This window comes from Mesocricetus auratus, unplaced genomic scaffold (assembly GCF_017639785.1).
Source record: "Mesocricetus auratus isolate SY011 unplaced genomic scaffold, BCM_Maur_2.0 Super-Scaffold_100007, whole genome shotgun sequence".
NCBI lineage: Eukaryota > Metazoa > Chordata > Mammalia > Rodentia > Cricetidae > Mesocricetus > Mesocricetus auratus.
The window spans coordinates 47,562,188-47,818,975 of record NW_024429191.1 but is presented as its reverse complement, the minus strand read 5'-3'; the positions used below and the strand labels follow the sequence as shown (position 1 = coordinate 47,818,975).

General features: G+C 44.4%; 4 protein-coding genes and 1 non-coding gene across 12 annotated transcripts; 1 reads left to right on the top strand and 4 right to left on the bottom strand.

The window, feature by feature from the left end:
• Positions 1 to 512: 512 nt before the first annotated feature.
• Positions 513 to 619, bottom strand: LOC121141608. Its single transcript, XR_005878588.1, has one exon. It is a non-coding gene; the product is annotated as a U6 spliceosomal RNA (small nuclear RNA).
• Positions 620 to 6,335: 5,716 nt separating this feature from the next.
• Positions 6,336 to 9,957, bottom strand: Rpl26 (ribosomal protein L26). The gene is made up of 4 exons (XM_005067582.4): positions 9,818 to 9,957; positions 8,984 to 9,156; positions 8,153 to 8,293; positions 6,336 to 6,505 (listed from the first exon to the last, which is right to left on the bottom strand). Exons 2-4 carry the CDS (start codon positions 9,149 to 9,151, stop codon positions 6,377 to 6,379), a joined length of 438 nt encoding a protein of 145 aa, XP_005067639.2. The 5' UTR covers positions 9,152 to 9,156; positions 9,818 to 9,957; the 3' UTR covers positions 6,336 to 6,376.
• A 4,700-nt stretch (positions 9,958 to 14,657) lies between these two features.
• Positions 14,658 to 21,766, bottom strand: Rnf222 (ring finger protein 222). Its single transcript, XM_040748932.1, has 3 exons — positions 21,664 to 21,766; positions 18,283 to 18,466; positions 14,658 to 17,641 (listed from the first exon to the last, which is right to left on the bottom strand). The coding sequence occupies exon 3, from the start codon at positions 17,606 to 17,608 to the stop codon at positions 16,973 to 16,975; it is 636 nt and encodes a 211-aa protein (XP_040604866.1). The 5' UTR covers positions 17,609 to 17,641; positions 18,283 to 18,466; positions 21,664 to 21,766; the 3' UTR covers positions 14,658 to 16,972.
• Positions 21,767 to 33,803: 12,037 nt separating this feature from the next.
• Ndel1 (nudE neurodevelopment protein 1 like 1) lies at positions 33,804 to 81,042 on the top strand. 6 transcript variants are annotated; one of them, XM_040748931.1, is made up of 10 exons: positions 49,630 to 49,761; positions 59,394 to 59,491; positions 60,941 to 61,094; positions 62,233 to 62,381; positions 64,578 to 64,714; positions 67,805 to 67,978; positions 69,353 to 69,444; positions 73,565 to 73,716; positions 76,857 to 76,891; positions 79,860 to 81,042. In XM_040748931.1, exons 2-10 carry the CDS (start codon positions 59,406 to 59,408, stop codon positions 79,865 to 79,867), a joined length of 987 nt encoding a protein of 328 aa, XP_040604865.1. In that variant the 5' UTR covers positions 49,630 to 49,761; positions 59,394 to 59,405; the 3' UTR covers positions 79,868 to 81,042. The 6 variants fall into 6 exon arrangements, with proteins under 6 accessions (XP_040604863.1, XP_040604864.1, XP_040604860.1 ...); XM_040748928.1 differs by lacking the exon at positions 76,857 to 76,891 and adding an exon at positions 57,544 to 57,648 and having other exon boundaries at positions 49,653 to 49,761; XM_040748929.1 differs by lacking the exons at positions 49,630 to 49,761; positions 76,857 to 76,891 and adding an exon at positions 33,804 to 33,822.
• A 5,034-nt stretch (positions 81,043 to 86,076) lies between these two features.
• On the bottom strand, positions 86,077 to 215,034 carry Myh10 (myosin heavy chain 10). 3 transcript variants are annotated; one of them, XM_040748924.1, is made up of 42 exons: positions 214,888 to 215,034; positions 207,576 to 207,951; positions 185,334 to 185,490; positions 176,306 to 176,333; positions 159,130 to 159,232; positions 156,176 to 156,268; positions 146,813 to 146,876; positions 144,079 to 144,177; positions 142,327 to 142,470; positions 141,993 to 142,088; positions 140,498 to 140,616; positions 139,665 to 139,817; positions 135,747 to 135,920; positions 131,547 to 131,720; positions 130,930 to 131,044; positions 127,359 to 127,421; positions 119,410 to 119,603; positions 119,196 to 119,317; positions 117,825 to 117,894; positions 117,469 to 117,629; positions 117,052 to 117,160; positions 116,831 to 116,962; positions 115,224 to 115,430; positions 112,233 to 112,370; positions 111,696 to 111,819; positions 110,863 to 111,034; positions 109,390 to 109,602; positions 106,203 to 106,347; positions 105,161 to 105,367; positions 102,587 to 102,691; positions 101,534 to 101,686; positions 100,931 to 101,179; positions 100,209 to 100,421; positions 98,424 to 98,636; positions 96,508 to 96,669; positions 93,056 to 93,184; positions 91,882 to 91,970; positions 91,019 to 91,142; positions 90,734 to 90,942; positions 89,607 to 89,715; positions 88,360 to 88,532; positions 86,077 to 87,714 (listed from the first exon to the last, which is right to left on the bottom strand). In XM_040748924.1, the coding sequence occupies exons 2-42, from the start codon at positions 207,918 to 207,920 to the stop codon at positions 87,570 to 87,572; spliced, it is 5,994 nt and encodes a 1,997-aa protein (XP_040604858.1). In that variant the 5' UTR covers positions 207,921 to 207,951; positions 214,888 to 215,034; the 3' UTR covers positions 86,077 to 87,569. The 3 variants fall into 3 exon arrangements, with proteins under 3 accessions (XP_040604858.1, XP_040604859.1, XP_040604857.1); XM_040748925.1 differs by having other exon boundaries at positions 207,576 to 207,948; positions 214,888 to 215,009; XM_040748923.1 differs by lacking the exons at positions 127,359 to 127,421; positions 214,888 to 215,034.
• Positions 215,035 to 256,788: the final 41,754 nt, after the last annotated feature.

Below are 256,788 nucleotides of genomic sequence, written 5' to 3'. Positions count from 1 at the left end.
CACAGAGATTTGCCTGCCTCTGCCTCCCGAGTGCTGGGATTAAAGGCGTCTCTCTCATATCTTATCTCTCTCTCTCAGCTATGCATGGGTTGGTTACCTCTCACCCCCGTCCTTCCCTGTCCACCAATAAGACTCCACGTGGGATTGTTGAAAAACAAAATAGCATAAGCTTGGCTGCATGGGTGACTGGCTGGCTAAGAGCACTGGCTGCTTTCCCAGAGGACTGGAGATTGGTTGCCCTCTTCTGGCCTCCTTGGGCACCAGACACTCACTGTGCACATACTTATAGACAAAACTCTCATATCCATAAAATAAAATAAGTCTTAAAAGATTAAAATGAGGCTGGGCAGTGGTGGCGCATGCCTTTAATCCCGGCACTCGGGAGGCAGAGGCAGGCGGATCTCTGTGAGTTCAAGGCCGGGCTGGACCGACAGCCTCCAAAATAATACAGAGAAACCCTGTCTCGTAAAACCAAAAAAAAAAAAAAAAAAAAAAAAAAAAGATTAAAATGAAAAACTATAGAATGCTTCATGAATTTATGGGTCATCATTGCACAGGGACCACACTAATCTTTTCTGTATCATTGCAATTTTAGTATGTGTGCTGCTGAAGTAAGCATCTCACAATCTTCAAGTAGTTGAAATCCATCTGATCCTCACGCCTCCTAATGCCAGGTGTACACCATCCACCATCATGCCTAGCACAACAGTCAACTTGTTGAAAAACAAAGTCATGAGGAAAGCTATATTTGTACCTGAGAAGAGCCCATGGTGCGCCAGTGGGTGACATCAACAGTGAGATATGATAATGTGGTGAAAGCTGTTTGTGGTGGGGGATCCCTCTCTGGACTGCCAGCATGAAGTCAAGGAGAGAGACATCCGCATCTGCAAACCTTCCGGGAAAGAAAGGAGTGCTGTGGCTCACAGTGCAGGTGGTGGTTATGTCACCAGGGCTGCGAAGCAACCGGGTAGGTCAGCTGGAGGGAGGAGATACAATAGTCTTAGTAAAGTAGGCCTCCTAAACCCTGCTAGATTATTACAAAGGACAATGTCTTGGAAGGAGAATGGAATGTGAGCTGCTGGCCAGGGCCAGAGCAAGACTTTGGACCCTAAAACAAGCTGGGAAATGATGTCCTTTCCTATCTAAAAATAATGCAGCTTCCTTTGATACGAAATAGGATTGGCTCATCAAAAAGATAATGGCAGGGGCTGGAGAGATTGCTCAGCAGTTAAGAGCTCATGGTGCCTCACAACCTTCTGTAACTTCAGTTCTAGAGGATCTGGTAACCTCTTTTGGCCTCCACGGCACCAGGCATGTATAGTGCACATAAACATAGACAAAACATCCATACACAGAAATCTCTTAAAAAGTAATGGTAAAGGCCGGATGATGGTGGTGGTGGTGGTGACGCCTTTAATCCCATCACTTGGGAGGCAGAGGCAGGAGGATCTCTGTGAATCTGAGGCCAACCTGGTCTACAGAGTGAGTTCCAGCACAAGTTAGGACTACACAAAGAAACCCTGTCTTAAAAACAAGCTGGGCGGTGGTGGCGCACGCCTTTAATCCCAGCACTCGGGAGGCAGAGGCAGGAGGATCTCTGTGAGTTCGAGGCCGGGCTGGACCGATAGCCTCCGAAACAATACAGAGAAACCCTGTCTCGTAAAAACCAAAAAAAAAAAAAAAAATCCAAAACAAACAAAAAAACAGAAATCTCCAACTCTTCAAAGAAGGTAAGATCTGTCACTGTTGGTGGGTTAAGTCCCTTTTTATTTGTGACACCTCTTTGAGGTAGAGTGTTACTGTCCCCCAAGAGAAGGGACCAGCATGAAGGACGATCAGAGTAGCTTTTAATGGGTTCTGGAACATGCAGGAAGACAGATGTGGAGAATAAAAGGCTGTAAGTCCTTCTTTCTCCCTGTGTGCATCTCTGCAGAATCACTTATTTTATTTTTATTTTTTTATACAGGGTTTCACTGTGTAGCCCTGGCTGTCCTAGAACTCACTCTGTAGACCAGACTGGCTTCAAACTCACAAGAGATCTGTGTACCTCTGTCTCCCAAGTGCCAGGATTAAAGGTGTGTGCCGCCATACTTAGCTTGCAGAATCACTTATTCATCCAGCTCTCTAAAAACCTTCCGTGAGCTACTTTCTTCTAGGCCTTGAGACTGCAGCAGTATCTACTTTGCCTGGATCACAGTCATCCTGATTCTGAATTGTGACCCACACTAGGTTTTACCCTGCTGTTCTCTGACAGAGCAGTGACCTCAAGCCAACTTTTGCTTTGCTCCAGAGACCTGTTGTTTCCATGACGATCAGTCACTTCCTGGAATGCACTGACCTGTGCCAAGAATACAATATGGTTTTATATTCTTGAGGTGTTCATGAGAGGCAGACTCAAGCCAAGGTTCAGCCAATTCTGACCTACATTTAAAATGTTCCTAGCAGAGCGCACAATTCTTCCTGCACGTCACCATGAGGACACACATAGTCTCTTGAGTTAAGGAGGTTGGAAACTGAACTCAGGTCCTCTGCAAGAGCCGTATATGTATGCTCTCAGCTGCTGGGCCAGCTCTCCAGCCTCCAATGTGGTTTTCCTGTTTTTGTTTTCATATGTATGAGTATTTTGCCTGCATGCATGTACATGCACTATGTGCCCATACAGGACAGAGGATGACAGCAGGATACCCTAAAAACTGGAGTTCAGACAGTTGTGAGCAGTCCTGTGGTGCTGGGAGCTGAAGCTGGGTCCTCTGCAGAGGGCAGCCAGTGTTCTTACCATGCTGAGCCGTCTTTCTAGCCCCTGTGCCCAACTTTTTACACGTGTGCTGGGGACTTGAACTCAATTCCAAGTGCTTATATTGCAAACACTTTACTTATAGCTGAGCCAGCCCCCAGCCCGAGTTTTTCAGTGTTTTCTTTCGTTTTAAGACAGGATTTCTCGGGGCTGGTTAAGAGCTCTGACTGCTCTTCCAGAGGCTCTGGGTTCAATTCCCAACACCCACATGGCAGCTTGCAACTGTCTGTAACTCCAAAATCTGACACCCTCACACAGACAAAAACACCAATGCACATACAATAAAAATAAATTATTATTATTATTATTATTATTTTGGTTTTTCGAGACAGGGTTTCTCTGTGGCTTTGGAGGCTGTCCTGGAACTCGCTTGGTAGTCCAGGCTGGTCTCAAATTTACAGAGATCCGCCTGCCTCTGCCTCCCGAGTGCTGGGATTAAAGGCGTGCACCACCAACGCCCGGCTAAAAATAAATTATTAAAAAAAAAAAAGACAGGATTTCTCTATGTAACAGCTCTGGCTGTCCTGAGACTCACTATTGTTGTGCCCATTCAGAGAGGACCCCAAGGCTTTAAGGAGCTTAACGACACTGAATACAAGCACAAGAAGGTCCGTTTATTTCCTGAAAACCAGCTAGCTAGCTAGGGCTCAACTCTGACGGAGAGTTGAACCCCGAGCCGCAAAAGCAAGGCACTTTTAAAAAAAAACAGGACAGGAGGGGAGGAGTCCCGAGGTTGCAAGTCCCAGCCCGCAGGGTTCCCATGGTTACAGGGATTACTTAGCATACCAGAGTAAGTTATCATGAGACTTGAAGACCTTGAGAGGAGGAGGAGTCCTGAGGCTCTAAGTCTCAGTAGGGTTTCTATAGTTACAGAGATTACTTAGCACACTGTTTCTATACAAAATGAACTCAAGATGAAGGGCCTTGAAAAGACAATGACTGCATTTGGTTAGGTAGAATTAATTGGCACATCCGTGGTCTGGGATTCCACGGCCGGAGCACATCCTACGATTGTGGGCTAAGGGAGTAGCTGCAGATGTGATGTTGTTGCAGCTGCTTGGGGGTCTGAGCTTCTGATCATGTAACCCCCCTCACTTTTATTTATTTTTATTACGTTTCATCAACTCTGTAGGTCAGGCTGGCCTTGATATCACAAGAGATCCACCTGCCTCTGCCTCCGAAGTGCTGGGCTTGAAGGTGTGTGTGTGTTCATCACTGCCTGGCCCTCAGTATGCTTTCTTATGTTCTAATGAGTTGAGGCCCTAGTAAGTCAGCTTTCCTGAGTGAACTGTGCTGGTTGGGTAGGCAGGCAACCAAAGAGCTGGTCCTCAAGTCTTAGTCACTCACTCATCACATTTTTGACTTTGGCTCTTCCCGACCTGGAATGTCAACCCAGAGCTTTCAGATCAGCCACTCCTGATGCACAAAGCAGCCCAGCTCACCACCATCTCTCTTTACTCAACAGCCTGCCTCACTCGAGGAAGCCCTCAGTTTTACATTCTCTCAACTGGCTGAGATGTCCAACACCCTACAGGTCGAGGCCAACGGTTCTCTTCACCTGCATTCTCCTCTTGGCTGTATGCGCTGAGTACAGGTTTTCAAGTCAAAGCATAGCTTAAGCATTTGGTAATGCGGCAGTGCAGCCACGTCCACACTTGAGAATTCCCTTCCTGACTACCCTTCCCTGCTTACTGTGTGACTAGGGTGGAGCTACTGGGGCTTGGTTTCTTACAAAAATGGAAAAATGTAGCCGGGCGGTGGTGGTGCACACCGTTAATCCCAGCACTTGGGAGGCAGAGGCAGGCGGATCTTTGTGAGTTCAAGGCCAATCTGGTCTACAAAGCTAGTCCCAGGACAGCCAGTAGTTATACAGAGAAACCCTGTCTCGAAAAACAAAAATAAAATTTAAAAAAAGGAAAAAATGCAGTCAGGCACAGTAGATCTCGGAGTTTGAGGCAGCCTGGTCTGATCTACATAGTACCAGGACAGCCAGAGATAGTGAAGCCTTGTCTCAAATTGGGAAAATGCCAGTATTCCTCACAACCAAGCTTTGATAAAGCACTTATGCACTATCCTATTTATTCCTGAGGTCTACGTATGACCTCACCTCCTTCTAGAGCCTGTTTATTTCAGATTGGGTTTGGGCCACCCCCTCGTGCTAACCTACCTGTCTCAGGGCACCAGGCTGCCAGCTTTACTTTTAGGTTTCCAAAACAGGGTTTCTGTGTAACAGCCTAACTGCCCTGGAACTTGTTTTGTAGACCAGGTTGGCCTCGAACTCAGATCATCTGCCTGCCTCTGAGACTGTAGGTCTGAGCAACCATGTCTGGCCAAGGCTGCTGGCTTTCAAATGCAGGTGAAGCAGGGCTTGGGAATTTGCTCCTATAAAGCAGCCATCTCATTGCTGGATCCTGCCAACCTCTGCTACAAGCTGGGCTGTATCAGAGTCCATTGTTCCTGCCACTATTACTCAAGATTCCCAAGTTCTTCAAGTACCTCCTGCAATTCAGACTTCAAGAACCATGATTGGGGTGGTGAGGGGTGGCGGGTGAAGGGACACATTTCTTTTGCCTTCAGCTCAGCTGTGATTTTTGATGTAGCGACTGCTACTTGCTATTTTAACATTTCATACTGCAACCCAAAGGTCTGCTGGGTCTTCATGTTAACAGCACTGATTCAACACTGTAGTTAAATCACAGGAACCACTCTTGACTATTTAAGCCAGACTTCCTATACAGTGAGACTATTACAAGAGCTTCTCCAGTAGATGGCTTAGTGGCTAAGAACGCCAGCTACTTAAGAAATTAAATTCAGTTCTGGCCCAATGGGATCTCATGCCCTCTTCTGGCCACTGCAGGCTTACGTGTGCAGATACATGTAGACAAAATAGCCACAAGCACAAACATTTTCCCCAGTGAATCATAGTTCAGGCCCTGTGAGATGGCATCCACCTCCATTGTGGGAATTCACTCCGCTAATAGTTTTGGAGTACAGGCCCTTTGGACAATCTTTAGTGCTACATGTGTACTGGTTGAGTCTGGTGAGGTGATTGCAGTTCCCAGGACAGCGATTGTCATTCATGAGCGTTCCCCCACTTGTACTAATCATTTACACACCTCTAAACCTGACCACCTCTTGGACTCACAAGATGGGAGAACTTGACTCAAATTTGTCCTCTGATCTCCAGACAAGCAACACGGAGTATGTCCCTACCCTGAAGTAAAATGCAGTAAACAAGCCGTTTATTCAGACACCAGCCCATTAGTATTCTCAACTGGTCATTCATGTAAACCTGCTCAATAAGCCCCCCCTCAGGATATGATCAAACCCAAGATGCTGAGGCCCACTAACAAATACAAAAGCAAAACACCCTCACAGTTAAGTGCTTGAATCACAGACCAACTCTAGTTGCACAGAATTTGTCAGAGTGGGGTAGGTCACATGAGAGGGTGGCTGGCCATCCTTTCAAGATCCAAACACTGGACAAAGCAGCAAAGTCACAGAAAACAAGGTATTTTCAAAACACCACACAAGACAGGACTACTCAAACAGTCTTTAATGGAAGCTGTGTATGAGACACCCCTACTCCTGCATCTTCTCAATCGTTTCTTCCTTGTACTTGCCCTTCTCCTTGCCTACTTGTCGAGACTTGGCTTTCCTTTCCAGGATCTTCTTGCGGTCTTTGTCCAGCTTTAGCCTGGTGATAACCACCTGCAGAAAAAGAAGTAGCCCCAAGGTTTAAGCACATAAGCTCAACAACTAAAGGTCCCACCCCATTTCCACTCACAGAACCCAGGGTGGTGGATGCCCTCAAAGTTCTACAAATGATCAATTTTGGAACAGAGGCTTGGAGCTCAATCTATTAATCCTATATATCCAGTCCTAAAACCAGAGAGAAGCCAAAGACAAACAGTTATCACGCGCCACATTAGGAAAAAAAAACTTAAGAACTGTCCACTGTATTTGTAACCTTGAAAACCGAGCTAGTTAGTAGAGGGAGGCAAAAAAATGATTGGGAGTATGTTAAAAAAACAAGACTGGAGAGATGGCTCAAAGGCAAAGAACACAGACTGTTCAATTTCCAGCAACCGCATGGTGGCTCACAATCATTTGTAATGAGATATAGTGCCCTCTTCTGGTGTGCAGGGATACATGTAGGCAGAACACTGTAGACATAAAGAAATTAAAAAACAATAAAACAAGACTGGTGGCGCACGCCTTTAATCCTAGCACTCGGGAGGCAGAGGCAGGCGGATCTCTGTGAGTTTGAGACCAGCCCAGTCTACTGAGCAAGTTCCAGGACAGCCTCAAACAATACAGAGAAACCCTGTCTCAAATACAAAACTGCCAGCCAGGCGTTGGTGGTACAGGCCTTTAATCCCAGCACTCCCAGGCAAGCAGATCTCTTGAGTAGAGACTAGTGTGGTCTACAAGAGCTAGTTCCAGGACAGCCTCCAAAACCAGAGAAACCCTGTCTCAAAAAACAACCCAACAAATAAAAAAACCCAACCAACCAACCAAAAAACAACCAAGATGGTCCCTGCTGATAAGAGACACTCACAAAAGGCCACACACTGGGCTGGTTAACAGACTCGCATGGCATTGACTTCTGCAGGCATATACGAAGCATAGACACACACACGGGCAAAACACATCCGCAAGGAAAACAAAAAACACAGCACAACTTTAATACTAACATGTAGGTCTTTTGGCTTTTCTATAGTTTGAAAATTACATCTTTAGCACTAACAGCATAAACTTTTAAAACTGAGCTCTAAGTGGTCACTCTATATATTAACTATACACGAGACAATCCAGTCACAAATTGGAGTAAATGATAAAAAAGCTTGGACAAATATTATGGGATTTTTTTTTGTTTTATGAGACAGGGTTTCTCTGTATTGTTTGAGGCTGTCCTGGAATTTGCTCAGTAGACTGGGCTGATCTCAAACTCACAGAGATCCGCCTGCCTCTGCCTCCTGGGATTAAAGGCGTGCTACCACCGCCCGGCTGGGATGTTTTATTTTGACTTGGCCATAACTAGTTTGTGGGATTACAACCTCAGCTTTAGGTTGTTTTCCAACACCAGTGGCTTAAAACACACTTCATAAGGGCGGGCCTACTGCTCAGCTTTATGGAACATGCAAAACCAATCAGGGTTGAAGCCCCCTCTACCCACGCTATAACCACCCCACCTCTCAAGACTTTAAAGACATTGATTTCAGGTCTCAGCGATCCCAATTTTCAAAAACACAGCATTGCTTTAGACACGTTTCTAGCACACCTAGTACAGGGACCACTACTAGGAGCCCCACAAGTAAGCGAGCCGTGGTTTCCTTTTCTCTCAAAAACACCCACCTTGCTGGGGTGGATGCCCACATGGACAGTTGTGCCGTTAGCCTTTTCTCGCTGCACCCGTTCGATGTAGATGACGTATTTCTTCCTGTACACCTGGACCACTTTGCCAATCTGCTGACCTTTGTAGTGTCCTCGGACAACCTGAATGCAAATTTAAAAACGCGTGGTAAGGGGCAAGACTTCCAGCGAACCATTTGCTTTTCCTGGATAAGGTTTCTGTGTTGCCATCCCCCCCCCCCCGCTGTCTTAGAACTCTTTCTGTAGACCAGGCCACAAATTCACAAAGACTCTCCTGCCTCCCAAGCACACCAACAGGCCTGGCCACACTGCTCATCCTTAATAGATCCACTTTCCTTTTTGGGGGTGTGGGGTGTTACTAGGGACTATTTTCAAGATCTACTGGTAAGCCTGGAATTACAAGTGACCCATGGTTGTCATTAATCAACACTGACCCTATCAGGAACCAGTTTCATTTTATTCGAACGACCATTAACCCCACGCAACAGTATTGTCTAAAGTGTAAGTTGTTTTAGGGACTGCCAGAATTTACCAATCACTAGTTACAAATGACACAAAAACTTTCTAACTAGAGAATAGAACCACTGGCACAGATTAAGACACAGCTGCCAAAACAGTTACGGTAAGATTTGAGGTGGGGCACACACACCAACCACGGCTACATCCAGCTCCTTTATTCGACGCAAAGCAACTCTTCCAGGCATTTAGTGCAGGCACAATTAAGCGAAAGCGAAGGAATCCATTTGGGAGCCATTTCCCCCGCCTCTGGTCACTTGCAAAGTTCGAGGAGAACTCAGCAAGCACGACACATACCTGAACTTCGTCATCCTTTCGAATGGGCATCGACCGAACATTGTACTTCTGTCTCAGCTCTTTGGAAAGAGGGGAAGACATGATCTTCCTCCGAATGTGAGAAGGTGCATTGAAATGCCGTTTGCGGTTCTTGCTTCGGTCAGAAGTCACGAAGGGATTGAACTTCATTTTGGCTGAAAAGAAATAAAAAAGACCCGCTAATGCCTCAAGTCTCAACCAGTTCCCCAAACAGCAACAATTCATTTTCTCTGGATAGCACAAAGCATTCACTGGAGGTCGTCACGTTGGGCGCTGCTCCATTAGACCTCGCCATCTGAGTCTTGGCTTTACAAGTACTTTTTTCCGAGTTGTCTTAAAGCTCTGCTACCTCGTGGGGGTCGAACTTTACAGAACCTTCAAAGCATGCCGACAGCTTAACTTCTCGACTTGGGTTTTTGGAGTCGGCCTTTTACCCTCACGTTTACGGGCTCGAGTGCGACTGCATTTTGCCCACCCAAAGCGAACCCCGGGGCTCCTCACTTGAGCCTGGAAACTAGGGTAGACCTCGCACTCCCAAACCCTTCCGACCGGCGAGAGGGCTAACAAGCCGGTGACTCGGGACTGCTTGATTAACTACGTCTCCTCGGGCCCGCGCCGGGGTGCGGGTCCACGAATTCGTTCCCCGCCCCTCTCCAGCCCTCGGCCCCTGGCTAGGAAACAGGCCGATCCCATCCCGGCACGGCTCCCTGGCAGATGTGGGGCTAGCCAGGCAGTCTCGGGGCCCCGGGACAGAAAGCCTCGGTGCGTAGGCACGGATGGCGGCGGATTGCCCGGGACAACCCGCTGAACACTCACCGGCTGCGATCCAGCGATGGCCGCAAAAGGAAAGAGGTCTATACACGACTTCCGGTTCTGTAAGTTGACGAGAGATCTCGCGAGAATCTCGGAACGAGAAGCGAGAGGAGGTTGAGCGAGAGGAGGATCGAGGAATGGAAGGTCAAGCGTCCCCTAGCGGATCGGAGGGGGAACTGCGAGGGGTCCTGGAGTCATCCGCTGGAGGTGTGGATACTAGGCTGTGGGGAACGCTGTGCCCGGGGGATGGAGAGGGTTGCTTAGCGTCTCCAGGCCGGGAATATGGAGAAGATAGTGGACCCGGACGACCCACCCTTCCATTCCTGGGCGCCGGAAGTCCCCCAACCGGGAAAGCGCAAGTCCTATTTAGCCGCCCAGTGGCTCTGGGACCTTGGCCAGACGGTTACCTAGGTGACTTGGCAATCACCACCCCAAAGGCATGGGCTTGGCAAAGGAGTTGGTCCTTATAATTAGCTCCAGCCCGCCATCCCCCTATCTGGGTAGGTTCTGACTGCTCTCAGTCTTTCTCCAAGATTGTGATCGTCCCCCACCTGCATGGTCCGAAACAGATCTTGGCTCGCTGATGATGCCAAGGTGCTGGTTCAGATCACGTTTAAGGAAACAGACACAGGGAGGACTGTCAGTGCAGACTAGTGTACTCTTAAAAACTACAAAACACTTCCGCCTGCTCTCGGTTCCAGATCTGATGGAGACAGTGCAAGGGGGTCCGTTTCCTTGCAAATGAATTCTGAGGCATCGGTTTCTGTTGAATTAATAATATAGGTGTCATCCTGACAGGATGCACATATTTCGAAAGGCACGGGGAGCTTGCTGAATGCGGAGCACACTCCTTCTTTTCCGCCCTTTACATTACTAATGCGTTGTGCTGATGCCAGTGAGTTATCCTCAAGGTGGACAGATTAGTCACAGAGCAGTGAGAGGAAGGTGCAAGGAAACACAGGACCAACGACTAACAGCAGAACTCATGAGGCTGGCGCTTCAGCTCCCCCACCCCAGAAACTATACGGCTCCCATTGTAGGAACCTACTGTCAAGTTGAAAAGAGAGAAACCACACCTTTGAGGGTTAAAAGTTGAGCCATGTGTCTTCATGATTTTAAAATATTCTGTAAAGGAAGGAGCCCCGATTTTATAAGTAATTGAAAAACTGAAAGCTAGCAGTGGTGGCGCACACCTTTAATCCCAGCACTTGGGAGGCAGAGGCAGGTGGATCTCTGAGTTTGAGGCTGTCCGGTCTACAAAGTGAATTCCAGGACAGTCGGGGCTACACAGAGAAACCTTGTCTTGAAAAAAACGAAACGAAAAGAAATTGAACAAAACCAGCAATTCTATTCAACAAATGCTAATGGAGCACGCTTCATGGGCCAGCCTTGAACACTGGAGTGACAGGTAATATCAGGTTTGTTCTCCCAGGAAGTCATGATCCAAGAGGGCAGATGGGAAGCGGCTAGTTCAGGGTCACAGGAAACTGGAGCCAGCTGCCTTTAGCTCTGGGGTCAGAGAAACTTCCAGAGCAAGGTCAGCCTTGACTGAGTTTTGAAGAATGTTAAAATTAACTCCATGAGGCTGGGCGTTGGTGGTGCACGCCTTTAATCCCAGCACTCGGGAGGCAGAGGCAGGCGGATCTCTGTGAGTTCGAGGCCAGCCTGGTCTACAGAGCGAGTTCCAGGACAGCCTCAAAAACAATACAGAGAAACCCTGTCTGGAAAAACCAAAAAAAAAAAAAAAAATTAACTCCATGAGGCAGGGGATAGCTTGAGGGAAAGGATGAGGCGAGGAGGTGAGAAGCCGATGGCGTTTTTGCGGGAACTAGGTTCTGTGGCTAACAAGACTTTTAGATGGAAGCCCTGGCTTTCCTTCCTCCCTTTCAGACTCACCAGCCTGCTGTCAGGAAGAGCTTTTTAGTTTCCTTAGCAATCCCTCCTCCCAGATTTCCTCAGCGAGCCGTTTCTGAGTCACCAGAATACAACTTTGCACTCAGGGTTGGGAGGGCATGGCCCCTTCCTTCCTTCCTTCCTTCCTTCCTTCCTTCCTTCCTTCCTTCTTTCCTTCCTTCCTCTCTCCCTCCCTCTCTCCCTCCCTCCCTCCCTCCCTCCCTCCCCCCCCTCTCTCTCTTTCTTTCTTTTTTCCTTAGAGACAGGGTTTCTCTGTGGCTTTGGAGGCTGTCCTGAAACTAGCTAGCTCTTGTAGACCAGGCTGGTCTGGAACTCACAGAGATCTGCCTGCCTCTGCCTCTAGAGTGCTGGTACTAAAGGTGTGCCACCAACACCCGGCATGGTCACTTTCTACAGCCGGAAGATTGTTGTACAAATTGCACAGAGATGCAAATTGCCAATAGCCCAGTTATAGTCTGCTTATCGAAGCCAGTGTCTTGTTGGGTGTCCTGGCTCCACCCTCTGTCTTCTCTGCTTTCTTACCTGACTGAAAAAAGACCCTTGAAATTGGTGCTCTGGGATGATTTTGAAGCAGGTCTTTGTAAAGCTGAGATGCATCGAAGCAAGTACTTTTATACAGATTTCACACCTAAATTGAACATACATGTTTTTCTAGACACCATGGCATCATATTCATTCATGTATGCATGCATGCAGGTGTGCATTACACAAAAATTTTTATGTAGTTCTTATATTTTATGTAGCCCAGTTCTGTAAGTTGTAGCCTCCCCTGAAGGAACACTTTGCACAGAAGGAGACACAAGGCAACAAAGAAGCAAAATACAACGGGCCCAGGACATAATACAACGGGCCCAGGACATAATACAATGGGCCCAGGACATAATACAATGGGCCCAGGACATAATACAATGGGCCCAGGACATAATATAACGGGCCCAGGACATAATACAATGGCCCAGGACATGATACAACGGGCCCAGGACATAATACAATGGGCCCAGGACATAATATAACGGGCCCAGGACATAATACAATGGCCCAGGACATGATACAACGGGCCCAGGACATAATATAACGGGCCCAGGACATGATACAACGGGCCCAGGACATAATACAATGGCCCAGGACATGATACAACGGGCCCAGGACATAATACAATGGGCCCAGGACATAATACAATGGGCCCAGGACATAATACAATGGGCCCAGGACATAATATAACGGGCCCAGGACATAATACAATGGCCCAGGACATGATACAACGGGCCCAGGACATAATATAACGGGCCCAGGACATGATACAACGGGCCCAGGACATAATACAATGGCCCAGGACATGATACAACGGGCCCAGGACATAATACAATGGCCCAGGACATGATACAACGGGCCCAGGACATGATACAACGGGCCCAAGAAGAAGATGGGATGTGGTGTGTGCAGGAAACATAGCGACAGTCAGTTTACCTGAGGTAGGGTGCAGGAAAGTCTCTATAGGTCACCTTTTCATTGTTTCTGCAAAGTCAAGCCAGGGAAGTAAGTTCTAGTGTCTATCTATCCATCCATCTATTTGTCAGATTTTATCTTCCTATGCTTTAAGTAACCACCTTTCCCAAGATAGTTGCTTAAATGATACAATTTTAGAAAAATAAAGGAAAGGAAGAGAAAGGTGAATGAAAGCAAACATGCTGAGCCAGGCAGTGGTGGCGCACGCCTTTAATCCCAACATTCAGGAGGCAGAGCCAGGTGGATCTCTGAGTTTGAGGCTAGTCTGGTCTACAGAGTTCCAGTTCAGCCAGGGCTACACACACAGAAAAACTCTTGTGTCAAAAAACTGAAACAGATAAACAAAATCAAACACATTGAAAGATGGGACCCAAAGAAATCTACAAGAGTTTGGGAACATCAACAAGATGAAACTTTTTTTTGTGCTTGTTGGTACCTGTTTGGTAAAATGCCATGTGTCTGAAGCAGAGGAAGCAGCCCTGCAGAGCCACACTCTTACCATGCCTGGCACTCTTACACCATAGCACCAGAGCTTTGGCAGTTCTCAAACGCTCTTTTTAAAGTCATCTGCACTTTTAAATATTATTTATTTCATGTGTATAGGTGTTTTACCTGTACATATGTTTATTCAACATGTGCGTGCCCAGTGCCTGTGGAGACCAGAAGAGGGCATTGGGCGCCCTGGGACTGGAGTTCTAGATGACTGAGCTGCCTTGTGGGTGCTGGGTGTTGATCTGAGTCTTCTAGAAGAGGAGCCCGTGCAATTAAATGCTGTGCCACCCCTCCAGCTCCATTTAAAAATTCTGTTAATATAGTATATGAGTGTTTTGCCTGCGTGTATACAGTGTACACCACATTGTATGTCTAGGGCCTATGGAGGCCAGAAGAGGGCATCAAATCTTCTGGAACTGGAGTTACTGATCATTGTGAGTGACTGTGGGGGTGCTGGGGAGTGAACTCATGTATTCTGGAAGAGCAGTAAGAGCCATTTGCCCAGCCCTTCAATATTCTTGGCATGGTCTCCCCTGTAGGCAAGAGGAGTGTACACTAAAGACTCTCTTTAGTGTTGATTGTTTTTCAATTTTATTTATTTGTCTAATTCCTGCTAAGCTCTTTATCTACCACTGAGCAGTCCCCCAGCCCTCTATTCAGGTTTTTTTTTTTTTGTGGTTTTTCGAGACAGGGTTTCTCTGTGGCTTTGGAGGCTGTCCTGGAACTAGCTATTGTAGACCAGGCTGGCCTCAAACTCACAGAGATCTGCCTGCCTCTGCCTCCCAAGTGCTGGGATTAAAGGCGTGTGCCACCAACACCCGGCTCTATTCAGGTTTTTAATAAACATTTGCTTTACTTAAAAGTCCCAAACCATAAAAAGACAAAGTGAAGGCTTCCATTTCTCATTCCTTTCCACAATTAATCACTGCTATTAGTTGTTTTTCTTTTTTTCTATTTTCCCCAGGTAATGCACATATGAACAAGTAGGAATATATTTATTTATTCCCCTTTCCAAATAAATCATAGTGTTCAGGACCCAGTGTTCTGTGCCTGGCTCACCTCTTCAGGACCTCAGGCCCTGGACCTCAAGGCTAATAACAGGTATCTGTTGATTATCACTTTGGAGTTTTCTAAGCCTTTGTTACTACAAAGACAACTACAATCATATAACATTGTGTGTATGCCACCACCCATCTAGACAGCTGGACCAAGAAGATACATTTCTAGAGCATAAATTGCTGGGCCAAAGTGGAAACTTTGAGTGGTACATAAGACTTTACAAGTATAAAGTCCCACCCACAACTCACCTGCCGCTGCCACCCCCAGCCTCCCTGGTGGAGCAGCATTTAATAAGCCAACTGGCAATTGGAGGCCAGTGGTTTTGATTTACATTTTTTTTTCTACAAGTGAGTGTCAGTGTCTCTGGGGCCTTGGGATCTGTATATTCAGTCTAGAGAATCACTTTCAGAGTCTACATGCATTGCAAGGCTTCTGGACTCTGAGAAAATATATACTTTTATTTTAAAAATAACTTTAGATCTTTTTTTTTGAAAATGAAAGAAGCAGCGTCTACAAGTTGCAGCTGAACAATATGAAAACATCACAAGTCGTTCGGAAAAGACTCAGCAAACATGACAGAATCTAAGAGGCCTTGAATCAGTTTCCTAGATACTCATGACACTGATTCATGCAACCTGCCCGAGGTGCACACCCACTCACGAGTTTGCAAGTTTATGTTCCTTTTGTTTCTATAATAAATATTTCCCCCCTCCCACAGTCTACCTGTCCCCTCCACATCCACACAGCACCTGTGCTGTCTTAAAAAGAGTGTAAAGCAGTGGGCAAATAGAGCAGCCGCACTGCGTCGCCATGTAGGGTGAGCCTCTTCCCTAATGGTCCCCAGACGTCAACCATGCAGACAGCTGAGAACTAGCTAAGGGGCACAACATTGTTTCTTCCCACACAGACAGGAAACTTTTGTGGAGAAGTTGCAGATGGGCTTAGGTGTTGGCACACCCTGGATGCCAAACCCCTCCTATTTGTGACAGTAGCCAGAGGTCCTTGTTTTCAGTCTTAAGGGACTAGCTTCCTTGAGGACTTCCTCAAGAGAGACCCACTCCAAGGCTCCCCTTAGGGACTTCATCAGTGAGGTACCAGAGTACTCCCTTGTGTAGTGCCTGGCTCTCAGCGTTCATTGAGACAGCCGTGTCGGTGACAAGCACATCTGTTTTCTTCCCCACCCTTCCTCACCCAGCTCACCTCCCGAGAATCCACCTGAGAAACTGGCCCAGCTGGTGTGGCCTCTAATGAGTGGTTGGGTCACGAGGAGGTGGACTTGGCAGGGAGCAGGTGGGAGCCCCCAGGGGTTAATTTGCTCACATAGCTAGCTCTCGGCTGACTCAAGTCTCACCTGAAGGGCGTCCTCTCCATCCCCTGACTTTTATGTTAAAACTGGGTCTGCTCCTTGGGCATGGAGGGTTGCAGAAACTTTGCCTTTGTGGCCTCTTTCCCGTCGTTCCCTGCTGTGGTCTTGACTACCCAGAAGACAGCTTTTCTGTTTTGGCCTCACCCCCTCCTCATCCAGGCCTACAGCCTTTGAGATCATCTCAAAGAAGACTTTTTAAGATGGTGGGTTGGAGGCAAGAAGAGGTAGCAGCTGGATGCTTGAGGGTCGGATTTGGGGCTAAGATGCTGGAAACTGGAGTTGGGACCCTGTATCAACTTCTGTTTGCTCCTGAGGGCACAGTAAAACTTCTGTGGGAGGGAATTCTGGCCTGGAAGAGGCCTTCCTTCCTTTGGGCCAGTAGAACTTCCTTGTGCCTAGGAGGTCTACCTGGCTTCAGGTTGGTTCCTTGGCAGGTAAAGTCTGTGACCCTGTAGGAGGGCAGTGGCCTCCCACCTTCTAGCTTGCTTAGTTCCAGCCTAGAGAGGAGGTGTTTGTTGGGGATTCTCATGAGGTCACACCTGGGGATTCAGCTGCTCGGTTCAGCGCTAGCCTAAGAGGCTCTCTGCCCCAGCCTCTCCTCATGCCAAAGCCCTCTCTGACTAGGGATGGAGTGGGTGGAGACAAAGCCCTTAAATCTTCCAATCTAGCCCCACCCACTCTGAGCCTAGGACTTCCTTTTGCAGCTGGCTTGCACCAGGTCTGCACTGGGACCCTCCACCCTCTCCCAAGCCATGGCCTGTGCAGCGTGGAGCGCAGCTTCGATGCTGGGCCTTACTTCCCTGTCCTCTGTATGGTGCCGCTTATGCCTGCTTCCTCACCAGCAGCACCCAGGGTAGGATGGCAGCTACCACAGCCACCACAGCAATGAGGGTGATGAGCAGGAGGGCCCGAGACCGGCAGCAGAAGGAGCGGGTGGCGCTGGGAGCTGGGGATGCCTCAGAGATCTCTGCCAGGCTGCGTCGGGGCAGCACGCTGTCCTGATCTCCCAGGGGCATCCCATGGCGACTGATGATGAAGATCTGCGACTCTCGGGGTAGGGCGGGCAGCAGGTCCAAAGGGAGCTGAGTCCCCTGGCTTGGTGACTGTCTCCAGGCCTGCTGGGAGACAGCCAGGGGGTTTGTGTGGCCCCCACGATCTGGTGAGGGCACGGAGGGTAGGCCAACGGGCACAGCCAGGGTCTGTGAGCTCTTGTCCAGCATGGAGGGCCAGCGGGAGCTCTTCTTGCTGAGGAAGGTGACATAGCGGCAAATGGGGCAGACAATAGTCCTCTGCACCTGTCCATCCACCCGGGTAGAGAGCAGGTACTTGACCAAGCAGTCGTGACAGAACACATGGCCGCAGCTCAGGGTCCGGCTGGCGCCCTCTAGATCCCGGAACTTCTCGTAGCACACAGGGCACTCGCTGCCCGAGCTGTCCTTGCTCTCCCCTTCTGACATGGCCCCTCAGAGGTAGCAGGCCTCAGCTGGGGCCTAGGGTGAGAGGGAGGGTGAAGGGTTGTGAACATCTGGGAGTTTTTCTTCTTTCCCTCCCCCTTCCTGACTCCCACTCACATCCGGTCTCCACCTGTCCTTTCTCCTGTTGCTTTCTCTTCTTTCTCCTACTCTTTCTTTTCTGGTTCTCCTCAGAGGCCTACCTGCATCAAACTAAGACGTAGAGCCTAGGATCCATAGAGGAGTTGTACAGGTTCTCCTGGGGCTGGCATGAGGAAACAGCTAAGAGATCCCAACAGTGCTAGGCTTGGGTAGGAAGTATGTGGAGTGGGATGCCCGATGCCTCGCCACAGCTATGACAAACACTGTTGACATCACCACCTCACCCCTTCCTGATTCGATGCCTGACCTGGCTCCCAGGGCAAACAGGGGCTAAAGAGATTCATGGCCAGATGCGTAGGCAGGGTCAGTCGGTGATTAGTTTGGGTCTATATTAAACACTATATATACTATTCTTCAAACTTCCCCCTGATACTGTTCTTCAAACTTCTCCCTCATCAGGGCTTGCCTGGTCTGTGACAGAGCTAGGATCCCATGTCTCACATCACCATTTCCAAGACTCTGTTCTTGGTGGCAGCCATAACCATAAAGCAATTAAAAAAGTGAAGCTCAGGACTTACACTTGCAAATGCCTGCTGGGCCTTGAGGGCTCACACACCAGCCATGGCCAGTCACTCCAGATTCTCCTCCGTGGTTACCAGAGGCGGCCAGAAGGTTCCGAGTAGCCTCAGGAAAAGCCGATTTTCTTTCTTGGAGGACGTGTCTGATATTTCAGAAGTGGGCAAAAATCACTGAGACCCGAGTCTGGTGAAAAATGAGTGGTCAAAGTCATAATATTGTTTGAAACCAAAGCTACAGAGTCACTTGGAAGTTTACAGTGGTTTTCAAACGTATCTGAGAGGAAATGGGGGACCCAGCTACTCTCCCAGCAGGACTGTGGATGGCCTTGAAGGGGAACACCTGCTTGGATGTGTGGTGAATCCAAGTCATTGCCTATACTTGTCTCTGGTATCACAGCTGTGTAGCCTAAACTTACCCAAATACCTGTAATTGATATATACTACCATCAGTGACAAACACCAAGGACCCAAGATTCCACCAAGGCCTGTATGACTGCCCTGAAATCTGACACACAACCTGGTAGGAGCAAGATTAGCTACCAGGAGGAGGGATCTATGGAGATCACAATCTTTTGGAACCACTCAAATTCCCCTCTCTCTGTTTAAAGATCCTTTGTTGAGTTGAAAATGTAGTAATTTTTAAGAACTTTAAAAAAGTGTGGTGATGGGATCGGGAGCCATAGAAACAGTCCCATCTTTGTGGAGGTTTCTTTGGTCTCTGAGGTGGCTGATGTGGCCTCCAGGCTGGGAGATGGGGGTCAAGCACTAGATGGTAGAGGTGGGTTGAATGTCTTATCCATTGTATTATTGTCTATTACATTTACTGCTACCTGCTAACCTTGGTCAAGCTGTTTAGCCCCTCTGAGCCCTGCAGAATGAGATTGAGAGCTGGGCATGGTGATTCATGCCCTTTACATGGTAAGTTCCAGGAAACTCAGGGCTATATAGTGAGACCCTGTCTCAACAAAACACACAGAAACGATGAGGTTGGCAGTGGTACCACCTTCCTCCCACAACTGGTGGTGGCATTAGTGATCGAAGGGTATGTCACATGCTAAGAGCTCACATCCTCTCTGTTCTCCTGGAGGGGCCTGGGATCCCTGTCTGGGCATCTAGCCTACAGAGGCATACCCTTGACAAAGGACAGCTCTTCTCAAAGCAGAATAGCCAGACAAGATGACAGTAGGTTAGGTAAATGGTGGGCATCAGAGGAATTAGGATAGCAATAGCAAATTCTCAGGTTTGTTTCCTTATAGATGGGTAAAGTCTTAAAGGAATGCATTGCTATCAGGATGATTTTTTTTTAAAAAACCGACAACAAAACTGCCCTTCTCCATTGTATAGCTCCCCAAGAGATACAGTGGCAACTCCTTGCATCTGGTCATTCATCCATCTGTCCACCCATCACCAGATTTCAACAGCTATTTGCCAAATAATGAGATTGTACACGGGGAATAAAGGGTGGTCACAAAATCCTTCATGACGCCTAACAGACATTTATGAGTTTTTTTTTCATTCTTTTCTTGTTTCTTGGAGACAGGGTCTCATGTAGCTCAAGTTGGCATGGAGCTAGACTCTACAGCTAGGACTGACTTGAACTTAGGCCTGCTGTCTGTACTCACCACATGCTGTGATTATGGGCGGGTGCCGCCATGCTTGGGTATAAGCTGTTTGTTTTCTTTAAATAGATTTTTTTTTAAAGGAGGATTGATGATCAGTAACGTAAGTTGTTTGGATAACTGAGAAATGGAGGTCAAGATAGATAAGAGAACGAGCGTGAATGAAAGAACATAGGAGAAAGACTGGGCTTCAGTAAAGTTTAGTCAAAACTTCCAGCTTTAAAGCCCGGCATTGGCGCACGCCTTTCATCCCAGCACTTGGGAGGCAGAGGCAGGCGGATCTCTGTGAGTTTGAGGCCAGTCTGGACTACAGAGGGAGTTCCAGGACAGCCTCCAAAACAATACAGCCAAACCCTGTCTCGAAAAAAAAAAAAACACCAAAAAAACAAAAAACTTCCAGCTTTATAAATTAGGATATTCAGCATTAGAGATGGGGAGGTGTGTGTGTGTGTGTGACTCAAGGTCATCTGGCAGTGATGGAAAGAGAGAAGAAAACTTCATGGATGATGCAGAGAATGTTATTAGGCCCTGTTGATAGACTGTTTGAGTAGATGTTAGCCCAGTCAGGAAATCATGCTAGGGCTAACCGGGGAGGAGTAGCTTTTGCTGCTTCTCTGAGCTCTAGGAAAAGCCAAAAAGCAGTCCAGCGAGTGTCAGAGACATCCTGGGTTACTCACCAGAACCTCTCAGTTTCATGTGCCTCGGGAGAGCCACACCATTCATGCTTGGGCAATGCATGTCTCCCATCTTCTTAACTTCATTTCTCAGTGTTTTCCTGGCCCCTCCCTCCTTAGTTCCTCCTTTCTCTCTATCCTGTGCCATGCTGCCATGCTGAGTGCTCTAGGGGCCTGCTCTGTCTTGAGAGCTGGGCTGTGGGAAAGCACAGCAGACAGAATCTTAGGACCGTGCTGTAGTTGGAGCACAGGCTAGGTAAGTGCCACTGCAAAGTGTCCTGTACCAAAGACATCCGCCTCCGTGCCTCGAGGAACCTGGGGGGAAGAGGAGGACTGAGAAGTCTTCCTGGCTAAAGTGAGACCAGTGTGAGCTAGTAATAAATAATTATAACAGCGGCAGTTTATTGACCACTAATTACATGTTTGGCATTTCCAATCCCTTCCTCACCAAATCCTGACAACAAGTTTGGGAGGTAGGTATTATCTCCATTTTACAGAGAGGGGACCTAAGGCTTAGGGCTCAAGTCACGAAGCTAGGATAGGGAAGAACCAACACTGGAGCTCAGGGCAGCTTAGCCTGACAGCCCATAGGATGTATCTTTGTTTCTGCTGGGGTTCAGATAGGCCTCCATGGAAGACCTTTCAGATTTTAGTAGATGATGCAGGCCCAGCAGAAAAGTAACTACCCCTGTTTCTCAAGTGCCCCTAAACAAGGCTGTCCCTGTGGCCATTTATGAAGTGAGGAGAAGACAGTGGTTGGCTGAAGGAAGCCAAGCTCATGAAACTCCTGTTCCCATGAGTTTTTACAGGATCATCATGTTTCCAGGATGGAGATGAGGAACAGGTGTCACCCACCTGAGGCCATCACACCCCACAAGACAGAGTGCTACTTCTAGACACCTGAGGTTCCCTCCCAGAGCCCTAGTGCAAGTCAGGCAGTTTCAGCCAAGACTGCCTCCCCACCCAGAAGCAACACACACGTTTGCCCTCTTTGTCCTTTCTCCCAAACATCATTCCAGCCTCAGTTTACAGCACTGCCGCTCTCCTTCCTCCGCCTCAGCCCCCCACACACCTTGGCTGGTACCTACCTGAGAGTAGTGTCCTTCTTTCTACCCAAGGCCTCCAGAGCAGACGGAGCCACCCAGAGGCACCGGGCTGACAGCTGCTGTCACTGTGCCGGCTGTGGAGGCATTTCCTAATGACTGAGCAGGTCGGGAGGACAGAGCCGGGAAGTGAATGCTGCCCAACCCGTTTGAGGCCAGGAGGCTCTTGGTGCTGCCCAGGGGTTGGGCAGCTGTTGGTGTCAGGTGATCCCAGTGAGGGTGCTAACTGAGGAGCCCTGGCCTGAGTCAGAGGGTCTCACGATGGAAGCAGTGCCCCAGGGTCCCTGGCCAGGGGTTTCCTCATCCAACCGTGGAAAAATTACATGTAGGGATCTCCACCTCTGACCTTATGCAGAGTAAAGAATAGGTCAGAGCCTAGATAGGCTGTGACACCCAAAATCCTCCACCAAGTTTGGTGTGATGTTCCCATGTGCTTAGAGTGCCAATAGACCAATCACCACCAGCATAAACAGGTATCAGTTGGTTTGGGGGAATGACTGTGAATGTCCTAAAGTAAATTTGGACAACTGTGTATTTCAAAATAGCTAGAGGGTTTTTAAATGTACTCAACACAGAGAAATGGTTTATCAATGATATCTGAATTTATGGATGTGCCAGTCACGATGATCTGATCATTAAAAATTGTATTCATGTACTGAAATGCCACACCCCACACTCTACCCCTTACATGTGTACAATTTTGTATCATTTGAGGATTAAAAAAACTATTAATATACTGCCGGGCGTTGGTGGTGCACACCTTTAATCCCAGCGCGCTCGGGAGGCAGAGGCAGGAGGAGGTCCTGCCTTAACGCCCCCCCCCCCGAAAAAAAGTCGAGGCGGAAAAAAAAAATCAAAAAGCATTGATGTACACATCCACAGAAGTCATTGTCTGGTGGAGGTCAGAGGACACACAACGTGGGTTCTCTCCTCCCACCATGTGGGGCCAGAGGATACACTTAGGTCATCCGCTGAGCCATCTATCTCACTGGTTCTCTCTCTCTTTTAAAAATTATTATTGTGTGTGTGTGTGTGTGTGTGTGTGTGTTGTGGGGGGAGGCAGGGGCATATGTGCCATGGCTTGCATGAGGTTGACAGTTGGAGGGGGGTTTGGGACACATGTGCCATGGCTTGCATGTGGTCCTCAGAGAACTTTATGGAATTCCTTTCATTTTTACCTGGGCGTGGGGATGGAACTCAGATGTGGGCTCGTGTGGCAAACATCTTTACTCACCAACCCATCTTGCCAGCCAGTAATGCGTGCTTCTTTTGTGATCACAGACAACCAAGAATAAGGAAGAATCAAAGGTGAGGGAACTGGGAAATATTTTGGGGACATTCCCTCTCAGTTCTCTCAGGAGGTCCCCCAAAGCAATTTATTTATTTTTTTCCTGGAAGAAAAATAAGGCTACTAGATACAAAGCATAGCCAAGCATGTGTATGGCCCATAGGATGACCATTCTGCCCATTAACCACAGTCCTGTCTTCAGGGACACCAAGGTCCCCAAGATCCCAGAGGAGGACATTCCAGAGCACCTAGTCACTTCAGCCAGGGACACATGTCTGCGAGAAAATCTGTCATGGCAGTCTCTCATGTTCTTTCTCTGGGAGCCCCAGTAGTCCCAGATTTAGTAAATAAAATCACAATATGCCTAGATAAATCTGGCTTTCAGATAGACACCAAATGCTTTTTGTCATACATCTGTCTGCCTGAGTCACACCTATATTAGAAAATAAATATCTGAAACCCAAATGTAGTTGGGTCTGGTGGCACAACTTATTTGAGACGCTAAAACAGGTTGATCGTAGGTTCCAGAGCATCCTAAGCAATCTAGTGAGAACTGTAAAAGGAAAAAGGACAAAACATCTGGGGATAGAGTTAGGTAGGAGAGGGTTTATTTAGCACTCCTGAGGGTCTCTGTTCAAAGCCTTGCAGATTTTTCAGATCCTTCAGCAGCGTGGCTTATAACTATCTAGGGATTTCTGGGGTTTCCTAAAAAATACCAGTCCCCACTGTGTCTCCCAGTGAAGGGACTGAGCCAGACTAGGTGTTGCTTGGACTCAGAATCTGATTTTTAGAGTGATAAGAAATTCCTAAGTTTCTTTTATATCTTTTCCCCTGGCCTGCCATGAAGCTTGACTTGGAAGATGACCCTTAATAGATACTTATCACACTATGTCATGGTGCACTACATGTGTCCATACCTAGTAGTGACTAAAGGGAACATGCCTGTCCCTTTGGGAAACAGACTTAATCTGTCTGTACCTTGGTGGCTTCCTACTCTATAAAAATTGTTTTGGCGGGAATGATGCACGTAATGTGTCTGAAACAGCACGGGGTTGTAGTAGGGTCCTGTCAGTGTTGATGGCATCATCACCATCACCATCACACAGCAAATAGGGAAGCGAGGAGGACATGTGTACCTCCTAATTCCAGTGGCCTGGATGATCTGGTTTTGGAGCAGTGGATAAGATGCCTGTTCAAGCTAACATTATACTTAGATATCCTGGTTTTCTTTCTCTGCAGCTTGAATTGCGGGTGAGGAATCTCCAGTTCTGGAGGATGGAAGCTGGCATTTCTTCTCTGGACAGGCCAGGCTGGAGAGTTGCATTCCTTTCTGCAGCCACAATGGATGCGCTGTTGCAGGGTTTCTGAGGCTTTCCGGAGAAGAGGTTGGCCAGGAGTGGGTGGGACTGGATGGAGACTTTTTTGGCTCCTATGAGATAAGGACTTCCTTAGAAGCAGGGTGTGGTGATGCTGTTGCCCAGAGCTCAGGAGGCTGCTGCAGGAGGATCACTAGATTTGGGCTATATGAAAACCTGACACCATCACCCTTCTCCTTTTTTTTTTTTTTTTTTTTTTTTTTGGTTTTTCGAGACAGAATTTCTCTTGCTCTGTATTGGTCTGGAGGTTATCCTGGAACTTGCTCTGTAGATCAGTCTGGCCTCAGACTCACAAAGATCCTCCTGCATTTGCCTCACCAGTGCTGGGACTAAAGGTGTACGCCACCACCATCCAGCTAGCCATCACCCTTCTTTGAGAGACACTTTTGTGAAGGTGGAGGGCTTCCAGATAAGCTGACTGGCTACTGGTTAACTACAGATACAATGTCTGCATGGAAGGAACATCTGGACAGAAGTTCCCAAATGCCAAAATCCCCTGGAAAGCTGATTAAGAAAACAACACTCAGGCCATTGTGAAGGACTCAGCAGAAGTTAGGAGAGGCCCAGGAAGCTATAGTCAATATTTATTTTTAAATGTTAGAAGGATTGATGGGTGGATTTGTGATAATGACAACAGTGTGTACTAGTGGTTGAGTCCATGCCATCGCTACCAGGATTCTCGGTGTCTGAATCTTTCAATTTTGCTGCACCAAGGTTTTCAAAATAAATGTTAACAAAAGAATATATTCAGAAGATTCAGCTAGGGTCCCTTCCCAGTCTGCCATGTGACCATTGCAATGCATTCCTCCACACACCACACATTGATAGGTTTGCATACAAACCTCAGAAAATAAATGGTGGTGAGTTGGGGGTCCTTTGTCCTCTTTGAGGGAATGTAAAATGATGTGGTATCTGTGGAAATCAATATGGCGGTTCCTCAAAACTTGAACATAGAATTACCATATGATCTAGAAATTTCAGTCCTGGAGATACAGTCAAAAGTCTTATGGTGTCGGAGATGTAGCTGAGTTGGTTAGGAGAGCTTGCTTAGTGTGCAAGCTCTGGGTTCAGACCTCAGTGCTGCACAACACCAGGCACGTTGGCACGCACCTCTAACCCCAGCACTCTGTAAAAGCAGAAGGCTCAAGGTCAGCCTCAGCTCCTCCAAGCACAATGGCACAGTTGGCACAACAAGAGATGGCTTTCATCCCTGATTCACCTCTCCTAGGTCCTGAGCACACTTTGCCCGACCTGACATCAAAAGCAGTAACTAAAACAAACCCATTCTCCTAGAAGCAGCATCTGCCAGGCATTCTGTCACACGGGAGCAAAACTGATAGTGTCTGAAGGTTGGCAGTTCTTGAATTTTTAAAAATTGAGCCCGCTGCCTAACTCTGAGTTAGGACAGCTGTAGGCTCTGCTCTTTGGTCCCCACCCACTGTCTTTCTTGCTGACTTCCAGGCCTACAGTGGGCCACCACCACCTTACTGAATTGTAAAATTGAGCCTCACTGGGTATAGTGGTGCACACCTTTAATTCCAGCACTTGGAAGCACAGGCAAGCTGATCTCTGTGAGTTCAAGGCAAGCCTGGTCTACAGAGTGAGTTCCAGGACAAGACAGGCTCCAAAGCTACATGATAAACCCTGTCTCAAAAAACAAAAACAAAAAACAAAAAGAAAGAAAGAAAAATTGAGCCCTGTTTTATACTCAAATACCTACTGCAGCCTCATTCTTAGCATCCACACCATAAGAATATACATACTTCTCAATATCCTCTAATACAAGCAGCCCTGCCTTAGAAACGCCTTCTTTTGGTGGAGGCAAACTTTATGGATACCATTATAACCCAAGCCTGTGAGTTGAGGTTTATAGTTCTAATTTTGTTTTCAATAAATGGTAAAATTAACACATACTCTTAGGTTAAAAACAAATTCATGTGGCTACCACCTAAAATCATGTCTACAGACCTTGGCCCACTCTGACGTGGACATGTGACTGAATGCTGACTGCTTGGAACCCCTGAGAGTAAGACACAATTTGGCAGCTGCTGGTGGTGGGTCATGCCTGTAACCCCAGCATTTGAGAGGCAGAGACAGGAAGGACCCAGGAATTCAAGGTCAGTCAGGACTACAAGGTAAGACCCTATCTTTTTTTTTTTTTTTTGTTGTTGTTGTTGTTTTGAGACAGGGTTGGTAAGACCCTATCTTAAACAACAAATATACACACACACGAAAAGAAAGACGACTTCTGGACTCCTTGTGGCTGACTGAGCCCAAGGTCAGATTTACATACTTGACCTGAGAGCTCTTGGGACAGGAAGCCCTCGAAGACAAAAACAGCTTGGATGCCAGGAGAAACTAACAAGGAAGGCCTATGCCCCTAGGAGGCTGACCCAAGGGGTGGGGCATGGGGGAGCAGGATAATGACTTGTGCCTACACTTAACCCTCCTGCATGGGCCACCGTCCTCCTTCCTGTGGCTCATCTGGGCTGCCTGCACCCAGGAGCAGGGACCGGTGAGTGACAGGTACAGGAGCAGGGGCAGTGAGGTTTGTCCTCAGGGACACTGGATGGCAGCAGCAGCTCAGGGGAAACGGAAACAGAGCAGGATGGAAACTGCCTGTGGGGCAGGATTTAGATGTCCATCATTCTTCACCCCAGAACCTAAATGTTCAGGCCCAGTCAAGGACAGGGCCAGTACTTTAAAAAACAACTTTTTTGAAATGATAAAAATAGTACAACATTGAAAATAAATGTGGGAATTTCATAAAAACAGACACAAAATAAAAACACAGGATGTATGCCACTTCTACAGATAACCAGTCTTACTATTTTGGTGTTTATTCTTCCAGGATAACCACACATAACATATTGTTATGCTAAAATGACTATGTATGACATGCTTACAGATGATATGTAATTATTTTTAAGAGAAGTGGGATCATATTATATACATTCTTTTAAGACCTAATTTTTTTCAACACTTGTCATATGATCCCAATAAACATTCCTTTGTACCCTCATTTTAGGTTTTATTGTTTATTTATTTTTATGATACTGGGGCACTGAGAGCCTTCTGGATACTTGACAAGAGCACTGCCATTGTGCTAGCCAAGCCCTGTCTCCAATTTTCTTTTCTAAATAAAAAAAATTATTTTATATATACGGATATTTTGCCTGCAAATATCTGTACACCATGGAGACCAGAAGAGGGCATCTGATTCTCCAGGACTGGAGTAGCAGCTGGTTGTGAGCCACTGTGTGGGTGCTGGGGTTCAAACCTGGATCCTCTGGAAGAGCAGCCTGTCCTCTTAACCACTGAGCCATCTCTCTAGTCCCATTCTTTTTCTTTTTTCTTTTTTTTTGGTTTTACGAGACAGGGTTTCTCTGTATTGTTTTGGAGGCTGTTGGTCCAGCCTGGCCTCAAACTCAGAGATCCGCCTGCCTCTGCCTCCGGAGTACTGGGATTAAAGACGTGCGCCACCACCGCCCGGCTCCATTCTTTTTCTTAAAAAAAAAAAGCCCAAAACAAAACCTTTTACTTTTGTGAGTGTGTGTGTGTGTGTGTGTGTGAGTGTGTGTGTGTGTGTGTGATATGCACACGCCACAGTGTACAAAAAGAGAACTTGAAGTTGCTTTTCTCCTACCATGTGGATTCTGGGGATCAAACTCTTGTATATCAGCAAGTGCCTTTACTTGCTGGACTATCTCCCTGGTCTTCTTTTTTATTTAAAAAGTTTTATGATAGCCAGGAGTGGCGACACACACCTTTACTCACAAGTACTCTGGAGATGGATGCAAGGGGACCTCTGTGAGTTCAAGGCCACCCTGGTTTATATGAGGATCTGTAAAAAAAATTATTAAAAATAGAGCTGGGGATGGAATTTGGAATCTGCTGAAAGTCAGATAAGGACTATATTTCTGGGCTACAGTATCAACCATGATTTTTGTTTTATTTATTGTTTTATGCTTTGTTTTTCTTATTTAAGTGTACCTATTTCTGTGTGACTGTGTGTGTGTGTGTGTGTGTGTGTGTGTGTGTGTGTGTGCTCACATGCATGGACGCACATTCACTGAAGCCAGAAGAGGGTATTGTATTGCATTCTTTGGAGCTGGAGTTAAAGTATATGTGAACCATCTAAGGTGGGTGCTGAGATCTGAACTTTGGTCCTGATGGGAGAGCAGCAAACACTCTTAATTATTGAGCCGTCTCTCTAGCCCCTCAGTCATGATTTTTAATAGCCTATAGTAATTAATTAATCTGCTGTTGGTTGATGTTCAGGTTGTTTCTGATTAATCCCTATTGTAGAATTTCTCTGCCGTAAAACTTTCTATTGAAAATCTTGGTCTTGGGCCTGGAGAGATGGCTCAAAGGTTAAGAGTACTGGCTGTTCTTCCAGAGGACCTGGGTTCAATTCCCAGCAACCACATGGCAGCTCACGAATGTCTTTAAATTCCATTGGAGGGAACCTGACACTCTTACATAGACATTCATGCATGCAAAACACCAATTCACATAAATAGAAATAAATAGATTTTTTTTTTTGGTTTTTCGAGACAGGGTTTCTCTGTATTGTTTTGGAGGCTGTCCTGGAACTCGCTCTGTAGACCAGGCTGGCCTCAAACTCACAGAGATCTGCCTGCCTCTACCTCCTGAGTGCTGGGATTAAAGGCATGCGCCACCAACGCCCGGCAAGACCAGAGTCTTGGATATAATATCTTCAGTTTAAAAATATATGAAGAGCTCCTTCTTACCCACCAATCAAGCTGGTTTCTTTCTTCTTGCTTTCTAAATCATATATTCCCTAAATCACATATTCTATTATTTTAGGCTCTCTAAAAGTAGCACTAGATGATTAATAATAGTTATTATTAGGGATATTATTAATCACCATCTATTTTATTTTCTAAGAGCATCTACCTGAAATTAGGAACAGGAAAAGCTCACCTTTTTCTTAAGCAACCAGCATGATTTAACTATTATGGATATACATGTTCCTCTTTTACTTTCTTTTTATGTTTTTGTTTTTTGCCTGTTTGTTTTTTGAGACAGGGTTTCTCTGTGTAGCCCTGACTGTCCTGGAACTCTCTCTCTGTAGACCAGGCTGACCTTGAACTCAGAGAGATCTGTCTGCCTCTGCCTCCTGAGTGCTGGGATTAAAGGCACATGTCATCACACTTGGTCCTAATTCTTCATATATATTTGGATTTTAAAAATAGTTTACCCAAATTGGGCCTCACACTTATGAAGATCTGCCTATTTCTGCCCAAATAGTGGGATTAAAGAGCGCAACACCATGCCTGGCTTAAAATTATTTAGAAATGCTTACTTTATTCTGTGTGTCTGCATGTTCTGCCTGCATGCACGTATGTGTCCCCCTTGTGCGCCTGGTGCCCTGGGAGGTCAGAAGACGGTGCTGGATCGGCCTTATGACAGTTGTGAGCTAGATGATGGGTGCTGAGAATCAAACCCTGCTCCTTTGCAAGAGGAATTTGTTAGAAAAGCAAAATTAGGCCCCACCCTACAGCTATGGATGCGTAGCTCTAAACATCTGGGTCATCTCTCCACACCCAAAACTAAACAAAAAATTTGTCTTTTCCTTTTGCGTTCTTTCTGCTCTGAGTCTTTCTTCTTTCATCCAGTTTTTTTTGGGGGGGATGCCTTTCTTACTGATTTTACTTTAGACCAGGCTGTCCTGGAACTCATTGAGATCCTGCTGTGCTCTTAGATGATAACTAGGAGTGGGTTCATGTGAATCTTTATGCTTTTATTCTTAGTTGGAACACGAAGGGTGAGGTGTGTTTATTACTTTGACCCTAGTCGGAAGAGTGTCTTCGAGAAGTCTTAATGCTTTCCGTGCTAGTACCCAAGCCTGAGGAGGTCGAGGAAGCTAATGTGGAGTGGAGTAGTGCACTGTTGTTATCTAGAGGGTAAGGAATTATCTCAGCCAGTCACTGGAAAAAGGAATGGTGAATGTTGAAGGAGCATAAATAAACCTGGCGAGAAAGAGCCTGAGGATTGCATGTACAGAAGGTTCCGGGCAAGAGCTGCTGAGAGGGGACATCCAGCAGAAAAGAGTTACTGGAACCAGCAGGTGGCGCTCTAAGGACATCCCATTGCTTTTCAGATTTTCCACCCTTGTGCAAGGTCTTGCTGGCTTACACAGAATGTTGAAATCAAAGCGGGCGTGGAGAGCTTCCTAGTTCCAGCTTTTGACTCTGTGCTTCATCCAAGGGTGAAATTCTCAAAATTAAGATCTCCGTGAGTCGAGCAGTGGGGAGGCAGAGACAGGTGGATCTCTGTGATTTCGATGCCAGCCTGGTCTACAGAGCGAGTTCCAGGACTGGTTCCAAAGCCACAGAGAAACCCTGTCTCGAAAACGGAACAAACTATAAGAGCCCCGTGAAGTTTGGGGTTTTGTTTTCCTATGCTTGCTTTGCTTTTGGATGTCTGTACAGTACCACCCGTCAATTCAGTGAGCAACTATGTGGCCTCTCTTTGAAGAGCATGTGGAGTGCCTGGTTTTCTTGAGACAATGTAAATTCTGCATCCATAGCTGTAGTGTGGGGCCTAATTTTGCTTTTCTAACAAATTCCCTTTTTGGTGATGACTCATGCTCAGAAGTTCTGAGTTTAGTTTGTGCTTACTGTGCAATGTCCTGTCTCTGTGACACAGGAGTCAAGAGGGAAAGTCTATACAGAGTAGCAGAGCAAACATAGCTCCATTTATTCATTTATTTATTTATTGTGTGTGCTCTATTACACACACACACACACACACACACACACACACACACCTTAAGAGGCCACAGAGGGTTGAGATAAAGATACAGGGGGTTGGGAAGATACAGGTATAGCACCAATTTGGGTGCTGGAAACTGAACCACAATCTTCTGGAAGAACAGCAAGTGTTTTTAGCTGCTGAGCCATCTCTCCAGCCCCCACATATTTTCATAGATGCATGTAAATTATTACTTTGGATCCACTAACTGTGTGCAAGCTTGGGCAACTTTTGTCAACATGTTGGGTCTCAGTTTCTAGATCTGTAAATAGGAACAACCTCTGTGTTACAGAGTTTCTTGACATTAAATCAGGACGGGTTAAAAAACATAAAAACAAAACAATAAAAAGTCCTTAGTACAATGCCTAGCAAGTTAACTTCAACAAAGCTTGGAGAATTGGATCCAGGTGAGCAAGTTCTGGTTGCCAGGTCCATTGCAGAAAGTAAGGGGAGGGTCATCATCAAACAGAACCCATCTCAGCTGTCAGGACAGCCATCATCTGAGAAGAAGGGGGTCAGGGAGATGAGGGAAGAGAGCCAGGGGCCAGATCTCTTGGTCAGCAAACCTGATTTGAGGGGGTGTTGGGTTTAGCAGGCTTAGCAGGTTTCATCTGGAGGTAGACAGGTGAGTGGCAGGAGGCCTTCAGGCAGCTTGGCAGCTTTTGGTTTACACCCTTCATCTTCTTCTTCTTCTTCCTCCTCCTCCTCTTCCTCCTCCTCCTCCTCCTCCTTCTTGCAGCATAGATTCTGTGTAGTCCTGGCTGTCCTGAAACTTGCTCTGTAGACCAGGCTGGCCTCAAAATCAGATCCTCAGATCCACCTGCCTCTGCCTCCTGAATTCTGGAATTAAAGGTGTGCACCACCACAATCACCCGGATAGAACACACCCTTTTCACATCTTTCAGAGCTTTTGGAGGATGTGAGAATGGCTTTTAAGGCATACCAGAGTGGCCTTGGCCTTGCCTTCAAGTGAAGCTTTGCCCTAATCTACAAAACCCTAGCCCTATTGCTATGGATTCCTCAGCTCAGGTATCTTGTCTATGTACTTTTGTATGGGTCCAGTTTGATGTGATCACAGCCATCTTGAGTCATAACCACCATGATTGCCCCTGAGTAACTCCAGCTGGTTTTTCCTGTATAGTCTCCCAACAAACCACAAATAGATAAAAACCATTAGAGTCAAATATGGGGCTTTGTACAACCAGACCCTGACCCCAGGAATGCATCTAACTCTTTGATATTAAGATAAACTGGATACATTCCAGTCAATGAAGTCACTTTTGTCCCAACCCATAAGTGCACTCCTCTTTCTGATCCAGGTTGTGGGCTATTATTTGTTTTATTGCCACTCAAGACTATACTTCCCTTAGGAAGTCCAACAATAAATTGCTCTCTGTGCAATCCTAGAGTCTGACTACCTGTCTGTGGTACCATGTCACATTGGGGCCAGTTCTCATACAGTAGGACTGGGTTGACCAAGAACAGCTTTAAACAGGGGCCGTGTTTCCATCAGGTCAACACACGAATATGTATAGACTAACTTCCTGTACTTGCTGGCTCCTCCTAGGCACAGAGGGGCGAATATGCACAGCTCCTTCTTTCCCTGGGTAACTCTGGGAAGTAAGACACCCACATGGGAAGGGACTTTTCAGTGAAGCGCCTTGTTTTGCGTCCTTAACTGCTGATAGGGCATTGTTGTTTGTTTTTCATTAGACGGACATTTATAGGCTAAGCATAACCAGCCAGTAACTTGACTATGTTATCAGCACCTACTCTTATCAGTGGTTCCTGTTCTATTTGGTAAGACTAATGGGCATGGGAGTATGCAGTCACTGTGGAGTCAAGCGACGTGGATGGGCCCATGTGATCTGATAAAAGCTTAGAGAATGGATCAGCCTTGGAAAGGCAGAGAAGGGACAATACTGACAGCCCAAGGTACTCACTAGATCTCAGGACTTATATGGAGCCAGTTATACACATTATCCCATTTAAGTCACAAACAGCACCAGGCGTTGGTACCGGTGTTACCTGCAATTCATGGGAGGGAGGAACATAAGACTTAGTAACTTGAAGTCTAAGCTACCTGACTTTAAAGATTGTCTCCTTTCCTCTCTCTGTGGTTTGCTTTAATTTTCAGTACTGGGCAGAGAACCCAGGGCCCTACACAGGTTAAGCAAGTGGTCTACCATTGAGCCACACCCAGCCCTAATTTGAGCTCTCACATGGTATACTCTGCTTCACCGGCTCAGCATTGCACTGGAATAGAGATAAAAGCACTGACAGCCGTCCATCTCCTCCATAATAGTGAGACAGCTCCTTCAGCTGACTCTACCCTCCCGAATTCAGGGACAGAGGCAAGAAAGTGGGCAAGAGGACAACCAGCAGCTCACACAGATGCAGTAGAGATGGGGAGCCCCGAAGCTCCGGCTGCGAAGCTATGACTGGCATTTTACTCCCTTTCCCAAGCTCTAAGGTCTTGCTCAACTCCGGCTGAGTAACAAGGCTGGCAGAGTTACCTCACTTCTTGACAGCAGGCCCCAGCCTTCCTGGCTCAAACCCACTTCCTGTCCCAGAGTCGCTCTTGTCAGGCATGATTGAGTCTCATTCTTCCTGTTGACTTCTGCTTTGTTCCAGCTGGCCCCCGGGTGGCCCCCACGTGCTGCTGTGAACCAGATCAGCTGAGGATCTGCGGCCAGCCAGGTGCCTTGTGATGAGACTTTGGGGAGTTGGGGTGAGAGGAAGGGAATGGGTGGTAGCCTGGTCTCACCCTGAGAGAGAGCAGAGTGGAGGCTGCTGGCGTCTGAGGACCCTTTCTGCCCATATGATGGTCAAAGGCTGAAGTTAGTTTGTGAAGTCATTGTGTCCCTAGTGGCAGGTGACACTAGGAGTTTGCTATGGTGAAGTGTTCTGAAAGCACAGTATCTTCCATCATCTGGATTCTGATTACCTTGATTTGGTTTCTGTTTCCTGGGCTGCCTGCTAGTATTTCTTCAGGGGCTGGGGAGTGCTTTGGGTTCAGGCAAGTTTACTTGGAGCTGATGAAGACGCAAGCAGGGTGAGGTACTGGTGCCATGCTGCACTGAACAAGGCAGGGGCTCGCATTGAGATCTTGTGTGCTTCTAAATTGCTTAACAGCCTATGGGCTAGTTGCTTTCTTCAATCTGTTTTGTCTACAGATGGCAAAGTATCTTTATTTTATTTAAATTTGTGTAGAACTTATAGAAAAACGGTTGTGAAAATGTTTCCTAGACTGTAAGGTTGTATTTTCCAAGGCTTGGGGCTATCTTTATTTCATTTTCTAAAGAAAGCTAGACATACTTTTTCATGATAATATTTTATTTGGTAAATATCTAAACAATACAGTTCAGAGATACTGAAAATCTTTGTATAAGTATACCCCTAAATATGAACACTCTGACATATAAACTGTGGGTGCCCTTGGAAGTCAGACACTCAGATCCCCTGGAACTGGAGTTAAAAGACAGTGTGATCCTCCATGTGGTTGCTGGGAACCAAAGCCAGTACTCTGTAAGATCAGCAAGTACTCTTAACCATTTAGCCATCTCTCCAGGTCCCCAGACCTGGTTGATTCAGGGTCTCAAGTCTATAACGTCTTGGTCGATCTACAATTTTGAATCTCTCAGTTTTCTGGCCTCTGACTTCTGAGTGCTGGGGTTTAGGTGTGCACCACCTCATTTACTTTCAGTGCTCTCACCTGGATTGAACATACACATTTTATTTAGAGACACAGATTTTATGTAGCATAGGCCAGCTGGAACTCACTGTGTAGCTGAGGATGACCTTGAACTCCTGCTTTCCTGTCTACACCCTCCACAGCTAGGATTACATCACACCCAACTGACATACAGATTTTCAGTAAAAATTTTAATGTTGAATTTGCCTTACTGTTCTGTAACTTCCCTCCCTCCCTTCTTCCCTCCCCCCTCCTTCCCTCCTTTCCTTAGACACAGCTTCACTGTGTAGTCCTGGCTGGCTTGGAACTTGCTATGTAGACCAGGCTGACCTCAAACTCACGGATATTCTCGTCTCTGTGCTGGGATTAAAGGCCTGTGCCACCACATCTGGCCTAAGTGTCTACTTTTTAGTTTTCTGTTAATAAAAGGCAAGGGTACAGTGGTCATTTATCAGCTACCCGTATTATTGTTTCCATCCTCCTAATAAGATGATTTAAATGTTTATATTGCTGCTGTTCTCTGAACTGTGGGGATGGTAATTGTTAGCATTCAGGCATCTGTACTGGCCTGCACATGGGGTCCTGACAGGATGCGCCCTCATCTGCAATCACTAAGTGTACCACCTGTGCACATTCACTATGTTCCCTTAAAAAGGGGCCTGTCTACCTCCCGCCCTCCTCTTTCTTTCTCTCCTTCTGTTTCTCTCTCTCCCTTTCTGCCTCTCTTTCCTTTCTCTCCGAGGCTGGTTTCCCCCAGCCCCTTTAATGATCCCTAATAAAAAGACCCCTCCATTGAACTCTGTCCCATGGCATCTTTCTTGTGCTGTTTTTTTTTTAATTACAACAGTGATAATGGTGATAATGTTCCTTTTTCTTTGTTATACTTTTTGCTTCTGGAATTGATAGTTGCCTCAGGTTTTTCTTTATTTAGTAATTGTGTGTGTGTGTGTGTGTGTGTGTGTGTGTGTGTGTGTGTGCTTTCTGGCTATTGGGCCATTTGCATGAGGCTGTGTGGTCGGGAGACCCATTGAAGAATTCCCTGAGCTTTAGCCGAAGTGGGAAAACTCACCTTGAATGGGTGTGGGTGTCACCATCCCATAGGCTGAGATCCCAGACTGAATAAAGGAAACACATAAAAAGCAAGCTGAGCACCAGCCTTCATCTCCCTCTGCTTCCTGAGCATGGATCAGCTGCCTCACGCTGCCGCCATTCCTTCCTCGCCAGCATGGACTGTATCCTCAAACTGTGAGGCCCAAGTAAATCCTTTCTCTGTAAAAAAAAAAAAAATAAAGGATTCTCTGGCCACCTGCCTGGAGGGTATAAGAGAGGCTGCCAGCATTTTGCAGGGTTACCCAGGACAGGGGCTGAGGCGTCATGGACTTGGAGGTGTCCTTTCTCCCCACACCCTCTTTCTTTTTGTGGGGAAGTGATCTAACTTCTCCGGGGTCTTCTCACCTTCTCCTGTTAGGCCGGAGTGAGGCGAATGCTTTGGTTTGTCTGCTACGTCGACTGTGAAGTCTGTGTCTAAATCAGTTTTTCTCAACCTGTGGGTCAGGATCCTTTTGCAGGGGTCATCTAAGGCCATCAGAAAATACAAATATGATTAGTCACAGTAGCAAAATTAGAGTCATGAAGTAGTAAGGAAAATAATTTTATGGTTGGGGTCATCACAACATGAGGAACTGCATTAAAGGGTCTAGGCATTAGGAAGGTTGGGAGTCACTGGTCTAAATGCCCTGTAAACACACTACTTCCAATACATCTTCCTATTTTTCCCATTCCTCATACATTCTGAAGCAGCTAAAACCCCTAAATCAGCAGCCTTTCTGGAGTTCAGAGGCATGGCACAGATATCTAACTTTCAGCTTCCTGACTGTTGCTAACTTTCACTACTTTACATACTTTCAGGCTTACAAGATCATGTGTGGACATCTCTTTTTGATTTTGGGTGGCATTTTGTTTTATTTTTGAGACAGGCTCTCTCTAGGTAGCTCTGGCTGTTCAGGAACTTTCTATATAGAGCAGGTAGGCCTTGAACTCTGCCTCTTGAGTACTGGAATTAAAGGTGTTCGTTACCGGGTCCAGCAAAACCCAGAGTCTTGCTCATGCTAGGCAAGTAGTATACCAATAAGCTCAAGTTATCCATATTTATGTATCTACTTATGAGACAGGATCTTTATACTGAGGCTTGGCTGGAGCTCACTCTTTCGTCATCTGAGATTATGGACATGAATTCCCAGCCAGGCAGTATTGATTTTGATACTGAGGACTGAGCTTAGGACTTCATTCATGTGTGCGTTCTCCCACTGAGTTAGAGTCCTAGCCTCTATTTATTCACTTTTTGTAACTTAAGCCATAAACATAATGATATAAATAGCAATTATACTTGTTACTACAAGTTTAGTGTAGCAGAGGACCTTGTTAGGTGTTTATTGACCATTTATGTTTCCTTTATGATCACCTATTAATTTATATCCACTAAATCAGGATAATTGTTAAATTGCAGAGCCAGCTCTGTAAAGAGACTATGGTTGTTCTATTTTCTGTCTGTTTTTTCTTTTCTCTCTTTCAATCCTTATTTCTTTTCTCTTACTTTCCTGCCCTTCCCCCTCCCTTTCCCTGCTTGGGATTGCACCTGGAACCTCCCAAATGCTAGGCAAGGTCTCCAGCACAGAGCTATATTCCTTTTTTGTATGTTCAGACTCAGGGATCAGGCTTCAGAAAATATCAATTCCTAGTGATATATCTAAAGTGTTTGATTATTTTTCATCCCTTAGATTATGAAGTAATATGTGCTCATTGTAGAAAACAAGAAAATATCAACACAAAAAGGAAATATAGTTTACCCAGAGCTTCTCACCATTTTGTTTTTTGGTTCTTTTCAAGACAAGGTTTCTCTGTGGATTTTGGATGCTGTCTTGGAACTAGTTGTTGTAGACCAGGCTGGTCTGGAACTCACAGAGATCCACCTGCCTCTGCCTCCCGGGATTAAAGACGTGAGCCGCCACCACCGCCGGCTATTTTTGTTTTTTTGAGACCGGGTTTCTCTGTGTACCCTTGGCTGTCCTGGAACTTGCTCTGCAGACTAGGCTACCCTTAAACTCATAGAGATCTGCCTGCCTCTGCCTCCCAAGTGCTAGGACTAAAGGTGTGCGCCACCACAGCCCAGCTGATACTCACCTTCTTTTTAAAAAAGATTTATTTATTTTTATAGTTTATTTTTCTCTTATTTATTTATTTTTATTTTTTGAGATAGGGTTTCTCTATATAACATCCTTGGCTGTCCTGGAACTCTCTTTGTAGATCAGGCTGACTTTGAACTCACAGACATCCATCTGCCTCTGAGTGCTGGGATTAAGTACATGCTTGCCAGCATGCCCAGTTTAGTTTCTTTTCTTATTAAGGATGTATATGTGTGGGTCTGAGCATGAGTTGTGCCAGTGTCCCTGGAGGCCAGAGCTGGAGTTACAGGTAGTTGTGAGCCACCTAGCGTGGGTGCTGAGAGTCCTCTGCAAGGACAGTATGTACTCATAACCACCGAGCCCTCTCTTCAACTCTGTTTTTTATCTTTAATTATGTGTATATGTATGTTTCTGTATGTGGATTTGTGCAAATCTGTGCAGGTGCCCTGGAGTCTAGAAGAGGGTGTCAGGGCGCTGGAGCTGGAGTCCCGGGCAGGTGTGGGCTGCTTGACCTGGGTGCTGAGAACTGAGTTCAGGTTCCCTGCAAGAACAGTGTGCTCTCCTGACAGCTGAGCCAGCTCTCTCCTCCCAGACTTGCAGTCTAGGCTGATTTTCATTAATAAGTGTCTCTTCTCATGACCTCACCTAATCATGTTCCCTTGAAGTAGTTGCTTAGTCTATTTTTGGAGGTATTTTTCAATCTTTTTCTGGTTAAATTACTACTAATTTCAGGGGATAGAAAGATGCTCAGCCTTTAAGAGCACTTGTTGCTCTGGCAGAGGATCTGAGTTTGATTCCCAACACCTACATGGTGGTTCACAAACACCTGTAATTCCAGTTTCAGGGGATCTGATGCCATTTTCTGACCTCCTCAGGCATCAAGCACATATTCAATGTACAAACTTACATGCAGGCAAAATACACATAAAATAAAGTGAATAAACCTAAAATATTTAAAAACACTTATTACTAATTACAAAGTAACACATGTAGATTCATGGAGTTCTAGTATGTTCTTTTCTGTGTCAGAGGGAAGTATAGAGACGGGTCAGTGTGGGAACCCCTTTGCTACCTCCACAGCTTCCCTTTAGCATGGAAATGATAAAGGGCAAAAGCATCAGGGAATGAATGTTGTACACAGAGAAAAAAGAAAGTGACCAAGTAGATAGCTTCAAGCCAGGTGGTGGTAGTGCACACTTTTAACCCCAGCACTTGGGAGGGAGAAGCCGGAGGATCTCTGTGATTTGGAGGCCAGTCTGGTCTATAGAGTGAATTCCAGGCTAGACAAGGATACATAAACTTTCAAAAAACCAAACCAAGCCCAAACAAACCAAACCAAACCAAGCAACCAACCAACCAAAACAGAGAAAAAGAAGCCACAGCTAAAGAGAGGCAGTCTGAAGAAAGGGACTGACTGGTCTGAGATTAATGGTCTGAATCTATCCCTGAGCCTGCTTTTTTTTTCTTTTCTTTGAGACAGGGTTTCACTGTGTAGCTTAAGAGTCTTTCCCAGAAATCACTTTGTAAACCAGGCTGACATCAAACTCACAGAGATCCACCTGCCTTTGCCTCCCAAGTGTGCTGGGATTAAAGGCGTGCACCATCACCGCCTGGCTGAATCTGCTAGCTTTATGTCCTTGGGCAGGTTGGTCAATGTCAGTGTTGTCACTTGTCCTCTTGGATTTCTGAAGTTCTCTGAAAATCAGCTTTGTCACAGTAACTGTAATCCTGGAGAAGTTGCCTTAACCTCTCTGACACTGGGTCTTCTCATCTGTAAAAGTGGGAACACTCATCTGTCCTTCACAGGGTTGGTGTGAACTGATGTCCGTGAACCACTTACAACAGGGTCTGACCCATAGTAAGTATCCAATCTTCAATAGTTATTTTTATTACATGCTGAGTGTTATGTAAGATGAGGAAAATTATGTCATCCCGCACTGTTTATAGAAAGAACTCTGTCTTCCCAAAAGTAGTTTCAGAGTTCAATCTGCAGCTGGGAAAGATGCCAAGGGGCATAGTACAAAGTCACCACTGGCCACTGACCCCTTTTGGCTTAGTCTTCTCTCAGAGCTGGCTGCTGTCCAGATGTGGGCCAAGTAAACAGGCTACTGTTGAACACAGATAAGTCAGATCCCCAGATACAGGTCTTCAGGGGAGACAATAGGAAACGCCATTCTTGGAAGAGAAGACAGAGCTCTGAGAACCTCTGAGCTAACAAAAGGGAAGAAAGCCAGGGCTTATCTGAATGACTGGGATGCTCATCAGAGAAGCTGATGTACTTGCAAATTGTGATAGCTAAGTACAGAGACAGGAGGGAGAAGCTGTGGGACGGCCCGAGGTTTTGCTGGTGTGCGTTCTTGGACATGCTAAACTTTTCTGTAAAACCAGGAAGCCGGAACCTATTTATATCCCCTGAAGGGTGGCCTCTGTGCTTCCGGTGGCATATGAGGTGATTTATATGGTACAGAGGTGAACATCTGAAATCTTGACAGTTATGTATTTTCTCAAACCAAGGGGATATGATTGTTGTCAGTTCCTTGGCTTCTTTGATGTGGCGGTTTAGCATGAGGCAAAGGTGGGTTTAAGTTCATTTTTTAGACAGGTGAGTCAATTTAAAGATGATATGCAGAAATGGCAAAGATTGTACGTGGGAATGTCAGATGTGGGAGGCAGAATAATAACTCCTTAAAGATGCCAACACCCTAATCAGTAGACCTGTATGTTACTGTGTTCATCAAAAGACACAGCATATATGATTAAGGATTTTGAGATGGAAAGATTATACTTTATTAGATGTGTGGACCCAATATAGTCCAAAGATCCTTAGAGGAGGGATGTAGGGGTTCATATGGACAATATGGGGTGATGTGCCCTAAGCCTATCCTGTGATCTCTAGAAACCAGGAGAGCCAAGGAATTGATTGTCCCCCCAGAACCTCAGAAGGAGCCAATACCTTGATTTTATAGCTCTATGCAGCTCACTTGGAATTTCTGACTTCCAGAAGTACTAGAGAATAAGTATGTGTTGATTGAAGCCATCCAGTTTGAGGTCATCTATTACCATAGTCACAGGAAATGAATACACTGGGTATTGGAGGAACTTAAAGTGATACATTCTGCAAGTTCAGCATTTCCTTAGGGCAGAGGAAGGGACATTGGCCACCTAACCCATCCATCTAGGAGGACACTGGTCTAGTCATCATGTCTGGCATTCTGGACAAATGTAGGGAGAGCCCTCATTCCTACAAGGAGAATGCTTGGATAGGTGACATAATGGGCCCTGACTCATGGACACTGTCAACAACTGCCATTTAGTTCAACCTGCTCAATTTGTAGATGGAGAAACTAAGGTCCAGAAAATAGGAAGTAACCTGAGCAAAGTCACTAGCAAGGCAACTGAGTAGGTCTGGATGAAAACAAAAATGGCTGAGTTCCTAAGGCAGGGGTAGAGGAGCGGCACCCTGCAGAGACATGCCTGGATTCCCAAACTAGGGAGGGAGCCCTAGTGAGGGGTGGGGCTACACCTTTGGCTGGGGGTGGATCTTGTCACTCTTTGGTCACCTCTGTGTGTGGGCCTCTGGTTCTCATGTCCCTCCCTTTTCTATCTTTTAATCGGGGTTTTAATAGCCATTCTGCTAACACGTGATCTTTAGAAGATTGTCCAAACAGTGACATACTGGGGACAAGGGCTACTCCTCTCTCTCCTCATCCCACCTCAAGTTTGAAATGCTGCAGTGAGTTTCCCTCTGCTTGGCCTGTCCCCTCTGCAGGGACACTTATTTTCTTTTTATAGGAGGGACATTCTTCTGTGGTGAACATGAAACCTGGGATGCTTCATTTCTGCAACTCAGCATGGGGAATCAAAATTGATCAAAATGAACATCCCTGAAGAAGCCAGATTCCTAGTTCCGAGCAGAAAATGTTTTCCATAGAACACTTTTAATCCCAGTACTTGGGAAGTAGAGGCAGGCAGATCTCTTTGAGTTCCAGGTTAGCCTGGTCTACACAGTGAGACTTTATCCAAAACAAAAACAAAAACAAAACAAAACAAAACAAACAAACAAACAAAAAAAAACAACCAACCAAACAAACAAAAACCTGAAAGACTGTAGGGAGGAAATTTTACATCTTTAGACTGAGCATTTGTAGTTACATACATATAAGGTAACGAGCTGTACATGTATCAGGTTGGACTAAATTAGGGACCCAAGGAAGAAGGGGGTGAATTCTTAGGAACCAGTCAATGGAACTGGAAAACTTTCCAGTGAGACCTCAGGAACATGATGGCCCAGGCCACTCTTATACCTTCTGCAGTCACCAGCTCAAAGGCTGCAGTTTGGTTTGTTTTATTTTTGAGAAGGGGACTTATCTTGCAGGCCAGGCTGGCCTCAGACTTAGTCTTCATGCCTTAGCCACTGACTGCTTCAGCTAATTACAAGTGTGTGCCAGCACACCTGCCTCAAAGGCTGCCTTAAAACAAAGTTCAACAGCACTTGGGAGGCAGGGGCAGGCGGATCTCTGTGAGTTCGAGGCCAGCCTGGTCTACAAGAGCTAGTTCTAGGACAGAGAAACCCTGTCTTGAAAAACCAAAAACCAAAAACCAAAACAAAAAACAAAACAAACAAACAAACAAAAAAAAAACGAAGTTCAAACATCAGTTTAAGACACCACAAAGGTGCGGAGGAAATGAGCATACTTTAAGTTTAGATGCGGTGCTATTGTAGGAGAATGAAAAATTACCCACTTAATATGTTTTTGATCAAAATGAAGAAGGGAAGGAGAGGGAAAGAGAGAGAGCAAAAAGGAATGAGGAGGGGCTGGAGAGGTGGCTCAGAGGTTAAGAGCACTGACTGCTCTTCTAGAGGTCCAGAGTTCAATTCCCAGCAACCACATGGTGGCTCACAACCATCTACAATTCAATCTGATGCCCTCTTCTGGCATGTAGGCAGAGCACTGTATATGTAATAAATAATAAATAAATTAAAATCTTAAAAAAAAAGGAATGAGGAATCGAGCTGTGCTCGTTCTGAAAACGAGCACTGTTGGTGTTTGATTGACATCACTTGTTGTCTTTGTATTTATACCTTTTTTTCCTAACGTACAATGTATGCTTTCCTATGTTGAAATGGAATCCAATATATTATTATTAACTACTTTATTCATTTGGCTGAACACGGGGGACATTTTCATTATTAATATTCTTCTGTAACATTATTGTGTTATTAACACATTATTCAGCTTGGCTATCACATGCTTCTACTTCACTCATCTTGCAGTCTAGCTTTTATCTTTCCTTCACTAAGTATTTTATGTGTATGAGTGTTTGGCCTGCATGTATATCTGCACACCATGTGAATGCAGTGCTCTTGGAGGTCAGAACGGAGTGCTGGGTCCCCTAGAACTGTAGTTACAGATGCTTGTGAGCCAGCATGTGGGTGTTAGCTGCTGAGTCATTTATTCAGTCTGCTGTGTCTTCTTGCTCACTTTTTTTTTTTTTTTTTTTTTGGTTTTTACCAGACAGGGTTTCTCTGTATTGTTTCGGAGGCTATCGGTCCAGCCCGGCCTCGAACTCACAGAGATCCGCCTGCCTCTGCCTCCCGAGTGCTGGGATTAAAGGCGTGCGCCACCACCGCCCGGCTCTTTTTATTGTTTTTATTAGAGTTCTAAATTATAAGAATAGTTTTTTAAAAACATTTTTTTGAGTTAAGATTTCTCTGTGTAACAGCCATGGCTGTCCTGAAACTCACTCTGTAGACCAGGCTGGCACAGTGATCTACCTGTTTCTGTATCTAGAGGGCTGGGATTAAAGGTGTGTACTACCACCAGCCAGCATTAGAATAGTGAAAGAAAGACAAAAAGAAAAAGGTTCAAGATAGAGTAGCAAGAGAGCCGTGGAAATGAGTTGGGTCTTAAAATATCTGAAGACTTTCTATTCCTTCAACAAACATTCAGTGCTTCCTGAATGCCAGGCACCAGTAGAGGCAAATTCACGGCTGTTCCCCTAAGTGCTGCCTTTTTTATACGCAAAATATCGAAAAGCTAATTGTTCTCACCAGCAAATGTCATTGCTTGACATACTAATGTGACTCTGGCACTTTCTGTTTCCCTTCTTTTCTTTCATTGTTAGAAAACCTGCAGGAGGTGGGCTGGAGAGATGGCTTAGGGTTAAGAGCACTGGCTGCTCTTCCAGTGGACCTGGGTTCAATTCCCAGCACCCACATGGCATCTTGCAACTGTCTATAACCCTAGTTCAGGAGATCCAGCACCCTCATAAAAGTATATGGTTAGCCTGGGTTACTAGTGATGATTTGTTTAAAAAATCCAAACAAATAAAAACAAAATCTAGGGGACTGGAGAGATGGCTCAGTGGTTAAGAACACTGGCTTCTGGCTTCCTTCCAGAGGTCCTGGTTCAATTCCCAGCACCCATATGGCAGTTTACAACTGTCTGTACCTCCGTCCCAGGAAATCTGACACCCGCACACCAATGCACATAAAATTAAATAAGTAATTAAAAAATAAAACCCAGAAAACTTCCAGGAAGGAAGGGACTTGCTTCTTTTGTTAGTTGCTTTTTCCTGGGGCTAAGAACAGTGCTAGGCACTCAATAAATATTTGTTGAATACTGAATACATAATCTCTGGGTGCCAGTAACTGACTCATAGGCTTACCCAGTAGTGGGAATTAGGCTGAGATTGTGTGATACAATCCGCTCAGGCTGGTTAGAAACATTCCATTTCTTTTCATCCTGGTCACAGTCTGGGTTGAGAGCAGGCAAAGCAGGTGCCCGCCTTGTCTGTGTAAGGTATGTGAGCAGGCATCATTTTTTTTCCTCCAGGGACAGTCACAGTGTTTATGTAAATGTGATGTCAACAACTCTTGGTGTTGCCAGGTGTTAACCAAATTAGCAATGAACAGTGTTGGCAGTTCTTTCTTGGGCAGGCAGTTGCCACTCCAGGGTATAGGCTACGGTTGGAACCAGGGCTGAAGATTGAAGCTTGGGAGACTGGAGGCTCTGTAGCCAGGGAAGTCGCACAGTTCAGGTTGGGAAGAAGTTCCGAGTCAGGTAGGTGGCTGGGGAAGAAATCAGGACAGACTCCAGGAGAGTGATGGGTCAATGGTAGTATATCGGGTCCCACCAGTAGAAGGTAAGTGGCTGGGTAGAGATTTTCCTGAGGCCCTGGTTTATCTTCTTGGATAAGGAAGGGGGCTCTTCCCTTCCAGGGACCAGCTATCAGGGCAGGCCTGTGACAGGAAGGTCTGTTGCAGCCCCAATCTAAATGCTCTTCTTTTTTCATGCCTTCAAAAGTCCCCTTTTGAGGTGGCACATGCCTCTAATCTCAGCACTGGGGAGGTAGAAACAGGTGGATCTCTGAGTTCCAGACCAGTCTGGTCTATAGAGTGCGTTCCAGGATAGCCAAGGCTACACAAAGGAACCTGGTCTTATAAAACCAAAAAATAAATAAATAAAAAAGAAAAAGCCCCCTTTCAGCAAGGGACAGTTGCAGACTTGCCGAGGGTGAAAACAGCCCCTGACAAAGGGTCCAAGCGCGAGAAGCAGATGGCATCCTCCATCAGACACAGTGGGAAGGGAAAACAGGAAGGAGGTTTGAAACACAGAACAATGGACACTGAGGGCTCACCACATTCTCCAACAACCCTGCTGCCTCAGCTTCATGAGTAGCTGGGACCAGGCGTGCGCCACCACACTAGCTTTAGAGTGGGCATCTTGTCATTCCTAATCTTGGAAGAGGAAATACATTGTCTGGCCAAAGACTCTGGTATTCTGTAGGTAGTCATTCATCCAGCCATGTTTATTGAGTACCTATTCCATGCCAGGAACGATGATGAAAAAGTATGATATATCTCTTTAGCTAAGACATCTGCATATTTTTAAATTTATCTTTTGTATACTCTTACTGAAAGGGTCTTGACAACTTAATGGAAGATAAAAAAATCTCATGGATATTATAGCCTGTTTTAACTCAGAAAGCAAGTTTGTTTTTGGGTTTTTTGAGACAGGGTTTCTCTGTAGCTTTGGAGGCTGTTCTGGAACTCACTTTGTAGACCAGGATGGCCTCAAACTCACAGGGATCCGCCTGCCTCTGTCTCCTGAGAGAAAGCAGTGTTTTACTGTGTATCCCAGGCTGGCCTTGAACTCACAGCAATCTTCTTGCCTTAGTCTCTTAGCTATGCAGGCATAATCACCATGCTTGGCTAGGGAACACTTTCTGCCCCTTTTCGTCCATTGACCTTAGATATCTTTCTTTGTACTTCTATTTGCTTAATGACTGTCTTCTCCATTAGAATATATACTCTATGGGAGGGGAGGTCAGAGGATAACCTGAGCAGTTAGTTCTTTCCTTCTACTATGTGGGACCAAGGGATCAAAGTCAGGTGGTCACACACGATAGGCTAACAACTTAACCAGCTCAGTCATCTTGTTGGCTTCCCAAGGCAGTGCTTGCAAGTTTTCTTTTAACTATGTGGCACTCTATTTGTGTTTTGGGTATCAGGGAAGGCTTCCTGGAGGAGGAAGCTTGTGAAGGAGACTAAAGGAGGTAGAGAGGAAGGTGGCGGATCTAGCTTCGTAAGTAGCCACAGCGCACAGGGCAGTGAGATGGTCCTTGAGAGGAAGGGAACTGTCCTCTGAGGGTGTGTCTTAGTTACTATTCTAGTGCTAAAGTAACACCATGACCTTAGTTACTATTCTAGTGCTAAAGTAACACCATGACCAAGGAAACCTACTGAAGGAAGCATTTAATTGGGGGCTTGCTTATCATTTCAGAGGGTTAGTCCATGGTTATCATGGTGGCAAGTATGGCAGCAGGCAGGCTGTGGCCCTGACGAGTATGACGAGTAGCAGAGCTTACATCCTGGTCTGTAGGCAGGAGTCAGAGAGAAAGACAAAGACTGGGGTTATCCTGGGCTTTTGAAACCTCAAGGCCCTCCCCAGGGAACACACTTCCTCCAACAAGCCTACAACTAATCCTTCCTAAACAGTCCACCAGCGGGGAAGCAAACATTCAAATATATGAGTCTAGGGGCATTCTCATTCAGACCACCACAAGGGGCACAGAGGTCAGTCTGCTTAGACTCAGTCTGCAGGATGCAGACCGCCGGGTGGGTTGAAGCTGCTCTGTGGGCTCTGACCACTGACTGTAGCTCATCCTTCACAGCAAAAGTAACAAGGAGACAAGTCAACTTTTGAAGCAGGGGTGCTGGGTATACAGTGGAATGTTAGTGATACTATTCTGATAGCTCTGTAGAGACTGCTAGGGTAGAACAAGATATCATTCAAGGGCGGGAAGTTGCAGGTGGGATTGGGGGAAGTGCAGGGAGAAATAAGTGGGAAATGAGTAGATTGGAATTTATACAGGGAAAGTTGCTAGAGTGTGGTGACCACATAAGGGAATTGTAAGCCAGTGAGGGGGCTCATTAAGGCTTTGTGCTTCAGTGACTAGAGGAACATGGCACACCTGACAAACATGTAAATCATTCTAGAAATCTCAGTTGAAACAAAAGGAATATCTGTGGGGTTTAGGCAAGAGACTTCAGGTGGATATACGAGGCAGCTTATTAGCAATCAGATGGCTACAGAGTATTCCTCACTCAACTTCATCTGTACCCTTAAGGGTTAGCAAAACATACTGATTAAAGGGATATAGAAAAATTAGACTGAATGAAGTATTCTTATTGTGTATGTGCGTGCTTTGTTTTTTAAGTCAGGGTGTTGTTATGTAGTGATTTAGGCTGGCCTGGAACTTCCCAGGACTACAGGCATAAACCAGCAAACCCAGTGAGTCTTTGACGGAGGTGTCTGGTTTATCTGATTTATTAGTTAAACATGTTACATCTCCTCCTGTTTTCGTAGCAGGTTTGTATGCACTGTATTGCTGTGCTGGCTAGTCTTATGCCAACATGACACAATAAACTTAGAGTTATCTGAAAGGAGAGAACCTCAATTGAGAAAATGCTGCCATAAGATCCGGCTGTAAGGCATTTTCTTAATTAGTGATTATTGGGGGAGGGTCCTGGGTTCAATAAGAAAGCAGGCTAAGAAAGTCAGGGGAGCAAGCCAGTAAACAACATAAACAACATTTTTCCATGCTCCTGCCCTGTTTGAGCTCCTGTCCTGGCTTCCTTTGGTGACCAACAGTGATAAGGAAGTGTAAGCTAAATAAGCCCTTCTCTCCCCAGCTTGCTTTTTGGTCATGGTGTTTCGTCGTCACAACAGAAATCCTAACTAATTACCTTTTTTGAGTATGTGATTGGCCAAAGTCCAGTGTTCTCCCTAGCTCCTAGAGCTCCTCTCTGGTAGTTGATCACCATCTACCCATTTGAGGGGTGGAACTTGATCTCTGTTTCTTGTATTTTGGAGTTTGTAGCAGGGAAGATGTTGTGGTATTTATGCATGTTCTCAGACTGTGACATTGAGCTAGCTTTCTGGCTCAGTACAAGAAAGACCTTGTACTGGAACCTATGCAAACTGCTTTGGAATGCTTTACCAAGGCAGAGGGGTACAGCAGTCCTCCCTCTTTCCATCCTTACAAAGCTGGTTGTGTAACTTGTGCTTCCTTTTGAGACTGATTGGCTTAATAGAAGAAGGTGGGGCAGTTTGCTGACTCTGACTCTATTTCAGCCCCTGGGCTAATGAGGAAGATCAGAGAATCGCCTTTGATTTCTGAGGGCTCTGCCAAGCTAAGCCCATTCATTAGGCTGAGGATGACACAAAGATATTGACAAACACTAGTCCTAGGGTCAGAGCAAATGGGAGGGACAGCAGCCTGGGAGATGATGTCAATGTTTTCTGGAGGGCCTGGCTTGCCATTAGGTGACTCAGTGTGTTTCTTAACACCTCAGCCAAGAGGCAGGTCAGAAGCTGAAGTCTTTTCCTCTTCGGGATGGAATGTTCATGTGTTGGCATCGGGTCTATAGGAAAGCTTTCATTAATCACTTCCCTGCCTGATACCTCATTAGACGGAGCACAGACAGCTTCAAGCAGAGCTCCAGTTTGTGTTTCCAAGCTGTTCCAGGTCGGCTTGGAGAGCAGACCTGTGAGCCTTTTTACAATATAGAAAACAGAGTATAACTGGTTTCTTAGGCTCACCTTGCGGCACGTCTTACGCTATGTTGTTATGTCTTCAACCTCAAAACCAATCCCAAGAGCACTGAATTAAGAATTCCATTGAGCTTGAGACAGCAAAAGTCCCTAAAATTGTTCCCCAAATACTTTTTACCACTTAAGCTTCCACTCTCTGGACAGTTGAGCATCTTTCCTGTCTCCTTTTCGAGCCAGTTCTCCTTTACTCCTGCTTCCCTCCTTAGCCTAGGGAACTACTCTGGACACCAAACAGCACAGCTTCAGGAAACCGCAGAGGACTAAACTCCACTCTTTGCAGTGGCCAGAACCCACTCTTTGCAGGGGCCGGGGGCGCCTGCGCAGGACTGTGACTGTGTCGCCGGCTTGACGTCAGCGCGCAGGGCCTGGGTCGGCATCGTGTGACGCCTGCCTCCCACAGCTCCTCCCACACCCTCTGAGTTTCTGCGCATGCTCCCGACTCCGCCCCCGTGCGTCACAGAATGGCCTCCGACACCCAGGGAGCCCCTGACGTGTCGGGGAGGAGCCCGGTGCGTGGGTACGCGGAGTGGAGCTCAGGGCTGCGGAAGGGAGCAGAGCTGAACGGCTGGGCGGGCCGGGCCAGGCCAGCGGAGCGGAGACGTCGGCCGAGCGGCGGCGAACATGCGCTTTTGACACGTTCGCGGTGAGCTCCGTGTGAGGCAGCCCCTGGGGTCGAGCCGGGCGGGCGGCGCCGAGGCCTGTCCCTGGGGAGCCAGCTTGACAGTCTCAGGCCTGGCTGGGCCGAGCCCGGCTTGGGTTCTGGGGCAGCCGGTCCAGAGACAACTGTTCAACCGCTCTAACTGTCCCCTCCTCACTGTCGGAGGTGTGGCCCAGTAGGGGCACCCGCAGGAGAGCGAGTCCCGGGCTTCCAGAGGAGGGACGCAGGCCGGGACGTGGCACTGGGGGCCGAGGCGCTGACGGCTCGAGGAGTGGCCGTGTTGGGGTGGCAGCGGCGCGCCCAGCTTCTCGCTCCACCCACCCTGGATTCCCTTGAGTCGCCAGGGTGGTTAGGAGCCGGGCTGGATTTTGGTTTCCCAGCGCCCCTTAATGTCGGAGGCGAGAGCGGGAGCAGCCCGCTTTGGCAGCCACTGGCAGTCTCGTGACTGCCCGCCCCGAACTGCTAATCCCCCCCTTTGGAGTTGGGGAAAGTATCACCGACCAGCTCCGGTTGCTTGCGCTCGCCTCTAATTTTTAATCTGGGAAACGATGAGGTGACTAACCCCTTAAATTTAAGTCGAGTGAAGGTTCTTTTCATTATTACGGTCCATTCCTGTAGCGCCTGTAAACATTTTAGAACATTTGTTGTTTGCACTTGTGACGGATTTTGTAAGTCACTTTTTGCTGGATGGGAAAATTGAGTCCAGATGCAGAGGCAATTAAGGGATTTTTTTTTACTTGGGTTCCACCAACTGGTGAGAAGCTTCTCTTGGATCGGAGTTTGCCTTTCTAGGCTCAGGGTTCTGGTTCCTGTTTCTATTTAATTACCTTCTTCAGTCAGAAAGAGGCCAGAACATTGGGCTTGTCAAACATAATACTAAAAGTTAGCAATGACTTACTTATTTTTGAATAAAGGAACAAAAGAAACTCCCCACCATTCAGTTATTAGAAAATCTTGTCTGAAACTTGCTCATGAGTGACTGGTTATTAGTCTGATAAATTATGTTGCTTTCACTGCACTTAAGAGATCGGGCAGTGTCCGCCAAATCAGAAAATTGATAGGGTAAAACTCAGCATTAAGCTGACGAGGAGTCAAGAGGTTAAAGGACACCGAGTTGAGGATGCCTCTTCCAAATTGTTGCTAAAATTTTTATTTAGACTGGGAATGCATAAGGAGCAAAGAAAACTTTTAGCCCCCATTGGAAATGGACTTAATCGCAGCAGAAGTTGCTAAACCTGCAGTGGCTCTGTTTTGAACTAGATAAGTTGAAGTTGGAAATAGAGCATTTGAAATACAAAAAACAAAACAAAACAAAAAAACCTGAATATGTTTTCATGAGAACAACAAAACTTATTTATATTTTTGGTTTTTTTGAGACAGGGTTTCTCTGTGTAATCGTCCTCCTGGAACTTGATTTTTAGATCAGGCTGGCCTTGAACTCATGAGATCCGCCTGCCTCTGCTTCCCAAGTGCTGGCACTAAAGGTGTCTGTCACCACCGCCCAGCTCATTTGCATTTTAAACCATGTTAAAATAAATTTGAGGACTAAAGTTAAAATGACTTCTTATTTGAGCTTCTAGGCACTTCATAAGGGAGATGTGTTGATGGGACCTACTTCAGTCTGCATATGTGTTAATCTATCATGTATAACTGTTTTCCTTAATACTGTACAGAGTATCTTTGCCATAAGGTATGTTGAGTAGGCTGTTTAGAATCCAAGTGAGTTAATTGTCAGTTGTTAGACATCTGAAGGTCTACAAAGTGTGATGATGTCTGTGTTAAAGTTATAATTTTGAGACTCACACTCCATGTGAGACATAGTATTAAGGGAAGATTGAGAGGAACAGAGAACACTTGGCTGCCTGCATTGCAACCTCAGAAGATTGTAGGTGTGCCTTTGAGCAGTTTTTTTAAGCAGTGAAAAATTTGACATTGGCTAACTTTCTACATCCTTAACTTTCTCCATTTACATGATCTCAAATGACAGTGAGCACAATTCCACACAGTCTTTGCAGTCTCTGAAACAGTTTTAGAATTATCTGCAGTGGTAGCACATTTTGTTATTTATAGAGAACCCGATTTTTAGAAGGATAAAGTTGATGAATAGGTGTAGTGGGATAAAGCTGGGCGTTGCCAGACAGAAGCAACAAACAGTGTAACTGAAGGCTGAGAACTCCTGCTTGTTTTTTAATCTAGCTCATAAAGCGTATTGCAGGAGAGAAGTTTTTGTTTTTGTTTTTTTGGTTTTACGAGACAGGGTTTCTCTGTATTGTTTTGGAGGCTGTCCTGGAACTAGCTCTGTAGACCAGGCTGGTCTGGAACTGCCTCTGCCTCCCGAGTGCTGGGATTAAAGGCATACACCACCACCGCCCGGCAGGAGAGAAGTTTTAGAGACCTTTCTGCAATGAAATGCTTTTGAGAAATCCTACCTGGTTTTAAATGTGGGAGTCTGTTTACTTTGTGGTCTAATACTCTGTTAACTTCAGTCCACTTCTGGCCTACTAGTTCCTTATCATTGAGTTAACATTTATGCTGTGCTCACTATGCACTGGGCTTCGTTCCAAGTCCTGGACAAATAGTAACTCAGTCTTAAAAACATACAAATGTTTCTGTTTTATAGGTGAGGAAATGAGGTACTGAGTAGTTGGGTAACCCCATGGTTACCCAGATAGTGTATAGTTTGGCTGTGTGTGTGTGTGTGTGTGTGTGTGTGTGTGTGTGTGTGTGTGTGTGTGTTTGTGTTTGTGAATGTGGGTGGCTGTGGAGGCCAGCCAAAGAGCTGAGGTACAGGGGGTTGTGAGCTGCCCAATGTGGATGCTGGCAACCAAATTGTTGTCCTCTGCAAGAGCAGCAAATGCTCTTAGCCATGGAACCATTCTTCAGCCCTCTCATGCTTGTTCTTTTAAAGAATAGCTACATTTATTATATTTAGTTCTGCTTAGGTGTGTGTCTACTTGTGGGTGTGTTCATGTGAGTGTAGTGCCCACAGAGGCAGGAGGCATCTGATCCCTGGTGCTGGAGCCGCAGATGCTTGTGAGCCACCTTATGTGGGTGCTGGGACCTAACTCTAGATCTTTGGAAGAACAGCAAGCGTGCCTAACTGCAGAGCCATAATTTTTTCTTTTAAACTTTTTTGGAAAAGTCTCATGTAGCCTAGGCTGGGCCTCCAACTTGCCATGTAGCCAAGGATGACCTTGAATTTCTGAGTCTGTTCCCTCCATCTGCTGAAGGCTAGGATTACAGATCTGCTGTGCCACACTGGTTTATGCAGTACTGAGGATTGAACCCACGGCTTCATGTGTGCTGTGCTAGGCAAGTACTTTACCAACTGAGCTTTAGCCTTCCTCTGACTTACTCTTGATTACATGCTGCTAATTTGGATTAAAAAAATTTTTAATGGGGTCTTGCTGTGTAGCTCTGGCTGACATTAAACTTGTTATGTAAATGAGGATGGCCTGAAATTTGTATTGGTCTTCCTGTCTCTTTGGGTCCTCTTACCTCTGTCTCTTCAGTGCTGAAATTACAGGCTTACACCACCACACCAGGTCTAATGTTAATTGTTTAAATAAAAGAATTTTGGCACAGGTAATGGTATAGCTTGAAGGGCTAAAAATAAGCCGTGAGATTAGCTTGTTGATTAAAAAAATCATGGTAAACATTCAGTTCACCCAAGATTTAGCAAGAAAATTGAGAATCACTTCTGAAGTAAAAACATTAAAAATGTTGCTAGAATTATTTGATAGTGAAGTATTGGGATAAAGATGATATAACAGCTAAAACTATTTTTAAAAAGTTTTATGTAAAGACTACTTAAAACCTGTGTCTTTGTGATTGATGGTGCATTTCTCGAACCCCAGCATTCAGGAGGCAGAGGAAGGTGGATCTCTGAGTTCAAGGACAGCTTGGTTTACTCAGACCAGCTAGGGTTATATAGTGAGACCCTGTCTCCAAAAATAAAACAAAGCCACAAAAACATACCTGTGTTATCAAGAACACTTGGTGGAAAAATTTGGTGGTTGTATTAAGAATACATCCTTTTGGATTGGGGAGGTGCTGAGTTGGTAAAGGGCTTTCAAGGACCTGAGTTCAGTCCTCAGAACCCTTGTAAAAAAATCCAGGCGTGGTCGTGGGAGCTTGTAATCTCAACACGCTCACATGTGTGTGCTTGTGTTTATGTGCACAGAAACAGGTGGATCTCACTGGTGCTTTCTGACTAGCCAGTATAGCCTGATGGGTAAATTTTAGTTCAGTGAGAGACCTTTTCTCAAACAAAGTAGACCACTACCACCAAAAATAACAAACCACTAAAGAAATCCAAAAAAGTAGAAGGCATTCCTGAGGAATGACACCTGGGCTTGTCTTCTGGTCTCTACATACATGCACACAAATGCATGCAAATCTGCTTACAAACATGCCCACACAATCCACCCCCATATGAACACATACATAGAAGGACACAAAATAATATAAAGGAATAAGGAATATATAGCTTCAGATAATAATTCTGGATGGTACATTTTAAAGAGCTAGAAAGATTTTGAAAGTTTTCACCAGAGGGAACTGATAATCGATGGAAGAGAATATGTTTAGCCCTATTAAAGTAGCATGTAGTGTATTCATGTCACTTTTACATGCTACTCTGCTAATATGTTCAACTTGATGTTTTCTGTGTAACTTAAGGAAATATGGAAGCAATATGTTCCCATAAGCTGGAGACAAATGCATAGTTTACAGTATACGAAAAAGTGTAAACAGTGTTCTTTCCCAGGGACCATTGCTGAGCTAAATGCTCTTCAAAATAGTAGCCACCATAATCCCTTTGTACTGTTTATCAGAGTTCAGACAACAGAAATGACCTCTACACAGAAAAGTGAATGGGCAAGGGAATAAAATTTATAGATGAAGTTGATCCTGACCTTATTTGTAGAATGATTGGTTCTACATTTGAACACCATACATTAAAATAAATGGTAGATGTCCAGGAAGGCATTAGCAGCCACTAGAAATGCTCATGAGGACACTGGTCCTTGGTATACACATAATATCAAATGTTGCATGGCTCAGAGGTTAAGAGCACTGCCTGCTCTTCTAGAGGTCATGAGTCTATTTTCCAGCAGCCACATGGTGGCTCACATCTATCTGTAATGAGATCTGGTGCCCTCTTCTGGTGTGCAGGCAGATATGCAGATAGAACACTCTATACATAATAAAATCTTTAAAAAAGGAAAGAAAACTCAAAAGACAATTTCCCTGCTGGTGAATAAAATATCAGTACTGAAGTCTATCGATGGTTCAAAGATATCTAAGAGCAGTCTGCCGGATGTTGTGGCACACACTTTTAATCCTAGCACTTGGGAGGCAGAGGTAGGCAGATCTCTGTGAGTTCAAGGCCAACCTGGTCTATAAAGCAAGTTCTAGGACAGGCTCCAAAGCTACACAGAGAAACCCTGTCTTAAAAAACCAAAACCCAAAAAAAAAAAAAACCCAACAAACCAAAAACAAACAAACAAACTAGGAGCAGTCTAAAATATGGGGCCTGGAATGGCTACTGAATAGGCTAAAATATTCACTTGGGAAAGAGCAAGGCTAAGTAAGATATTATCATCAGGGTCTGCCAAGATCAGATAAGGTATAAAATGGAGAACACATGCTTGTTTTCCAAATCCTGGAAGCAACATACAAAACTTAAGAACACATTCAAGGGTGAAAATAGGAAGTTCATTGATGGCTGTGGTTAATGGATTTATCCCAGTTATTTAAAAATAGTATTAATCTACCAAGTTAAAATCTTTATATTTGGCACACCTTTAATCCCAGCACTCGGGAGGCAGAGGCAGGTGGATCTCTTGTGAGTTCGAGCCCGGGCTGGACCGACAGCCTCTAAAACAATACAGAGAAACCCTGTCTCGTAAAACCAAAAAAAAAAAAAATCTTTATGTTTGGAACTGCAGAGATGACTCAGTGTTTAAGAGCTCTGACTGCTTTTCCAGAGGACCTAGGTTCAGTTCCCAGCACTCACATGATAGCTCACAACCACGTGTAACTCCAGTTCTAGGGGATCTGGTCTTTGTGGGCACTAGACACACACATGGTACACAGATCAAAAAATCCATACATAGGAAATAAAAATAAAGCTCTAAAAAGATGAAAGATATTAGATTTAAAATCATGAATTAAAAATTTTATATATGGATGAAGACAGTCTTAAATTGTTTCCCTCCCCCAGAGGTAGGTGTAGGTATAGGGGTGTGTGTGTGTGTGTGTGTGTGTGTGTGTGTGTGTGTGTGTGTGTGTGTGTGTGTGTGTGTGTATGTATGTATGTGTATATGTGTATGTGTGTGTGTGTGTGTGAGAGAGAGAGAGAGAGAGAGAGAGAGAGAGAGAGAGAGAGAGAGAGAGAGAGAGAGGAGAGACCAAAGCATCCATTTACAGGTTTGCTAACTGATAAAAGAGTAAGCACTTTTACATTGTAATTTAAACAACCTTGTAGTCATAACACCTATCCTGTGATTTTTTTCTCTCCTTGTTTTCAGAGCCATCTCTCTATTTGAGCCACTCTGGGTTATCTGGGCTATTGGCCTAGGCTTTATCTTGAGATTTCATTGCAGTCTTGGCTATGTCTTTTAACCTGTGCTTTCCAGGTCATTTATTTCAAGTGATATGGAAGAATTTATAAGATACAGATCTTATGAATAAGGAACTAACTAGAGAGACTTAGCCTTTAATTTCTTTTCATTTGTTTCTTGTGGAAGACAGCATCAGCAGTAGTGGAACTTTGCTTCTTTTGCCATCTCTGGTCTTTATAACAATATAAACATCTATAATTTGTTGGCTTTTATTTTAGAAACTGGACATTTGAGCTTATTGACACATGGTTGTCAGTATTCAGATAATTATTTTAAATTTGGGGGCAAGGCTGGATTTATTTGTTTATTATAATAAGGATGAAACCCAAGGCCTGTTCTACTACTGATGTATACTTCCAGCTCTAGGGAATATTTGTTCTTATTTTTTTAAATTTATTTATTTATTATGCATGCTGTGTTCTGCCTGCATGTATATCTACACGCCAGAAGAGGGCACCAGATCTTATTGCAGATAGTTGTGAGCCCCCATGTGGGAATTGAACTCAGGACCTCTGGAAGAACAGCTAGTGCTCTTAACCTTTGAGCCATCTCCAGCCCCTTGTTCTTATTTTCATTTTTTAATTATTTCATGCATATGGTTATTTGGCCTGCATGCACCACTAGCATGCCTGTTGCCCATAGAGGCCAGAAGAGGACTCAGATCTTCTGGAACTGGAGTTACAGATGGTTGTGAGCTGCCTTGTGGGTGCTGGGAATTGAACCCCAGTCCTCTGGAAGAACAGCAAATGCTCCCCCCCCCCCCCCCGGTTTTTTGAGACAGGGTTTCTCTGTGGTTTTGGAGGCTGTCCTGGAACTAGCTCTTGTAGACCAGGCTGGTCTTGAACTCACAGAGATCCGCCTGCCTCTGCTGGGATTAAAGGCGTACACCACCACTGCCTGGCCAGCAAATGCTCTTAACTGCTGAGTGCTCTCTCTGGCCCTTGTTATATAGATTCAAATTTATCACAGTTTTCAGGACACTTTGGGAAAAGGTCTTATGTAGAGCATTAGAGGAGACACATGGATTGTTGCTTCAACTCTAGATGCTAACACATATTTCCTCTAATTCTGTCTTCATCTGGATTGTTGAATTACTTAAGGAGACATTGGTATTAACCCTTATGAATTTCTGATACTACAGGGTGATGCCTGTACTTTGGATCTTTTGAAATTTGAGTACCTCTGGCTGCTGAAGAGCCCATCATATCCATAGACTACCAGAAGTCAAGCAGTGACCTGTATTTGGGCAAGTGAAGTGGGAATTTCTGGGACTTTGACAAAGGGTCAGAATTATAGAACCAATCAGTATTTACTAGTCAGTACACATACTTGAAATAGTTAGCCACCGAGTATAGTTCACACCTTTATTAGATGAAACAAACTGAAGCCCTAAGAGAGTAAGCAGTTTGTATAAGTAATTTAATGGCAGAATTGAAATCTTAGAACCCAGCCTCAAAAAGACTCCCAATCCTATGTGGTTCATGCTATAAGTACTTTCATGCTGTAAAGACATATCTAAGAAAAAAAAGTGATAAAGACAAATCTGTGCTAGTGTAGGTGTAATCAGATTAGAGGATAGTGTAATTGGTCAATAAATACATAAGTAAATAGTGCTTAAATCTTACTAGTATTTAGTAAATGATTGGAGCATTAGGTGCCTTCTCTGAGAAATCTGTTGTACTCAATGCCAAGAAGGAATACAAGGTGTGTCAAGAATCTCTTTGAAAGAGCTTTCAGGGTGTTTGGCAGTTTAAGATAACTGGAAGATTTACTAATTAGATGTCAAGAAAATAATAGGTGGTATGATCAGCAAAGACCTGGTTAAGGAAAAATTGACACTGTGCTTCAAAAGAATTAAACTGAGCATATCATGTTATTTTTAGTTTATCCCCACTAGACATCACTCTCATGCCTCCTTTGTGTACACATCTGGATCTGGAGCTCTGCATGTGCTGTGGTCTCTGGCTGAGTTCTTGGTAAACATAAGTGATTATTAAGATGAGCTTTGAATTCTCTGCATTTCCAAGGCTTTCTTAGTTTGTATTAGATTGTTCTTCAGTCTTTACTGGCTGGCACACATTGAAGTTTACTTCGTTAGACATTACTGTGTATCTGCTTTGTGTATGTGGTGCTGGGACAGAAGAGGAGATTGTGGGAAAGATGTGGCAGGAATCTGGAGTGGGCCAGTCATCTTGGTGTTGTTAATCTGTCCTATGATCATTTGGGAGTTTTAGCCAGTTGAAATGGCAAGAGCAACTAACTAGATCCCTCCCTTTGTAAATACCTTGGGGGAAGAACTGAGACAAAGATTATTGCAGTTGGAGACCAGTTTACCTTTGGAGTAAAGTTGGATTGAAGGATGACTGAGGGTGTTTTCAAAAATATGATTTGAGGATGTGGGTCTTGTCTGATGTAGTAGTTTCTCTTGGCATTCCCTCTCTTCCTCTGTCTCCCTTTTCCTCTTCCCCCTTTCTCCCCACTTCCTTTTGAGACAGGGTCTCATGTAACCCAGGCTGGCCTTGATCTTTCTGTGTTGCTGAGAATGACGTGCCTTCAATTCTCAGTGCTGAGATTTCAGGTGTTGCTAGAGGTATAACTCTAGACAAGCACTTAAACAGCTGAGCCACACTCCAGACCCATTGCAGGTGTTTTAAAGCCACACTCTAGACCCATTGCAGGTTAGGGAAGCATGTGGAGTGGCAAATTCTGACAATTGTTTCTGTCATTGGATTCCCCGAAGACCAGTTGCCCATAAACTGCTGAATTATCTAGAACCCAGTGCTATATTTGAAAATGCCTTATTCCCTCTGACCTTGTTGATGTCATCTGCTGTCATAACCTCATCCATAATGTTGGCTGTCCCTGAGTGAGGTAGGATGTATGCTTAAGTTTTAGGAACGTTCCAGCCACTCCTAGATAGAACCTTTGAAACTACCAAATGCAGTGCCATGCTTTCACTCACATCTTGGGTTATTTGTCTTACTGTCACAGGCTTTCTTGATCATGGATGGTGAAGATATACCAGATTTTTCAAGTTTAAAGGAAGAAACTGCTTATTGGAAGGAACTTTCCTTGAAGTATAAGCAAAGGTAGTGTTTAAAAACTATTAAAATAGGGGTGGGATTTGGAATATGCCATGCATAGCTTGCACTTTTTTTTGAGTATAAGGCTAAATTTCAGATTTAGAATTGTGATTCCATAGTCATAAAAATGTTTGTATTTAAATAGTATAAAAATACCATCAATCTTTATTTTCTTCAAATTGTAATAGCAGGAAGCTTTAGTGCCACTTATGATTTCTTATGATTGCTTACCTCCTGTTCTTTGTCACTGGTCTGGGGCTGCTTTTGATCTTCTGTGTGTGTACTGGTACTCCTTCATCGTTTGCTCATTTGAGATGCTTAAAAAAGACTTTTGTCTTTTCAGACATGCATTATTAGTGTTGGGAGGCAGCTGAACTTCCAAGCTATGGAAAATTTTATAAAATTGTTTTTATAAAATAATATTTTACTTAGTTGGTAAGAAAATAGCTCTTTGGCCTCAAAACTTATCCTAAATTCCTATTATTTAATAAGTCATATGTTTTTTTGAGGTTTGTTTTTTATTTTATGTGTATGAGTGTTTTGCCTGCATGTATGTCTGTGCACCATGTGCATGCCTGATGATCATACAGACTAGAAGAGGGTGTTATAATCACCTGAGACTGAAGTTAAAGATGGTTGTGAGCTGCCATGTAGACGTTGGGAATTGAACTCTGGTCCTCTGGGAGAGCAGCCAGTGCTCTCAACCACTAAGTCTTCTCTCTAGCTTTGAAATCTTACTAAGACACTTACACATTTCCTCCTTTGGTTGACAGAACTAGCTAAGCTTTATCAGATCCCATTGTTCTTTCTTTGTAGTTGTATCAGGCCAAGGGATGAAGATGCTCTATGTCCAGCAGAGATTCTTCATTTGTTCTAATGGTACAGATTCCTTCAGAGGCAGGGTAGCCTGTGAACCCCTTCTTAGAATATGTTTAAAGGCAGAAAATTAAGTAATGGCGTTATAGAGAAAACCAGTTATTGAAAAAGTTATCTAAATATTAAGCTAGTTTGTAATATTAAATTAATGTATTAGTGCATGCATTAGGTAAAGAAAGATGAAGCATAGTCAACTTCCCTGGTTCTGAATTAGTGATGAGTGAGTGATACTTAGATCTGTACCAACTGTTGTGATTTGAGAATATGTATTGATTTCTATTGATTAGAATTGAAACTAATTCCCAGTTGAAGTTACTTCAGTACAAATACACACCTCTCCTCTTGCAGTTTTATGGTAGTTTTGAACCATGTAGAACTACGTTTGTAGGATTTTTTTGCGGGGAGAGCATATAACTATTTTATTGAATGCTGAATATATGTGGAGCAAGAAATGCATTTTCTTTACTGTTTAATATTTTATGAAAACATTAATTTTTAGTCAGAAATTACAGAATTGATATGTAATTATACGAGAGGACACAACTATTAACTCATCTTTCCCATTTTGCTTCTGCTTAGCTTCCAGGAAGCTCGGGATGAGCTAGTTGAATTCCAGGAAGGAAGCAGAGAATTAGAAGCAGAGTTGGAGGCACAGTTAGTACAGGCTGAACAAAGAAATAGAGACCTGCAAGCTGATAACCAAAGACTGAAATATGAAGTGGAGGCATTAAAGGTAACTGTGGCAGAACCTACTTCTCTGGGTTCAGTACTTACTGTCTTTTATTAGATGAGAAATGTAGGTCCAGACAAATGGCTTGGTGGGGAAAGGCACTTGTCATAAACCTGACAACTCGAGTTGAAGAGAACCTTTTTCTTTGTTTTCTGATCTTCACACATGTGATGTAGCAAGAGCATATACATACACTACATGAAATTTAGTAATATTTAAAATGAGAAATGTATTATCCAGTAGTACTGAAAGAAGTAAGCAACCTTCTCTCTCTCTCTCTCTCTCTCTCTCTCTCTCTCTCTCTCTCTCTCTCTCTCTCTCTCTCTCTCTCCCCCTCCCCCTCCCCCTCCCCCTCCCCCTCTCCGTCCTTGGAGACAAGGTTTCTCTTTGTAACCTTGGCTGTCCAAGAACTCACTTTGTAGACCAGGCTGGCCTTGAACTCAGAGACCCACCTGTCTCTGATTCCTGAGTGCTGGGATTTATAGGCATGTGTCACCGCTGCCTGGATGGTAGTGGGGTTTTAATATCAAGTTCTGGTGGCCATCTAAGAGTAATGTCAGTGGCCTGTGTGATTTGAGGGCCATTGGGCCACTTGAGAGTATTTCTGTCAGGTTACACTATCTTGCAAACCTAGAAGTTACCCAGTCAGCTTTATGTTTTCTTTTTAAAGATTTAATTTTAAAATTGTGTGTCTTTGTGGCTATGTCATGTGAGTACAGTGCCTATAGGGGATAGAAAAGAGCGTTGGGTCTCAGAGCTGCAGTTACAGGTGGTTGTGAGCCACTTAACATGAATGCTGGGAATCACACTCTGGTCCTTTGCAGAGCATCACTTCCTCTTGACTTCCTAGTCATCTCCAGTCCCAGCTTTAGATTTTGAGGCAAGGATTCTATTATTTTACTTTTCAGAAATATCATTTTTTTCTGAGAATGGTTACTATATAAGTTTTACATGAATTAAAGACATTTAGAATGGTTCTGTCCATGTAGTTTAAAAAATACTGCAAAAAGGAAGAGGTATGCTGTCAACTCAGATTGTGGTGAAGTCCTTTGATCTTTTTTCCCCTTTAACTGGGGAAATTCTTTTATTAATAGATGATTATATATTAACCACCAATCTTTCTCTGTACCCCTTCTTTCAGGAGAAACTGGAGCATCAGTATGCACAGAGCTATAAGCAGGTCTCAGTCTTAGAAGATGACTTAAGTCAGACCCGGGCCATTAAGGAGCAGCTGCATAAGTATGTGAGAGAGCTGGAGCAGGCCAATGATGACCTGGAGCGAGCAAAAAGGTAAAGGATGCTGTGCATTTCATGAGGATAACCAGTTGTCCTGGACCTTAGGAACCCGGTTTCCCCCTTGGGTGTCATATGTCAAGTGTAACTCATTGAATTGAAAGGAACCAAAAATAAGTAAACTAACAAAACAACATGCCAGGCTTGGTAGTATACACCTATAATCCCAGCACATGGGAGACTGAGGCTGGTGGATCTCTGTGAGATTGAGGACAGCCTGGTCTACAGAGAAAGTTACAGACCAGCTAAAAAACAAATCTCCATAAAACCTTTATCCTCTTAAATAAAGTCCTTCCAAGCACTTTCGTAATTCTCTGACCTCTGTTCTTCATAGTGCTGGGGTTACACACACAAAATCATACTCATTTTGGTATGTGGGTGCTGGGAACTGAATTCAGGTCCTCATTGTTGTGTAGCAAGTGCTCTATGTTTGGTTTTTCAAGGCAGAGTTTCTCTGTATAACAGTCCAGGCTGTCTTAGAACTTGCTGTGTAGATCAGGCTGGCCTTGAACTCACAGAGATCTGCTTGCCTCTGCCTTCAGAGCTGGGGCTAAAGGCGTGCACCACCACACCCTGCTTGTATTTTTTTTTCCCAAATTTAAGATGTGTCTCACAGCTGAGTATAACTGGTTTGTAGCTGTAATCCCAACACTTGGAGACTGAGGCAGGAGGATTTCTGTGAGTTTGAGGTCAGCTTGGGCTATCCAGTGAGTTCTAGGTCTGCCATGCTATAGAGTAAGATCCTGACTCAAAACATCAAAAATCAAAGCAGAAATGTACCTCACATATCCTCTCTTCCTTGTGTGTTCTCAGTATCTACCTCCTGTTCTGTAGGCCTGTACATCTTAAGCTTGGACTCAGACTTAGTGGTTATCTTCACACTTTCAGTCTCCTTCCTTTTTTTTTTTTTTTTTTTTTTTTTGCTTTGGTTTTTTTGAGACAGGGGGTCTCTCTGGAGCCTGTCCTGGAACTCTGTATACCTCACTGGCCTTGAATTCACAGGCATTCACCTGCCTTTGCCTCCTGAGAGTGCTGGGATTAAAGTGTGCCACCATGGCCTGGCCAGTCTCTTTACTTTTAATATTGACCAATGGATCCTTTAGTTACTACTTTCATCCTACAGTGGTTTGTTGTTACTGTTGTCAGATTTTCATGTCTCTGTTATTGTTTCCTAACCATTCTAAACCTAACTCCTACTACTTTACAATTGCCGTCTAGTACTTTTAAAAAAATCTATTGTATATGCAGTGTTCTGCCTGTGTGTATGCCTGCATGCCAGAAGAGGGCACTTTAGATGTCATTATAGATGGTTGTAAGTCACCATATGGTTGCTGGGAATTGAGCCCTGGTCCTCTGGAAGAGCAGTCAGTGCTCTTAACCTCTAAACCATCTCTCCAGCCCTAAGCCTAGTACTTTTCTTTAGTATTTATCAGTTGACTGTTGATTGACATGATGCTAGTTACTGTCCTTGGAGCTGATACCAATAACACCTACTATGATAAATTCTCAGGAGGAAGAATGTACAAGCTGCTCCAGACCAGCTATAGCACCTGTGGGTACTGGGGAATCCTTTTATAAACTGGAGTTGAGTTTACAAAGAAGAAAAGTGAATTAGGTGGAGAGACAGTGAAGAGGCTGAGAGGCAAGGTGTTTGAAGTATTTCATTAAGAGGTTGCTTTAATTGGCAGGTCTAGTGACAGCTGCAGGATATGAGAATGGAAGGCCGGGTTGTGAGTAACCTGTGTGCTATGTTTGAGGGTCTCTTTACAATGAGTAATATCTGATCTTGATTTGAGAAGACAGTATTGAGAAGTTTAAGTAAGGAGAAGTTGTAAAACTGAAGCAGTAATCCAGATGAAAAAAAAAGAATTAAGTCAGGAGAAGGGAGACTGTTGGGAGCCAAAGATTAAAAGGCTTTGGAGAGACATTTTGGCAGCTGGCTGTAACTGATAAGATTGGAATTGGCATTCTGAGTTCTAACTTTAGGTTGGGGAATTTTGTTTCTGTAACAGATTGCAGGGAATGGGAGGCCACAGAATGGGTACATGCTAATTTTTGTTGAGTGGAGTGAGATCATTCTTCAAATTGGGTCAGACTGACTGGGTCAGGAATGGCAGGAAATAAACTGTTTCCTTTTGTACTAGCTGTTTGTACATGCTATTTAATTCATGACTTTTACCCTTTTTTTAAAAGGGCAACAATAGTTTCACTGGAAGACTTTGAACAAAGGCTAAATCAGGCCATTGAACGAAATGCATTTTTAGAAAGTGAACTTGATGAAAAGGAATCTTTGTTGGTCTCAGTACAAAGGTTAAAGGATGAAGCAAGAGGTAAGTGTTATAATTTAGCAAGTATTTAATCCATTGCCTTGTCCCCGAGCCTGAGTAAGCCAAGGATCAACCCTTTTGATGGTGCTGAAAATCAAACCCAGGGCCTTGAGCATGCTGGGTAAGCACTCTACTTCTGAACTATATCTCTAGCCCTCAATTTCTATGAAGCCCCACTCTTACATGCATTTATGTACCTTTTGATCACTGTAATTTATTTCACACCCTTATCATCGGTGCTAACAGGTAGTTATTATTCCTCCATATTATAGATGAGAAAGGTGAGGCACAGGGAGTTTGAGTTTTTCCAAGGTAGTACTGCTTCCAGTTGGGATTTTTTTCTTTGATTCTATTTCAATACCTTCATGTTATCTACATAGAACCATGTGTGTATATATATGTTAGTGTTCATTATACATGCAGCTAGTACACACTTTATTTAAAATTTCTGTCTCCAGAAGCACAATAAAATTCAGAATATTATAAAGAAGGAAAGCCCACTAACAGTGTGACATATTTGTTTCAGTTTTTAATGATTGTATATATTCTTTTTTTTAAAAGATTTTATTATGTATACAGTGTTCTGTCTGCATGTATGCCTGCAGGTCAGAAGAGGGCACCAGATCTCATGACAGATGGCTGGGAGGCACCATGTGGTTGCTGGGAATTGAACTCAGGACCTCTGGATGAGCAGTCAGTGCTCTTAACCTCTGAGCCATCTCTCCAGCCCCATAAATATATTCTTATATCTTCCTTTATATAATTCCTGACTTATTTCCTATGAGCAGACCAGTGTACATACACATTCTCTTTCTTCTGCTTAATATAGGGATCTACATGCCATCTCAAGTTTTAAACAGGCTTTTGGATCTGGAGAGATGGCTTAGCAGTTAGGGGCATTTACTGCTCTTGCTCTTCTTTCCTTTTGAAATTCTGAATTTTATTGTGCTTCTGAGGAAGAGCGAGGGAAGTTTTAGAGGAAGTGTGTTTTAATTATATGTCATCTCTTACAGATTTTCAGTGCCTTTTTATTTTTTCTGAGGGTGATGACATTTGAAGGTTTTTTTATTAGAATTTTTAAAAGATTTTATTTTTGTAAGGTTGTGTGTAAGGGTGTTTTGGCTGCATGTATGTGTATCATCTGCATGCTGGGTGTCTTAGGGAATTAGAAGAGCGCATCAGATCTCTGAAACTGTAGTTACAGATGGTTGTGGGCCACCGTTTGGGTGCTGAAACTCAAACCCCAGTCCTCTGGAAGAGCTGTGAGTGTTCTTTTAACCGTTGAATTATCTCTCCAGCCCCTGAAGAACTATTTTAGATTATGTAATATATAACTTGGTATTGTTTATTGATAGCTTTTGTTTTGCCCTGCTAGAAATGAATTCAAGGCCTTGTGCGTGCAGGCAGGCACTGTGCCACTGTGCTGTATCCCCAGTCTTGCTCATTGTTCTGTTCATTTGTTTTGAGGTGGTGGAGCTTAATGCCTGCGAGGCAAGTGCTCTCTATCCCTGAGCTACATTCCCAGCCCCTTACTTAATTTTCATGTGGTAAAAAACACAGAAAATTACATTTAGCATCTTAATCTATTTTGTTTTTTGAGAGAGGGTCTACTGTATAGTTATGGCTGGCTTGGATATCACTATGTAGACCACAGTTGCTCCCAACTCACAGAAATCTGCTTGCCTCTACACTCTCAAGTTTGGACATTAAAAGTCTGTGCTAGCTGATTTTTAAAAGACATTTATTTAAATACTACCTACCTACCTATTTTTGTTTGCACTTTTGAGACAGGATTTCTCTATTTGCCTTGGCTGTCCTGGAACTTTTATAGACCAGTCTGGCCTCAAATTCACTGAGTTCTTCCTGCCTCTGTCTTCTGAGTGCTGGGATTAAAGGTGTGTGTCACCATTGCCAGGCTTGTTTTTGTTTTTCTGAGACAGGGTCTTTCTACATAGTCCTGGCTATCCCGGAACTCACTATGTAGACCAAACTGTCCTTGAGCTCACAGAGATATGAATCTTCCTATTTTTATCATAAGCAGAAATGCTGCAGGTTAGTTGTATAAATAGAAACATTAAAATTCAGTATTAAAAAAAGATTTCATAGCGGTGGTTTTAAAAAGCTATGGTATGGTTGTTGGTTGTGAGTGCCTTTAATCCTGGTACTCAGGAAGCAAGGGTGGTTGGATCGCTATAAGTTTGAGGCCAGCTTCATCGGTAAAGAGTGTTCCAGGCCCACCCGAAAGAAATACATAATGAGACCTTGCCTAAAAAAAAAAAAAAAAAAATTACAAAACTTTTTTTACTTCATTGTTTTTTGTAAAGTAGTCTTGAAACCATTTCAAAATGTGATATAAGCAGATATATATGCAAACGAGTTGGCTAAGAATGTTTTGTGTTATTTAGTTTCACTATGAGTTCTATTTTGCATCCTGCTCTTTTTTTTTTTAAGATTTATTTTATTTTGTATGTATGTGTATGCTACTTGCGTGTAGGTGCTTGCAGAGGCCAGAAGGAGGGGATCAGATCCGCTGAACTAGAATTATAGGCAACTGTGAGCTGTCTGACATGGATTGGGAACTGAATTTGTCCTGTGGAAAAGCCATCTCTAGCCTTCACTGATCAGTTGCTTTTTGTCTTTGGGCATAGTACTGTTCTCTGAGGGTTAACATTTTAAAATTCTTTTTAAAAATTATATATACTTATTTAAATGTGTGTGTGTGTGTGTGTGTGCGTGCGTGCGTGCGTGCGTGCGTGCGTGCGTGCACGCCAATGCATGAATGTGGAAGTCAGAGGACAACTTGTAGGAGCTTGTTCTCGAAGTCTACCATATCGGTCTAAGAGATGGAACTCTGGTTGTTAGGCTTGGTAACAGTGCCTTAAGCTCCTGAGCCATCTCACTGACCATGTCCTTAAGTTCTAAGAGACTATTTAAATTGTAGAGCTCATGTTTTTATTCTTGAGATAAAGATTTTCAGATGCTTTGTTTTGAGAAATACTTAGGAATGTCATTATGATGTTTGGGCTGGGACTTTGTAGGATATATTTACTCCCTCTAGTGAGGATTCCTGCTTTTGTTTGCAACATTTTGCAGATTTAAGGCAAGAGCTAGCAGTTCGGGAACGACAACAGGAAGTGACCCGAAAATCTGCTCCTAGCTCTCCTACTCTGGACTGTGAGAAGATGGACTCTGCTGTCCAAGCCTCACTCTCCTTGCCAGCAACACCTGTTGGGAAAGGGACAGAAAACAGTTTTCCTTCACCAAAAGGTTGGTTTTTTCTCTTTGAGGCTCTGTTAGATGGTCAGTTTTAATGCATTTGCTGATGGGACAGGAGTTGCTACAGTTGAAGTTACTCTAGTGTCTGTGAAGAAAAGGAAGGGTTGTTCCCCTGGGCCATTGATGTGTAGCAGATGGGATAGCTGATGCCTACAGTGAAGATAGGAGCAACTTCAGTGACATTTTTTGCAAAGTTAAAAGCTTTATTTGTTATTTATTTTCTGAGACAGGGTTTCTTTCTCTTAGTAGCCCTGGCTGTCCTGGAACTCATTCTGTAGACTAGACTCACTATGAATTCAGAATCTGCCTGCCTTTGTCTCCTGAGCACTGCTAGGTTTAAAGCACTGCCTGGCAAGTTAAAAGTTTTTAAGTTTTAAAATTTATGTATTTAAAAGTTTAATTTTGGTTATTACAGACATACATGTTCATCATGAAGATTTTTATTTTCCCTTTTCTTTCTTTTTTTTTTTTTTTTGACCAGAGGTAGATCCATGTGTTTATACTGCACCTAGTTTGACATAGTAGTCTTTTATTTTGTTTTTAGTTGCAATTAGCTTTTTTTTTCTACAATGTTTTATGATCAGTTTCTCCTTGCTTATCTCTTCCCAGATCCTCCCACCCATCCACTCCACACCTTCTTTCTCTCTCTCTTATGAATAAAGTAAATTAATAAAAAATACAAACAAGAATAAAACTAACAAACTAACAAGAAAAAGAAACAAAGAGCATGAGAAACACATACATACTCTCTCGTGCATACACACACCACACACACACCCTGCATCTCGTAAAACACAAAATCAGAAACCATAATGTACAAGCAAATACCAGTAAGGTTTAAAAAATGCCCAAACAAAGCAATATGAGACTCCCTTGGAGTATTTAACTTTTCCTTTGTAGGCAGTTTTCAGTTGGAGATAACTTCTTGGTTAGGGATAAGAGCTCATGTCAACTTCCCCTTTTCAGCACTGGGACCCTTTCTGTTTTGGATCTGTGCAGGGACTGTGCCTGAGTTCTCTGAGTTCATATGTGGCAGGTATTCTTGTGGAGTATCTTGGTAGTATCTGTTAAGGACAAAAGGGGAGCCCTCTGCCCTCACAGTTCAATTTTTAGGATCTCCAGCAGTACCTGTTGAGATGTTTAAGGATCTTTGTCCTTGCAGCAGTTTGGAGTAGTGACACATTGATGTAGTCTAAGTTATCCACCAGTTAAGCATTTTTTTATGATACATATCTTTTAAAGGGTGTCTGTATCTCGAAACCATACAATTTTGTTTCAAATGTGTTCTGCTTTGTAATGTCATCAACACAAGTCAAATATAAAAGGAGATGCTGATGTCGTCACTCTGCTTTTCTTTTTCTGTAGCTATACCAAATGGTTTTGGAACCAGTCCACTAACTCCTTCTGCTAGGATATCAGCACTAAACATCGTGGGGGATCTCTTGCGGAAAGTAGGGGTAAGCATTTAATTATTTATCACTAGGTGTTTCCACTGCTGAGGTAGTGCTGAACTGTTTCTTTCCTGTGGTGAGAACCATGATAAAGCTGAGAAGCACCAGCATCCACCGACTGATGAGCAGAGACTAGACTAGAGAAACATCCCCAGCCTTGGGCTTAAGAAGACTTTTCTGGAAGGGCTTGGGCCCATTGCTGTCCTGTCCTCAAATCCTGTTCTTTGTTCCTGGTTCTTATCCTTCATCTTGTGTTTTGTGGGACAGTGTCTGGCTTAGGCATTGCCAGCTATTCTTTGTCTAGGTCTTACTGCTCTTGGGCTACCTCAGCTTCGGTGTCTCATTCATGCTTTTTTTCAGTAGCTTGACTTTTGATGTATGAAGCTAGGTTTTTCTTTACTAATTTTTTTTTTGTTTTTTTGTTTTTACAAGACAGGGTTTCTCTGTATTGTTTTGGAGGCTGTCAGTCCAGCCCAGCCTCGAACTCACAGAGATCTGTCTGCCTCTGCCTCCCGAGTGCTGGGATTAAAGGCGTGCGCCACCACCGCCCGGCTTCTTTACTAATTTTAAGATTTATTTAATTATTTTATATATATGAGTTGCATGTATGTCTGTCCACCATGTACCTGGTGCCTGCCAGGGTCAGAAGAGGGTGTCAGATCCCCCGGGACTGGAGTTACAGGTGGTTATGTGTGTGGGTGCTGGGAATCAAACCTGAGTCTTCTGCAAGGACAGCCAGTGCTGTTAATCTCCGAGTTGACTCTCCTTCTTACAACAAGTTTTTAAAAAGTGTGTGTGCTCGTGCGCACACATCTACCCATGTGGAAGACAGAACAACTTTCAGGTCTAGTTTTCACTTCTACATGGATCCTGGGATCAGACTCAGGCTATCATGCTTGACCACAGGTATATCTGCTGAGCCATCTCACCAACCTGAGACTGAGTTTTCTTAGAATGTCTTTTGGGTTTTTGATATAGCATCTTGTTAGTCTCAAATTTGTGAGTTCAGGTGATCTTTTTTTCTCAGCCTCCTAAGTAGTTGGAACCGTAGAATGTAACCTTCTTACTCCATTTTCCACTGTGTCCAATATATTCATCAAGAATAGTGCTGTTTGTTAGTCTTTATCAACCATCTTGCTTTCACTTGTTTCTTACTCCTTCAGGAGTTGTCACTATTATGTCATAGTCGTTGTCTTGGTTATAAAGGAGACCAGCTATCTGGAATAGCCAAACAAGTGGACTACTGGAAACAGTTATGGGACCTTGTGATTTTATTCTATCATGGTATAGTCAGCATGTCAAGCAGTAGTCCCGTTTCCATCAATGGCTTCTTTTTAATCATCAGCTCTTGTAACTTCCTACTATTTGTCAGTCCTTCACTTACTTGTGTATGTGTTCGTGTGTGAGTACGGGTACACACACATTATGGTACATGTGGAAGTAGAAGTTTGTGTATTCATCTCTGCCTCCACTAATAAGAGATGGGGTCCACAGCTCACTGTTTGGTGTAATCAGGCTAGCTAACTGGTGAGCATGCAGCCTTCCATCTCCCAGTTGCTGTCTGCTGGGACTATAGATGCTTGGGGTGTTGGATTTGGATGTGGGTTCCTGGAATCTGAATTTAGGTTACCAGTTTGTGTGGCAGTGCTTAACTCACTGTGCCCCCTCCCCTTATGTTTGTGTAAGACACTTTATGAAAAAAGCAGAAATTGGACTACTTTATCTAAATAAGTAATGGGCTGGGTGTGATGGTGTATACTTGCAATTCCAACACTCCAGGAAGCTGAAGCGGGAGGATTGTGAGTTTGAGTCAAGCTTGGTCTATATAAGACTCTGACTCAAAGAGAGGTGTGAGGGAAGAATGAGTCTAAGACAGAGTCCTTTGTTTGCTGCCCTGACCCTCCGTCTTAAAGTGGACTATTCTTTAGCCATCCTGTTAGTTCCCAATTCTCATTTTAAAGTTAGTATAAAAATTGGCTTAAATTACTCTTGTAGCACATTATAGCTTTCTTTCCTCACTCCTGAGGTAACCATGTTTTTAATGCTATTTGTTGTAAGAGTTGTGGGGTTTATTCCCGTAATTTAAAATGATTTATTTTCTTTCTTTAAGCAAAAAAGGAATTTAACTTGTCTCCTCTCAATCCAATTTAAGTAAATGCATTTATTTACTTATTTATTTATTAATTACTTTCTTTATTGTGTTAGAGTTGGGACCCTGGCCTCATATATAGTAAGTGTGTACTCCACTCCTGAGCTTCATTCCCGGCCTCATTAACTTGTTAAATTGTCTTCTGAATTTGTTAGATTAGATCTTAATTCCCTCTTCTCTCCCTCCTCTATTTCTTCTTGAACTCTCTCTTGTTTGGCTCTGTAAATTGAGTTTATGATATGATGCTCATGTATATGTCATTTCTCATAGAATTGTAATGGAGAACAATTAAAATTTTTTTTTGATCTTATCATGTACCCAGGATGGTCTTAACTCTCTCTTTTTTGTCTCTGGAGATCACACATCATCATGCCCAGCTATACCATGTATTTTATATGTGATTTCTCTCTCTTGCTGTCTCTGTGTAGGGGTGTGTGTGTGTGTGTGCGTGCGCGCGCACGCGCATGTGCATGTTTGTACATGTGCACATGCTGGAAATTAAATCCAGAGTCACTTAAAAGTTGAGGGAGCTGCAGAAATGGTTTAGTGGTTAAGAGCACTGCTGCACTTTCAGAGGACCTAGGTTTGGCTCCCAGCACCAACATGAGGTTTCATATAATCGCCTGTAACTCCAGCTCCAGGATCTGCTCCTTCTGCCCTTCATGGGCATCATCCTGCACATGGTGCACATACACTCACACAGGCATGCACATACATACATTAATAAAATGAGCTGGGCAGTGGGCATACACCTTTAATCCCAGCACTTGGTAGGCAGAGGCAGGTGGATCTCTGAGTCCAAGGCCAGCCTGATTTACAGAGTTAGTTCCAGGACAGCCAGAGCTACACAGAAAAACTCTGTCTCGAGAAACCAAACCAAACCATACCCCAACCAACAAAAACAACAAAAAAACCCCAAGAATTTATTTTTATTATTCTTTAGTTATGTGTATATGTGTGTCTGTCTGGGTATGTGCATGTGAATGCAGGTGCCCTACTAGGCCTGACAGGTCAGATCCCCTAGAGCTGGAGTTACAGGTCACCTGATGTGGGTTCTGGGAACTGAACTCAGGTCCTCTGGAAGAGCAGTACAATTTCTTAACCACTGAACCATCACCTCTCTAGCCTCAGACCTTTGTGTATTTGTTTTTTAAATGTCAGTTCTAGGGAACAAACTCAGGTTGGCAGGCTTACATGGCAAGCACTTTTACTTCTGAGGGAAATGCCTTTACACTAGGCCATCTTGTTGGGTCCCTGGAGCCTCTTGAATGGTAAGCTGGTATTCTGTCACTCAGCTGCAGGACTCTTAGGCCTCCTTGCTCTCTCCCTTCATCACCCATTTCCTTCTTCCCTCCCCTCCCTCCCCCTCCCTCCCCCTCCTCCTCCTGCCTCCTCTCCCTCTCCCCTCCTCTTCCTCTTTTCTTTGAGACATTGTCCACTAGGTACATAGTTCACACTGGCATACAACTCACTATAGTCCAGGCTGGCCTTGAACTCATGCTTCTTCTGTCTCTGCCTGCTTAATGCTTGGACTTACTATACTAGTTATTTTAGTTTTAAAGCCAGGGTCTCACTATGTAGCCTTGACAGACTGGCCTCGAAACTCACAGAAATCTGCCTGGTTCTGCCTCTGAAGTGCTAAGATTAAAGATGATTCCCACCATTGCCTGGCCTTTTTAATTTTAAAAAGAAAAAATAAAGGCCATTCTTTCTCTTCATTTTACATCTCTTTTGACCATCACCCTTGTTGGCATTTTGACTGCATATGTCCTCTAGACATTCTGGTCTGGTCTCTGTTCCCTGATTTAAATCATTGTAAGTGTTCCTTGTTCTACCAGAAAGACAAGTGATTATGACTTAACCAATGACACAGTTGTCCTGGAGGGTAAGGGTTGAAGCCTGAAATAGAAATGGTTTGAAATGCAAATATTTTCTGTATGGCCAATGTTTTGACAGCCGTTTCTCCTTTCTTTGTAGGCTTTAGAATCCAAATTAGCAGCTTGCAGGAACTTTGCAAAAGACCAGGCATCACGAAAACCCTATATCCCAGGGAGCGTTAACTGTGGGGTGATGAATAGCAACGGCCCAGAGTGCCCAAGGTCAGGGCGAGGGACCTTCTTCCATAAAGGGTAAGTTTTTTGCCAGTTCTAGGGATAAAGCCTAGGGCCTCATCTGCCAGACATTTATTCTACCACTGAGCGACAGCCCCAATCCTTGGACTCACCACGTTATGTGCTGATGAGCTTCCCCAGGATCATCTTACTCAAGTCCCAGAGGACAGAGATCTGTTGTTGTTTTGCTGGTTCTCAAGGAGTTTGCTGCCCCTGGAGTCTACAGCATCTGTTCTGGGGGTAGACTCTTAAAGGGACCTGTGCTGGGCTCAGGAGAATGTGCAGGGCTGCTGTGGCCTGCCCGCCTGGTACTTACAGCTTGGAAAATTCAGCAAATCTGTTAAGGGGAGAACACTGTAATTATTTGTATTCAGACTATATGGTAAACCATTTATTTGAATAGTTTAGAAAAATACAAAATCCTAAAGTATTTAGACACTGGTTCAAATACAGATCAGAGTTCAGGGTCAGCCTGGTCTATCTAGTGAGTTTCTAGCCAGCTCTCTGTTTCAGGAAGACTCTCAGAAAAACAAAAAGAAAACAATAGGGAAGGTGTGTGTGTGTGTGTGTGTGTGTGTGTGTGTGTGTGTGTGTGTATTCAAATTTAAAAAAGCTTTTAAGCTTGAAGCAGTGGTATGTCGTTAGTGAAGAAAATTCGTTTGGCATAGAAGTATGTGAAGATAAGTTTTCTACTTTTGCACTATTTTTGTCATTACTTAGAATTAATTTTTCAGGCATGTAAAAGCAGATTTTTATGCATCTGCTATAAACTTCTTGCAACACATCTACAAGAGTATACTTTAAATATTACTTGGTCCTAGCCTGTTTTGATTTACATTGCCAGTATCTTTGCCTGGAAGTACCTTTCATTCTGTTTTATTTGTTTTCTTTCTAATATGTACAGCCATCTTGTTACAGATGTGATTTAATATATGGAACTAGTTAGGACCTATAATCTGTCTGTTGACCATGTTACCTTAGGTAGTTGTTGCTGGAACAGCAGCTGATGTGCTCATGATCCCTTGCCATTGTCTCTTGTGAATGGAATAGGCAGCTTTAAAACTAACAGCAAACAAAGCAGGGACAGCTCTAGAATGTTTCACAATATTTTTAAAGGCACTTCTATTTTCTGATGTCTTAAATAGTTACAGCTGTTTATGGAAGACCTGATTGTTCTATATAGTCTGCTATTTTGTTTTTTAAGACAAGTTTTTTTCTGTCCAGGGCTGGCTGTCCTGGAACTCACTATGTAGACCAGGATGACCTGAAACTCACAGAGAGCTGCCTCTGAGTTCTAGGCTTAAAGGTGTGCACCTCCATGCCCAGCTACAGTCTACTCTTTGTTTAGATAGATAGATTATTTATTTATTTAATTTTATGTATATAAGTGCTCTATCTGCATGTGCAACTTTATGCTGGAAGAGGGCATCAGATCCCAATGTAGATGGTGTAGGCTACCATGTGGTTGCTGGTAGTTGAACCCAGGACCTCTGGAAGAGCAAGCAGTGCTCTTAGCCCCTGGGCCATCTCTCTAACCCCTACAATCTAGTCTTAAGAGTTTTATTGTTCACCTCTGTAGTGTAGTATTCTGGTCTATTGCTGTTTCTTATGACACTTCTGTCTTGAAGGTTACAACAAGGACTTCCTACTAAAAAGCACATTATAAAATATCAGTATTTAAGTCAGAACTCTGTTCTATCTCTTAGGGTTCCTCAGGTGGAATAAGTATAAAATTAACTTTCATCAGGCTTGGGAGCGCCAGTTTTTGGACTGTTCTGGAACAATATGACACAGACAGGCATTTTCTCATTAGTCATTCTCCTAACAACACAGAGAAATTAAGAGGAAATCTTCAAGAGCGTTGAAAATGTGTGCTTATTCCAACTGAGTAGTTACTAGACTCTGTCTCTGGAATTATATTTCTTGATGGGCTACAGGTGGCATCTTACAGTGTGAGAGGAGACATGAACCATTGGTGGATAGGGACTTTTGTATGGAAAGTGCTGGCAGGTGGTCATAGGGAGGGAGGAATAGACTATCATAAGACTCACTGCTCTCTTGTACTTGCCTCCCACCTCAGAGTACCAGGGCAGGCATTGCTCAGAGATAATGGACCTGCCCTTGGATGTGGAGCGTCAGTTTAAGCTGAAAGGAGTGACTGTGGAGCTCTGCCTGAACTCTTGCCTCCAGGAACAGCTAGATGTAGCATTTCACCTATTTCTTGAGCTGAATAATGGGAAACGTGCTTCCTGACAGAACCAGATAGTTGCTATTTGTGTTGTGCTGTTTCTACCAACAATGAAATATGCTTTTATGGATTAGCCTTATGTGTTTGCCTTGTGTGACAAGTGGCTTGTGGCTACACACTGCAGTGTTAACCTTTTGTTGTCTCAGGAATCCTTGTCTCTTCACTGCTCTGGAGGGTTAGCTGTTACTGCTTCTTGCTGCTTTGCTTTCATTCTGGCTTTCTTGTGGTCAGCCTGTCTTTTTACCTATTGACTAGATAAAAATCAAGATGGTATGTGCCAACTCTAAGAGGAAAGGGCAAACAGCCTGACCACCAGATGCATGATTAATTCTGGCTTGTCAAAGAAAAGCCAGTCTTTGTAAGGGAAGTGTGGCTTGGGACTTGAGCATGTTGCTTGCCCTTTGCTCCTGAGGAGGCTCTCTGTATGTAGCTCCATCACTGTAGCTTACTAGTGTGACTGAAGACTGACAGGTGGATTTTCTTGGGAGGTTTGAAGCCTTGCATATGAAACTACACACACCTAAACTGGGTCCATGGCCTTAAGTGAGTCAGAAGTATTTGCAGATTCTGGTTATCTGAGGACTTCTTAGAACCAGGAGTTTGTCTTCTGAGGTTTCTGCCAGCCCCTCAGATGCAGGCTGCTGTTCCTGGTCGCCCTAGTTTTTCCTACCACTGACACTCTTTATGTTCCAGCTTAAATTTATATGCTACTTGAATTTGCTCTAAAACATTTTTTTCTTCCATAACTCTAATCTGGTTTCATGTATATTGCTTGCACATGGTGCAAATGGTGGGCCAACCAGTCAGGTTTTTCTGGGTCGTACGTAGGTAGGTGTGGGATCATTTCAGGGCATGATGTGAAAATAGTGTTTGTATTGCCATTTAATGATTTTTCCTTTTTTTTTATTAGGCAAGAAAAAGTCATATTTCCCACGTTGTTCATGGGTAACTCAATTTGTTTGCTGTGCTCTCTCTTTTTCCGTCTTACTCATGCTGTGTGGTGGAGGACACATTAACAATCTGGTTTTACTAACTGCATGGGGCTGACTAGGGTTAATCAATCTTTAGCTCATGAGTGAGCTTTTGAGACCCTGTCTTGACTTGATTACATTATTGCTGTTAGTTCTGTGTGTCTGTGGTCTTAGCTTGTTGGGTGGCTGGGGCAGAAGGTGACTTGAGCTCAGGAGTTGAAGCCAGCTTGGCAAGAATGAGACACCACTTCAACAAAATAAACCCTCAGTGCTGTGGTCCTGAGTGGCTGTGAGAGTCACCTGGTGGTGCACTCTACGCTAGGGCAGGGTTACATCTCACTGTCTGCATGGGGAAGGGCTTCCTTGTGTGTTGTCCTATCAGAAACTGGTGATAATGAATTCTCTTGTTCTGTGCTCACTTTTGTGTTTCCCCATTAAACTGGGGTGGTAAATGAGAGGTGTGTAGAATCTATCCTCCCTTTCTGAATTGTTTGATTGTTGGCATAGCCTGGGCAGAGTACTGGAGCAGCCTGAGGCTGCACCATGCTTCTGTTTACACACAGGGAGAGCTGGGCTCCGGATGTCCGTTCTGACCTCTTCTTGAGAATCAGCGTAAGCTGCCCTCCTTCCTCTGACTGCCCTTTCAGAAGCACTCATCTTGCTCCCTCGATAGACTGAGCTTTGCTTTTTTATATTGTTAGATAATAGCCCTCCTGGCTGGCCGCAGAGGTGCAGTTTCTGTTGCTAAAGCACCTTTCTGGAGTTTAATTCTGTGTGACCCACTGGGTATTTATTTTTCTATCTCTGTACCTGGTGTATCTGAAGGCTTTTCTTCTCTTGGGAACCTTCATTAAATACATTTTACAGTTGCCTGAAGGAGCCTCTGTAGACTAAAAGCTCTCGTGGAGTTCAGCTTCCTTTTCTTCTAGTTTTAACTTCCTACCTCTTGATTCAGAAGAGAAGTGCTAGGTGAGACATTCTGCCCAACTCACCTCCAAGTTCTCCCACCACACAGACATGTTACTGGCTTCCCACCAGAATACATGCATACAAGGGAGCATGGAAGTGTTGCTCTCTGAAGGCTCCTGAGTGGCCTGTGACTAGAGGTGGCTGGGAAGGGGTGGGTTACCTGGGGTAGTTGGGGCTGAACAACTCACTAATAATAGTTTGGTGGGTGAGCCTAGGTTAATGACTAGATCTTCTCTTGGTTTGCTTTCCTCTGTAACAATAGAGATGGACTTGATGCTACTTTAAAGTGTATTAATTGAGTCCTGACTCTTGGGACTGTCTTCATGGCTGCTGCTTTTGCACACTCCAGTTGGCCATATGACAAAATTTTGGCAACCTATGTGTCCCTGTCTGATGAGTTGGAGGCTTTCTGTAGTATAGCTTGCCTGGCTCTGTTGAGGACAGGGATGGAGGTTCACTAGGTCTCCTGTGTAGTTCTTCCTATGGTTGTTGAAAAGCACTGGGAGCTCTGGGCTTTACATAGGCAAACAACAGATAGGCAGGCGCTGCACTGGCAAACAGACTGTGGTCCTAGGTGAAGAAACTTTTGGGAAAGTTTTGAAGAGAAAATTCTGCTGTCTAGCATGGAAGTAGAACAAGGCATGGGGTTGGGGGCTGAGGAGTAGGGTGTATCAGAGGGTCTTTCCTGCTGCTGATGGTTTCTATGTAAGGCTTGATTGCAGATTCCGAGTATGAGCTGTGTTCAGTTTCTTGAAACATGAACTCTTGTTTCCTGAAAGTAGTTGGGGTTCTTGGTCAAGACCCTCCGTCTCTGCATGTTAGTTTCTGTGTTCTGGGAGTGACTGCTTATGAACCGTGGTCTTTGCAGGGAATATGTGGCTCACTTTTTAGAGAATGTCTCTTTGTGAGTCTGTGTTTAGCTCCTTGGATCCTTCCACAAGCAAGTAGATGACAGTGGTGGGCAAGAATGGGGGAGTGTGGTTTGTCAAAGTTGCTAATAGGATGGAGTCGCCTAGGAAGTGTCTTTGACTAGAAAGGCTGAAATTGCCCCCTGAGATCTTGTACCTCTCCCTTCCCTTTGCTTCCTGGGTCTGCATGCTGGTGGGTGGATTTGGGGGTGCCCTCCACCTTGCTGGGTGTCCTTGTGTGGAGCTGGGTTGCTGTGTATAAGTACAAAAAGACCCAGGTCTTCCTATCCAGTTTTGTTTGTTAAACATTAGTTTTTTTCTCTTTTGAGATAATGGTATTACAATAGATTTGTAAAATAATAAAGTATAAACTAAAGTATCTACAACCCAGGGAAGAATACATTTTGTTAAAATTTCCTTCTGTGATATAGATGATTTCATTACATATATGTATATATGTAATATAATCCATATGGTGTGTATTTACATATGTATTTGTCTAAAGAGTTATTCATTCTAGACTGAACTACATAAATCCATAGTGTCTGTGTAAGAGGCTAGAATAGAATCTAGGGTATATACTGCTTGAATTTTCTTTTTTCTTTTAACATCACACTGAAAATAGGCAGTTTGGGTATCCTGCCTCTTTTTCCTTGTATCATTAAATACATACTGAATATTTTCCCTTGCTATTAAAAATACGGTAGAATATATTCTTAATAGTTGTGTTTATATTGTTTTGTTGTATAATTATTTAGCTGTCTATTGCCAGACATTTAGACTTTTTGATGGTTAAAAAAAACAACAAAAAAATCATATTGTGGTCATAGTGGCCAATATGGCAAGGTTGACTAGAAAGGGGTCACGGTCTCAGCACCCCAGGACTGTGAGCTGTCTATTCTCTTATTACCAGTGTCTTCTGGGCAGCCACTTTGGGATTTGGGATTCTACTGTGGGCAAGGAAGAGGACTAGTTACAGAAAGCAGCCAAGCTTCCTATGTGTAGAGTGATTTAAATGAGCCTTTTTTCTTCTCTTCTTCCCTTGCTATTCTGGTCACCTCACAGGGCAGTAAACGGCTTTGACCCAGCTCCTCCTCCTCCTGGACTGGGCTCCTCACGCCCATCGTCAGCACCGGGTATGCTGCCTCTCAGTGTGTGAGTGCCCGGCCTCCAGGTGGGGCCCCTGCCCTCTTCCAGCAGCCCAGGACACCTACGCCTTGCCCCTCGGTACCTGGGTCCAGCCCTGTGCCCGTCTGCCTCTCCACCACTGGCAGAGGGCAGGCTGCATGCAGTGGCGGCTGCTGGGCTCTGCCCAGCCCCAGGACTCAGCGCGATATCAATACTGGCTATTTTCTCTTCTCGCCGTAGTGCCGTTGGTTTCACATGATTGCACTTTTGTGGGTCATAGGTGATACATACATGTATTACTTGATCACTGGATGTGGAAGTACCCGTTCATCACATCTGCCTCATAGCCCCCATTTTGCTGTGCTGATAGGATTTAGTTATGTTTAGGACATTGCAGATCTTCTAGAAGTTCTCCTCAATCAGGTTGACAAGACCCTTCTAAACTCCCACCCATGCATCTTCAGTGCTCACAATCATGTGTCCTCCAATCTCACCCTATAGTTCAGAGTCAGGACTGACTCTGAATTGGGGAATATTGTCTGTACTTCTGACCTAATGTAAGCAACCCGTCCCATAGGCTTGCTCTCTAAAGCAGCAAGATGCTGTCTGAGCTGCAGGAGACAGGGCATCTGGGACCTGGGCACTCCAGGGCTGAGCCACTGCGTGCCTCGGACTCAGAGGAGGTAGGTGGCAACCTCCTCACCAGCTTTGTAGTCCCTCAGTTCGATGACATCTCTTAGCGCATTTTGTTTTCTCTTCTGAAGATCCATCCAGTTGCATTGGGAAAGGTTGAGGGGCCTGATTCTGGGGCTGGCTGGTGCCAGCTCTTGGGGACAGACTGGCCAGAAGTGTTTGTCCCGTGCACCTTTGGTTATTCTCATGCTGCACTTACTGTTTACATTTGTTTTATTGTATATAGGTTTGTAAACATTATTGCCTAAGATATTTGTATATAACTTGGGCTTTGTAGCTTTTATTTATTCAGACTCAATATGGCATGTTAATTAACGACTTATGATGGTGTCCTATTCTGGGCAGCTGTATAGGATCATCATGTGGTAAAAGAAGATACTTCCCTCCAAAAAAAAAATCTTTTAATGTGGAAACAATAAATTTCACAGAAAAAAAAGGTCGAGATTGCTTTATTTAGTTCCTGCCATTCTTGAGAAAAGGGCATACAAAGGCTGTTCAACGTTTCTTCTCCCCCATGGGATGTGTGGTGGCAAACAGGTATGAAATGAGACAGAAGATTGAGACCTCAGGAGATGCCTTATTCAGGCCCACAGGATGGTAGAGAAGACCAGACTGGTGCGTTTGCCAGGGCATGGAGTACCCACATAGACCCAGGAGCTGGTCTCTAGTTGTACTATATACAGCATTGTGTGCCAGAAGTCCTGGCATTAGAGAATTACATGGACATGGGCTTCTCTCACACTTCTTTCCTTGGGTTGGTGTTAGCAAAAAAAAAAAAAAAAAAAAAAAAGTTCCAGGTGCCATGTTGAGGAAATGGCAAGATGGGGTCTGTGTGTGTTGTCTGAACTCTGCCTGCTCACAGCAGCACAGACACAACAGCATGCTTCATAGCTTAAAACTGCAAGTGTGCTGGGCGTTGGTGGCGCATGCCTTTAATCCCAGCACTCGGGAGGCAGAGGCAGGCGGATCTCTTGTGAGTTCGAGGCCAGCCTTGGTCTACAGAGCGAGTTCCAGGACAGGCTCCAAAACAAAACAAAACAAAACAAAACAAAAAAACAAAAAAACAAAACCAAAACAACAAAAAACTGCAAGTGTGCTGAGTGTGGTGGCGGAGGCAGGTGGATGTGAGTTAGAGGTGGAGGCTAGCCTGGTGTACACAGTGAGCCCCAGGACACCCAGAACTATGTAGAGAGACCTTGTCTCCACCCCCACCTCAAAAAACAAACCATAAAATAGCAAAAAACAAAAACAAAAAAAAACCCAAATGAAATGAAGATAAGGGAGTCAGATCCCTGAGTAAGAAAAACATGGAGAACCTTCAGACTTTTTCTGTTAACAAATGACAGGAATATCTGCTTATTGTTTGTTCTTGGAGATTTTGTTCTAAGCTGACTCACCAAGAGGCACCTGCAGTCACGTGTGCAGACGGTGGAAAGCAGTGTGTACAGTCTCATCGATTGTCCTGAAAGCTGGAAAATGGTGTGTAATGTGCAGCTGCCTTCAGCTTCTTGCCGAACTCCCTTTGGAAGGGTTGGGTTAGGTCAGAGGTTGGAGCAGTTAGCAGGTCTTTGTGGAAGCAGGGGTGAGGCTGAGTCCTCATCTCTAGCTCCCAGGGATTGCTCAGATGTTTGAGGCTTTGTACTCCAGACTGCTCTGTCTTGCTGCTCTCACAGGGATGGGATATTACTGCTGCTTTGGATCCAGGCCCAAAGAAGTAGCAGATGACCATTTGCTTGTTTTTAAACACGCTTGTAGCAGCAGCCCTCTTCACAGAACCCTGAGGACACTGGTTGGTCACCATCCTCGGCACCCTCTGAGATGGATGGGCCAGGATATTTTCTACTTACTGACCTAGGTCTGACTCTCTAGTATAGTGGTTCTCAACCTTCCTAATGCTGTGACCCTTTAATACAGTTCCTCATGTTATAGTGACCCCCAACCGTAAAGTTATTTTTGTTGCTACTTCATAATTCTCATTTTGCTAGTTATGGATTGTAATGGAGATATCCAGTGTGACCTCGAGGGGTTGCAATCCACAGGTTGAGAACCACTGCTCTAAAGTTTGCCGAGTCCCTGCTTTCCTGGTGAACGCCCGTTGAATCCTCAGGGCTGGGAACTCGATGAGCTAGGTGGGTCTGTGGCAGCCTTCCCTTTTGAAGTGCTGATCTTGCCCCCCCCAAATGTCCACTTCTTGGCTCAGAGCCTAAAATCTCATGTGTGAGGCCAGAGGGACTGTATAAATGAGCAGAAGGGACAGCTCAGAGCAAGGCCAGGATTGGAAATGGGACCATTATCGTTTTCTGCTGTGCTCCTTCCCACACTGGAGGCCTAGCAAACTCACTGTGTAGTAAGGACCTGGGCATTCATTCCTCCTGCCTCAGCCTCCTGAGCTCAGAGATTTATATATGGGCCTGGCTTAGAAAGGCAAATGTGAAAACAAAGAACACATTGTTAGTGCCTATGTTGGGGGCCAAATGGGCTTTGTGCTCTTTTGTGATTCTTTGTCCTCTTTAGGAAGCCTTCCCTGAGGCAGATGTGACCCACTGGAACGAAGTTTAAACTTTTCACCGACCTGATATTTTGTAAGCAGGTGTCATACTCAACTGCCATCTCCACTACCATGCAGTACGTAGACTCCTGCCTCAACTGTGGTCATGGGTAAAGGCCTGGCAGGAGGGCGGGGCTCACTTGTGGGGATTGGCAGTGTGGGCTTGTATCACTTGTGAGTGAGTGAGGCTTAGTGGCCAAGCCCTGCTGCTCAGTGCACAAAAGACGAGTTAGGAAACACTTGTTTATTTTCGTAAGTTTTAGCTAGGAACAAAATATTGATCCCACTGTTGGGGTGGAGGGAGGGGATGTATTTTGAAATCGTTAATTTCATTATGTTATTCTCCATGTCTTAATCTGGCCTAACAATATGGTAGCTATAAAAGCCTGCCTTTGGGATAAACTTGAGTAAGTTTTAGTGTCTGGTGGCAGGGGATGGGTAGGGTGGCTTAGCATTATAGATCCAGTGTAGTCATGCAGTGCTGAGCTAGCTGCTTTCACCTGCCCCAACAGCCACCCCAGAGTAGTAAAGCAGCTTCCCAGGTTGTACCCCAGCCCTGGATGCAAGAGAAGAGGGCCATGTGTTTGCAGAATCCGCGACACTAGTTAGAAGATGCCCCTTTGTTTTCTTAGCCATTGAGAACAATATAGCATCTAGAACTATGGAAATGCTCACCAACTAGACCTTTACAAAAATTCTTACTTCCTGTGTATGGTGTTTGCCTGGATGTATGTTTGTGTACCATGTGTAAGCCTGGTGCTCTTGGAGGCCAGAAGTTGTCAGACCCATTGGTTCTGGAGTTATAGATGGTTGTGGGTGCTGGGAATTGAACCTGGATCTTCTGGAAGAGTAGCCAGTGCTGGGATTTCCAGGCCCCACTTAAGACTTTCTATATCACTGAAAAATTGGAATGTTGAAAAATTTTGTGTTTTCTGACAGATTTGTGTTTTCTCGGTAGGTCTGCGGCCCTGTTTTTCCTAATGCTAGGGTTAAAGGCATGTCCCACCACACCAGGCACTTGACATTTCTAATTCTGTCACAGTTCATATACCTTGAAAAGAATGAGAGATTCCTAGAACTTGGCTGTGAGCCCTCAATCTGAATCATTCTTTTGACCTGGAGTTGCCCTTGACCATGTTTTCCCAGGCGGTTTCATCATCCTTTGTACTGTGGTTTTGGTGATGTGGCATTCCTGAAAAGCACCTTCCTCTGTCACTTCCAGAATTTTCTAAGTGGCTGACAGCCATTCTGCAATTTGAGCCAGGCAACAATAGCCACATCCCAAAGTGCCACCTACTGCCATGACTGTGAACTGCATGAGATTTTGGGCATTTTAGAATCTGTACCAGTTATATCATCTCTAAAGGGTTTCATGACATCAAGTAAGTTGGAATGGAGCATACTTTGAAAACAAAGAAGACCACTTTTGTAACGAGTTAATGTAATGAATTTCCAATCTCATGAGGTCGAAGGGTCTTTGCTCACTTCTTGGCATAGCATATAGGTACTATAATACAGCTAGTATTGAGACCAGCACCGTGAGGTAATCATACCCTTCCATAGCTTCATGTCACATTCCTGACAGTTAACTGTTTTACCAGACAGGAGTGGACTGATTGCAGGGTCTGGTCCTGAGCTGGATTAGGGGCAGCCTTTTAGTGGAGACTGTTAGTTTTTAGTCTCTCAGGAAGGTAGGGAAGCAGAGGGGATAGGCAGTCCATAGTAGCCACAGGAGACTGGGGGAAGAGAAGCTACCAGTTCTCCCTTCCAGAGTCTAGCTTTTGTTTTTGTGTGGGAGGCAGGGACAAGCCTGGAGGAGGAAGGCATGCTTTCTAGTGTTCTTCATTCTGTATTTAACATCCGTCCCTCCGTAACATTGGCTGTGGGTCAGTCAAACCAGAGCAGTTGGATAGATGGACATCTTAGCTGAGGTTCCAGCCATGGAGGGAACTGACGAGAAACAAAGGACCGGACTTTTCCTGGTATCAGGACTTTGGATCCCAGTGTGCCTTCAAGCTGGCAGGCTAGGAATCAACTCAGTGTTGCACTTAAACAATGTGCATAATTATACCTAGTGTCCAATAGAGTGTTTAAACTACATTTAACGACAAAGTGAGGAATTTTTTTTTTCTTTTTTCTTTTTTTCCGAGACAGGGTTTCTCTGTGGCTTTGGAGGCTGTCCTGGAACTCACTTTGTAGACCAGGCTGGCCTCGAACTCACAGAGATCCGCCTGCCTCTGCCTCCCGAGTGCTGGGATTAAAGGCGTGCGCCACCAACGCCCGGCCAAAGTGAGGAAGGGTTCTTTCTTAGTGTTTTGTGGAATCAGAACTGGACTTGGGCCACAGATCTTGTTTCATCTTTCTTCTCCCCTAGTTGGGACAGGTTTCCTGTGTCCTTGTGTTGCAAGAGGCCTAAGTGTGCCTTTAGTAAGGTGCGTATGCCTACTAGGCCTACACTCAAGTCCACTTGGTACTGTGGCTCACCTCATGCTTCCCCTGGGGTTTCTCTGTAACCCCAGATGGTCCATAGCAGAAAGACTGCCTGGGAGGAGCCAGTGACTCCTCCCTAGTGTGTAGCCCACATGTACCCTGTCTAAACATGCAGTTCCAGACTTCTAGGACCCCTTAGAAATAATGTGCCATAGTCTTCACTGGTGGGGCTGAGCAAGGACGCCTCCATTGTTCCCTGCCTTCGGGGATCCAACACTGCAAGCATGGCTGGTTTCTGGGAGACCTGGTGGGCTTGGTTCATGGATCAGGTAGATGTGCATAACCCCCAGTCAGGATACAGATGGTAAACCAGGAACAGAAGGTGAGGAAACAGACTTCATGTTCACATGATTATCTTGTTTATTGAGGTCTGTTTGTTCTCATCGGGTGCTTTTTCCTCCAAGTAAACAGAGCAGGCGCAAATATCTATAATGAATAAATTTATTGTCTTACAAAAATCCTTGTCTAGAAATATGGGAGTACAAGAAAAGATATTTGCAGTCAGGTGTCTGGTGGTCAACAGCCAGTACAACCCATACAGGGGAAATCAAGGGTTCCAAACCCACGAGACAAACTCTTCCTAACAGATGTTAAAGCTTTTAACCCAAAAGGGCTGTGTTTTCAAGCACATTGCCGAGGATCGGGATCTGTCATTAACACTGATTTGCTGTCACTGAATGTTTGTTTATACTACTTACTAGAGAGGTACATGATATGAAGCACAGTCAAAACTTAATACATTAAGTTGTTATAGAGGCAAATAATATATTTAACATTGTCTTAGTACTGTAGTGTCTAAGGCACTTTCTGTAATGTCAGTTTGCTCAACTATCAACCAAAAACAGAATGCTAAGTGTTCATTGTAACACTGTCCAAAGGAAGGGAAAAGGAAAAATGAAGGATCACACGCCCACTGGCATGTCAACATTCAGGCAGATGACATCTGTTCTCGAGGTCCTGTAGCCTCATTGACAAACTTGGAACACACTTCCAACACAAAACTAACATTCCCGTTTTGGGCTCAAAGCAGTGGCTGAATTTGCAAGGTCAGCAGGAGGGTCTGGCTGGTTGGAGAGGACTGTGAGCATCCCAAGGGTCACAGCGGCTCACTCCTGAATTGAGTGAATTGCATACTCATCCCAGCAAGCCAGACACTTCGAGAGATTACCTAGAAGTCATTGTGATGGCTGCCACCTGGGGAGCCTTAGCTGTGTTGTAACCACTATCCTCTCTGTGCGCAGACAGCCCTGGGCCAAAGATTCTATTCACATGAGATGGTGGGGACACCATAAATTTGAGGGGCAGGGCCACCCCTTGGGAGACGGGCAGGGTAACCCCAAATTGATGCTGCTTCCCCAATCCAACCCACCCCTCCTAAGCCTCCAAAAGCCCCATTCACAGTTTGCTCACCGAGACAGTGATCATTATTCAAAGGAAATGATACAAGCGAAGGTTAGGTTCACAATGTTCTAAGAGATTGGATGTGGTTGAGGGGTCAGGGCCACATGAGCACAGAACTAAGGTACCTGTCAGGACGACAGAGCATGCAGAGCAACTGAGCAACCATCCTGGGGCCCCAGGCCCAGTGACTGGCAACAAGGGTTTAGAATTTGTTCAAAAAGGGTTATCTCCTCTTAATGTGTCATAAAGTGGTCTCTTGATGAACATATGGAAAATAGATGCAACGATGAGACAGTCTGTTTAATACGCATGTCTGGTGGAGGTGTATATATAAAAAGGGGGCAATTGTACCTAGTCTGAAGCAAGATACAGTCTGCGCAGGCCGCAAAGCCTTAAGACACGGTTGATCTTCCTGTGAGGAATCCTGGAGATTGCCATTCCCGAGTGCAGGGCTCAAGCAGACTAGCGCTGGGTTGACTTCTGGCCTGCTCTGTGTCCCCTCCAGCCTCCCGTGTCTATTCTGACTGGGGTGGCTGCGTCTCATTGACATCACTGGTCTTGCTTTCAGTGTCATCGTCAGATAGCTCCAGTGATGCCCCCTCAATGTGTAGCTGGCGCCGGCCAGATCGGCTTGAAGAAAAGCTGATTGGGCCGCCCCGCCTGGGAGAGAAATGCATGAGAGCATGTGGCTTTGAACCCCAAACAACACTCATTCTCCACCCACTCCCCCAGCCCCCGATAGACGTGGTACGTAAGGAGGATGGATTAAGGTAAAGCCCCATCTGCCCACAGCCACCCTTGAAAAGGCCAGAGAGCACAACCTTAAGCTATGCTTTTGTAGTCCACAGTCCTTTAAAACCCTAGCCTCAGTTTACTGGCCACACAAATGCAGGACTCTGGCAGCCTCTGCCCACTGGGCAGGCCTACCCTGACTCACTGGCTTTTCTGGGCAGTGTGTACACCTTTCACTCTGCTGTGCCTTTTGGCTCCTTCACTGTCCTGCATAGGAACAGTGAGGAGCGCTGGTGTATCAGGTCCGACCGGGAGCTCTTGCCCCGATTGAGTGGAACCTGCATCCTCTCTTTCAAAGTGGATGTCTGGATGTGGACCAACACCAGGCCAGACTGCAGATGTGTGTGTGTTCCACTGGTCTGGTGGACAGTGAGTGGGCCTGCCCCTCTGCTTTCTCCTGCTCATTGCTACAAAGGCCATGCATCAAACTTGACCGCAGGGATTCCAGAGGAATTGACACGAGCTCCAACGATCAAGCCTGCCATGCCAGCCCACCGTGCTCACTGCACTTACCTAAGACGGTTCTTGAGAGTGCTGACCTCACGGCTCAGGCCCTCATTGGCTTCGGTGGCATCATCCAGCTCCCTCTGGAGTTTACGCCGAGATGCGTTGGCACGTGTAGCCTCCTCTTCAGCTTCCTCCAGCTGGCGTTTAAGCTGCTTCATCCTGGCATTGGCCTTCTCCATCTTGGCGAGTTACATGAATGAAAGGCAAAAGGTGAATCTGTTTACCTTCGCTTAGCAGAGCCAGTGTTTAAAGAGCAAGCTACACAATTGGGAACTTAAAATTGCCTTAACCTTGAGTTTCTATAGAAGAAACAACCTGGTTTTCCATCTCCACACATGTGACTGATGGGGTTGTGGACAAAGACACCCTCATGAAGCATGGCTGTTCCCCATAGCACCCTGGAGGTCAGCACAGCCACTCTTGGAAGTGCAATTCACACCTGCCTCTTTTTTTTTTTCTTTTTTGGTTTTTCGAGACAGGGTTTCTCTCTATTGTTTTGGAGGCTGTCCTGGAACTCACTTTGTAGACCAGGCTGGCTTTGAACTCGCAGAGATCCGCCTACCTCTGCCTCCCGAGTGCTGGGATTAAAGGTGTGTGCCACCACCGCCTGGCTCTGGTGGTGCACCTGCCTCTTAACCCACCAATGGCTCCTTTGCTTCTAGACTTGCAGGGATGGTTAGTGCCTCATGGGTGCAAGCAAAGGCCCCGAGGGTGTGGGCCACAGGCACCAGTCTCTCGCACACGGGTGTGTCTTTACCCAGTGTGTACACAGACAGGAGGGTCGGGAGGCGTGGACAGGCTCCAGGCAAGGGGTGGCCTTGACCCGATCTTGATCTCTACTGGGATTCCAGGCATGTATGGGTGACCAGCACGTGTGTCTGTATTGGGGCGTGTGCATATGGGCATACGTTCTTCATATATCCCCAGTTTTTGCTGTTTACCATCTCCCACATTTTACCTCCACCCCGTTTCCTGGCTGCTGACTGTACTCAAGAAGTAAAACTGGGAGAAACTTGTTTGCCTGTGAAGCAGTTTAGTGGAGGAAGCGGAATGTTACTTTAAAATCCAGTCCAGGGCTCACACCTCAAAGCCTCACTGGCTCTGTCCTCATTGTAACTGGTGGGAACATGGGATGCTGTTACACGTCAGCTGAAGCACCACAATTAGGGTTTTCAAACCGTTTTCTTAATTCTGACTTCTTTGTTGAAGCATTTCCAGCGTTGTAGCCCTCACCCCACTTGCGCTTCTCCTACCTGTTCTTTATACTGATCCGCATGTCGCCGCTCATCTTCAACCTGCATGAAGATTTCTTTTAGTTTCTTCTCTGTTCGACGGACTAGTTTGTTGGCAGCTGCTCGTTCCCTGTCAAAATGACCACAGTGGTTTTTAAGTCTTGAAATTTAAACGGGGAAATACTTTTGAAGTTCTTTTTCTTTGGAAAATGATGCATATTGGAATGCCTTTTTAGACCTCCCAGATGCCTGAAGCAGGGATGGCCTTTCAATGAAACACAGCATTTGTTCTATGCACATAGGTAGCATGTCGCATACACCTATTAATCATAGTAAGCAAACTTGTGGGTTACACAGAGAAACCCTGTCTTGGGGGGGGCAATCTAATTTATGAAGGGATTATCTCAAACTTAGAATTTATTTACTACTGACTGTAATGCTGGGAGCTGTTATAGCTAATGAAAACACCAAACCCCATACACCACTTGAAGTAAAATGAATCACCACACTGTGCCCTGGGACTGCTGCCCATTGAGACGTGACTAACATGGAGGGCCCCTGCAGACAGGAAAAGTTCCCTCCTGTCTGGCTCGGGTGGGCTCGGGTGAAGGGGCAAGTTAAAACTTGTCAGTGAAAGCCCTAATCACATCTCACTGCCCTTGGAGTGGGAATGCAGTTCTGGGACTGTAGGGTTGGGAGGGGGCTGCACTCTTAACACAGACCCCCAACAAGGTGGGTCTGTGGGCTGCTGTGGCCCTCTGGCAGGGTCCAAGTGCTGCAGCTGCTCACGCTGTCCTGTGCACTGCTGTTCGCGCCAGGCATTATCGCTGTGGGGAACGGCCTGGTGGGAGGGAAAGGCTGCTGTGCTACGTTGCATTGCTATTGTGCTAGCAAATGAGCACCACCATGCTGGTGCTGGAAGTCAGGATGGCTTCCAGCAGGGCCCAGGCAGAGCCCCAGCCTCTGAGCTCTTCCCTCACAGCTCACAGAACCCTCTACCTCCTCTGCAGGCCCACATGTGCTTACGTTACCACGCCCCCTGCACCGGGTACTCTATGTAGGGCACGTGTGTGTCACGATGTGGCCTGGAGCCCTGTCGGCCTACAGCAGACAATGAAGGCCGTCCGAGGCCTCCAAGAGCGTCTTACTTGGCTTCCTGCTCAAGTTGTTCCTCCAGTTGCCCAATCTTGGCTTCCAGGGCAGAGATAGTAGCCTTGAACTTGGACTTGACAGCCCCTTCTAGCTCCTGCAGCTTGGCCTTCAGTTCCTTGTTTTGTCGCTCCAGCTGTTGACGGGCATTGTCACTCTTCTGGGCGGCACTGCGTTCTGCTGCCAGCTCAGTGTTCAGCGTGTCCACCTACAAGAGGAGAGATGGTTCAGATAACCTGTGTAGAGGCAGCACAGCCGCTCCCAGGAGACAGGCCACGCGGTACCTGTAGCGTGGTCTTGCGGAATCGGTCATTGAGCAGCTCCATGTTGCTCTGCTCCTCCTCCAGCTCCTCCTCCAGCTGTGCGATCCGAGCCTCCAGGCGCCGCTTCTCATCCAGCAGGGCAGACCTGGCCACAAGGAAGGAGCATCAGCACAGAGCAGCACGGCAGGGAACCGTGAGGTCATTGTATGATCCGAGCATCACTCCTGATTGCTGCTTTCTCCGCATCTACCCCTGATCTACGGACGAGCCCCGCCCTCTCCCATCTCCTCCCTGCCCGCATCTGCCTTCCTCTTCCTGGCACTGCCTCTGAACTACTGTGGTGACTCCCCATGACCTCCTTGCTTGCTACCTCTGCCTCCAGAATTCAGCCAGGATCTTAGATGCGACTGTGTAATCCCTGGCACACATTGTCATGATGTCCCGGCACTCCCAAGGAGAAAGCAACTTAACTGGGTGAAAGAAATGATCATAAAAAAAGAAGAAAAAAACCAAACTGAAAACCAAAAGCCTTCAGAGGAAGGTTACAAGGAAGTTACTTGCCAAGCCAATGAATCTGAAAGTGAGGTCTTGAAGTGCCAAGTCAGTGCAGTCTGTGGATGCCTGTTGTGTGTGAGGCCATTGGAACTGGCAGAGGTGTCTGCATACATGTGTGTCGTGTGTGACGGGCAGTGCCTGAGTCTAACCAGACTTGTGGTCGTCCTTTTAGACCTGAACAGATATGCCCACTGAACACTTAGATGTCAGGTGACTATCCCCAGCCTTTGTGACCACATGCTTGAGGGCAGTGAACCATGGCTGGAGAGGTAGGCTGAGGGCCACCACTTCCTAGACCCCTCCCTTGTGCCTGCTGCCCGGAGACTCACTTGCCAGAGGCGCTGCTGGCGATCTCGTCAGCCAGTTCATCTCGCTCCTGCTCTGCGTGTCTGCGGGCTCGCTCAGATGAGGCCAGCTCCTAAATGAGTTTACTGAGTTAGACCCTGGTCATTGCCACTTCCCCTCATGCTCCAGTCATGCTCTCCACACAACTGCAGTCTACAAGAAAGGGCTGGCTAAGTGCTGAGGTGAGATGTGCTACCCGCCCCTTTAAACAAGCCACTGTGTGTCCTGGCTATGTCCCAGGATTGCCTGTTCTTTACTATTACAGAATTAAGTGACAATGAAATCCCCTGTGTCATAATAAGGGGGAAAGCAAAGCTAGAACTTCAGAGGGAAGTTTGTGTCTTTTGTGAATGTATTAGACAAGATTCTCCACTCAGTGGCAGAGTGTGTTCTTAGCATGCTTGAGAGCTTGGTTTCACTCCCTGGTGCACACACATACACATCCTGGAGAAAGAGAAAAATAACCCAGGGGAAATAAACACACCAGAAGACAATGAACTAGAAAACATGAAGGGACGGAAAGCTGGCGTGCAGGACAAACCCAGGCTGCCTCATGTCTGTCCCGTTTCCAGTTTCTTTTTCACCCTGCCACCCAGACAGCGCCTTTTCTCACCCACTCTTCCCTGACAGTCTGTCCCCCAGCTTCTGTACGCCGTACTGCTGTTTCTCATACGAACTGTTGCCATGCCAATGTTTTGGCTCACTGTCTTTTGAGAAGATCTTGAAAATGTGTAAGAGAGGAATACACTCAAGGGTGTCTTATTACATGGGCAGAATTCTATACTACTCATGCTGGACACCCTTAGGGAAAGATGAATGAAAATGACTTGCTTTAATTGTCTTGCTCCAGAATTGAATGAAACGCACGGCTCTTACTCTAACAGAACAGAGCAAGCGTGTGAAAAGGCAACCCTACCGGGCAGAGCTAACTCCACACTTCATTAAGTAATCTCCCCTTTCTCTCGGGGACACGTTGTAGAAGCTGTGGACAAGTTACTAATCATCCATCTTGTCTTTAGCCAGTAGGAATATAATGAATGCTAGCATTTGTGCTGAACTGAGGCCACACTGTGGAGGTGATAAAATACACTTAATCTGATCTCAGAGTGATTCTGAGGACAAGCGTTTGCGGAACACATGGGCGACATGCAAACACACCTCCTGCAACTGAAGGATTTCCGCTTCCAGACTCTTCAGTTTCTTCTCACTCTCTTTGGATTGGGCAAAAATCTCATCTCTGGATGCACGAGCCTCTTCTAGTTCACGCTGGTAATCCTTCATCTGAGCCTGAGGTTAGAGACCAGAGTCGTTGAGGGAGTAGTTTTCATTCTCAGTATTGTTTCATCATAAAAAGCACACAGAAGTAATGAAGCTATCACAGCACCACGGCCTGAGATCCCTTGTGAATCCCTTGTAAAGCCCTCACCAGGAGCAAACACGCTGGTAACTCGAAAACATGGAATCTAAACCATGACCCAGTGGGTCACCTGCTGTGTGACAGGCACAGATGTCACCAGTATCTGTAGAAGTCCCATCTTAGCTAATCACTTTTTCACTATAAGAATATTCAACTTGCAATGAAGAGAATGAATGGGCTTTAACTCGGAAGACCATCAAGTAGGAAGGCCCAGTCTCAGAAGCTCCTACTTAACCCCAAAGTGGAGAGTTCAGCCCAGGTAATTGGCAGGACAAGGTATCAAATTGGGAAGAAATGAATAAACCTAGTAGGTTTATGGCATGATCTTCACTTAGGGAATCTTAAGGGATCTACTAAAAAAGCCATCCCAGCTAGTAAATGACTTGAGCAAGATTGATAGATACAAGTGAATATACAGAAGTTGCATTCAAAATTAGTCATAAAATTAAGTATAGATAACTAGGTACAAACTTAGAAGACGTGTAGAACACATACACCAAAGACTATAAAGTGTCAGACAGAAATCAAAGATGCATATACACCATAGAAGCAAGAAATTCACGTCCAACTATATTACTCCAATTACATTAATGTAGCAAGTTGAGCTACTGCTAACCAATTAGAACTCTGCCTAGTGCTTTTTTTTTTTTTTTGCTTAGAGATATAAACTAATCCTAAAATTCATACAGAATTGCAAGGAATCCAGACAAAATAGCCAAAACCAGTCTTGAAAAAGAATGAACCTTGGCCAATTTCAAAACGTGGTATAAGCCACAGTTATCAAAAATGTTGAGGGAGATATACAGGACCAGCATACAGATTGATGGGATAGAATCGCAAGTCCTAAAATAGACACAAAAGTGTGCCGAGATGATTCAGTGGGGACAACGCTCAACAAATGGGGTCAGGACAAGTGGAAGAATGAAGCTGTCTGCACCTAAGTCCACACAACAACAACTCAAAACGGGCCAAAACCTGCGTTGGAAGCATGAAACTCCTAGAGTTGGAGGTTGTATAGAGTACACACAAAGGGGGAAAAAACCTAGACTCTGCCAAAAATTAAAAGCTTGTTTTTCTCTTTCTGAAACAGGGTCTCCAAGTCAACCAGGTTTGTCTAACACCTGAGGCTGACCTTTAACTTCTGACCTTCCTGCCTCTGCCTCCCAAGTGCTGGCACTGCCGGGGTGCAAACCACAGCCAGGTTGTGTATCACACTGAGCTCAAACACGGAGCATTATATGCATTCCAGGAAAACATCTTACCAGATGGCCAAACTATAGCCTCAGCCCCCAACAGCCTCTGGCAAGGTGGCTCGGTGGGTAAAGACTCGTGTGTGAGCCTGCTGACCTGAGTGACACATGGGAAGACGGAAGGAGAGAACGGGCTCCACATAGTCTTCCTCCGACTTCCACAGACGTGCTGTGGCAGTGCCCCCTTCCATCATGCTCACAGAAAAAACCAAAACCTCAAGACACATCCCTTAAAAAGTAGAGTATATATAAAATTTCAGTATTTCAACTAAATTGTTAAAAGACAGGTCAGCTGAAAAGATTCACACACAGGATCAAATGACGTGTTCTTTTATGCTAAAGATAATGTATAGTGTGTGTATAGAAAGATGCTCAACAATATCAGTAAAAGATGCAAATCAAAAGCATCTTTTGTGCCCTCTGTAATCCAGAGCCGGGGAGCAGACACGACCCCGTGACCTGCTGCCAGCTGGTCAGTCAAGCTGAGTCTGAGCTGCAAGTTCAGTGAGAGGCATTGAAGAGGCCGAGGAAGAGGTGACTGAGAAGGATGCCGACACCCTCATGGGCAGGGGTACAGCTGACCCCACACAAACCCACAACGAAGTGCCATTTCCCTCCCCAAATCCTCCAGTACTAAAGTCCTAAAACGTATCCCGAGGCTGGTGTGGGGACGCACACCTTTAATCCCAGCACTGGGGAGGCAGAGGCAGGCAGACCTCTGTGAGTTCGAGGCCAGCCTGGTCTACTGAGTGAGTTCCAGGACAGGCTACTGTAAAGAGAAACCCTGTCTTGAAAAACAAAACAAAAACAAAGAGCAACAACAACAAAAAATTACCAAGTCAAAAAGATGCTTATATTCAGTTTAAAAGACTGTGGTGTATGCTATTAATCCCAGCACTGGGGAGGCAGAGGCAGGTGGATCTTTGTGAGTCTAAGCATAGCCTCGTCTACACAGCTTGTTCCAGGACAGTCAGGGCTGTTACAGTGAAAACCCTGTCTTGAAAAACTTTAAAAAAAAAATTAATTTGTGTATTGGTGTTTTGCCAGTCTGTGGCTATACATGTGTACCACATGCATGCAGTACACCATGGAGGCCAGAAGAGGGCACGAGACCCCCCCTAGAACGGTAGTATAGTTCATGTGAGCTACCATGTGGGTGGGTACTGGGAACCATACCTGGGTTGGTCCTGGGCAAGGGCAACAAATGCTCTTATAACTTCAGTCATCTGCCCAGCTTTAAGGAAAGTACAAGAAGTGAAGCCGTGACCCACAAACCTGCTGTCCACAGATGGCCTCCCCCAGAGGCTTGTCTGTGGTCTGTCTGCACATGTGCAGTTAGTTGTAAGCAAGAGTTCCCCACTGTATCTCCTTTGTCCTGCTGCAGGTCCACACACACAGCCCTGTCAGGCAATGGCTAGTGGCGGATGTTCAAGACGTGTAATTACAAAGTTAAAGGAGGGATTTTCCTCTAGTTTTTGTCACAATTCACAACCTTTCCTAGCAGTGCCTATCCCTAACCACAAAGACAGGGTCCACCTGCACTGGCTTGGTGCTATGAATAAGCATAGAGATCCCCTTTTCTCACTGGCCACAAAACTGTCACCTGGGTACCAGTGAGGATTGTCACTGTCTGAAGATCCCTTTCATATCATTGTAGAGGGAGGGCCACACCACCTCCTCCTGGGGATGTGGCTGGTTGGGTGAGTATTATGAGGGTGTTTCGGGATACAGGACCAAATCTTAGCAAAGATGTTCCTTCTGGTGACCACCCCAGTTCTGTCTCAGAAGCAAATCCAGTAACTCAGGGGACAGCAGCCCAGCATGACAGCCTGGTGCTTGCACCGTCTCTCCCTGCTTCAGCTTCAGCTTGTAGAAAAACCACAAGCTTGGTCCTAGTACAGCCACGTGACACTGTCCCACAAAGTGGAGCCTGCCTCGCCTACCTGAAGCTTTCGAAGCTGTTTGATTACTTCATCTCGGGCTTTGTTGGCAGCCTCGATCTGAGCCTCCAGGTCCTTCAGGTCTATCTCCATCTTCTTCTTTGAAGCCACAGCGAGTGCCCGCTGTTTCCGCTCGTCCTCCAGCTCTGCCTCGAGCTCCCGTACCTGAAGGACAGTGCTAGATTACAGTATACAGTATAGGTTCCTGTCACCAGCAGTCCCTATGTATTATTAATGGAAAAGCCTGAGGTCATGCCTTCTGGAGTCTACCTGGAGACCCAGGAAGGAAGACCTTAGGCCCAAGTTTAGGTGACTCAGAAAGACAGGAGGCACGAGATCGTGATTTAACGAGTGGGATAGAGGCGCAGAGGGTGCAGGGCAGCAGGCCAGTGGCCAGCGGACAGACCAGCATGACTGCAGCTGTGGCGAGCGAGGCCTGCTCAGTGCTGACTTGTGCTTGGCAAACCTGGGATTCCGGCTCCAAAGGTGGGCTCACTCAGGTTTTGGGCCTCAGGCCCAGGCAGAAACCCCATTTGATACACCAGCAAAGGAGGCTAGCAGCTGTGCAGCCGAGGAGGGGCAATGAGGAGCTGGAGAGAACAGGAACACGGGTGGAGGAGGGGACGGATACAAGGTGATCACGAGCTGGAGGCGGGACAACACGACACATCCCCATGGCCATCATTCGGGGGTTTAACTGTACCACAGGAACAGGACAGTACTAGTTACTTGTACTTTGTGTGAGGCAGAGAAAAAAACGTTCTCAGTCTAATGCCTACATCACTAACAATGAGCTCAAAATGTCCAGACAGGAAACCATTGAGATGGGAGCTGGGTCAGCTAATGAGTTCCTGGGGCTGTGACCTGAGCTTCCTTATCTGAACCGCTTTCCCATTCATTGAGAAGTACCCGGGGTAGCCAGGGTGACCTAGGTCATCTTGCAGTGGGGACTCTGAGCAAATCTCTTGTCATGAACTTGGAAGTGACGGGCAAGGACCGCAGTGGAGGCAGGCACTGTGCCACGTGGGAAGGGAGAGGCTCCTTAGTAACACTGAGAAACTTGGGGTGGCAGGGTCTTCTCCAAGGGGAGACCAAGGCTTCTGCTGCCCCTGCTTCTCCAGAAGACACTGAGAAACTTGGGGTGACAGGGTCTTTTCCAAGGGGAGACCAAGGCTTCTGCTGCCCCTGCGTCTACAGAAGACAAGGATGGGGAAGAGGCAGGACAGCAGCTTCCACCACGCGAGTTTCTCCCCACCCTGACTGCATGCTACAGATCTGGGTCTGCTGCATCCAGAGAAACAAGAGGCTCCTTAGGTGGTGTAACTGCCCTGAGCTTTCTCAAGTGTGGTTTCAAATATGTCTACCGTTCTTGCATTACTGTCCTCAGAGTTAGAGCCTGAAGTCCTGTGTGGGCTGCACTTGGGGACTCACTTCTGCAACAGCATGAAGGGATGGGGCTGGGAAGGCATAGCTCTTGTTTGTGTGCTGGGTCCTCTCACTCTTGGACGGATAAGCAATCTTCAGCTAGGCTGATGACAACAGGTGAGGCGGCTGCCCATGCTGGGAGGGTGAGCGCATCTGCACAGCCCCTTCCAGTACAGCCACCAGAGGACACATGGACCAGATCTTACTGTCGTTAATTCACTAAGTTTGTGTAACTTACCCGGCAATAAAGAACCAATTAAGTTAATGAAACAAATCAGTAAAATGAGTACCTTGACTGTTTTCCTCTGACAGACAGCCTAGCTAAGTAGCAATGACATTGGAGAAAGAGAAGATCCAAACTAGTGACAGCCAAGTCCTTCAACAGTCAACGTTATTCTCCAGCTAATGCTTCCCAGCATGAACTCCAGGGCTGACCGCTGGGCTGGTATTAGAACACACAAGCACACGTGAGGGCCACGCCTCCCTCAACCCACCTGCTTCAGTAGCAGACGCTTCTTCTCTTCATTCTGCTCATCTCTGGCTTGCAGGTCTCTCTCAAACTGGGCCTTCATGGCCTGCATGTTGACCTCCAGGCGGAGCTTGGCGTCCTCAGTGGCCTGGAGCTCATCCTCTAGCTCCTCCAGCTGGGTCCTCATTTCCTCCACCTGCTGCTCCAAGGCCCGCTTGGATTTCTCAAGCTCGTGCACCTAAGACACAGGAAGCATCAGGATTGGTGAGCAGAGGCTGCTATTAGATTCACCCCCTGTGCCGAGGCACCTGCCTGCTGTGAGGCTACAAGAGACCACCCACACTGCCCATGAGCAAACCTGTGATAGAGGGTCAGTCTGAAAAGCAGGGCATGGCCACAGGATGCTGACTGTTCTCTGAACAGGGTCCCCAACCAACAGGAGCCCCTGAACCTGGCACTGCACTGAGTGCTCGACCTCCTGTCCCGGCTGGCCCGCCCAACCATCCAAAGCGGACCTAAGCGCTGTCACACATTCCCTTTGGGGTCCATGGTCATGTTAGCTCTCACAGGGGGGAGCAGTCACAAAAGCCACAAGAGTGTGTGAGTGTTGGTTACGGCAGAGAAAATGACTATGGCACCACTATTGCAACCCTCTTCATTTACAGGGTTGCATCTACTCTGGCTAGCCACTTCTTGGCTATGGAGCTGGTATGCAGAAGGCCCAGCAGGACAAGGTGATCTTCTGTTGTCCAGTGTGGTCAGATGGCCCACACCCCACACAGATGACATCTGCTCTTTATTTACAGTCAGCTTCATACTTTTCTAACCCAACAAGACAAGCGAGATGACAAAGTTCACGTGAGGATGGCACAGGGAGCGTGGGGTTCCCTCTCCAGAGGAAGGATGGGAGCTGCGAAGAGCCCGGCTGGCTTCGGCTCACTTTGTGACTCTGCCAGTCAGACACCGAGGGAGGGCACAGGGCAAGGAACAAGCCTAGAGGGTCTTGGGGAAGACACACATGGGAAAACACACAGAAACTTTTTTTTGTAGTTTTTTTTTCCGAGACAGGGCTTCTCTGTATTGTTCCTTTCCTGGAACTAGCTCTGTAGACCAGGCTGGCCTCAAACTCACAGAGATCCACCTGCCTCTGCCTCCCAAATGCTGGGATTAAAGGCGTGTGCCACCAACGCCGGCCAAACACAGAAACTTGTAAGCTGTAATTCCTGACACCACAGATGCCCTGAAGGCAAGCACTCTGGCTTCAGAGGGAAGGCTAGGCGGGAGGGGGAAAACGAGCTTCAGCGCCCACGAACCTCCATCTTCTAGGGCACCCGGGGATACTTGATAACTAATGGAGATGCAGATGTGAAATCCCCTTGTTGAGGGATGCCTCTGCCAGGATTGGGGCAGGGAAGGTCAGGGCCAGGATGAACATCTGGACATCTGCTAGGGTTGCTGTAAGAATTCCACATCTGGGGGGGAGGGCCTCAAAAGACGGCCTCAGCAGTAAAGAACACTGATTGCTCTTCCAGAGGACCTGGGTTCAAATTACAGTACTTAGCCACCTGTAATTCTAGTGCCAAGGCATCCAGTGCCCTCTTCTGCCCTCAAGGGCATAAGACATGCACACGGCCTGCACAGAGACATATGTGCAGACAATATACTCATACATAAATAAATAGATTAAATGTATGTTGGCCCAGATGGGAAAACACATTGGCCTCTATCTGCCTACAGGACAAGGCTCAAGTCGGCTTTGCTATGGCCGGTGTCCCCGGTTCCTCATGTCTCGCAGCCATGGGCAACTTACATTCTTCCCCACGTCGTCTTTGGAGCTCATCAGGTCCTCCATGTCTGCTCGGAGCTGCTTGTTTTGCCTCTCGAATTCCTCCTTGGCCTCCAAGGCTTCTTCGAGGGCCCGCGCCAGGGAGAGCGCTTTGGTTTCTTTCTCTCTGGCCTCAGCTTCAGCCCGGTCCCGCTCTTCTGCATAGCGAGCAGAGATGCTCTTCTCTTCTGCCAACAACTGCGTGAGAGCAGATGGCACAGTGAAAACGTCACTCACCAGTGACACAGGCTTGCTCACCTCAAGACCACCACCAGGGTGACCATCCCCATACGAACTTGCAAAGCTCTCTGAGCCAACAATTCCACCTGTGGAAGACTACGTACTCGCCCTCATGTAATAGGCCACAGTCAAAACACAAAAGTGTATAGGCTGTAAGTATGGGCTTCTGTGAAACAGTAATGAATTTCAGGTTGACACTAGGGTGCTGTCCACAGCGTATCATTTTATAGACACACAAGTTCTCAGATGAGACACTCAAGCCTGACGGCACAGTGCTCATCTCAAGAACCCTGCATGGTAGCTATTCCCCCGTGCAGGATTCCTGGGCCTTCTCATGCTTTCTGAACACTGTACTAGTATGTAGCACTTTTAAATAAGAAAAGCTTGTCTTAAACCAAAACCAGAGTGAGAGCTTCTTCAGGATGTGGGGTCTCAGGGGCCTGGGACACGGGTGCAGCCTCTGTCACCTGATCGAACTTCTTCTGCTTCTTCTCCAGGTTGGAGGCACTCTGGCGCTGGTGGTCCAGGTCCACCGCCAGGTCGTCCAGCTCCTGCTGCAACCGGTTCTTCGTCTTCTCCAGCTTGTCATACGCTAGGACCTTCTCCTCCAGCCGCTGGCTCAGCGCCTCCACGTCCTTAAGCAGCTTCTTCTTGGCTTCTTCCAGACTCTCGATTGTCCCCAGGTCATCGTCCACTTTCTTCTTGGTGTCAGCCAACTAGGTTTTGGGTAAGGAGAAAAGGGTCGGTATAAGAACTCGTCTCCCTTTTGCATTTCAGTTTCCAGTATTATAAACTAACATGGACCGCTGAACCCTGGAAAAGGAGCCCTTAGCTAAGCTGTAAAAAGGAGCCCAGCTGAGGCTTCACAGAAGTCACAGTTCTGTCTTCAAAGGGTGTGATGTTAGGAAGAGGACATCAGCATTTGGCTGGGTCAAAGAAAAAAAGGGCAATGAGCTTAATTTAGTGCAGCCTAATTAACTGCCCCGAATGCAGCGACAGAGTTCCGCCCGGCTGCCCAGTCGCCACTCAGCATACATCTAGGGCACACTGCTCCCGAAAAGGACACGCACCTGGGCCTGCAGGGCCAACACCTGCTTTTCCAGGTTCTTCCTCGCCTCCTCCTCCTCCTCCTGCTGCTCCTGAAGGCTGTTCTTCTCCTCCTCCAGCTGTCGGATCCGGCTGCTCAGGTTGAGTTTTTGGCGAGTCTCCTCTTGAAGGAGCTCCTGTGTGTGCAAGGGCGAGCGTAGGTTACCTCCATCATCAACCCTGGGCTCGAGCCCCATCAGAGACCAAACTAAAATTAATCTCTCCTGACAATTATGTCAAAAAGGAAATACTTCTGGGGACAAGAAATACCTAGTGACACTAATGAACACACAAGACCATTTTGCAACCATCTGCAAAGCAGACCCAGCTCTAAGCCCATTCTCACCCAGGCCATACCACTACATGCCCTGTGTTGGAGTCCCTTCTGATCTCCTCTGTATTCCCCTGCTCCAGTCCCAGCACTCGGCAGGCATTTCCAAGATCAGTCTCAGCCACCCTTTTTTTTTTTTGGTTTTTATGAGACAGGGTTTCTCTGTATTGTTTTGGAGGCTGTCGGTCCAGGCTGGCCTCGAACTCACAGAGATCCGCCTGCCTCTGCCTCCCGAGTGCTGGGATTAAAGGCGTGCGCCACCACCGCCTGGCTCAGCCACCCTTTTTTAAAATCACTTTACCTTTCTATTTTTAGCTTGACTGCTTCCCCAAAATGTAAGTGCGAAGACATCTCTGCTGCTTTTAGGCATTTTTAAAGCTGTTATAGGGCTTTTGTCTCTTCCATCTCACTGACGAGGCTGTGCCTTGCCACAGTCTGCACTGGGTGCTGAACTTGTCCCTGACAGCCCAATTATTCTGCTCTCTATCTGAGACGTTTACCCCCGTATTCTGAGCCCCTCATCCGAATCCCTGTGTTATCTTGTCATCTGTTCTTTCACAGAATGCACTCGTCAGATGTCCTGGGTACACATGTAACGTTCTGACAGAACTTCAAAGCTTTGTTTTATTCTCATCCTATCAACTGGCCAAAAGTTCTGTTTCAAAATCTAACCTGTACCCACCCCTCCCTTGCTACCCCAGGGTACCTGTGTGTCCTGCAGTTGAGACTCGAGACCAGCAGCATCCTTAGCAAATTTAATACCTTTCTTCTCAGCTTCTTCCAGAAGTGTGGAGACGTTATCCAGCTCATTCTGCAAGGAGGTAAGGGTGAAATTCAGTTCCACAGTAAGAAAGTGATCTAACATCACAGCCCCTAGAGAACATAACAGCAGAGCATGTGCATGTGTGCGTGCGTGTGTGTGTGTGTGTGTGTGTGTGTGTGTGTGCATGTGTGTGTGTGTGCATGTGTGTGAGTGAAATTTTAACTAGCACACTCAAGGAATGCTACTCAAGGAGTAGTGTTAAGGCCTGCTCTACAGCCTCCTCCCGTCTCCCACTGAACAGGCAGGGGCACTCTGATGCCACGATAGTGTCTTACTTTCACCACGAACAGACAAAACAATGAAACCACATCTGTTGGAAGCCACTGCAGTTGCTGTGTGAAGGGCCAGCAGGCATTTTCCAGTAGGCATTTTCTTTTGTGTTAATCTACATTAGGCACATGCTGTGGGCACATAGAATTTGCATTCTTACAGAACTTGAAATTTGATTTAAGGGACTCAAAAGGAAATATGCATACTAGTAATCATCCCAAAGTTCTTCCAGCTTTTAAAATCAGGTATATATTCAGCATGAATATATAGTCGTCGATGGTCAGAATTCAGGAATAATGTGATATTTCCCTCTTTTCCTCCTCAATGAAAGATGCCTCCAAAAGGGGCCGAAGAGATATCTCAGAGGGTAATAGCACTGGCTGCTTTTCTGGAAAGGTCTGGGTTCGGTTTCCCAGCACCCACATGGTGCTCACAATGGTCTGTCTGTAACTCCAGTCCTAGGTAGGGCATCCAATGTCTTCTTCTGGCCGTGGTGGGCACCAGGCACACAAGTGCTGTGCAGACAGATATGTGGATAAAACATAGCATAAAAATATTTTCTAAAAAGAGGAAGAAAATGTCCCTATGGTGTAAGATGTCTTTTTATTTTACTTTTATTTTTATTTTTGTGAGTGCCCTGGATACTCACAGAAGAGACAGCAGGCCACCCCTGTCCTCATTGTCTTTTGGTTATGCTATCACAGAGGAAATATATTGAAGACATATTTGCATACTTAATGAGACAACCATGTTTCTTTCTATTTTGACTTCCTAGTGACATTCTTCAGAGAACTCATCTTTCACTGCTCTTGGGTATAGGGTGCTGAGGAAGAGCTCTGGGGTTAAGAAGAACTTCTACCTGAGCTCCGAAAATGGCCAGATAGCAGGCCCTTAGCTCCCACGGCCTTCAGCTTTCTTGCCTAGCGCGTGGAGCTGGTGTGAAGAAGAAATGGGAAGCACCTATGTCCACAGAGGCCTAGTGCATCCCAGGAAACCACCACTGCCACTCACCATGCCTCCGGCCATGCAGAGTTCAGCATACCATTTCTAACACCTCCCTTGCAGGAAAACCTTCAGAGATCCGAGAGAACCCACACACGCAGGCACACACAGACATTTTGCACACAGCAGGCCAGTCAGAGATCCATGAGAGCCCACACACGCAGGCACACACAGACATTTTGCACACGGCAGGCCAAAGGCAGTTCTCCTTAAAGGCCTGCTTGTGACAACCCTGGCCAGGATGCAGAAAACAATTCCCTAAAAGATAAGCATGGCACAATTAGACTATCTGCGTAAACCATGTGGCCCATTCTGAAAACCTGCTGTCCTCCCAGGCAGGGCGCCTACAGGACCCACTTCAGCAATGTCCCACAACTTGCTGAGTGTCTGATGGAATTTCTGAAGGGTGACACTTGACACGCTGTCACCACCCTGCTGGAGGAACTGAGTGCATGCTGTGGGGCTGGGCTGGAGGTTCCCAGATGTACACAGTTGGCCACCACAGGGTCTGTTAGCTTCACCTTCCTTCCCTGTCCTGTGTTCCCTCCCTGGAGCAAACACTGAATCACTGGGAGTCCCCGGGCCTCTGAGACAACCAGCTTCTTCTGTATTTTCTTCAGTGCGGCAGCAGCAACCAAAGTCCTATCTGTAAGTTGCTTAGCTGGCTGCACTAACGTCCATTATTAGACACCAAAGGTGTCCCTGATCCAATGCCCGCACACATCTCTACAGCGAGCAGCTTTAAGCTGACCCTGTGTGAGGCTTATTTCTCTAGGACAAATGAGAGACACCAATTTTGGGGGTCCAAGAGTATTCAGTTTTAGGGCTTACAATATACAACAATCAAAGTAGGAAAAAGAAGCTGCACCAATTTACACTTTAAACACTGGTGTGCAAAGCCAGTCTCTTCAGTGCTCTTGTTGCTAGAGAACAGAGAAGACGAACTTGTGCTTCAGAACACTCACCCACAGCTACAATTCCCAGCAGCACCAGGCAGGGCCACACAACTCTCACACACACACACACACACACACACACACACACACACACTCTCTCTCTCTCTCTCTCTCTCTCTCTCTCTCTCTCTCTCTCTCTCTCTCTCTCTCTCTCTCTCTCTCGCTGCCATATTTAATTGTGATGACACTTTTCCAGGTACCTAATAGAACATGGCAGACTCCAGCTTACCTGCAGCTTGTTTGCTTTCTCGGCCAGCTCTACCCTGAGCCTGTCACCTTCTGACACCTTGGCGTGGAGCTCCTGGACCTGGGCGTCCAGTTTCTTCCTCTTGTGCTCTGACTCGGCCTTGATCTGCTGCAACACCTTCACCTCACATGCCAGCTCCTTGTTGTCTGTCTCCAGGCCCTGCTTGTTCTTCTCCAAATTGGCTTTGAACTAGAGATGGGGGAAAACGCCTTAGTGCTTGTCTTACAACACTCCATAAAAACCACTGTGTGTATCTGCAGACTTCTGCGAGGCACACAGTGAGCCTACAGTAACCACGTGCTGGGAATGCATGAAAACACCCGCTGTCCTGAGTAGCCAGGGTTCTGGGAGGGGAACACCTTGCGTGTTGTTGGGACGCTTAACTATGGACTGCAAGGCACTCATTGTACTGTGTAACTCTTTTTGACCATATAGGGCAGAGGGAATAAACTATGCGCATTCCCTAACAAGTTGTCAGCTAGAACAGTTTTCCAGACTTACTAACCTGGGCTGGGAACAGGGTTGGGTCTCTCTGAGCATGGCTGAGGTTGGAGACGACACTACCCAGGGCTCTGCAGCCACAGGACTTGGTTTAATCTGCCTTTCCACTCACAGGCTGGGGGCCCAGCTTATGCTACTGAGCCTAGTTCTCTTATTCTTTAAATGACAATGACAGGTTACCTTACAGTGACTCTCAGCAGAGACTGGCCCTCACTAAACAGAAAAGAGAAAGAGGGGGACCGGCGGCACACTGGCAGGAAGGCAAGGAGGCCTGTGGGAAGAACAGGACGGCCGCCCATCCTGAGGGTAGGAGACTGAGGAGAGCACAGCGGGAGGAATGAAAACAAGTGTGGAAGGCAGAGGGAGGGGCTCACACGGCTACAGTGGCTGCTGACCTCAGCTGAGGGCCCAGCAGCGCTCTGCAGAGGCTGGGGCTAGCCAGTATGACGAGATGGAACAGCAGAATGGGACTGTCTGGGGGGATGGGATTTCACTGGGACGCAGAATGAGACTGGGTCCTCACCCTTTTAGCCTGCTCCAGTTGCTCGGAAAGCTCCTCCAGCGCCGTGGCGTGCCTCTGTCTCATGTCCTGGATCTGAGCTTCGTGGTTCTTAGTTTCGTCCTCGAGAGCCTTTTTCAGCTCCGCTACTTCCTGCTCACGTTTTGTGCTAGGGACACATTTTAAAGTATGATGATCAGAAATGGCTAACTGGTTAAACTAAAATGTATGTACACACTGTTTGAGCTTAGTGTAAACCTTATGGCAAGTCCTTTGACAAGCACCAGACATGCTGTTTCCAGTAAGTGGGTATGTTCATTACGATGGCATCAGAAATCTTAGAAACAGTGCAACTTGCCCTCCATGCTGACTTAGGACCGTTATTCACTTTGAGATGCATAAGGGTCGTCCAGTCCTTTTGTGCGGTCTGGCCTCACTTGTATGCAGGTCAGGAACCATTGACACGTGAAGCCAAGCTGCCTGCCTTAGTCTAGCCAACTCCCTGAAGTAAATAAATCCCAAGAGGCTTTTAGCAGCTGCGGTTATGAAGGTGGATCAGGACCCTGCACCACACAATAAGCAAGCCTCTTCCTCACCATCTCTGTGGAGCATGACCGGGAACTAATGTCTGTCCTTCAGCTGCAGCTGGTGAGGGGCAGGCCCTGCTGCAGGTGGGGGCATCTCTCTCCTGCCCACGCTGCCACATGATGGATGAGTAGTGGGGCCAGCTCTCCCACGCTTGCACCCTCAGGGCTGGCTCACCTGTTTTATGTTTTTTAGATAAGCCAATTTTTAAATGTGTCAACCTGAGCATCATGTTGCAGTGCATGCTTAAAGCCTGAAACCAGGAGTTGCCTGTCATGTGGGAGGCCCTTGAACTCCCCATCTCTCCGCACTGAAACCAGAGTGGTGAACCCACTGCTGCTAAGACCTACATCAGCATGTCTTGATTGTCGTTAGCCCCACAGTTACAATGAAGGGCATCTCTGGAAGACTGGATGTTTGCTTTCAGAAGGACTGCCAGCTCTGTGGTTACATGTAGTCTAAACAGAAGAGTCACCGAAGCCCACTTCAGCACAAGTCCTTAGACACTTGCTCTGGCCTGTTCTCAGCCAGTGTTCCATCAAGATCCCTTCAACATGCCTGGTGGCCAGGGTCCTGCTTATCAGACTCCCAGCAAACCCTGCTCCAAACTGGTCTCTCCTTGGATCCAAAAGTCATAGAACTCTTTAGCTCTTGTCTCTCCTCTAGTCTCAACAACCCCACTCCATGTAGATTTCCAGCATGGTAGAGAATCCATGTGACCACAATTCACAGCCAAGGAAAAACCAGTGGACGAGGCATGGGTAAGAGAGCACTCTATCAGGCTTCAGTGAGAAAACAGCACACACCCAGCTGCAGGAGAGCCCAGGTCATGCCTGGTGTGCGCCACCACTGAGCACATGCTGGCTTTGGTAAATGTGGACACATCATCTTAAGTTTTTTAACACGGAATTTCTCTCTAGCCCAGGCTAGCTTCAAACTTGTGGCACCCCTCCTGTCTCAGCCAGGTACATGGAATTACATGTGTGACCAACCATACCCAGTACAGTTTTATCTTCTCAAGAGATGAATAGGAGAAATGATCAGAGTTGTGGTCAAAAGCCCATCTAAGGGCCAGAAACCCAACTCTGTGGCTGAGAGTACACTGCTCTGTGGATGTCCTGAGTTCGGTTCCTAGCACCTCCACCATGTGGCTCACAACTGCCTGTAAATTTCGTTCCGGGAGATCTGAGCTTCTGGCTCTTTGGGCATCTGTGCATCTGCACACATGGGCACATACTTCAGCCCCCATTAAAAAATAAAAATAAAAAAGACCTTTTGAGAGTAGATACCTCTGCAAACTTAAGTTGGGTCTGATAAAGCAGAACCTTTGAAGAGAGAGCCAGAACTGGACATTCTCCTAGACATTCACGCCCAATCCTGGGAGACGGGCTGGGCTGGCTGCTCATGTCTTTACAGAGTGCTCCTGAAGCCCTGGTCTGACCTTGGTCTCACCATTCCCCACGGCCACCCTGCTGCCCAGACACTGTTGTGATCTGTCATTCCCCCAGGCCTGGTTCCTGGTCAATGAGTAGCTTCAGATGTCACACCTGGCCCCCCTGGGAAGGGGGACAACACTGGTTTTCAGCACACTAATTGTCCCTTCTGGGTGCTTGGTACCATTCCTATGTCCTGATTCCTGTATTAAAAAACGACCCCTCAATTCCACTTCATCCAATATTGCAGCCTCACACCGGGGCGATGGTGGCTCTTCAACCACCCACATCCCAGAGCCCCCGGCAGGTGTGTATGGGCGTGCACACTCGCACAACAAACTGAATCACCAGCCTAGGCAGTGTGGGTTCCCTTCTGCCTGGATTCAAGGTTCCTGGAAGGAGCGGCAGCAAGGAAGAGGCCAAGTAGCAAGGTAGACCGTGTCCCAATGGCCTTGCAGATGACATCTACATGTCAGTGGCCTACCTAACCGGAGTTGTGACTTTTTTCCCTTCGATTTTTCAAGACAGGGTTTCTTTGTGGAACAGTCATAAGTGTCCTGGAACTTGCTCTGTAGACCAGGCTGGCCTCAAACTCACAGAGATCCGCCCGCCTCTGCCTCCCAAGTGCTGGAGTTAAAGGAGTGTGCCACCACCGCCCAGCTGACTTGTGACTTTCTACGGGCTGATAACTATAGGTTCCTATCTGTGAACCTTCTCAGGCTGTGTCAACCCATGCATGTGGGGGTGGGCCCCTGCCTGGCTCCTGGGGGAGGAGACACTGCCTAGGACATCCCCATGCTTGAGGCCTGTTCTCACTCGCCTTTTTTCTTTAGTGTTGGGGATTGAACCCAGGACTTGGCTTGCTCAGCAAGCACTCTCCCTGTGAGCTGCCTCTCCAGGATTTTCATCTTTTGTACCCTCCTCCTCATCTGCCTGCAGGTGCCAGGCCATTCCATCGTCTCTCTTTAGTCCACTTTTCCCTTTGGTCCCGTCTCTTGTCCTCTATAAATCTCTTCTGAGTATGGCTGCCCCGCCCTTCTGACCGAAGCTTCAAACCATATCCCACAGCTCTCAGCCTGCTGTTTGGTTGGTCACTAACCACAGCCGCTTCACCGCCCATGTTTCCTGGCTTCTTTCCAAGGCTGTGGGAATGGCATCTTAAAGGAGAACCGAGCCCGGCACCCCTCACTCACCGTAGCTCCTGCTGAGCTGCCGTGGTGTCCAGAGTGTCCTCCAGCTCTGTCTTCAGGGCTTCCAGTTCCTCACTCAGGTCCCGCTTTTGCTTCTCGGCCTTGTTCCGCGAAGCCTTTTCGGACTCGAAGTCCTCCTGGAGCTCAGCGATCTGGGCCTGCAGCTCCCGCACGACTTTCAGAGCATTGTTTTTGTGCAGGGTTTCATCATCTCCCCTGTCAAAAGACCCAGGGACAAAGGCACTCAGGTAGCGCTCGGGTGGGCCGTGTCTCCTCCCTGACCACCAGTGCTGGTGACAACACCCCAAACTAGCAGTGGGAGGCCAAGTGAGAGCTCTGTTTCTCTACTTTAAAAATGTCCTCTCAAGTGAAGTGTTAGGGCCAGAACAGTTGGAGGGGGCTGTCCCGCCAGCCGGAGCATCACAGCTTCAGTTTCTGCTCTCTTTGGCACATCTTCAGACTTAAATGCATCACTTAGGTGTTGGCAAGGCTTTCTGATGGGCAACAGTACTCTATTCCAGAGTCTCCCAAGTACGAAGCCTGCTTCCAGGTCAGAGAGTATCTGGCTGGACTCACAGTGACAAGGGCCAGAAACATTTCTTTCTCTTTTTTTTCAAACTTGAGACAGGGAGTCATTGAACCCAGGATGACTGTGAACCTTTGGTCCTCCTGCCTCTACCTCCTGGGATTACAGGCAGCGCCTTTACACTTAGTGTTATGTAGTGCTGGGCTTTATGCATGGCAGGCAAGTATGCTACCCAGCTGAGTTACATCTCTAGCCCCATCACAAGTTATTCTTAATTAAAACATGTTATAAGACCATGTAGCCAAGTAGTAACACTTTAAAAATGAGATATTAGGTGGAAATAAATATTTGAAATGGCTTCAATATTCCAAACAGCTTTGGACTAAACAGCAGATGATGGAATAAAAGAGGAAATATTTTGGAAATGTTATTTCCTCCAACGTTCCAAAACACTGAAACTAACCTGTAATGTACAGACAAGAAAATATCTGGTGTGGTAAAGGAGCGTGCTCTCTGGTGTGACCCTCCCAGGATTGAGATGTGACAATTATTTGTAAGTCCAAATATTGACCGTGGCTTATGAGACCTCGCTGCTCTGGTATAAATTATGTGCTGCTGGGTTTTTCATGAACTTATGTCATAACTGACATTAAAGAAACCACATCTTGGGGCTGGAAAGATGGCTCAGAGGTTAAGAGCACTGACTGCTCTTCCAGAGGTCTTGAGTTCAATTCCCAGTAACCACATGGTGGCTCACAACCATCTACAATTCAATCTGGTGTATATGTAATAAATAAATCTAAGAAAAAAAAAAAAAAGAAAAGAAACCACATCTTGTTCTCTGGGGCTCTCTGATGCTTCCAGATGTGGGCCGAGATGCAGGAGTGCAGGCTTATCTATGCAGCTGTCCCCCCCAGGGTGTGTCCCCCCAGAGTGCCAGCACTGCAGACCTGGCCAGCGCTCCCTGAAGCTCCTCTTCCTTCTTGGCCAACTGGACCTTGAGCTCATCCACCTGTGCCTGGAGCTCAGCGATCTGGTCCTGCAGGTCAGTTGTTTCACCATCCAGTTTCCGTTTGGCCTTTTCCAGTTCCTGTCGAGTTTTCTCCTCCTTCTTCAAGCGTTCTGCAAGCAAGACAGAGCAGCCCTTCACCATACTGCAGAACACTCATAGTGAGCTCACATATGACTGCAAGCTGAAGACAGAAAGAGAGAGAGGGAGAGGGAGAGGGAGAGAGAGAGAGAGAGAGAGAGAGAGAGAGAGAGAGAGAGAGAGAGAGAGAGAGAGAGAGAGAGAGAGAGAGTGGGTCCCCCCTGCGGGGTCTGAGCAGACCGCCGTCACTAGCTGCTGGACCAAGGACAGGTTTATTAGCCCTTCACTGCTTCTGCCCTGTCTTCTGCAGCCACACCATCCTGACATCACTTCTCCCAGAGATGCTGATGCTGCTACTCTGAGGTTTCATCTCTGTCCCTCCAGGCCCTGCCACTGGCCAATCCACACCTTTGTGAGGTGTCACCTGGGCACTTCCATGCAGTGTTTAGATCAAATGCCCAAATGCCCATGGCCATAGGATTAAATTCCACCCTAGTCAAGTCCATCAAAGGCGAATTTCAAAAGAAGGAAAACTACCCTAATTCTATTCCATCAGACACTAAGTGACATGACCAGTGAGATCTCTGTGAACACTGAAGTCCTTGGCACAAGCAGTCACCATGGCCACGTGCCGCAACTGTCCTGACCCAGCACTCTCGAGTCCCTGTCCTGAGCGTCTATGCTGGCACAAACCTTCTAAGTCTGAGATCATCACTTCTTGCTTGTTCCGAACTTTAGCCAAATTTTTTGCCTTTTCTTCCTCTTCAGCCAGCTGAGAGGAACATTCGGCAATGCGATCTTCCATGAGTTTCTTTTCCTAAGTAGAAAAACAATCAATTTCAGAAAAGACACGCACAGTTACACCCTGAATTGGGGATTACTCTGAACAGAGAAGCTCCTCTGATGTGAGAAAAAGTGGGTAACTGGGCCCTGCTGTCCCAGTGGGCTGCATCCTCCAGGCACTCTCCTGCTGCCTGGTCTTCCTTTGCCTTGTGCTCACAGCCTGAGTCCCAGGTGAGCTACAAGTGGCATAGATGGAACAGATGGGAAAAGGTTGTAAGAACGTTTGTCTGTTTTCAGAACTCCAGACAGGAAGCCTTACAGAGAAAGTAAATGCAACTAAAATTTTCCAGAACTTTCCCGCCCTTTCTTTTCTGTTTGGAGTCACCTTGGGTGAGTGTGCCGAGCTCTCTGGATTCTGACAGTGGTGCCCTGTGGAAATGGTCTCACCTTGATAAACTTGGAATTCTGGTCCTCGAGAAGCAGAACCTCCTCTTCCATCTTCTTGATTCTGGCCTCTGCTGTCACCTTCTCCAGCTGCAGCTTCTGCCGGGCCCCCTCCTCCTCATCCAATTGTTCTTCTAGGTCCTGGTGAAGAAAAGCCTACGTCAGTCTTCCTAGTTCTTCCGCCAGATTCACCCACACAGCAAGAGCACACAGGAGAAATGACACGCTCCTGTTGTATGTTCAATGGGATTTCATAGCAAGAGCAACACAGGAGAAATGACACGCTCCTGTTGTATGTTCAATGGGATTTCACAGCAAGAGCACACAGGAGAAATGACACGCTCCTGTTGTATATTCAATGGGATTTCAAAGGACAAAGCACATACTTGTGCCTTAACAAGCACAAGCTGGGTCAGTTCTTAGGAAGCCGACTCGACAAGCTCTTCAATGTGCTTTTCAAATACAACATAGGAAGCTGTCAGGGAGATTTGGTATCGACAATGACTGTAACTCCAGTACTCAGGAGATTGAGGCAAGGGAGATCACAGGAACCATAAGTTATGAGACAGCACTGCACCAAACACACACTTGTCCAGCAAAACTGAGTGAACGCTAAGCACTTCCTCATCTTACTCTAACACGTTTATCTTTATTTACATCCTATATCATTGTGTATGATAATAACCATGTATGAATGGGCATGGTTGTACATATTAACCCAAAAATAACCTTGCTTAAAGGTTTTACTTATGGTTAATTTCAAAATTAGTCTTGTGAGGTGTAACAATGACCTCTTTTAGAAAAGTTCCAAGCACATCTCCAAGGACACAGTGCAGCACAGTGAGTTCCTGTGACACCTCATGGCCTGTCTCCTTCATGGGGCCGCCTTCTTTTGGTGTATTCTAAAGCAAATCCCAAGCATGCTATTTCACCTGAAAAGCCTTCAGGCTACATCTCTTTAAAAAAAAAAAAAGGCTCCTTAACAAAGCCATTCTCTTGCATCAGATTCTATATAAATCTCACAAGCTGTGACTGACAGACATGTTAAGCCTCCTCCAATCTCTAGGTTTCTCTGTCTTCTCTCCACTCTCCAGGCTATCAGCCTCTGGCTGCCTACTGCTTGGCTTTTGTTAACTACTTTCCGGCTCTGCACACTCACAAGGTGGCAATACCAGGCAACAAGGCAATATGCCCAGTATAATTTCAGTAGATAAATCTGTATACTGCTTCAAATAATTCAGGAATAGTGATGGGAGTAGGAGTGATGGGTAGAGGGCCTCTAAGTGATTTTGTATGTTCTAGGTTTTCTACGATAATCATATTAATGCTAAAACCAAGAAACTCATCTTCAAAACAAATACAGTCCTAGTTAAAAAGGTGATCAGAAATCACCCAAAGTCTCAGAGACAGAGGAATACAAAACAAAACAATGCAAGGGGTTCAAAATAGGGTTCTTAGGGCCATGCAGTCAATTTGGAATCTCATGGTACAAGAAAAACAAAACAACAAACAAAAACCCAATACCTCATAATTTCATAATGCCATAAATAATTTTAGATTGCACTTGAAAGAATTTCCAGGTCACAAAAAGAGAAAATAAATTAAAACAGGATGCAGAAGCCTGTGTTTATTTAGGAGAACATTATTAACCTTACACTATAAAAATACAAAGCAGGAAGCTAACTGCTTGTACAAGGACATATTTGTGTTTTAAATGAAGAAAACAGCAGCCTATAGGTAAAGAAATGCAAGCATTTCTTATGAAGTGGTTAAAATTAATGCAAAAAACCAAAACAACAGGGAAAGGGCCAGTAAGATGGATCAGTGGGTAATGTGCCTGCTACCAAGCCTGATGACTCCGAGACCCACAAGGTAGAGGGGAAGGCTCAGCTCCTACAAGTTGTCCCCTGAGCTTTGTAGCGCGCACGCGCAAATGCAAAAACCTGTAATAAAAATGTAAGCTACAAGGCCAATGAAATGCTCCTTGGGTAAAGGCACTGGCTGCACAAGCCTGCCTGAGCTCGGTCCCCAGAGCCCATGGAAGAGGAAAGGAAAGAGCTGACTCCACAAAGTCACCCTCAATCTCCACACAAACAGCAGGGCACCTGTGCCACAGGCCCGAGCTAAGTTTAAAAAAAATGCTAAGGTGTATGTAGTTTTGCTTGGATCACTTTCTGTAACTCTATTAACGGATCATGAATACCAACAGAAATAAATACACTTTATCTCACATCTGAATAGGACTGCTAAGGTCTGACAATACCCTGTTTGTAAATAACTCATTTATCTCGTACATAAAATCTTAGATTAACATTGCTAAGGAGCCTATACTTTGTACAACTTTTGTGGTACTCCACTAACATAGCATATTTGAAAACTGTCTTGAAGAATGGACATACCTGGCTGATTCAGTAGTGTTTAGTCGTTTTACAAACATCTGGCTGTCTGTGCATTGCAAAGACAAGCTATGCAGTAAGAATGTTAGGGGAGAAATCTGTAAGAGTTTGATGCTGGCTCATGAAACAGTGGTGGCAGATGTTAACACCAGACTGAAGGGCATGTGACGAGGTGCAGTGGTGGTGGCAGCAAGGAAAAAGGGAGATATATGTGCACTAGGGCAGACAGGAAACCCACTGCCTGTGCCATCTGTCTGGGTATTCAACCATGCATGTAGCTGTGATCTGTGACTACAGCTTATGGTTCAAGGCACCAGGGCAGGGCTAATTGTTCACCACGCATGCTGCACATTTGTTATGAACCAAGCCAGTTAGGAGATGCCCATGCCATCACTGGAGTGAGTGTAAGAACTAGACTGACAACATAAAGAAGCACCTTAGCTCTAAGCAATGCTCCTTTCTGACTTTGTGTCTCCACATTGTAAGATGCCACATTAGAACACAGAATTCCTACTTAGTAAACCCATGTTCTCAGTAGCCCCAGGAATCCACATGTTCATCAGACCCAAAATATGGTGCTAAGAGCTGTGACAGGCACCTGGATGTGTGCTTGCATCTTTTTCTTCTCATTCTGGAGGATCTGGTTCCTCTCTTCTTCCTCTTCCACCCTGGACTCCAGGTCATGGAGAATCTCCTCCAGCTCCTGCTTTTTGGCAGCCAGTCTTGCTCTCATCTCTTCTGCTTCAGCAAAGAGCTCCGTCTCAGCCTGAAGTTGTTCTGCAAGGATATTCTTCTCTTCCAGCAGCTGAAAGCACAACACAGGGTTTAGCTCACCCAGGGTGCTCACACCACACGGGGTCAGTGCCATGGCTCACAGGGTGCTCACACCACACGGGGTCCAGTGCCATGGCTCACAGGGTGCTCACAACAGGGATCCACCACCATTTCAGCAGTTGGTGCCCCCTGCCTCAAACACAGCAAGTTAAGAATATGAGATACAGAGGCAGACCTGTGAGTTCCAGGACAGCCTGGTCTACACAGAAAGTTCTAGTCCAGTCAAGGCTACATAGAGACTTGCCTCAAAACAAACAAACAAACACGCAAATATCTGTCAGAACTTTGAATTATGTCTCTGTGTGTGTATGTATAAAATAAGCTACATGAAGATACTTTTGGTTGTTTCTGTTGCCCTAAGTTATCTTGAGTAATAAAGACCAAGTTCTTACCATTTTAAGAAGTGTAGTTTGTCCCTTAAGGGACAGATAAACAGGAGAGGGATTATTAAAGTGTTATAAAGGTTCCCAGTTGTGGTGGCTCATGACTGTAATCCCAGCACTTAGGAGGCTGAAGCAAGAGGTTGCCATGAGGAGGCCAGCCTGGGCTACAAAGTGAGACTCTACTGAAAACAAAATGAAACACTAAAAACACAAAGCAACAACAAAGTTCTTTGGAACTACCCATGGCTGCCATTTATCAAGTGAATATTCTTGGCCTTTCACACTGATACTGTTGCTGTCAATCAGAAACACTCCTTAGCTTTTTGCAGAGGGGCACTCAGAGCCTGCAGAGGGGACACTCAGAGCCTGCAGAGGGGGCACTCAGAGCCTGTAGAGGGGGCACTCAGAGTCTGCAGAGGGGCACTCAGGGCCTGCAGAGGGGCACTCAGAGCCTGCAGAGGAGCGCCTGCAGAGGGGACACTCAGAGCCTGCAGAGGGGCACTCAGAGTCTGCAGAGGGGCCACTCAGAGCCTGCAGAGGAGCATTCAGAGCCTGCAGAGGAGACACTCAGAGCCTGCAGAGGGGCACTCAGGGCCTGCAGAGGGGACACTCAGGGCCTGCAGAGGGGGCACTATCTCAAGGTCCCTGTTGCTGGAGGAGCGAGACTGGGGCCCTGGCTCAGCCATGCCGCCCTTCACTTTCTCGTTCCCTCACAAGCAGACACGAGGAGACAGCAATGGGAGGGAGCCCCATCTCACACAGGGCTAGACAGGGCTTCACAGCCGGCATGATCCACTGTGTGTTCACAGAATGAGACAGGAAAGGTGCAGTGGATTTTAACCTATATAAGTCTAAACCACAAGACCCAGTGCAGCTGTTGACTCTGCAGTGAAAACACGCACACTTTGAAAGTGGATGAAATTCCCCGTATGATGACGTGGGTGTGGCTATTTATGATTAACGTGTGAGTGCAGAGGGGTGCACACACCTGCTGGTGCTTCCTCTCCATCTCCTCAAGCTCCCCTTCCACCTTCGTCTGCTTCTCTTTCACCTTCAGCAGCTCCTCATCTTTGGCCTGGAGCTCCTCCTCCTGGCGGGTCACCTGGAGGAGCGGCTTCACCTGTGACAAGTTCAACAGTTCATCACTACAGCTCTGCCACACTTCTGATGGCCTGAGTCTGCCACGAGGAAGACCTCAGCCCAGCCCACCTTCGTGAAGACACGCCACCACTGCCAGTGCCGCAGCTTCAGGTACGCCGCACAGTTCCGCTGCAAGACCTTTAGGGCACTTAGTTGTTGCTGCTTCTTGGCAAAGGCCCTGAAGAACAGTAAGGAAAGCACACCTTCATAGGTGTTCATGGGGAGGCCGTCTTAAGACGTTCCTCAGGGATGGCCTCCCCAGGACCTGGGCTAAAGCAGAGCTCCAACCCCTTGGTTTCTCTTGTTGGCCCTGTGTGTTTCTGGTTTAGGACAAGCTTCTATCTGTTTACCCAGATGCCGATCCCATGGGATGCACCTTCCACAAGGGTACAGCCTGTCAGTCTCATGCCCTCTTGTATCATAGGTACAAACAGCGCCCAGCCCAAGGATTTGCTTCAGAGGTGCTGGATTCACGAGCCCACTTACTTTCTGGCTAAGTAGCCTCTGCATACTGCTTGGAAAAAGATAATGATGTCGGTGATCTTTAAATCTCTTTCTTCTTCTAAGTGCGCCAAAACTCCAGCTCGGAAAAAGATCTTGCTCTGTCCAATTCTGTACAGGTTTGGGTCCAGCTCTAAAGCCCGGATCTAAGAGAGAAGGATCCCGCTTATTCTTGTTATAGGAAAGCCATAATGAATAATCATAGTAAAAATAAAGAATCTAGACACAGTGGCACATGCCTTTAATCCCACCAATTGGGAGGCAGAGGCAGGGCAGAAAGGGCTATTCAATAGAGACCTTGTCTCAAAGACCCAGAAAGAACAACAAAAAAGCCATCTTACCATTCGCTCACAGGCCTGCTTGCCATCCATGAATCCTTTAGGAATAGCATTGGGAGTTAGGATCTCATATCTGGAGAAAGACAGAGGTGAAACAATGGCAGGCAGCCCACAGATTTAGAGCAGAGCAAGAGATGGGCAGGTGATAACCCCAGACCTTTACAGGTCCAGTTCCTAGTTAGAAGTGGAGTAAAAACAAGGTTCATTCTCAGAGCAAATCGCAGGCTTAGGGGTCCGGCAGGGAAGCATTAAAGCTGGTACTGAAAACCTTGCATTTTTCTTCGTTTCCCACAAAACGTCCACATCTTTAAGATGAGAGGATCTGGCTCTTTGTATACTTTCAACTAGTCAATGTGTAAGCATTTATCAGATAACAGAAAAGGCTTTGAGAGCAGTGACCACCAGCTTCTATGCAGAACCCAGAAGACAACAGGGTGACATTCAGCAGTGACTTATGGTCACTGAGTTCTGTGTTTAAAATGTGGCACCACACTGTAAACAGTCACACCCCAGCTAGAAAAACTCTGCAGCAGGAAGGCAGCCGGTATAACTCGGTACCCAGATGCCTCTTATGTCTTCTTTTCCTAGCAATAAAAAGTGACTCCCTGACAGTGGGTGCCTGATGACACCTAGGACTGTAATAGCTTCTTGAGTTGATTCTTCTGGGATAGGATGATGGGGGGGGAGATATATGATGACCTTTCTTTGACCTGGAAGCCCCTAATTATTTTGTGGGATCAAGAATGGGCATATTTTGAAATCTTATTTCCAGAAGACAAAGAAAAAAAAAAGCAACTGAGTTAACAACTTTAGAAAATCGCTTCCCAATACAGTAGTCTGTATCAACTGCTATTGCACACCAGTCTCTTCCCTTTAGTTTTTATTTTCATCATTTTCTAATCTATTCACTTTTCTATTATTCCTGAGGTCTGTCATTGTATACACACATATACACTGGAAAAATGTATATGCACAGATTCATTTACTGAAGAAAGATGGAAGGAACCATTCCAAAATATTTTCAGAATCATTGCTGGAGGACTTTAACAAATTCTTTTTATCTTATTTGTATTTTAACATACACTACTCAACTATCCTTAAAATACCTGCTATATTAAAAAACACATTAAAACTTCAAGTAGATGTGTCTGAATGAATGTTAAATTTCTAGCTGTTTGGCTCATCTCCTAGCTAACTTCCAGGCTCTGGAGATGGAGTGTGTCTCAGCACTCAGAAGTGGTGTTCCTGTACAGTAGGACAATCAGGAGCTTCCCTTTGCAGGGAACCTAGGAGAACCTTCCTCCTCATATTGGCATTTTCACTCTTACTATGGTAAGCTTGGACACAGACAAAATAGGTAAAAGTTGGCGATACCTCTGTCTGAATTCCTGGAAAACTATCCGGTTGGGGAAGCCCTGGCGGCAGATCCTGATCCCTTCCAGGACACCATTACAGCGAAGCTGATCGAGCACGAGATGCGGGTCCAATTTCCCGGCCTAAGCAAGCAAACAACAGTTTTCTAGTTTAATCTCGGTAGCCTGGCCCCAGTCAACTCAGAACAATAGCGTGCGCTCTGTCTCACACGTACCCGCTTCTCGTGATTTGGAATGATGCAGCGAACGAAGTTGGGGTTGGTGTTTCGGAGAGTTGCCATCAGTTTGGTGAGAGATTCTTTGTAGAGCTGCCCGACAGTACGGAACATGCCCTTCTTGGTTTTATATGCAGAGCCAAAAGCTGTCTCAGTCATCCCAGTGACTTGATCCAGACCTACAATGCGATCCACTGGGAGGGAGAGGAGAAGACAGCTGTGACCGGAGTGTGACGACTGGGGGAAGGAGGACAGTGATAGTTCAGCAGCACAAGCTTTGTGAACAGATGGTGAGAGGTGCCATCTAGGAAAGGCAGTCAGCACATTCAGACACTGCACAAGCCGAGGCGCTAACAGCCACACACTGATATGGCGGGGTTTTGCAGTGCCTCTGTAGGCCCCACCTACCACATTGGTGGCAGGTGCCTTCCGCTGCGCTAGGCTCAGGAACCCTCTGTCTGCTAAGGTCCTGCCTGTGAGATCTGCCATTACTTGGCAAATGGAAGGATCTCTGGCTGGCATTATTGATACACAGACTGATGCTGGGAGAAGTCTCACAAGAAGTTGCTCACCAAATACTCAAAGATAAGTGACAGTATAGGTCCACTCAGTGGATACCCTCAGGGGTTAGGGATCTGAGTTATCTTGAGCCAGCACATCTTCAGTAAGAAGGCCCTCTGACCCTGAGGGTCAAATGCAGGCAGATTACCTCGCTTTGATTTTGAGCAATGAGCTGTCTCCTCAGAGTGCAAGTTAACACAAAACCACAAACCAGGAAGGACTCTTCTGAACCTCCTCATTAAAGCAGATGGTGTTTCTACATATCTACACAACATAAGATGCCATGTGCTTCCTTGACACATTTTATGAGACATAAGAACATGAATTGACCTGTCATTGATAATATTCTCCTCAAGTCTGACAGCCACCTCATTTCTTTGTGGGGACCCGCCCCTGGGTAGGGGTTCTATGTGCAAGATCTCAGTTGATTCTTGACTTCCAGCCCAGTGAGGTTTTGATGGAGAAGCAGCTCCTGGTCCAGGGGTAAAGAACCCTCGAGCAGGCCTGGAATGGAAGCTGGAGGACGGATAAGGAAGACCTGTGTGGCTCCCGGCCTATGCATGTAAACTGCCCCCTCCATAGCCATAGACTTCAAAGCCAGTATCAAAGTGACTTGGTATTTGTGCCCTGGAGTGAGTTCAGCCACCTCTGAGGACTCACGTCGGTGTCTTGAACTGTGCTCCCTTTCACTGGTGTAGAATCTAGCACTGACCACCCCGTCCCGTCGTGTACAAGCCTCCATCAGTTTTGTTTCTTCTCTTTCTCTAGCACTAGTCCAGCTTCTTTCCAGAGTTCGCTTGTCACCTTCCTCCACTAGCTTCCCAGTGTTTGGTCGGCTGGGAAGTGGGCTTCTAGCCCACTCTCCTCATCCTACCCAGTGTTGCCCAGCCAGTGACCCGCCTGTTGCTAAGGCAATGGATGTTGCCCTGTGCTTGTTTTTCTCGACCCCGGATGTTTACCTGCTGACCGTCACATCAGACTCCTAAACTCTCTTCACTTCTGGCTCTAATGACCCTCCTACTCTCACTCCCAGCTTCTCGTCACCCCCTTTCAGTCTTGTGATCCAAGAGGACTCCCCTTTCATCTATCCCGTCCATCCTGGCACTCTGAGGGCCTAAACTCATGTGACATTCTCTAGGATGTGGCTCTCTTGTCTCCAGCCATGCTCTCAGTCAAGTGATTTCTTTTATGACTTTAAACTACATACGCCTTGCTACCCAACACCCAGTCACATCTGGACATCACAAAGGCACCTCTGTCTTCTACAAACTCTTGGTGAAAGAGCAAAATATATTTTTAAATGTATTTAACTCACAAAGTGGGGATGCAGTGAAAGAAAACAGCAAGACGCTGAGAGAGAAATGCAGCTGAGGGCTCTCTCTGGGCACCGCCATTTAATACGCGAAGACTAAGGATGAGGAGTGGGCAAACGAGGGCAGGGCGGGAGGGAGTGCCAAGGAGACACTGAGCAGGGCAGCATGAAGCAGGCCTAGGCTCCTGGGGTGATGGCAGTCGGAATGAGTGATACCAGAGGAGATGGCCGGGAAGAGGCAAGGCATATTCTGATGGCAGGATACTTTGCTTGCCTGATTAATTCAGTAGGAAAAGAAGATGTGTCAAGGACAGCTCCTAGAATTCTGGCTTGAGCAACGAGTGGTTGGCGGGTGAGATCATGGGAAAGATGGGCTGGGCGGAAAGGACCCAAACCCTGGAAGTGATATACCTGCAGCCTCTGGAGTGGAGGCCAGGTTAAATGCTGCAGCACGCTGCTGAGGAGAGGATGGGACAGCAAAGGCAAACTGGGATCGTCAACAGAGCTGTCCGAGTTTTAGAACTGGTAAGCTGCTCCAGGGGAAAACAGACAAGATGAGGGCCTGGGACCACTCTGTAAGCTGGACAAGGGAGGAAGAGGACAATGGCCAGGAGGAAGGGGACAATAGTAGTAGTATTGATCCATCTTCTACCCCCAACTGTCCCAGTGTGATCTCTGCTCACTTAAGTAAAAGCTGGGAGTCACTGAGTCCTCTTGCCCCAGCTGCTCACCCAGTCTTCTATCCTGCCTGGCCACGGCCGTTCCTGCTGACTGGGATTCTGCAACTCTATATGGCTTTCCCTGGCCTCGCGTCCCACTTACCTTCTGCTCCTGGCTGGCATACCCTTCCTTCCATTTACCTTCTATCCCAGTGTAATGATGAAACTGGAATCTCTCCCAGTCTGTCACACAGGGTACAAATAGAAGTGTAACTTTAAGAGACACCTGCCACCCATGAGCTGTGTGATTCGGTAGAGGTGCCAACCCCAACAAATCCTAGTTCCCTCCTCTGAAACAGAGCCAAGGAGATGTGTGGTGTGGTGAGGTGGTACCTGAACCATGCTTCAGTGCTCACTGTTGGCATTCTCTGGCCACTTTCCTACACATGCTTGCATTCCAGCCAGCCAGATGGCTGCAACCTCCAATGTACCGGGACTTGTTCATCCTTTCTTTCTGCCCTACCCCCACTGGTCACATGGCCAACTCCCCAACACTGGTAAGTCTCCATTCCTCAACTTCCTCAGAGAACTCTCTTTTTTTGGCTCTCGTCTCCATAGTGCTCACAAGGCACAGCAGGCTAGTCCTTCCTCTACCCTTTGACTCTCAGAGAAAGATTCCTAAGAGAACAGCCCACATCGTTCTCTGCATCTTCTCTGTTTGACTCAGCTTTCCAGGGAGGACATTTCCCCAGCATCTCACATCTCAGGGGCTTGGGAGCTGTCCCCATGGTCACTCTGACCTCTGCCTGCTAGCCAGGATCACTGCCATCCTGACCACCCAGTGCAGGCCAAAGCATGGAGTGGGAACCTAGTAGCTATTTAATTATCAGCTGCTGCTGGAAAACAGAGTACCAAAAAAACAAATCATCACTGCTACAAAAGAGAGATGGTGCCATGTTTACTTTCCAAGGATCCAATTGCATCAGCTCTGCGGTAGGCTAGTGGTGGGGGCGGTTCTGTAACCCTGCATACCACAGGGTCCAGCGTACAGAGCCAACAATCAAAAGCACAGTCACCATCAGCCTGATTACAAATTTAATAGCTTTGGATTAGTCTCTAAAATTATTGAGGTTTACCAAATATTAATGCTTTAGACTTTCAGGTTGTTTTGATTTTTTAAATTTACCATTGAAAACTCAGTGTTGGATTCCACCACTGAAACTATCTTGTGGGTAACAGAGAAACACATTAGGGAAGTCATGAAATGACCTGGAGCACATCACTAAATGATGATTTCATTAAAAACCACCACTCAGATACATTTCTATTTTAGAAGGGTCTTTTCTTATGCAAATGATGAGAACAGAAGCAGAGAGAGGCAGAAAATTAAGATTCAGAAACAAAAGCCAGCAGCGGAAAGCTGCAGTGAGCAGCGCTATGCCTCTGCCAAGCCTAGCTCGGGCTGGTGGTGCGCACTTGGAGCCATTATGGGTTCCCTAGAAGGTGCAAACAACTGCAAGTGTTTGCCCTACACGTTATTAACCTATAAAACTCAAACAGTCAGAAATTAGATGGGTTTTATATTTATAATTATGATGGAATTTGTCGTTTATCTACCATAAAACTGCCATCACCAATTTTTATAAAGGGTGATGTTGTCTAGGGCCAGGATTCTTAACTGACCCTTCCTGTGGAGGACAGTCTCAGAGGTGAGGAGGAACAAGATGTTTTCAGTGTCTTTTTTATTAGTGCTTACTAAGCTTTTGGAACTATTTGAAATTTACTGTAGCTAATGTAAGTCAGAAGAATGGGGAAACCTATTCTCTGCCCGTTTTAATAGGTAGGCAGGGATGGTTAAACATATGAACCATATTCTCCTGGCAACGGCTTCCAGCAGGTGTGAGACAAGTCTCGGGTTCCCTGCAGTTTTTAGCAACTGAATACTTAACCGCTGTGAGTTCCCAGAGACAGCATCAAATAACACATCTTTATGATATCTACACAGCAACTAGATTTACAACCAGTACATAATTGGTGCTTAGAGCCAATCTATTAGAATAATTTTAGTAGAGGTAGAAATTTTTAGGAAAATCCCAGGAAGAGCGGTAGATAAGATCATGTGACTTAAGGAGACTGCACTCTGAGCCAAGCACTAGCGGTGAACTGAACGGGCATGCCTCTCCCTTCCCACACCCTTTGGAAGTCTTTCTTCTCACACGGGGTGACTGACTGTTCATCTGCCCCTTTCTGTCAGGGTGATGCTAGGATTTACGCTGACTCTGGTGGTCCAGCTTGACTGCCTATCTATCAGCTAAACCTGGGGACACTGAGTTAGTGTGGACTTGACTAAAAACAAAGGAGAAAATACAGTTATTACTTTTCATAATTAAAGCAGCTGCAGATGCAGCCATAGCAACATGCACATCCCTGAACATCAAGAACTAGGTGATGGTGGTGCGCGCCTTTAATTCCAGCACTTGGGAGGCAGAGGCAAGCAGATCTCTGTGAGTTCAAGGCCAGCCTGGTCTACAGAGAGTTCCAGGAAACAAACCAACAAACGAAGCTAGGATACTTCCTACAGTCACGACAACACAGTGTCTTTGTCAGTTGTCAGTCATCTCAGATGCAGTGCTTAAATGACATTTTTCCTTGAGCTTCAACTGCTGATAAGGCTCAAGATAAAAACCAGTATTAAGGACTATGTGCAGCAACAACAACAAAACCCAGTCACTGAAAATGATGTTAATTTAACTAAGCACACAGACCTGGGAAAGACCTAACCCCTAACCCTAACCCTAACATGACACTTAGAACAGGTGCTGTGTTCACTGGATCAATCTGCAGATTCAGTGGTGAACACTGCTTTGTCATTCCTGTTACTTTTTCTAAATGGTTTCTTAAAAAGCGTTTTGAAAGGTCTCACTGTGTAGCTCAGGCTGGCCTTGTGATCCTTCTGCCGTAGCCTACCCAGTGCTGGGTTACAGTCTATTAGGCTCTTTTTACAACTATCTGGACAGGGACGGGGTCAAGACAGCATCTGGAGTCAGGAGATCTTTACGGTCGGGTTTTAAACACTGCTAAAGTAAAGCCTTTCCTCTAAATTGAGGCAAGTCTGCCTCTCAGCCCAGGTAAGAGCTGCTACTGTATCCCAGACAGCATCTCTGCAAGACGGCAGGTCCAGGAGCACCGAGAAGTCCCTGTACCACGGACTCTGAGGCACTGCTCTCTGCACCTTCCACACCTACCGTCTTCAGAAGTCTGCACTTCCGCAGTAGCTACAGAGGTCATTCCTTGAGGCTCTTTGGGAGCCTGCAAGACTTCATACTTATGACAGGGATCCTTTCGCTCCAGTCCTTCCTTCTTCCATGCGCTTTGGTGTTTTTCAACATCTCTTTACCCCGGGCTCATTTTTTATCCTTGAAAGTCTGGAAACGTGTTTCCCCAATATTATGACTACATTTGGCTTTCATGGGTTTTTGTTTTGTTTTGTGGGCAGGGTCTATGTAGCCCAGGTGACAAACACACTTGAAAGCACAGCATCCATGTTAGCTTGCAGGACTGATTGCCAGTGTTTCCTTATAGGTCAGCAAGTCACAGCCATCCACACTCAGTCCCTCCAGAAGGCACTGAAAACTCAGCATCTCATTTTCATCTCTAAACCTCTCCTCTTCCCCTGGAGTCCCTTAGACCCACAAGCAGGTCTTGAGGAGAGAAAGACTTTGCTGTAGAATATTCGCAAATTCAAGGCCTACACATACCCACATTGGATGGATGGGCTCTGACAGGAGAGTATGACACCTTTGTCACTTCAGTTCAGTGGAGGATCTCAACCCAAGTCACTTCACCAGGGAGGTCTTCAGTGCAATGGTGGGAATGTGACGAGCTAGCTGCTTGTTTACTGAGATGAAGTCATCAAAGAGGGGCTCTGAACTGGCTCCTTGCCGGCACCAACAAACGCCTGGTCTGTGTACCCGACAGATCAAGTCTCACAGGGGCAGGATTAGGCCAAGCTACACTGGGTGGGGCTGCAACTCTCAGTGACTTCCTCTATCTTTTCATGGAATGTTTCCCAAGGCCAGGTGCTGGGGAAATGAGAGGACCCAACAACAAGCCCTGACTCTTTCAGAGACCTCCAGAGAAGACACATTGCTTCTGAGCCTTCCTCAACAGTTACTGCTAATTTCTGAGGTTCTGAGACCGGGTCTAACTCTACAGCCCATGCTGACCTCACACTAGTGATACTTCTGCCTCAGCCTTTCCCAGAATGCCAACCTTTGGCAGAGCACAGGTCGTAAGACCATACAAATCCGAAGATTGCTTTAGCTTGCCTTCCTCTCGCCTTTCTCAGCATCCTCCGGGCTCCCCAGGGCCAAAGACAACTGGGCTAAGGTTTCTGCTTGCAGAATTCTGAGTTCTCACTGTGGGCCGTGGTGCTGTCCGTCATATCCTAGTCTTTGTTCCCACTCCATGCTCACGGTTGGCTTCCCTCCAGTATGCCAGCTACAACTGAGGGCAAGGATTAAAACAGCACAGCCCTGTAACATTTTAAAAAGTAACTTCTGAGATGGGTTTAGACTTAGCATTCTCGTGTTCCAAATTCATACACTTCATAAGATGAAACTGACTTTACCTTCAAATATTGCTACTTTACAATTTCATCAAAAGTTGGAAGACTAGGTAAGTTTCACATTATTCTGGGTTTTTGGGACCCTCTAGTCACTTCTAGGATATATCTGAAAATAGGGCTAAGTACAGAGTACAGAATCTAAACATTTGGAGCTCAATTTTGAAAGCAAAGTACAGATTCTAAGAACATTCCACTGGGCCTCAGTCTAAAAATGAATACATCAAGTCTCATAGACAGGTTCAATGTCTCTAGGTCAAAAGAAAAGGCCAACAGTCAGATAACATCCCAAGTCCAAACCAAAGGAACAATGATGAGACCAGCAACCCTGAGGTACACACAAACTTTTGTTCACAAAATGTAGTAAAGGGAGAAACTCCCTTCTGAGAATTCCTTAAGAGCCGAGAACCTAAAGGGCGATTCAGGGATATAAGTGACGCCATTTAGCAGATCAGTTCCTACCAATTTGCGTGGAGAAATGTGTATCAAAATGGCAACTGGAAAAGGTAGTGACGTACCTTTTAATATGCAACACTGTAAGTGCTATGCGTAAATTAAGAAGCGATGTGTAGGCAGTAGCGACTGAATTGTTTATGCACTCAAACAGTTGCCTTGAAGTATAATAAAACGGAGCATGAAATGGAACGTTCATGCAGGCCTATGAGCAAAACGAACAGAAACCCCCAAACCAACCCCACCTCCCAGGCCACCCTGCCAGCCCCCGCCCCCACCATTTCTCCTGTGGCCTTAAAACCCTTGTGTTTTGGAGGCCCTGCAGGCTGTATACATTCACCTGGCGGCTCATGAAGACCAGAAACACTGTCATAGAAAGAAGCTCTCTGAATATTCTGAATCTCTAAAGCAGAGAAACAGTGAAAACAGGACAGAAGAGCAGATACACAAACACTTGGGTTAGTGTGAAAGACATTTGACATCACAAGTAAACTCTGAAATGGGGCTACCAAAGTAGCCGGTCCAGGGCAGATCCTATGCAAAAATTACTGTTTCGAGAATCTGTGCATTTGGATAAAGTTCTGTATACAATAAATTTAAGCTGAATCAAAGGAGCATATGCCCCCCTTCGAGTGTGAGCATCACATCTCACTGACAATATTTAAGAGTAAGGAGGCACTAATGAATCTGTCTTGCAGTCAGTCAATCCAGGCAAGACTGTAGTTCAATTAGAGTGCTGAGATAAATGCCAAGTCAGTAACTTTTACTGTCAAAATTTTCCAGTACAGATTTTGGAAACATAATTTACTTCAAGTACAAATTTCTAAAAGATTGGTTAGCTACTCAAGTTCTGCTGTAGCAAATAGCAAATGTTAAATAATTTTGAAGTTTTGATCATGCCATTACTCATCAAAGTGCCCTAGGAGGCACTGTACACAACAATACAAGCTTTAGTTGTGGCAGCTTATATACATAAGGAATGAGGAGGGCATGAATTCCTATGCAGCTGGTTGAAAGACCCCCAAACAACAGCTTCTAATAAAAGCAGGGCACTATGAACCTCTAGGGCAGGGCTGCCATCAATACATTTATTCCTTTTGGTTTGGCCTTGAGAAAAAAACTCTCACACAAAACTACATTTTAACACACAGTGTCTTCAGCTCATGGGACCGTGCCTCTGTATGCAAACATCGTACATTCTCCATTTGTGGTCAAATCATCGTTTCCTGTTCTTGCATTCCAGCAGCATGAAAAGGAAATAATTACATGTTTCACTAGGGCCATTTTTTCCTAAGGAAAAAGTTGCTCTTAGCCCAAGAGATCTCGACATCTTGAGGGACAGTGACTATCTTGATTTTTGGCTCCCTCATCTAACTGCTGAGCTTGTCACTGACCTTGTGTGTGAAGCCCATTGGCCTCAAGCCTGGAAAAGCCTGGGACGCCTCTCCACTTGTATTCTACTCTACAATAGCATGTGGCCTCTGAGATCTCCTCTCAGATTTAACCAACTGTCCACCTGCCTACGCTGGTGGGCAACAGTTCGTCCAGCTAACAGTGACATTATCAAGAGAGCCAACACTGGGTTGTCCTAGAGCAGAAGCTAGCAGAGTCAAACCAAACTTGGGGTAGATAAGACTTCTTACCCTACTCTGCTAAGAGTAGCCATTGTACTCAAGTCACACATCTGCAGCAGGACAAGGGCTAAAAACAGCTGAGCATACAGTGCAGCCTGCGTGGTCAGACTAAGCATGGACAAGTAGGGTTGAAGGGCATGTCAGCACCCATAAAGATTCTTCATACATGCCTCCAGCTGTGAGACCCATTGTCTCTGACCCTTCCTGCACTCATCACTCAGGCCACCATCCCCATCCTTATCCATCAAATCTTTTGACTCCAAAGCCCGACCCTCTCCAATACCTGCTACTAAAAGAGGGTGGGAGGAGGGTGCCCAGGGAGCGGGGAGCCAAGACAAAGACAAACCCAGTTTACCCAGATTCCTCACTGCCTGACACGCTTGTTTGGGGCAGGGTAGGGAATCTTTCATGCTTCTAGACCATCTCCTAGGTGTTTGGTGGAGTACCAATGTGGCTATGTACACAGGTTAAGCGCTCAGCCAGGGTCTCACAAGATAGTTTTGATAAGAAAAAGAGACAGGAGGTCAAAGGGGGTTCATTCTACGAGAGTGTGCGGGACCCCAGTACTTAATTTCTCTCAGTAGGTCTCTGGAGCCTTTGTAGGCCTTCTCCGTCCCTTCCCTCTGCGTTCCTTCCAGACCCACTCTTTCCTGTCACCTCCTATCCCCCACTTCCAGGGGGTTTCACCCCATCTACCCAGGAAACAACCCACCTTATTTACACTTAGACTAAACAGACCTATGGAGATGCCCTTTATTCAGTGAAGTCTAAGCATTTCTCCATCTGGGTCAGACTATTAGGGTTGAGCCAGGCCTCAAACATCACCTCAGCCTCACTTCCTGCTTTCTGACCCTTCTGCCCAGCCTACTATCCAGCCAGAAGGGACTTTCCATTTCCACATCAGATCACCCTACTTGCTTTCCTGTTCCAAGCCAACCTAACTTGTTCTAGGAGGAGGAGGAGAAGCTGAGTATGACCTATCCTCTGGAGCAGGCAAATATTTATGACAGGCAGGGTTACATGCCACTCCTCTGAGAGACGTTCCATATCCACACTGCCAACTTGAGTGACCCAAGCCTGTTCCTTTCTCCTGCTTCATGTTCAGGTTCTCAAAGCCCACGGCGATAAGATTTAACACATCACAGTCCAGAACAGCCCCGCTCTGAACTGCAGACTGAGCAAGGCCCAAGAGCCTTTGCTGTGTATTCAGACAGCACTCTTGACTAACTAGGTCATTGCAACGGACACTGTGCATTTGTAGCAGAACCAGCCTTCTCCTAAAGTCCCCTCTTTGTATAGTCTTAGGTCCGTCTCTTCCCAGGGCACAGGCATGCATGGGAGTGGTCTGTCCCAGCCCTACAAACTCCCTCATATAACTTGTGTCCTGTCTGGAGCATATGGTCACTGTTCCCCTAGAGATATTCATTTCACATTCTCTCTCTCTCTCTCTCCCTCTCCCTCCCTCCCTCCCTCCTTTGCCTAATTGTCCAAATCCCTTTCTAGCTCTTGTGTTTCTTTTACTCTACCTCTGAGAAGATAGCTGGACTAACACTTCTTGGGATGTTATTAAGAAAGCAGAAATGAGTTGGTTACTGAGTTAGTGGTGGTCATCCGAGGTCCAGCAAGGGACATAACCAGGATCAAGAGAGTGGCTGACCCATAAATCTAGGGGTATGTTCCTACTAGGTCTAAAGAAATGCAAGCATTTCGTATTTAGTAAGAATTAGCTTGTGGTAAGTGTCACCAGGAATCAGAAATCACTTGAAGTTTTTCCACACAGAACTATGAAGAGTAATGAAAACAGAAGCAACTGGCCTGTATGAAAAACATTGAAGTGTTCACTTACTAGCTACTGTGTGTGCCTGCATGCATGCATGTGCTTATGCGCACAATGGAAGATGCAACTAGACCTGTGACAGCATCAGGAAAAGGATTTTCTTGGGTCGTTTGTGCCTGTGCCTTTAGGTCATAACCTTAGCTGTCACTGGGGAGCCTGAGGGATCCTGGAGCTTCTTGTGGCTCTGAATGCAAAATGCTTTCATATTCTTCACAGCATCTGACTAAGGGGGCAGGTGTCTTGCTATTTATTTCTTAATCCAAGTATTCATAAGACGGGCAACTTCTGATACAACGGCAGCCCTGCTCTAGGGAAAGGTTTTAAAGTAATAAAAACATATGGATATATACAAACACACATGTATGTGAGAGAACCATAAATAAACCTTAACTACAGAAGATTCAGGCCAAGCTTAAATACAAATACGAGCTCATTCTCACCATCCTTCCAAAGCTCAGCCACGAATCTGTCTGACGATTGGTGCAGGAGAGTGGCCACATTGTCATTCAGAGGGTCCATGTTCTTCATCAGCCATTCATCTGCCTTATAGTCCACCTGTCCCACACCAGAGCCAAGTGGGATGAAATGGAGAACACAAAATCAAACATGAAAATAATTAGCATCTTAAGTCTTAATCAAAGACTTTCACTAAACAATCCCCAAACTGGTCTGTCTCTATGGTCAAGTATCTGTAATAATATATTTAAACATGCATGCATGTTCATTACCACCTTATACTATAAAATTTAAAGTTGCCCAGAAGTTCTCTCTGTCTTTTTCTGTGTGTGGTCCATTTGGGTATCTTTATACATCACTCTCCCCCTTACATTTTGAGCAGTCTCTCACTGATCCTACAGCTTGTCATTTCAGCTAAACTGGCTGGGCAGTGAGCCCTAGTGACCTACTTCCCATCTCACCTCCCAGCATTGGGGTTACAGGTGTATCCCACCATGCCCGACTTTGATGTGGGTGCGACAAGCACTTCACCTGCTGAGCCCTCTCTCCAGCCCCACCAAGCAGCACTTTTAATGGAGTTGTTCAATCTGAGGGCTCTTACCTTCCCCGCATAGTGGATAATGCAGAAGTCGGCTCTGTCCTTCAGTTGCCGTGGCTTTTGAAACTTGGAGTGGGAACCTTGCTCCTGAACCAGTTTTTCAACAAAAGTTTTATCGGTGGCTTTAGGGAACCAGCATTCTTCATCCAGGAGGGCCAGCACACCAGGAGGATTGGCCTGATAATGAAAGACAGTGGGGACTCACAAAGCTGACACTGGTACTATCGGGTGACAGCTCACTGCTAAATTGATTAGCTTTGTGAAGATCTATGAAAAAGACCAATCCAAGCCATAACAAACCAAATAACTCAAACATGATCATAAACTACTATGATCCGTGTAGAAGTGTATGTTACCAAATAAGCCTTGAAATATGTACATTGTAACTAAACTAATTACAGGGAGATACTCCACAAAAGCATCAAATACAGAAGCCGGAAAGGAACTGAGGGAAGGGGTGGGGGAAGGGCAGAAGGATGAAAATGAATATTTTATGTTCAGTGGGTGGTGGCTGGATATACTACAAAACTCAAAACTAACCAGTTACCTCAGACACTTTACATGGTAAGCAACTTAAGTTTTTGTTTAAGTAAAGATTAAATAAGCAGCCAGGCGGTGGTGGCGCACGCCTTTAATCCCAGCACTCGGTCGGCAGAGGCAGGTGGATCCAGACCAGCCTGGTCTACAAGAGCTAGTTCCAGGACAGCCTCCAAAACAATACAGAGAAACCCTGTCTCAAAAAACCAAACCAAAACAAAAAAAGATTAAATAAGTGATATCAATTCTTGCTGGTAAAACACCTAAAGCTATTACTAAGTACAGCATAGTGTGGCTGTCTGAACGAAAATGTCCGCAGATTCTGGCATTTGAATAATGAGTCCTCCCTTGGTTGTGGTGCTGTTTGGGGAGGCTTGGCCTCGTTGTATGAAGCACTTGAGGTTTCAGAGTCATGCATTATTACAGGTTTACATTCAAGCTGTTTCTGCCACCATTTCCTGCCACAATGGACTCTTATACCTCTGGAACCATAAGTCAAATAAGCTTTCCTTCTATAAGTGGTCTTGTTCTATCACAGCAGCAAGACAGTGACTGATAAATTATGAGGTGATAACATAAATCACCAGTCACTTTAAAAGGTCTTGGGAAATCCAGAGACAGAAAGTACATCAGCAGTAACATGCTGTGTGTGTGTGTGTGTGTGTGTGTGTGTGTCTCTGCTAATTGGTGTGAGGATTTTAGTGGGGTGAATTATGAAAATGTAGAATTAATGGTGATGGTCACACAGTGTTATAATACAGCACAAAACCACTGACTTATAGCCTTAATAGGTAGATTTCTATGTGTGAATTACATCTTAATAAAGCAGATAGCAGTGGTCTACTAAGTAGTGCTTCTGGGCCATCGTTTACTGCGGTAGTGCCAGCATGGCCAGCATACGATACAGTACTCAACTCACATTCTGCAGCATTCTGTGGGGATCACAGACCCTGGCCGGAAACCCACCCCTCCATCAGCCTGGGAGCAGGCAGCTGCGAGACAATGTTTACTGAAAACAATTCCCTGCCATAAATTCCTGATAAGGGCTTGATAAGGGCCTGGTCACTGAAACACCCTGACTTTTTGGCTAGCTACTCCCTGCTGTTCCAGATTCTGGTGCCAGAGATTTAACCACCAGCCAGGAGGGAGGAGGCGTGTGAGAGGTGTGTGACAGGGCTGCTGGAGATTTGTGCGTGTATGGATGGCAGAAGCTTTTCTGGAGGGAAGCGTTTTTCTTGGGAAGTTCTAAGCCAATTTGGGGAGCATAAAGTTTTCTTAACGCAACCAACTGGTCTCTGTGTCATCAATCCTCACCACATTCTCGGATACAGGCTGCGCAGGAGATGCAGCAGCATTCTTGTATTTTTTTTTATTTTTTATTTTTGGTTTTACGAGACAGGGTTTCTCTGTATTGTTTTGGAGGCTGTCGATCCAGCCCGGCCTCAAACTCACAGAGATCCGCCTGCCTCTGCCTCCCGAGTGCTGGGATTAAAGGCGTGCACCACCAACGCCCGGCTGTACTTTTTTTTGTACAAAACTTTAGAATCCATTTTTTCAAGTATTTATGGGTGAAGAACTAGCGGTATAAACAAATGTTATTTTAAAGACAAGTATAGGTTATAGTTACGTATAACTAAAGCAATGTGATGATATGACAGGCACCTGCTGACTGGCCTGACTGCAAGGTGCATAGGACATAGGAATCTTTCTGGAGCAAGAGCCCTACCCCAGGATTCCTTCTCAGAGAACTTCCAGGGCTCCTGATCAGTTAAAGAGTCCATAGTATCCAAGATCGCTACCCTTGGAGGAGCCAGGGTCACAGGGCAGGCAGCGGGGCTACTGTCAGGGTTCTGAGAAATGAGGCACTACACTAAGGTCACAGAAACATTTGTCTTTTGTTATAATTTTCAATTTCCAATCCCCTTGAATGAAAATGTCCCTGAAGTTTTTGTTTTAGATTTATTTTATTATTTGTATGAGTCTGAGCACATGCATGCAGGTGCGCATGGAGGCCAGAAGAAGGCAGGAAGGAGGCAGAGAGAGAAGTGGGAAGGAACTCACCTCCTGCCTGTGAGCAGCTCGGCCTATCTGGTTACTGTGACTACTGCACCTACCCAGCCCAATACTTTATAAAATACCGCTTTCAGTGTGATGCTTACCCATCAAGTTCTGTCAACAAATCTTTCCCTAGAACATTCTCTCACACGCTTCATACCATCTGTGAAGACTGTGCCAATGTTGGTCTGCTGCGGCTCTGACTTCCCTGTGTCACTGTCTGCCTGTTGTGGCTCTGACTTTTTTCAATATACAGTGCATCATGTAGAGCCCACACCATGCAAAGCCATGAGCTCCCACTGTGACCTGGGACCTGGAGAAGCAATGCCATGCTCTAGGCTCTCCTGCAAGCCCCTAGCTCCCTCACTCTGCTTTCCTAGGACATATTCAAGGGGCTTAAAACTTCCTGTCCTAATCGAACAATAGTCAGAGTAATAGATCTGTAAAAATAACTGGAAACATCACCAGCAAGTTCTTTGTGCTGACTTCTGTTTGCTGTGAGCTAGTCCACAAGACTGCAATGTCTCTGGAGAGGATGTTACTCTAACTGGTGTTGCAAGGCATCTGGAAGCAGCTCTCCCCACAGTCAAGGCAGAGACTTTCTGCTCTAAGTACAGAGCTGTGGTGCTTGGAAAAGTAAAACTATTTCTTTTGTTCAAGCCAAATAAATGAAGTTTTTTGCCATATTCCTTAAACTCAAATTTGTAATGTGTTAGCCAAGAGCTCCTGCACTAATCAGGTGACTGTTTCCTGGGTTCCTCTTCTTCCTGACTGCTGGACCATTCAAGGTCTACAGACACTGAACTTTTACTGCCTTTAAACATCTGGCACCGGTGATAACCAAAGACTGCCGCAAAAAAAGAGGCTGGGAGAGCCTCTGAGCTGTGGGAGCAACACACTTGCTAACTGGTTTAGAGCGTCTGTAAAGTGTGGGTACCACTGCATGAGGCTATGGAGTGGACACAAACACCATACAACAACCAAGTGACGTCAAGGGTTAATCATGTTTATGTTATGGTGCATACCAAAGTAAGACGAGTTAACAATAATACCTTGTTGCTCAAAAGCTAACTGCCCACGCAGTAGAGACCCAAGTCAACAAGAAAATAACAAAGAAAATAAATTCTGATGCTAAGATTGTCCTTAAACATCTGTCAAAAGAATGTTCTGCCAATATACTTCAAAAAACAAAACTGTCCAAATAAAAAGTACAAAAGGGCAAGCTTGAATTAAATTATTTAAAAACTGAATTCATGTGACACATCTTGTTCTTAGCTAAGTGTCCCTGTATTACCTAGAAAGCATGTGTGCCAAGTGGAGCTCCATGTGCCCTTTGATGGGTACATACCAGTGCCACTACCAGACTGGTCTCTGCCGTCTGTGGGGACCACAGCACATTATCCATCACATGTGCAAACACAAGGACAGGGTGGTCGAAGCTGTGTGTAAGGAGACCTAACCAAGGCGTTGGCTGCAAGAACACTTGCTTATACATAGATTGTGCTATCAGAATGTCATTTTCCTAGACTGTCTGTCTCCGATTGTGCCAGAAAGAAACTTAAAGGCTCCGCTCCAACGCAACAGGAAGCAGAGCAGGAAGCTAGCACTCACGGGTCTCTCTATGAGGTCGATGCAGGGCTGCAGGTCGAGGCCGAAGTCGATGAAGTTCCACTCGATGCCCTCGCGCTGGTACTCCTCCTGCTCCAGGATGAACATGGTGTGGTTGAACAGCTGCTGCAGCTTCTCGTTGGTGTAGTTGATGCACAGCTGCTCGAAGGAGTTCAGCTAAAGATGGAGTCGTCGTCCAATCATGGGAGGGAAGACAGGAATACTCAGCCATCTAGTTACCTCAAAAGCTCATTCAAAACTATTCAATAGGCATCAGCAATACTACTTCTAATGTTTACTCTTTAGTGATACTGTTTAATGCTAATGACTACACTAGGGGAGGGCTTTCTCTCAATCTGCCTCTTTCTCACCCCTACCTACCCCAACCTTCACAGCATTTTTGAAAAGATGAGAGGGTGGTGAGATGGTTCAGTGAGGAAAGGCCAGGCCTGACAAGTCGAGTTCAATCCCTGGGAACCACGTGGTGGAAAGAGAATCAACTTCTGTGAGAGAGTGAATGTGAACACACACACACACACACACACACACACACACGTACACACACACACACACACGTACACACGCACGCACACACGGGCATATACACACATACTCTACAGTGACGCAAAAGATGAGTAAGAATCAGCCTCCTCCGCTTTTCTATGAAGGTCCTCCTTTTATCAGGTGTCCGACCTTAGCCCTGCTGTCATAAAGCGCATCTGAGCAGCCTTCATTCACTACTGTCTCGACGCTGCCCCCCTTTCCCATTGTTCTGTTGAGTGGATAGATAAATTAAGACATGTAATTTTTTTAATTTACTCATCCTATAAGTACAACACATATTCTAATTCCATGGTGTTCACATGAGTACAATGTACCCATAAATAATCTCTCTCATTATAAAAAGTGGCTTTAAATGAGAGGTTCAATCAATCTCCATGGAACAGATTTGTGGCCTGGGAAGGCCACACAGTACCCAACAGCCCAGGAAGCTGGTTTGCTATTTAGAATGAGGTCATACTGGGAAGGCACACTGCTTGATTTCCAACACTGTATATTACTAAGTCCCACAAAGACAAACTACATTAATACTTGTCTAAGTGTTAGGCTTGTTCCTGTCCATATAAATGAATTTTGTTTTGCCTCTGAGTTTATGACATGCTATTATAGTCAATTACATGCAATAGATTTTAAAAAATAATGAATATAAACTGTCAACTCTATTTTAACGACTTTATTTTTATTATGTGTATGAGTATGTGTGTGTGGCATGTGTATACAGGTGATCACAGAGGCTAGAAGAGGGTCTCACGTCACCTGGAGCTGGAGTTACAGGCAGCTGAGAGCTGCCTGATGTGGGTGTTGGAAACTGAACCTGGGTCCTCTGCAAGAACAGCAAACACTGTTACTGCTGAGCCATCTCTCCAGCCCCACAACTACAGTTTAAAGTAAACCCTGGGTGTAAGCACACTAAGCAAGCACTCTACCTCTCAGGGAGATCCCCAAGTTGGGACCTGTGTTTTTTTTGGGGGGGGGGTGAGACAGGATCTCTCTATGTAGTCCTGACTGTAGACCAGACTGGCCTTGAACTCAAGAGATCTTCCTGCCTCTACCTCCTGAGTGCTGGAATTACCGGTATGCACTCCCATACTCAACCTATTTTTTAATCATTTTTTGTTTGGTTTTCTGATTCTGAGTCAGGGTTTCTCTGACATGGCTCCCTGTATTTCTCAGTGCTGACTCAATGCTAGTCTTTGGCTCCCCGAGTGGTCTGAATAAAAATGGCCCCCAAAGGCTCATATATATATGAATGGTTGGTCACCAGGACTCTCTGAATGGGAAGATTAGAAGGTGTGGCCTTGTTGGAGGAGGTGTGTCACTGGGGGTAGGCTTTGAGGTTTCAAAAGCCCAAGCCAGGCCCAGTGCTGTCTATGTCCAGCCTCCTCTGCTTGTAGATCAGATGTAGCTCTTAGCTAACTTCATCACCACACCCGCTGCCACGCTCCCTACCAAGATGAAAATGGACTAAGCCTCTGAAATTGTAAGCAAGCCCCCAATTAAATGCTTTCTTTTACAGGAAAAAAAAAAAAGAATCTCAGTATAAAAATTAAAGATATATGAGCTAACAACTTGTGAGCTGTATTTTCTATACAACTTTTATGTTATTTATTAAAAGCACTGTTTCTTCTTTCAAAATCCCTTCACTTTTCAGTAATTTACTTGAGTCTATACACCCCCACCTCATTATATGCCAAATTAAATTATCAAATTAAGTCCTCTCCAACCTTTAAAAAGGCTAAAAGGCATTAATATTTCTTTTAAAAATATTTTTATTTTATTTTATTTTATGTGTCTGCATGTATGTCTACCCAGTGACTGAGTAGCCATAAGAAGGTACTAGAGTTATAGACGGTTGTGAGTTGTCATGTGGGTGCTGGGACCCCAACTCAGGCCCTGTGCAAGAGTATGAAGGGTAACTGCTGAGCCATGTCTCCAGCCCCATGATTGTATTGAATGAATATGCTCAGCATGTACATACCACATGGTTATATGCAGATGGCCTAGCTTTAAGAACCCCATTGTGAATGTTTGCTATGCATTTGACAGTTCTCCCAGTGAGTTAATAGGATGTGTAGTATGAAAGGAAGTTCCCTCAAGGTCTGAAATTCTGCTGATGCACAGTATAAAAGTTGTTATTTGCAGAATTTATTCCAGAAGCTGAAAAGCGAGAGATCAAACCAGCAGGTGTGTGTTGGAAGTCTGTTTGTCAGAACCGAGGTCCCTGTGTTGGTTCTACTTTTGCCTCCTGGCTACATGCAGCACCATGGGGCATCTGCCCACCCTGCAGGCATCTCACATATGTCATTTCTGGTGGTGAAACCAGAGAAATCAGGTTGCCTGTATGGGCTCCTCCCATATTTCTTCTGTTTTGGTCATGGCTATAGATGGGGGTCTTTCTTTCACTGTATCTGCTTTTTAATGCAATTTTTGAAAGTACCCAGCCACTATAAAAGGATTTCACACTGAGGACTTGTACAGTAGTGGTGTAATTGAATGGAGAAAACGGCTTACCACAGTGATTCACTTTTTATGAGGCTAGACAGCATTTTAAAACAGGACAATTCAAAAGACAATGGTGGCAAAAGTGACACGCTCATCATAGCAGTAGCATCTAAGAGTTATGCCTTCTACATGGTCTACCAGAGGCTGGCAGCCCACAACTGAGGAGATTCTCTGAAATTCTCAGTAGATGTGTGCCCTTTGCTGTGTTGGTGGTGTTTGGTCAACGATGCAGAATTAGAACCCATCATCACACTGTGCCTTCCCAGGACACAGGCCATCACGCTGCCATGTACCCCGCTCTTCTTGGAACCACTGAGTCAAGCCACCTTCGCTCTGGCCTCAAGGTGGCTCTACTGCTACATCTCTGGGCCCCTCTTCCTTTGGTCAACTCTATCTAGACACAGTGGTTTTCCAGCAACTTCTAACCTTTGATAAATACTCTCCCTCATAGAACCACACTGGACACTACTCAGAAGGGAGGGCTTTCTGAACTGGTAGCTTCTTGTCCTTCAAGAATGTCTAGCTGCAGAAACTCGCTAGTGATCCCAAGGCCCTGGGTAGCACCCAGGACTCCACCCCCGCCTCTCTTACACAAGCATGCCTGTCACCACTCAGACACTTCCCCCTGAGCACGCAGTCTCAAGGTGCCTCCCCAACTCTCTGTATCACTGCACTCTTTACTCTGTGAACTGAGTGGTTATTTGCTGTCTACTCTTTAGCTCTAATCAAAGAGCAAGGAATGTATGTACCTGCTTATTTCTGACTGCCTGGCACTAAACTGCATACAAAAGTGAACCTAACATTTGTTAGAATCAACAAAAAGAAGAAGAAAAAAAAGAGCACAAGGGAGATGAATACCTCAAAAATTTCAAAACCAGCAATATCCAGGATTCCAATGAAAGAAGCTCCCTGGCGTTTGGTCCTATCCAGAGCTTTATTGATGCGGTGAACGAGCCAGCGAAACAGCCGCTCATAGGTAGCTTTTGCCAATGCTTCCACTGCAAAATCTGCCTGTAATTAGATAATATCAGCCTTTAATCCAGGAAGTAGTCTCAACAAAACACTAGTGGCTGTAATATCGTGTTCAATGCTACACAGAACTTACACTTCAAATGGCATTTACTACTTAATTATATCTCAAAGTTACACATCAATAGAGGCATTAGTACACTTAATGAGAACTGCAGCTAATCACTTTAGGGGATGGGCAAAGCCCTTCCCCCTGGCCTTAGAGTTAGGGGCAACAGCATCTCTCATTAGTCTGGTTTCTTGGCAGTTTGCACCCCCCCGGGGGGGGGGGAGGTCACCTTCCAACCTTCTTAATCAAAGCTATTAATGTCCTTAAAACCAGCATGAGTAAACAGTAAGTATGACCTCTCTGTTCATGCTGCTGTGCTACCCAGTAAGAAGACAGCGCAGTGGGAGTCTTGGCCTTGTTTGGCTGCTACAGAACACCAGATCTGTCTACCAGATTAGGGGACAACTGGAGATGACATTTCAAACTTATTTACAAAAATCACCCTAAAACTCCTTGGGGAAATTTATCACTACAGAAAAGACGAAACTCACTTAATAGCAAGGTGATTCAATGTGCTCTTACTAACTCAGTTTGGTACTAGCCAAGCAGAAGGTGAAACACCCACAGCTTATCATGCCAGTGCACCTATAAGAGCAGTCACCACTGCACTCACCTGTTCTTTCGTCTGGGCTTTCTGAACGTAGTCTCGGCCAACCTTGATCCGGGGGGTGAGGATAGCCCGTGTGAACTCCATCACGTTCATCCCAAGCAGGTGGCAGAGTTTCTGTGCAACTGCAGGGTAAAAGTTTCCTAAATGCTCCATTTCCACTCACAATCCAATCATGGCATTTAAGCAATGGAAAACTCTAGAAACTCAAGTCTTGAAGTGTGACAAGGCTTTAGATCTGCTAAAATGCCTTCTGTTTTTCTAGATCAACAAGACATCAGCGAGAAACAGCAGGCTTTTGCTCTGCTGGCCTTCCTATGGCTTACTTCAGGATCTTAAAGCCAAACTGTGCTGTAACGTGTCTTACCTTAAATCTTAAATCACTTCACTAAGCTGGATGTGATGGGTGAGAGGCACAGGGTGAATGGAGCCCCTTCTGCTAATCTAACTGTGTGACACCCAAAAGGGTCCTAGTGGTCAAAAGCTCTAGGAAGATGGTCCATAGCCTTGTCAAGAAATAGTGACCATGACCCAGGTATGGTGTCGCATGCCTTTAATTGCAACACTCAAAAGCAGAGGCAAATGGATGTCTGGGAGTTCAAGGCCAGCCTGGTCTGCAGAGTGAGTTCCAGGACAGCCAGAGCTACACAGAGAAACTCTGTTTCAGAAACAAAACAAAACAAGAGATAGTGACCCTGATACAGGAGGAGAGTCAGTCCCTCAGGAGTCACACAGAAATAAACATTGACAAACCTCAAGTGGGTTACCAAAAAGGGATTATTGGCGGGTGCATGTGTGTGTGTGTATGTGTGTCTGTGTGTGTGTGTGTCTGTCTACATGTATGCACACGCATGTGGAAGCTACAGGGCACCCTTGGGTGTTGTTACTGGCTCAGAGCTTAGGCTGGCTGGACAGGGATATGCTCATGTTCATCTGGCTTGATTACAAGTATGTGACCTACTGATGACGTTGTATGTAGGTTCTGGAGTGGAACTTGGGTCCATTGCACAGCTTACATAGCAGGCACTTTACCAAATGAGCCATCTTCCTACCACAGAAAGACTATGTCAACAGTGGCTGATGTGACTTCATGTCAGCACTCACGCACTGACCACAGTGTACTGGGGATGTCCCTCTGAAACCTCCAGGCTATAGGGGTTCATTTCCCTTCAGGAACAATCTGACAGCTTCCAATACCTGCAACCACAACCTCTTGGTGTGCAAACTTTTATTCCTGACCAGTGTTCATTTAAATCCATTTTCAACATTTAGTAACAGGAAATTTCACATTAGAAAATCTAGATTTCAAGTGAGTATAGCACATGCTGCATATCTGTACTCAGGAGGCTAAGGCAGAAGGATTTAAGAGTCCGAGACCAGCCTGTGATACATAGTGAGGCCCTATTCCAAGCCCCCACCCCCCTGGCACCCCCACCCCCTGACACCCTCACTCCCGGCCACAACCTAAAGGAAAGAAGCCAAGTAGTGGTTATCAGTTTACCTGTGTTTTCTGGCATGGAAGCTTGATCAGTGTTTCTCTCCTTTTTGAAAGAGATGTTTCCAAACTGCAGCACTGAAGATACAACTTTCAGCATTGCTTTATATTGATGAAAAGAAAAAAAAAAAAAAAAAAGAAAATCCATCAAAATGTAGCAGAGACATATTCCAGCTTATCTGGTACTAAAAACTGGCTCCAGTAACTTTTTGGTAATTCTTCAGGGTTTCATAAAACAGGCAGTTCTCATTAGCTGTCCAGTTATTTTCTGATTTGAGTTGTTTACAGCAAATTCACAGGAGTTCTAACAGTAAGGGGTAGAGAATTAGAACGCACGTACAGAGTATCTCTTCGTGGGAGAAGCCCATTATGTGCATTGCTTCCATTGTCTCCTGGAAATTATCCTTGTCCTGCTGTCCAGGGATAGGTATATAGCCATTGGAGAGGAATCTGTAGTTATTAAAACCTTCCAGGAGTAAGTCAGCTAAAAGGAAATACAATGGGATAAAATGTAATTCATACTCATCAACAGACTGAAACACTCCAATATGACACCGAGAACATAGGAGAGTGGGCTTGCCATCCAACTTGTCACTGGCACACTTTTCAAGTATTTGTTTCAACGAAGGAAGGAAAGAAAATGTGAACATGTAAACACCTCTGTAGTTTGTTTTGGTTTTTTGGCACAGCAATTTGTACAATTTTCTATTTGAAACTGTGTGGCTCAGAAACAAGTAAAATCCCCAGATTTAAATATTTTCACCATCATTTGAATGAAAGCTTTGAAATCCTTATTCTGCATTTTTATCTTAGCAGGTAACCAGCTCTCTTGCTCTTTGGTAGAGAATTGAGAATTCCCCTGGACCACTCCTTCCCCCAATTCCTTTTTTTTTTGGTTTTTCGAGACAGGGTTTCTTTGTATTGTTTTGTACGCTGTCCTGGAACTCACTCTATAGACCAGGCTGGCCTCGAACTCTCTGCCTCCCGAGTGCTGGGATTAAAGGTTTGCGTGCCACCAACGCCCAGCTCCTCCCCCCAATTCTTAACTAAATCACATTGACCTCCTATTAAGGAACTGTTTGTTTCCTCCACAGCTTCTTTCAACATTTTGAAAATCCTTTGATTCGTTCTGATTGTGGAGTCCTTATAGGTCTGCAAATGAAAGCCTCAGAGTTATATTCTCTTCAAATGTACCATCTTGAGCATTTGGACTCTTTGTAGCAATTCTGCGTGATGCTGAGTTTTTACCCCTTGCAGGTTTCCCTAAGGAGATTCTAGTTTGGTGTACTCTCAGTATTACAGGTGAGAAAAGGTTTATTGCAGCATGTATCTACTGTAAAGCTACATGATATATAAATGTGTATAGTAACTGTGCAAAAACACTGAATCTAGGACTCAAGGAATAAAGAAGTTGTCCATATTCTCTCAGCATTTCTGAGTCTGCAAATTCTTGCCTCAGCAGACAGGGTCTCACTCTGTAGCCCTGGCTGGCCTAAATCACTATGTAAATGAGACTGGTCTCAAATGCTCAGAGGTTCACCTGCCTCTGCCTCCTGAGGTTAGACCATCCTTGGCTTTAAGTTCTTTTCAAATTAAATGCTTTTTTTTTTTAACCAAGAATTTTACTTTCTACTCTTCCCCAGCCCTAAGCCTCTAGTCGCCATGAGTCACACCAATAAACAAACACCCACTACTTACTCGTTCTAGTGTTAATGCAAATACAGTCTATATTTAGTAGTAAGTCAGGGAATAAAAGCTTTTATTTTACATTTTATTAAGTAACTTTACCGCCCCCATTCCATTATCAATGTTGGAAGAGAATCATACAAAGATGGTTTTTAATTTAATTTAAGACAGTGTCTCTTTATGTAGACCTGGCTGTTCTGAACTTTCTACGTAGACCAGGCTGACCTTGAATTCGAGATCAGCTGGTCTCTGCCTCCCAACTGCTGGAATTAAAGATGTGTATCAGCATGTCCAACTCTATTTGTATTTACAGAAAATTTCTAAAGCCAATATAGCAAAACTGCCACTTAAGAGCAATATTCAAAGCAGTAACTCAACGTAGAGGAGTAGGAACCCCATTACTCACACTTCAGGTGCTCCCCTGCTCCGGACAGCAGTTGGTAAAAGATATGAAATGTACGTTCATCTTTAGCTTGACGAACAGCACGAGACTTTTCCAGAAGGTCTGAACAGAGGTTAAGGATGTAGTTACTAAGCAGGGGAACCTTTCTTTCTTGGCTATATGCCAACTCTGATACAGTGAACCAATCTAAAGAATTGTATTTTATCTGAGACAAAAAAATGCAGCTTATGATTCTTATTAATTTTCTAGAGTCAGTGGGTTGGGAGGGAACTGAAGAGATTACAGGTGTTTCCTTCAACCCCATTGCAATTCGCCCTACCACATGGACTGTGTTAAAAGAAAACAAAACTACATAGGAAGTGAAGAAAGCTACTAAATATGAATGAAATATAGTTGCTTAAGGTAGACAGTATCTAACACCAGAATATCACAAGTTTAAAAACAAGGAACAGGTGCAGAGAAACCAGCTAGGAGGCTGAATGAATGAAGAGCTAAGAACAAAGGCTTGTTACGTGCTACTTTTCTCATTGCTGAGGTGCACCAGTTCTGGACAAAGGCAACTCAAGGAAGGAAAGATTTACTTTGGCTCACAGTTTAAATTCATCATGGCTGGAAAGCCATGGCAGCAGGCAACGAAACCCATGTTCACACTGCATCCTCAGGAAACAGAGAGAAGAGTTCTTGTCCTCTGCTTGTTTTCTCCTTTGTATTAGATCCAGGACCTGTACCCATGATGGTACCACCTACGTGTAAAGTGGACTCTTCTACTTAGCTCTGCAGAGACAATCCCTCACAGGCCTGCCTGGACAGTTGCTTCTACTGAGTCTAAATCCCATTCATTAAGCTGACACTCAAGCTTAACCATCAGGGCGTGACCCAGAGCCACATGTGCCTGAGCACTCTGCTCTCATGACATCCCCCTTGGTAGAAACCTTGCATGTGCCCTCCATTTTCACACGTGGAATCTTCTCACAGTGCTCTAGCATGTAGCTATGATCAGATGACATGGTTGCTACGCTGACCACTGGGCCTTTTGTTCCCTGCATTGAAGCATGAGAGACTATTACCTAAACCATGACACTATTCACCTGCCTGTGTCGCGTCTGCTGCGCGGCCTGTGTCCGAGAATGTGCGGAGGGTGTCGGGGATTGACAACACAGAGACTCGTTCAAGGATATAAAGAAAACTTTAAGCAGGCCCCAAAAAGGCTCAAAAAAACTTCCTAAGAAAGGCTCCCTCCAGAAAAGCTTCTGCTCTCTCCTCTACCCTGGCTGGTTCTGCTCTGACACCAAAAACTGATCTGGGCGTGTCAGAAGAGGCGGCTAGTCTTTGGACAAGGTCGAGGTCAGGGTGGTTTCTGTGGGCAGGCCTTTTCCAGGAACTTATTGCCCCGGGCATTATATTGTTTTTAGTAAACATGTTTTTAGTAAACATTGTCTTACAGCTGCCTACTCCCAGGCAGAAGGGGAAGTGGGTCTCTGCTCAAGGTCTGGTGTTCCCACATGCCTGGGCTTCCCAGGGCAGAACTCCGTGGAAGCAGCACCTGAATACAGACAAGAACACCCATCTGTGAATGCAGGGCTCAGTGTGAGACTTGCTGGGCCTCTGCACAGTGTTTGGATGCTGCTGGGTGTTGAAGGGTGCACAGGTACATCGGGTGCTCATGGAATCTGTTTCATTTGCAAACTGACAGCCTCTTCTGGGGGTATACCTTTCCTGGGGCTACCAAATGAACTAATTCTCTTAAGTGCAAAAAGCCTGAATCCTACAGTCTGATGAATGTCACCAGCAGAATAGTATGAACTGAGTTAAGTGGTAAATTCACTATACCACCATCCCCGCCCTGGCTTTGGATATATAAACTTCTATTCTTAATTCACAGGAATTTCCACCTAGCCTTCATCTATATAAAATGAATTTCTATCACCAGAGAGTATTTATGACCTCACTAGTTGTTACTTATTTACTATCTTACTAATCAAACAGGATTTTGTATGTGAAAAGGTCAAATCTAGGACTAGCCAAAGATCCTACCAACTGAGCTATATTCCCAGTCCCCCTAAATTTGTCTTATACATACCTACTATTCCTTCAGGTCATTCTATGCAATGACATTTCTTAGGATTATTCTATGTATCTGACATGTTCTGTCTTGGCTATAACTTTATTAAATTACTTTAACTCCCTAATTCCATAGGCTTGTCTCACTGAATGGGGCACAGCCTAAGATCATCATAAGAATATGGTAAAAAGTGGGCAAACAACCACAGCTGTCCAGTCATCCACCACGGAGTGTGGGACGGTCCACACTTGGGCCAAGTTTGTGGCTGGTTCCAAAGATTTGTTCATTATATCTATGAATACACGAGGGCCCGTGTGAGTTTATGCCCACCGTGTGCATGCAGTGTCCATGGAGGACAGAAGAGAGCACCGGGTCCCCTGGAAATGGAGTCACATGCAGTCGTGAGCTGCCTGACACGGATCCTGGGAACCACACCATTGTCTCCTGCAAGAGCAGCATGAGTTAGTAACTTCTGAGCCATCTTTCCAGCCTCTATGGCCCGTTTTCAAAAACAACAACAACAACAACAAAATATCCACACCATTCCTGAAAGTACCTTCATGTGTCACAATGTCACTCAAGTCCTCCCACCAGGTTTGATATCACAGATGGCTGCTTAAGGCTGCAGGAAAATGAAGCCATTATTTTGGACTGTGCAATTGTGAAAAAGGATACATGTTTCAATGTTGGCCCCAACAATATAGCCAGTTACATCAAAGTTGATCCGAATAAACTTGCCCTGAAAAAGAGAGAGAGAACTGGAGATAAATAAGGATGCAGAGGACCTGAGCACTATAGCAACAAGACAATATACCCTCCTTAAAAACATAGAAAAACCCTATCAACGTAAAAAAGCAGCAGTAGAATAGACCACTGTGCTAGACTGTGACACAATAAATCTAGAAACTGTTAAAGGACAAGAGGAGCTGGAGAGAAGGATCAGTGGCTAAAAATCCTAACTGCGCCGGGCGTTGGTGGCGCACGCCTTTAATCCCAGCACTCGGGAGGCAGAGGCAAGCGGATCTCTGTGAGTTCGAGGCCAGTCTGGTCTACAAAGTGAGTTCCAGGACAGCATCCAAAGCCACAGAGAAACCCTGTCTCGAAAAACCAAAAACCAAAAAACAAACAAACAAACAAAAAAATCCTAACTGCTAGGACGGCCTGAGTTTGGTAACAAGAACCACACCAGACTCACAATCACCTATAATTGCAGTGTCAGGGAGCTGGGCCTGGCACCCTCTTCTAGCCTCCACAGGTACCCATGTACATGGCACTGATATATACACACACACATAAATGGGAAAAATTAGTAAAAGGTGGGAAAGAAACAAACGAATGAACCTCGACAGGGAGAACTTGAAAGCATTTCTGAGTAGTCTGAGGCAGGAGGAATCTTGGAGGGACACCACAGTTAGACTTGAATTGTTTGGTCTGAAGTTTTAAATAGTAGAGATGGTTTTACATGAGAATAGAAATCCATTAAAAAGTGGAGAGTGAGGGAACTTGAATAGACACTATTATAAAAAGTAGCAAAGCAGAATAATTTTTCCTAAAATGCTAACTTGACCCCCTTATATGTCCCTGGGAGAGAAAAGGCTGGGGATATGGCTCAGTGACAGAATGTTGGCCTAGCAAGCACTAACTGAGTTTGTGCCCCAGCATTCTCGACACAAACAGACAAAAACATTTGGAGAAAGAGAAAGCAGTGATTGTTTCATAATTCTGATAGTTATTATTACACTGAGTACCCAAACTAGCAAAGACAGAATGAAAACAAGAAAGGTGAGACCGAGATGAACTTGATTGTAGTTTTCTAAGACATAAAAGCCAAATCAAATACTTCCTAAGACGGGACTGTGAGCAGTGATCGAGAGGGGCTTATTCCATAACTGTTAAGAAGCTCTGGCACAGGTGAAAATATACTAATATCCACCAGTGGTCTTACAGGCCCTCCTGTGAGGGAGCTGCTTCTAAACATTGGGGGAAATGGAACGGACTTTGCTTAGCTGTCATATGAATCACATACATACAGGTGTCGTTGGCATCTGTGACCTTATCAGATACATTTATATACAAGAGCACACAAGACAAAACTTCTGGTTCTTTCAATTGTGTTCCTCGAGGTTAAAAGTACTCACACAAGGCATTGCTAGTCTTCTTTCACACCCTCTTACACATTGAGAAACAATGGGCGGTGCTCCTTTGAATGAGAATGGCTGCCACAGGCTAATATATTTGAATGGCTGGTCCTTAGACTATTTAGGAAGGATTAGGTGTGACCTTGTTGGAGTAGGCATGTCACTGGGGTGGGCTTTGAACTTGCAGTTCAGATCAAATGCTAGCTCCAGTGCCATGCCTGTTTTGCCATGATATGACTGTCATGGACTAACCCTCTGAAACTGTAAGAAAGTCCTCAACTAAACAATTTCTTCTATTCACTGTCTTGGTCATGGTGCTTCCTCATGGTAACAGAACAGTAACTAAGACGTAAGTCAACTTAAAGATGATGCATCAGTTACCATGGTTAGTCTCTCAGACAATCCCATTACTTCTTTTATTATTATTTATGTGTATATGTGTGTGCCTGCTACATGGGTTCATGTGTACCATATGTATGCAAGAGGTTAGAGAAGCCAGTAGAAGCTATCAGATCCTCAGGAACTGGAGTTGCAAGTTATGAGCCACCTGACATGGGTGCTAGGAACCAAACTCAGATCCTCTGAAGAATACCAAGTGCTCTTAACCACTGGACTATCTTCCTAGGCCCCAATCCCATTATTCTTATCATTTTAAACTTCAGGGGTGGGGTGCTGAGGCTCCAACTCAGGGTTTTGAACATGCTAAGCAAGCATGCCATCAACTCTGCTACATCCCAAACTATTATTTTAATCTTTTTAGCATAGTTGGTACCACTTATAAATAATGATCCAATTCCTTGGATGATGCAACAGCACAATGTTTCAACACAGAATAAAAATAAGATCACTAATACTCCATCTGTTTCTAAGACTTAGAAAATGGCTCAGTGGATCCATATGGTAATTACAAGACAGTCCATTTTATTCCATTTTAAAGATAAGTTTATTTTGTCTTTGTTCCTGGGAAGAACCGCCCCTCCCCTGCAAGAAAGAATAAAGTTAAGTTATTACTCCATATGGATAGTTAACTGTTCAAAAAACTCAGAAACTAAAATTGGCTCCTGATGTTATAAAATCGGGTAAAAATTCTCAATAAATTTTAAACAGCTGTTCCATCCATACATTAGCTCACTGAGTTAATTAAGAACTGCTATTTTAAGAGACAGTAGTCAAAAGACAATGTTTGTATTCCAAGGCCACAACACATTGCCAGAACTGCCCAAGCAAATAGTTCTCAAGCCTCTGGTTTAAACACTGCAGGGAGGTTCATCAAAATCATCGGTGTCACCCAGTTCCTACTGAAGAAAAGTCCACCTACAAAATTCCTTATATCCAGTAATACAAACTTGCAGCTTATACCAACACGTCTAACTTCTTTACTGAGTGTGTAACAAACAGCACACTGCTTAACTAAAAATAGAACTACTGCATATTTCAGCTGCACTAGACCTGGGTACAGTCCCAAAGAAAACCAAGTCATTACACAAGGACACCTTCATACCATGCTTATCATGGCGATATCCACAAGCTTGGGACACAGTCAGTCTAGGTGCCTGTCAAAGATGTATGTGCAGATGTGTACATACAGTGGAGTTATGTATATATGCACATACAGTGGAATTACATGCATATGCACACACAGTGGAGTTATGTGTATTTGCACACACACAGTGGAGTTACATGCATATGTGCATACAGTGGAGTTATGTGTATACGAACATACAGTGGTGTTATATGTAATGTGAATCTGTGATAGGATGTTCTAAAATAATTTAGCTCAATGTGGTTACCCACTTGGGTAAACACTGGCGTTCCCAGCATGCAGCGTTCCAGTCCCCTCATCAGTTCCCTAGCTCAGTTTTCTAACTGCGTCCACAGTCATTACAATGTGGGCCAGAGAATGATCCTTGGAGTAAATATAAAGAACTAAGCAGAGTCACAGGAGGGACTCCAGAGAGGCAAGGATGCAGGAGTGAAGGAAGGAGGGGACCAGGGCGTTATTCCTTATGCTTTCTCTGTATCCCTCTCAATAGGAACTAGTATATCTAAAATCAACACATGCTAAAAGTCAAAGCTCTAGAATTGATTCTATCTCAAAAACTAAAACAATTTTGTGAAGGTGAAAAACAACGTGCTCTTAAGCCAAATGGTATTTATGAGCAGGTAACAATGTGATAAAGTGAAATTTCAAAATTCAACATTTGACTGAATATCCTCAAAGAACCCAAAACTCAAATTGCCCTTAACACTGAATATTCGCTCACTCTGTAGACCAGGCTGGCCTTGAACTCACAGAGATCTGGCTGCCTCTGCCTCCCCAGTGCTGGGATTAAAGGCATGTGCCACCAATGCCTGGCCCAGAGTATTCTAAACAGCAACCTAGAACTCTGTCTCCATGAGAAACATTTTCCCCCTAGCTTAAGGCCTAAACATGGGGCCTTCCAAATGCTGGGCAATAATGCTGAACTAACCCCAGTTGTTAGAAATTTCATTTTAACAGGACAACTCTATAAAGAAAATTTAATTATCTTATTTAGTTAATATTTGTTCTGAACTGACAAACTTTTCTGGGAAATTTTCTGGAGTGGCTATAAAAGCATCTGGAGTAATTAAGTCTAATGAATTATTAGTTAGCCGCCACGACAGGGGAGGGCAGGTTCACTTTACACTCTGTAATTATTTTTCCCTTCCTAGTTTGGCACCTAACTGGATTATATATGAGCCATGTTTTACTTTAAACACTTGAGCATGGATCGTGATGTATATGTACTATATTTTAAATTACATTCTGGAGGCAGCCATTTTCCTTAAACAAAAGAAAGGTCATCTGAGGAATAGTGCCTAGGGTTTAATCCAAAAGCCAGATGGCCACCTCAAATGTTTCAATTATCCTAATCTCCAAACCACTCCAGAAGCTTTGCTGTTACTAAAATGAGTTTACATGTGAACTAAGTGACCTGTTACTTAACATAATGGATATCTGAAACTACCAGGATAACATGAGTTGTGTTAGGAGCTAAGGACTGACCAGACTTAAAATGCGCTCTCTACCTACTCATGAATAAGATGTTAAGACTGGAGTCAGCTCAGAAGGCCTGGTGTTTGGAGCTCCCCAGAAGGCTCGGCTCTGAAAGGGTTAGTGTGTTTGCCATGGCTGATCTGGGATACTGGTTTTATGGCACAGCCTGTACCTCATCTCTGATACTGTCACAGAGCAGCAGCTCACCTTTCAGGGACAGCTTGGGTCAGAGGATTGGGGGTTTTTAATGTTTGTATTACATGTGAGGGTATAAACCTGTGGCTTCATTTCATTATAATCCAAGAATCAAATCAGAGGGAGACTCCCATGCCTTTACCTTGCTCTAACTACTGGAGGCTAATTACCAGAGGGCACAGCAGAGTCATGAATTGTTGAACTGGCTCAGGTTGGTTAACAGTGGAACACAATTAATCAAGAAATAAAGCACTTGTGCAAATGGCTTTCCGAGAGCTGTCTGCGGCTTCAAACAACCATGTTAAGCTGAAGCCCTGCTTCAAAATTTCGCTTTGAGAAAGCCACTGTCTATAAATGGCCTCCATCTGGAAGGCATTTCACTTCTCATAAACAGTGCTGGACTAACTGTGGATGATTGTTTTCATACGGGTAGTGCCCTCCTGAAGAATCCCTTAACACGAACCACATGCTAGCATCTTTAGAAGAAAGATAGTCTTCAGGAAATTAGCTGGCTATATCAGATCAAAGAAATGGAACCAAATGGCTTCTAAAGCTCTCAGAGTTTATAGTTTCAAATATTTTCACCTCACACACGTGGCTTGTAAACAATGACTGCATGAAATATTACTGCACACACAACTCATCTTTTAACATCACATCACTTTCTGGATGACACTCATCCTAACCCAAGGCCTGTCCTGTTCATGGAGCCAAATGTCTCCCACGTAACCCCAACCCACACTCCTAAAACAGGAACATGCACATTCTTAGGGGGCGTAACAGAGTGAGCAAACTACACGACATGGCATGTCACCGAGAATATTAATGTTTAAACAAAAATGAAGGTGAGTCCTATGGGGCAGGACTCTAGTTTGCCCAATGAGGCATTCCCCAGGTCTACAATGTAACCGGCATTTAGTGACATTTAATGAAATGGATCCTAGAAATATATCTCCTTACACTGTGAGGCATAGTGCTGGAACCAAGTAGACAGTGGGGAACAAGGCAGACCAGGTAAGGTCCCCAGGCTGAGATCTTACATTCTCATGGGAGGGATGGCAATCACAGTAATTGGCTACTGACTGTGGAGAGAAAACTAAGTGTAATCATCACTGACTGCCATGAGCTGTGAGGGAGCTACGCAGGATGCAAACAACAACAGACAACTTCTTAGACGGCATTCAGACAGCTAGGAGCTAGGAGAAACGTGGGCAGATCTCAAACACATTCTGGAGGGTTAACCACCTGGGTTCACTACCAGCTGGGCAATGGGCCAAGAGAAAAGGTTGGAATTCCTAGGCATTCTGACTTTCCAGGTTTTGCTGTTTTTATTTTGTTTTAAGATGAAGCAGCTGTTTGATTCAATTTACTGATGTAAGACATAATGGAACAAATTCTGAAAGAAAAATTTTAGAGTATGTTAAACCTTAGAGATCTAGAAGACATTCACAGAGACACCAGTTGAACAAAGAATAATTAATAATTAATTGAACTTCAATAAACCAATATGCAAGATTTAAAATTGAGTCATGATCACTGGTTACTTTCAAGTCCTCAGAGAACCAAAGTGAACACCATAGAGGAATACAGAAAGGATATCTTAACAGTATGTAATCAGTGAATTACATAATTATGTTTTATGAAACAACTAAAATCAGATACCTGTTTTAGTGTTGTACAGCTAACACCTTTTGATACTAGCAGAAAGCTACTAAACCATTCCTAAGAAACGGAAAACAGATGAACAAAGAAATCCCCAATACTGTGCAAAAGTGTGAACAACTGAGAGAGACCTTTGCTTTTTGGCTGAATGACAGTTACCTCTAAGAATATCGCCTTAATCACTCAGGCAGAAACCTGCAAGCAGGGATTGAAGCGGAGGTCACGGAGGACTGTTCTTCACTGACCTGTTCAGCTTGCTTTCTTATACACACCAAGCCCACCTTCCAAGGGAAGACACCACTCACAGCGGGCTGGGTCCCCCCACATCAATCATTTATCAAGAAAATCCCTGTATACATGTCCACAGGCCAATCTAAGAGGAGCAATTCCTCTTCCCTCTACCCAGGAGACACTAGTTTGTGACAAAAACCAACCAGAACCCTCGTGTACACTTTACAAATAAACTCCAGGAGTTTGGTTTGACATATAATTTGAATGTATCAGCAAGAGCAGAATTTTTCAACTTCAGCATAACTGACATTTGGAGCCAGGTAGTTCTGCTGTGGGAACTGTCCTGTGTGTTATGGGATGCTTCTCAGCATCTCTGACCTCTACCCAACAGATTCTACCAACAGCACACCAATACTCTTCCCAATAGCCGAATGTCTCTTGTGGAGACCCCAATTAAGAAATAGCAAGAGAAATGCCAAGGTTCAGTGGTTAAGAGCACTGGCTGTTCTTCCTCCAGAGGACCCAGGTTTGATTACCAGCACCCACATTGCATCTCACAACTATTGTTAACTCTAGGTCCAGGGGATCCGACCGACCCCCTCCACTTGCCTCCATGGATACCAGGTGCACAGGCTCATGGTGCATACTTAAAGCAGGCAAAATAAAAAATATCACTACACATTAAAAAATTAAAAACTGGGCAGTGGTGGCAGATGCAGTTAATCTCAGCAGTTGGGAGGCAGAGGCAGGTGGATATCTGAGTTTGAGGCCAGTCTGGTATATAGAGCAAGGTCTAGGACAACAAGGGCTACACACAGAAGGACTATCTGAAAAACCAACCAACCAATGCCCCCCCCAAAAAGTAGTCAATTCAGAACCCACTGTATGTAAACAATGGATGGAGACCCTCTGCAGATTTGGGGTAGACCGTAAGGTATCCCATGCAGTCACAAATCCCCCCCAAAGTGTCAGAACACCAAAAAGAACTGACATATAACTTTCAATAAATGCTTTAGTACCAACTTCTCTTTTATAGGCAAAAATAAGACTACTGTGTATTGCAGTTTCTCTTGGATTGAGAGTGTGGTTGGGGATGGTCAGGGATTGGGGTGGGGTGGAATTGAAGATGGGTAACTTGATTTATGTGGCACAATAAAGGATTTCCACAAAGCTATACTTGAAAATCTTCATGAAAAAAAAAATCACATACCAAAACTAGGAGCTCACTACTTCTCCATCCCACTAAACACAGGGCTTTCCAAGGGGGAGAATTCAAGACTCAACTGTGGCACAGACTAATGTGGACCATTCAGGGAAGGACAGGCCTCAAAGTCTCGCAGGCCTTTTCTAAATGCAGGCAGAAGCATTCTTACCTACACTGGACAAACACTGCGAAAGGATTACTAGGAGAATTTAGGATTTCTTACTAGGAACAAACAATATTCCAAGCAAACAGATTGCTATTCCCTACGTAATGTGGAAAGCCTGCCACAATTCCCCTCTTTGAGGCTGAAACAGACCAACGGTGGTATCCCCACCTCCTGTTAAAGTACTAACACCAGTACTCTGGGATGTGACTGTATTTGGAGGAGAGGGTCTTTAAAATGATAATTAAGCAAAATAGCCTAACTAAATAGGATGGGTGTCCTCAGAAGACAGAGAGAGAGAAACAGAGAGAGCTATGGGAAGAAAATAGTCATCTACCAAACTAAACCTGCTGATGTCTTGATTTCAAACTACCAGCCTTCAGAAAAACATCTCTACTAGTGTCTAACCCACAGAGCTAGGCCTCTGACAGCTCTTCTACTAGTCATGAAAACCACACCATCAAAAACCGTACACGCAACCCACCACTTTACACATTCAATTTTCAAAAGCATGCAACAATGATATTATGTTTTCCACAATTTTCATTAAAATCTTTTAATAAAAAAAAAGAATGATTAGAATTAAAATGTTTCTTACCCTGGTGTTTTTATTTTCACCAATATTTCAAGAGGGAGAAGGAAAAAGTCAAATTTGAAAAACTTAGGTAGAAAAAACTCAGCATTAAAGTTTCTTAGATAATAGAAAAGTCCTCCCATAGTCAAGCTGAGGGGAAAGAAAAGCTATCAAGGAATTATAGTCGAGTAGTTAAAAACAAGCTATGACCCAGGCATCTTGGTGCTTCCTGGCTTGTTCCTCATGGCTTACTCAGCCTGCTTTCTTAATAGAACCCAGGTCCACCACCTGAGGGGTGGCACAACCCACAATGGGCTGGTTCTTCCCCCATCAATACTAATTAAGAAAATGCCCCACAGATTTGCCAACGGACAGCCTTATGGAGGCAAATTTTTTTTTTTTTTTTTTTTTTTTTTTTTGGTGTTTTCAAGACAGGGTTTCTCTGTATTGTTTTGGAGGCTGTCCTGGAACTTGCTCCGCCTGCCTCTGCCTCCGCCTCCCAAGTGCTGGGATTAAAGGCGTGCGCCACCACTGCCCGGCTTGAGGCATTGTCTTAGTTGAGGCTCTGTCTCTGAGGTGACTATATGTGAAGTTGACATAAAACTAGCCAGTACACCACTGTCTCTGCCAACCCCATAACAGACTGATGGCAAAGGTAAAGAAGTAAACGCAGAGTTCTTACACAATACAACTACACTTACTTTCATATGTGGCTATCAGAAATATTACTACATCTGTTAATTAGCCTTTCTTAAAATCTAAAAAGAAAAACTAATTCATTTGCTCAAGTCACAGTAGATATTGCATGAGAAACCGGAGGAAGTTCAAGTTTATGTGGGCTTTTCAACTTACAAAGCGAGATGAGTTATCATTTTTCACAGTCTTCGCATTTCCAAATGATTCCAGAATTGGATTTGCTTGTAAAAGCTGCCGTTCAAGTTCCCCCTAGAAGACATCACACATACATAGACATACACACACATAAATAAAAACAGATGTATGTTAATCTTGTGTCTTTACTTCAGGCCCTAGGATGAAAAATATATTACAAAACCACCCTCTTCCTGGTACTTTCATCCTGCTGCCATCAGTGACCTCCACTGGTTCCTTGTTCCTGGTTTTGATAATGAGTTCTGCTAAAAAGCAAAACAAAACCCAGCATCTAGGGGGGGTCAAAGGAGAAGACAATGTCATGTTGGATGGATAATTTAAACTAGGCAGAAAATAAAACTTCCCAATTGGTTTCCATGAAATGAAATTGAATGTAATACTCTGCTTAAGAACACATTACTAGTGCTGTTAATGATTGTTCTCCTTCGTGTGAAGGATTTAAGGGAACTGACTGAATAATCTCCATCGTATTGGTGTGCATTTCCATCCTCCTAAGTGCTCTTGCTTCATCACCATGGTGGAGATGGGACAACAGTCCTAAGAAGCTTGCAAAGATGGCAAGGCACTCACTTCACTAGTAAGTAGACCACTTGGCACAATGCACACTTTAGTCAATTTTTATACGCAAATTAGGCTACAAAACAGATTTCACAAATGAGAGCTGTAAGTTCATAAAATCCAACAGAAATCTGCAAGAGAAAGCATGTCCTCAGGCCTGGCCAAGAAAACACTACAATGTGATGTTGTGTTTCTGAAATGTAATTTCAGAATTATCTTTTATAACCTAAATAAATCTGTTTGCCCCAACACAAATCTTATCCCTATACTTTAAGTTGCCCACAATCTTCTAGACCTAAAGAAAATAAATAAATAGAAGCCCCTAGCAAATGTGATTCTCTAAGCAAAAAAGATGAAACAAAGAGTCTCATGTAGGACTTTAAATTAGTGGCCATCAAGTGATGCAGGACGCAGCCACTCTGAAGTCTCAGAACAGCAACAAATGCATGCTTGGGTAAAATCTCAGAACAGGAACAAATGCATGCTTGGGTAAAATCTCAGAACAGGAACAAATGCCAAGGTGTGTGCTCAAGAGCAATGAAACAATGTTCTACAAAACAAGTGCCTAAATGTTCAAAATGGCCCAAACTAGAAGCAACCCAAACATCTGCCAACTACTGAGCGGACAAATAAAATGGGACATATTTAATACAACAGGATGTTATTAGGCTATAAAAAAGAATGCTCTGCTTCTAATGATACAAAGTAGGCTGAACCTTGAAAACATTATGCTAAGTGAAAGAAGTCAGAAAACAATTCTCATTCATATACAGTGCCTAGAATAGGCACATAACCTGGAAAGAGAAAGTGGATTGGTGGTTGCCAGCACAGGAGGAAATGGGAGGAGACTGCTAGCAAACAGAGGAGCTTCATGTGGGAGATGAAATGAAAATGTCCTACATTTGTGATGATGCTGAACTGTGTAACCATGAATATACAAAAACAGAGTTGTGGGTGGAAATGGGCAAACTGTACAGTATGAATTATACTGCAATATTTGGTCAATAAAGTTCAATGTAAATTCAGAAACAAATAGAATAAAGGAGAGAGAAGAAAACGAAGCTAAAGGAAAAAAAATTAGTGACTTTGTGATGTACAGTCAGCCCTCTGCAGGTTCATCACTCATAAATTCAACCAAGAATGCAGCTGAACTATTTGGAGTTGGGGGCAGCATCTGTACCAGACATACAGGCTCCCCTTTATGACTATTACAACGATGTACACAGAACATATATTGTAACAGGCACTGTAAGTACTTTAGTGTGACTTAAAGATTACACATGAGGACTATACAGACTCGATTTTATATATGGTACCTGAGCAACTGAGGATTTTGGTATATCAGGAGAGTAAGGAGTGGGACCTGGAACCAATCCCTGTCAGGTACCAAGGGACTACTGTATAAGCACATGTTTGTCTGGGGTTGGAGAACAACTGAGAAGCAATCTTCTCTAATGTGACAGATGAAATCATCTTAAGCTTGAAGACTTCATAAACATGCATTTCAATGTCATGATAAAAGGGTAAATAAATGTTCAGATTATCTAGAACACAAATCTGAAACACAAGTGCTCGCTGCTTTGTGTGAAAGAATAAGACTTTGACAAGATTTTCAACACTAAGTCTCATTTGAGAAGAGATTCCACTCAGAACCAAGAGTGCTACATGTTTCTAGGAGAGGCTCGCTCTAAAAACATCGATCATGGCAGGCACTCAAGACGGAAAAGCACAAGAAAATCACTTGCCTGGGATTTCACTGGCTTAGGCGATTCCTGCTGCTCATTACAAACAGACAAGCAGACGTTAGCACAAGGCACCAAGCCATAGTGCAGCAGGAGCTGGTTTGGCTGGTACACGAAAGCTTACCAACTACCACAGCATCTCAAAACATGAGAAGTTCATCGATACCCTATTCTGGGCTTTCATCTTTTCTACCATCCATTGATCCCACAGACACCCCCACCCCCAACCTCTAGAGCTGCTGGAGATAGGCAGCAGCCACAGGGTACTCTGCAATCCAGAAAGAACCACTAAACTTATTTACAAACACTCATTTGGTGGGAATAAGAAATCTTCATAGGCACTGCTCATTAATTTATAACCATTCTCACCAATCTCTGCCAGAAGTTGGGCCTCAAGCCACAGCCATAAGTTCTGTTGCTTTGTGAGAAAGCCTAGTTAATTTCCTTGTACTGTGCCTGGCTCCTCCTAAATGGAAGGCAAAGCAGGGCTGCTGGATTGTGTGGCCAGAGAGCTGCTAACCACAGCAGTGTATGGAGTAGCTGTGCTTTCTTGGTTTGCATCTGGTATCATAAAAGAATGAAATGCAGACAAAAGGCAACAGAGCAAAGACTTACAGGAATATTATGGTCCTTTCTTCCTTTGTGTGAAGAAGCAACATGGGCAAGGTACTGAATGACTTTCTTTGTGTTTTCGGTCTTCCCGGCACCCGATTCACCCCTAAAAGAAATAACATCAGCTACTTTAAAAGGAGAGCTGAGCACATGTATACTCAAGGACACTCAAATTCTCGCCTCTCTGCTCAGAATAGTTCAGATCTCCAGAAAGTAAGCAATGGTTTACTCTTTAAATAATCACATAGCTGATTACATAAAAACATTATATAAAATATACCTTTATATATTACATAATCAAGATTATATAAGTACATTTGAATTATAACAAGACACTTAATCTGACTAAAATTTTAAACTCAGATCACCTGCACTCAAGTACAGTCTTGAAGTCCTTGCAACTAACTCTCCCAGCAAATGCTGGCTGCTCTCCTCAGAACTGTATCTGAACTGTACTAACTATCAGAACAGCCCACACCTCAAGTTTCCAGCAGGCTTACTGGTTGCCCTGTCTCCCCAGCTCTTAACCACAACCTGAACCATAGGAGGGTTGAGCAAAGGGATCTTTACTGACCAGCTGTAGGGACTGAGCTCCGTATTGCAACTCTGAAAATGGAGGCAAAAGATCTGCTGCCTCCTAGTTCCAAAATCTGATGATCCCAGACACAAGCCACTTGCTGCCTGTGATGCTGATCTTGGGTATCAACTTGACAGAATACATCTGCAATCAACTAAACCCAAGCAGCTTGAGTACACTTGTGGGGGATTTTCTTGATCGGATCATTTGAGGTGGGAGACCAACCCTAATCTGGATCATCTGCAGTCAGCAGACACACCCAAAATCTTGCTTCACCTTCTCGTGGGAGTCCACATAAAAGGACATAGACAGAAGCTTTTTGTCTTTTGTTTGCCTGCCATTACTTTCACTGACAAGTTCATCTATCCTGCTGCTAAAGCTTCCCTTCATTGGTATTAGATCCTGTTTCTTCAGGATTCCAGCACATACTGAAGACCAGGTGAGACATTCAGCCTACTGGAATGAACAACTACCGGATTCTTGGCCTTCCCATCAGGAGACAGCCATTGCTGGACTAGTCAGACTACAGCCTGTAAACCACTCTAACAAGCCCTTTCTTTCCCTCCGTCTCCCTCTCCCCACCCCCAACACACTTGTGCACACCCCAGTTCTGTTCCTCTGGAGTACCCCCGATTAACACACTGACCACCTCTACATCTCCTCCGAGGAGTTTCTGAGTCTTAGGTACTCACACTACCAAACTTTCAATAAGGCTTCTGCCCACTTTAGAAGACTTGCTGCTGTAATTTAAAAAGCAGCATGAGAGAGAAAGATGCCATGTGACAGAGCTCACACGGAGGGTCTTTTTTTATTAGGGGAAAGGGAATGGGAAAGGGGGAGGGGAGGGGGTGAACAGCCTTTGAGGACAGGAGCAGCAAAGAGAAAAGGGGGGACAGAGAGGCAGAAAAGGAGAGAGAAAGAGATGGGAGGTGGACAGGGACCTTTTAAAAGGGAACGTAGTGAGTGTGCACAGGTGGTGCTCTTAGTGGCTGCAGCTGAGGATGTATCCTGTCAGAACCCCAAGGGCAGGCCAGTACAGACGCCTGGATACTGTGTTTAAGAATATTACATCCTTTAAATTCTCATTTTATGTAATTAGCATTATTAAGTCTATATTATCCTCCAGACCTTTGATAAGTTTCAGATTTTACAGCTGAATCTTTAGTCAACCTGAAAAAAATTATATTTGAGATAATACAATCACCCCTCACAGATGACTTGGCTTACATCCCTGTATATCAGGAGTCTCCAGCAATCTAAGGTGTAATCTTCCCTTTGCCTACTTGTTTCTCTTACATACTGTCTATTCATGGTTTGCAACACAATGCAGGGATTTTGAAATACAATTAGCAACCATCAGCACCATTCTTTGGAAAACAAAAAGAAAAATATTCTCTGAAGTCTGCTTCACAGATACACATCAAATAATTTTGTTCCTTTTTACTTGCTCCACCTTCCTGAAACCCAGCTGCTCACCCCCATTCAAAGCAGCCGGACTTCTGAGAGAGATAGCATCAACACAACGTGACTTTTAAGGAAAACAGTGGTTTTCATCTCTCAGGTAATTCTTTCATTCAAAATAAGCAAGGAGGATGTTTCTTTATTTATTTGCCTTCCACAGCCCAGCACCGAGCCTAGCAGATTCAGCCTGGTGAATGCTGTTGAGTAAATGAATGAATGCAGTCCATTCTCGCTTTGTTTCAATGTTCCTGTCACTGATGTCCTCCCATCACCGTACCAACCATCTGCTACTACTGGCCGTAATGACCGTTTATGCCTTTATTTAGCCACTCACAACACTGTGGGTCAGTCATTCTGAGGACTACAGACAGCAGGTGTCAATCGTCATGTCCCAGGGGAGCTCAAGTTTAAGATGAGGGAAACAAGGAAAAGAATTAGCACAAACCATGATGAATTTTCTGAAGGAAGTAAGACAGACACTGACAGGAGAGGTCTGAGGAGAAGCCTTCTTCAGGGAGAAATCTTCTTCAAGACAATTACAAACTAGCAGATGTGAAGACTGGAAAGTATTTGGACAGACAGAAAGGCACATACAAAGGTGCCAAGAAGAGAACTTGCTGTGTTCTGGGACCTGCTGGCTAAAGGCAAAGACAGAAAAGGGCAGCAGCCTCTGTGGTTCAAATAGACGCAGGGCATGCCACAACCCCTGGGAGTCCATGGTAAATTATTTGGATTTTGCACAAGCATAATTTCTTCTTTCTTTCAAAGTTTTTTTTTTAAGGCCAGGCATTGGTGGTACACACTTTTAATACCAGCACTCAGGAGGCAGAGGCAGGCCAATCTCTGTGAGTTTGAGGCTAGCCTGGTCTACAGAGTGAGTTCAAGACAGGCTCCAAAGCAATACAGGAAAACCCTGTCTCCAAAACAAAAAAAAGTTTTGTTGAGTTTTTTTTTTTGTTTTGTTTTACTTTATGTGAGTTTTGCTTGCATTTATATCTGTATATCATTTGAATTCGGTACCCACATAGGCCAGAAAGGCATGCTGGATCCCCTGCAACTACAGTTGCAGATGGTTGCTAGTTGCTAGCCACCATGTGGGTGCTGAGAATTGAACCCATGTCCTCTAGAAAAGTGGTTCTCAACCTGTGGGACATGATCCCTTTGAAGGGATTGAACAAGTCTTTCACAGAAATTGAATATCACATATCCTGCATTACATTTCATAACAGTAGCAAAATTACAGTTATGAATTAGCAATGAAAATAATGTTATGGTTGGGGTCACAACAACATGAGGAACTGCATTAAAGGGTGGCAGCACTGGGAAGGTTAAGAAGCGCTGCATTAGGAGAGCAGTGGTGTCTTACTGCTGAGCTACCTTCCCAGCCCCTCAAGTATAATTTCTTAATAGCCATACAACAATTTACTATTTTTATTGTTAACTTTACTCAAAATAGTGTTTCAGTGCTAATCCTTATATTGGCTGTTGGTCACAAGCAGGTAATATCATTATGCTCAAGAAATAATCCTTTCATTTAGCCTGACAACAACTTGTCTTGATTACGATTGTTACTGTTCAGCTTGGTTGGCCTCTATAGTTGCCTAGTCCTCTATGCTTACTGTGTCCCCAAAGCCTTTGTTCCCTGTCACAATTATGCAGCTGTACTTCAACAATGGTTTATGAAGTCTGCAGATTCATATATTGCCATGTCTAATGGAGCTCTCCTATAGGAAATGCTGCTTCTTGGGCCAAAAAGTTGGCTCAATAGGTAAAAAGCTTGCAATGCAAGTGTAAGGACCTGGAACTCACTATGTAGACCAGGCTGGCCTTGAACTCACAGAGATCACCTGCCTTTGATTCCACAGTGCTAGGATTAAAAGTGTATGCCACCACATCCCACTATTTTCCCCCAACTTTAAAACAGAATTAGCAAACACACATTTCTAACCAGAGCATCTTAAATCTCTACCAGTGGCTTCCTGTGCTTCCCTTTTGTTATAATTTAAAGAGCAATCTAAAAATTTCCCAAGCTTTATGGCGTGAGGACATCCCAGAAAAGCAAACTGGTATCCAAAGAGGCTATGTAATGGGGATCATGGATTGGATAAGGTCATCAGATGTTCATCTGACCATACGATGACTTTTCAACCACAATATTCTGTCATTTTAGCTGGCCTAGACTGTCTTCAAACTCACCATGTAGCTAGAGAAAACCTTGAACATACCCCTATCTGTTTACAGATGTACCCCACCAGCATGGTCTATGAGATGCTGGGTATCAAAACTCTATCAAGTGAGCTACATCCTCAGCTCAAGTTTAATCAGTTCTATCCATTTGTTTATCTTGAAACTTTAAGGCATGCTACTCCTAGCAACAACCCTCAATGTAGGACTCAACTCTGGGTATTTGTATATGATAGATAGTTGCTTTACAAAAACCAACACAAAACCATAAATGTCACATCTTGCCTGCAGACAATCATTACACTATACTAAAATATATTTAAAAAGAAAAGAAAATTGGGGTGATCGGTCAGCTTGCCTAAAATTAGTCATAAAGTGTCAGTATTCTCTAAAGCTAGAACTCAGGGTACCTGCTTTATCAACCTCAATACAAATGCCACGGAGATCCAACATGAGCATTACAATTTTCCCTTCCAGTTCAGCTGTGGAGTCTGAACATCAAAGATGTGGCTCTCTTTAAATACTCCTCCACCTATTACCCACTCCCTCAATCTTCCGGGGCCCACTCCCGGCATCCAGAGGACCTGCCCACACAGGAAAAAGGCATCAGTCCTTCCAGACCCTACCCTCCAGAGTCCCCAGGTTCAGGTGAGCTTGGGTCCCCCTGGGGCCACTCCCCTGCCGCCCATCACCTACTCCCTCAATCTTCCAGGCCCCCGCTGCTGGCATCCGGAGAACCAGCCCACAAAGCAAAGGCATCAGTCCTTCCAGACTCCACCCTCCAGAGTCCCCAGCTTCAGCTTCAGGAAAGAAGGAGACCAGTGGAGACAGAAAGACCCCACCTGCACCTACTGGAAGAAGAGATGGGAAGAAGACAGAATAAGAGCTCACTCAGCAATAGAAAGACCAACATGGCTCCCCCAGAATCTAGAGACCCAACGCCAGCAAGACCTGAAAAGCACAACATAGATGAAGCAAAAGAGACAGACCTTAAAAATTATATTATGAAGATGATAGAGACCCTCAAAAAGGAAACGAGGAAATCCCTTAAAGAAATAGAAGAAAAAACAAACAAATAAAAAACATGAAATGGAGAAAAAGACAAACCAAAAAATTCAAGAAATAAACAAATCTCTTAAAGAATCTAAAGAGTACCAAGAAAAAACAACCAAACAAATGAAGGAAACAACTCAAACAGTTGAAGGATTGAAAGCTGAAATAGAAACAATAAAGAAAACACAGAATGAGGGGATGCTGGAAATAGAAAAGCTGGGTAAACGATCAGGAACTACAGATGCAAGTATCACCAATAGAATACAAGAGATAGAAGAAAGAATCTTAGGTGTTGAAGACTCATTAGAGGATATACAGTCATCAACCAAAGGAAATCTCAAAACCAACAAATCCCTAACACAAAATATTCAGGAAATATGGGACACTGTGAAGAAGCCAAACCTGAGAATAATAGGTATAGAAGATGAAGAAATAAAGCTCAAAGGTACAGAAAACATATTCAACAAAATCATAGAAGAAAACTTCCCTAACCTAAAGAAGGATAAGCCTATGAAAATGCAAGACTCTTACAAAACACCGAATAGGCTGGACCAGAAAAAGAAGTCACCTCGCCATATAATAATCAAAACATCAAACTTACAGAATAAAGAGAAAATATTAAGAGCAGCTAAAGAAAAAGTAACATATAAAGGCAGACCTATCCGAATTACACCCCACTTCTCAATGGAAGCTATGAAAGCCAGAAGATCCTGGACAGATGACCTACAAATGCTAAGGGGACAAGGATGCCAGCCCAGACTACTATATCCAGCAAAGCTTTCAATTACCATAGATGGAGAAAACAAAATATTCCATGACAAAGCCAGATTTAAACAATATGTATCCATGAATCCAACTCTACAGAAAGTGCTAGAAGGAAAACCTAGACCCAACGAAGATAACTACACTCACAAAGGCATAGGCAATAATAATCCTACTTTACCAAACACCAAAAGAAAAAGGGAGGAGAACCTACACACAATAACACCACTACCAATAAGTCAAGCACAAACAAGAATCATCAATCCATGGTCATTAATATCCCTCAATGTCAACAGTCTCAACTTGCCTATAAAAAGACACAGACTAGCAGAATGGATACATAGACAGAACCTATCCTTCTGTTGCATACAAGAAACACATTTCAACGTCAAAGACAGATGTTACCTCAGAGTAAAGGGTTGGGAAAACACTTCCCAATCAAACAGACCCAAGAAACAAGCTGGTGTAGCAATCCTAATATCTAACAAATTAGACTTCAAATTAAAATCAATCAAAATAGATGAAGAAGGACATTTCATATTCAAAGAAAAAGAACAAGAACATCAAGATGAAGTCTCAATTTTGACCATCTATGCCCCAAATACAAAGGCACCCACATTCGTGAAACATTACTAAAGCATAAATCGCACATAAAATCTCACACACTCCACTCTCACCGTTAGACAGGACCTCCAGACAGAAAGTTAACAAAGAAACAAAAGAACTAAAAGAAGTTATGACCCAACTGGGTTTAACAGACATCTACAGAACATTTCACCCAAACACAAAGGGATATACCGTCTTCTTGGCACCACATGGAACCTTCTCTAAAATTGGCCACATAATAGGAAACTTAGCAAACCTCCACAGATACAAAAAAATTGGAATAACCCCCTGTATCTTATCAGACCACCATGTATTAAAATTAGAATTCAACAATGACACAAATCACAGAAACCCTACAAACTCATGGAAATTGAACAATGCACAATTGCACCATCCCTGGGTAAAGGAAGAAATAAAAAAAGAAATTAAAGACTTCCTGGAATTCAATGAGAATGAAGACACAACATATCCAAACTTATGGGACACTTTGAAAGCACTCAGTGCCCACATGAAGAAACTGGGGAACAGTCGCACTAGAGAATTAATAGCACAACTGAATGCTCTAGAACAAAAAGAAGCAAACTCACCCAGGAGGAGTAGATGCCAGGAAATAATCAAATTGAGGGCTGAAATCAATCAAGTAGAAACCAGGAAAACATTGCAAAGAATCAATCAATGAAACAAAGAGTTGGTTCTTTGAGAAAGTCAACAAGACAGACAAACCTTTGTCCAAACTAAGCAAAAGACAGAGAGCATGCTAATTAACAAAATCAGAAATGAAAAGGGGGACATAACAACGGACACTGAGGAAATCCAGAGAATCATCAGGGCATACTTTGAAAACCTGTACTCCACAAAATTCGAAAATTTAAAGGAAATGGATAATTTCCTGGATAGATATCACTTGCCAAAACTAAATCAAGAACAGATAAACAATCTAAACAGACCTATAACCCTTAACGAAATAGAAGCAGCCATCAAAAGTCTCCCAACCAAAAAAAGCCCAGGCCCAGATGGCTTCAGTGCAGAATTCTAAGAGAAATTCAAAGAAGAGCGAATTCCAATACTCTTCAACGTGTTCCACACAATAGAAGCAGGAGGCTCACAGTCAAACTCTTTTTACGAGGCTACAATTACCTTGGTACCCAAGCCACACACAACTAAGAAAGAGAACTATAGACCAATTTCCCTCATGAACATCGATGCAAAAATACTCAATAAAATACTAGCAAATCAGATTCAAGAACACATCAGAAAAATCATCCACCATGATCAAGTAGGCTTCATCCCAAGAATGAGGGATGGTTCAACATTAGAAAATCTATCAATGTAATCCACCATATAAACAAACTGCGAAAGAAAAGCCACATGATCATCTCACTAGATTCTTGGAAAGCCTTTGACAAAATCCATCACCCCTTCATGATAAAGGTCCTAGAGAGGTCAGGGATAACAGGAACATACCTGAACATAAAAATAGCAATATACAGTAAACCAACAGTTAACATCAAACTAAATGGAGAGAAACTCAACACAATTCCCCTAAAATTAGGAACAAGACAAGGCTGTCCACTCTCTCCATATTTCTTCAATATTGTACTTGAAGTTCTAGCTAGAGCAATAAGACAACAAAAGGAGATCAAGGGGATACAAATAGAAAAAGAAGTCAAGCTTTCACTATTTGCAGATGATATGATAGTTTACATAAGTGACCCAAAAAACTCCGCAAGGGAACTCCTAGAGCTGATAAACACCTTCAGCAAAGTGGTAGGATACAAGGTTAACTCAAAAAAATCAGAGGCCCTGTTATATACAGATGATAAAGTGGCCGAGAAAGAAATCAGAGAAACATCGCCCTTTACAATAGCCATAAACAGCATCAAATATCTGGGGATGTTAACCAAAGAAGTGAAAGACCTGTATATCAAGAACTTTGAGTCTCTAAAGAAAGAAATCAAAGAGGATACCAGAAAATGGAAAGGTCTCCCATGCTCTTGGATTGGTAGGATCAACATAATAAAAACGGAAATCTTGCCAAAAGCAGTCTACAGATTCAATGCAATCCCTATCAAAATTCTGGCACAATTCTTCACAGACCTTGAAAGAACAATAATCAACTTTATATGGAAAAACAAAAGACCCAGGATAGCCAAAACAACTCTATACAATAAAGGAACTTCAGGAGGCATCACCATACCTGACTTCAAGCTCTATTATAGAGCTATAGTCCTGAAAACAGCTTGGTATTGGCACAAAACAGGTAGACGAATGGAACCAAATTGAAAACCCTGATTTTAATCCACACACCTTTGAACACTTGATTTTTGACAATGGAAAAAAGGAAGCATCTTTAACAAATGGTGCTGGCATAACTGGGTATTAGCATGCAGAAGACTGCAGATAGATCCATGTCTATTGCTTTGCACAAAACTTAAGTCCAAATGGATCAAAGATCTCAACATAAATCCAACCACACTGAAACTCTTAGAAGAGAAAGTGGGAGATACTCTTCAACGAATTGGTACAGGAGACTGCTTCCTCAACATAACACCAGTAGCACAAACACTGAGATCGACAATTAACAAATGGGACCTCCTGAAACTAAGAAGCTTCTGTAAGACAAAGGACACAATGAATAAGACAAAAAGGCAGCCCACAGAATGGGAAAAGATATTCACTAACCCCACATCTGACAGAGGGCTGATCTCCAAAATTTACAAAGAACTCAAGAAGCAAGTCTCCAAAACACCAAAGGATGCAATTAAAAAGTGGGGTACAGAACTAAATAGAGAATTCTCAATAGGGGAGTCTAAAATGGCTGAAAGACACTTAAGAAAGTGCTCAACATCCTTAATCATCAGGGAAATGCAAATCAAAACAACTCTGAAATACCATCTTACTCCTGTCAGAATGGCTAAAATAAAAAACATTGAAGACAATTTATGCTGGAGAGGATGTGGAGAGAGGGGAACACTCCTCCACTGCTGGTGGGAGTGCCAACTCCTACACCCACTTTGGAAATCAGTATGGAGATTCCTCAGGAAAATGGGAATCAATCTAGGCATATATCCAAAAGATGCAAATTCATACAACAAGGATATCTATTCCACTATGTTCATAGCAGCATTATTTGTAATAGTCAGAACCTGGAAGCAACCTAGATGTCCCTCAACTGAAGAGTGGATAGAGAAAATGTGGTACATTTACACAATGGAGTACTATTCAGCAGAAAAAAATAATGGAATCTTGAAATTCGCAGGCAAATGGATGGCACTAGAAGAAACAATCCTAAGTGAGGTAACCCAGTCACAAAAAGACAAACATGGTATGTACTCACTCACATATGGATTTTAGACATGGATCAGGATAGTTTCAGTCTGCAATGCCACTGACAGAGATTCTGGGAAACAGGAAAGAATCTAACAGAGATATGCGTGGTACCCCAGAGAAGAGGAATGAGGCAAGATCTCCTGAACAGACAGATTGGGAACACGGCGGGAGGTGTGTGTGGGGGGAATGGGAGCTGGGAAGAAGACAGGGGGAGAAGAGGAGGAGAGAGTAGGCATGGGGGAACAGGAAGGTTGAGTGGGGGGTAGAACAGGGGGAGAACAGGATGAGAAGTACCATAATAGAGGGAGTCATAGGTTTGAAGAGAGATCTGGCACCAGTGAGACCTCTAGCAATCTAAAAGGATGACACCAACTGGCAAGCTAAACAATAGTGGAGAGACCTCCTTAAATGCCCGTTTCTGATAATGAACTTGACATCTACCTTATATACCATCCTAGAACCTTTATCCAGTGACTGATGGAAGCAGAGGCAAACACCCACAATTAAACACTGAACTAAACTCACGGAACCCAGTGACAGAGAGAGAGGAGCTGATGGGAAAGTCCTGTGTATATGTCAATAAAGCACTGTTGGTCAATAGGGAAGCAAGATAGTTGGGACTAGGAGTTGAGAAGGATTCTGGGAAAGAGAGACACAGGCAGACATCATGTAGCCACCATAGAAGTAAGAGGTAAGAGAAATACTTTGATAACAATTATGGCTCAAGCCGGGCAGTGGTGGTGCACGCCTTTAATCCCAGCACTCGGGAGGCAGAGGCAGGCGGATCTCTGTGAGTTTGAGGCTGGGCTGGACCGATAGCCTCCAAAACAATACAGAGAAACCCTGTCTCAAAAAAAAAAAAACAAAAAACAAACAAAACAAAACAATTATGGCTTAAATACTTAAGCCGGCCAGTAACAAACTTAAGCTAGCCAGTAAGAAACAAGCAAACGGCCAACAGCTTCATAATTAATACAGTGTCTTGTGTATTATTTGGGGACTGCAATTGTGGCAGGGACCAGGTGGATGGCAGTGGAGAGACTACCTTAAATGCCTGTTCCTGATAATGAACTTGACATCTACTTCCTAGAACCTTCATCCAGTGACTGATGGAAGCAGAGGCAAACACCCACAGATAAACACTGAACTGAACCCACGGAACCCAGTGACATAGAGTGAGGAGCGATGAGCAAATTGGCAAAGAATGTGAAGGCAAAACCAGCAGAGACAGCTGATCTGAACAAGGGGGAGCTCTTGGACCCCAGACTGACAGCTGGGAGGCCAGCATGGGACTGATCCAGAACCCCTGAGTGTGAGACTCAGTGAGGAGGCCTGGGCCACCTATGGGGCCCTGTGCAGTAGATCAGTATTTATCCCTGGCATACAAACGGACTTCGTGAGTCCATAACACAAAAAAGAGGGTTATCTCTTAGCTTGGACTCTTAGGGGAGTGCCTGGACCCTGCCCTGAGCGAAATAACAGACTCTGGGTATCCCTTATGGGTTAGGAAGTGGGGATAGCGTGGGAGGCTGGGGGGGATGGTGGGAGGGGTGCGGGAGGAGGGGAGGGAGAAGGAACTGGGATTGACATGTGAAGCAATCTATTTAAAATTAAAGTAATAAAAAAAAGATACAGGATCAAACTATGTACATACTTTTTCTATGTATTTGTTTTCATTTTATATGTGTGAGTGCTTTGCCTGCATGTATGCCTATGTACCACATGCATGCATGCCCTCAGAACCTGGAAGAGGGTTGCAAACCAGCTACTGTGTGGATTCTGGGAATCCAAGTCTCTGGAAGAGCTGCCAGAACTCTTGACTGCTGAGCTAGCTCTTGAGCACTAAGTATATTCTTACATAAACAAAACCCACATTGCTTCTATTTTTGATTTGTGATACTATGTTAACAGGAACTTAGTATAAAATAATTATTAAATAATGAACACACAACAACTTTCTCATCAAGTTGACTAGTTATTTGCATATAGAAAACTTTAACTTGGTTATGGTCCAATGTAAGTTAGATGTGAACACACAAGTTTTTTTGATTGCGTTTTTTTTTTTTTCCCAAGACAGGGTTTCTCTATGTAATAGTCCTAGCTGTCCTGGAACTAACTTTGTAGACCAGACTTGCCTTGAACTCACAGAGATCCATCTGCCTCTGCCTCCCAAGTGCTGGGATTAAAGGTGTGCGCCACCACCACTGAGCAATATTAAAGTTATTGAATATCACAATTGTTGTGTCTGAAAACAAAAACAAACAAAAGGCAAGGATAAAAAAGGCCAGGGTGAACATTTACTAGGACAGGGAAGCCCCTTTCTGGGATGACAGGCCTGTCTTCTGTATCCTGACAGAGAGAGCTTAAGAGTCTACAAATGACTCAGTATAAGACACTTGAATATGTGAACCTCATTATGTGGATTTTGCTCCCAAAGAAAGGATGAAAACATTGGACCTTCAGTAATACATCTATACACCAAAATATCTAGGGAGAAATGTTCAGATGTGTTAAACTGGACTTGAAAAGCACTAAATGAAGGGGACCCTGGCTTACTAAATAAGAGAAAAATACTGTAAACTCTGTAGCTAAAAAGCTGGCAGCACCAAAATAAACACCCCAGCTTTGGTAGAATCTGTTCATTCGCATTTGTCCCTGAGCCTCTCTTGGGAAAAGCTGTGGTAATCCTCCGAGCTTCCCAGCTGAAGCCCTTACCTCCTCCACATAGTTACAGTTAAGGTTAGAACAGGATCTGTCAGGGGGCTGGAGAAATGACTCAGCGGCTAAGAGCATTGGTTGCTCTTCCAGAGAACCCAGGTTCAATTCCCTGCACCCACATGGCAGCTACAGCTGTCTGTAACTTCATCTCCAGGAGATCCAACACCCTCTCACAGACATACATTCAGGCAATTCAATCAGATATACATTCAATCAAGTCAATCAAAAAAGTTAAAAAGGGGGCAGGAGGTGGCCTTTCAGACAGCTCCTGAAGGTAATGCATCTGTCTTAGGTTTCTACTGCTGTGCTAAAAACACTGACCACGTTACTTGGGGAGGAGAGGGCTTATTTCACCTTAAACTTCTAGGTAGCACTCCATCGCAGAAGGAGTCTAGGCAGGAACTCAGGCAAGGGCGGGGACTGAAGGCAGGCACTGGAGCAGGGCCCACAAAGGTTTGAATAGTGCTTACTCACTGCTCCCAGGGCTTGCTCTCTTATTTAGCTCAGGACCACCAGACCAGGAGACCCCACCCACAGTGAGCTGGCCCCTCCCACATCAATCATTAATTAATACAATACCCCACACACTTGGCTACAGACCAGTCTTATAGAGGTATTTTCTCAATTCTCAATTAAGACTCCCTTTTCCTGGGCTGGAGAAAAGACTCAATAGGTACTAGATGCTAAGCCTGAGGACCTGCACTTCAGTGCCGGGGACCCACAGGTAGATAAGGAGAACCAGTTCCCACAAGGTGTCCTCTAAGCTCCACACATATTCTACTGCATGTGTACGCTCACGCACATGCCAAGTAAATCAATAGATGGTAGTGATGTGATAAAAATTTTTAAAGGCTCTCTCTTCCCAGCTATGTCTAGGTTTGTGTCAAGTTGACAAACACTAATCTATCATCATTGACCACTATTTATGAGTAAACAAAGCTTCTCTTCTTTCCTGTTTATCTGGCCCTTTGACTAAATATGCAAGCCCCAGACTACCCTTCTTCCAACATAAACAGAAAGATGGACTGATAGGTAGAGGGATGAACAAATAAACAGATATGATAAACCAACTATAGTAAAATATTATGGTTGAGTCTGGGTGACGTGTATATGGGTGTTCACTATAGTTTTAGGTCTGAGAATATGAATGGTAAAATGTTGGGAGAAAGTCACAGTTTGAAATAGAATGGGTTCACTCTTATCACTTGAATCATAAGAGACTATAAAGCTAATTGTTTCTCTAGTTTTAACTCTGTCCCAGATTTTTCACTTTTGGATAAGTGCGTACAAATATATTTGAGGCCGGGCGGTGGTGGCGCAAGCCTTTAATCCCAGCACCCGGGAGGCAGAGGCAGGCGGATCTGTGAGTTCGAGGCTAGCCTGGTCTACCGAGTGAGTTCCAGGACAGCCTCCAAAACAATACAGAGAAACCCTGTCTTGGAAAAACCAAAAACCAAAAAAAACCCAAAAAAACAAAAAACAAAACAAAAAAAACCCCACAAATATATTTGATAGAGAAACTGTAAAATGCAATAAGAAGTGTCACAGCTACAGAATGGCTGGCTGTTCTAACTATACAGAAGTTCATCGAGATGTATAGACTTGGGTTTGGTTAATTTTGCTGTATGAATTTTTTCGAGTAGTTTATAATGAATTTTTAATGAACTTTAAAATGAAAAAAGAATGGAAGAGAAAGCAAATGTTGTTCTTAATGGCTGTGACTTGAGCCAAGCAGAGATTGCTCAGCTGCCAAGAGACTAGCTTATGAGCCCACTCTGAATGATGCCACCATCTAATTACAAGTGCTAATGCCTGTGATGGCCATTTAGGCCAAAGATTGGAGGCTACCAGCCTTTCACTCTGCTGACAGCAGCCATTCCCTCCTAAGCGCTGTTGTTGTCAGATATTTTTAAAGGTTTTCATCAAAAAGGTCATGCAGTTGAGCCTAGTGGCACAGCCTGTAGTCCCAACTACTTGGGAGGCTGAGATAGGAGGATTGCAGGTTCAAGGTCAGCCTGGGAAACTTAGTGAGAACTTGTCTCAAAACAAAAAGAGGGCTGGACTATATATTTCTGAGGGAGCATGCTTGCCCACTATCACAAGGCCCTTTAGTTCAACTGCCAGTAATAGTAAGGCAAAGTCACCCCAATTCCAAAAAACACAACGTAGAGGGAACTGAATGCCACCTTTTTTTGTGCTTCTATGCCAGCATCCAGGAGTGGGGACCCCAGCAATAGCTCATTGTTTTATACTTCACTTTGTAGTGGCTCCCAGGTGAACTCAGGCCATGGTTGTGTCTGCTTGGGAGAGGGGCACAGTAGAAATCTGAGCATGAACCTCTTGATGCTTTTGGAATACAGCTGTCCCATTAAAGCTAGCATGAGAGGACACTAGAGAGAAACCATGGCAGACTGTCCCAACAGTTGGCCAGCTGCCCACAGCTGGCTACAGAGGCAAGAGTGAACACCAAGGGAGACAGTCAAGTCTGGCCTACAGTAGGACAACCAAGTGAGTCCTCCAACACAGTTGCAAGAAAACCATGCAGCCACGCTGAGGTTTTTTTTTTTTTTTTCATTACTTTATTTGTGTGTGTTAAGTGTTTGGGTGTGTGTTCCAAGGGGCATGTGTGGAGGACAGGGACAGTTTGTGTAGTTGGTTCTCTTCCTCCATCTTTCTACCTTTATGTGAGCACCAGGAATCAAACTCAGGTGGTTAGGTTTGCATTATAAGGCAGCAAGCAACTGCCAAGCAACCTCACAGGACTGACCATGCTGTGGAGCCATGAGGCCTCAAGGGAGAGTTCGTTATATAATAATGCTAAATGCCAAATGATGCTAGAAGAAATTCATGACAAAGCAGACTCTCTCTTTTCTTCTCTCACACCTCTCTCCTCCCACCACATTCTAAATATCAAGCTTTCTAGTCCTTCCTCCCCACCCCACCCATCAAAAAAGGCACAGGCAGGTCAATCTCTGAGATTGAGGCCAGTCTGGTCTACAGACCGAATTCTAGGACAGCCGAGGCTACATAGAGAACCCCTGTCTTTGGAAAGAAAAACAAGAGGCGACACAGAGTGTTCTCAATTCCCAGCTCTCTACGCTATGGACCTTCATTGGGACTGTGGCCGCTGCCATAAGAGAGCTGTGGTGCCTTCCAGCCCTACCAAATTCTCCTTCCTTCTGCAAGTCTCTCCTTCAACTGCATCCCATCTTGGCCACATTAGAAGCATCAATGAGATAAAAACCCTTTGTTGGTCTCACTATTAATCAGCTACTGTTCTAGTCACAGTCTCGATCTGAGGAACAGTATGTCCTGATTTTCTGTTTGTTTTTCCCTAATTTCTTTTTCTCTCAGCTCCAGTCTGACTTCTAGCTCCTGCCCCCAACACACATCCCCCAAGTCCTTTTAGCATCCTCCATCTTCTATGGTTTCTGTTCAGCCCACTCAGTATCAGGAAGCAGCAGACCCACTGGGCACTCCCTCTTTCTGTAAAGGCCCCGCCCCCTGGCAATGCCACCGTCCCTTGGGTCACTCTGGACTCTGCAGCTCTTCTTCCTCGGTTTCTCTCCTGAGTGCTGACTGTCCTGAGGCCTCCACACACAGCACACAGCTCCCAGGGTCCACACTGCAGTTTCCTGAGTCCATATTTTCAGCGCAGGCCTCTCTCCTCAGTGCATTTCCACACTAATGGATGAGCACAGACACCTGCCAGCAGTGTGGCCCAAACCAAGCTCCCTTCCCAGTCTCATGTAGGGAGACAACCTAATTCTATCAAGAAATCTACTTATTTTTATTTTATTTGCATTGGTGTTTTGCCTGCAGGTATGTCTGTGTGAGAGTGTCAAGACCTTGGAGTCACAGGCAGTTGTGAGCTGCCATGTAGATGCTGGGAATTGAACCTGGGTCCTCTGGAAGAGCAGTCAGTGCTCTTAACCACTGAGCCCCCTACTTATTTTCTTGAGCACATAAACCAAGTCCATATAAGCCTGGCTCCTAAATTGAACTGCACTTAAACTCAACTGCTTCTTTGTAGGTTCACGACCATCACTTTGCCCATCACCACAGCTGCCTAAGTGATCTCCAGCCCAAGGTCCATGCTACATCCAAAGTCGTCTTTCCAATGTGCACAGTAAATCACGTCCATCCTGGATATTGTTCTATCCAGTGGCACACAGTACTCAGGCGCCCGACAAGATTGATAAACATTTAGTAGTAAAAATAATATATTGCTGAACTCTCTGGCCAGCCTATACTTAGACATACAAATTAAAGAGGTGAATTGCATAGATTTAACTTACGAAATGTGAGAAGTCTTAGCTGATAGCCAAGTAGTAACAGCAGATGTGAGTATCCTGTACACTCTTGGCCTGAGAATAACTGCAATGTTTAAATCACACCCTTGCTCAACTCTCTCCCCCAAAACAAGAAAGCAATTCTCAACTTTCCAAAAGAATCAGAATCAATTCTGAATATTCAACATTTACTTACGTGCAAAGAATTGACTGGTCCTCACGATCTATAAAACAGAATAAAACAAACAAAAAAGTGACCATTTGCCTGGTTTTATAATGTCTTATATAACAGAGTTGCAACAACAGATTATAAAATAGTAGTAATTGTCCTCTCAAGTCAAAGTTGACTCTGCCACAGCCTGATCACACAGTCCTAAACCTAATCAAGTTAACCTATCTCCCACTACTGGGTCACATTCTCTGGGGTAACAAGGACTCAGACAGGAAAACACTGCTTTTGGGATGATGTCATGAATACCCACTGCTAGTGAGAACAGTTTATATGAGGCTTAACAACTGTCTCAGCTCAAGTTATACCTGGTTTTTGGTGTTCTGAGACATAGTTTCATGTAGCCCTGGATGGTCTTGAACTTGCTGTGTGATAGAGGATGACCTTAGACATCTGACCCTCTGGCCTATTCTTTTAAGTGCTGGGATTAGAGGCATGTGTCACCATATTCAACTGTGCCTGTTACAGCTAGAATCTGGGAAATTCCCTGGAGGCTCATGGGCCTTGGGGGAAGTGACTGGGTCCTGTGGATTCTAATCTTGTTGATGGATTAATCCCTTGATAGACTCATTATTGGGAAGTGGGGCTTTCCTGGGGAAAGTGGGTGCTTGGATGTATTCCCTGGAGAGAAACGCCTGGTTCTAGCTTCTCTGCCTCTCTCTGCTTTGCTCTATATGCTCCCCACCATGTTGTGACTTCACCTCTGGCCCACTGCAGTAGAACTGGCCAACCACAGACAGAGGCCTCTGAAATGTGAGCTAAAGTAAATCACTCCTCCCTTAAGCCGTTTTTCTTAGGTACTTGTAATGGTGACAAGAAGCTGACTAACAGATTCCAAATATGACAAAGGAATGCACAATAGCATCCTATTATGGTTTTATGATTATTCATTTTTAATATTTCAAAGTGATTTAATTGTTCAGATAAGCACAAAACAGCTGAAAATGCCAGCTGTTTTGTTCTTAACAGACCTGAACAATACGCACTGCTTCAAGGGGCACTGTAGGTCACACAGGTCCTGGGATAGGTAGCTTCTCTACTGCTTACTATTCCTCTGGTAGATTCCAACAGGTACCCAATAAACTAAAAAATTGTTCCTGTATTCTATATTTAAATTGAGTTACAGAAAGAATGTGTTACTGTCCTGACCCCCTCAAGTCTTTTTTATTTTTATTTTTTCAGAGTCTCTCAATGTAGCCCTGGCTCCTGAAATTCTCTGTTGATTAGATGGTCTTGAACTCAGATCTACCTGCTTCTGTCTCCCAAGTTCTGGGATTAAAGGAGTGTGACATTCACCTGCCTGGCCTCAGAACTATCTTTTTAAATAGGTTTTTAAAGAAATTCTTACAACTATATAATATATATCCATGATATATATATATGAGATATAATATGACATTTCAGTGTGTGTGTGTGTATAAAACATATCATGATGTGATCAGGGGTGACTAGTATATCCATCAGCTCAGAAAGCCACCATTGCTTTATACTGTAAACATTCAAAATCTTGTCCATTAGCTATTCTATTCTGTAGTCTATCATTAATTGTCAACCTTAGTATCACTGACATAAACCACCCGCTCAACAGTGGGAATGTTCAAATTAATAATCTCAGCTCCCACTGTAAAATCCTAGGAAAGAGCAAATGAAATTCCAAGAGAGGAAATAAAAAGAACAGAAAGCAACATGGTGGAAAACAGGGTGGGGAAAACTTACTTAAAAAACAAAAACAAACAAAAAAGCCCAGTAACCCAAAGAGCCCTACTGTAACTGTCAAAGAAATTGACTGTAATTAAAATCCTTCCCATGAAAAAATGAATTTTATAAACTATTTAAGACTAACATAACACTGACTTTCTAGTCTTCAGGAAATGAAGAGGGAGAAATGGTTCCCAATTTACTCTAAGAGACAAGACTTATTTTAGCCAAATGGAAAACCTGGAAAAAAAAGTAATAGAAATCATATATCTCATAAATAAACACACAAAAATTCTTAACATAGTGATAGCAATAACATCCATCAATAAATAAATCAAGTGGTGCTCATCCTTAACCTAATTCATTGGGTTAAGAGATTAAAAAAGAAAAATTACTTCTGGACGGTGGTAGTGCACACCTTCAGTTCCAGCACTTGGGAGGCAGAGGCAGGTGGATCTCTCTGAGTTCAACTCCAGCCTAGTCTACAGAGCAAGTTCTGGGTCAGCTAGCACTACGAAACCCTGTCTTGAAAAACAAAAGAAAGGGAGAGAATAGAGTGAGAGAAAGGAAGGAAGGAAGGAAGGAAGGCAGACTATAACTGAGTAGACATAGAAAAAACATTTGGGGGAAAACCAATTTATGATTTTAAAAGGGAAAAATGAATAAATAAACAACTACTTAGCAAACTAGAATACAAAGGAATTCCAATCCATAAAGGGTTTTGACCTAAAACCCCTACTGCTCCTATCATCTTGTGAATGTTGTACATCTAAGACCATGAAGAAAGCAAGGATATCTGGTCTCTCTACATCCTTTTGACAGGGAAAAGCAAAAAGTAACAAAAGTGAAAGGCACAGAAGAGAACAGTGCTTCTGTTTGAGGGGAGATGACTGTCTAGTACAAAACCTCAAGAAATCTTCAAAATCAAAATAAAAACCCACCCAGTGTAAATCAGTTTAAAAAGCTTAAAACAACAACAAAGCTATGGGACACACACAGCAGACGACTTCTAGCTTGAAAGAGAGGTGAACTACTGTTTAATGAGCTCAACTGCAGTATGCTAACAAAGGAAGCCAACGCTCAAAAGGCTGAACTGGAGATGATTATGATATCCAGAAATTATAAATGACAGTTATGTATTTATTCCTAGCATTTATTTCTTGTTGGCTATAATGAGGCATTGCTGAAAGCAGATAAGCAAGCCAGAGATGTTTATACCTTTCAAATAATTCTTCAGTGAAGTCAATTTCACTCTACCAATCTTATCATTCTCTATACGCTTCCTACTTTTTAGCTTTCTTCAAAATATTTATCACTATTTGCCTCCCTGATGACATCAAAGTCAGACAGTGTCACTAGAAGGGCTGCCCTAAATCTCATGCTTTGTAAGCTGAGGGAGCTCTCCTTCTGTGCACTTCCTTATCTCAGAGGCCAGAGACAGCTATACTATCTATACAAGAGTACTTTTCCTATTATAAAATGATGTTCCTTTTTCACACTTCATACACATTTGTGTTTTATGATTTATACGAGTGCTTTGTCTGCATGTACATCTGCACACCAGAAGAGGGCATCAGATCCATTGCAGAAGGCTGGAAGCCAACATATGGTTGTTGGGAATCAAACTCAGGACCTCTGGAAGAGCAAGGCAGCCAGTGTTCTTAACCACTAAACCATCCCTCCTGCCCCCCTTATCCTTATTTCTGTTTTTAACCGTATGTGTAATGGATGCTTCCTTTTTGTATGCGATAGATTGAGGTATCTGCCCATCCTTAAATGTTTACTATTTGGTCATTCCGAAAAGTCTTTCTTAGAAAAGACATAAATATATTTGTTACTAGGCTGTACAATTACTGTTGGTAATTGGTGTCACAGGTTTTCTGACTTCCTGGACATCTTGCATTTAATTTTCCTGCTGTAGAAAACTCATTCAGTTTCAAGAGCCATTTCTGAAGTACAGCAATTCTTTTCTTACAGTGCTCATGCCTTGAGCAGGAGGGAAGCGTATATGGCCTGTCATACTAGCAGCACTCAGCATAGCACCTGCCACAGAGGAGTATGCTCTAAGTCACCACCATGATGGGTGGTCTCTAGGGTCTGTCAGGAGTGACTGAGGTCATCATCCTCCATTCATAAAATACAACCAAATGAGAGAAGCAAGAGAATTCCTCAAGACTACAGAGATTATTCTGCACTGAGTAGTCTAAATTCACTCGGAGAACAGGAATCAGTTAGGCCTTAAATATAACAGACGCTATCTCTCATTGTCCAGACCTTGTGATTTAGACATAAAGATGGATTTTTCCAGTTTCCCAAGCCCTTCAATACCCCCAAGGGCACTGCTCTGGTTAAGCTTATTATGGGTCAACTGGATCATTGTTAATGATGCTACAGCCTTATTATTCCTGGTGAATCTCTTGGGCTCCCTTGCTAACTTCCAGTTTACAGTACATTCATAGTCAACTTATAGTTTTACCTACTAGTTCAACGCAGGAGTCCTTTGGTTTAGGTTCTCTTTATTGCTATGCTTTTGACAAAAGCCTTTTTATTGTGAATAAAACACAGAATAGCTCACTTAACAGTACGTAGGCCCACAAATGGTCATAAAATACCTGTTTTATTCCTTGCTATATAAAATGCCTAACTCTGCTATAAATTTTCATTGACTGATAACAACAAAGAATAGCGTGACAGAGGAGCTAGGACACGAGAAGACTGTTGAAATGGGAGTATGAAGTCACTCTGAGGGACAAATACACAGGGATCCACAGGAAGGAAGCACAGTTAGACGTCCTGAGTGGACCAACAATCTAAAAAAGTCTGCCATGTCACCAGAGAAAATGGTGGCACAGGTGAAATGAAGCCTCTTCATGGGTGGTTCATGAAAAACTATGGAGCTCCTAACAGTCACAGCAAAGCTTGAGGGGAAAAACACCCGTGTGTGTGTGTGTGTGTGTGTGTCTGTCTGTGTGTGTGTATGTGTGTGTGTGTGTGTGTGTGTGTGTGTATCTGTCTGTCTGTGGTCAGCACCATCAAAGAATGAGTGGAATAGAGATGATAGCTTCGAGGAGAAAGGGAAGGGTACAGCTTCCCCAAGAGGCAGAGGGCAGTTAAGGACACAACTCCCATCTTCTGGAACAGAGGCAGGTAGCCTTCATAGAGTGCTCAAACAACATACTCAAGGAGAAAGACAGGAGTCAACTAAATCCTGGAAGGAAAATTAATGGACATTGAACAGAACATCTGGGGAAGCTGGTATATCAGAGAGTGGGAGTTACCTGAGACAAAAGAAAAAGGAAAGCAGGAAGATCAGGAGTTCAAAGCCATCTCTGTCTACAGAGTGTGAGGACAGCCTGGACTCCATTAGACTGCCAGGAGAGAGAAGGAGCAAAGTGCATGCTGACACAGATTCAAATACAACAAGAAACAAAGTAGAACAAGATATTTTGGGCTTCATTCTGAGACTTCAAAAAAGCACATTCTTAAATAGTTACCATCTAACAAAAAGGAGGCCTCTGCAGCCACTGTTCCATGCAGCTAGATCAAGAGGCCCTGGCAGCAAGCTGTTCAGGGTGGAAAGCAGGGCCAGATGATGGTGAGCTTGTGCAGACAGACTGCAGGCCTTTGGTTTCTGAGTAGCACTACTACAAATGAGACGCCAGATACTATTTCTTTCTGTGAAGATCCTCTGACCTTGGCCTGTCTGCCAAACTATATATAGGAGAGGCACCTGTCACCTCTGTTCAATATCCTGCCGGGAAGATCTTTCTCTTTAGCTCAGGTGTGTTTTTCCAAATGATCGTTTATATCCATGAACCTAAGACGTCACGTCTCTAACTCTCACAGTTTCATCCCTTCCTCCTTATTTGCATCTAGTCTTCCACAGACTGCTTTATTATCTGGTTGTGTCAATATTATTGTCCTAGCTTTTACTGAACACATGATTTGTTTTGTTTTTGCAATCAAATTCATGCCCATTTGGGTAGTGGTGTTGAACGCCTTTAATCCCAGCACTAGGGAGGAAGAGGCAGGCAGATGTTTGTGAGTTTGAGGATAGCCTGGTCTACAAAGCCAGTTCCAGGACAGCCAGAGCTATAAAGAAACCCTGTCTCAAATGAATCAAAAACTAAAACCAAAACCAACACACACACACACACACACACACACACACACACACACACACACACACACACAAATCACGCCCAAGAGCTCCTCTGTCTATTCACTCAACAAGTATTTATTGAACGACCAGTATATGCCAGATACACTCTGCATTTCACTGACATAGACTCCAAACCTCAGAAAAAATAAGGTGATTTTTTTAATGATTTATCCATTTATTCTTATATGTGTAGATGTTTTGCCCGCATGTGTGCTGTCACCATGTGTATACAGTGCCTGTGGAGGCCAGAAGAGGGTGCCAGGTCTCCGGGAATTAGAGTTACAGACAGTTGTCAGCCATCATGTGGGTGCTAGGAATTCAACCTGGGTCTCTGGAAGAGCAGCTAGTGCTCTTAACCACTGGGCTGAACTATCTCTCCAGTCCTATGCTTTTTCAAACAAACAAACAAAGAAACAAGAAACTCTTTCAACATTTCTATCAGTAATCTTGAAGATGCAGACTATGTGTCCAAACAATAACACAGGGCATGATACTTTACGGATGAAACAGAGTTTTAAAAGACCTAGGCAGGTTAAAAGGGGAATTCACTCTAACATCAAAGGTGAGAGGGGCCCCACGCTCTAAGTTACCACCTGGTCCCCTCTCAGGCTCTCTGACAAGCAGCTATCTGATCACATGTAACTGAAGGCCTAGCCTAAGGACTGTGCAAGCCTTATCTGTCCCTCTTTCTTGTGTCTGGTAGTATACAAGCAGGAGCAGGCGGCCCCTTCCTCACAGAAAGAAATTGCAAAGGTAGTTTTCTGTATCATATTTAAATTTTTTATATGATCAACGAATTCCATTTAACGTAGATGAGAATGTTTTAAATAAGAGTCATGTGTGGAAGCCCAAGCCCATAATCCTAGCACTCTGGAGGATGAAGCATGAAGATTGTGAGTCTGGTCCAGCTTGGGCTACAGAGGCCCTATCTCAAAACAAAACAACAAGAAAAATGTCAGGTTACATGGTTTTTAACCCTATCTCATACTATTCAACAACCTACATGTTCTTGGCCAAGTTATTTAATTTCTTTGTGCCTCAGTATACTAGAGATAAATATGAATAAATATAAATTTACATACTATACATTATTATGCCTAGCTCATAGCAATTTGCAATGAACTATCCATTCTAGCATTAGTAATGACAACATTATCATATGCCCACATCTTCCTCAGATCTTCCGCTTGTCAAGCTGACTGGGAACCCATTCACAGGACATAACATTTACTCTCTTAAGCTAGTCAACCTGGCCAAAGATTTACAGTGTCTTTTCCTCAGATGTTCTTAACTATCTCTATGAGTTCACACCACCCACCAACTTTACAGGCAGACCTACAGCCTCACATAATCTGTAGAAGTGTTGATAAGAACACACACACCCCTCCGGTGCACAACTGACAAGCCCAGACAACTGCATACAGTTATCAGCAGTGATCCCACAGGGGACTGTGGAATGGTGAATGGTGTAGATCTCAACTGTCTGATAAAATTGTTCAGTGTTCCTTTTGCTAATAAGTCAAAATAACATAGTATCTATAGTCACATTGTTTTTAAACCCATCTCTGTGTATTAACAATGGATTCTATAACCCTTCCTTGTATGTGCGTTATGCTCAGAAGAATCATGTGCAGGGGAGCCCATGCCCAGCCTTCTGGGAACTCTTCTTTTCTATAGTAATCCAAGCACCAGAGAGGCCACAACTGCAACCAAAACAAGGGATCACTGACTTGGTTACAGGGGGTATTCTCCTACTTCTTGTCTCATGAGGGACTCTATAGAGCCAGACTTTCAGAAAAAAAGAAAAACCCTTCCATAAACCATTGTGCAAGGTCAGAGCTCAAATGAAGAACTCAACACATTTATAGAATTCATTCTGGGCCGGATGGTGCTGGTGCACACCTTTAATCCCAGCACTCAGGAGGCAGAGGCAGGCGGATCTCTGTGAGTTTGAGGCCAGCCTGGTCTACAAGAGCTACTTCCAGGACAGCCTCCAAAGCCACAGAGAAACCACACCTTGAAACACCTCCCCCCAAAAAAATCATTCTGTTCCAAAAGCAATTAATGTCAACCAATCAACTTTTTAAAGACTTTTATTGTCTCTTTATATGCACTTAAACTACAAGTAAGATTCACTCAATAATGTAGACATCGTCCCTATTATTCTTGTTTGTTTCATATGTATTTATTTAGCAGTATTAAAGGTTGAATCCAGGGCCTTCCTTATACATGCTAGGCAAGCAAGCTATCTACCCCCGAGTTACACCACCAGCCAACATTTTTATTCTGAAACAGCATCTCACTAAATTACCCAGGCTGGTCTTGAACTCATTCTGTACTCAGGCAGGTCTTAAATTTATGTTCTTCCTATGCAGCAGGAATCATAGGCCTGCGCTACAGGTTCAGCTGGTTTTTATTTCATATTATCTTGCAGTGCTTGGGATAGACTGAACCTAGGGATTAAACCATGAATTGAACCATGCCAAGGAAATGTTCTACTACTGTACCACACCCCCCCCAGCCCTTTCCTACTGGTTTTAAAGGCTAATATAATGGAGTAGTACTTGTACTAGTTTGTGGTAGAGATCAAACATACATTAAAAACTTGATGCTTTTTTTTTTTTTTTTTTTTGCTTTTACGAGACAGGGTTTCTCTGTATTGTTTTGGAGGCTGTCGGTCCAGCCTGGCCTCGAACTCACAGAGATCCGCCTGCCTCTGCCTCCCGAGTGCTGGGATTAAAGGCGTGCGCCACCACTGCCCGGCAAAACTTGATGCTTTTTAATATTAAAAAGCACATGAAGTATTGCTATGAAACAGAAACTATATTTTAGCTTCCTATGGTAAATAGCCTCATCTATTTTAATCTTAAACATTAATAAGTTTTCAACAGTTAGCATTTCATTTATGGATTGATTTGATTGAGACAAGGTCTCTCTGTGTAGCCCAGGATGGCCTGGAGTTTGTTATGTGGACCAGGCTAGCCTCGAACTCAGAGATGCACCTGCCTCTGCGTCCTCAGTACCACTATACCTAGTTCATGTTTTTAACTTGAAAAGAAAAATTAAAACTTTCTTTAGATCAGACTTAAGACATTAGAAAGCAATATCTAACAAGTTCCAAGTGTTTCTATTTACCTTGAAGCATGCATCTGTAAGCAGACTCTGAGATGGCATAGATGTGTGGTGGCATCTCGTGACGTTTCTTCCCTCTATACATTTCAATAATATTCTCAGAGTAAATTGGGAGGTTCTTGTAAGGATTTATGACTACACAGAAGAGTCCAGAGTAAGTCTAGAATAAAAATGAATACAGAGTTAAGGAACATAAAAGTCAAAACAAACAAAATCTATAATTATCAATCAGATCCAACCATAAGCCAGAAACAACACGGCAATTTACACAAGAGATCTTTGTTCTTCCAGCAAGTCATCTAATCCCCAAACAAGTCATCTCACCAGGACAGTTTCCTACAAACTCCCGAGAGTTTTAAGACAGCATTTATCTGGGTACTATTCTGGGGTCAGTTCTGTAACTTACCCTCACCTGTAAAATGCGTACAAAATGGTTTGTAACTTCATCAGAGTTCAAAGCCATATATCATCAGTCTTTTCTTTTCACATGTACTCTCTTATGCAAACACAAGTTCAGAAAAGCTTGTTAATGTAGTTTAGGTCCCAAGTTACTTTCTTGAAGAAAATATCACTTGCTATGTTTTGGTATAAAGTCAAGGAAGAATATTTCTAATTTTTCTGAAAAGTGATGAAATGTTGCTTGGTTTTTAAAAATTCTTTGTAGATTTATTTACGTTTATGTGTATGAGTGTTTTGCTTACAATTTGCATATGCCCCACATGCGTGCCTGTTGCCCATAGAGGTTAGAAAACGACATGGATCTCTTGGAACTAGAGATGATGGTTGTGAGCAATCAGATGGATGCTCAGAATTGAACCCAGGTCCTTTGGAAGAGCAACAAGTGCTCTAAACCACTACACCCCCCAAATACTCCTTTTTCTCAAACATCTGCATAAAGCAGGATTTCCTTCAAGTAGCCTCACAACAAACTGGATACAGAAGCAGACACAATAATCCAACTCTTTTGTTAGGACATTAAATAAGACTTACAAAAAAAATCTAAGTTTTTACTCTGCAGCTCTTTTGGTTTTGAGAAATATTTTTCACACACACACACAAATAACTGGTGTTAACTTTTTTGGGGGGGCGGGGTCGAGTCAGGGCTTCTCTGTGTAACAGTCCTGGCTATCCTGGAACTCACTTTATAAACCAGTCTGCCCTCAAATCAGAGACCCACCTGCCCCTGCCTCCCAAGTGCTGGGATTAAAGGTGTGCGCCACCATACCTGGCCTGATATTAACATTTTATGGGTTTATTACTTTAAAATGAGATAATAAGCATTACATTTTGTGTTTCTAATATGGTATGCATTGTCACCATAACCCAAATACTCTTCAACAACTTTTATGAAGTTTCAGAAGACTCCAGGAAACATTTCTGACCAACAGGGTGGCCACCACTCAAAAATGACACTAGGACTGGAGAGGTGGCTAGAGCAGTGGTTAAGAGCACTGGCTGCTCTTGCAGAGGACCCGGGTGGCTCACAGCCATCTGTGACTCTAGTCCTGGAGGATCTGATGCCCTCTCTGTGGGCACCAGGCCCATGTGGTATACATATATACAAATAGACAAGATATTCACACATAAAATAATAAAACATTTAGAAAAAATATACATTAAAAAAAAGAAATGACATGCTGGACACTTAAGACTTGGGTTTTAATTTTTTCACATACTGACTTCTAGGATTATTCTATAAAATTCACTATTAGAAAGACAAAGATAGGAAGGTCAGCTTCCAGATGTGCCAGGCCTCGGGGGGGGGGGGGGGGGACTGTGGCATTTGAAATGGATATCCAGCTGCATTAAGGCTACTTCAACTGGTTAGACCAAATAACCAATGGGGAGATACTATAAAGCGCTAGAGAGATGACTAAGCGGTTAAGAGCACTTGCTGCTCTTGGAGAGAGAAATTTTCTGTTCCCAGCACCCACAGCTCACAATCATCTGCGACTCCAGTTCCAGGGACCCAACACCCTCTTCTGGCCTCCAAGCACCAGGCGTGCACGTGGTACACATGCATACAACATGCAGCCAAACACTCAAATAAAATAAAAATAATAAACCGTTTAGAGAAGATGGGGAATGTCTGGAAGATAGGCCTGTTGGCTGGAGCTGTGTGGTCAGCTCCCCTGGGATGGCTGAGGGGGACTGGAATGAACAGCTGTGTCCATAAGGGCTGAAACCTTTGGCAATTGCTGCAGAAAGCTCTCTAGAGACCACTCTAGCTTGAATGCTGCAGTTATTAATGCTAAAACAAGAGCAGAGCTTGCCAAAACCATTCAAGTGACCAGAACCACCTCTGTCACTGCTCTTCATCGCTTTCCTTGAGGAGCTCACTACTGCAGGCTTGACAGAGATGGCTCCTGCCTGGAGGTGGCTAATACCCTGCATCTGACCTGATGTGATGGGAATCTGCCCTTGTTTGCCTGCAGCTGGCTGGATCCAAGGCCTCCCTTACTATTGCTCAAGTCCTAGAACCTGGACCTTGTTTACATATATACCGTTAGCCTAGAGTAGCGCCTGGCCAGAGAACACCTTCTTGCACTTTCTCATTCGAGTCTCTCATGTAACTAATCAGTCTCAGATGACAAAAAACAATAAAAAATAATAAAAAGACTTTACAACGACAACATAGCTACCACACTATGGGGTTATTTCATTATGGCTATAAACCATGTATTCCAAAAAGCTGGGGGAAATTGATTATAAATATCATAAATGTTTGAGACAGATATATTTGACCTAAGTACACAAAGTATGCATGCATGGAAACATCATTGTTTTTAATGTGTCTGTTACAAAATAGACTTAATTTTTAAAATATTTTATTAAGGATGAAACAAAGGAAGGCAATCTCAGTTGTTAATGCATTTACATTATATATAGTAATATAAGTCATAGCTATACGTCAACAAATTTTGAAACATATCATTTTTATTTTCAGTTAAAAGACACTACGGCATCAACGATTCATGTTGTTAAGAGGTAATGGGAAACAAACAAACAAACTCTCGAAGTTAAAACACTGAAGAGTGATATTTCGCAGTATGGACGACACAGTAACAGATCGTAACAAGGACACATTTAATCAGAACCAAGTCCAACATGTCTTAGGCAGTTTTCTGAGGACAAGGGTTACAAAGATGAGTAAGTCTCACAAATATGAATTAAGTCATCAGAAAGAAAACATTAAATAATCATTAGCATCTCATGCATGACTAAGACAAATGTAACAAATGGCTAAACAGAAATCTTATTAACGTACTAACCCTGCGTACCTGGAAATTAGCTCAAATATTGTTTTTTTCCACATAAACTGATTATTGAATTAATACAGTATCTCTTCTGTCTTTGCCAGACACATGGGTCTGCAAGTTCAAATAAACTTTATTAAGTATTTGAATGTGTACATAGATATTAAGCACCTTCCAGAAGCATGCATTCTAAGTGTGAAAACAGCAGGCACAAACTAAACAAGCTAGTCACACCATGAAGCAGCAGAATAGGGAAGAGAACGGTAAACAGGTGCATTGCCAATGGAGAGAGCTCTGGCCAGAACTCCCAGCAGAGACCAGGCACCAAGAGCCATGGCATCCTGTCTAGAGCTATGAAACAGACATAACAGCTCCAGATGGGCTTTGATGTTGTTCTTCCCTTAGAGGCTGTTAGGTCCAAAGGAGGGATAGATAAAGAAGCCCTATTACAACAGCGGAAGGTTTAAGCGCCTACAGAGACAGACTGAGAAGAGCTGCAAAGCTGAAAACAGTTTGTACAATGGAACGTGAGAAAAGCCTAGAGTTACACTGAACAATTTAGACTCTGTCCTCCATAGGTGATGAGGTGTTGGAGCTCAGGAGCGAACAGTGACTGGAGGAAAGAAGCACTTTAGACCAAACACAAATCTGGCAGCCATCTGGAATACGATCAAAGGAGCAGGAGGAAGGAAACCAGCAGAAAGAAGAGGCTGCTGGACGGTCCTGGCACAGCAGCACAGCCTAGGTGAGAGAAAGCAGCAGCCCAGAGAGAGAAGTCACGAAAGCTGGACACAGGCTTCCTAGACATACTGAGGGATTTACAGGGAAGGGCGCTGAAAGCCTAAGTCAGGAAGGAATGCTGGTTTTAAGCTTGAGAGACTGGAATGGTAATTGAGACAAGAGAAAGATAACGGGTTTTGTGGGGAAGACACCATATTCCCCTTTCAATGTGTTGAGACTGTGGGACGGCAGATGAGCCAAGCGGGATGGTTAGTGCGAAGTTGGCCATATTAAATTGCCAGAGTCACAGGAAAAACCTGAAGAACTGAGATGGCCTGAGGGAAAAGTCTACGTAACAACACGATTGCACATCCTACCTAAGAGAGACATACAAAAAATGTGCACACACAAAAATTCGCAATTTTGTAGGTATGTTTATATTGCGGCCTGGAATGCCATCCTCCCAGTAGGCCACTAGCAGAAATGTCTTTTAAGTCTTTTAAGTGTCAGGCTGTATTTGAGAGAGGAGCTTTGCATATGCATTGTTTCAGAGGATCAAAGGACTAGAGAAGAGGAAATGGAAGCAGGTGCGGGGGAGCTAATGCCAGGAAGCAGGAACACAACAGTCTCTCATCAGGATCGGGCGCTGACCAGGGAACATCCTAACTGAAGTTCTCAGAAGAAAGCAGTTGGGGGCGGGGTTGGGAGGAGGCAACCACAATTCACCTAAGCCATCTACAAGCACTATATCTAGATAAAAATCACATTTATATCAAAAAGCAAAGACGCTGGAGCAAACAAGAATGCACTACATGATAAGAAAAAGATAGTCAGAGGATTTAGAGAAAGAAGTTATGTGTGGAAAGTCTAACAAATAAGCCACAAGAGAACCTTAGGGAGTAGATTTACACCACCAATAGAAGGTAACAGTCTCCATACTGTACCAGAAATGCAGAGGAAAAGAACCAGAGGCCAAAGCAACGAAAGACTAAAACTCACACTGCAGAAAGTAAAAATCATCATGAAGAGTATGTGGGGGCACACCCCAGTATTCAGGAGGCTGAGGCAGGTGGACTGCCATGAGTTCAAGGCCAGTCTGGACAACATAGTGTTTCAGGTCAGTCTGAGCTCCACAGGGAGACCCTATATGATGTTAATCTGGACTGTCAACTAGACTGGATTTTAAATTGCCTTGGAGACACGCCTTGAGCATGTGAAGGTGTTTCCTGAGATTCAGCTGAGGTAAGACCCTCCCTGACATGGCTGGCACCATCCCGAGCTGAGTACTGAACAAGGAAAAGGAAAACTGGAGCTGAGGGCCTGCATTCATCTCTCTCTGCTTCCTGAGCGCAAGCACAATGCCTCATTCCTGCCCCATACCTCCCCCGTCTTGAGAGGCTTACACTTTCAAACTAAGAGCCAAGTAAGTCCCTCCTCCCCAAAGTCACAACAACAAGTAGATATACTCTGTCTAAAAGCCAGAGACAGAATGGAAACCAGCTGCCAGGTGGTGGTGGCGCACGCCTTTAATCCCAGCACTCGGGAGGCAGAGGCAGGGGGATCTCTGTGAGTTCGAGGCCAGGCTGGACCGACAGCCTTCAAAACAATACAGAGAAACCCTGTCTCGTAAAACCAAAAAAAAAAAAAAAAAAATGGAAACCAGCTGACCAAATAGCCTCCTTTACTGAGGCACTCTTTCTGGGGAAAAAAAAATCATAAAGAAAATAATGTGAAAAATAAATTAAATAGATAAAACCAATAAAAATACATAGAAGGCAAATGAATGTGGATGACAGAGGAAGATAACTAAACTATTAACCATTATTGTTGAGAGTAGGGAATACATGCATATAAAGCAACAGGGTGTGGTGAGGTTACTTTTGCACTCTTGTGAGTCTATTAATTTGTTTGCTTATTCATTTGGGAGCCAAAACTCTTTTTAATCTGTTTTGTTTTCGAGAAAGGGTTTCTTTGTGTAACCTTAGTTGTACTGGAACTTGCTCTGTAGATCAAGCTGGATTCAAACTCACAGAGATCTGTCTGCTGCCTCTCGAGTGCTGGGATCAAAGGTGTGTGCCTGGCAAAATTTTTTTTAAAAGACAACAAAAAACAAATTCAAGTCAGGCTTGGTGATGAGCACCTTTAATCTCAGCACCTAGGAGGCAGAGGAGGGTGGAAGTCTGTGAGTTGGAGGCCCTGTCTGTTCTACAGAGTGAGTTGTAGGACAGCCAGGGCTACATAGAGAGATCCTATCTCAAAAAAACAAAAGAAAAAACAAAACAAAACAAAAACTTGAAAAAGAACTGACTTGAGATGGCTTGAATAACTCTTTATGTCGAATGGGAAAGTACTTGGCAACTGAGCTCCTGAAACCATCAAGGCAATTAAGAAAATATCCTAAAGAAACACTATGAGGCCCTCCCTTCAGCTATCCAACTACTAAAGCAATGGATCCCAAAGAACTAAATTTCCCCAGGTACCCCATTGTCCTAATTAGGATTACTACTGCTATGAAGAAACAGCATGACCAAAGGCAAGCTGGGGAGGAAAGGGTTTTCTTTGCTTAATCTTCTACATCGTACCCCATCACTGAAGGAAGTCAGGAATTTTCCAAAACCTGCAGAAGGTATCAAGCCACAAATCCATAAGCACCACAAAGCTAAGCTGAATATACAAAATTAAGTTTACTAGGGACGTCACTGTAAAACTGTTGAAATTCAAAGGTGAGAAACTTAGAACTTGTGCTGGAGTTGGAGAAGAACAGACTTACCTTCAAACTCTAAACTGAGGGCTGGGGAGATGGCTCAGCAGTTCGAGTACCTGCTGCCCTTGCAAACCTGAGCTTGGTTTCCAGCACCCACATGTTGGCTCACAACCATTCTTAACTCCAGTTCCTAGGGATCAAACATGCTCTTCTGATCTAGAGAGCCAGGCACATGTGTAGTTCACATATGCAGTAAAACACTCAACATACATAATAAAAAACCCTAAAGTTTTTAAACTATATGCCTTTTGAAATTGTGTGTGCACGAGCATGCACTGTACACCTGCTCAACTGTGCACCACAGGCATGTGAGAGCCCTGGTAATCTCCAGGAGGCTGTGATGCATGTCATGCCGGTGCTGCAGACAGAATATTGGTCCTCTCAAGAGCAGCAAGTGTTCTTTATTACTGGACCATCTCTCCAGTCCCTAAGCTAAATTCCAAGAAAGATGGAAGGCAAAACACAGTGCCACAAGATCTGTGGTGTCTGCATACTGCCAACAGTTCAGCATCTTAAATGCAGAAAAAGTGAAAAAAAAAACATAAAATAAAGCCAGGTGTGAAATCCCAGCTGGTGGAGGAGCTCTGCTGAAAGTCTGGTACAGCCTAGGCTACAGGACAAGACCCTGTCTCAAGCAAATAGGAAACAGACACTTTCAGACAAATGAAAGACTTCTCTCTCTCTCTCTCTCTCTCTCTCTCTCTCTCTCTCTCTGTGTGTGTGTGTGTGTGTGTGTGTAAGCTAGAGGTTGACATCATGTCTCTCTTAGTCTTTTTTTTCTTGTTGGTTTCTTGAGACAGGGCCTCACTATGAAGCTCTGGCTAGCCTAGAATTTACTATGTGGATCAGGCTGACCTCATACTCATTCATAGAGACCCTTGTTCTTTTTTTTTTTTTTTTTTTTTGGTTTTTACGAGACAGGGTTTCTCTGTATTGTTTCGGAGGCTATCGGTCCAGCCCGGCCTCGAACTCACAGAGATCCGCCTTCCTCTGCCTCCCGAGTGCTGGGATTAAAGGCGTGCACCACCACCGCCCGGCCTATAGAGACCCTTGTTTTTTAATAAGGTAATTTATTTTGCTTCAAAATTTTGTGTATGTGTGTACATGTGTGTCCGTGTGGGTGTCCTCAGAGGCCAGAGGTCAGGTGTCAGATCTCCTTGGAGCTGGAATGACAGGCAGCTGTGAGCTGCCCAATGTGGGTGCTGAGAATTGAACTTAGATCATTAGCAAGTATAGTAAGTGTTCTTAACTGCTGAGCCATCTCTGTGGCCATTCCACCTTATTTATTGAGACAGAATCTCTCCCTGAAGCTGGAATCCACAGATTGGCTAGGTTGGCTATCTAGAAAGTCCAAGGTCCTCCTGATTCCACCCTTCCACTGCTAGGATTACAGGTGTGCATGGGTGCTGGGAATCCAATCACTTTACCTACAAGACCATCTTCTTCTTTTCTCCTTCTTTAAGAATAGACATTCCATTCTCACATGTGCATCTCTGTGATGTACGTGCGTATGTGTGCAGGTGTCCACAGAGGGCAGAATAGGGCATCAGATCCCTCGGAGTTGGAGTTAGAGGCATTTGTGGACTGGGATCCAACCTCTAGCACTCACAACAGAGCAACAATTCCTCTTAACCACTGAACCATCTTTACAGACCACACACACACACACACACACACACACACACACACACACACACACACACACACGCATGCCCTTCCTAAAAAAAGGTGTAAGTTGAGCCAGATACAATAGCACACATATGTAATTTCAGCATTCATATCTATGCTACACACAGGGAGACTACCTCAAAAAACTTTTTAAAAATCAAAACAACAAACTAAGAAGTATTTTAAAGAATGAAAATTAATAGAAAGAATAAACAAATAAAACTAACAAATATTGACTACTAGAACGTAATATGTGCTTTGTAGATTTTAAAATATGGAAAATTAAAATAACCAACAATAACTTAAGCTGAGAGGGAAGAACACAGCTATCAAAGTGCCCCCAGGGACTTACCTGTGACTCAGTAAGAGTTCTACTTTGTGTAAATCATTTCTCAGCCCTTTGGCTAAGATCATGTGTCACATCATTCTTTAGTGGGCCGAGAATATAAGTAAGAATGCATAACCACTAAAAAGAAAACTACAGAGAAGTAGCTGGAGAAATGGCTAAGCAGTCTCGACCACTGGCTGCTCCTGCACAGGACTAGGATCCAGTTCCCAACACCCAGAGTGGCTCACAACCATCTGTAACTCTAGTTCCAAGGGATCCAATGCCTTCTTCTGGTCTCCACGAACACCAGGGACACACTGGATATAGATTCACACATACAGGCAGAACACACACACACAAAAAGAAGTCCTCCTCCCCCATATGAGATGTGGAAAAAAATAAAACAATGAACAACACCCCTTAGAGGGGTACACAGCGGAGGAAAGCGGAGGGTAGTATAAAAGAAGGGAAGACAATAGAATGTTTGACATACAAGCATGAGGACCTGAGTTCAAGCCCCAACAGTCATATAAAGACAAAAAGCACGCTTGTATTTCTAGCACTGGGGAAGTGAAAGACAGAAGGATCCCTGGAGCTTGCTGGCCAACCATTCTAGCTTAATCTGTGAGTCCCAGGTGCCAGTGAGAATCTATCTCAAATACAAGATGAAGGGCCAGCAAGATGGCTCTGCATGTAAAGGTGACTTTCAACAAGATGAGCTTGGTCCCTGGGTCCCATACTGTGGAGACCAAATCTTGCCAAGCTGTCTTCAATTCTCCACAAGTGTACACACACACACACACACACACACACACACACACACACACACACAGAGTAAACAAGTTAGACGGTGGATTAGATGGTACATATTGGTCATTATATTCCAGGTATATAAATAAAATAGTGTCAGACTGTTGATAAGCAGCCTACTGCAGCCTGTCCACATTACTTCAATTTCTCATTCTTCTTGCTAAAATCTGTTGATCAATTCCTAATCCATTACTGAGTAAGTTATAAATTCCCACCCTAAAATAAAGAAATAAAGATGGTAAGATTCAGGAAACCTGGTATAATGACGCACAGCTGCCACTCCTTTGAGCTGGAGGGACAGGAGGAACTCAAGGCTGTCCTGGGCTACACAGTAAGACCATGTCTCAAAAGATCCAGACAGAATATTGTCAGACTTGGAACAAAAATAACAACTACAAATAGTTTCTAGGAGACATATCTTCAGTCTAAGGACAAAAAGATGCTGAAAGAGTAGGAAACAATGAATCATTTGAATACTAGGGCTAGGGTGATGGTTTGGCAGGCAAGGGCACAATAACCTGAATTGAAATCCCCAGAACTCAAGGAAAGAGGTAGGTGTGTGTGACCGAGGGCACTGTAACAGCACTGCTGGGGCGGAGACAGCTGGCCTCCACATGCAAGCACACACACGCGCTCACTGGCTGTCAGCCGGGCTCCAGGCTCAGTAAGACACCCTGTGTGATGAGAAACAGACGGAGAGTGGCAGAGCAGGACACCCTGTATCCTTCACCAGCATGCATGCATGCGTGCATGCATGCATACATACATACATATGCATACATATATTTGAATACAAACAGAGTACTAATGTTGAAGTCACTAAAAACAAAGACCACTTCATGATGATTCACCAAAAAGTTATAAAACTTCTACATCTCTATATACATGTTAACAGCGTGAGCGGGGGTTGACAGAACTAAAAAGAGAAAATTTTCTCTCAGTAACTAACAGAAAAGCAGATTTAAAAAGGAGAAAATCAGCCAGGCAGTGATGACCCACACCTTTAATCCCAGCAATGGAGAGGCGGAGGCAGGAGGCAGGAGGCAGGAGGCAGGAGGCAGGAGGCAGGATTTGAAAGCTCACCTTCTCCCACCCAAGTGACCAAACAATACAAACTATGGAGTTATCAAAGTCTCAGCTCTTTTAGGACATACTGCCTAATTATGCAGGTTTATGTTGAAATAACAAAGTAAGCCTGAAATTAAGTAATTCATTTCTAAATAGCCCATGGAATAAAAAAAGACATCCTCATTATTCTTAATGGAATGGTAAATCAGCATAATAAAACTTACAGAATACTGTCAAAGCAATATAATGACATGTATAGCTTTTAAAGCATATATTAGAAAATGACTACTAAAAAATAAGTCAATTCGGTATTTACGGCAGAATCTACAGAATGAACAAATTAATCCACAGAAAGTGAAAGCAACTGTGTTTAAAGTAGATAAGGAGGCAGACACATAGGAAGAATTAATAGAAAGGACAACAAATCAAATGTCTAGATTTGAACCTCTGGTGAGAGTCACTTTAAAAAATAGAAAAAATTACTAATATCAAGAATGAAGGGCCAGGAATACAGCCCAGAAGCAGAATGCCTGCCTAGTGTGTATGACGACCCTGTGCTCCTTAGTCTAGTCCCAATATTGGAGAAAAACAGAAGGAGAAGGGAGAGGAGAGAAATTACTAAAGTTAAAAGCTCTCCACAAGAAAATATTACAAGCATTCACATCAATAAATTTAAGTGCCCATAAACTGGACAAACTTCTAGGGAAACGTAATTATCAAATGAAACGAAGTAGAAGTCTGGGAAGCTCCAGATCTATCATAGAAAAAACAAACAAAAAACCCAAACCTATCCCTAAGGAAAAACCCCATCATCATTTTTTTTTTTTTTTTGGTTTTTCAAGACAGGGTTTCTCTGTATTGTTTTGGAGGCTGGCCTCGAACTCACTCTGTAGACCAGGCTGGCCTCGAACTCACAGAGATCCGCCTGCCTCTGCCTCCCGAGTGCTGGGATTAAAGGCGTGCGCCACCAATGCCCGGCTCCCCATCATCATTTTTAAATGAACTGAGTCCTGTGGTGGTTTGAAAGAAAATGACCCCCCAAAGAGAGTGGCATTCTTAGAAGGTGTGGCCTTGTTGGAGGAAGTGTATCACTGCGGGGTGGGTTTTGGGTCGCTTTTCTCAAGCTTCACTCACTGTGACAATCAGTCAACTTCCTGTTGCCTGAAAGATGTAGCACTCTCAGCTCCAGCACCACATCTGCCTGCACTGCACACCACCATGCTCCCCGCCATGATGATAATGGACGGAACCTCTAAAACTGCAATTAAATGGTTCTCTTGTAAGAGTTGCCGTTGCCGTCGTCATGGTGTCTCTTCACAGCAATGAAAACCCTAAGTAAGGCAAGTCCTGTTTGAACTCTTTTATACAAAAAGAGGAAGCAGCCCCAGTTCATCTCATAAAACCAGCATAGATTCTGGTGTGCTGAGGACGGACCTGGAGCCCTCCTTGCAGGAGCTACATAAGCAGTTCAATCTTAACAGCAAAATATGACAAGACTATTTCCACTGTGGAATAATCCTTTTGTTCACTGTGAAAATGTATTACTCAAATTGGTTAGTAAAGAGTTGATTGCCAATGGCTAGGTAGGATTTTAGGGGCAGAGAGAATGCTGGGAAGAAGGGCGGAGTCTCCAGAATCTTAAGCCAGACAAGGAAGAAGCAACAAGTTCATAAATGACGCTAACGAGTCTTGGAGCAGCACATAGATTAATAGAAATGGGTTAATTTAAGTTGTAAAAGCTGTCTGGAGAGCAGCCTAAGCTATCAGCCATGCAGGTATAATTAATAGTAAGTCTCTGAGTGGCTATTTATAAATGGCTAGTGGGACGGAAAAGCCCACATGCATATTACAGAAGAGGAAAACTGAGTTATTCTCACTCATGAAGATACACACACATGGCATAAATATTAGCTAGGAAAGTGAGAAAGAAAAGCAGGGAGAGGACATAAGAACCTTTGGTCCTGGCGAGGTTATTTAACATTCTGAAATACATAACAAATAACAAAAAAATTCAGACTATTATGTCATTGGCAATAGAAAAATATTTGCTAAGTTAAAACTCAATCAAGATTTTTTTAAAAATCAACTATTTGGGATAGAAACTAAGAATAGAAAGTAATTTTCCTTAGGTTGACAAAGAGTATGTCTGTTTTGAAACAGGGTCTCATTGTGTATCTGGCTGACCTAAAACTCAGATGTTTGCCTGAGTCAGTGCTGAGATTAAATGTGTGCCCCACCACGCCCAGCTACAGATGTCATTCTTAATTTTGAAATCTTGAAAGCTTCCACTGAGATATGAAACTATACTCTTAAAAAATGTCTCCTATCACTTCTATTAAAAAATATTATACCAGGGGTCCTAGATAGTATAATAAAGCAGGCAGAAGAAATGTGTGAGAATTGGAAAGAAGAAACAAAACTATCATTTACAGATAATGAATGTGTTCACAGAAAATGCACAAGAATCTTCAGGGAACTATCATAAAACTCAGCAAGGCCACTGAATACAAAGTCAGTATATAAAAATTAATCATAGAACAGAGTATTTCTATATAATGGCAGTAATTATGAACATATCATAATATGTTCACATTATCAAAAAGGTAAATGTATCAAAATAGTTTCTTGTCAACTTGACACAAACCAGAGTTATCAGGAAGAGGAAGTTCATTCTTCCATCAGACCGTCTGTGGGCATTTTCTTGATTAATGATTGATGTGGGAGGGCCCAGTCCGCTGTTGGTGAGGCCACCCCCAGCAGGAGGTCCTGGGTTGTATAAGAAAGCCGGCTGAGCAAGCCCTAAGCAAGCCAGTAAGCTGTGTTCCTTCGTGGCCTCTGCATCAGCTCCTGCCTTTAAGTTCCTGCCCTGACTTCCCTTCAGATGGACTGTGAAAGCCAAATAAACCCTTTCCTACCAAAGTTGTTTTGCTCATGATGTTTTATCACAACAGAAACCCAAGCTAAGATACTATTTAAACAGTAACTAGAAAAATAAATCCAAATACTCAAAAAAAAAAAATACAGGCATAGGAGCTGGAGAGATGGCTCAGAAGTTAAGAGCACTGGCACCTGGTTTTGTTCTGTATGCACTTACATGGCCACTCACAACCATCTGTAAATAGTTACAGGGGGTCTGATGCCCTCTTCTGGCCTCATTGGGCACCAGGCACACACATGGTACACAGACATGCAGGCAAAACACTCAGACACAATTAAGATAAAAAATAATAAAAGATGCTTTTTAAAAAAAATGAACATAGCTTTTACAAAGAAAATTATAAATAGAAAAAATTTAAAAATAAATGAGTTTATTAGGAATTAAGGTTATTTTTGTAAATATCTAATTTCTTCCCTAAATTGGTTTGTAAAAATCACATTAAAATTTTAACAGGGTTTGATGCAGCATGTTTGTAAAAAATGACAAGTGACACTAAAATTATATTGAAATGAGAAGGCCCTTCCAACCATAAACAATTGTTACAATCTAAAATGAGAGGGCCACTGGTCAGTGGTGGACTCTTTAATCCCAGCACACCCAGGCAGAGGCAGGAGTAAGGTCCAGGTCAGCCAGGGCTACAAAATGAGACCCATCTCAGGAGGGGAGGGGAGTTGCTACACTGAATAAAACAAATTGTGATGTTATACCTGACATGACAAAAAGACACATCATACAGTGGAGAAGAAACTGTTTCTGTGATTGGCGCTTTATTCATCAGACAACCATGTCCTTACTTCTCAGACCACCCACAAAATTCAATTCTGGGTGAAATTCAAGATGACCCCCTGAAAAGTATCATCATGTTCCCTTCTCTGGTTTTAAACAGTTTTGCCAATGGCAAGCATCACAAGGGGATTGAGAATAGAGGTCAGGGAATTTACTCCCCAGGGTCCCTCCCAGCCAGTTTTCATGAACTGCCTGAATCCCTGTGTCAGGCAGCTTGTCATGAGCCCGCTTCCCACAGACAAGTAAGGACGCCCCTCAGATCACATATATAACAGGGCTCTGGAGTGGCTGGCACTAAGACACTGGGTGACTCCTTGATGCTTTATAAACACCCCTCAGGCATCTGTTAGCCTTCCACAGGTTAGATTCTCTAAGGACCAGCTGGAACAGGGCATTCATTACCTACATGAGTAATAGATATGCATATCCTATCACCCTAGAATTCTCCACTCCATGTACAGTTAGGTACACAAGCAAGGCCAATTATTAAAGTTCATGCTGGTACCACACTAGAAAAGGGAATATGGAAAAACAGTTCAGTAGATAAATATGGCAGGTCAAAAATCTTATAGTATAAGAAAACTGGCCATGGAGGTTCATGTGGGTATAATCTTGGGAGGCTGAAGCAGGAGGAGTCATGAGTTTGAGCCAAGCCTGAGCTACACAGTGAATGACATCTTGTCTCAAAAGCAAAAAACAAACAAAAAAACTTACAATGGAATACTACTTCCAATGATTCTATGAACTATTCAAACTTTTTATTTTAGAGGCTTTTTATGCTTAGAAATTATTAATTAACATAGCATGTATATATTAGACATGCTATATATCCTATGTACTTTATATGTATATATATTAAATATATGTATAGAGTAAACATGCAGTTTTTTATATGCACATTTAAAACAATAATAATATCATATGTTAATGTAAATAACATTTATTTGGTTTTTCGAGACGGGGTTTCTCTGTGTAACAGCCCTGGCTGTCCTGGAACTCCATTTGTAGACCACACAAAGCTCTGCCTGCTTCTGCCTCCCCAGTGCTGGGGATTAAAGGTGTGAGCTACCACTGCCAGGCGTAGATAATATTTCTTGTTAAAAGAAAACCATTTTGTTTTCCAAAACAAAATGAGATGGGCACATTTTCAGTATTTTTACAGTCTTTACTGCATGGCTTCACAATGCAGTTTAGTTTCACATCTATCTCTGTATTTAATCTCCTGTGATTTGTTGTTTTGCTGAAACACATGAAGAAAATCAGACTTGCACATATAGTTGGCCAGCAAAAAGGAATAATTTAACCTCCTTTTCGGTTTTCTTTATTATTATTATTGTGTGCATGACGTGTGTTATGTGGGCCGCACTGCTTTCATGAAAGTCAAAGGACAACTCCGTGGTGCCAATTCTCTCCTTGCATCCTGGCAAGAACTTGGGACCAAATTTATGTTGCCAGGCTTGAATAACAAGTGCCTTGACCTGATAAGTCATCTCACTGGCCCTAGTTTTTATTCTTTGATATTTTCCAGTGCTGGGTCCAGAATCCAGGACCTTGTGCTTGCTAGGAAAGTACTCCACTAATGAGCTAAAGCCCTACCCCTCTAACAACTTTTTTTAGATAACTGAGGCTATTCCTTTGAAACTATCAGCTGAGCAAATAACAATTGCTAGGCATGGCGGCACCTAGCATTTGGGAGGCAGGGCAGGCAGATCTCTGAGTTCAAGGACATCTAGGGCTACATGATGAGACCCGTCTTTAAAAAAAAAGCAATGTCTTATCTGTATTCTTATCTGAGAACTTAGACTGTTATATTTGATCTTAATGTTGAACCTTTACCATGCAATTTTATAATATCACAAAGACTTCATTTAGAAAAATATGAGTTGTTCAATCATCCAAGTCTTTTATAATATATTATTTCCCTATGTGACAGGAAAAAAAAATTAGGAGGGAGAGGGGAAAATGCTCAGTGGTAGAATACTTGCCTAGCATGCACAAGGCCGTGCTTAATCTCCAGTACTGCATTAATAATTATAACACACTCATATAACGTACATATGTGTGTATATCTATGTGATATATATAATACACACATATAGACATACATATATATATATACACATACATACATATATATTTCATTACTATCACATAGAGTGATTTTTAAGTCTGGACAAGCTGTTAGGTGGTAGATTTCTTCCAAACCTAATCTTCACAAAGATAATCAAATTTTAACCACTAGATGTGGTGGCACATGCCTGTAATCCCAACACTAAGGAAGTCGAGGCAGGAGGATCATGACTTCAGTCCAATCTTGGTTACGTATCTGTGTCTGTATTTTATCTACTGTGATTACGCTGTAGCACATATTACCTGAGCACATAAAGGAAATCAGACTCACAGATACTTGGTTGGGAAAGAGGTAACTAACTGTCTCAACAAAACAAGAACAATTACAAAACCCCCAAATTCTACTATTGACAACTAAACACCACCAGCTTTCTTTCTTTCGTTCTTTCTTTCATTCTTTCTTTCGTTCTTTCTTTCTTTCTTCCAAGTAACAGCTTCACTTTAGTTTTAAGAAAATGTCTGCCAACTACCCCTGCGTAAGCAACCACAATTTACCTCTCAATCCTTCCATCACATAAAAAATGAAGCCCATGAAAAAGTAGCAAGTGTAGCTTATAATTCAGATTACAACACACATGCTGTTCATCGGGCAGCCTCATATGTCCCTACACAGCAGAAGCGCTAATGCATATTCAGCGCTTCACACAGGATGATACTAAGATGTATTCTCAAGGGTTGAGATATAATAAAATCAATCATTTTTCCTGCTCTGTCAAGGACATTCTCAAGTAAAACTGGATTCATTTTTTTTAACTACCCACAAAGCTCAGTGAAGGGAAAAAACACTGTGAACACAGTATGCAGTCACTACCTTTACCCATGAGAAGGTGTCATAAGCTTTCATCATTGCTGCCTTTGGGCCATACAGACGTCAACGGGGAAGGGAAAATGACAGAATAATTATGAAAGTGGTTTTGACCTCTCAGTCCCCTGTAAAGGATTTAAGGAAATCATAGTGACCACACTATGAAAACTACTGAACTACAACACAGAACAGTGTGGCTCCACCTCTAAAATGTAATACCAAGCAAACAAAAACCACAGACACTGCATAGACTCATTTACATGAAAACATAAAACCAGGTGCATATTATAAGCTAATAAAACACACTGGGAGTTTTTAACACATTTCTCTCATAACTGACACATGGTTTGGTTTTGTTTGAGACCAGGACTCTTACTGGCCTGGAGCCCAGAAAGTAGGCCAGGTATGCTGGTCAGTAAGCCCCTGGTCTATATGTGCCACCATGCCTGTTTTTTTTATGTGGGTTCTGGAGGCGGAACTCAGGTCCTCATACTGGTGTGGCAAACACTTACTGACTGAACTGTCTCCCCAGCCTCAGACTATAAAGTTTAAACAGTACAATTAAAAGCCTGACCTAGTGGCCATATACAGACCTGTACACCAAATAATAAAAGACTATATACAATCTTTACAAACATACAGAATACTCCCCAAACTGAGAGTATATTTACAGAAAAGAATTTTCAATAAAAGTAAGGATCTAGCTATTATTTTTTAAAAATCAATAGCAAAAAGCTAACTAAGACTCACTCTTGAAATTAAGCATGGTGGCACATGTCTGTAATCCCGGGACCTGAGAGGTGGAGCAGGAGGATCACGAGTTCTAGATTGGCTTTTGTTACACGATGAGTTTGAGGCTAAGCTGGTCAACAAAAACCCTGCCCTGCCTTCAAAAGCCAAAAAACTGGGGCTGAGGGGACAGCTCAGTCGGCAAAGAGCTTGCCGTAGAAGAATGAGTTCAGACCCCTAACACACTCACATTAAAAAGTTAGATATGGTAGGACGCATATCCAATCCCAGGGCTGGAGACAGAAGATCCCTGGAGGTTACTGACTAGCCAGTCTGGTCAAATTGATGAGCTCCAGGTTTAGTGAGAGACCCTGTCTCAAAGAATAATGTAAATGGGGGCTGGAAAGATGGCTCAGTGGCTAAGAGCATTTAACTGCTCTTGCAAAGGATCTGGGTTCAGTTCCCAGCACCCACACATCAGCTCACAACCACCTATAACTCCAACTGTCTTCTGGCAGCCACAGGCAAACAGGCAGGCATGCACAGAGCATACATACATACAAAACGCTCATACATATAAAATATAAATATTTTTTAAAAAATAAGGTAAAAAGTGATTAAGATACCTGATGTTAACCTCTAGCCTTCAGTCACACATGTGCATGCGCACATACATGAACATGTACATATAACACACACAAATAAAAAACAGGAAAAACAAAAACAACAACCAAAACCCCAGCCTGTGGTCCAAGTACTCAGGAAGCAGAGGCAGGAGAATTGTTGCAATTTGAGACCAGCCTGATCTATGTAAGGAGCTCCAGAGACCAGCAAAGGGCTACCTACACAAGGATATCCTGCCTCAGAAATACCAGAAACAAAGCAAGCAAACCAAACAAAAGCAGGTGGGGCGGAGTAGAAATGTTAAAACCACAACTCCATTGGTCCAAAGATGGAAGAAGTCAGCAGAAATTAGAAAGTACTTAAAAGTGAGTAACAAGACATGGCGTCCCAAATCTGTGAGGTGAGGTGAAGCAGTACTGAAGAGATCCTGACAGTTTTATGTGGTTTTTGTAGGAGGGAAGATGAAAATTAGTGATCTGAGAATTTGGCTATTAGGGAGAATAAGTCCAAAGAAAAGAACACACTAAGCCTACTAGCAGTCAAGCCTGTCTGAAGGAAGCTGTTTTATCTTACCACACAACATGGCCAAAGCACAGCCTATCTGTCTCTATCATGGCACTTCAACTGACGGTTTCAACTACCAGTTCATTCCAAACACGTACAGCAAGTGCAGTGGCAGAGCTCTCCCAGCCCCACTGTCAACTACTCCAAGAAGAAATTTGGGTGGAAACCTTTCTCCATCTTCCCTAAACTCTGCTGTGAAGTTAACACTTCAAGAAAAAACTTAAATTGCCCTTTTTTCTATACAGACCTAGAAGCCATGATCTGAAAAGACACTCAGAAATTGACTTAGACTGTCCCCAAGTTAGGATGCAGGAAAAAATACACACACACACATACACACACACACACACACACCAGCTGCAAAGACTTTGAATTATCATGAGGAATGTTTATAAATTTCATGAATGTATATGCACTTGTGTGCGTGTGCAAAGGCCAGAGGATGACCAGGTATCCTCCTCTACTGTTCTCGATTTTATTTTTTAGAGCTATTGATTTTATCTATGTGTATGAACGTTTGCCTGCTCTCTCATGGAACCTGCTCCCTGACTGGCTGCCCCCACCCCGTCCTCCTGGTTCTGCCTTTGATGCTGAGCTCTGAGGCATGGACTGTCACTCCCAGCTTTTATGTGACTGCTGAGGACACATCAAGCACTTTACCCACTATGTCACCTCCTCAGCTGAAATTTCCCTTTGTTCTTTCCCTTGTACCAATGCAATGTTTCTCCCCTTCCATCTCCTTTCTCTCTCCTCCTTGCAGATATCTATAGTGTCCACTGATAGAATTAAGGTAGAGCCTCCTACAGACACAGCCTGGCTCCACACGGATGCCCTTTATCATGTGAGCGTGTGCGTGCTTGCATGTGTGTGTGTGTGTGTGTGTGTGTGTGTGTGTGTGTGTGTGTGTGTAGGTCAGCCGTAGTACTTATTTTTGTTGTTTTTCAAGAAGGGGTTTCTCTCTATAGACCACACTGTCCTCTAACTCATCCTCCTGCCTCTGCCTCCTCTACCCTACCAAGTGCTGTGATTAAAAGCATGAACCACCACCACCGGCTGCACTTATTCTGAGACAGGATCTTTCACTGGGACTTATATCAATTAGGCTTAGATGGGTGGCCAGCAAGCTCTAAAGATCCTCTGTCTCCACCTCCCCAGCGCTGGGACTATGAGCTTTTCTATGGGTTCTGGAACCAAACTTAGGTCCTCATGCTTGTGTGAGCAGGACTTTACGTGAGAGGATATCTTCCCAGGCCCTCTAGTACATCTTAGGTTGTGCCTACGCCACTGCACCAGGCTTCAATTCAAAACTGAGGTGCCTCAGATGTCCAGTGCCCTCAAATGTTCAAAGTCCACATTAGCATCTGACTGCAACGTCCTGAGACACCTTCAGTCTCATGAACTCTGATCTTCAGTGGTATGAAAACCACAGCCCTTGATCATTGTAGTTTGGAGGGGAATGGCCCCGTGCATTCATATATTTGAATGCTTAGTCACAAGGAGTGGAACAGTTTGGGAAGGATTAGAATGAGTGCCATTCAAAAGCCCATGCCAGTTCCAGCTTCCCTTCTCTCTCTGTCTCCCTCCCTCCCTCCCTCCCTCCCCCCTCCCTCCCTCCCTCCCTCCCTCCTTCCCTTCCTCCTTCCCTCCCTCCTTCCCCCCACCCCCTCTGTCTCTCTGTGCATCCTACCTCACAGACAGGAAATGGAAGAGGAGGTGGAGGGGGCTCCAAAACTACTCATTTGTCAGCCTCTCCTCTGCTAGATCCCTTATCAGCAGACTCCAGTCCAAATGCTACCTTGCCAAAGAGCCCTTCGCTGACCCACTGGGGTACCCATTCTGCTTCTAGCCTAGTTTATAACCCTGTTTCATTTCCTTATAGGGACACCTCACAAAAAAGGGCATTTGCTGCGTTGTACCTACACAACATATGTGCTTTGCAATTTTACGTAAATGAACTGGTTTCCACTGACTGAGTTTTGAATTACTTGTGAGGTTCAACTAACTTATTTTTGCATATAAAATCCAACCACCTTTTCCTGATTTCAGGCCATTGCTGTCAACTTTTCTGTCTCTCCCTTCTAAATTGATCCTAGTTTCATCCATGCCACCATTCCACCTTCAGTCACTGTCACCTGCCTGTCATTTCCTCAAACCTATTTTGTCATTCTAGATTTGTACCACTTGTACATCTTGGGCCCAAGGAAACCATGAGAGGGCCCAGGTGCCCTGAAACTAAAGTTACAGCTGGTTGTGAACCAATGTGGGTGCTGGGAGTCAAGCCCTCTAGAAGGGCGGCCAGTATCTCCACCCTTGAATGAAGAGTACTCTCCAGCCCTTGCTACTTTCTGAAACATGGTCTTACTCTTTAGCCAAGACTGGCCTCTAACTCATGGAAATCCTCCTGCCCATCCCTCACCTGCCCAAGTGCTGGAATCACACACATGAACCATGACACTCAGCCTATTCTAGACTCTTTGCAGTATCTAGCGTTCATCCTCTGCGTTACCCTAATTTATTTTCAGCAATTTCTATACAAAGACATGACCAGTGATGGCAACATAAATGCCAACCACAGGACAACCACAGCCTCAATCTTATCCCCAATTGTTTCCTCTGAAAAACCTCAACATTCTTCCTTCCTACTCCCCTTCAACCAAATGAAGCCGTCCTTGCTCTCCCCTGAGACCTCTGAGGCTGGGTCCTTGTCTTTCTACTCTTTGTTGTCTCGTTCCTCCTGTAAATCAACTCTCAACTATCGCTAAATTCCCTGGCCTTTTTGCCACATACTCCCTCACATGTTATCCTCCAGAGCAGCACTTTCAAAGTCTTCAAACACCATCTCATCACATCTAATCACTGACTGAATCACTTAAACTTAGCATTGTTAAAATCTGAAGAAGAGCAGGAACTGTCTAAGCAAAATCTTCCCATCTTTAACAGAAACATAATGTCGAAAAGGTGTGGGAATCTCTATTCCCACGTTATAGCAATGTGTATAATGTAAACTGTACACCTCCCCAGGTTGCCCTCCCAGGGTTATTGAGAACTACTCACGTAGATAAGTCCTGAATAGTAGCGATCTTTCAGATTATGTAAAACAGACGCTTCGTTCAAGCATGTCAGCTCCGCCATGTCCTCCACCTTGGAGAACTTTGGTGGGTTCATCTTCTGAATGTCATCTTTGTTGACCATTGCTTTCTTTCCATTCTCTGCCAGCTCCACCATAACTTCATCGCCCCGTTCTTCCTTGATACTAGCTGCCTCAAAACCATGGCGTTCTGATGGGATCCACACCAGCTTTTTAGCTGTCCAATCAGCTTGAGTGGCAGGGTTGTAGATGACAGCCCTGTCCACAAAGAGATATCTCTCCGGATCCTCCAGTCCAGTCCTCTGGGCCATTGTAAACAGAAGGATCCAAAAGTAATTGCTTCTAGAAGAGAAGGGCAAAATTAGATGCTTATGAAATATAAAATAATTTACAAGTTTGACTTTCTAAGAAGCTTAAAGCAAAACCCTGGATAAACATAAAACATACAGTTAAAGAGCCGAGTATCCCTCCCTCCCCACAGCTACACTACCCCATTTTCCAAGGTAAACTTCAGGGGTAACCACTAATCATGACTCTGGTTGTCTAATGACCACTCCAGATCTGCCCTCAGTTACCAAAGGCAGAGGCAAACAACAAGGTTTCAGTGTGACCTTTTCTCCTTGCTATCTCCTCTCTCACCCTCACCACAAATTAAGTAAGGAGTTTTGAAGGGAAAGGCCAAAGAGGAAAAATAAAACAAAGATACATAATAAAAGGCCCATGGAGTGGTACTGGAATTACTGTGAGTGACCACAGGCCATAGCTACAGACACACTATGATTGCCAGAGAGTACGGTGTCAGGTCCAGGGTGTAGCTCAGTGGCGGAGCATTTGACTGGCATGTACAATGCCACTCGGTTCCGTCCCCAGGGTACAGAAGCAGGAAGAAAGAGACAGACACACACAGTGAAGACTATATGAATGAATTAGAGCTAAATTATGCCTTCCAGTTCAGCTTCAGACAAGACGCAAGGCAATCCCCCTCTAGCCTCACAATGGCCCTTTAATCTGTTACATGGGGACCACAGAAGACAATTACCACCTGGCTTCAAGCAAGCCTTTCAAGTATGTGGTGACACCTATTCAGGTCCCCATCTCTACCCAACACAACTGTTCCTGCTCTGGCATCGCCACCTTCCACTACCCTCACCTGCCAGTGTCCATGTGTTGTACAACAGTTTCCTCTGAGTTTAAAGCATTTCGTCTTTCAGGAAGCTCCTTAAGCAGGAAGGGAAACAACTCAAAATAGCTTCAGGAAATCCCTGAAACTGAGCAGATTCACTAGGCCACTGCCTGCCAGATGCAACAGACCCTCACACAAGCTGAGAAGCAAAGACTCTGAGAGCAGACCAGCTGCCTGGAAGAAGCAGAAGCCAGCTGGGCTGCCTGAAAGAGGTTTAGACCAACTGAAGGACCTGGAAAGGACACTCTTCACCCTATGCAGCTACCCTCAGGCTATGCAGTGTGTTCCAGGTTCCCAGCTTAGTGAGCTGTCACCCATGCTGGGGTGGGCTTTGGGGATGCAGCTGTCTTTGAGTCATTTCTGCTCCTGTAACCCCTCACCCAGTCCTGTAAGTAACTGTAACAAAACTCATTGGTTCACCAAGTTGAACTTTGGTGGTATTTGTACTTTGGTCTGTCATGGGCTTCCTGTCTGAACTGAGTAGACATGTGTGCTGCATATCCAGAGGAAAAGTCTTATAACGCACCATGTCTTCCATTAACAGTGTGGCCCCAAAGCAAACCTAATATTACAGAAATGATCTAACCAGTACATAAGAAAAGAATCATTAGTAACTTAAGCCACATTGAGGAAAGGTCTGCTCTATGACTGTTACAACAGTCAGAGCTCAAAATACAATTGGTTTGTTTAGTGCTTGATGACTATTGGTGCATATGGAGCTAAGCAAATCTCTGGGCATGTCAGGGTAAGGCAACTCTTCTATACTTGGGAATTAGCCTTCTGGATCAAAAGTGACACCTTTCTGATGTCACTTGTCATTCCTTCCTGACAGCATCTTCCTAGAATCAAACATTTCTTGCTATTACTCCAAAGTCCAAGGTATTACAAACTTTACAGGAAGTTTCTAAGACTTCATCCAAATCAACCCAAGAAACCAAGTACTGACTTTGACTCTTATCAAAACTCTTCAACTTCTCAGCTCACCAGAAATATAGGGGAGTCTTGGTAGGTGAGAGGATCAATAAGACATCCTTTGTAGGTTGCATGGAAAAAATCATAAAGTCATCCAAAGTTGTAAATAGGTCATTAACCTTGAGACTATAAATAAACCTCAAGCTCCATGAGCTCCCTGAAATGGTATAAACCATGAAGTACATGTAATGTGTGCATTTGTGCACTATCCTAAGACTGACCACCCATAGCATTCTTCAAATTCTCAAAGGGCTATCTACACCCTGAAGTGAAAAATTAACTGCTGACATTGGACATAGATGCCAGTTCTCTAACCCCTAAAAACAGTTTATTACAGCCAAACAGCCATGATGCTCCAGAAAGCATCTGTTACATGTAATGCATTATAAACCCCTATGCTCTGAAGCAGCAGGTCTCAAACTGTAGCATGCTTTGGCAGCACAAGCAAGGCTTATTAACACACAGATTGCTGGACCCCAGCCCCAGAGTTTCTTATTCGGTAAGCCTGGGGTGAAGCTTAAATTCTGTATTCCACATCCCCCTATTCTTTGTTTCTGTTTTTTTTTTTTTTTTTTTTTTTGAGATAGAATCTCACTATGTAGTTCTGATTGTTCTGGAACTCACTCTGAAGACCAGGCTAGAGATCCACCTGCTTCTGCCTCCTGAGTGCTGGGATTAAAGGTATGCATCACTATACCTAGCTACCCCATCTCTTAAAAAAAAAAAAAAAGAGTATTTTGCCTGCATGTATGTATGTGTACCACATGGAAGCTTGACACCCATGGAGGCTAGAAGAGGGTGTCAGATCCCTTGGAACTAGAGTTAATAGGTGGTTGTGAGCCACTGTATGGTGCTAGAAATCGAACCCAGGTCCTTTGCAAAAACAAGTCTTAGTTGCTAAGCTATCTCTCCAGCCCAAGACTGTGTATTTATATCAGCTGATGATAGTGCTATTGGTCCTGGACCACTTTTGGCAACCACTCTTACGCAGGCCTCTCTCCCATCTACAAATAGAGTTGCTATCCTATTTTATAACTGAAACCCACATTTGCATCTTGGGCAAATACAAGAGAGACGCCAATACAGAAGGTATTTGTGGGCACACATACAGTCAGAAGTATGGTGAGGATTGGTCTTAGCTGGTTAGTAACATGCCTTTCCAGTTTAGACTGCACAGTGGTTAACAAGTGTAGGGGATATCTCAGGAGAATTTGAATTTGAGGGCAAATAATAGGCCACATTTTGGAGGTACATACAGACTCTATTAAAAGTGAAAAAAATCCAATTATAACAAAATTAATTTATCTTATTTTTAGGTGGTTAAACTGCATATATGGCACTTTGAAAAGTATCCTGCTGTCTGTAAGTCTGTGTATATTAATTTACCGTGGGTGTAGAAACCATTTTAGACTTGGAATAACTTGGCAAGTAATTTGTATAGCAGGTCTTGAAAAAAGTAACCTGTGTAGTTTTTTTGTTACTTTATCAAATGTGGACATCTAATTTATTGGTACTTGTTTAAGATGCAGAAACGCTAATTTAATGTAAAAAAAAACTAGTGGATTATGAAATTACAATCACCACAAGCTTCCAGCTTTCTGAAGATAACACACACACACCTTTTTGGTTTTTGAGCCCCAGGCTCAATAGACCCAGCCTTAGAAGTTAGTGTGTAGATGAGGCTGATTTTGAACCCCTAAAGTTTCTGCTTCCACCTCTCAAGTTCTAGGATTACAGATATGCACCACCGTGTCCAACTTCACTTATTTTTTTTAAATGAAGTCAATTCTTTGGGTCTTTAGTTGAGCAGCAGTTACAAATTATTTTCATTTTTAACACTTCCAGATTTTTCTACAACTAAACCCTGTGGAGATGGTTATCTGTCCCTTGCTGGTTGGTCAGTTAGCCTGGTCCCTGGTACATAACAGAGAATCCAGAGCCACCTTACATAAATGGCCCCTGTCTTTGGCTTCCCACAACCAAAAACCTTCCCTCCTGACCCAAATGCTACCCTTTCACACTTTCTTTTCAGGCCAATCTAGCAATTTAATCCTTCCTTCCCCTCAGCCTCCTCGCTGCCCTTCTGGCAGTCTCCTCGACCTACCTAGCTTGCAAGGCTTACTCGAAGGTAGGAGGTGCTCCTGGGGCTGTTTAATTCATAGGGTCTGTGAGGTCAGTAAAGATGCTTCAGTTAGTTTAACTCTTCACCAGTGCTTGCCACGAATACATTGCATTTTTGTGCTACGCTGTACATTTGGCATTAGATCTGATTTAAAACTGGCATTTAACATGTACAACTTGCAAATATTTTGCCTTGCTGAAAGGCTAATATCACAATTTTTAAAACAAATAATCTTGCTATGCATCCCTAATTGCATCCACGCACTATTCTAAAGAGTTACACATATCAAGGCCGTAATCCTCACAAGAGGGGCACAAGGTAGCTCCCATTAATAACTCCATTTCACACATGAAGAATCCAAAGAATGCTGAGAACAGACAAGTAAGGGGCCCAAGGTCACACAGCAGAGGTCACAAGTAGCAGAGGAAGTCTTCAACCCAGAGACCAGCTACAGTGATCAAAGTTGAGTGGGCAGGGAATAAATTTTGAAGGACATGTAGCATCCATATTACTTGTTGCCACAATTTAAAAAATCCTGGGTTAAAGATCATAAGTTCAATAGATGAGCACATTAGCACAATCTGGCATAGACTTTATATTTGGAAGGAAAATGCCTTCATTTAAGAAAGGGGGGAATAAAAGAGAACCTCTGGAGTAGACAGGCATGAAGAGAATTTGGAGGTGTTCTCTGTCACCTGAAGTAGCTGTCTAATTATAATGAAATCCTTTATCAGTGTATATACAAACTTGCCTCCTACAGAGTCAAAGTTCCCATCCCTTGCATTGGATGTAGACAATCAAACTCTGGGGCACCCACCCAGTTCATTTTTTACTTCCAGTGAAATGCTGCCTAGCAAAATTCTCAACTGCCTCCCAACACCCAAGGTAGTGGTGGGCAGAAGAAAACAATTCAATTTTATGATCAGACTGAATACACAAGAACAAATAAAATAATGCCAGTTAGCCACCCCAGAAGATGCTTCTGAAACAGATGAAGTAAATGAGAACTGCCCCAATCTGTGCAATGCTGTCCACTGTGAGGTCACTGGCACGACACGGCTGCATGCATCTCTTAATTTATCGAAATTCTACTTAACTAAACAATCACAGACACAAAGGTAAGACCTGCTATGAAGCCCTGCACTAGCTCCCAAATAATGAAATACTTCCCAAACTTGAATCTTAAACCAGGGATTTTAATTCCCCATATGTGATAACAATGTACATCAAACGCTGAAGCATACAGTCATTCACCCGACAACCGTGCCCTTCAAATTTTCCTCCATCTCACTCTCTGTCCAGTCTCTTCATTGTAATGATTTCCCCAAGGAGCCCAAAAACATAGCCAAGCACTCACAGGTCACATCCTTTTGCTGCAAAAGCGTCTGGTATGTCACACAATTGCACCATATGCTTTCTGCCGATAAGGATGGGGAGAACGGAATTTAAGATACAGAAGTAAGGAGATACATAAAATGGCCACTTTTTCAGAACCGGTGACTGACAGGACATACTTAAGCATCAAAAGCACGAGGCTACAAGAACAGTTAAAATAGAGGCAGGCTGATGAAGGAGGTTAAACAATGAATAGATTATAAAGTTTCCAGAGTCAGATACTATCAGGGATAATTAAACCTAATCCAAAGCATCGTTAGTTCCAATGTTTAATAATAAATAATAAAATCTCAGCATAACCAAAGTATTACATTTAGTATTATTTTATTCAGCAAAAACAGCAGTCTTTGTTCCATCCGCAGTCTGGATCTACCCCGCCTGCTTTTCCCTACCCCACCCCAACCCACCCCACCCCCCTTCCATCCACCGCAGTGATCTTGAAGAGAGCTGCAGAGGCCCCAAGAAACAAGCGATAACGGTCGTAGGCAGACACCCCGTTACCCAAACCTCACCAGCTCGGGTCAGACCGCCGAGTGGCCACCTCCTCCCTAAGGCCCCACTTCCTAGGCAGGCCTGAGTGGGGGCCTCTCGGGTCCCTGGGCCGCATCCGCCCACCACAGGCCCACAAAGCCCCGCCAATGCCACGGGGCTTCAACTTCCCTCCGACCCAATTCCACCTCAATTTTATGGGATCAGGGTGTGACCCCCACAACTGCAGAAGGCCAGTGAGAGATTCTCCGGCGAGCCATTACCAGATCACTTACACAATAAAGCGATCCAGAAGCGAGGGCTGACCCTCCCCCCCCCCCCCCCACCAACCCCCGGCCGCTCCGCTACAACGCGCCCGGGCCACATTTCCCGCCTCGTTCCCCCCAACGGCCCAGGCCTCGCCCGGCGTCCACCTCCCGGTTCCCCACGGTCCCCAGCAAGCGTGGCATGCCGTTTAACTCCTGCCCTCCTTCCCCTCGCCCAGCTCGGGAGCCCCTCGCCCGCCGCACGCTCCCCAGACCACGCAGAGCTTCATCCCACAGGTTCCTAAACCTCACAGATACAGGGTCCGCCTTCTGAGTCCTCGGAGAACCCCTCAGTCGCGCCCGGGGACTAACCCACCATGCAACCCACCCAGGGGCTCTTCCTTCCCCTAGCACCGAGATCACACCCCAGAACTCAGTCCTTTCCTAAGAGGACAGACACGCCGAGCGCCTCCGGCCTCCTACTAAGGCGCTCATCTCCCAACCCCACGCTTCCAGGGATCCAAAGCAACCAGGAGTTGGTCTCCACATTCCCACCCCCAGATCTCCATCCTCATCCTCTCCAAGGACCGTCCCCACGCACACCCCAGACCTGATATCTGCAGGGGTCTCACTCTCAAAACCTCACTGCCTATCCCTCCGGGGGGTGGGGGGGGTCTCTCCATCTCCACACACTGGGGTCCCGTCACCTCCACAAGGTCCGCTCTCCACAGCCCAGCCTGCCTTTTCCAGCGCTCCGTCTCTGTGGTCCACAGTCGCCCGGTCCCCCAACCCGGGTTCTTTTCCTCCTGGTCGCCCAACCGTCCCCGCTCCCGGGGACACTACACTCGGACCCAGGCAACCGCACCTCTCACCTTCAGCCGAAGATGGTGGCGCCAGCGCACGTCCCCAGCAGCGACCACAGATCCAGCGTCTTAGTTCCAAACCCACCGCTGCCTCCGCCGGGCTCCTTTAGCACTGCCGCTCGCGCCTGCCCCACCCACTCCCACCCTCATTGGGCCAGCTCCACGCCCATCACCACCGCCCCCAGACCCACTGGTCGGTTTGCGCGCCCATCTCCCAGGAAAGACGTTAGCAACCCGACCGAAGCTACCTTCCCAAGTCCGGCTCCCTCCACCCACCTGGAATGATGCTCATTGGCTCCCGCTCCCGACCTAGACCCACAGACTACAAATCTCATAGGCTGATCCTCATGCCTGTCAGAGACGCCGGGAGGTGCGGCCGGGCCAGTGGAGGGTGATTGGCTGGCCTGGGGGGGAGATGGACAGCTGAGACTAACTGGGAGCGGGCGATCCCGCGAGGCAGCGGCGCCGACCCTGCCGGGGTGTGCGTGCTGCGCTATTCGGGGCTGGAGGACAGTGGGGCAGGTGTGCCACAGCAAAAGCCCCCGTCTCCCTCCGATCGCGTCTCGCCGTAGCGTGGGGACGCCGCTGCAGCGCATTCGAGCGTTCTGCGGCCCGTCCGCTTGCCGCAGTCACTGGGTCCCGCAGCCAGACCCGCTGCCACAGAGGAATTGCCGGCGCCCCGAGAGCTGCCTGCAGGGGCGGGGCGGGAGCGCGGTCCTGAGGCCTGACGTCACCCTGGAGCTTCAGGGGGTGGGAGCCGCTGCTGTGCGGCTCACCTGCAGTGGGGGAGGGGTGCCGCTCGGCCCATGCGCAAGAGCTCTGTCCTGACCCGGTTGCAGTCCGCTTGAACACTGAGGCCACTGGGGTCCCCGCTACTGATGCTTTTTCCGGGCGCCTGCCGGACACCTTCCTATCGTGGCCCGCCACAGTTGGATATTTGCAAGCGGATAAAACCTGGTTGCTCAACCTCTTAGGCTGGACTGAGATTCCAAAAATATGAGAAGCAAAAGGGTCTGGCAGAGGAGACGTGAAAGCGACTTCATTAGTTCCTATGTTCATTCACTCATTCATTCCAGTTCCCTACAGAAAAGGAGCTGGGTAGGGTTTGCAGATTCCTGTGGTGCTGTCGTATCCCCTAGAGCCAAAGAAATTAGTGGTTCAAGTGCCTTAGAAAATGCCTAGGACCTTAGGTGGGAGTGGGTTCCAAAATAAGGAAACTGGAAAATTGAAGTAAAAAAAAAAATGTAATGAAATGTCTGCAGAATCTAGTCAACTCTTAATTATACGAGCACAAATACTATAAAGTTAAAAATCACACGAGCAAAATGGATTACTTGTTCTTATAAAAAGAAAAAAATTTTCAGAAAATGCCCCAAGAATTTTAGTATTTAGTATTGGATATATGTGTGTGTTTTAATAGATATCTTGTAAATGCCTGGGAAACTTCCAGACTGATTTTTTTAAGTGGAAAAAAGATAGAAAACAAGGCAGGAAATGATAAGAAAGGATTGGTGGAATTCAGAGAAAGCTCCAAGGCAGCTGAATGCAGAGCCCTTCAGTGGAAGTCAGAATTCTTTGTCCTTTGTCCTGGTGCAGTCTCCACCCCCTCCTGCCCACTGCTGTGGCTGCCCCCTGCCCAGGTGGCCTGTGACTTTGGCACCACATGAAGAGTTCTGTCCTTGTGAAGTCTGCAGAGGAAATATAAATCAGTTGTACAAAACATGTCACTGGTACCCTCTTCTCACTGTTTCGGTATTTAGAAAAGACTTGCCTATCTATAAGGTCTGAGTCTAAGCTTTGTCACCCAGTGAAGTCATTTCTAAATGCAGCATTCCACGCTTAGAGCAGCCGCACAAATTGCCTCAGTAAGCCGTCAGACCTGTGGGTCTCATCATTTCAAAACTTCCTTGTAGCTTTACAACAAGCTCAGTGGACCATCAGAAGAAGAGAACAAGAAGTTGCCCAGAATTAAAACTCACAAAAATGTCTGTCTTGATGAGAACTCAATAACAAACTGTCCCTAAGTGTATTTCTAGCTCTGGAGTCTCTTCTGTGTTTTCTTCTGCCAGATATCTCCCATCCGAGTACTAATCAAGCCTGGTCCCACTTTCCTTCTGGGATCAAACAAGATTTGGCGTGGTCAGAGTAAGATGTCCATAGATGTCTGTGCCACATCTCTGCCTGGATGGGAGGGAAATCACAAAAGTAACAGGTTCCAAATCTGTCTTCTGCCCTTTCATGCTTCAGCCCACCACTCAAGCCTTCTTCCCAAGTTCCCTGGACATTCCTCGTTGCTTCCTTCTCCCTTATTTTCAAACCTAGGACCCCAGAGGCTCCCCCCACTCTACCCCTCACCAGCACAAAGGAAACACAGGACTTAGAATCAGCCCTGGCTCTGAATGCAACTCTGCCGCCACTATACTGAGATCTTAGTCTTTGAAAAATTACCTCATCTCTAAAAGAAGATATAGATGTGTACTTGAAAGATCATTCATTTATCAAATATGTTGAATTGATGGGTTACTGAGTAAAAATAATGTGACATTTTGGATTAATAGGTTGAAAATTCTATAGTACAAGTTCATTACAAAGAGTGAGGAACCCCTCATCTTTATCTGTAGTAATTTTAGCTGGTGACGTAGACTGCTTTTACTTTAAAAGCAAAAGTTCACAGACCATTGTTTGACAGGGACTAGGTCAGAAGTCCAAACTCATTCCCTCGGGGCAGTTGGAGCATGTGAGCTTGTTTTGTTTCATGTGTACAGAACTGATAGACAGCTTTTTTTTTTTGAATGAATTCCAACATTTGAAAATTAAAAGCTATCCAACATTGTTAGTCATTAGGGAACTATAAATTGAAACCACAATGAGCTCCCACTTCATACCCACAAGACTACAATGAAAAAGTTAAGAGTAATGAAATGACACCCACTAGACTACAAAGAAAAAAGTAAGGACATAGCAAATGCTGGCAAGGACCCAGAGAGACAGGAACTTTGCAGTCATTGCGGGAAGGAATGTAAAATGTTGCAGCCACTTTGGAAAATAAGCATTTTCTTTAAAGGCTAAATGTGTTGTATGCTTTTGCCCATGATAAAAAAGAAATTAAATATAAATTTATTATTCAATCCCACAATTCTACTCTTAAGTATCTTTTTAAAAAAATGGGAGGTTGGGGAGATCCTTTGTGGATACAAAAATGTATCCACAGAAATGTTCACCCAGCGTCATTTATAATAGCCAGAGGATATAAAGAACCTAAATGAGCATCCGCTGATGAAGAGATACACAGAAGTGGTAGATTCATGCAACAGATTACCATTCAGCCATAAAAAGTAATAAACAATGGATGCAAGCAACATGGATGAACTTTGAAATCTTTATGCTCACTTGAAAAAAGCCAGACACAAAAGCACATACTGAGTCATCCCATCTGCATGAAATGCCCATAAAAGGCAAATCTAGAGATAGAAAGTAATATGGTACTTAGCCTGAGGTGACATCTGAGGTCAGGAAGGAGGGACAACACAGGATTCTACAGTAAACGAACATAAGAGATCCAATTGGGGTAATGAAAATGCTCTAAAATTGACTTATGATACCAGTTGCACAATTTGGTAAACATACTAAAAAAAAAAGTCCCAAACCATTAAATTATATACTGTGAATTATATAAGTATGTAAGTATACCTCAATAAAGTTATTTTTAAAAATGAAAAGGAGCTAGCACATGAAAACGTGGATTTACAGCTTTTCTATAAAAATTTAAAGATCTGGAAATTCAAAAGGCATTTGTTGGTGTCTTAGCTGTTGCTCATTTTTACAAAAAGCACATGCTCCTTGGGATGCTCATGTTCCCACTCCTCCCTGCTGTCTCTTACTGGTGACCTGATTTACTCATTAAATATATTTATCTGGTCATTATTGTAGTTTGTTTGTTTTGATGTTGTTTTCTTTTTCAGTTTTGAGATCAAATTGAGGACCTTGAGCATGTTAAATAAGTGCTCTTCTGTAGGCAGAGTTTCTCTGTGTCCCAGCAGCCACTACCAAATATCCATTTGGAGACGTAATATAAGTGCTCAGTCAATGGCTCAGGTTTATTACTAACTAGCTCTTACAATTTAAATTAACCCATTTCTATTAATCTATGTGCTGCTCTGAGGCTCATGGCTTTTAGCCTTCCTGCATGTCCTTCTTCCTTTCTCTCTGGTTGGTGACTCCTCTGACTCCACCCTCCTTCTCCCCAGCATTCTCTCTGCCCTGAAAATCCTGCCTAGTCATCAACCAACCAGCTTTTTTTTTTTTTTTTTGGTTTTTTTTACAAGACAGGGTTTCTCTGTATTGTTTTGGAGGCTGTTGGTCCAGCCTGGCCTCGAACTCACAGAGATCCGCCTGCCTCTGCCTCCCGAGTGCTGGGATTAAAGGCATGCGCCACCACCGCCCGGCTCAACCAACCAGCTTTTTATTCACAATGAGAGTAATACATATTCACAGTGTACAAAGATTGTTCTACAGCACTCTCCCACTGAGCTACTCCCCAGCTTTTATAGGCATTAACTTTTCAGGACCTTGGTTACTTGTTGGGGGAAGGCAGAGAATTCATGGCAAATCATCCCAGAGATATAAGAAGGGTGCTTTTGAGATGAGTTGCTTCTGTTATGACAGTGAGGCAGTAGAAAGTTAGAGGCAGGTGGGGAGAAGGAGTCTCTAAGAAGTATAGACAAGTCCATCCTATGAGTGTGATTTGTGGAAATAATGGCAACCTGAGGCACACTGTTGTGGGAAAGAAGGCTTGAGCGGTGGGCTGAGCATGAAAGGACAGAAGACAGATTTCCTTTTGTAATTTCCCTCCCATCCAGGCAGAGATGTGGCACAGACATCTATGGACATCTTACTCTGACTACGCCAAATCTTGCTTGATCCCAGAAGGAAAGTGGGACCAGGCTTGATTAGTACTCAGATGGGAGAGATCTGGCAGAGGAAAACACAGAAGAGACTCCAAAGCTAGAAATACACTTAGGGACAGTTTGTTATTGAGTTCTCATCAAGACAGATGTCTTTGATTTATAAAACCTGGGGCTGGGAGTGGACCTCAGAGTGTCCTTAGGATCATGAGACCCTGGGTCAACCCCCAACACTCAAAAGTAAATAAGAAAGAAAAAGCAGACTTGATCATCCTTGGCTTTTTAATACAGCAAGCTATAGCCATGACAAATGCTCATTGACATCTTTTGTGCCTAGGGCTTGTGCCAAGTACTGAAGAGATAACAGTAATAACACAGACATGCCCTCCCCAGGAGATTGTAATCTAGTGGGAAATATGAAAGATGTTGTCAAACAACGATAATAGAAGAGGTTTGTTTTTTTATCTTGAATTCGTACAAGGAAAGCTATAGGGTTGTAAGAGTTCTGAAATTATGTACAGATTTTATTGTGTGCACTATTCCTTCCCCTGGGGAGATCTATAACTTAAAAGCAGGTTCCCATAAAGGCCCTTAATCTGAAAAGGATGCAAGTACACAATATAGGATGTTCATTACTTAGGTGTAGTTGGAATTTTCTTTGGGCCACCAACCAGGTCCCAAAGAGACACAGAGACTTATGCTTGGCCCACTTAATTTAACCTGTTTCTATGCATCTACGTTTTGTCTCAGGGCTTTTTACTTTTACCTGTATGTCCTACTTTCCTGCTTCCTCCATGGCTGACTGGCTGACCCCTGGCATCTTCCTGTTGTCTCCTTTTCTTTCTTTTTCTTTCTGAGCCTAAATTCCTTCTTCTATTTATTCTCCCTGTCTGGAAGTTCTGGCTGTACCTCCTCCCTCACTGATGGACATTCAGTTTTTTTTTTTTTTGGATCTATCAGGTGCCTTAGGCAGTCAAGGTAAAATAGCAACACATCTTTACATAATTAAACAACTGCAACACATTTTTACATAGTTAAAGTAATATTCCACAACATAAGCAAATGCATCACATCTCTACATAGTTAAGCAAATGCAGCACATCTTAGGGCTCTCTAGAGGAACGGAACTGATTATAAGGGAGGCAATTTATTTTATCAGCGTACACTATTAGAGACTGAATAGTACGATGGCAGCCATTTTTATTCTGGAGACTTAGAGAATCCAGCAAAAGGAAACCTCGGATCAAGAAGGACCACTAATGTGGTGCCCATCTGAGGCTAAAGTCCTGAAAGAGTTCTGGAGAGTCACTGGTGTGAGTTCACACTCAGAGGCTGAAGAAGCGCAGTCCGGTGTCCACAGACGATGTATCAGGAGCAGATAATCTCTATTGGGAAGAGTAGAGTGTACATGTTAAGCTAGCCCATTCCTCCCATTTCCATTTGGGCCACTAACCTACCGGACTATTCCACCCATCCCAAGGTGGGTATTTTCCTCTTAGGTTTACCCACATGTCAATTTTCCCTGGAAATGATCTCACAGACACGTCTAGAAGGGTACTTTACTGACCTAGGTGTCTGGGTCCAACCAAGTTGGTGAAGAATATGAACTGTCACAGCACTACATCAAGGAAGCACACCAGGATCCGAGGACAAGTGAGGAAGATTCAGCAACCGATAGAGCGGCAGAGAAACAGCCCCGGGAAGTGGCTCAGGGGAAGTAATATTGAAAATATAAACTGAAGAGTAAAATGCTAACCAAATGAAGAAAGGGGGTATTCTTTCAGAAAAGGTAGGGAATAGAAAACCCAGGAGGGTTGTAGGCAGGGGTCAGATCTTATCTATGCACTGCAAAGTGGATTAAGATGACAGAAGATGATGGGGAACTGTGAGAGAATTTTAATTTGGGGAGTAACACAGTGAAGTTCGTGTTTTATCGGGATCATCTGGCAGTAGGTAGAAGATGAAAGACAGGCTGGGAGGGGAGTTCTGAATGTCTGCTGCAGCAAACCATGCAGCTAAGAGGCGATGAATTTGGATGAGGGAAGAGCCTGCAGGCCCGAGAGACAAGGTCAGATTTAGGAGATTGCTGTTGCAAGGATTACATGAGATATTTAAAGTGCCAAGCAATGTGCAAAGATATTAAAATGCCTATCCTCACACATGAAGGTATTTATAGTGCCCAGCACAATGCATGATACATTTTAGGTCGATGCCTTTCTTCCTCATGGATTCATGAACTAAAAACAATTCTGCCCTGTGCCCTACACTTTTATAAACGCACTCATGATGAGTCCCAATAACTTGCTTTTCCCCATCTGTGTAATACCTGTATCCTATCTCAAGACCAGCTCAGCAGATATAGAAGGTGAGCCACCAGTGCGAGCCACACAGCTAGTTAAAAGTTTTAGTAGCTCTGTCTAAAAAAGAAAAGCCACTTCATTTGTACTCATCTTAGTCATGTTATCAAATTCAAATTCATCAAGAATATAACATTGAAATGTATAACCAATTAAAAATTATTGTTTTTCAAGTTCTAATGCTATCGTGGATTTTTCAGTTTTGCTGAAAGTGCAAAGTCTATTGTGCAGCTCCACAGCTTCAGAATGGCTATTTTTAATTGTATGGAAGTTTATTGAGATGTATAAACTTTGGGTGTGGTTAATTACTATGTGATGTTTTTAATTTGTGTGTTTAGTCAAATTCCCCTGGGTAGACCATTGTTGTAGCTTCAGGTTTAGTAACCATAAAGTTAATCAACCACCTGTGCACTATATACATACCTGGTACCAAGGAGGCCAGAAGAGGACATCTGATCCCCTGGAACTAGTGTTATAGATGATGGTGAGCCACCATGACAACTGAAAATCAAACTCCAGCTATCTACAAGAGCATCAGGTATTCTTGACTGCTGAGACAACTCTCCAGCCTCCTCATATTCACTTTTCTAATGAGTTTCTTTGCTTCTTTTTTGTGTGGACCAGAAGCAGGAAGTGGTTTTTCAGGGGTTTACAGGTGCTGTCTTAGGTCAGTCATAAAAAATATGTGTCTCGGCTTGTGATATCCTCAGTCCCCTCTCAATTCTTAACTCAATAGTGCAGTGTTGTAGGTACCCTAAAACAATGGCTGGGTTCTTTTGTTTGCTTGGGTGTGATGAGTTTTTCTCTGCCCTACCTGGCATCTCTCAAATAACCACATGGAGTCTTATTAATTATGAAAGCTTGGCCTTAGCTTGGGCTTGTTTCTAACTACCTCTTATAAGTTCAGTTAACCCATTTCTATTAAACGACATGCTGTCACGTGGCTCATAGCTTTTTACCTCTCCTCTCACGTGTCCTGTTTCCTCTGTGTTCAGCTGGTGACTCTGCCTTTCTTCTTCCCCAAGACCTCACTGTCTCTAGAAGTCCTGCCTAACTTCTTCCTGCCTATCTACTAGCCATTCAGTTCTTTATTAAACCAATCATAGCAATGTATTTTCACACAGTGTACAAATACCCACAAAATTTGGGTTTTGTTTTTGTTTGTTATTTTTGAGACAAGTTCTGTCTACATATCTCTGGCTGTCCTGGAACTCACTCTGCAGATCAGGTTCGCCCTGAACTAACAGATTCACCTGCCTCTACCTCCTGAGTGCTGGGATTAATGGTGTGCACCACCATACCTGGCCTAAAGGCTGGGCTCTTGTTTTGTTTTGCTTTGTTTTGTTTTTTGAGACAGGATTTCTCTGTGTAGTTTTGGATCCTGTCCTGGAACTCACTCTGTAGACGAGGCTGGCCTCGAACTCACAGAGATCCATCTGCCTCTGCCTCCTAAGGGGGATTAAAGGCATGTATCATTACCAACTGGCATATGGCTGGGTTATTATGACGATATTCTGTATGAGGATGGATCCTGGTTCTTGGCAGATCATGTAGCCACTTCTACTATGGGACTTAGAGGATAGTGCTAGTCATCAACAGCCCAGAGTCCCTTCCCCTTGAGCTTACCATGGTGATGTCCAGATATTTGTCCCAAACTTCCCACCATCTAAATGACTCTTTAGTGCGGGCTATAATGAGGGATAATCAAATTGTACAAGTCACTTGAGAGTAAGAGCTTGGGTGGCCACTGTGCCTTTTCCGACATGATGGAAAGGATCCTCAAACTGTGAGCTAATGCAAACCCCTCCTTCCTTCAGTTGCTTTTGTGAAGTATTTTGTCAGAGAGACGAGAAAAATAACTCAAACAATATGGGATGCATCACTGGGAAACAAAACCCCCGATTCCCTAAAGTGCCATGGCTCTGCAGTTGTGTGACCCTAGGAAACAGTGGCTCTTGTTCTGTTCCTACATGAGCCTGTAGAAGGAAATTTCCTAATTTCCTTCTGATGGAAGTATTAATGGTTGGGAGCCCACTCACACTGTTTTCCATACCTGGTTTATGAAAGCTGACTGGCTGGCAGACAGGAGACATTGAAACTCTGTCCAAAAAGAGACTTCCTCAAGGGGCTCCAGAGCCTAAGCCTGCCCTTCAGACAAACATGTAGGACTCACAGAACCCAGACCTTTTCGTATAGATGAAGCTGCAGACCCTTCTGAAGTCTTCATTTTACTAATGAAATGTGGAAACAGGGATGTCCCCAGAACACAAGCAAATTAGGTGAGATCTGGGACTCAGTCCTAAGTCTCCTGTCCATTGTCCATCCAACAGTCCTCTGTGTGCCATTATTATCAGCTGCAAGGTTCTTTTTTTTTTTTGGTTTTTCGAGACAGGGTTTCTCTGTGGCTTTGGAGGCTGTCCTGGAACTCGCTTGGTAGTCCAGGCTGGTCTCGAACTCACAGAGATCCGCCTGCCTCTGCCTCCCGAGTGCTGGAATTAAAGGCGTGCGCCACCAACACCCGGCTCAGCTGCAAGGTTCTTATGGGACATCTCCTACGTATGGAACACTGAACTATACACTGGAAAAATAAATACAGCGTGTCTCAATAAAGTCCCTAAAAAAAACCGATTACATGTTTCAGTAGGCTATTGAGGACTGATAGGAAAGAATTTGGGAACAGAACTCACATCTAATCCAAGCTGAGTGGACACAGGGTGTCACAAAGATGGCACCTGATCTAGAAATCTGTGGGGGATTTACATAAAGAGCTGCCCACACTTTTCCCAAAGCATCTATTTAAAAATCACAGGAGCCTCCTCTTTCCCTCACTGCCTGCCAGTGGCAAAATGCTTAAAGCTTTTTCCGAGAGTGAAAGGCTCATGGCTAATGCTGTAAAAACAGGGAAGACACAGATAAGCCCTGGTGCCGGGGGTTAAGAAGAGGCTCTTACAAGACAGGCAGCCTGCACTCATGTAATAGCTCATGGCCGCAGGCAAGTCACTAAGTTTGCTAGGTCCAGGTCACAGTGCAAGCATGAAGAAACAGCTGTACCCTGTCTGACACGAGAGTAATGTCTCGATAAAGGCAGCCCTTATCATTCTGGTACTTTCCTGCTCTGTCTCCCAAGCCTGGTTCATCCTGAGTCAACAGGAAGTTAGCTTAGAGACAGGGGAGCTCCCCCAGAACATACCTGGAATAAGTATCTATAAAAAGTCTATCCCTTCAAAGTCACATCTTTCATTTCAGGAGAGAAAAATGAGGAGCTAAATCGGGAACGGAAAAGTTGCATCTGACCAAAGGTATGTGCAGACACATGTTTGCAAATGAGGTCAAGCTTTCAAAATACCCTGGCTCCCACGATGAGGCAAGCCCCAGGCAGAGGGTTTACTATTTACCACGTATGATGGCACATTTCTGTCTTTACACATGGGATCGTTTGCCAGGAGTTATATTCGAGGTAGTTACTCATTGGAAAATGTGGCTGCATCGCCTAGCTTGAAATTCGAACTTGAACTTCCAAAGATTTCACCCCAAATTAGCTGAGTTCTTCAGTTAAAACTGTCAAAGAAGTATAATCAGGGGATCTATGTGCCAGACCAGCACTGATCCCTGCTCAGGGGAGGCTGGGTCCAGGCAGAGGATAGTGGTGTCCTGGAAGCACAGGGACGTTGGAGTCATCATACGCTCACAGCTATCATTACCACTAAAGACTGTTGCCATTCCAACTGTCATTCATCCTTGGGTTTAGTTTTTTCATCCAGCTTAACAATATTCCTTAAAAATACTTTTCTTAGATTTATTTTCTGTATATGATATTTTGTCTGCATATGTATCTATAACACGTGTGCTCGGTGCCAGCAGAGTCCAGAAGAGAGTGTCAGATTCCCTGAAACTGGAGTTATAAATGATTCTGCGCTGCCATGTAGGTGCTGGAATAGAACCCAGGTCTTCTGAAAGGACATGCGTGCGTGCGTAACCTCTGAGCCATTTCTGCGTCCAGCAACTGTGTTACTTTTTGAGACAGGGCTCCAGGCATCCCAGGCTGGTCTTGAATTGACTATGCAGCCAAGAATGACCTTGAACTCCTGATCTCCCTGCTTCCACCTCCTGAGTACTGGGATTACAGACATGTGCCATCATACCCAGTGTAGGAAGTGCCAAGGAAGACTCAAACCCAGGGCTTTCTGTATGTTAGTAACTAACTAACTGTAAGTTAGTGCTCTGGCAACCGAGCTTCACCCCAGCCCTGCCCCTAAGCAACTGTCAAATAGCTAACACATGCTTAATACTTTCATATTCCAGGCACCATGTTAAACACTTTACATGCATTGTCTCATGTGATCCTTTTAACAGTCCTATGACATGAGTATGTGCCTTTGTCTGCACAGGCTGCTGAATGCGCAGACTGTGTGACTTTGTTTCTCACAGTCGAAGGTTGGAGCCTAAGGAGGTGAGAATTTGACTGCATTCTGGTGAGCATCCTCTTTAGAATGACAACTCCTCCAGTGTCTTCCAATGACAGAAAACAGAGTTTTGGGGAGTCTTTTTTTTATAGTAACATCCCTCCTGAAGGCCCCATTGTGATGATTCAACTACCTACTGAACACCCTACCTCCTAATGTTATCAAATCGGGGTTTGGGTTTCAACATGTAAATTGGGGTGATGGGCCACATTTTAACCATTAGAGTGTGGATTGGGTTATCTCTTATTGGAAATGCTTAGAACCTGAAGTGTTTTGAATTTTAACTTTTTTGATCTTAGAATATTTGCATACACATGATGAGCTATCTTAGAGATGAGATCCAAGTATACGCATGAAATTCATTTATGTTTCATGTATATTTTATTCACATAGCCCAAAGGTAATTATATTCAACATTTTTCGTGTGCCTTCATTTTGACAGCAACCTGACATACATGAGGTCATGTGTGGAATTTTCCCCTCGTGGTATCATGGTCTTACCTCCCAAAAGTTTCAGATTTTGGAGCTTTAGGATTTCAGATTTTTTATTTTGAGACGATGAACCAGCAGAGTCAAAAGTTGTAGTTCATGATGCAGCTGAGATGTGTGGGAAATGCAGATCTCTTATTTTATATTCACTATAACTTATCTCCCCTTTTTCCTCAGCTCCTGTCCCCGTTAGCATTAACTATCAATTTGACACAGCCTAGACCTGAGAAAGAGTGTCAATTATGTGACTGTCTTTATCAGCTTGGTCTATGGACATGTCTGTGAGGACAGTCTGAATTGTCATTTGACGTAGGAGGTCCCAGCTAATTGTGGGTTGTGTCATTCCCTGGAAAGGTGATTCTGGCCTGTAATCCCACCCAAAATGTTCAGTTTCTCTCATCATAAGAATAGTAAAGGATGGAGCTGGAGAGATGGCTCAGTGGTTAAGAGCACTGATTACTCTTTCAGAGAACCTGGGTTCAATCCCCAGCACCCACATGGCAGCAGCCAAATGTCTGTAACTACAGTTCAGGGGATCTGACACCCTCACACGGACATACATGTAGGCAAAACACCAATGCATATAAAACAAAAATAAATTCAAATGAAAAAAAAAAAGAATGGTAAAAGAACTGACCAATGGTGGCACACACCTTTAATCCCAGCTCTCAGACAGATGCAGAGTTCGAGGCCAGCCTGGTCTACAATGCTAGTTCCAGGACAGCCTGGGTTATACAGAGAAACCCAGTCTTAGGAAACAAACAAAAAAAGTGAAAGAAAGAACTGCACAGATACTACCTGTAACTTACCAAATGGGCTAACCCTTCGCAAGGCAGTAGGGAAACAGGCTCACTCTGCTGTTATTTTCTTTTATTCTGCAAGAATCTCCTGCAAGGCCTGGAGAGACAGCTCATTTGAAGTGCTTACCATGAAGACGTGGGCACCTGAGTTCAATCCCCAGCACCTATGTGCCAGGCAGATGGATTTGGTACGGTGCTTTGCTTGTCTTGGCTCTTTCTTGAACACCTTCCTCACTTAAATCCTCCCCAAACTGCATCTCTGTTGTTGGTAGCAGCACAAACCACACACATTCATGGCAACAGATGTGGTCTCCACTGTTTCCAGGCCTGGGGGCATGAGATGAGAAATGTGGCCCTGCGGGCTGAAAAGTGGTAGTTAGGAGAAAGGATGTTTGGCTAGGCAACTCACTGTGACAGGGTGACTGCAATTACCTGAGGCAATTGTAAACTCTTTGTGAATGTATTACTTGCATCTGTAAGTGCAGGCCTCTAAAATGCAGGGGTCAGGAAGGGACCTGTCTTAGGGTTTCTACTGCTGTGAAGAGACACCATGACCATGGCGACTCTTGTAAAGGAAAACATTTAATTGGGGCTGGATTACAGTTCAGAGGTTTAGTCCATTATCATCATGTCAGGAAGCATGGTGGAGTGCGGGCAGACGTGGTGCTGGAGAAGGAGCCGAGAGTTCTACATCTTTATCCACAGGAAGAGAATGCCACACTGGGTGTGGTTTGAGCATCTGAGACTTCAAAGCCCACCCCCAAGTGCCACACCTCCTCCAACAACACCACACCTCCTAATTATGCTACTCCATGTGAGCCTATGGTGGTCATTTTCTTTCAAACCACCACAGCCCCAAAATAGGAATGCCTGTGGCAAAATTCCAGAGAAGCAAGCAGAGAAGGGTATGTATAGAATTTATGGACAGTGGTGTGTGTGTGTGTGTGTGTGTGTGTGTGTGTGTGTGTTTGCAAAAGGAAAGCTACATATTTTTATAAGACAAGCACAGGAAAAGGGAAGACCTAGCATGGAGAGACATAGAAACTGTACTCCTCCATTAGGGGTGGAGGCTCCTGAACTCCTCTCCCCTCCATGCTAGAACTTAGGCTGGCTTGATCTTATGCCAGCAACACAGTTGCTGTGAGGCCCCTGTCGTGTCCAGAAGACAGTTTAGCTCCAGTCCTCTCGGATCTCTGGGTCTTTTTTGTTTTGTTTTTCGAGACAGGATTTTTGTTTTGTTTTTCGAGACAGGATTTCTCTGTATTGTTTTGGAGGCTGTACTGGAACTCACTCTGTAGACCAGGCTGGCCTCGAACTCAGAGATCCGCCTGCCTCTGCCTCCGGAGTGCGGGGATTAAAGGCGTGCGCCACCAACGCCTGGCTGGATCTCTGGGTCTTATACTCTTTCTGCTCCCTCTTCGATGGTTCCTCAGCCTTGTGGGGTGTGTGTGATATAGATGTGCTATTACCTGCTAAGCTCTCCACTGTCACTTATGCTCAGCACTTTAATCAGTTATAAGTTTCTGAATTAACTACTGTTCACTGAACACAGACTCTTCATTGATGAGGTCTGAGAGGTAAACTCATCTATAGGTATAAGGAATGAACTTAGAAGGCAATTTGATATCATGACCATTTAGCAGAATCATAGTAGTAGGTTCACCACTAAGATGGTAACCTCACCACCCATGGGTTCTTGGCCAGGCATGTTTCAGCCTATGAAGTGGGACTTAAGTCAGAAAATCATTGGTTACCACCATAATTGATGCCTCTAATGCACGCATGGACATATATTGGCCATGCTAGTCATTGTTGTAGTCCATAGTTGGGTAAGACTGTTAATAACCCCCCAAGTAGCCTACATGAAACTTATGAAGGCTAAGACAGGCCATTCTTAAAAACTAAAGCAAATGAAAAAAAAATTTATGCAAATTGATGTCCAACCATATGAGAAAAATTATTTCAAGGGGCCTTTTTAATTTAACAATTACATTTGTTGGGTTCTGGAGAGATGGCTCATCCATCTTCAAGAGCTCATATTGCTCTTCTAGAGGACTTGAGCTTAATTTCTAGTACTTACACCTGACAGTTCACCATCACCTATAACTCAAGCTCCAGGAGATCTGACACTTCTGGCCTCTGCAGGCATCCTCACTCATGGGCACAGACACATATATTTTTTTAAATTATATTATTTTGTGCACCAGGTGTAGTGTGTACATGCCTTTAATCTCAGCATTTGGAAGGCAGAGGCAGGTGGATCTCTGTGAGTTCGAGACCAACCCAGTCTGCATAGTGGGTTCAAGGACAGCCAAGGCTATATAGTGAGACTCTGTCTCAAAAAAATTAAAAATTGCATTATCTATTATGTACACATTCATATGTAGGTACAATAGGATGTATGTATTGGAAGCCAGAGAACAGCTTAGAAAAATTGGTTCTCTCATCTCAGTGTAAGGCCCGGGGGTCTAACCAGACTTGGTGGCAAATGTCTTTATCCACTGAGTCATCTCATCAGCTCCCAATTAATTTCCTTTTCTTTATTTGATTTTTTTTTTTTGGTTTTTATGAGACATGGTTTCTCTGTATTGTTTTGGAGGCTGTCGGTCCAGCCTGGCCTCGAACTCACAGAGATCCGCCTGCCTCTGCCTCCCGAGTGCTGGGATTAAAGGTGTGTGCCACCACTGCCCGGCTTCTTTATTTGATTTTTAAAGACTGTTTCTCCTTTGTAATCCAGCCTTGTCTTGAATTCATGATCCTCCTCCCTCAGCTATCCATGTGCTGGGGTTATTTGCCTGTGGGAGCATACGAGGCATCTGTGTTAATTCTTTTAATGAGACCATACTGTCTTAACTATTTTAAGTTGTTACCACTGTTTCCTGCTTCAAGTGACATTAGCCTAGAAACATGAGTTATGGTCTTAGTAGAATATATCCCAATGATAACAAGCAAACAAATAAAACTTATCTGGAAAAAAAGACAAGGAAACAAAAAGAAGGAAAAAGGAAGGCAAAAGAAATCATGGTTCACTTTGAGTAATCCTATCAATGGTGGCAGCCTTATTCTGAAACTGCTGTGTATATACTGTGGGAAAAAATGAATAATTATATTTAATTATTTAGTACAGGAGAAACAGGTAATATTCAAGACAGATGAAGTTAATACTTTGTAAGTATTGAATTTGGGCTATAATTTTTTCAGATGAGTTAACAATAAATAATATTTTGTTATTAAAAATAAGGTCCCAGCTGGGCAGTGGTGGCACACATCTTTAATCTCAGCACTCGGGAGGCAGAGGCAGGCAGATCTCTGTGAGTTCGAGACCAGCCTGGTCTACAAGAGTGAGTTCCAGGACAGCCTCCAAAGCCACAGAGATATCCTGTCTTGAAACACCCCCCCCCAAAAAAGGTCCCAACTCTGTGTACTAAAAAGCCCTAAAATGGGCCAGGCGGTGGTGGCGCACGCCTTTAATCCCAGCACTCGGGAGGCAGTGGCAGGTGTATCTCTGTGAGTTCGAGGCCAGGCTGGACCGACAGCCTCCAAAACAATACAGAGAAACCGTGTCTCATAAAAACCAAAAAAAAAAAAAAAGCCCTAAAATGATGGTTATCCCCAAGCCCATGCACACCCCTAGCGGCTATAAACTTGGGTTTCCCACTGGTAAAACCAGGGCTCCTAGAGATGAGCCCGAATTCACATCTGAGTGAAGAAAACATACAAAGTAAGTTTGGAATGTTTTGTCATAAAAGACAACAAGGAAAGATAAAATGAATCATAACCAAGCTGTGACAAAAGGATTGAAAAGGTAATGTGAGGAAACTCTCATGGCCAAAGATAGGAGCAAGTCCAGTATCATAATTATGATATTACTGTGTGTGTGTGTGTGTGTGTGTGTGTGTAGGTGTCATGTCACATGTATGAAGGTCAGAGGATGACTTTGTGGAGTCAATTCTCTCCTTCCACCTTTCTGTAGATTCCGAGGGTCTAACCAGGTCACCAGGCTTGCCTGACAAGCACCCTTACCTGCTGAGCAATCTGGCCAGTCCTTTGCTCTTTGAGACTGTCTCAGTATGTAGTCTAGGCTGGTCTGGGATTTGCAAAATAACCCAGGAAGGCCTGCAGCTCCTGATCCTTTTACTTTATCCTCCCGAGTGTTGGGATTGCACATGTGTGCCCCTGTACTGGATAGTTTATGTCAATTTGGCATGAACTAGAGTACTTTTGGAAGGGGGTGTCTCAATCGAGAAAATGTCCCCACAGGATTATGCTAACTGCTGTTAAGCCTGTGTTGCATTTTCTTGACTGATGATTGATGTGGGGAGCACAGACCACTGTGAGCAGAGCCACCCCTGGGCTGGTGTCCTGGGTGCTATAAGAAAGCAGGCTGAGCAACCCATGGAGACAAGTCAGTAGCAAACCATTGTAGCCCCTGCATCAGTTCCTATCCTGACTCTATTCGATGGTGGGCTGTGAAATGACAGTTACAAGCTGGAATAAACTCTTTCATCCCCAAAGCTGGTTTTATTAATTTTATCACAGCAATAGAAACCCTAACTAAGACAGAAATCGGTGCCAGAAGTGGGGTGTTTCAGTGACAGATATCACCATGTGTTTTTGGGAGGACTGTAGAAGCATTTGAACCCCACTGAGTGCTCAGAGTTCAGTGGGTTATTCTGTTGGTGCTCAGAAAATAAGAATGTTGAGAGAAATTCAGACAATGGAGGTTTGTCTTGTGAAATTGCAAAGGACAGTTTGAGAATCCCTCAAAAGCTATCAGGAGGTTCATGTGGTATTTTGAATTAAGAACTACTAAAGTCAGGCCAGGCAGTGGTGGCTCACACCTTTAATCCCAGAACTTGGGAGGCAGAAGCAGGTGGATCTCTGTGAGTTCAAGGCCAGCCTGGTCTACAGTGTGAGTTCCAGGACATCCAGGGCTACACAGAGAAACCCTGTTTTGAAAAACCAAAACCAAAAACAACAACAACAACAACAAAAAACCCACCACCACCAACAACGCAAAACCCTACTAAAGTCAAACTTTGCTTTGCTGGGATGGTCAGTACTGGTCAGTAGAAGCTGAAGAGTCATCTGTAATTAAGAAGAAACCAGCATCATTGAAGGAAAATCTGGAAAATGTTTTCTCAGGGTCAGTGCACAGAAGCTGTGTTCCAGAAAGGGCCAAGATAGCAGCATTCCTTGGTAGTATGAGTCACACAGTTGATATTTGTTTTGAAGGTGTGAATGGATTGAAGATGGCAGAGGAGGCTTGGAGAGATGTGGCAGGGTGAGACTCTTTGAAGAGAGATTGGGTGAGGCCATTGGTGAATTTGCAGCCTCAGTTGCAGTCAAATCTCCAGGATTTAAGGGGTCATTGAGAGAAGTTTAAGTTTGGCACCAAATGGTAGGGACAGAGTCCCTTAAGAGAGCCCAGGAGAGGCTATTGATGAAAGTACAACCCAGTTTCAAAGACCACAGCACAGCATTTTGGAGATGCTATTATCATGGGACAACCACTAAGGACAGCAGCAGCCATGTTGTAGACCCAGCCTGAGGTTATGAGGCAAGCTGTGTGTATTGTAAATGGCAGGCATCTTAAGGTTTCTATTGCTGTGAAGAGACACCATGACCATGGCAGCTCTTCTAAAGGAAAACATTTATTTGAGGTGGCTTACTTACAGTTTCAGAGGTTCAGTCATTATCATCATGGTGGGGAGCATGGTGGTATGCACACAGATGTGGTGCTGGGGTAGTAGCTGAGAATCCTTCATCTTGCAGGCAATAGGAAGTTGATTGAGACACTGTGCGGTATCCTGAACATAGGAAACCTCAAAGCCCACCCCTACAGTGACACACTTCCTCCAATAAGGCCATACTCACTCCAACAAAGCCACACCTCCTAATAGTGTCACTCCCTATGAGATTATGGAGTCAATTAAATTCAAACTACCCCAGTAGGTCCAAGAAGTGGAGTGAGCTTCCTGGGTCCTCTGGAGTCCAGAGGATGAGTGGGTCTCAGATGCCAAGCAATGAACTTTTTAAATTGTTGTTGTTTGCTTTTGCTTTGATTTGATTGTGACCATGTCCTGGTTTTTCTTCTTGGATAAAGAAAGTATTTAAATTATTATTAGGAGCCTACAGTTATCAGACAATGGATATGCTGGAAAGGCTTGAACTCCGAATATTTTAAAGAGTTTGAATTTGTAAAGACTGGGACTTTTAAAAGCTGGAATGTTTTATATTGGGTATGCCATCTTGGAGACAAATAAGAAAGGAAGGAATCTAGTTGAATAGTGATGTATTTGTGTGTCAAGTTGACAGAGAGTCAATTGTGCTGAATAGTTTTATGTCAACTTGATACAAATTAAAATCATTTTGGAAGAGGAAGCCTCGCTTGAGGAAATGTCCCCATCACCAAATTGTCCTATTGTTAAGCTTGTGATGCATTTCCTTCCTTTCTTCCCCCATTCCTTCCTTCCTTCCTTTCTTCCTTCCTTCCTTCATTTTTTGCGGGGGCGGGGTTCAAGACAGGGTTTCTCTGGGTAGCTCTGGCTGTCCTGGAACTTGTTCTGTAGATCAGGCTGGCCTTGAACTCAGAAATCTGCCTACCTCTGCCTCCCCAGTGCTGGGATTAAGGGAGTGAGCCACTACCACCCATTATGGTACATTTTCTTGATTGAAGATTGGTGTGAGAGGGCCCAGTTCAATGTGGGCAGTGCAAGCCCTGACCTGGTGGTCCTGGGTGCTCCAAGAAAGCAAGCTGAACAAGCTAGGAAGAACAGACTAGAAAGTAGCACTCCTTCATGGCTTTTGCTTCAGTCTCTGTCCCCACCTACCCCTCATCCCCATCCCCTCCCACCACCACCCCTCCTGCCCTGATTTCTCTCAGTAATGGACTGTTAAATGGAAGTATAAGATGAAATAAACCCTTTCCTCTCCAAGTGCTTTTGGTTATGACATTTTATCACAGCAATAGAAACCCTAAGACAGACACCATGCTCAGCTTGGAAGTGGCTTAGTTTTGGGCCATAACATTTTCTACCCTAACTGCTATGGGATCCTCCCATACCTTTTCCTATTCACATATGAATACAGACTGTACACACGGAATTATTTTTGTACAAAAAATGTATTACATATACATACATAAGATTTTGCAATTTGAGTTTTTAAGGTCAATAATTTATTTGTAGCTATTTGAATCTCCTCTGCAATAAAACTAAGATCGAAAATGCCATCAAATAGTTTTCTAAAGTCATAAATTCAGTTTCTTGAAGATGAGGTATCTAGAGAGAGGCTCTCAGGTTACAGTGCCAGAGTGAGTGAAGCTGAGGGTAAATTCCAACTGTAGACAGCTCCCCTCCCAGCTACTGCAGTGGTATTCCCATGATTCCACATGCTTTTCCTGCCCAAGAAAGGCAGGAAGTCTTGGAGGCTGTTAAAATTGCCTGTCTTTCTCTCTAATCTCTCATGCCCTGCTGTGGTTTGCAATAAAAAGTCTTAGATTTCCTAGGACTTGGAGGTTGGAGTCGGAGGGCGCCAGTCCTGTGGTTATGATTTTAGTCCAGTGGCAGGAGAATTGAACACGTAGTTTCTTGGCTATGCTATCACACTTGCATTCAAATTGGCCTGCTGGATGCCGTGTCCTGATAATGGTACCACTGAACTGTTGGGGACAGCCAGGACGCTCGACACATCTTTCACTAACCAACTGACTTGCCTTAGGACTCCTTGAAGGTTTTTTATTTGTTATATTTACCTCTGTGCCATCAATGCTTATAATGTTATCCAACATAGCAAACACTCAAAAAACAGTTCACAAATAAATGATTCTACTTGGTTGATAAGTCTTATGAATTCTCTCCTACAGTTTACATCCTATTTGTCACTCTCTGTCCATTTCCAGAGACTGCTCATAGTAAGTCAAAGATTATTCCAATTATTTTACAATGCTCCCAGTGAAAACTAAGTAAATGTTCAATTCCTTGAACCTGGGTAGGTTCTGTACCTGCTTCAGCCACTAAATGTGGTAGAAGCAGTACTGACAATCTCTGGGCCCAGGGATCAATAAGGCTCCACTTATTTATTATAGCCCTTACTATAAGGGTCTTATATCAAAGCCAGGTGGTGGCACACACCTTTAATCCCAGCACTTGAGAGACAGAGACAGATGGATCTCTGTGAGTTCAAGGCCAGTCTGGTCTACTGAGTGAGTTCTATGTAGGACAGTCTCCAAAGCTACAGAGAAACCCTGTCTCAAAAGAACAAACAAAAAGAAAGAAAAGGAAGGAAGGAAGAAAGAGAAAAATCTATCATTTTATCATTGGGGCTAGCAACATGGCAGAGTGGGTAAAGGCACTTCCTGCCGAGTCTGAAAACCTGAGTTCGATCCCTAGAACCCACATGGTGGGAAGACTCCCATGGGCTCTTCTGACCTCTACATGCAAACCATAGCGTACGCACACACCTGTACACACACACTCACTAAATATACAGTACTATGAAATAAAAATGTATCATTCTCAGCAGAACCCATCCCCACCTTAGCGCACGCACACTCCTGTATACACTCACTAAATATATAATACTATAAAATAAAAATGTATCATTCTCAGCAGAACCCATCCCCACCTCAGTATAGTCCATCTGCCTCCCAAAACTCTTCCCTAAACCCAACTTTCCAAGCTCTCCTGTCTTTGGGTGTCTTTTTTCCAAGACATCTTTAGCTTTCTGCTAATCTTTTTGACCTCCTGATCCTTATTTATTTATTTTAAAGTCTTTTGAAACTAGTCAAAACAAAACTCCCAAGGACCCTGGTTTTTATAAATCATCAATCAATATCTCTTGAAGAGATTGCTGGGTAAGTGATGGATTGGGTCTAGCCTCCCTTTGTGCTAATAGCTCAGCAGCACACTCTCCAGGTTTGTCATCTTGTCACTGTGTTCATTTCTTCATCTGTGCATTGGTGGAAATAACAGCAGTTATAGCATCAGTCCTGCTTCTATTTTGTGGTTGCTTTGAAGATCGAATGAGACGCGAAAGCTAAGAAGCGTTGATGCAAAGAACTTATGTGGGGTCCAATAAAGCCAAGGATAACTAATACAACTGATGACTCAGCCAGGGCAGGCTGCACAGTTCATCGTTATTGGTTGTTTTTCACTCTTAGGTTCCTGGGGTTCTACCACTCAGCTCCCAAATAAACACATAAAGGCTTGTTCCATCTTATGAATGCCGGACCTTAGCTTGGCTTGTTTCCAGCCAGCTTTTCTTAGCTTAAATTACCCCGTCTACCTCTTGCCTCTGGGCTTTTTTCTCTATTCTATACACCTTTCTTTACTTCTTACACCTTGTCTTGCTGTGTAGCTGGGTGGCTGGCCCCTGATGTCCTCTTCTTGCTCCTCCTTTTCTTCTCCCAGATTTCTCCTCCTATTTATTCTCTCTGCCTGCCAGCCCCTTCTCTCCTTTCTCCTGTCTTGCTATTGGACATTCAGCTCTTTATTAGACCAATCAGGTTTTTTAGACAGGCAAAGTAACACAGTTTCACAGAGTTAAACAAATGCAACATAAAAGAATGCAACACATCTTTGCATCATTAAACAAATATTCCACATCGTAAACAAATGTAACATCTTCAACTAATATTCTACAACAGTTCATAGAAAAGTCTAGGGTGGGCCCCACTGCTATAGTTTTAAGAAGATTCTGGATATATGGTCATCAAGCGACTACTAACAGTCTCTCTTTTAGTCTAACAAGATGCTTGTCCTCATGCACAGCTAAAGTCTTAAATAAAGATGCAAGAGGAGAAATGGAATCCTATGGCCTCTGCCCAACACACCTGAGACTGCTTGGATTCACTGCAGCCCAAAGGTGAGGCATCTGAGAACAGCAGCACTGTGAAGTGGAATCTGGGCTCTCCTGTAAATCCAAAAAATCCTACTCACACAGCTAAGCCAGAGGAGGAAATCCATTGGCTCAGGTGGATTCTGGAGAGTGCCTGGGAAGATGCTCTTATTAGGCCAGGACCAGATGCGTTTGTACAAGCTAGGATCACTCTAAACTCTCTTTTCTTCTGTCCTTATTTGCTACTGGGGCAGGCTGTCTCGTTTGGTGGCACAGAAGGTCCCTGGCAGCCTCACACATCCTGCAAGCTTTGCACCCCTCCCCCAAGTAGAAAAGAGCACTTCTCTTTCAGGAAACATTCCAGAAAAAGTCTAAGGATTGGATTCACTAGACACACAGAGGCCTTTCCCTGAGCCGGACACAATGGCCGAGGGGATGAGCTCTTCTCATTGCCTGATGTTGAGACACTTGAAGACTCTGGGAGCTGGAGTTGGTGGTGATGAGAATTATTCTAAAAGAAAAGGATGGCACTGTCCCCAATATCAGAAGAGGAGTGGGAAACAGAATTTGGGTGGGGGAAACAGAATCTGCACCACCAGTCCTGGCAGAAGATACCAAACTCTGCATAAAAGACTTTTCTCAAACCTGATGCTGGATGTGTGTTCCTGACCTAACCCTTTAAAGAGACCTATCCCAACCAGCTAACAAGGTGTCCAGGGCATGTAACAGCATCGGCACCACCCTCTTCCCTATCTCCACCCTTCATCCCAAATATCTCATTTCTTCTTTATCGGCTTTGTGTTACTTTAACAAAACACCAGGTTGACATTCTAAAGAAAATTGTATAAAAGTTCAAATAACATGGTCTGGCCTCTGGCTAAGATCCCAGGGACAGTGGTAAGATGCACTGTGGGAGACAGAATCATATTTTGAAGCAGGAAGAAGAGAGAGAATGGAATCCCACAATCTCTCCTGAAACAGGCCCCAATTGACTTAAGTATCATCTACTAATTTGGGGTTCATGTGGGACCCACCTCCCAATGTCATCACACTGAAGACCAAGCTTCCAACACACAATCCAAGGGGATAAACAACATCAGAATGGTAGCACTTGACAACCATGTCTCGCTCTTCTCTCCCTAATGTACTAATCCTGTCAGCCTCCATCAACATGAATCACAACTACTTACTGCCTCTTCTCTGTCTCATCTCTTAGGTGTACTTGTATTTGTGGGTTTCCAGTGCCACCAACCAGGAAGCCTCTAAGCATTGAAGAACTCTGGATAGTACTGCTTGAGTCATTGAAGCCAACTATTCCTTAATTTAGGGTTCTCCCAGAAAAATACATTGAAGTCACCGGCCTTGATACCTGTGAATGTGTCTTTCTCTTTGTCTTAGATTCGTTGTAGATGTAATCAAGTTGAAAAAAAGGTCAAAGGTCACCTCTACCCCCTAGAACAGAATGCATTTCTGTTGTTTGAAGCTACACGTGTGATCATTTGCTACAGCAACTCGGGGGGAATGAATACACCCTCTTGTTCTGTGCTCCTGTTTGGTAAGCCAGTGAATTTCCTGGTTCCTCAAGCGAAATGATGACTCCCTCATGCACAGTTAAAGTCCTCATGCACAGCTAAAGTCTTAAATAATACAATACATTACCTACACCATGCTTCAAGCAGTGAGAAATTAGGCCCTGCCTCTTCTACCTTTCAGTCACCTATCCTCAGGCCAAAACCAGGCAAAAGGACAAAGGAGAAAAATGAAAGTGTTTATCTCAAGCACAGTTACAGCTTCAGTCAAAAACACTCAAGGCTCCCCAGCTCCTTAGCTGGCATTAAAGGTCTGGGCCTGCATCTCCATCCTCACAGTTCATTCTGGTCAGCTCTTCCTTTCCTACCTCTTTCCTTTGCTATAGTCAAGTTAAAACACTCATTTATTTCCCAAAGGCTCCATATGCTTTCAAATGTTGTTGCATTTACTTACCGTGGCTGTCCAAATAGAGTATTTTCCAATAGCCCCAAACCCTGCCATCAACACCAGTTTCCCAGGGCTGCAATAACAAAGCATTATAAACCAGGTGCTTCAAGCCAACAGAAATTTTGTCTCTTATATTTCTGGAGGCCAGAATATAAATGTAAAAATATGAAAATCAAGGTGGTAGCAAGCCATGTTCTCTCTGAAGGCTCTATATGTGGGTTGCACATATAGTTATGAAGTAACAATGAAATAATTTACGGTTGGGGGTCACCATAACATGAGGAACTGTATTAAAGGGTTGCAAGCATTAGGAAGGTTGAGAACCACTGCTCTAGAGACTCCTTCCTTGCTTTCTCCAACTTTCACTGGGTTCCAGTAATAACTGGCAAACTCTGACTTGGAGATACACCTCCCTAGTCTTTCTATTGTCACAGGGCAGTCACCATGTATCTATGTTAGTATCCAAACCTCTTTTTGTATTAGGGTGCCAGTCACTAATCCCAAATGATCTCCATTTTAACTTGATTCCATCTGTAGGGACGCTATTTCCAAAGATCGCCACATTTACACACAGCAGACATTAGAATGGGAACACATCTTGCTGAGGGAACATAATTCAATCCACAGGATCAAATGTCACCCTCTTAGATGCCTCTGTCACTTACATCACAAACATCTAGCACTCCCTAACTCTGGGGCACTTTATCACCTTTGCTCTCTCATGTGCAATGGCTCTGCACTTCTCTAACATATAGCGCTGACTAACAGAGCTTGTGAGTGACAAGATCTAGTTTCAGTCCTTGTGTGTGGAGTCCAGAGACCTTGGTCAGTATCTATTTCATGCATCAGTAAACAGTCTATAAATGCTTGAAATTTTGAATTGAACTGTTAAGGAGAAAAGAGATAAAATGGAAGAGAGCACACAAAGAAAGATAATAAAACCAAAGCTGTCCTAATAAAAACCTTTGAAACGAGTCACTCCTTCTGATGTTCTACTTGCAGTAGTCAGAGCTTTGGTCTCTTACACCCTGTCAATGGCAGAGCTTTGGGATGTTCTTGGAAGCTGAGAAGAGTCTTTGAGACACCAATACTCTGCCTTTGAGGTTCAAGAACCATAGAGGAGAAAACAAAACAAGACTAAATCCTCTTGCCTACCGCTGAGGAGCAAGTCAGTAGTAAAGAAAGTGCTCACCTTGCAAGCATGAGGACCTGAGTTCAATCCCAGGAATCATGTTTAAAAGTCAGGCCTAGTGGCTCACACTTATGCCCCCAGCACTGGGGAGGCAGAGACAAGCACATCCCAGGGACTTGCTGGCCAAATAACTTAATGTACTTGGGGAACCCTAGGCTAATGAAATCCTGTGTTAAAAACACATCTCCGTGCGCGCGCGCGTGCGCGCGCGCGCGCACACACACACACACACACACACACACACAGAGAGAGAGAGAGAGAGAGAGAGAGAGAGATCTTCCTTCCCCTGATGCAGTATCAGCTCCTATCTAGATTTTGACCATTTAGTTGAAAACCCAAAACCAAACCCATTCTAGGATGAGCTTACCTGTGCTACACCCCATCACAGGACAGTCTGTGCCCTTAGAAATCCATGGAAAAGTTGTCAGCTACCCAATGGACTCAGATAATGCTACTCCCAACATCAAGAGGAAACAGAATGACTGGCTCTGAGCCCAGGCTCACTCTCTCCATAGTCTAAGCATTTGACAGAAGTGGAGCTATTACTGTCTGCCTCCAGACAAGCAAGTTAAGAATAGCTTTGCAGAGGCTGTGCTCCACAAGCCTAGTCATCCTGAAATAGCTGAGACATGATGGCCTGCTACCTTGATGCCTGTCTTTCAGGGAGACAAGCCTAGTGGACCAGGAAAACAGCATTTTTCCCCCTTCACTGGAATGTTTCGATGAGACCCTGAATCAGGCTTTGAGGTTAGATTCCAACTGTTTGTTCATACATGTTCCTTCCTGGCATTTTGGTGGTTCCTGCTAAATTGGACAGTTCCTGATGTAAGGGGCTGTTTTAAATCAGGATTTGAGAGCAATTGGCCTCCTAAGGAAAAATGCCAAATAAACTCAAGTGGAAAATGGTGTACTAGTAAAATAGCCTTTTACACCGCATTTGCAGGACTTTGTCATGTGGTATTTGAAGTATTTTTCATATATAGGTACTGCAGCAGAATAAATTATTGTCCCAAGTGTTCTCTTGCACCTCTGCGGGAGACTTACATCCCTCTACCATGTTGACATGAAGTTTAGCCCTGTAAATTCCTTTGGCCAAGGAAATGTAAACAGAAGGGAATAAATGTTATTTTTGGAAAAAATAAAAAAGGAAGGAAGAAAGGAAAGAAGAAAGCCTTAAAGCCATTTTGCAGATCCACCACCAGCCTCTCTTTTCTTGCTGCCATGCTATCAGGAATGTTCCAGATAAGGGCTTCTCCTTCAGTTTAGTCCCAGAAGGAAGAGCCAAAAGCGGACAGTGATGGCTGCAACTAGGTCACTGTGAAATAAGCGAGAAATGAATCTTGGCTATCATAAGCCACTGAATGGTTGGTGTTCGTCTTTGTAGAATAGCTTAGCCTAACTTGCCTAGTGTCATTCCCATTTTGAAAATAAGTGAATCAAGGTGCCCTGAGATTGTGCAGCTTGCTCAAGGTCATCCAAGCAGGAGTGGGAGAACCAGGATTCAAATCCAGACAATGCTCTTCACTAGTTCAGTGTATCATGCCTATTATTTCTCCTTCAGAATTCTTTACCTGGCAATGCCTCTGCGTGCGCCTCATTTCCCATGGAGGCCGTTAAGAACACCTTTGATTTTTAGTAGGTACAGCTGGCCAGGTAGGCAGTCTCTGTATTAAAAGAATACTTGGATATTGAAAGAGTCAGACTCATTGGTATGCAAAACAGGAAACAACTTGGTTTTCCATGCTGCAGGTCTTGGAGGAATTAATGAACTATCCATCATTGGAGAATGAAAAACTGAGATCAGATCTAATACCAAAACTCCAGTCTCTGAAGCATCGGGTGGTTGTCCTCCTACCCCGGGTTTGGGAGTCCACAGCAGGGAAGAGACTCACAGTTAACATCCTCTTGGTTTCTTTACAGTAATCTTCCATGCCTCCTCTGCTCACCTAACTGCCTCAGACTCCTGGGAAGAGGGAACAAAAGGCAGGGTAAGTCTTACTTGGCTCCAGTGCTTTGCGAGTGGTAGCAGGTACTGCTTTTTTTGTGACAAAGACCTCTTTTTTTTTTTTTTTTGGATTCCCCAGAGAATCTCCCATTGGGCATGACTTTCTGGTCCTGGCAATGTAACTTTCTAACTGGCCACTTATGACATTCCTGGATTCTGTTCAGACTCAGGTATCCTCATCTGTTTGCTTCCTGGCCCTATCAATTGGTTGGTTTTATGTAAGTGGTATTATAGAATATGTAGACTACATATTCTCTTGGGATGTATGACCTGTTTCACACAGCATAATTCTCTTTGGATCATGATGCCATCTGTTTCCAAGATCACACAAGACGGGCTAATTCCATGGGTGCACAGAGCCCAGGGGAAAGTCCCCTCATCTGTGATTGGTCACAACGCAAGTACAGCCTGTCCCTAGGCAACTACCCTGAATGACTTTACCTTTTGTTTTTCAGATATGTCAGTAGCCAAGGGAAGGCTACTCCACAGTGTTCATGCTGCTTAGAGGGTACACAATCATCATAGCAGGTAACATGGTGACAGACATGGAGATGGACTGTAGCCAGAGCTCACATATGACTGCAAGCTGAAGACAGACAGAGAGAGAGAGAGAGAGAGAGAGAGAGAGAGAGAGAGAGAGAGAGAGAGGGACAGAGAGAGAGAGAGAGAGAGAGAGAGAGAGAGAGAGAGAGTGCTAGACCTGGTGTGGGCTTTTGAAACCTCAAAGCCCACCTCTAGTGACACACCTCCTCTAATAAGACCACGCCTACTAATCCTTCCCGAACAGTTCCATTAACTGGGAACCAAACATTCATATACATGAGCCTAATGGGGCCATTCTCATTCAAACCATCACATGTGGTGGATCTGTTTTTGTTCTCAAGGAAACTCCATCCTAGTTTCCATGATAACTGTACTAATTACAGAGTCATGAACCATGTACAGGGCTTATTCTTTTCCATTATACATAATATGGCTTGGGGGAAACATAGTAAGAGTGTCCAGGTTGCCTCAGGGCCGTGCTGTTTTGGGGGGACCTCAGTCAGCTTAGTGATGAAGGCACTTGCCACTGAGGATGAAGCCACATGACCTGAGCTCAATCCCTGGGGCCCACATGGTGGAGGAAGAGAACCGACTCCACCACGAGGCTGTCCACTGACTTCCACACCCATACCATAGTGCATGCACACTCAACAATAAGAACATTTTAAGGGTCAGCCAGAGCGAGTTCCAGGACAGGCAAAGCCACACAGAGAAACTCTGTCTTGAAAAACAATAACAAAATTTAAAGAGTCAACACAATCTCTAAAGTCTAAAGGTGCCAGTTTTCTTTCTTTTTGTCTTTTTCAGGTAGACTTCCTGATGTTAAAGAGAGACTTTGTGACTTTATTTCGGGGGTTCAGAGGGTTTTGATTGGCCTTGTGGCTCCTCTCAGACTTCCACCATTCTGAAAGACTGAGGTTTCTTCCCTTCTGGATCAGTGGGATGTTATCATCATGGAATGTGTGCTATGGCAAGGGCTCCAAGTTAGAGCTGTTGCCAAGGCAACCACGCAAAGCCTGCCTAATGTATAAACCTGGTTATTGTATTTAAAATTCAAAGAGCAGCCAGAGATTCCTATCGAGAGAGGGGAGACTATGCTCTTGAGAAGAAAGAGGAAAAGCCCTCATCTCCCATGGGAAAGGAGTAATTCCTGAAGTTCCCCTCCAGTGGTGCAGGTGTGAACCTGAACCTGTGGGAGGACTCTGTTTATAGGGGGGCTGCTGGGACCAGAGGAAAGAGTGGCCAGATAGCAAAGGATCTCTTCGTAAGCCTGGTGCTGACTGTAGAGGGGAAGCCCCCAAGATTGGAGCAAGTCCAACATTGGGGTACCAGCTCTGGAGGCAGAGCATCTCTGGGAGGACTAGAGAAGAAGTGTGGGTCTGAAGCATCGAATCTGCCTTCATTAGAGTAGGGTGGGCCTGGAACGTTGGCTCCTGCTATTGTTGCCGAGGACCCGAGTTCAGTTCCCAGTACTCATGTCAGGAGGCTCACAACTGCCTGGAACTCCAGCTCCAGGGGATCCTACTCATTCTTCTGGGCTCCAAGGGCATCTTCAATCACAAAAGCACATGCCCACGCACCCCCATACATACGAAACACAATTAAAAATAAATACTCATAAGGGCCAGGTCCTCGTATCTGCCGATGAGGCTAGGCAGTAGAGTACTACATACGGTCCATCAATGAGGGGATGGGGATATGGCTCAGAAGAGGAGTATCGCCTTTCACATATGAGGCCCTGAGTTCCAGCCCTAACACTGGGGGGAAAAAGTTAAAACGTGGACATTGGAGCTAGATGTAAGTGATTCCTTGCTGCATGCTCAAATCCCCTTCTTGCCCTTCAGTCATTGCCTCCTGCTGTGACAAGGGGACCACATTAGGCCAAAGAATGTTAGAGCTCAAAAGCCCATCTAGTGTATCACACTTATTTACTACTGCAGAAACTCAGTCCTACAGAGACTGGTCAGATCCAACCACCATGACACAGTATCACTCAGAGCAGACAGATTCCTGGAAACTTCTGGAAAGTTCTCACTTCATTCATACCATCTTCTCATAAGCACAAAAAAGCTGTGTTTTTATTACAGAACTCTAGCCCAAGAGATGCAATATCATTTCTGAATTGGACAGATTTTTATATACCCGTCCTTGCTCATAGGAGCAAACTTCTTAATAGCCAAAAGGCAGAAACAACCCACATGTCCATCAAGAGATGGATGCGTTGGCAAAGTGTAGTATAGTCAGATAATGAGGAAAGCATTTGGCCTAAGAGGTAGGGAGTCTAACAGTTGCTGTAACATTGATGAACCTTGAGCACGCTAATGTGAGTCAGGTAAGCTGCTTGGGGTTTCTCTTCTAGGACTTAGCTGGGGAATGGGGCGTTCGTGTTACTACGCAACAGAGCTTCTGTTTGGGAAAATGAGAAAGTTCTGAAGATGGATGGTAGGGAAACTTGAACAAGAACAGAAAGGTACTGGAGAGTCAACTGTGTGTTATGTGTTGTGGTTTGAATGTGAGCTGTGCCCCTAGACTCATGTTTGAAGACTTGCTCCCCAGCTGGGGTTGGGGCTAGAGGTGAGTGAGTCACTACTAGAAGGTCTTGAAGTTGCTTCCTGACTGTGGCTGGAGTGCACCAGTCACCTCACTCTCTTCTTGTCATGTTTAATGGTTTCTCTACCATGATAGGCTACACTTCCTGGAACTCTAAGCCCAAATAAGCCCCTCCTCCGTTACATTTATTTCTCTTTGGTACGTATTTGATCAGGCAACAAAGTAAGTCACTCATACATGTACATATTACCATAGTCTTCAAGGGAAATGTAAGAAGACATGCTTCCCACTGCTAGATTGACCTACACACACATACTCACTCATGCCATACACACACTTGTGCCACACATACACTCATGCCACACACACACACACTCATGCCACATACACACACATGCCCTTTCACCCTGGCAAGTCACAATGCCCATTTAATAAAAGACTCATGCCACACACACACTCATGCCACACACACACACTCTCATGCCACATACACACACATGCCCTCTCACCCTGGCAAGTCACAATGCACATTTAATAAAAGACTCTGAGAGGCCTTAAATCAAAAACTGCTTAATTCAATTTAACCAAGCATTTCCTTTGCTGACTGTAGAACCATGTTCATTTTTCATGGAACACTAATTAACAGCTGCATCCCTGGTTCACTCTTGGGGCGTGCTGACAAAGAGCTCACATTGCTCCGAGTATTTCTTCTATGCTGCCTCAGTGAATGCTGGAGATCTAAAAGACACGCATCTCTACCAATCGGACCTTAAGAATGCTCACCAGACAGCCAATGACTTGCTTCATGGCCTCCATTTTACAAATGAAGAAGCGGGGCCCAGAAAAATCCAATCCTAATCTAATGGCTTCACAAAGCTGCCCTGCTACATAACTGTCATGGAGTCAAGCTAAGGCCCCCCCATATCCTAAACCCTGCTCTGGGCTGAGTCCCCTACGGCACTGCTGCCTCCCTGCAGCTCCCAGACCTATGAACAAGTTCACATAAGCCCAGGAGCTGCTGAACAGCATGTGGGGGACACAAAGAGCGCACAGAAGGACTCAGCGACCATAGGCTCAGCCTCCCTGTTCTTTTCCTTTGTCTAAAATGGGGAGTTGTAAAAGTGTCCTGTCACCTACCAGCAATGTTTGGGTTATCTTTATGTGGAACATATCTCTTTATGTGAAAGACAGAGCTTGTCTCCAGGCTTGGAGACTCCAACTGAGTAGAGCTGAGGAAGAACTTGGGAATGTTTTAAACAAACATCCCAGGGAATGCTGTCCTGGAGGAAGTATGACAACCCCCCGCCTTCACAGGATACCTCCTGGCTTAGTGCCTTGCTCCACCAACATCTGCTTAGGCACCCCAAAGCAGACATGATAGTGTTTTCATAGCCACTTTTGAAAAATGTCTGTAAAACATGGAAACAAGAGCAAAAGATAATTGTTTGAAGAAAGAGGCAGGCCTGCAGTTTTTTTTAAACAACAACAACAACAAAAAAGACCCCAGCACACTTCTCTCCTTATGCAGCAAACCGTGCTTCGTTCCACTCTGCCAGACCCAGGAGAGATCGCTCTGATACAGGGTCTCCAGCCTTTGACCTGTGCAATCAGGCAAGTCCGGCCACTCTGGAAAACGTCCCAGCTGCCAATTGCTTTGCTATAAACCCAACTCTTGATTACAGTGCTGGCCTAAGTCACTTTCTGAGCCTTGATGGAGACCAAATGGTGTTCGGCTTTCCACGCCCACTCTTTCCCCTGAGCACCGACTGTCTCGGGGGCTCAGCGGTCTGCAGATCTCCCTCTCCAGGGACTGATCCCCCCCTCCCTCCAGGAGAAGCTGCACCCCCGCTCAGTGTGTGAGATGGATGAGACAAGGCTGGGCACACACACAGCATTCCCCTGTCATTTGGCAGGCCCTTGGGGAGAAGCAGATGGAAAAGTCTGAGGACACTCAATTCCTCAAATTCCTTTTCAGAAGGCTCTCTCCCCCGTTGCATCCGTGAGTCTACTAGACTCCTTAAAACCCAGCTCCAGCTCTCTTTACCTTGGGCCCCCGGAAGAGAGAGCAAGCATCTACGAGAGCTGGAGGTCACAGTATACGGTGGTCCTGGGGATTTTTTTTATTCTGTTTCCCTGTGACGTGGAGGGCAAGGTGGGGACGGAAGTGTCTCTGTTTAGGCAGACACCCTGCCAGAGGTCTCTGAGCCTTCTGTAGCGGTGAAGTCTCAGCCCCTAGCAGCTCTAGTCGCAGATCGGTCACTCTGAACTTGGGGCCTGTTTCCGCATCTGGAGACAGTATCAGCGGCATGAGGCTGTGCTTGAACCAGTGTTGCTGCCAGGGATGCGCTTGACACACAGCTAAGCGGAGGCTTCGGGAATTGCAGCGGTGCGGGCTTAGGGAACCACAGGGGCGTGGGCAGGGGTTGTGGCCTCCTCGCACGCCCCAGGACTCGGCTTTCCCTGGTTCCCTAGCACTGTGTGGAAACTTACATGGCACCTGGATGATGGCTATTGTGGAGGCAAACTCTGGGGACCTTAATTCATGTAAAATAAATGTGACAGATTAAAAAACAAACAACTGAAATTTGACCTTAAAATGTATAATTTGGTCTTTATTGCTAAATTCCTCTGCAGGAAAGCTACTTCAAGTTACTCAGTTTACACTCACTGTATGTACAACGTAGGAAAATACCCACTTCCCTAACCCTGAGCCACAAACACGGTAGGTAAGCCCTTACGGCTGATGTATCCTGCCCCCATAGCAGTATCTTTAAAATATTACCTATGTATGTACATATGTACACATACATATGCCATGGTGCACCTATGAAGTCAGAGGACAACTTGTAGTGGCTCACTCCTATACCAGGAGGTTCCTCAGCAGTGGACTTAGATTGTCCAGCTTTGTCACAGCCACCTTCACCCTCTGATGTAGCTCTCTGGCCCTGGACATTCCCATTCATACTTCTTTTTTTAATATTTAATATGGTGGGGATATACATACATATATACATACATATATTCATATATATATATATATATGTTTACAGGGTTCTGCTTGCAGGAAGAAGAGGGCGCCAGATCTCATTTGTGAGCCAACATGTAGTTGCTGGGAATTGAACTCAGGACCTCTAGAAGAGCAATCAGTGCTCTTAACCTCTGAGCCATCTCTCCACCCCCCCTCCCAATCACACTTCTGTGATTTTCTTATTCATGGCTTTTACTTGTTTTTCTAAGTTCTTTTCATTTACTATTGATCAATTCACAATTAATGTGAATTAATTAGTAATCAGTAATCAATTAATTAGTAATATCTAGACACAAAATACTAATCCTTTACCGGTCTACTATAAGATAATTAAAAATATATATACTTTTTTCTACCTGTGTGTGTCTTTTAATATACTGAATTTCAAGTACTCTAAAGTTTTACATGTTTAGGTAGCTAAAGCCTTTTTTCTTTTATGGTTTCTGTTTCTGATATTATAAGAAAATGACTCTTGCCTCAGGATTACACAAATGTATTCTTATGTTTTATTCTAGTAGGCCCCCTTCTTTTTGAGGCAAGGCAGCCCAAATTTGCCTCAATTTCTAATCTTCCTGCCCTAGCCTCCCAACTTCTAGAATTTCATGCACGTGCCTCTATGCCTTGGTATAGTAGTTTTTCTTTACTATAATATTTTAATTAAATACTGGCCAGGATGATGGACTCTGACCAGGTCCATTCCTGGATTCCCAGGAAATAGCTTCTGTTAGTTAGGGTTTTAATTGCTGAGCAGAGACACCATGACTATGGCAGCTCTTATAAATGAAAACTTTTAATTGGGGCTAACTTACAGTTGCAGAGGTTCAGTCTTTGTCTTAGTTAGGGTTTCTATTGCTGTGATAAAACACTATGACCAAAAAGTAAGTTGGGAGGAAATTCAGCATTGCTGTTTATCACTGAAGGAAGTCAGGACAGGAACTCAAACAGGGCAGATCCTGGAGGCAGGCTCTGATGCAGAGCCATGGAGGGGAGCCGCTTTCTGGCTTGCTTCACAGAGCTTCCTCAGCCTGCTTTCTTATGGAACCCAGGACCAACAGCCCAGGGATGGCACCACCCACCATGGGCTGGGCCCTTCCCCATTGATCACTAAATGAGAAAACGCCCTACACCTGTATCTCATGGAGGCATTTCCTCAACGGAGGCTCCTTGCTCTGTTAACTCTAGCTTGTATTAAATTGGCACACAAAACCAGCTAGCAAAGTCAGTTAACATCATGGCGGGGAGCATGGCAGTGTGCAGGCAGATGTGGAGCCGGAGGGGTAGCTGAGAGTCCTACATCTTGCAGGCAACAGGAAGTCAGTTGAAACACTGGGTGGTATCCTGAGCATAGGAAACCTCAAAGCCCATCCCCACAGTAACACACCTTCTCCAACAAGGCCATACCCACTCCAACAAAGCCACACCTCCTAGAAGTGCCACTCCTTATGAGATTATTGGTGACAGTTACATTCAAAATACCACAGACTCTATATCATTTTTTAATTTTATTTTATGTGTATGAACATTTTGTCAGCATGTATGTCTGTCTGTACATCACATGCATGCCTAGTATTTAAGGGAGTCAAACGGGGCTCAGATCCTCTGAAAGTGGAGTTACAGATGGTTGTGAGCCACCATGTGGATGCTAGGAATTGGACCCAGAGCCTCTGCAAGAGCCAGTGCTCTTAACAGTCAGGGCTCTCAACCACTGAGCCATCTCTCTAGGCCCTCTTTCCTAAAGTATTAATAGTACTATTAGTTTGTATAGAGATATATTCTTCAATGTGGTTGACACTAACCACAAATAACTTTAATTTTAAATTTCAGTCCATTAAAACAGAAAACGTGGTCCCTTCATGCATGAGTTCCATTTAAGATTTCCAGTTATTAGAGTTAGGCCACTAACCACAATATAGCTATAAAGGAGTTTGCAGCGTTGCATCACAAGACCCTGCTGACCTGGTTATTTTGTGAACAAAGAGGAAAGAAAGAATCTAACATCTTTTCCAAAATGTTCAGGTGCTTCCAATACTGTCCTTTGAAGAATCTACCGCTGTAACCCTGATCTGAGTGCACAGAACCACATTCTCAAGTCTGGAAACAGTGCCTGGTCCATCCCATGCTTTTCTGTTCTACCTGTTTATCTGTTCTCAAATTCCTACCATGGCCACAGTCTCAACCATAAATTTTAGACATTGGGGTGGAGAGATGGCTCAGTGGTTAAGAGCACTGGCTGCACGTCCATAGAACCTGGGTTCAATCCCCAGCACCCACATGGCAGCTCACAACTGTTTGTAACTCCAGTTCCAGAGGATCCAACACCCTCACACAGACATACATGCAAGCAGAACACCATTGCACATAAAATAAATAAATAATTAAAACATTTTAGACATTTATATGTCTAAGGGCCAAGTCAAGCAGTGTTTTTTTCTTTTTGCATTTTTCCTTTGTGTGTGTATCTGTGTGTGTGTGTGTATGTATATATATATGTATGTGTGTGTGTGTGCATACATATGTGCAAGTGTGTGGAGATGAGTATTTGTTTTCAAAAAAATACTTCAAAATGGTGGGTTTCCTTTTGGTTTGTTTCTGTTTCTGTTGTTGTTGTTGTCCTACAGAGACAGAATTTCTCTGTAGCTTTGGAAACTGTCCTGAAACTTGCTCTGTAGACCTGGCTGGCCTCGAACTCACAGAGATCCACCTGCTTCTGCCTCCTGAGTGATTTCTGGGATTAGAGGTGTGCGCAACCACTGCCCAGCCTTCAAATGTTTTTATTAGGGCTGGAGATAAGGTCTCTCCCAGAATCTGGAGCTGGCCATTTGGCTCCAGAGACCCTCCTGCTTCTGCACTTCCCTCTTGCTCCCCACCCCCAGCACTGGGTCTACAGATGTGAGCTACTAGGTCTGGCTTTCTTATATGGGTGGTATTGGGCTCAGGTCGGCAAGCACTGTGTCAGCCGAGTTACCTTCCTCCAGGTCTTATTAACCTTTAAAACGGTGTTTTGTTATTCTATCTCTATTCCCATTAAAATGATTTTGTAAGTTGGGATTGGAACTGATCCCGTGTAACAAGTCCACTCAGAAAGGGTTTTTATAAGCTTCCTGCACATCACATCATATTCTACTCTCCAGCTAGACTCAGCCGCTTGCTCTTCTCTGAAGGTACAACCTACCTTCCTTGTCCCTGTCATCCTTTGCCTGCAACTGTCTCCCATGATAAGCCCCTCACACTTTCATTCATTCTCTCAGTTCAAAACTCCTTCTCTGTGAAGTCCTCTCTAATGTCCTAATGTCCCTGGACAGAGGCAGGCACTGCCTCTCCGGCCACATCTATGTGTGACCAGTATCCTTCTATTTTGCATTGTATTAGAAGTCTATGCTCTCACTGAGACAAACAATTTGAAGACAGAGACTATGTTCTTTCAGTTTTGAGTTCCCATAGCCCAATAGTCCTTGGGCTCAGTCAAAGTGTATTGACTCAAAGAGTACAAGTCAGGTTAACATTGGGAAGGACATTGGTGGCAACCCGTGAAAATTCTTGGACATGGATTCTCTCTGGTGAGCTTGGACCTTGGCAAGGGCACAGACAAAGCTGTGTTGTATTTATTTAATCTTTCTATGATGTGATAGGTGAATTGGAATGGGAAGTAGCAGAACAACCAAGCAAACAGTGTTAAAGCTACTAGGAGAAGCCTGAGTCAGGGTGATGGTCAGGGAACTGGAAAGGAAGGAACGTTAAGAATGACATGAGGTTAAAATAGGAGACTGTAAGCAGACAGGCTGGAAGAAAAAAATGTGACTGGGAAGGTAACAGAATCTTTTTGTAATTGATTCTGTAAGTGGTTTGTGTCATTCATAAATATTACAATCAGATTTTACCATAAAATGTCGATAAATAGCTATACAGAACCAGCGGTTGTTCTATAACTAGCCAAGTTCCCTGAGTTCAGTCTCTTATGCTATTTGTTTTGGTTTTGAGACAGTGTCTTACTGTGTAGTACTGGATTGCCTGGAACTCTCTTTGTAGACTAGGCTGGCCCAGACTCAGAGTTCTGCCTACCTCTGCCTCCCGAGTGCTGGGATTAAAGTCCTGTGCCACCACATCTGACATTTAAGCTCTTCGTAACATTTTCTTCATCTATAAAACTTTATCTTATGTTTCTGCCCCTAGTGGCCTGGCATTATAAGAACGTACCACAATGCCTGCTGTTTAACAATGCTATGTCTCAGCAGGGTGGCAGCTCATGCCCTTAATCCCAGGGCTGGGGAGGCAGTGGCAGGGGGATCGCTCCTCCCCTCACTTACTCCTTTCTGCAAAAGCCCCCACAGTTCCAACAAAGATGTGCTCATTAATGCCCTAGAGGAGCCTGAATCCCTATCAAGTTGACCACTGAAAAGAACTATTAGCACATGCAAATGGAGAAGTAGAAGAGGTTGCTCAGGGACACCCACCCACACTCCAGGAGCAGGGCACTTTCCCATAAGGCTCTGGGGTGACTGAGCTTTGGTGCCTCCATCCTCAGCAGGGAGAATGTGAGTTGTGGGGAATGGGTTGGTGTGGAGCGGTTGTGGCGATGGCTCAGTGCTTCAGAGCACTGGCTGCTTTCCCAGAGGGTCTGGGTTCAGTTCCCAGCCTCACGTGGGGGCTGACAGTCATCTGTAACTCCAGTTCCAGCGGATTTGATACCCTCTCCTGGGCTCCGTGAGCACTAGGCACACATGTGGGGTACATGCACACATGCAAGCAAAACAGCTATACACTTAAAAATAAAATAAGTCTCCAAAAAAGAAAGAAAGGAAAAGTGTGATGGTCCTAGAAGCCAGACTGTTGCACACCACAGACTGGAGCCACAGGATTTAAGTTTTAGACACTGCTTTCTAGAATCCTCAAGGTCCTTGGCAGCAGGGCAGCTATTGGCTTCATTATAGTGCATCCTTATGCATATTTTTAATTTTAATTTTTTGAGATGAGGTCTTACTATATTCCCCAGGCTACACTCAAACTCTTACCTTAAGCAGCCCTCTGCCTCAGCTTTCCCAGTAGCTGGGGCTACAAGCACACAGTAGCATTCTCAACTTCTTGTCATTCATCCTGCCATCTTCCCCATAAAGAAAGTGACATGCATTTATTACAGCTTTCCCCATCTCTTGAGAAGAAAGTACAATGCTCTAGGGTACATGTTAGAAACGACACCAACTGTACCACCATGTGCATCATTTCTTCTGTCTTCCTGCCCCAAATAAGGATAGCGATGCTGGCTATATCAACGCCTCTGTGAATGGAGGGTAAAGTGACAGCATCCAGCGCCTAATCTGTCACACTGCCCTGAAACTCTCTCTATCCAGGCCTTATCCTTCTGCCTTGCTGTGTGTTCCTCCAAGACAGGACTCTGCCTTGAGGGGTCTGGTTAGCATTGCCATGTTCATGAGGGGTCACACTCACAGTTAATGCCTTTGTGTAGGAACAAGGTCTCCACTGTGCCTCTTCGGGTGAAAACAAAGTCCCCAGACACAGAGCTGACTTCCAGAAAATGCTCCCGTGCTAAGTCAGCCAACAGACTCCAGAGCTAATCGGAACCAGATGTGAGGTCTTTCACTTAAATATATTACAGGTCACAGATTTATTTTTTGAAAGCACCTATAACAACAATTAAAGTCATAAAATGTGTTTTCCCTGCATATTTTCTCCTAGTCAACCAAGCAATATAGTCTGATATGTTGGGGCAAATCTGTGCCAAAACCAACATATTTGCTTTGTTAGAGATCTGCAGAATGTGTCTGACTGTGGAGGTGTGTTCTGGTCAGGCCAGGGACAGCTGCCAATACCCAAACAGTTTCCTAAAATAGCCCACGCATACAGGAATGATAAGCAGACTCTGTAGATTTGTAGCTGAGGAGTGGGGAGAGAAAGCCTGGGGGAGCAAAAGAGAATGAGGGTATTAAGCATAATTTGTGTAATGTGACAGATATTTCCTGAATTTAAAAAGTGGAGCTTCCAAAGGTTTCTGTGGTGGCTAGCTATGTCTTCCTACCCATATTACTTCCAGCACCCCAACACAGGTGGATGGCTACCCCTGGGAAGACCTTCTAGTCAACTCACAGCTTGTTCTTTCTATAGTGTCTCTTGCTTGCATTATTCTGGGAGGAGTTGTCACTGATTGGTCTTCTGCCCTCTAATAGCCCCCTCAGCGGGGGTGGGGGTGGGGGGAGGGGTATGTGTGGGGGAGGCACTTGCCCATATCTCTGTTTGATCTCAACCCCACAAAGGGGTCTGGTTTCTAAATGCAAGCAGACAGGGATCTAATTGCCCACTGGGTTGGAGGGCTTTTGCTTTTACTTGATGTTACCTATATCCATTCTAAGAAATCCATATCCCAATGCCAGTCTCTTTTTGTGGTTTTTGTTGTTGTTTTATTTTGGTTGTCAAAATAGGGTTTCTCTGTGGAACAGCTCTGGCTGTCCTGGAACTAGCTTTACAGACCAGGCTGGCCTTGAATTTAGAGATCTGCCTGCCTCTGCCTCCTGAGTGCTGGGATTAAAGGCATGAGTCACTACTGCCCAGCTAAAGATATTTCCATGGGGGAAATCTCTTTTCATTCTCCTTGTCACTCATTTCCTTTTGGGGAAATGCACCCCAACTCCCACCAGGATTAATAACACTCCACATTTACACCTCCAGCCCCACTTCTAAACACACACCCCAGGAACCTCAATGGTGTGTGCCTAAGCTTTACCAAAGGATACTGGTGATGAGTTCACTGAAGGTCTGGGCTCAGTGGAGGATTTACACTTCAGGTTCTTGACCTTTAATTTTTATTTTGGGGCCAGTGAGATGGCTTAGTGAGCGAAGGTACTTGCTACCAAGTCTACCAACTAAGTTCGATTCTCAGGACCCACATGGTGGAAAAGAAAACTGACTCCTTCAAAATAACTTCAGACCTCCACACACATGCTGTGGCATGTGTGCATCCCCATACATACCCAAAACACCAAACACACACACACACACACACACACACACACAAAATCAGTTTCAATACTTACCACATTTATACAATCCCTCTCCAGAGTATAAGAAGTTACATGGTAATAAAACAGGAAACTCGGAGGCTATAAATTTAAAAATGAATACATTAAAATTTTAATAAAGAACCAGATGTTTGCAGTCTCAATGTGCTTTCCTACAAAAGATTCATTGGTTACAAAGGGTCACTGTGTGAAATGCTGTCCTCCAGGGATGCCACTACAGTGGGATAACAATGCTTGACAATAATTTACTGAATATTTCAAAGTGGCTTTATAGAGAGGCTTTTGGCTGCTCTCAACACAAAGAAATGTGATAAATATGCCAATTCCTCTGATGCAGTTACTATACATTATACATATGCATTGACATCCTAACAACGGACCCCAGAAATGCATGTAACTACTGTAGATAGATTGAGAATTAAAAAAAAAGATTTTAGAAAAAGGGAATGGCATGTTTTGTGCACACATGTGAGGGTGGAGAATGTTCACCCATGTATGTGCATGCCAAGACCAAGTGTCTTCCTCTACCAACCCCCACCCTACTGCCTCAAGGCCACCCCCGGAACCTGAGGCTCTTCCTTTTTGGCTAGGCTCTTTTCTTCAAATTAAATTTTATATTAAAATTGTGCAGGGGCAGGGAGCACAGAGCCGTGAAGCACTCGTGGAGGTTGGAGTTGGCTCTCTTTATCTGATGATTCATTCTCCAGCACAAGAGAGTAGACCTTACATGTTCT

Coding starts and splice junctions, on each gene's coding strand:
- Rpl26 (XM_005067582.4), bottom strand. CDS start 9,151: ATGAAGTTCAATCCCTTCGTGACTTCTGACCGAAGCAAGAACCGCAAA. Junction 8,294..8,983: donor GAAAGGATGACGAAGTTCAG/GTATGTGTCGTG, acceptor ATTTGCATTCAG/GTTGTCCGAGGACACTACAA. Junction 6,506..8,152: donor TGGGCATCCACCCCAGCAAG/GTGGGTGTTTTT, acceptor CTTTTTCTGCAG/GTGGTTATCACCAGGCTAAA.
- Ndel1 (XM_040748926.1), top strand. CDS start 49,580: ATGGCCTCCGACACCCAGGGAGCCCCTGACGTGTCGGGGAGGAGCCCG. Junction 49,762..60,940: donor GCGCTTTTGACACGTTCGCG/GTGAGCTCCGTG, acceptor GCTTCTGCTTAG/CTTCCAGGAAGCTCGGGATG. Junction 61,095..62,232: donor ATGAAGTGGAGGCATTAAAG/GTAACTGTGGCA, acceptor CCCTTCTTTCAG/GAGAAACTGGAGCATCAGTA.
- Myh10 (XM_040748924.1), bottom strand. CDS start 207,920: ATGGCCCAGAGGACTGGACTGGAGGATCCGGAGAGATATCTCTTTGTG. Junction 119,318..119,409: donor TTCCAAATCACGAGAAGCGG/GTACGTGTGAGA, acceptor TTGCTTGCTTAG/GCCGGGAAATTGGACCCGCA. Junction 111,035..111,695: donor GATGATCTCAGACTTAGAAG/GTTTGTGCCAGC, acceptor TCTTGCTTGCAG/AACGCTTGAAGAAGGAGGAG.
- Rnf222 (XM_040748932.1), bottom strand. CDS start 17,608: ATGTCAGAAGGGGAGAGCAAGGACAGCTCGGGCAGCGAGTGCCCTGTG.